At 37.3% G+C, this 276206-nt stretch overlaps 27 protein-coding genes, 1 long non-coding RNA gene and 1 pseudogene across 45 annotated transcripts; 18 read left to right on the top strand and 11 right to left on the bottom strand.

Moving 5' to 3' along the window:
- The first annotated feature begins 292 nt into the window (after positions 1 to 292).
- Positions 293 to 8493, top strand: dlat (dihydrolipoamide S-acetyltransferase (E2 component of pyruvate dehydrogenase complex)). Its single transcript, XM_081390431.1, has 14 exons — positions 293 to 764; positions 1633 to 1734; positions 1915 to 2039; positions 2394 to 2541; positions 2681 to 2807; positions 3745 to 3920; positions 4588 to 4738; positions 4847 to 4914; positions 5284 to 5400; positions 5515 to 5622; positions 5716 to 5834; positions 5979 to 6141; positions 7215 to 7351; positions 7446 to 8493. The coding sequence occupies exons 1-14, from the start codon at positions 480 to 482 to the stop codon at positions 7573 to 7575; spliced, it is 1956 nt and encodes a 651-aa protein (XP_081246557.1). The 5' UTR covers positions 293 to 479; the 3' UTR covers positions 7576 to 8493.
- Positions 8494 to 9331: 838 nt separating this feature from the next.
- rb1 (retinoblastoma 1) lies at positions 9332 to 43962 on the top strand. Its single transcript, XM_081391390.1, has 27 exons — positions 9332 to 9631; positions 10395 to 10515; positions 10605 to 10714; positions 11561 to 11695; positions 13183 to 13221; positions 13340 to 13389; positions 13587 to 13697; positions 14056 to 14198; positions 14637 to 14714; positions 15043 to 15152; positions 15241 to 15318; positions 17027 to 17114; positions 17226 to 17342; positions 17956 to 18012; positions 18115 to 18146; positions 18258 to 18334; positions 18479 to 18705; positions 33146 to 33261; positions 39803 to 39915; positions 40020 to 40165; positions 40291 to 40395; positions 40535 to 40648; positions 40787 to 40929; positions 41218 to 41248; positions 41330 to 41472; positions 41565 to 41611; positions 43064 to 43962. Exons 1-27 carry the CDS (start codon positions 9522 to 9524, stop codon positions 43132 to 43134), a joined length of 2712 nt encoding a protein of 903 aa, XP_081247516.1. The 5' UTR covers positions 9332 to 9521; the 3' UTR covers positions 43135 to 43962.
- On the bottom strand, positions 18823 to 19779 carry LOC308705442 (lysophosphatidic acid receptor 6; the record flags this gene model as incomplete). Its single annotated transcript, XM_081390465.1, has 1 exon — positions 18823 to 19779. The coding sequence occupies one exon, from the start codon at positions 19777 to 19779 to the stop codon at positions 18823 to 18825; it is 957 nt and encodes a 318-aa protein (XP_081246591.1).
- Positions 29740 to 32094, bottom strand: lpar6b (lysophosphatidic acid receptor 6b). Of its 2 annotated transcripts, XM_081391393.1 has the most exons (2): positions 31632 to 32094; positions 29743 to 31348 (listed from the first exon to the last, which is right to left on the bottom strand). In XM_081391393.1, the coding sequence occupies exon 2, from the start codon at positions 31339 to 31341 to the stop codon at positions 30427 to 30429; it is 915 nt and encodes a 304-aa protein (XP_081247519.1). In that variant the 5' UTR covers positions 31342 to 31348; positions 31632 to 32094; the 3' UTR covers positions 29743 to 30426. The 2 variants fall into 2 exon arrangements, with proteins under 2 accessions (XP_081247518.1, XP_081247519.1); XM_081391392.1 differs by having other exon boundaries at positions 29740 to 32088.
- Positions 43963 to 45842: 1880 nt separating the features above from the next.
- Positions 45843 to 47148, top strand: cysltr2a (cysteinyl leukotriene receptor 2a). Its single transcript, XM_081390563.1, has one exon. It carries the CDS (start codon positions 45957 to 45959, stop codon positions 46791 to 46793), a length of 837 nt encoding a protein of 278 aa, XP_081246689.1. The 5' UTR covers positions 45843 to 45956; the 3' UTR covers positions 46794 to 47148.
- A 2168-nt stretch (positions 47149 to 49316) lies between these two features.
- LOC308705722 (guanylyl cyclase-activating protein 1-like) lies at positions 49317 to 72275 on the top strand. Of its 3 annotated transcripts, XM_081390876.1 has the most exons (7): positions 49317 to 50174; positions 58697 to 58783; positions 60140 to 60217; positions 61195 to 61257; positions 61374 to 61574; positions 62768 to 63391; positions 63500 to 65584. In XM_081390876.1, the coding sequence occupies exons 1-6, from the start codon at positions 50169 to 50171 to the stop codon at positions 63383 to 63385; spliced, it is 1053 nt and encodes a 350-aa protein (XP_081247002.1). In that variant the 5' UTR covers positions 49317 to 50168; the 3' UTR covers positions 63386 to 63391; positions 63500 to 65584. The 3 variants fall into 3 exon arrangements, with proteins under 3 accessions (XP_081247002.1, XP_081247003.1, XP_081247004.1); XM_081390877.1 differs by lacking the exon at positions 58697 to 58783 and having other exon boundaries at positions 50043 to 50174; XM_081390878.1 differs by lacking the exons at positions 49317 to 50174; positions 58697 to 58783; positions 60140 to 60217; positions 61195 to 61257; positions 61374 to 61574 and adding exons at positions 67782 to 68108; positions 69512 to 69661; positions 70089 to 70176; positions 70272 to 72275 and having other exon boundaries at positions 63206 to 63391; positions 63500 to 63771.
- A 207-nt stretch (positions 72276 to 72482) lies between these two features.
- On the bottom strand, positions 72483 to 77623 carry alg8 (ALG8 alpha-1,3-glucosyltransferase). Of its 2 annotated transcripts, none has more exons than XM_081391579.1 (13): positions 77503 to 77623; positions 76299 to 76377; positions 76015 to 76208; positions 75285 to 75391; positions 75107 to 75174; positions 74826 to 74952; positions 74237 to 74340; positions 73991 to 74111; positions 73720 to 73859; positions 73466 to 73605; positions 73285 to 73382; positions 73120 to 73192; positions 72483 to 73032 (listed from the first exon to the last, which is right to left on the bottom strand). In XM_081391579.1, the coding sequence occupies exons 3-13, from the start codon at positions 76116 to 76118 to the stop codon at positions 72798 to 72800; spliced, it is 1317 nt and encodes a 438-aa protein (XP_081247705.1). In that variant the 5' UTR covers positions 76119 to 76208; positions 76299 to 76377; positions 77503 to 77623; the 3' UTR covers positions 72483 to 72797. The 2 variants fall into 2 exon arrangements, with proteins under 2 accessions (XP_081247705.1, XP_081247704.1); XM_081391578.1 differs by lacking the exon at positions 77503 to 77623 and adding an exon at positions 76590 to 76731.
- Positions 76817 to 81048, top strand: ccdc90b (coiled-coil domain containing 90B). Of its 3 annotated transcripts, none has more exons than XM_081391581.1 (9): positions 76817 to 77923; positions 78004 to 78123; positions 78920 to 79023; positions 79108 to 79209; positions 79378 to 79419; positions 79517 to 79588; positions 79667 to 79720; positions 79888 to 80002; positions 80244 to 81048. In XM_081391581.1, the coding sequence occupies exons 1-9, from the start codon at positions 77827 to 77829 to the stop codon at positions 80297 to 80299; spliced, it is 762 nt and encodes a 253-aa protein (XP_081247707.1). In that variant the 5' UTR covers positions 76817 to 77826; the 3' UTR covers positions 80300 to 81048. The 3 variants fall into 3 exon arrangements, with proteins under 3 accessions (XP_081247707.1, XP_081247708.1, XP_081247709.1); XM_081391582.1 differs by having other exon boundaries at positions 77533 to 77652; XM_081391583.1 differs by lacking the exons at positions 76817 to 77923; positions 78004 to 78123 and having other exon boundaries at positions 78919 to 79023; positions 79115 to 79209.
- A 541-nt stretch (positions 81049 to 81589) lies between these two features.
- Positions 81590 to 95119, bottom strand: pcf11 (PCF11 cleavage and polyadenylation factor subunit). Its single transcript, XM_081391577.1, has 16 exons — positions 94700 to 95119; positions 92675 to 92800; positions 92224 to 92406; positions 91960 to 92121; positions 90769 to 91736; positions 90478 to 90661; positions 90140 to 90377; positions 86465 to 87828; positions 86235 to 86286; positions 85971 to 86087; positions 85735 to 85858; positions 85424 to 85607; positions 85111 to 85266; positions 83527 to 83619; positions 82790 to 82825; positions 81590 to 82577 (listed from the first exon to the last, which is right to left on the bottom strand). Exons 1-16 carry the CDS (start codon positions 94865 to 94867, stop codon positions 82365 to 82367), a joined length of 4368 nt encoding a protein of 1455 aa, XP_081247703.1. The 5' UTR covers positions 94868 to 95119; the 3' UTR covers positions 81590 to 82364.
- Positions 95120 to 95916: 797 nt separating this feature from the next.
- On the bottom strand, positions 95917 to 100246 carry ddias (DNA damage-induced apoptosis suppressor). 2 transcript variants are annotated; one of them, XM_081391576.1, is made up of 5 exons: positions 99898 to 100246; positions 98873 to 99034; positions 98681 to 98786; positions 97088 to 98587; positions 95917 to 95991 (listed from the first exon to the last, which is right to left on the bottom strand). In XM_081391576.1, exons 1-5 carry the CDS (start codon positions 100008 to 100010, stop codon positions 95941 to 95943), a joined length of 1932 nt encoding a protein of 643 aa, XP_081247702.1. In that variant the 5' UTR covers positions 100011 to 100246; the 3' UTR covers positions 95917 to 95940. The 2 variants fall into 2 exon arrangements, with proteins under 2 accessions (XP_081247702.1, XP_081247701.1); XM_081391575.1 differs by lacking the exon at positions 95917 to 95991 and having other exon boundaries at positions 96591 to 98587.
- A 586-nt stretch (positions 100247 to 100832) lies between these two features.
- polq (polymerase (DNA directed), theta) lies at positions 100833 to 116430 on the top strand. The gene is made up of 32 exons (XM_081391875.1): positions 100833 to 101343; positions 101681 to 101783; positions 101871 to 102528; positions 102828 to 103010; positions 103363 to 103493; positions 103698 to 103854; positions 103933 to 104041; positions 104137 to 104350; positions 104447 to 104588; positions 104677 to 104823; positions 105381 to 105593; positions 107585 to 107727; positions 107812 to 108010; positions 108112 to 108254; positions 108352 to 108545; positions 108636 to 108760; positions 109032 to 109275; positions 109607 to 112260; positions 112353 to 112493; positions 112641 to 112828; positions 112947 to 113187; positions 113481 to 113674; positions 113797 to 113925; positions 114013 to 114187; positions 114268 to 114385; positions 114496 to 114614; positions 114743 to 114927; positions 115393 to 115504; positions 115583 to 115707; positions 115782 to 115923; positions 115994 to 116097; positions 116194 to 116430. Exons 1-32 carry the CDS (start codon positions 101282 to 101284, stop codon positions 116305 to 116307), a joined length of 7908 nt encoding a protein of 2635 aa, XP_081248001.1. The 5' UTR covers positions 100833 to 101281; the 3' UTR covers positions 116308 to 116430.
- An 87-nt stretch (positions 116431 to 116517) lies between these two features.
- birc2 (baculoviral IAP repeat containing 2) lies at positions 116518 to 124681 on the bottom strand. Of its 5 annotated transcripts, XM_081391873.1 has the most exons (10): positions 123460 to 123516; positions 120117 to 120205; positions 118659 to 119627; positions 118462 to 118561; positions 118306 to 118384; positions 118171 to 118219; positions 117569 to 117811; positions 117234 to 117488; positions 116946 to 116987; positions 116518 to 116803 (listed from the first exon to the last, which is right to left on the bottom strand). In XM_081391873.1, exons 3-10 carry the CDS (start codon positions 119581 to 119583, stop codon positions 116610 to 116612), a joined length of 1887 nt encoding a protein of 628 aa, XP_081247999.1. In that variant the 5' UTR covers positions 119584 to 119627; positions 120117 to 120205; positions 123460 to 123516; the 3' UTR covers positions 116518 to 116609. The 5 variants fall into 5 exon arrangements, with proteins under 5 accessions (XP_081247999.1, XP_081247998.1, XP_081247996.1 ...); XM_081391872.1 differs by lacking the exons at positions 120117 to 120205; positions 123460 to 123516 and adding an exon at positions 124501 to 124681; XM_081391870.1 differs by lacking the exons at positions 116946 to 116987; positions 123460 to 123516 and adding an exon at positions 124487 to 124616.
- Positions 124682 to 124744: 63 nt separating this feature from the next.
- Positions 124745 to 138566, top strand: angptl5 (angiopoietin-like 5). The gene is made up of 10 exons (XM_081390052.1): positions 124745 to 124933; positions 126157 to 126261; positions 134733 to 134886; positions 135281 to 135452; positions 135614 to 135717; positions 135806 to 135899; positions 135985 to 136089; positions 136212 to 136331; positions 136408 to 136593; positions 138005 to 138566. The coding sequence occupies exons 1-10, from the start codon at positions 124749 to 124751 to the stop codon at positions 138322 to 138324; spliced, it is 1545 nt and encodes a 514-aa protein (XP_081246178.1). The 5' UTR covers positions 124745 to 124748; the 3' UTR covers positions 138325 to 138566.
- On the bottom strand, positions 125475 to 129209 carry cfap300 (cilia and flagella associated protein 300). The gene is made up of 7 exons (XM_081390053.1): positions 128983 to 129209; positions 127316 to 127397; positions 127156 to 127228; positions 126887 to 127044; positions 126618 to 126790; positions 126280 to 126346; positions 125475 to 126181 (listed from the first exon to the last, which is right to left on the bottom strand). Exons 1-7 carry the CDS (start codon positions 129090 to 129092, stop codon positions 126032 to 126034), a joined length of 813 nt encoding a protein of 270 aa, XP_081246179.1. The 5' UTR covers positions 129093 to 129209; the 3' UTR covers positions 125475 to 126031.
- Positions 138567 to 147370: 8804 nt separating the features above from the next.
- Positions 147371 to 157759, top strand: trpc6a (transient receptor potential cation channel, subfamily C, member 6a). 2 transcript variants are annotated; one of them, XR_014031879.1, is made up of 13 exons: positions 147371 to 148262; positions 148673 to 149420; positions 151435 to 151614; positions 151701 to 151865; positions 152186 to 152402; positions 152539 to 152766; positions 152874 to 153138; positions 153370 to 153565; positions 153899 to 154099; positions 154224 to 154280; positions 154394 to 154469; positions 154725 to 155061; positions 156349 to 157126. XR_014031879.1 is itself a non-coding variant. In XM_081389997.1 (12 exons), the coding sequence occupies exons 1-12, from the start codon at positions 148120 to 148122 to the stop codon at positions 154871 to 154873; spliced, it is 2625 nt and encodes an 874-aa protein (XP_081246123.1). In that variant the 5' UTR covers positions 147371 to 148119; the 3' UTR covers positions 154874 to 157759. The 2 variants fall into 2 exon arrangements, 1 of the variants encoding a protein (XP_081246123.1); XM_081389997.1 differs by having other exon boundaries at positions 154725 to 157759.
- Positions 157522 to 183452, bottom strand: arhgap42a (Rho GTPase activating protein 42a). The gene is made up of 24 exons (XM_081389996.1): positions 182982 to 183452; positions 181903 to 181998; positions 179601 to 179662; positions 171637 to 171708; positions 168507 to 168608; positions 168279 to 168389; positions 167890 to 167994; positions 166729 to 166858; positions 166523 to 166623; positions 166121 to 166230; positions 164983 to 165061; positions 164274 to 164313; positions 164045 to 164107; positions 163037 to 163111; positions 162734 to 162818; positions 162591 to 162649; positions 162382 to 162487; positions 162087 to 162246; positions 161233 to 161407; positions 160766 to 161161; positions 160073 to 160229; positions 159908 to 159967; positions 158947 to 159026; positions 157522 to 158761 (listed from the first exon to the last, which is right to left on the bottom strand). Exons 1-24 carry the CDS (start codon positions 183133 to 183135, stop codon positions 158673 to 158675), a joined length of 2667 nt encoding a protein of 888 aa, XP_081246122.1. The 5' UTR covers positions 183136 to 183452; the 3' UTR covers positions 157522 to 158672.
- A 2238-nt stretch (positions 183453 to 185690) lies between these two features.
- LOC308706080 (F-box only protein 40-like) lies at positions 185691 to 197643 on the top strand. Its single transcript, XM_081391464.1, has 7 exons — positions 185691 to 185756; positions 185840 to 185953; positions 186184 to 186223; positions 189614 to 191491; positions 191856 to 192038; positions 194698 to 196515; positions 197280 to 197643. The coding sequence occupies exons 3-7, from the start codon at positions 186221 to 186223 to the stop codon at positions 197484 to 197486; spliced, it is 4089 nt and encodes a 1362-aa protein (XP_081247590.1). The 5' UTR covers positions 185691 to 185756; positions 185840 to 185953; positions 186184 to 186220; the 3' UTR covers positions 197487 to 197643.
- Positions 197644 to 198692: 1049 nt separating this feature from the next.
- c1qa (complement component 1, q subcomponent, A chain) lies at positions 198693 to 200049 on the top strand. Of its 2 annotated transcripts, XM_081391331.1 has the most exons (3): positions 198693 to 198738; positions 198872 to 199038; positions 199163 to 200049. In XM_081391331.1, the coding sequence occupies exons 2-3, from the start codon at positions 198882 to 198884 to the stop codon at positions 199741 to 199743; spliced, it is 738 nt and encodes a 245-aa protein (XP_081247457.1). In that variant the 5' UTR covers positions 198693 to 198738; positions 198872 to 198881; the 3' UTR covers positions 199744 to 200049. The 2 variants fall into 2 exon arrangements, with proteins under 2 accessions (XP_081247457.1, XP_081247456.1); XM_081391330.1 differs by lacking the exon at positions 198693 to 198738 and having other exon boundaries at positions 198749 to 199038.
- Positions 200050 to 200186: 137 nt separating this feature from the next.
- Positions 200187 to 201891, top strand: c1qc (complement component 1, q subcomponent, C chain). The gene is made up of 2 exons (XM_081391332.1): positions 200187 to 200428; positions 201189 to 201891. Exons 1-2 carry the CDS (start codon positions 200260 to 200262, stop codon positions 201752 to 201754), a joined length of 735 nt encoding a protein of 244 aa, XP_081247458.1. The 5' UTR covers positions 200187 to 200259; the 3' UTR covers positions 201755 to 201891.
- Positions 201892 to 203436: 1545 nt separating this feature from the next.
- On the top strand, positions 203437 to 204848 carry c1qb (complement component 1, q subcomponent, B chain). The gene is made up of 3 exons (XM_081391186.1): positions 203437 to 203623; positions 203853 to 204030; positions 204198 to 204848. Exons 1-3 carry the CDS (start codon positions 203621 to 203623, stop codon positions 204737 to 204739), a joined length of 723 nt encoding a protein of 240 aa, XP_081247312.1. The 5' UTR covers positions 203437 to 203620; the 3' UTR covers positions 204740 to 204848.
- A 1794-nt stretch (positions 204849 to 206642) lies between these two features.
- bud13 (BUD13 homolog) lies at positions 206643 to 213070 on the bottom strand. Of its 2 annotated transcripts, none has more exons than XM_081390226.1 (11): positions 212895 to 213063; positions 212616 to 212709; positions 212042 to 212123; positions 211391 to 211439; positions 211037 to 211308; positions 210665 to 210948; positions 209511 to 209619; positions 209285 to 209423; positions 209000 to 209190; positions 208767 to 208848; positions 206643 to 208670 (listed from the first exon to the last, which is right to left on the bottom strand). In XM_081390226.1, exons 1-11 carry the CDS (start codon positions 213035 to 213037, stop codon positions 208577 to 208579), a joined length of 1539 nt encoding a protein of 512 aa, XP_081246352.1. In that variant the 5' UTR covers positions 213038 to 213063; the 3' UTR covers positions 206643 to 208576. The 2 variants fall into 2 exon arrangements, with proteins under 2 accessions (XP_081246352.1, XP_081246353.1); XM_081390227.1 differs by having other exon boundaries at positions 206692 to 208670; positions 211391 to 211433; positions 212895 to 213070.
- On the top strand, positions 206867 to 207970 carry LOC308705288 (uncharacterized protein; the record flags this gene model as incomplete). The annotated part of the gene is made up of 3 exons (XM_081390229.1): positions 206867 to 206971; positions 207161 to 207283; positions 207726 to 207970. The coding sequence occupies exons 1-3, from the start codon at positions 206914 to 206916 to the stop codon at positions 207968 to 207970; spliced, it is 426 nt and encodes a 141-aa protein (XP_081246355.1). The 5' UTR covers positions 206867 to 206913.
- An 11122-nt stretch (positions 213071 to 224192) lies between the features above and the next one.
- LOC308706079 lies at positions 224193 to 240329 on the top strand (annotated as a pseudogene). Its single transcript has 3 exons — positions 224193 to 224825; positions 233632 to 233866; positions 239482 to 240329. The product of its transcript is annotated as an uncharacterized misc_RNA (transcript).
- On the top strand, positions 226159 to 228699 carry LOC308705666. The gene is made up of 3 exons (XR_014031949.1): positions 226159 to 226569; positions 226702 to 226820; positions 226928 to 228699. It is a non-coding gene; the product is annotated as an uncharacterized lncRNA (long non-coding RNA).
- Positions 240330 to 241082: 753 nt separating the features above from the next.
- On the top strand, positions 241083 to 243474 carry LOC308705665 (uncharacterized protein). 2 transcript variants are annotated; one of them, XM_081390792.1, is made up of 4 exons: positions 241148 to 241509; positions 241621 to 242013; positions 242160 to 242219; positions 243235 to 243474. In XM_081390792.1, exons 2-3 carry the CDS (start codon positions 241627 to 241629, stop codon positions 242214 to 242216), a joined length of 444 nt encoding a protein of 147 aa, XP_081246918.1. In that variant the 5' UTR covers positions 241148 to 241509; positions 241621 to 241626; the 3' UTR covers positions 242217 to 242219; positions 243235 to 243474. The 2 variants fall into 2 exon arrangements, with proteins under 2 accessions (XP_081246917.1, XP_081246918.1); XM_081390791.1 differs by lacking the exon at positions 243235 to 243474 and having other exon boundaries at positions 241083 to 241509; positions 242160 to 242263.
- A 1270-nt stretch (positions 243475 to 244744) lies between these two features.
- LOC308705331 (uncharacterized protein) lies at positions 244745 to 246216 on the top strand. Its single transcript, XM_081390283.1, has 2 exons — positions 244745 to 245169; positions 245567 to 246216. Exons 1-2 carry the CDS (start codon positions 245088 to 245090, stop codon positions 246052 to 246054), a joined length of 570 nt encoding a protein of 189 aa, XP_081246409.1. The 5' UTR covers positions 244745 to 245087; the 3' UTR covers positions 246055 to 246216.
- Positions 246217 to 247285: 1069 nt separating this feature from the next.
- LOC308705639 (uncharacterized protein) lies at positions 247286 to 249314 on the bottom strand. 2 transcript variants are annotated; one of them, XM_081390733.1, is made up of 2 exons: positions 249265 to 249314; positions 247286 to 248645 (listed from the first exon to the last, which is right to left on the bottom strand). In XM_081390733.1, coding segments are annotated over exons 1-2 (702 nt in total). In that variant the 5' UTR covers positions 249267 to 249314; the 3' UTR covers positions 247286 to 247945. The 2 variants fall into 2 exon arrangements, with proteins under 2 accessions (XP_081246859.1, XP_081246860.1); XM_081390734.1 differs by having other exon boundaries at positions 247293 to 248645; positions 249245 to 249300.
- A 2481-nt stretch (positions 249315 to 251795) lies between these two features.
- LOC308705679 (uncharacterized protein) lies at positions 251796 to 254948 on the bottom strand. The gene is made up of 4 exons (XM_081390804.1): positions 254850 to 254948; positions 254649 to 254703; positions 252603 to 252935; positions 251796 to 252512 (listed from the first exon to the last, which is right to left on the bottom strand). The coding sequence occupies exons 1-4, from the start codon at positions 254853 to 254855 to the stop codon at positions 252421 to 252423; spliced, it is 486 nt and encodes a 161-aa protein (XP_081246930.1). The 5' UTR covers positions 254856 to 254948; the 3' UTR covers positions 251796 to 252420.
- Positions 254949 to 257983: 3035 nt separating this feature from the next.
- nectin1a (nectin cell adhesion molecule 1a) lies at positions 257984 to 275856 on the top strand (the record flags this gene model as incomplete). Its single annotated transcript, XM_081391566.1, has 6 exons — positions 257984 to 258032; positions 271617 to 271988; positions 272698 to 272997; positions 273521 to 273638; positions 273941 to 274092; positions 275357 to 275856. The coding sequence occupies 6 exons, from the start codon at positions 257984 to 257986 to the stop codon at positions 275854 to 275856; spliced, it is 1491 nt and encodes a 496-aa protein (XP_081247692.1).
- Positions 275857 to 276206: the final 350 nt, after the last annotated feature.

Genomic DNA, 276206 nt, shown 5'->3' with positions numbered 1-276206 from the left:
GGTCCCGACAATTTCTGGATGGGTAGAAAGTGCTTGACAACACTTTTACGTCAGCGCATGACAGTTTACGACACCGGCTTTGACAGCTTGAAGGTTGCCATGTATTTACAATCTCAATCCACCTTTTAAAAGAGTAACGTTAATTAATTGTACAACGCTTTCACAGAAACGTTGCTGTTTTCGATAGTTAGCCTATTTAAAAACACAAAATTACGATTTTTTTAAAAAGAGGATATAATTCAATATTGTATATAATTAAATTACAAATCTGGCAACCCTTGTGCGTCACCCGGAGGACGAAGCGAAGGAGGAGTGTCGTAAAGTGGGATGTTTTGAGTGGGGAGGTCATTGGAAAGTGAGGTTGTTCTGTACGTTTAGGAGAGAACAGACTGCTGTTGCTACCACAGGTGTCAGATATTCTGATACCAGAGTAGCCTTACTTAAATCCAGCAAAGTGTTACGGGGTCATCACGTTCAAAATGTTGCGTTTAGCGCTGCGAGTGCGCCCATCTGCCAGGCTTAACGTTACCCGGCCCAGTGTCCTCTCGGGCCCTGCTGCTGCTGCTGCCAGTCCTCGACCCGGTCCGGTGTCATGCCATCATCTCAAACGATACCACTCCAACGGCCCGGTCCGGATCCGGAGCTTGTGTCATGGTCGGCGAGTGTACAACAGCATCCTTAGTAACAGATCATGGGTCTTGCGAAGCCAAACGGCTAGTTTCAGTCAAAGCATGCGAGTGTACAGTCTACCGCCCCATCAGAGGGTAAGCTAAGCTAACTAATGTTATTATGTGCTTCCAAAAACGTTTGACTTGGAACACAAAAAGAGATGTTAGGGACTCACAGCCTCAGGCAACGTTCCCTATCATTGCGTATTTATCTACAGAATGAAAGTGAACTGTGACCGACGTTGTCACTATGCCATCTGTCATCTCTTTTTGTGATCCACAGAAGAATGAATCTCATACGGTTTCGGAACAACAACATTAGGGAGAGTAAAAGTTGACAAAAATATATGCGTATTTGCATGAACTGTCTCTTTAAGAACTGGTATATTGCAACACTGCGTTTCTTCTGCTGGTGTCACCTTCAAGATGCTCAGTCTAGAAGTATATGTGTGTTATGAATTCTGTGGGCTGCCAGAGGTCCATCCATGGTTTCATATCTATACGAAACATACTGTCACACGAGAGAGCATAACATTTTCTCATACTGCTTTACATAATCTAAATATTTAGCCTCAGACCATAAAACTGTGTCCACAGTCACGAACTTGTTGTGCTTTTCCAGGCCTAGAAAACACATAAGAAATCAATTATAAGAAGTTAAGAGAAAGTCTAGCATGTTTCTTTAGTCATTGAATATACATTTTCCCAGTTATACTACTTTTAAACCAATTTATTAGTCCAATTTTTATAACATAAGTTAAATAAGTGAAAAATACTTCAGATAGTATTTTATAGTGCAATAGTCAGAAGGTGTGGGAATCCTGAGTAACTATAAAAATCCAAAAGCAACTAAACCATTTAACTACCATTTCAGTGCAGATCATATATTATGCTGAGAAGATTTGATAGTTGTTTATGCCAAATGCTTACAGCTTCCTGTTTAACCTAATTCATTCTATTACAGGTGGAACTGCCTGCTTTGTCCCCCACTATGCAGATGGGCACTATTGCACGCTGGGAAAAGAAGGAAGGTGACAAAATTAATGAGGGAGATCTGATTGCTGAGGTGAGGCATATTCAGGGTTTTACCACCAAGAAGCCACTTGATTGTTTAATTTTGTTGTAGATAAAAATATTAAACTAAATAATTTCTTAGGACAGCTTAGTCTGTCAACCAATCCGAATCAAGCTTTCAACAACCCCATGGTATAATTCTCATCTAATTCTTCTGTTTTGATTTGGTCAGGTTGAAACAGACAAGGCTACAGTAGGATTTGAACTACTGGAGGAGTGCTACCTAGCCAAGATCTTGGTTTCTGAGGGTACAAGAGATGTGCCCATTGGAGCTGTCATTTGTATTACCGTTGACAGGTAAGCACAATTTGTATCCTCAGTGCCAAGATACAGAGCATCATAAGATCTGATGTTTGTTGTTTTACATAATACATATTACATAATAAACTTTATGTCCTTAAAAACTTAAAAGAGTTATGTTGTAGGACAGATAAATGGTGAATCATCATAAGAAGGGCAAGGGAATGTGATGTACCTAAATTATACTGTGTCTTGATCTTTGCTTTTAATAAAAGCAAGCATACGTTTGTATGCTTGATACCTTTTTTTACAATTCATTTGTGTGATTGATATAGAAGGTACGGTATGTATAATATTGATGTGAACTTGTATTTCCCAATTAATTTACATCATCTGTCTTTTGACCTTTAGTCCTGACCTCATCCCTGCATTTAAGGACTTTACAGTGGATAAACTGTCCGGCTCCGCCCCTGCAGCTGCGCCTCCCCCTCCAGCAGCGCCCACTGCTGCTCCTGCAGCGCCACAAGTTCCTGGAAGCTCCTACCCACCTCATATGAAGGTAGGATGAGATGTTGACCAAATATTAAAGTGACTACAAACAAATTCAGAAGTGAAAGCATTTGTTGTATTGGCCAGTCTAAGCATAAGCAAGCATTTTATTGCATGGCGTCATTAACTTACTGTCTCGCTTTCTTTAGGTTCTTCTCCCAGCTCTCTCTCCCACCATGACTATGGGCACAGTGCAGCGCTGGGAGAAGAAGGTGGGTGAGAAGCTGAGCGAGGGAGACCTGCTGGCTGAAATTGAGACCGATAAGGCAACAATCGGTAAATTGTCAGCTATTTTGAATTTAATTATGATAATTCAACAGTAATGGTTATATCCATGTCCACATAAACACCTTAAACATATTGATAACATAGTTTCTTATGAGGTGAAAAAGTGGTCAATGCCCGAAACCCGTTGGTTCCACTTAATGGTGCTTAGATAAAGCCTGTTTACACCTTAACACTTGCGTTTTTACTGATTTGTTAAAACTGTTCCATTTACACTTGTGTCTCCTTAAAACTAATATTAATCCGATCTTCAGTTCTCGCACTATATGCAAATGTTGCACTATAATATATGTGTGTTGCAGTAGCGCTGTCATAACTGGCCATTTAGCCCATAACATGCTCTTAACACTTAACACATCAACAACCAGATGCATTTACACTTGACCAGTTTCATCTGGAATGTGTTTCAGACCACCTCCTGAAGTGGTTTGAGTGATCAAATTTAAATCAATCTTGAAAGCTTGTTGGAGGGCATTTACAACGGGTGTTTTCACGATCGGATAGCTATTCAATCAGAGAAAATGCATTAAGTGACCTGGTGTAAACAGGCCTATAGATAGATGTAGATACATGTGTGTTTGTGTAAATATACATATATAAGCAGCAGAGCTCTTTTCAATATTGATTATAATAAGAAATATTTCTTGAGCACCAAATGAGCATATTAGAATGATTTCTGAAGGATCATGTGACACTGAAGACTGGAGTAATGATGCTGCAAATTCAGCTTTGCCATCACAGGAATAAATTACATTTTAAAAGTGTTGAAATAGAATGCAGATATATTAAATTGTGAACGTTTGATTGGACATATGCACACACAAATGTATATGCATGAACAAGATTTTAAGAAGTTTGCTGTTTGTGTATGATTAGATATTAATATATGCATTAACACTGTTTAGTAATTCCTTCCTGTGGTTTTCAGGTTTTGAGGTACAAGAGGAGGGCTACATGGCCAAAATAATGATTGCTGAGGGCACCAGAGACGTTCCTCTCGGCACTCCTCTCTGCATCATTGTGGAAAAGGAATCCGACATTAGTGCATTTGCAGACTATGTAGAGACCGGTGTGGCTGCAAGCCCGCCTCCTGCTCCCGCACCGGTAAAGAGCGCTGTCATTTCTGTCTGCTGTTTAAAGTGATTATGATTAATTATGCACACTTAACCTGAATGTTTTGGTGATCAGCAGTCATTTATTAACCACATGTCATGATGTGATGTAGCATACTTTTTGTGTGGCCACCTAAAGGCCGTCGTGATGAAAATCAAGGTCTTGTTTTTACTGCCAACGTAATATCAAGTTTCATGCCATGGCTGAAAGTGAAAGGTCACTTTGCAATATTTGTAGTGTTTTGCAATACTGCAATACTGCAATCACGCCATGCCAGTCTTGTGGGTGTGGCCATCAAGAATAGACTACAACACATTACAGTCGGTTGTGGTGCACATGATATGTTCTGGCAAGATAGTTAGATTGTTAAAAAAATAAAAAATTGTGTATGTACACACATTGGCACATGCACTAACCGTTAAGCCAGGGCTGTGTTTCTCAACAGCATCGTGGGCTAAGTTGATGGAAGAGATCATTGGTGGCACTGTACTACTTAGGCTTAAGATGCTTTTTTAAAATGCTTTGCATTTTTAGAAGCATAACATGTTCTAATCCAAATTTGTAGAAGTTAATGCTTTAAACCTTTAACCTAACTATAAAGAAATAATTTGAATATGTATTTTGCGTATATGACTTTTAATTGTGGCAAATTTTTCAGGTGGCCACCCCACCTCCAGCAGCAGCTCCCTCCCCAGCACCTGCCGCTGCTCCAGCCGCCCCTGCTGCTCCTAGGAAGGGTAGGGTGTTTGCCAGCCCTCTAGCCAAGAAACTGGCTGCCGAGAAGGGAATCGACATCGCCCAAGTCACAGGTGGGAGAGCTTTGATGCTTGGCTTTGATGCTGTCTGTTAGCTCATTTCATTTGCATGGGAGATGTCACTCACATTGAATTGGGAATATGCTACTGCTTTGTCGCTAGGAACTGGACCAGATGGCAGAGTCACCAAGAAAGATATCGACAGCTTCGTTCCACCTAAGCTCACTCCTGTAAGTCGTTCAATTTCAAAGCAACCAAACTTTGTTTTGACTTTTCTAACAGTGGGCAGATGAGATATAAAAAGGCTTTTAAGAAAGCCCAGACAGAATATGTGCCATAATGCTGCACAAATTTCCACAGAATTCCCATCATTCCGAAGTTCTTAAAACCTTTCACCAGAGTTAAAATTAACTAAATATTTATTTCCAGTTATAGCAACAATTCTAATTTTGGTCAAGAGCAAAAAAGTTTTTAATAGATTTAGTTAATGTTAACTCTGGTGAAAGGTTTTAAGAACTTCAGAATGATGGGAATTCTGTGGAAATTTGTGCAGCATTATTAATTAGACCTAAATAACATGTATTGTTTCACACCACCAGGCCCCAGCCGCTGCACCTTCCCCTGCTGCACCCACCCCCAGCCCTCCAGCCGCCCCTGCTTTTGCTGCTGTACCTACAGGAACCTTCACCGACATCCCCATCAGCAACATCCGCAAAGTGAGTCCACTGACCTTAGAAGACACTTTGTATTCTCTAGGAATACATGAAAACTTTTCTGTTACCCATGATACTCTGTTTCCCTGCCTGTCTCTTTACTGCTGTGCTATCTAGGTGATCGCCCAGAGGTTGATGCAGTCAAAACAGACTATTCCGCACTATTATTTGTCTATTGATGTCAACATGGACCAAGTTCTTGAACTCAGGAAAGAGCTCAATGCTGTGAGTGAACTCATTTCCCGTGGCTGTAACATGATGATAAGACTCCACATTACAGTAGTCCTGATTTAAATGGTACCTTTCCCTCATGATCAGGAGGTGAAAGCTGATAACATCAAACTCTCGGTCAATGACTTCATCATCAAGGCCTCGGCTCTAGCCTGTTTAAAGGTCCCAGAGGCCAACTCCTCCTGGATGGACACAGTTATCAGGCAGTGAGTGGACTCCCACAGTGCACTTGATCTTAACCATTTGAGGGCAGCAGTATTTTCTCACATATCAGTAAATGTAAAGTAACCGACGTGACGTTTAAATGGAAGTGAATCTGAATTAATCAAGCACTTTTTCTCTCCGGACAGAAATCACGTGGTGGATGTTAGTGTTGCAGTCAGTACACCTGTGGGTCTAATCACTCCCATTGTATTTAATGCTCATATTAAGGGCCTTGCGACTATCAGCAAAGACGTAGGCTCATTAGCTGCTAAAGCACGAGATGGTAAACTACAGCCGCATGAATTCCAGGTGAGTACTTTAGGTGCTTCATGTGGATATCAGAAATATATATACTGTATATATGGTAACACTTTATTGTTAACATTAGGTAATGTATTCACTAACATGAACTAAACATGAGCAATACATTTGTTACGGTATTTGTTCACGTTAGTTAATAAAAATCCAGCTGTTCATGTTTGTTCACAGTAAACTAACTAATGTTTACAAATACCTTTGATTTTAATATTGTATTTGTAAATGTTGAAATTTACATTAACAAAGCAATAAATAAATGCTGTAGAAGTGCAGTTCATTATTAGTTCATGTATTTTATGCTCACCAAGGCTGCATTTATACGATAAACAGTAGCAGTAAAACAGTAATATTATGAAATAATATTAAAATGTAAAAAACAAATTAAAATGTAATTTATTCCAGTGATTACTCCAGTCTTCAGTCTCACATGATCCTTCAGAAACTGTTCTAATTTGCTGATTTGGTGCTCAAGAAAAATGTGCCATGCTGCTAAATGAACTGCTTAATATTTTGTGGAAACCATTAAACATTGTTTTCAGGATTCTTTAAATGGAAAGAACAGGATTTATTGGACATAAAAATTAAAAATTGTAAATGTTTTCATTGTCACTTTTGATCAATTGAATGCATTTTTGCTGATTAAAAGTGTTAGTATCTAACTGACCCTGAATATATATATATATATATATATATATATATATATATATATATATATATATATATATATATATATATATATATAATATTTAAGCCAGCCAAAGGTACACCTGTGCAATAATCATGCTGTCTAATCAGCATCTTGCTATGCCACAGCTGTGAGGTGGATGGATTATCTCGGCAAAGGAGAAGTGCTCAATAACACATATTTAGACAGATTTGTGAACAATATTTGAGAGAAATAGGCCTTTTGTGTACATAGAAAAAGTCTTAGGTCTTTGAGTTCAGCTCATGAAAAATGGGGGGCAAAAACAAAAGTATTGCGCTTATAATTGCATCTAAATAAAATATAAAAATGTGTTGTGTATATATAAAAATGCATTACATAAACACTCTTGGTTTTCTAGGGTGGCACCTTCACTATTTCAAATCTGGGCATGTATGGCATCAAGAATTTTTCAGCAATCATTAACCCTCCTCAAGCCTGCATTCTGGCCGTGGGTGGCTCAGAAAAGAGACTGCTGCCTGCAGACAACGAAAAGGGGTGAGCAAGGACATCAATTTGCCATCACTCCACATCCTCACAAATATAGATGAAGCTCTTAAAATAGTTCCTGCATTTTCTGTGTCTCTCATAGGTTTGACGTGGCTAGCATGATGTCGGTGACTCTGAGCTGTGACCACCGGGTGGTAGATGGTGCTGTCGGCGCACAGTGGCTGGCTGAGTTCCGCAAGTTCCTGGAGAAACCGTTCACCATGCTCCTGTGAGCAAGCAGTTTAAAAACAGTGGACTTTAGGATTTGGAGAGGTCTCTTTCATTGGTTATATGCTCTCCCTGGGAAATACAACAGGTTGTTCTCTCTCCTCTTTTTTATTTTCTTTCTCACTCACATACTCCCATTGCTTCCTAAAGCCTGAAGTAACCTCTCAACCCAAGTCATTGTTAAGGTAATTTTCTGGAGTTTCAGAAGATATTGCTGGACAAGGGTTTCCATTTTCCTTCAGGATGTTGTTACAAACACAATAAGTCTGTTTGCCACTAGATCAAAGAATAATGTCTGTGTCCATGGCCAAGTCTCATGGTCTGTACCTGACACATTCATTGGCACAATATGAGTTTTCTTTCTACACAAGAAAGAATGTGATGAAATCTGGATATGTGTGTGCCAAATATTATCTGGCTACATTTGAAATTTATGATAAATTATTCAGTGCAAATGTTTATTTTCTGTATTATTGCATAGTAGAAATACATTTGTTCTGTCACTCCCTGAGCTAAATGTCTAATGTATACATGATGGGTTCTTTGCTGAGACTGATGGTCTTGGTATGGGGGCAGGGTTTTGATATAGGAAATTTTATTTATTACATCTCTCACTCCAGACAACGCACATTAGTGCCTTTGCTCCCGTATATAGCACCTGGGTTTTTCTTTTTAAACAGCAATATTTTCAAGTCATTCTTTAATGAATAACGCACAATTCATGGGGTGAACTGCTGTTATAAATAAACCCATGGAGAAACAGAAGAAAGGTTCCTAAATGTAATAAAACACTTGACTGGATATACATAATAACAGTTCATTCAAGCTGTTTTTGGCATTCATTCGGTGTCATTTGGTCAACGGTGAGTCAAACGGGTTTTTTTTCATAAGGGACAAAAAATATGACCAATATTTAATTTGACAAAAAAAAAAAAAATGAGAGAGAATAAACAAAATAGAAACTCAAATATGATATACTGTCCACTTTTCTTTACATTTCAATACATTTCTATAAGGAATAATCACTTAATTTAATAGAAAGAATACAATATTCCATAAAGTTTCACTGACTTGTCTTATGTTCTGATGGTGACCACTATTGTTTTCTTAACTTAAAAGAAGTTATGGATAAATGGATGATATCAGATGTAATATTGATAATAATATATATAAAATATTGTGATATACAGTAATTGTTTAAAAAATGTGCATCGGCTGTTGTAATATAAAACAAAAAGGTGTTTCGTGGTCTCATGACATGTTTATATACAATTGGAAAACTAGGCAATGTTCAGTCAAATGTTACTTGCTGTTAATCTATTTCATTTTTTATTGTGCCTTTGAACGAAACACCATTCATTTTAGGCATGTAACTCAAAGCAAGTACAATCAGTACAAACATTTGAAAGTGTTTCAGATGCATTTTAGAATTTTTAGTCTATATATTACTGCAAGACCAGGTTTCACAGGCAGGGCTTAGATTAAGCCAAGGAGTGTGGCTTAGTTAAATTAGGACATTTAAGTAGATTTTATTAACGTGCCTTAAAATACTATTTATTAGCATTGATGGCAGTGACATATTTTAAGATGAGTCAGTCCAAGTAGCTTTCAGTTTAAACAGCTCAAACATGCATTTTAGTCTGAGACTAGGCTTAAGCCTTGTCTGTAAAACTAGATAAATGCATCTTTAAAAAAGAAAGAAAGAAAGATATGATTATGTCATTACTGTTTACCAGAGCCATAGCAAGAACCGGACGTGACGCAACAGTGGCGGACGTTGCGTCGATCAATTTTCCCGCGTTTTGGGTAGTTGAGGAAATAGTGGAGAGTTGCGGACGCAAACAAGTATTCTCAGGCTCCGACATCCAACCACAAACCACAACAACATCAATACAAACACAACCCCAAATCCGTCGCTCGTGAACGCGCTCTCCATCACGAGACCATCGACATGCCGCCGAAGAAGCGCAGCAGCGGGACCCCGCAGAAGAAAGAGTTCAAAGGGAGCACGAAGAGCGACTCTCCGGACAGTAGCGAGAACGCAGTGCTGAGCCCTGAACGGTGAGGACACACCGCGCGACTGGCTCTAAAATAAACATAACGAATTATTAGTACAGACCTGTCTTTAGCTGTAGGTTATGGTGACATAGGAAGCCAGCAACCAACAGTATTTGATAAAGATGCCTGAATGAATAAAAGTAACTTAGTCAACCATCTTCAGTAAACTAGACATACTCTTATGAGAATGTAACCTCTTTGTACTATAGTAACTAAATAACATTGTTAGAAATTACAGGTTTTTTTTTATGTTAATGCGGATATTTATGGCTAACATTGTTTAATAGTTTAGTTACTTTGTTATGCCATGGTAATTACGACGCAACCAATATTTTACTGCGCCTACTATTGTATTATTACAAATGCCACAGTTAAGCCTATGGTGATTTGTAATCAGTGTATCTGCCTTTATTTGGCCATTGGGATACACAATCTGATTTAATTTTTTAATAGTAATTGTGTAAATGAAATGTTCCATTCATTCAAGCAGTTGTGTACATGTCATATATACCCACACATACTATTGTCTATTATATTATAGTATAATAGACTATTATCACTATATCTGGTGAACATCACTGGCTAGTAACGCTTTTTTGCTGAATACCCTAACAGCTGACAACTTGGTGTTAGTTAGCCTATGTCTTTACACAATGTTGTTTTATCAGCAGCGCCAGTATAGCGAGCGACCACCCCACAATAGTGTCAGAATCTCCTTGTGTATCAATGTGTTTACTCATGTCTGTCAACTGTGTTGTTTTACCAGACACAAGGACAAGGAGTCTGAATTCGTGTCTCTCAGTGAGGAGCTCCATGCCACAAATGTCGTCTGTGATCATGCGTGGAGAATTTGGGAGAGGGAGATCAGGCCGATGGAAAAGGCAAATGTACGTTTTCCTCTGATATCTGCACTACCACTCTAGTGTATTAGTTTTAAGTGTACAATACACAAACATGTCTGTGTCTTCCATGCTAGATGGCGTATTCGAACAGACAGCAGTGGGGAGCTTGTCTGTTCATTGCTGGCATAGAGCATGAAGGCCTCACCCTCACCTTCACACAATTCCTAAAAGTGGTCGGACTGAGGTATGTATGGCAAATGAACGTCATGGAGAAGTCCTGATTCTCCCCCTAAAGGATCAGCAAGTTGCTCTGTCGAAGTGTGGTTTTGCCTTTAAAGTGTTAATAATGTATGTTCTACACTTGCAGCAATATGCAGGGGTGGATTTTTTTTTCATATTTATACAGATTTCTGTTTTCCGACCTTAAAAGTATGACCCACATGAATTGCGTAAATCTGAGGAATTTTTTTTGGTTGTATAATGATTGAAATCACCAAATGGCCATAAACAATTACTAATAAATGAACTCCAAACTGTTATGTTTTCTAATACATTTATTTAATGCACGGATTGCTTTTAACAACACCGTGCAAGCTCGTAGCGCCATTTGCGGGACACCCGTAGCATGTTAGCCAGGGTTGAAAGAGTCAAAGGCAAGTAAAAATCGGCGGCAATGAATCGATGTACTCGCCTTTTGCCCGGTAACTCTTCTTTTATGAATTTTGACGATGCATGGTTGTGAGAATGTGAAATGGCTTAGTGCGATCATCAAATCGCAACCGTTGTGAGAATTATAAAAATGAAGGCAAGTAGGTAACCATAAATGTTAGTATTGTAATAGTACTGTTGTTCTGTAAAATGAAATTAAAATAAAATAATAATGGTAATAATAACATGATAATATACCAATTTTTATAACGTAATGTATTATCTATTATTTTTCATTTTACAGTACAATATTATTATTTTTTATAATAATAATAATAATAAGCGCTTTATGGTTGATATGGGGACAGGCTGGCTGTTGTGGGTCAGGTATTCCTTCTTTATTGTCTTTAGCTGATCACATGAATATGCCGTTCCTTTGCAGTGTGAAGCAGTTCACCAGCCTTGTGAGGAAGATGGATGTAAATGTGGACACAATAAGCCCTAAAGTGAACAATGCTGTGACACGACTGGAGAAGAAATATGATGTGACCTTTGTCCTCTACCAAAGATTTGTGAAGTAAGTGTTGTACAGTTTTGTTTTGAATTTGCAGTAGTGATGTATGATGAACATATGATTAATTTCACAGCTTTGTGATCAAACTGACTACAGTTCCTCAGTTCAGTTCCAAGATCTACTGAGGTTAACTTGGGGTGAAAGGTATTTTATGCTCACCAAGGCTGTAAAATACAGTAAAATATCACATTATGAAAGATTAGTACAATTTATAGTAGCTGTTTTCAATTTTAATAAATCTTAAAATGTTTTCCTCTGGTGGCAAAGCTGAATTTTCAGCATCATTATCATTTCTTATTAGTTTATCAATGTTGAAAACCATTGTGCTGCTTAATGTAATATAATACATATTTCAGGGTTCTTTGATGCATAGAAAGTTTAAAAGTACAAGTGAATTATTTCATCCTGAATGTATACAGAATGAAAGAAGATAGAAGTTTTACGCTGAACCGCTACTACCGGGTGATGTTTGGGCATGCCTCTGGGTGTGCTCGCCCTTCCCTCAGCATGTCACTTTATTTAGATGGTGCTTGCATTGCATCTCATTTAAAGAATGCGTGACTCATCTCTCGTCACTCCTGAGATGAAACCTGTTGTGCATTACTCCGTTAAAAACGTTTTTCTCTTTTGTCTTCAGTAATATCTCAAGTTGCATGATCTGTATTAAGTCTTGATTCATTATTTTGTCTGTTTGAATGGCAAAAACCTTTGAACCATTCGTACATGTCATTTCTAAACCTGAAGGTGGCAGCAGCCGTCTGGGTGAGGGAAAGATCTCTTCTGTGAATTATCTGCCTTTCTTTCAGGGCCAGCTGGCCTCAGTTCAGTTTGGGGTTTTTTTTGCAGTTACTGAATAACTCACTGGTGGTTAACAACAGAAAATCTAAATATATGGTCTTATATAAGTCCGTGGTTAAGCTGCAGGGGTGGTGCTTTGTTTTTGTGTGTCGAGTGCCTCATGCCCACAGACACTGTGGTTATTTGTGCAGCCTCCTCACTGCATCAAAGTCTTCACAACAGTTGATGAACTGGTTAATGTCATATTTGGGTTTGGTTTTTGGTTGTGTATATAATTAATGTGCAGTAAGTGCTAATGATACACCAAAATGAAAATTCATGGTCAAAACCAGGAAAATCTAGGTACACAGAGCTGAAAAAATATAATTTTTCTAAATTAGCAATATTAATGTTGTATTATTAGTATTATTAATGTTGTTATTTTTTTAAGTGCTTTCATTTGTTCTGCCTTCAGTTCACTTTATTGTATGTTAAAAAATTAAACATGTTTGGTCTTTTTTTTCTCTCTCTCTCTCTTTATGTTTAAAGAGGATTTTAAAATAATTATTAATAATATTTGATATTATTATTTTTAATAATAATTTTTCAACATTTTAGTGCATCTTTAGTGCATTATGTCTAATTCCTGTTTGAGATGTTTTTCGTACAGGTATAAGTATGCTGAGACTAACAAGGTACAAATTTTCTTCCAGGACTTTTGAAAAAATCTTTGCAGAGCCTGACAAAGAAAAGTTAGTAGAAATCCTGTTTCAGTCTGAGCTGTTTGCCCAGCTGTATTTCCAAAATAATATTTATCATTGTTTCATTAAACATCAGTGATCTCACTGTCCCATGCCTGTTTCCTTCAAGGAGAAAAGAGCTTTCGGAAAGCAGTTGGACCATGTTCCTCTTGGCCAAGGGTGAGTCATAAAGGAAAAATTGCACAGAAAAATGTTTGTCACATCTGGTGTTTTTGTCCATTTTAAAAAATGAGCCTTGTTTATAGTGAGTGAAGTTTTCCCCTATCTTCTCTATGGATTATATGCGCCATGATTCATGGACAGCGTATCCACATGCCCACATTGTCACTTGTTTTTGTGTCATGTTCCCTGTAAAGGAACATTTCTGCAGATGGAGGATGACCTTGTGATAGCCTTCCAGTTGCTGCTGTGTGTTCTGGAGTTCTTCACCAAGCGTTTCACTCCTTCTCTCCTTCAATCACCCTACAGTGAGTTCTCCTCGCATTCCCCTGCTCAGAGGCAGTAAGGACAAATGCTTTAAATGTCATTTTAGGTTAATGAGAGAAAATGTTATGAATGACTCACTAAAGAACTTAATGAGAAACCAGCAAACAACCCTTTTCCCCCACAGACTTTGGCATATACAAATAACCATTGTTCTCCATGTTTTCCTGTTGTTTGTTGCAGCATTTAGTACAGTAACAGAATCTTTTTAGTTTTGTTTTTGCTATATGAATGTGGTCAATTTAAATCTGTGATGCCTGAAATCTTCTTGGAATTACATGGATTTTGAGGCCAACCACCCGTTTTTGGCAAAATTATCTTATTCTCATATTTTAATTCCAGAGTCAGCGGTTAGTTCATCCACCTTGAGTCCTCCGACCAGGGCATCCCGGCGTAATCAGGGCAAAACCAAACCCCGTCCTCTAGAGATGGACATGCAGTTGCTGGAGACACTGTGCATGGAGGGCGATTGCAGTGTGGATGAGGTTGGCTCTCATTTAGACACAGTCCCATCAGCCATTGCAAGCTTTCAAATACAGCTTGTTGGGGAAAGTTAGTTTTAAATGTAATGCACTACAAAAATTGCGTTACTCCCTAAAAAGTAACTAATTTCGTTAATATATTGGAAAATAATGCATTACATAACTTTTGCATAACTTTTCTCATTTGGGCTGGGCATATTTATTTGAAAAAGCAACTCAGATATTTTGTCATAAATGTTAGTAATAGTTTTTTTTTTTTTTTTATCTGATTATTATTGTGTCCCCAACACTGCAACTAAGTTTATATCTCAGAAACACAACATGAGTCTGTATTTAAAAACCTTTTTCATTTCAAACTTGACCATATGTGAAAAGTAGCTCATCTTATGCATGGTGAAGCTTTTTCTTTCTTCTAACCAGATGTCACATTATTGTCTGCAGGTGAAAAACGTGTACCAGACCACTTTCTGTGCGTTCCTGGACTCTGTGGGTCTGTCTGGACTCCAAGGGCTTCCTCCTGTGAGTAATATCCCATGAAAAATGGTTAAAAAAGCTGCTTCTGCTTTTGAGAGCTATACAGAGTGTTTAAATGACTAATCAAATCCCCATCATCGGGTGCTTCCCACCTTGGACTATGAATTTGAACTTGCCTGTATTGTATTTCAAAGCTTGTTATATGTTGGGACTATTTACACTGTTTTATGGACTCTTTGTTTGCATAGTGATAATTAGGAATGTAATTGCAGGTTCAGTTCTGATTATTAGCACTAAAGTAACAGCTATAAGAAGGACATACAATTTTGAATTAAAGTAATCCTTGTGGCCATCTGTTTGCTTTTTATTATAGATGGAAACACTTTCCAAGCAATATGAAGAGCTGTACCACAAAAACAAGGATTTTGATGCCAGGCTGTTCTTAGTTGATGATGAAACTCTTTCCCCCAACAAAATAGAAGTGTGAGTTTCTTTAAATTAAAATAATGTTGTTAGACATTTTTGCAGACAGCTACATATGTTTTTTTACATATGTCAATATTCCTCATAGGTCAAAGGTGGAAGTGACTCCAAGAAAGAATTTTCCAGGCGAGGATGTTGTAATTCCAGTTCCACAGACCCCAATCAGGTGCGACTGTGCTCCTTCAGTACCTAAAACATGAAAGAGCCAAATTTAAGAAATTGTTACTAAAGATTTATATTTCAAATAAATGCTGTTCTTCAGAACTTTCTATTTAGCAAAAAATCTTATAATTATTTTTTTGAGCACCAAATCAGCATATTAGAATGATTTCTGAAAGATCCAAACCTTTCTTGAAGAAAAGCTTGGGAATTTTCTCACTAGAAGTTAGGGCCACAGTCATTTGTATGGTATTATGTGCACCCAGCAGTTTTATAATGCTCTAAGCTTATGCCTAACATCACATGATGGGATTCCCTCTGAGATCTGGTTTTGGTGTTTTCACGTGGGCCCTAAAGCTCTGTGCCCGTTTGCATGAAGCACCTTAAGTTGTTCCCTCAAGTATGAGACTTAAGGCGTGATTTCCCCTCAGCTAAGGGGATGACTTAAAGGGATGAAAATTCTGTCAGTAATTATGTTACCCTCATGTTGTTCCAACCCCGTAAGACTTTCGTTCATCTTCGGAACACAAGTTAAGATATTTTTTATTAAATCTGAGAGCTGGCTCACTCCTTCATAGGCTTCTATGTAATTGATACTTGCCGGCCCAGAAAGTTAGAAAAGACAATGTTTAAAATGGTCCAAGTGACTACAGTGGCTCAACCATAAGTTTACCATAACTAACCCTTTAAGGGTGTTGCATATAATCCCTTAAACGGTTCTCTTAGGTAAGAGAAACCGTTAAGTGTTTCACGACAGCGACCCAGGTTTTTCCTATATAAAATTCTATTGCTGCCATGGACACGTTATTTGTACAGTTATTTAATACAGATAGCGGTAAGTTTCACAGAAAACAGCATAGCATGGATAAGGAAAAACAAACAAAACAAAAAAACAAATATGAAAGAGAAGGACGAGATGAGACAGAAACTCAAATTGATAGTTTACTCAAAATTGAAAATTCTGTCATCATACTCACCCTCATGTCGGTCTCAACCCATAAGACTTTCATTCATTTTTAGAAACAAATGAAGATATTTTTAATATTCGCTATTCATTTCTGTCCATTTATTGAAAGACATAAAAGTAATCCTTATGATTCAGGCTGTTTCGGAAGCTTAAACGTATGCGCAAGCACAAGAACCAATGTGGTTTGTTCTTGCATGTGACGCACATACGTTTCAGCTTCTGTTAACCGTATAAAATGTGCTTTGTATGTTTATATGTGAAAAGACAGCAAAATTACATTTGTTTATTTGTTAATCATATAAAGCGGCCGATCACGTCTCGTTAGAAGACTTGGATTGAACCTGCTCGCTCAGTGTAACACTTAAGGTGTATTTTTCCAAACCTTATGTTATACTTAGGAAAATGAAAGTAAAGGGGCTTTATGCAACACTTATCGTTTAAGAGATTCAACTTTAGGGTTATTTTTTGCAACATCCTTAAGTTTAAGGGAAACCTAAGGGCTTTCTTAAGGCAAAATTACACTTAAGGTGCTTTATGCAATCGGGCACTGAACTTCTCCTGGGTTTTTCTATATTACTGGAAACTCTACACACTAATGGATATTTGCCTGGGGAGATTTTAAGAATGCATTCCAGTAATTGCTTTGTTGTAGTAAAAATACCTCAGATGAAAATTATTTTACCATAATGGAAGCTTGTCCGGTCTTGCTAGCACTTTTCACTCATGTTCCCCAATTTTGTTTCTCCAGGGCAGCAATGAACTCCATACAGCAGCTCAGGGTTGATCTCACCTCAGCGAGTGACCAGCCCTCAAGCAATCTCCTAGTCTATTACAAGGTATTTCCTTTAAAAAAAAAAAAATTCTATTTCCTAGACAGAATGTCTGGACTTACATTACACAGAAACAAAGTAATATGTCATATGCTTAATTTGGAATGTGTTTGTCAGAACTGCACTGTTGACCCATCAGAAGAGATCAGAAAGAGGGTTGAGGAGCTGGGCCAGGTCTTCATCCAGAGGTTTGCACAGGCTGTGGGCCAGCACTGTGAGGGACTGGGGAGAAAGGTGCTGCCAGCAAATTTATTTATCTTTTTTACATTTATTGCAATCATTCTGATAAGGCTGCAGATTTGTCTGATTTGAATCAGATAATATCAGGCCTTTTTTAATTTCCTATTCATCGTATACCTGATTCATTTGAAGCATGTACAATTCCAGATTGCAGCTTTAGGGCGAATGCTGCCGATAATGGTTAGCGGTGAAAGTATAATTTCAATGTTTGTGAATCCATAAATGACTCCCTATATAACAGTAATTGATTAGACAAGTGCTATAGTACTATATTTATTTCAACTTTCAGAAATTCACTACTGTTTGGGGTCAGTAAGATTTTTTTTAATACTTCTGTTCAGCAATCATGGTTTCCACAAAAATACTTAAGCAGCACAACCATTTTCAACATTGTTGATAATAAAAAATGTTTCTTTAAATTGTAATAATCATTTATAATAATATTACAGTTTTTTTCCTCTATTTTTCAACAAATAAATGCAGCCTTGGAAATACAAGATTTTTCAAAAACTAAAAAAATCGTACAGACCCCAAACTTTTGCTCTAGTGTCGGTTATGTACAGGTTATGTACCACAAAGGGACAAAGTTTTTTGTGTGTGTTTTCAGCGTTTTAATCTTGGTGCCCAGCTCTACTACAAAGTCATGGAGTCAATGCTCAAATCGGTAAGTGTTATAGAAACCTAAAATTCATTTTACATGCTTTCATTTACATGATTTTCATTAAAATATATATATATATTATGGCCACGTGCGTTTTATTTTTAGGAAGAGAAGAGATTATCAGTACAGAATTTCAGGTAAAAACATTGAGCATCTTCTCAGATCATTAACTGTCTTTTATCAGATCATTATGGTCATAAATCTATGAAATGTACACTGACAATTAATCATGTTACTTCCTTTTTTAGTAAACTTCTCAACAATGCAGCATTTCATACCTCATTGCTTGCATGTGCCCTGGAAGTTGTTATGGCAACTTATGTTGGTTAGTATTTTTTGGCATACTTCTTTTTTCTTAAACTCATAGTGTTACCCATAGTCAGTCACCCTTTTAGTTTCTGTTGGTAAATTGCATTTGAGACAGAATTAGCTTGAATACGTTAACCACACATGTTGTTTCTTTTTCCAGGCAACTCCTTAAAGAATGGAGGTTTTGGCTGCAGCTCAGGGACCAGCGATTCCATTGAAACTGATCTGTGCTTCCCCTGGATCTTGGACGTCTTCCAGCTGCCTGCTTTTGATTTCTACAAGGTGATAGAGAGCTTCATCAAAGCCGAGCCCACCTTGAAACACGACATGATGAAACACCTGGAGCAGTGCGAACATGTTATCATGGAGAGCCTTGCGTGGAGAGCGGTGAGTAACTGTCTGCTGCCATTCATGTTGATTGTTTCAACCATTCTGTCACTGAATCATCTGTTTAGCAAGCATTCAGCTTATTTTAGCAACTAGTTACTTTGCTGAGCAAACACCTCATTGACTAGCACTTCCTCTACTGCCGGTTGGCTCTTTGTGCACCAGGCTGCTGGAAAAGTAGTAAATGAGGGGGTTTAAGCAGCAATTGGTGCTGGCCAGCGAGAGCACTACGGGATGGAGAGCTTTAGTGACTTGAGCAAGTCCACAGCTGTGCACAAGGCCCACCTGTGTGAGAGTGTAACCCAGTAGATTGAGGTGGTAAGGGGTGAAGCAAAGGAAAAAGACCACCAGGACCCAGTAGATGACGATGAGTGTGCGTCGGTGCCGGATCTTCCTGCGGTGAGGCAGCCTGCGGAGGACACGGAGTATGCTGCAGTAGCTGAACAGCAGGAGCAGTGCGGGCAGCAAGTAGGCCATTTGCACCAGGCTGAGAGCAGCTAAAATAATAGTACGGTGGCGTTTGGAAGAAGGATCCATAAGGCACGACTTGTGCCGTCGGGATGCCGCCGAATGCAGGAATGGTAGGGCGAGGCTGAGGGCTAGGACCAGGCACCAGATCCCGGCGCTGATCATGCGGGCAGTACGAACCTTCCTCAGGTGCTGAAGTAGAGGGTTAACCACAGCAAAGTAGCGGTCTACTCCAATACAAACCAGGAAGAAGATTCCTCCATATAGACTGATGTACTTCAACGTGAAGGTCATCTGACAGAAAGCACCTCCTGGAGACCAGTCGCTGGTGAGGTTGGAGGTAGTGGCTTTGTTGTGGTAATAATAGATGCGCAGTGGTAGGGAGATCACAAAGAAGATGTCCGCAGCAGCCAGGTTGGCCATGTAGACGGCGGTGCTGGTGAACGTTCGAGGCATGCGGCAGAAATGTCGTAGCGCTGTGGCATTGCTGACTACACCGAATATGAAGATTACGCTGTAGGAGATCTTGTAGTAGGTGAAACGGTAGCTGGTGTCCACTGTGCAGTTGGCTTGAATAGATGTGTATGTTGTGTTATGGAGATCCATGATCACTTTCGGCTTGGGTCGCCCTCGATTGTATCAATCAAAACCTGCCTCTTGTGGTCCAGAACCAAATGAGGAATCTTCTTTTGGCGAGAGGGACAATAGCTTTACAGTTATAACACTACTTGTTTTTTAAAAAAAGGAGGTTTAAAGCATCATGGCTTGGTAATCTCACATCTTTTTTTTTGGCTACATCATTTGAAGTCCAAATGACTCGTCTTCATACAGTCACCTGAAACTGTAAAAGGAAATTTGAAAAGTTACAACTTCCTCTTCATATAAAGTGAACCACCTGCTCTCACCTGGACATAATCATCTAGGACAGCTATGTCTATATGACCTGGTTTTATGATATGGAAAGGTAAAGTGATTGAATTATGACAGAGGAGGGTTTAATTTAAAAAGCAGCCAATGCTACTAGTAAAGGACTGTAGAAGTTTCATTAATGTTAAACTGCCTGTAATTTATACACACTGTAAATGTGCACATTTAAACTTGTCTTATGCATGGTAAATTAATTGAAAAAACAAAATTTTGTCTGCTATACTGTTTAGGTATAGAAATGTTTAGGTATAGATATAAAGGCAGCATAAAATAATCCATATTACTAATTTAAGTTATCAACGAATTTTTAATGTTTAAAACCTGAGTTAATTATATCATTCAAGACTCTTTTTAAAATGTAGTTATGTGGCTCAATATACAGCTTGTTAAATGCTATCCCTAGTGAAAAAAGTATACTCTATTGTATTTGAAATATATTCCCTTTTTCAATGGTACATTGCAAATATACTAACAAAAATTGTAATTGTCTTTTAAATATATTAAGTATATTAGCATCATACTTTTACCTATTTTCACAATACACCTTTGACACACTTTAAAATAATTGTACTTTAGTGTATTTTCTAAAAATATATTTTAGAAAAATATACTTGAAGTGAAAATTCTGTTTATTTTTTAAAAGTGTATTTATTTGCACATTAAAATATATTTTAACTGTGTGCTGGAAATGATCATTGTAACAATGTATTGAAAGTATACTTTCAAAATACATTATAGTATACTATAGTATTTTGTACAAAGCATAGCTAAGTTTTATTTGTCTTATAATGTACATTTGTTATTGAAGACAACAGAAATGCACATATAGTGGTAGTTTTAGGTAGAAAACGTTTTTTTTTTATTATTAAATTGAGTGCGTAAAGGAGAGACTAACAGAAATTGATATCATAATCTATTCTTCATGGAATAATTGTTGATGGCATGATCTAAATTTTAGATAGCACAGATAAAATGCATGGAATAAACTTACCATTTTGCTTTATCTCATCCATTTTTTTATCTGAATCTTCTCTGATCTCTCTTGGCTAGTTGAACATGCTCTGTTCGCTTTCAGGCTTGAGTGAAGATGTCTTTAACAGGTATTAAGACAATATATTGTCACACTAAATCAATAAACATGTGTGTGTGTGTGTGTGTGTGCATGTGCCATATATCTGTTCAGATCTGAATGGGGGTGTGTGGATTTATTATTAATATAGTAGTTCAGCTCTGGATACAGATGTAGCCTACTCTACTTGAAATAGTGGGCAAACACGCATTTACAGCCTGAACCTTTTGTAAATCATTCTGACAATTTTTTTTAAGAAGTTATTTCAGTTTTTTCCCCCCACATTTAAAATTTCATACAGAAGATAAGTAGACTTTAGGGACTGCTAAAATTCATTCAGTAAGCACATTTCACTTCTGTTACTTAATTTTTATTTTTGGAACAAACTGAATTCATGTAGCTTCATTTTCCATTGATTTTTAGATTCAGTTTGTAAATATGCTAATTTTACATTGCTCTTGTAAATCCATTTTTCTGTGACATTGTACATTGCTGTTGCAATTTCTGTTAATTTGTCATCAAGATGATGTTATCAAACTGGCTTACATAAATATGAGGTTTTGCACTTTTTGTGTCTTGTAGGGCTGGGCGATAAAACGCTAACGATAATTATTGCGCTAAAAAAAGTTCTCGATAAAGCGATATCAAGAGTTCGATAATGTTTATGCACCAAAAGCCGAACGAAACTCATTTGAACCGCACGCCACACGGACCATTAATCCGCTCGGCTCAAAGTCCAAACGGCAGCGCATCGCGAGCTCACTAGAGCAGATGCGTTTACTCTGATTGGTCTCGGTCACGAGATCCAGTGAGAAGCGCTTGAATCCAGCGAAGAACACAATGTCTCCGTGATTTAAACCAGTTTAAAGGTGATGAAACAGCGCTGACAAACAGGAGAAACATGGTGCTCAACGATACAGTCAGAAGGCTTTTGCATCTACAAATTTCCATCATTTACCATGGATTTACTGTAACGTTAGCCTAGTAATATTAACTGCACCATGAAATGTGGGATATACATATTGAATTGTATTATATTATTAATGAAGACAATGTATTAAAGGACTAATGGAATATAATTACAGTATTTAAAAATGTATTTAGGCTACTGTTTTTCATACAAAAACCATAAAGTTACATTTTACCATGATAGTGAGGTGCTATAGGCTATGTCTGGTTTTATCTGTGGTTATCATGATCTGAATGCATGATACTGGATGAGCAATGGTTAGTTTTAATAAAACTGAATATTACATTTTACCTAATAAAAATGAGGTCATTACATTTTTTTTTACAGATGTTACTGTTTTTGTTAATGAACATAAATTTAACATAGTAAATCTGCATCCTAACTACTGTCAACTCACTGCAAAATATGCGTTTCAAGACAAAACATGTAATATTAATATTGCAGCCTGCACTGCAAACTGTGCTGAAGATACATTCCATCAAAGTCAGGCAGCATAAACCTGTTTCAAGACTTGAAACAATAATTCCCCATTAGCACACGCAGAAACTAAGAAATTAATTTTCCAATAAAGATATTTATTTTGTGAAGGAAAAATGACAAATATTTGAATGTTCTACCTCAGATTTGGGAAATGTTCACCTTTTTGGCAAGTGTTTGTCATGATATGTTCTGACAATAAAGAGTAGTTTAAAACCATAATTAACGCTCTGGTTTCTACAGCTTTCACTTAGGAGCAAAAATCTGCCTTTAAACTTGAAAGAAATAAAGATTTGACATTTATTGTGATAATTATCGATATCGACTGATATAAAATAATTATCGTGATGAATTTTTTTGGCCGTATCGCCCAGCCCTAATATCAATGAAGAGCTCGAGTCTGACATAAACTGAAACTTGAATAAGCAACACGCCAAGCCAATAAAAGCATTTGAAAGGAGTTTCTTTTTAAGAAACACGTTTAGTAAAGTGTGTCTAGGCACTTGACAGATAGTGTACGTGATGTTCTGTAGTGTGACATTGTGGTTTTCAACCAAGTGAAATCTAAACATCTCTCCATCCATGTGGCTCTAAAAGCCTAACCTCACTTCCTGAACGCTGCACTCAGTAACGGTGCGGTCACACTAGACTTTAGGCTGCTTAATTACTTCAGGCCCTGTGAAAATGGCCAACAGGTTATGATGCGACATACTAGAGCCTTTGTTTTTAATAAATTATACATTAAGTAAATTCAAAAACCACACAGATGCAAACCATTCAGCTTTGAAGTTTGTATCCTTTGTATTGAGGCAAAAGGTCAATTTGTGATATCCTCTAGTCTAGCGGTCAAACATCTTTTTTATATCGTGATTCAAATGAAGTTAGAGGTCATTAAACTTGGAACACACTGAAAGACAAGACTACTGCTCAAGTGATTGGAAGTTAATGTAACACTGTCTTGTGTCAACACACCCAACAGAAGAGAGGGGTGTGGTGTGCAGTTGCTCATTATCATTCAAAGAGACATGCACTGAAACGAGTCACTGTGAGCAGAGCTGTTTTTGAGGTAAAAAGGGTGATGTTTTACAAAACCATTGAGGATTTTTAACCAAAGTATATTACAGTCTTTACATGAAGACCCTAAAGAATCATACCAACTTGTGAAAAATGGGCATCTGATGATCCCTTTAAATATTTATGAATGAACTGCCCATTTTAAAATCTTCCCGGTCTACTGACATATGTTAAGTCATCTGCTTTAAACATTGCAATGCTCGTGATAACTTTCGTTAACTCTACAATAAGTAAATCTACTTCACCAGCTAATTACTCTTCGACAGCGATGCCATAGAAATATACAGAGCTACCGCTAAAACGGAAGTTCAAAGGTAATATTCTAAAGATGGCTGCGCACTTGTTTCTCTGGCGCATAAGGTCTATTGCGTCTGATAAATATTTTATCTTGTAGAATGCGCGCTCACCACCGCCGCTTCCTATGCACAGAGTATGTGTGATCGCAAACCCAAAAGTGAAACGCGAGCTCCCTGATGCACGCTAATTAGGCTACACACAATAGCCTAGCCTAGTCTCCCAATATCAAACCTATCTCTGGACTGTGTAGTTGTGGCTCTGGTCTCTGTTTGCACTTTGAATATTGAGAGAGTACTGTAACGTTTGAAGAACGACAGACAAGGGAGGCTCCATTTCTAAACCTTTAATCGTAACGTAAGAACAACTGTATACAAACAAACCAGCCTAACTCACTCGCTCATTTCTCTTTACCTGGCCTTTTTCCGTACTCGCTTAACACTATAACTGCCAGTTTAAAATAAAACTGCAATTTCACAACAATTATAAAGAGTCTGTGCGCTATAGTACTTTGATTATGGTTGCACTTGAACTTATTTAGGGCTCGCAAAATTTCAAAATCGCTGGTAGCCCTTCGGGCAGGCACTCTTCAGATTTTGGTAGCCCGAAATTAATTTTACTAGCACATATAAAAAGACTAGCCTGGGTTTCCCCATACTGCCTTGCTCGCAGCGCGATTTTATTCACGCTGCTAGGCAGTCTGGACACCATGGACCAGATTTTCCCCTGAAAAAGGGAACCAATCACAGAACGGGGAGGGAGCAGCAAGACGATGACGACACCTAAGCAGTTTGTTTATATCTATGGATCCAACATGGCATCAAACTCGACGTTACCTTCTACCCTCATGTTTATATTGCACAAACGGTAATATTCGCTAAACGCCATCGTGTACAAATAAATCTTTGACCCATCGTCTTTTTTGCTCGTCGAATTTCTGTCGCTCTACATATGTCATCTGGTATAATTGAAGCGATTGGCTATGAGCTACATACAGGCGCATTTGATAGACATTCATAGCGACCAATAAACGGCTCTGGGCATTCGTAAACCACGCCTCAAATACGAGAAAATGAACACGTGGTTCCCAGACCAAGTCTCAAATGAGACTTGGTCTGACGTTAGCCAGGCTATAAAAAGACTACAATTTTTAATGTAGAATATTTGTTAGGAGTCAAACCAATGAATCAAAAACTTTTTCAAAATACAAATATCAACAAATATGCATCTGGTTCTAACTGAACTGAAATTTGTGTGATCAGTATGAACATGAATCAGTCTGTGTCTGTGGCTCAGCCTTCAATGAGAGTATGATAAAAAAAAAAAAAAAGTGACTCTTTAGTTTAGGGTCTAATACTCACTATTAACTTGTTTCATTAACGTGCAGATGGCAGGGTTTTTTTATCACTGAGGTCCTGAATGTGAGATATGCTAGTTAGGGGGGTTCGGGGGCACCCCCGTGAAAATTTTGATTTCTCTGATCTACATATGCATTTTAAGATGTTTTGAAGGCCAAAAAAATTGATAACAATAGCTTTAAAGGTGCCATGTGCAATAATGTCCGCCAAAAAATCAATTCATACTCCACATTCCATACCAGATGGGGGCAGTATACCTCCAGAAAGTGAGTTGATCTACTCTAGAGTAACAACCGAGAAACGGCATAGTCTCTGTGCTCCGCCCCTACCTTCACAACGACCCTAGAGCCATAGCCGAAGCCGAGCCAACTCCTAATAGAGGACATTTTGACTCCAGAACGATAAATACAATAAATACCGTTGTGGCGGTGGTAAATGTTACACGACAGATCCCTAGCGCACGTGAACCGATCATCTCTATTAGCTAATAGTAAAAAAAACCCGAACACTGTTGAAAGATACAGTAGGCTACAACTTACCAAAATGTATTCCTCATACATAATATCGACCAATCAGTGTTTTTTATCAGCGTGAAGAGGTCAATAACATAGCTGGAGAACAATTATGTCAGATTTACCTCAGGAAAGCCATTTAATAAACATAATATAGGTCACGTAGTCGGCAAAAAAAAAAGATCTATAGAGAGTATTTGACATCAGGTTCAAGTACGCCCACAAGCCGTGCGAGTTATTCGTGTACTGCAGTTTGGCTGGTGGTTATGTTGCCCGCATACCGCCTCCCATGGCCGAAACTGGTATTATGACACCTGTCGGGCTGTGGTTAGTAATTTAGCATGCTAATTCAGGTTGATATCTCTGCAGCACTATAACTTGACATTTTTTTTAATGACATCATCGCCCCTATTTCTTCTCATTCTTTTGATGCGTGTAGCTCATTTTTTGGATATTTTTACCTCAATTTTTATACATGGCACCTTTAAAACCATGTAAGTGGACAGCTGATTATTTTTCTCTCCTCATCAGCATCACACTCCTATACTCTTTGTTTTTCTCTTGCTCTGTCTCTTCCCCTCCTAAAGCTGAGCTTTGACTGATATAGGCTTTTCATTTTTGTCTGTCAGTGAAGAAAACATAGGGTCAACTGATAGGTTGATTTATGAATCATTTTCTCAGATGCATTAATTTACTGAAAGCTACTAGGAAAGCTAGGTAGCCTATCTAAGTTTATAATATTCATTCACAATATGTACACATTCATTATTGATCTTCCTAATACAGGGCCGTAGACAGGGCTTTATAATTAAAGAGGTCCTATATTTAAGGTTATTAGGGGGTTAAAAAAAAATTTCTCTGATATGTCCATTTCAAGACGTTTGAAGGCCAAAAAAGGATAAGAAATGGCTTTAAAAACCATGTCAGCAGGCAGTAGATGATACCTGCTCTCACTTCTTATCCATCACTCTTTCTTTTTCTCTCAGTCTCCTCATCTTGCCCTGTCTCTTCCCCACCTAAAGCTGAACTTTTTTAATTTACTGAAGGCTACAAATTGTATATAAATTCTCAACATGTACACATTCACTATTAATGTTGTGCCTATGATGAAAACGGCTTTGTTAATGCTAATGTCCCCTCACAATGACAGTAAACTAATTATTAGTCAAATTACATAGGCCTATTTTCAGTTCAAAATGGCGAAATTCGACAAAAGTATATTCATTTGCCTGATTATTTTTGTCATTCGTTTCACATTTATGACCTAAAAAAGCTGTCAAATATGAAATGTTTAATTTAACGTTAGCTACTTACATATCTCGCACTTGACCGTAAACTGAAGCGTCGAGTCGCTCTGCTCAAATTCGCGCTCAGCAGCTTCTTGTGAACATAAAGCCCGCCTACTTTGATTTGATTGGTCATCTCAAATATTCTGACATTGACGAGCACCACAGACCAATGAGTGACAGACCAATGAGACTCAGATGAACACATGAACACACACACACCCTGTCCTGTTTCTGACGTGCGCACTGCTCTGCGCCGCTGCGGATTGAAGATGAAGAATGCGCTGAATCTGATTATAACAAGACTGACGCGAACACTATTTCAGATAGCCCGTCGGGCAGGCCGGTTATGCATTTTGGTAGCCCGACTGGAAAACACAATAGCCCCGGGACATCGGGCAGGCGATTTTGCGAGCCCTGTTATTGTTTGCACTTAAGACTAAGAAAAAAATGTTTTTTTATTTTTATTATTTATACTTTTAATTTCTATGTTCAATTTGTGGAAAGGAGTTAAAATATAGCTGCGAGCAGCGATTGCGGGCCCAAGCCGGTGGCACCGCCACCCTGGTGCATTTAGTTGCACTAAAGGCACCGGGGTGGCGGTGTCACCGGCTTGGGCCCTCCATCGCTGCTCGCAGCTATATTTATATATATATATGTATGTCACGGCAACAGTATCTAAGATATCAATAATCCTTTCACAGATCTACATCTGCCAGGTGTCTACATTATACACATAAAGTTTGAAGCAAATCGGGTAAAAATAAGAAAGTGATTTCAAAGCATTTTGAAAGTGACACACATCCTGTTGCCAGTTGGTGGCGCTATAACTTTGACTCATAAAGGTCACATCCATGTGATCGGCCTCTTACAACGAATACACTGCTGAAGTTTCATCAAGATCAGATAATGTATGCAGAAGTTATAACACACTTCCTGTGTCCCATAATTCGCCATAAATTCGATTCCTCGCCACGGCCAAACCGTTCGAGATATCAAAAATCTGTTCGCAAGAATTCATCCTCAATGTCTTGACTTCATTCACAACGAGTTTGGCGGCGATCGGATGAATTCCCTAGGAGGAGTATTTCACATTCCATTGTATGCGTTTTCCAAACAACGTATAATAACCGACTTCCTGTTGGGCTTTTGTAAAACTCAGAGCACGAAAGTTGTGCGGCCCGATGAGATCTATATGTGTACTGAGTTTCATATTATTACATGCAAGCGTGTTTGATATATGGACCAAGATTTCGGACCCCATTCCAGGGGGCGCTGTCGAGCCCCCCTGCCACGCCCAGGTACCAGCTTCAGTCCGGCCCTGATGGCCGCGGGTTCTGACCTGTGTGCAAAGTTTCAAGAGTTTTTGAGCATGTTAAGGGCCCCAAAAGTGGCAAAAAGGCAAAAAAAAAAATAATGAAGAAAAAAAAGAAGAAAAAAAAAAAATCCTTACGAAAACAATAGGGCCTTCGCCCTTTCAGGGCTTGGGCCCTAATTAGGAAGTCACACACAGCCTCAATCAGAAGATCTGAAAGCTCATAATTCATGTACTGTAAGGTCTGAAGAGACTCATATGAAATCGTAAAGGAGAAAAGACAGTCTGTTGAGTATGTGGCAAAACCTTTTACACAGTGCTTGTATATTGTTGTCTTTCAATGCATTTGATAATTCATATTCATGAAGTAGAACTGAAATGACATTTATTACAAGATTCTTAGTTAAAACATTTCAAATTGCACCTGCAGACAATTTTTCCAGTCATGAATTTGATTTCTATAAAATATTGTGCAAACATCTCGTGTCTCATGAGATAACACCGTCACACCCGTAATTTACAGTAATCGCTTTATTCAGAAATGCAGCTTGTTTTTCATTCACAAGCTTTGAGCTGAAACAGTCTGACAGAAATCCTGTCTGGCACCCCAGCATATAAAAAACCCCAAACAAAGAGTGTGGGGAAACGTTACAAGTCTTGGTCAGTGTTACACCGGCTTAAGCTTCTTGGTGTGTGTGTGCCTGCCTGCCTATCACATACTGTTTAAAATGCCCTTTAGAGGTACAGTTCGAGTGTTTGAGAGCGTGGCCCCTAAGCATGCGAGGAATGAGTGTAATTCAGCATGGCTCGTTCAGACCTGTTCAGCGCTCCTGAAATGCAGTTTCATTTTTAGAGTTATTCAGTTATTTCATGGTATATTTTAAAAACTGTATTTAAAAAAAGGTTATTCAAAATTAAAATAAGAGATTATAAAAATCAGAAAGTGTCATATACAAAAAAGACTGAAAAAAAAACCCACTGCTTGAGCTACTGTTGGGTAAATCTCTAACCGCATAAAAGATGGCACACCCTGCAGACCTCTTCGTCATCAGCTTAATTTTTTACAATAACGAACCCTGATATAATCTGTTGACCAAAGCACCATTAATGTCATCATTCTCTGTGGGTCGCTCCCTTTTCCTCTGAATGTTTGTCCTCAGACTGAGCGGATGTAATGGAATTATATAATTAAGTTTAATTGTGACTTGGCTGGGAAAATTTTATGGGAACTTTTTTTTTTTTTTTTTATTCTCAGTGTCATTGTTACAAGAGAGTTTTGGTAAACATAAACTAGAGGTTTAATGAATCATTTAATAGTCATTAATACATTTAAATGTAAAACAAAACAGACACTTTACAAGGTTCAATTAGTTAACATTAGTTAATGCAAGAGCTAACATGAAATAACAATGAACAATACAGCAGCCACAAGTTTTACAGCATTTATTAATCTGGTTTAATGTATGTATACATTTTGTATAAATTAACAGTGTATTTTGAACAAACATGAGTTAACAATGAACAACAGTATTTGTCTTTACAGTTAACCTGTAATATTTAATGTTGTAAAAAAACGTATCAATTATTAACTGATGAATCCATTAACTAATGAATCCATTAAATAATGTGAAGCAAGACAATTTGAGGCTTATTTGATCTATTTTCTGTCTTGAAATGTAGCACTTAGTCCAGAAATACAGTTTTTTTTTTTTTGTGTGTGTTTTTTTTCTTGTTCAGGTCACAGTCAAATACACTTGTTTTACAATTTCAAGATCACTAATCCATTTAAGGGGTTGTAAACACATCCGTTCTAGCACCAAAAATATACTTTATATTTTTGCAGTCAGCAGTCTTCAGTTAGTCATCAGTCAAATATATCCTGTGCCAACCAATTACTAACATTGGCTGAATATGTCAGATGAGAATTTGGTATAAAATTGGTATAAAGAAAATTGGCTGCCTGAACTTTGGTTAAATTGTAGACTCTTCAATTATGAATTTAGCTTTTAGAGATATGATTTTATTCATCGAATTGCTTCTGTTATCACCGGTGTCAACTGTGTTGTTTAATGTGTTTTTGCGGACAGCATAAGACTTCCGTTTAATAGAGTTCTGAATCGTCTCAGAGGTGAAGTAATAGATCACTGGGTCAAAACAACAGTTGGTCACAGCAATGCAGAACGCGATTGGATAAATCGTCCGGACCACTGACTCCACAGTGCAGTTCGTAATAACCTGACTTCTGACCAGGGTGTAGAAGACCAGATTGACATTGTACGGGATAAAGCAAAAACAGAAAATGAACAAGTGCACTGCAATCATACGCAAGATCTTGGCCTTGTTCAGCTGCCCTCCACGGTTAATGCACTCTGGGTGTCGTAAAGTCTGCAGGACCCTCATAGAGCAGGTAAAGTTGATCATCAACGGAATCAAGAAGCCCACTGTCTCCATACACACCACAACTATTGATACCTTGGACTTCCACTGCGAATTTGAGAAGTTCTCAAAACAGTAGGTTTTGTTGTTTGTGTGTGATGTTTTGTTGTTCGTGGATGTGGTGTCCATCACAAACCCTGCGGTTAGGCCTCCCGACAGAAGAAGCACCCATATCACACAGCAGGCTATTCTAGCATTGCGCTTGGTCCTCAATGTTTTAGATGCGAAGGGATGAACGATTGCCAGGAAGCGATCCACGCTGATGCACGTGAGGAAGAGGATGCTGCCATACATATTGGTGTAGAACAAGGCCACTGAGATTTGGCAGAGAGCTTTACCGAAAGGCCACTCACGATTGATGAAGTAGAACGTCCTGAAAGGCAAGCTGAAGACAAAGAGGGTATCCGAGGCCACGAGGTTCATCATGTACGTCGTGGTCTCGTTGCGCATTTTCAGTCTGCATACAAAAATGTACATGGCCATCATGTTGAAGAGAAGCCCCAGAATAAAGACGGTACTGAAAGCAGAGCTGTATAACACATATTTAAAAGCATCATCGATGGCACAACTCTCGTTGTCAGTCATCATTAATGTTTAGAGTTTGGCTTAAAAGGAGTCAGTGTCCTGTGTTGCTTTCAAAGGTCAGAGAACCACAACATGAAATTCCACAGAGATCCATGTAAAAGTATACAAATCCAGTCTGTATACATTTCACAGGGCTGCCTTAAGAAGCTTCTTACCATTCAGATGTTGCGTAATCCTACTGTCGATGTGCAACGGAACTTCACAAATAAGCATTTGCATGAGCAAGCCGCATTAGATTTTTTTTCTCAACAAGGTATGGTGGAAGATTCGTTTGTGTGTGCTTCAATGAATAGCTGCCTTGTTATCTCAGGAAGTTGTAGTTGTTTGCTCTTCATATCTGAAGTTCCAAGGTGCTTGCAAGATTTGTGATACTAATAAGACTTCAATCTTTACCCTTTGATGAATAGTTCATCCATAGCCTGTTGATTTTCTTCACAAAAAAAGCGACAAGATATATCCATAAATCAGCCCAGTTTTGATTTCAGTTTCTTGTTCCTCCTCTTGGCTTCCCTTCACTGTGAGTTGATGATCTTCTTTGTCTCTTTAAGATCTTAGACATAGTTTGTCACTTTGTTGTAGCCATGTGCTCTGCTCTGTTCAGTCTCTAGTTTACACAATGAGATGCATCAGAGTGGATGACTGGAAAGCAGACGAGAAGGTGGGGCTGAGGTTAAAGCGCCTCCTCTGTAAATTTCTATTTATAGCTCCTTAGTTCTTCCCTCTTGCACGTAGCTCACTTTCAGAATGAGTTTCTAAACACAGTTCACACGTTATTGGTTTGAATACCCCGTGAATGATGTTTTGGCATATTACAGTCTAGCAACATTTCTTTAATATTAAAGATAAGATCTCAATTATTTCCTGTTAAATCAATTTTGTTAACTATTAAATGCTCTAATTTCTTTGTTATTCTATACTGGATGAATAAAATAAAAAAACTTAATAGTGAAAACAGTCTCTCAAAGATTCTTTCATTGAGTAAAATGGATGTTGTAAGGGAGAAGATCAACAAAGACATTTGCATTCCTGTTCCAACCCCCTACAAGGGCCATTTGAAATTCCTAAAGGCAGAGAGGTGCTGATAGTGAACAAAGCCTGTAGACCAAGATCTTTGTTCATCGGGGGTCTGCTAATTGTCACACCTTTAGTACGTGGGGGAAGTTGTCATCTTCTGATTGGTCAGTTTGAATGTCTCACATTTGGGTCAAGGAAAGGATAAAAGAAGATTGTAACTGTTGCTCTAGGCTGTTCTTTTCTCTGGCCTTGATTGACAGAGGTGTGTGTGCGCATGTGTGTGCGTTATGTAAAATCGCTCATTGATTCCTAGGTGCATACAAAGAGGGATTGTCAGTCCAAAGTTTACACGTTAACTCAATGTGACGCATACAACACAATATGCAGACTCTGAGCTTGTAAATCAAGGGAGTGTTGAGAGTTAATTTACTGTTTGTCGAACCTGGGAATTATTTAAATAAAACTATTGAATTAGAAAGCTTGCAAATATATCAATTTACAGGTGATTTAGATTTTTTTTTTTCTTATTTTAAGTTAACTCTTTGATGCATTATTAAATCACCTAGAAAAAAAGAGAGTTTCCCTTTTCACTGAGCCGGCAATACTCTCGGTTTCAAATCAGTGATGTAACTCAATGTCTTGTGCTTCTCTGCAGGACTCTCCTCTCTTTGACCTCCTCAAACAGTCTCGTGAGGAAGGACCTGGTGAACAAGCAGAGCCCCCTGCAACATTGAACCAACCCCTGCATCACAACCACACCGCTGCTGACCTGTGAGTCATCTCTCAAAACTAGGGCTATGTAATTCTGAGCCAGTCACAACGTCCTGTTCAAAAGGATACAGTGGCATAAGTATAAAAGAAAGGGCTAGTTACTAGGGCTAGTTTAAATTGAGGAATCAACTCATTTGAAGTCGCTCTCTACCACTACTCTATGAATGTTGCACATTCACATGTGTGAGACAAAAATTAAGTATAAACCTGTTTATCAACATAATCTGACTTTTGCAATACATACATTTATGAAGCAGCACAGAATACTGAAGTGAACTAATCACACAGTGCTTTAAAATGTCTATTGGGATTGATGTAGAATGAACGGGGCTTAAAGGTCCCATTCCATGGATTATTTTTATTATTTTATAATGTTTCCAGGGGTGCCCTTATAATGTTAGTATGTTTTTTAGATCAAAAATTGTTATAATTTAAAAATAAAAGGCATATTTCCTTGCCTGATTTCATTCCCTGGTTTGAACGCTCTGTTTGAAGAGACGTGTCTGCTGTGAGACTTCAATGTAAATGCCCTCTGCTGTGATTGGCTGACATGCTTGCATATGAAATATCTGGCATTACATGTGGAACTATCTGGAAAACTTTTACTATTACAGCTATTATACGTTTTTACTATTACAGCTATCTGGATTAACGAATCGTGAGAAGTTTTTTAGGTATTTAGATCTATTCTCGTCACATAAAAGGTTGCAGTGATGAGCATTGAGCAGATGACAGACTGTTGATCGCGTGAAAAAAGATCTTATCATTGCAACGCAGTTTCTGCACTCACTAATGATTTCACCAATGCAAACATGAGGTATATAAATACAGTAAGAGCTTCGTTGTGCAGTGTAACAGCGTCATTGATTTCATAACGAGGTTTGGCAAGTGTCCATATAAACTCGATCGCGCTGTGTGATTGATTGACAGCTTGGGCGATTGGAAAGGGATTGTTCTTTGATCGCTTTCTGTATATTAATCACAGTTTAAGTAAGATTATTTTCATCCTACTAAGAGAAACGATGTGAAGTTAATCGCTACTTCCATAGTGAATCACTACTTACTGCTTGCTGGAATATAGTTGAAATTGTCCCCTTCGTCAGTATGAAACGCTGAGAGAAGCCTGCTTGATATTATCCCAGGTTAGAAAAACAGTCCGTGGTGAAATGGACAGAGCAAACTAACAACTTCGAATTAAACTTTTGCGGTATCCGATTATAGATAAACATCAACCATGTCTGTTGACATTTCGCCATCAATACGCCTGTGTTCCTGTGGGCGGAGGTTAGTCAAAACACGGTTCTGGTGATGTCACTAATGAAGGAAGTAGAGGGGTGTAGTCCAATCCAGCCGTTTTTTGTAGTCAACTTCTGTTAAATAAAATATCTCGCTTGGCATTGAACTTTGAGCTTTATAATTTTACAGATATTATTTATACTCTAACAACAACATTACACACTAACTAAAGTTTGAAACATGGGATCACGCAGAACGGGACCTTTAAATGCAGTATAAACGCAGTACAGGAAAGCTGATTCAGTCTGGAAATTTAAGCAGTTTATTCAGCAAATATAAGATTTACACTCAAAAAATATTTCTGTCTGTTTTTAATATTTACAAATTTCAATTGACAAATTTTCATCAAATTCAATAGAGAAATCTTTAATGGTAGACTGTCACATTTCAGTAGTCTAGTCCATTAGTCAATTAATAAACTAAAAGGTTACCAGGTTCAGAATTTAATTAGGAGCGTGGGGCAAAAATGCCACGAAAATGAATAAAAAATGCCTCAATTCAAGAGTTCCCTCCCCTCTAATGAGTTATTTTTTAATAAGATATCACACAAGCAATAGAGCTGTCTTTTCTCAAATACCTATCAGCACGATTGCAACTGTGATATTGATTTTATACAAAATCAATACACAATGTTTTTGCTCTATTTTGCCAACGAAAATAGTTCCAAACAAACAGCGAACAGATGTTCGTCTCTGAGCAACACACAATGGTGTTTTGTTTCCTAAATGAATCTGTGTTTTGAACAAATCAGTAGAATTAAATGATTCAATGACGTGCTGCCATCTACTGGCAAATATTGCCACTTAATGGAAAAGGATATTTCTGACACTTGTTTAGGGCTTAAAATAAAATGAATGTCAATACATACAATAGCATGTAATCATGATTAATCTCATGCTTTTGCAATATGTAATGTTTTTTATTTTTGTTTTGAGGGTATTATTGTTATAATGATTATTTTGCTTGCCCTTTTTCTTGGTTTTGGCCGCTGCCCTTCAAAATGTCTGTGCATGTCCCTGCTGTGAAATCTGAATTAATATCTTTAGTAGGTTTTTAAGCATTAGGGCCTTACCATCAACCTTTGACACACAAAATACCTGATTAGCAAATGGTTTAGCTCAAATCTTCATTTCCAAAGGGGATTGAAATTTCCTTGAATTGCTAAATAATTTCTGAATGTGATTTGACTTTGACTTTTATTGGGGCATTTTAAAAGGATTATTTATAATTGGTCTACTTGTAGCTAAAATATAGTGAGCAAGGTACACGCAACACCAAGATCATGGTCTGATTCACAGGAAGTGCATGAACTACTAAATGTATATGTTTTATTTAAGATTGTTCATACAATAAAGTTAGTAAGTTAGAATAAGCCACTATAGTCTTCAGAAATATGAAAAATAACAAAATAAGTGAATTGGAGTGGTACTCTTAATTCTTTTTAAAACTATATCCACTGTACGTCCGACTGATTGCACTGTATTCTTTCTTTTAATTCTAAACTTAACTGAAATGGCACTGAGAATTGGAAAGAGACAAACATAATTTACTTAATTGGGGGGGAATTTGAGAGATGAAACCATGCTGATGGCCTGGGTCTGTGTTGGAGTACTGAGCTTGATGTGTAATTAAACTCAAGGTTCTGTGGACTGGATCGATTCCATTCCTAGAGCTTCCGAACAAATAGGAAAATCTCAGATTAAAACTGGGAGTTGTGAAAAATATGATACACCGGTGTTTTGCCTGATGAGAAGTTTATCTATTTATCATCTTTTTACTCGTTTTATTTATTTTATAACTGTACCGTATATCTCTTTTAATTCCTTTTATAACCGTTTTAATTTTCCTTGCTTTTATTTTTGGATTATTTTAATTCCTTTCTGTGTAAAGCACTTTGAATTGCCATAGTGTATGAAATGTGCTATATAAATAAACTTGCCTTGCCTATTGCATTATATGTCAGATTAGTCATAGATTAAGAGGTTTATGCTAGTTTCAAGGATCCTTTTCGTGAGAACGAAGTGGCGTGCTTCCTTTTTGATTAACAAGCAGAACAAGGAACCAAAAAACTCCTGGGGACTTTTGAGGTCGCTAACACAAGCTTGTAGGTTATTAGGCCCAGGGGCTGTGAACTCTGCGCTGTGGTTAGTCTATGTAAGTCTTGTCTGTAAAACAAGGTCAACATATTGTATGTGTTGCCTCATGCGCTATATTTGCACGTGATGGTGGAAAACAGTTGACATTTCAGATCTTACAAATTCATTTTGCATTTATTTACATTCATTTATTAAAAAAAAACAAAAAAACATATACAGTACTGTGCAAATGTCTTAGGCACGTTAATATTTTCACCCCAAAAAAATGATTTTAAGCCAGTTATTTTTATCTTTTGCTGTAATGTGTCAGTAGGACATATAGGAAACATTCCTTTTGCCATTAATTGTAATAATCCATTGAGATTATCTATGCACAAGGAGTCTGACAACAAGCGGTGCTCTACACGGAGATTTGATCTCACCATCATCGAGTCTGTCTGTGATTATATTAAGAAACAGAAAAAACGGAGACAGACTAAATTCAGCAGAACTGTGGCAACGTTTCCAAGACGCTTGAAGAAAACTACTTGCAAAGCTACAGTACTGTGAGAATTTTTAGGCACTTGTGTAAAAATGCTGTAAAATCAGGCTCCTTTAACAAACAATAGATGTTATTTATCAATTAGCTAAATCAAATCAATATTTGGTGTGACCATCCTTTGCGTTTAAAATGGCTTTCGTCCAGGTACACTTGTACATTTGGACTTCAAGCGTCTTGGAGACGTTGCCACAGTTCTTCTGGATTTAGTCTGTTTTTCTGTTTCTTCATGTAATCCCTGATGGACTCAATGTTGTGAGATTAGATCTCTGTGTGAATCATTCTGGCTGTTGTCTGACTCCTTGTGCATAGAAAATCTTACAATTAATGGCAAAAGGAATGTTTGTAAATGTTAACTGATATTTCCTAACACACTACAGCAAAATATATAAATAACTGGCCTGCTTTACGCGGCTCTGGGGGGGTTAATAAAGGCCTTATGAAGTGAAGCGATGCGTTCGTGTAAGAAAAATATTCTTATTTAAAACTTTATCGACTAAAATAACAGGGTGAGTAAATCATGGGCTAAATTAAATTTTTGGGTGAACTATCCCTTTAAAGGGGACATATTATGAAAATCTGACTTTTTCCATTTTTAAGTGCTATAATCGGGTCCCCAGTGCATCTACCAACCCAGAAAACATGAAAATTGACAACCCAGTAACGTATTTACGTGTTTTGTTATTGTGTCCGAAGCTCTTGTTAAGTATCGTCCGTCTTCTGAACGGGGGCGGGGAGCAGTAGCTCATTTGCATTTAAAGGGACACTCAAAAGTGGCGCATTTTTGCTCCCACCCAAAAAGGGGCAACTTTGACAAGCTATAATAAATGATCTGGGGGGTACTTTGAGCTGAAATTTCACAGACACATTCTGGGGACACCAAAGATTATATTATATTACCTGGGGCATCTCCAGTTGACACTTAATAATATTTATACTCTAGCACTGCGTCTGCAGTCGACAACTGGCTTCAAGTCGGAACACGTCTCGTCCCTTTTTACACTAGTACTCGGGAATAAGATCTCTAGTGTCCTATAACCTGCTGCGCAGCAGTGATATGCTTTAATCACGGCCGGAGGATCTCAGACCAGTTTCAGAGAGAATCCCACCAGCAAAAAGAATACAACAGTTTTTAATAATTTGCTTTCGTGATTTCTGAAGTAACAGTGGCATAAAGATTCTTGATATTACAGACTACTCTGTTCAAAAGTTTGGGGTCAGTAAAGTTTTTTTTTATTTTTTTATTTTTACTTTTATTCAGCAAGGACGCATTCAATTGATCAAAAGTGACAGTAAAGACATAAATACAAAAGATGTTTATAAAATTCTAATTCAAATAATTGCTGTTCTTTTGACCTTTTAATATTAATCCAAGAATGTGTCACTGTTATTTCAAAAAGATCAAAGGGTTCGTTCACCCAAAAAGGAAAATTATACCATAATTTACTCACCTTCAAGCCAAGTGTATATGAGTTTCTTCTTTCAGCCAAACACAGAGTTATATTAAAAAAGAACTGGGCTCTTCCAAGCTTTCAAATGAGAGTAATTGGTACCCTTTTTTTTTTTTTTTTTTACCAAAAAAGCGCATCCATCATCATAATAGTTATCCATACGGCTCCAAGGGGTTTATAAAGGCCTTCTTAAGCGAAGCAGTGCATTTTTCTAAGAAAAAATCCATATTTATAACTTTATGAACTGTAATCACTGGCTTCCGGTAACGACCGTCAGCGAGTCTAGTTCCGTCTGAAGCCGACATGGGACTTAGGCGTAGCGTAAGCTTAGGTGAGAGTAGACGCCTCATGTGGTTCAAACAAATAGGGCTGAGCAACAAACTCAAGCTCCTCCGATGTTTCTCTTTAAAAATTCTCGTTTTAGACTCCTAATTCGTGACCAGTTTTTTGTTTTGCTCTATCATCTACGCTTCCTCGTTTATCAATACAACATATGTTGGGTCAGAGGGCATATTTTACAAAAAAAATCGCTTCTTTGCTTCTTGAAGCCGTATGGGTTACTGTTAATGATGGATGGATGTGCTTTTTTATTTTTTTTATTTTTTTAAATGGTACCATTCACTCCCATTATAAAGCTTGGAACAGTGTTTGTTCTCCGATTGTGTTTGGCTGAAAGAAGGAAGTCATATACACCTAGGATGGCGTAAATTATGGGATAATTTTCAGTTTTGGCTGAACTAACCCTTTAAGCAGCACAACTGTTTTCAAAATTGATCATAAAAACAAATGTTTCTTGAGCAGCAAATCAGATTATTAGAATGATTTCAGAAGGATCAAATTCAGCTTTCAGAGCTTTCCCATCACAGGAATAAATTACATTTTAAAAATATGGTCAAATAAATAATCATTTAGTTACTGAAAATTGGTATTAGTTATAATATTTCACTATATTGTTGATCAAATAAATGCAGCCTTGGTGAACATAAGAGAATTCTTTTAAAAACATTTTAAAAATCATACCAACACCAAATTTTTAACCACTGACATATATTAGCTGTCTCATTTTTATATTCTTTTCTTTGGCAAAATGAGTATGTAACTTTAACCTTATAAGTAAGGTTAAAGTATGTATGTAAGTTTAACCTTCTCACCTTCCCCAGGTATCTCTCTCCAGTGCGGCCAAGCCGTCTACCCCCTTCAACAGAGGCTGAGCCCCCAACACCAGGCACCAAAGCACCCCGTTCAAACTCTCTGAGCCTTTTCTACAAAAAATGTAGGTTAAAGCATAAAGGATTCTTTGAGAGAGTCATTAATACATAACATGCTACTTTTCTAACTTGAGATAAAACTGTTTTTTGTTGTTTTGTTTTTTTGCAGTGTACAGGATGGCCTACCTGCGACTGAAAACACTGTTCTCGCACCTGCTGACCTCACACCCAGAACTGGAACCTATAATATGGACCCTGCTTCAGCACACCCTCCAGAACGAGTACGAATTAATGCAAGAGAGACACTTAGACCAGGTACTACCATTACTTTTTTTATATAAACATTATAATATGCTGCATTTGCTTTTTTTTTTTTAAGCTTTGTGGGTATGTTCAATAAAATGTCTTAGAAACTTGACCCGCTCCTCTGTTCATTGCAGTTGATCATGTCGGCTATGTATGCCATATGCAAGGTGAAGAATGTGGACTTGCGCTTCAAAACGATCGTGACCGCTTATAAAGAGCTGCCCAATACTAATCAGGAGGTGAGAGTCAAATGTCTTGTTCCCTTTCAAATGACTTGTTTCAGATGATCATTCAAGTATATTAAGAATGCATTTAAAGTGATATTAACAAACAAAAAACAACCCATTGCTCTCTCTTTGATTTTTCCGGATGTGTCAGACATTTAAGCGCGTGCTGATCAGAGAGGGTCAGTATGACTCTATCATTGTCTTCTACAATCTGGTCTTCATGCAGAAGCTCAAAACTAACATTCTTCAATATTCCTCTCCTCGGGTGAGACATTTTACACTTTTATTGAATAATTTATTGTGTTATACTGCCCCCTAGTGGCCTGAAATCATGTTCACTTGAACGAAAGTGTTCCTACAACAACTTGTGGTTGCCTTGAGGATGTTTCTGTTTGTGTCCCAGCCGCCGCCTCTGTCTCCCATTCCTCACATCCCCTGCAGCCCCTATAAAAACTCTCCTCTGCGCGTGCCCGGCAGCAATAACGTCTACGTCTCCCCCTTGAAAAGCAGCCGGATGTCCCCTGTACCCATGACCCCACGGAGCAGGTCAGTGTTCACATCTGTCATTACATTCGGGAGATTGTCTACTAATTTTGGGCATATACAGAATTAAATCTTAATACCTTTACATTTTAAACCTTGAATTGTGACTTGATAACTTTCTCTTTTACTGTGAGGCGGGATGATTAGTGAGGTTGACTAGTTTATCCTTATCCTTATCCTTATATACATATATGTATATATAATATAATATATAATACATATAATATACATATATTATGTGCAGATTATAGTTGTACTAATTGTATCTTTTCTTTGTGGTGTCCTGGACAGAATTCTTATATCTATCGGCGAATCCTTTGGGGTTAGTGATGCAAAGCACTTATTAAACTTTCAAACTATTTAAAATGCGTTTGAATTGATTTAAAAATCTCTTTCTCAACAGTCTGCAGACAAGTTTCAGAAGATCAATCAGATGGTGAGCAGCACTGATTGGTCCCTCAAGAGGAGTCTGGACGGAGGTGCCGCCCCCAAACCACTGAAGAGACTGCGCTTTGACATGGATGGACAAGATGAAGCTGATGGAAGGTGGGATTTATGTTCTATTTTTCTTCATTTATCTCTGGAAGTTTGAATCCAGTGACTCATTGAGCCTGTTTTTTTTTCATTTTCATTTTTAGCAAATCAAGTGGCGAGTCAACGCTGATCCAGAAGCTGGCCGAAATGAGTAAGTTTCCTTCAACCTTTGTACATTTTTGTTTGTCTGAATTGTAAGCTGGATTTCACAGAACCACAAAGATGCTCTGCTGTCACACCTCTTCCTGTCTAGACATGGCAGATTTTTAGTTTTGAGTCAAATGGTGGTGTTTACTATATACTTTAAAACAGGGTAGGCGCTGTGACAATTCTGAGTAAACATAATCATTATGTATCACAATAGGAAATTCAATAGTTTGGGGTCAGCGAGATTTGTTTATTGTCTTTATTCGATTAATTGATTGGGTATATTTGATCAAAAATACCGTACAAACAGTAATATTGTGAAATATTATTATTACAATGCATAACTGGTTTCAATTTAATTTATTTTCAAATTTAATTCATTCCTGTGATGGCAAAGCTGAATTATTAGCAGCCATTACTCCAGTCTTGAGTGTCACATGATCCTCCAAGAAGCATTTCCTATTATTATCTAAGTTTTATAACATTTGTGCAGCTTAATTTTTTTGGAGAAGCTGTGATTTAAAAAAAAAAATCATGATTATTTAATAGAATAGAAAGTTCAAAAGAACAGCAGTAAAAATCATTTGTTAGTCTTTGCTGTGCCTTTGGATCAATTTGATGCATTCTTGCTTTATAAAAAAGAAATCTTTAAAAAAAGATTTATTTAAAAGAAATCTTACTGACATAAACTTTTGAACGGTAGTGTACATTAAATAACCACATTGTAATAAAATTAAATACTTCAGAAATGAGTAAAAACTTATTTATTTTCTTATTTGTAACTTGATAGATGCAAACCAAAAGAAACGTTTGTTCATAAATGAATTATAATTCTGTGCAATAAAAGCTTTACAACATGTAGAGTGACAGTAAAGACATTTATAATGATATAAAAATCAAATGTTGTTCTTTGCTCTTATTTATTCTGCGAAAAAAATGAATCCGTTTCCAAAAAATATTAAGCAGCACAGCTGTTTTCAACGTTGATAATAATAAGAAATGTTTAATGAGCAGCAAATCAGCATATTAGATTGATTTCTGAAGTATTGTTTCTGATACTTCAGCTTTGCTTTAACAGGAACTACTTTTTTAAATAAATTGAAATAGAAAACAGGTATTTTAAATTGTAATAATATTTCACATTATTACTGATTTTACTGTATTTTTGTTCAAATAAATTCAGTCTTGGTGAGAATGAGACATTCAAAAAAATCTTACCGACCCCAAACCTTTTGAATGATAGTGTTTCTCTTAGTAATAATTAAGAATTACAAGCATCCCATATTTTCTAGCTAAATATTCAATGAATAAAACTTATTTTCTATCCAGCTTAATTCATGCTATGACATGCATTGCTATGATTCACAATCATAGCAAAATGGCAGTCATTGTTGCGTATAATTTAACATCACGTGATATGCTATTGTTGCTTAAACATTTGTTCTCGTCTCTTCAGGCTCGACACGTACTCGTATGCAGGAACAAAAACTGAAGGAGGAGTCCGTTAAAGAGCATCCAGAGCCCTAAATAAAACCGCTCTGTACCGCCTGAGGAAAACCACTCCGCCATGATCGGGAAAGGCTGGCATCCCTGGGTGTTTTACATTGCTACATTTTAGACTACTTAACCTGTTTTAGTAATTAAGCGTTGCACTGCATTTCTTGAAATAGCACAGGTGCTTTTCCTGTGTTAGTTCATTTTAGATTGTTTTAAGCATGCGAGCGTCCATGAAGGAGGTTTTATTCTTTGTTTTGTAGTTGACATTGTGGTAGAGGAAATAACTTGAAGCAATACCTCTTAAGTGATCTACAAACAAAAAACTGGCGGATTTAGTGTCATAATGATAATTTATTGTTTTTTTTGTTTTTTTTCCTGAGTGTTTTTTTCCATTAATTCTAGAGCTTCCTGCTTTTTTCCTCATTGCTGTACAGGAAATTGTGAATGACATAGGGTTTAAGATGCAATTTTACACCAGTGTTTCCTTTAATCATGTTTTAGGTAAAGACATCACATCTTTTGCAGATGTGAACCGCGCTTGTGGCCTTTCTCAAAGCATATTTTTGAGGACTCCCCATTTTGCGTGCTAAAAGTAAATGGATTTAATTTGGAGACTGTATTATAAATGTGTTGCTGTTTAGGCATTACTGGGTTTTTAGGATGTGATTGCTGTGTGAGTGGATGTGCATATGTGCGGTCTGACCTTTTTATGTTCTTCCTGGGCCGCGGTGTTGTTTTTGCTATTGACTTTTATTGAGCTTTTGTTACTAATATTTGAAAAAATTATGTTATACCTCAAATGTTCTTTTTGAAAAATTATGTAATGCCTCAAAAGTTAAACAACTGACTTGTTTAAGAAAAATCAAGTGTCCTGTTGTTGATTCAAGGAGGACATTGGCACCTTTGCCTGCTTCTTGTTGCCACAAACTGAGACTAGCCATAGCACATGTTGCTAAAATGATTAATCACACTGTTTTATTTTTTTTAATGCCTCTGTTTAGGCAAGTGTCGGCAGATTTATTCCCTGCCGGAATGCTGTTTGTCAGGAAGTGGCAAGCTTGTAGATGTCTTGCTAGCGTTAGTTGGGTTTGAAGTTCAGAGAATCATCTCTTAGCAGAGACTTCATTTTTACTACGAAATCATTTTTGCATCCCTGCTTCCCAATCATTTATTTCATACGTGCATCACTGGTTTTAATTCTTCAGTATGATCGTGACTCAAATACTGGAACTTAAAGGCAGAAGCTGAAGTTGAATGCAGTTTGTTCATTTCATTTTCCCCAGCACGTAACTTATGGGTTTTAATGTACTGCTATCGTCATAGACGCTCAGAAAGACTGCTTTGTCAACATGTCAGCTTTTGTTAAAAGGTTATCAGCACATCATCATCAGAAGTGCTTGAGATCAAAGAGAAAATTTAGGGCAGCACAACTGGGTGGCTTAAATGACATATTACCAGAGAAACCGAATAAAGGGGAAGGAAACATGCACATCTGCATAAGTTGTTGTGGTTTAAAGCTGCCGTACACAAAACAGAATAACCAGTGTTTTAGTGTTTTACATCTAAATGGCCTGAGTCATTTTACATATAAAGATAAGCTTTGGACTTTGGACCATTCATACATGTTATATATCAGGACAGTATTCAAAACACTTTGAATCTAAAGCCATTAACAGAACTGCCATACTGAACACTGCACGCAACAAGTGATGTTATAGGATGGTTGTTGTTCTTAGAGAAGGAAATGAATCAGACCTTTTGAACTGATTGAAGTGATGATGGGGAGGTCTTTCTTGGGACATCCTCCTCCTACTGTGTTTTGTACCTCACCTCCTCCAGTAGCTGACAATGCTGGGCTGGTTGGGCTAGTGACAAAACTGTGAGCGCTTTTGGAAGACCTCTTCACTCTGCAGAAAAGGTAAAGTCTTGCTTTTAATGTTTGCTGTTAAATGTTTGAGAAGTAATTTGATGTTAGGATTAATTTTTAAAAGACATGTTACTAACTGGGTATGTAACGGAGATTGTTCGTTCTAGACTAGAAAAGCCTGTTTTGTTGTACAGCTTTTGAAAATAGAGGACAATGAGAATGTGAATTGCAAATTCTGCATACAGTAAAACTTCCAGTAAGAATACAAAGTACTTGTACTATTTAAAAAAGGGGGTTCCAAAAGGGGGTTTTCTTAGTGATGCAATAAAAGTACTGTTCTTGGAAGAACCACTGTTTTCTTAGTGAAGAATATTTTAATCTGAAGAACCTTCTGCTATAAAGAATGGAATGCAATGGAAAGTTTCCATGGCTGTCATGGAACCACAGATGCCAATAAATAACTTTTGAGTGCACAGTATAATAATAGTAGAATAGTAGAAAATATTTACTCTGTAAATAGTAGAATAGAATAGTAATGCATACATTCTCAAAGCGATAGTTCGCTCAAAAATGGCTTACTTCGTCAAGAAACAAAGATATTTTTAAAATATGTCCCCAGTTTTTTTTTTTTTTTGTGCATAAAATGAGTCAATGAGGTCCAATGTTGTTTCTGACTTTCATTGTATGGACCAAAATATCTTCCTTTTGGAACGACAAAAATTGTTATTGGGGGGGTGGTGATCTATCCCTTTAAAAAACAAACTGTCATCTTTCTACAGGGAAGGACCTGAAAATGTCTGTTCCAGGACTCAAGGAAAACGTCTCCTGTTCAGGCCTCAACGACACCGTTCACTTCAAACGCCTAGTGTACCCTACAGCATACATTCTGATTTTTGTCCTCGGACTCGTTGGCCACTCTTTATCTATCTGCGTCTTCTTCAGCCAGTGGAGGACCCAGAAGAGTTGCACTCCAGTCACCCTATTAATGGTGAACCTGTTGGCCTCAGACCTGATGCTGGTGTGCTCTTTGCCCCTGAGGATCACTTACTACATGCTGAACTCTCAATGGCTGTTTGGTAACGTCGCCTGTCGACTCATCTTATACGTGTTTTATCTCAATATGTACAGCTCGGTGTATTTCCTAGTTGCCCTGAACGTCTTGCGTTACCTGGCGCTGGCGCGGCCGTACCTGTACATACGCATACAGACCCACTACGTCACCGGTATCGTGTGTGGCCTCATTTGGGTCTTGATGGGTTTAGCCTGCTGTCCGCTGTTGTTCACTAAGAAAAAACCTCAAGATGAGGGCAGTTCTCGATGCTTGGAGTTGGCGACGGACAGCGTTGACCAATTGCTCCTCATCAACAACGTCACGTTTCCAGTGGGCTTTGTGGTGCCCTTGGTGGTCATCATTTTCTGCTCTGTCTTTGTCGCAAAGAATCTTCTGAGGCCTAGTCCTGCGCTAGGTAGGACCAGACCTTGCAGGAAGAAGGCGTGCGCTCTGGTCATCATCAGCCTTGGGATCTTTCTGGTGTGCTTTTTACCTTATCACGTAGTGCGGACGATCTTCTTATCAGCTGAGAAGCATGTCAAGATGAACGGATACGGAGACTCGTGTGACTTTATTTTGGTACTCCGCAAGGCTGCCGTTGTAGCGCATTGTTTGTGTACAGCTAACAGTTGCCTGGACCCTATCCTCTTCTTCTTCGTTGGGGAAAATTCCAGATCTTTCTTCGCTAAATTGACAGGAGGAAGAAAAAGCAGCGCTTGTGCTGCAGGGAGAAACCCACAGCAGGAAGAGTTACAGGTTTTACAGAAGTAAATGAAACAAGGCTTAACAGATAACAAAGAACAGACCAGAAGTACCTCATTCTTCTGGGTACTTCATAACACAAAAAGGTCATATTTTGACTGACTGGCCTTTAAGAATGATTTTCAAGTATCAAGTATTTGATACTTACGACTGATCATGCCCTGACTGATCAAGTTCACAGTTGGTGTTTAAAATCTGCTGCAGTCGTTGGAAACTCTGTAAAAGTCTTAGAATGTTTCAGCTGTGTGTGTCCGGCATTAGGGGCGTTTAAACTGACAGTGTTTTAAGGAATATTCTGGGCTCATTACAAGTTAAGCTCAATCAACATAATTGTGATTACCACATTAATTATGACTTTCCTTAATTTTTCAAAAAAAAAAAAAAAAGCTAAATTCTGGGTTATTGCTTGGCAATGGAAGTGAATGAGGCTAATTTAACATTGTTAATGTTAATAGGCTACTCACTTTCAATAGCTACGATTGAAAGAACTTTTCTGTGTAAAGATCATTTGTACAACTTCATCACCTTGACACTATGCCATAAACCCTAAAATGACGAGAACAACTTTACAGTACGAATAGGTTTTAACAAAAGAATAAACATGCTTTTTTATAATTAAAAGCTTTAAATCCTCCAAAAAAATGGCCCTATGTACTTCTATTGTAATGGTACATTCAAGTCGTTGGAAAAATCGTATTTACATGTCGAACGCACCTGATCATCACCACAAAGAGTGGAGAACTCAAGTTCCATGTACAAAATAGTATAGTATTGTACAATTACGATTTGCTGCACCTTCCTAAATTTAATAAAAGCATGAAAAAGCAAAACACACCTGATGCTCATTGATTATTCATAATTTTGTAGAAGTAGAGTTAAAAAAAATCTTGCTAATTTTTTTGCAGAAAATGTGCATCACCATCTCGTTTTGTCCATTGTGATTTGACCTCACCTAAAGCTGTAATTACGACTTACCTACTTGTAAATAAGAATTTCCCAGAAGGACTTGAATGTACCCTAAATGTAACCATTTTTTTTTTTTTTTTTTGGTGTGTGTGTGATAACATGCCACTGAAGCTGTCGATTAAGCTTAACTTGTATTGAACCAGGTATATTCCTTCATTTTATTTTAAAATGTATTTATTTAAAGTTGTTGTTTTCCCACTCATCTCTATATTTAATTAAATAAGGCAGCAGATCACTGTCTGGAAGCTTGTTTAGACTACAGAATTAAAAAAAATAAGCTAATTGTGACACTTTTCTAGCAATTGTGAGTTTACATCTTGCGGTTATGACTTTTTTTCTCAGATATAACTTACTCGAATATATAATGATGCAAATGTAAAAATAAAATAAAAATACTTTAAAGCGGTTCAAATGTTGACTTGTATCTTACTAGGATATATAACAGCATAAGTACAAGCATTACTGTCACTCATCAACAGCAGCTGTCACAGTTGCTAGCTGACCGTCCCATTTAACAATGCTCGTTCCAACCTTCATGCCCTTCGAAGGATGCAGCCTCTGAATTGGGACGCTGTATATACCCCGCAATTCTGCCTTAATAACTCGCAATTGTGAGAAAAAAAGATAAAAAGTGCCAATTATCTTTTAAATTGTTTTATTCCACGTTGGAAACAAGCTTCCATAGTAATCCATACTGTATTCCATTGGTAGTTGCTGCATTGCGTCACTTTTCTCAACATTGTAGCTTTGCTAGTGATTGCTTTTGCTGAAAATCACCTGCTTTCTGAAAATGAATGTCTTTTTTAGTGTGAATCACTGTAAGCATGAACACTGCCTTATTATTTTGGTGTTAATATTTAGGCATACTATAGCGTATATAATGTTTTCAGTGTTTATTTTCAATGTCTAAAATTATGTTGGCCCTTTACTGTGGTTTCACATCTCTCTGTGCATCTTTGGCACATGTCTACAGTCTCGTGTTGAAGTCTGTGTGATCAGGAAGCCCAAGTACTGCAAGCAAAGCGTGTGGCTTTCTGCACACACCTGCTTCTCGCAGCTCTCCTTGTCGACACATTAAAACTGCGCACATTCCTCTTTTTAGGTTTACATACTGACACTTTTTTTTATATAGTTATGTGGTAGATGTCTGTGCTGTTTATTTGTCATTGGATTCACATGAGGAAGCTCTGTTTTGTGTGGTAGATAGGCTATCAGTTGATCTTTTTCACATCTGCACATCTTATAATGTTCGAAATATCATGGTCACAGGGAGTTCATTAGAAATGTGTTTTATGTAGATTGCATAAAAAAAATCAAGATGCAATCATTAGAGAGTCAATATATAAAAACTGGCATGGAAACCGTTTCCACAGTGATCGTTTTGTTTATATAACAGAATAGTCTAAGGTCAGTAAAAAAAAAAAAAAAACTCTTCCTCTTTCATTTCATCCATAAATGGAAGTATATCACTAACCCAATTTTCTCTTACAGAAGCCCCTCCCATAATTTTACATGCTGACCAACCTGACTGAAGTAGATAAGAACGTCCTCTGCATCAACAAGGTTGTTCAAAGACTTGTGAGCTACAGACCTAGACAGTATTTTTGGGTACTGCATGTGCAGAATTTTTTTAAACGCTGTTTTATTTTTATTTTTTATTTATTTTTTGCCATTATACATGCAAGCTGTCTAGATAGGCAGCTCACCATTTTTAGTATCTTGTATCTTTAGTATCTTTAGGCTCATATTTGTATCTTGTGAAAAATGTGTTGTTCAATGAAACATTGATATAAGAAACTCTTAATATTAATACCGTGTGGATGTTAACGGACCAATTTTAAACTGCAACTGAAACTGCAGGTGTCTTCAGGCATTCGATTGTGATATGGCTCGTCGTGTGATGTAAACATGGCTGCGCCCATGAGGGGGCGACCTGCTCAATGTAGAATAAATGTTTTTTCTAGAAGACTGGTGATGTCTGGAGTCTTCAATACATGAACATCATTTTAATCATATTTTTCAAGTGCTGTTCTTTATGTGAAAACCGTTTTTTGCAAAACATTAACAAGTGAACATTGGTATTTACTTGCTTGGTAGGCTAATAACGGTATTTGAAGCAATTACAGCAGCGCAGATATTTCATGAGTAGTTTCTACCATCTATCTGGAAATATGTGTAATAAACTACAGGTCAGTTCTCTGCAACAGCTCTTCTTGCTGTGCATGGCTCAATCTTTTGACCGTGGAAATGTTGTAAGAGTCAGACCTAAATATAACTAAAGACCACCCTCTTGACTTCTGAGAGAGAGAGCGCGTGCACACTTTGCGCTCGTGTGAGGAGAGAGAGCGCGGGTTACTTCAGCAAGTGTCACACCAAAACAGCGACAATAAGTTGAGAACTCGCCAACAGCGCTGGAAGATGGAGGTATGCAATTGTTTACTATGCTTTTGCTTCACACTGTTTGTTGTTGCGATTTTTTTTTCTTTTTTTTTCTAACTTTGAAAGTTTATTTCCTTTGTAGTAGCCTACTAGACAACATGCGATGAGCAGCAGAGTAAACAACAACTTGTTCCGTTGCATTTCAGTCCATGAGATGCCACGAGATGATATAAGACGTCAAAGCATCAACTTTTATAGATGCCATATAGATATAACTGCATTATATGCAGTATTCCGTCTTGATTATAGTAGGGTTCAAATGTGATCACTAGTGAAAAGCTTGTTTTTTTGCATTTTTATAATTTAATACATTTTCAGTACAAATGAGCTTAATTTAAGTAAATATTAGCATTAACTTTAAAAATGCCTAAATATTGGTTCATTAATTTGCTTTAATGACAGCAGCACTGCTTGTGTGAAACCTGATTGTTATATTATTGAATAGTTTCTTAAATCTTCTTGAATGTCTTATTCGTTTTACATCATAACGTTTCTTTGAATTTTTTTAAAATCATAAAACTTTTCTTTTCAGTTTTAAATTGGATTTTAAATCTGATTTTGTGGTCTCAGACGTTTTTGACTCCACTGTACACATTTATATAGGCCATTACATTATATTCCTTTGTTTAACAAAATAAATACACTCGATATGTTTGGATTAAAAAGTTATTGCTAGTGCAGTTTTTATTCTTTTAAATTCATAATGTTTCTACTTCAAACAAATGAATTATGCTTTAAAATGTCTGTAACCTCAAACTGCAGTCTTGATTGAGAGATAATAAATGGTTTACATTCCACATATTCATCTCAGCAGGTATTTGTCTGGTTCATATGTGAGTTTGGAGTCAGTGGGTGAAAGATGAATAAAGCATAGCTGTGGCTGTGTCATTCAGATTTGTCACCCCACCTGCAAACCTCCATCAATCATAATTACATAAGCTTGTTTGCAGAGGCTGCTCTCATCAGTAGCAGTTTTATGGCTGTGTTGGTCTCGATGACTCTTTGAATTGCCAATGTTTTGACCGATGAATTATATTGCCTTGAAACTGCCTCCCTTGTCTCAAGTTAGACAGAAAGTATGACTAGAATGGCAGCAAGCTAACTGTCACAGGAAGTGGTGTAACCTCATCCGTATGACAGATTAAAATGGCGGGTTTGGATGGTGGACCCACGTGCTTGTGTTTGTATGCACACATATTCTTGTGCTTGCAGATTGATCACTGATTTGAACATACAGTTTGATTTCAATTTAAAGTGGCTGAAGGCTCTAACCATAGATTTTTGGGATTTCTTTTCTACTATATTTGTCTTATACAGTGTTGCCAACTTGTGTTATGACTTTGTCACTATATTAGTGTCGTTTCAGAACCCATTAGCAACTTTAAAATAAATCTAGTGACTTTCTGAACTGCTGGTTAACATAGCCAATCATTATATCATATCCTTTCCATTGTCTGACGCAAAATATGTAAATGAGAACAGCTTCACTGGACATTCGGCTATATAGGCCTATTTTATTAAAATACAGTATGTGAGCACGGATTAGGATAGAAAACTGATGTAAATTGCTGACAGTTTACATCATCTAGCAACATTTAGCTACTTTTTGAGCAGGCTTTAGCTACTTTCCATTGAAAATAGTCGGCAACACTGCTCCTATATAGCCTCTATATATTACGTGCCAATAAAGTTGGCATCCATATTTTAGTGGCTTTATAAATGTCAAAATAACAAATAGCTATGCTACCTTAATAAAAATCTCTGAATTGCACTTAAATGATTGAGTTGGACATACCAAAATAAATGCCTAACAATCCATCAGTTAACATTTACATCTATTATTTAAGTCTTTTTCCTAAAAATAAATTAGTATTTGACTAACAAATGATATTTCTATAAGATATACTTAATAATAGGTGATCATTTATACTTATTCTTAATCCATCTGAAAAAAATGTGCCTTCTATGCAGTTATTTTGCTACTTTTATGTTCATGCAAATGAGTCTGCGACTGGAAACATCTTAGACTTACTTAATTGGATGAAATGTTACTCATCAATATAGTGCTGGTGCTTTGTTATATGTGTCTAATAATTGCTGATCATGGAGGCAGAGTGTAGTGTGGTGTTACACAATATTGTTGCATAATTTTTCAAACTAAATTTAATGTGCTGGTTCCTCTTGGGAACCTAGTGTGTAACATACAAAATTGCATGTTCTATTGTTTAAGAAAAGATTTGGTCAGGAGAACTGTGTGTTTACTCAGATATGCAGTGGCAAATTGCACAAATATTGAGATTGGTGTGAAAGAAAGACAAAATAAACAAGCTTCTCGTCTCAATTTATTATGATATTTAACTTTTGCATATTTTTAAGCCGGAGAAACCATTCTCTGTGAATACAATCTGAGCTGAGCCACATTTAAAGATGTTTTAATTCCTGCCATCAAAGAATGTATTTCGGCTGCTATAGGAGTTGTGAAGCCTGGATTGACTGTATTTCTCTGTCATATTGACTCTCAGAGCACTGTACTGCATGGACTTCTGGTTATTTAAGTTGATTATCTCCTGAATGTCAGCTATGTGAGCATGCGGGTCAGTGTCAGTCCCACCTCGGCAGCTGTTATGGGCGACGGCTCTCTCTTGACTGAGCTGTACGCAACCTCAATTTGCTCATAGATGAAACAGAGATTTGGAGAAGGGAAATGTTATTGCAACATGACATTAACCAGCAAGCTTCCTCCCTAAAAGACTTGTATATTTTGTTTGTTCTTTGTACTAAAGAGTGTTAAGGAGAGCAATCATTCATTACCTCATAGAGAACTTGCTGAACTTTGTGCTGGGAGACTGTGAGAGCATATGGGTGTGAACTTGTCCCAGCCACCCTTCAAAATTCATGGACATGACTTCATTTGGAGTATTAGCAAATGATGTAAATGCGCAGTGCAGCTGACTTAAGGACATAATGTCCATTTCTTTTTAATGCCATGTTTCATGAAAGTGTTGTTTGGTAAATGGTATCACTGTCAGGTAATGGCCGTTCCATCCATGCAAATCTTGCAGATGTCGAATAATGGCAAGTGGAGGCAGGTTGTCCTTGTTACAGGATGTAGATGTCCGTGCCGCTGTAGATGGAGTCTTTACATACTCCTGGAACACTGTGTGATTGATTCAAGACCTGGACCCTGATGGGATATGGGTGTGAGGTGGAGTCCGTCATCATAACTCACTGACTCACACCAGAGTGTTTCTCGAAAGCTCGACTTTTCCAACACACCTTCCACTCCAAATATATTAGAGCCAGAACATGAGGTCATAGTACTGGGGCATTTCTGGCTGGAGAACACTCTAGATAGAAGAAACTGATTGTCCTTGATCTCTGTTATTTTGTGAAGAATTGGTGGCTTAGGCCTTAAACATACTCTACACACACACACACGTGTGGTATTTTTGTACAGATAATACATTACTGTGGGTGCTAACAAACCTCAATTGTCAAGTTATCTAAAGTGTTATAATTCGGGTAGCTAGTTGTACACATATAGACATTTTAGCTAACTTTAACTAAAGAGGTCAAGGTTTGGCTAGTTAGCATGACCCAGCTATCCCCAGCTGGTAGATCTTTTTCTATTGACTGCCATTTAAAAGTGGCAATGTATTCTTTCTTTTTTTTTTTTTGCAAGGAGCATAAATTGTAAATATTTCGACATATCATCGATTTTTGTGAGTGATCAAATTAGTAATTTTATTTAAAGTCCCCGTGTAGTCAATAATTTTGTCTCTTAAATTCATCTTTAATCACCAAAATGACATATTTAAAGTTTTTTTCCTTTAAAATAGCTTGAATGTAACTACCTTGCCTCTATTTAGTATATATTCTATGAATATGCAAATTAGCCCCGCCTCCACTCACTCACACCAGCTCAAAGATTCCACCCGTTGACGTGATTGGTTACAAGGTAGTTTGTGACGTCAGAAACACCAGCGATTTCAAACCACGTTTTTGAGACTTTCTTTTTTTCACGGCAGTTTTAGAGAAAATACTCCGCAATGGTGTTGACGTATGAGTTTGCACATGGTTTGTCTTAAAGCATATTGAAAACACCACATAGACACAAAAACAACATTAAAAGCTTGATTTTCACCCCAGGGGGACACAGGGATAATTCTCTGTTCTGTGAAACAGAAGATATTTTGAGAAATGTCTCAATGATTTTTGTTTTGTCCATGCAATGAATGTCAATAATGTAACCAAAACTATTTTTTTTACCAACATTCTTCTAAGAAAAGTGTGAACTAGCTATTTGACTATTGCTTTAAAAGGAATTATAAATTGCATTCTGACATGCTTTGAAAAGCAAGGACAGTTTGTGCAGGTAAACGCGTCTGTGATCATATCATTCCGTTGCACATGATTTGGGCCTTAAGATAGAAAGGCTCTGTCTTTTCCTTCCTGTGCATCCTCTCCCATTAGGGGACATGTTTCAGTGTAAATTGAATCATGGCTGCTTCCTCATGTTCTTCAACTCTCTGACATACAACAGATTCTTTGTGAGACACTAATAAGATTCTGTTTTCCACTGCCTGGGTTACAAACAGTGTTGTGTGTGCTGGTAGACTTCTAAAATGAGAAGGGTGTTTGGGTTTGCTTTCAGAGTTTTTAAGTCTAACGAAGTTATTGTTCCAGTCACATTTGATGTTTTCATAGTTTCCGGGTCAAAGGCAGATGGAAAACCTAGCTGCAAAACTATACTTATAAAAATCAAATGCATGTGTTCTGTCATATTAGTAGCATTTGGTCACATCATACGCTCACATCTCTTCAAAAGTTTGGGGTCGGTAAGACCCCAACTATTATTTAGTTGCTTATTAGCATGCATATTACTAGGATATTAGCTGTTTATTAGTACTTATAAAGCACGTATTAATGCCTTATTCTGCATGACCATATTCTACATTCTTTAATCCTTCCCAATACCTAAATTTAACAACTACCTTACTAACTATTAATAATCAGTAATTAGGAGTTTATTGAGGCAAAAGTCGTAATTAATGGTGAGAATTGGACCTTAACTAAAGTGTGACCAATTATTTAAATCTACTGACCCCAAGCTTTTGAATGTTAGTGAAATAAGTATTTCAATAATACCGTAAAAAGTATATTTGTAGTAGTTTTTATATGATATTGATGTTACAAATGGAAACTGGGGCTTTTGCTTTTGTAAACTGTTACTAGAAATTGAATTCTTCACATTCTGTTCAATCTCAGGTTTTGAATATTTGTCTAAGTTTCGTTTAATTTTGTTTACTCCCTTTCTGCCTCTGAAAAAACACCCCTGGTCACAGTGTGGCTGAAACAGTTGAAGAGGAAACGCAGATCAAATGCCCCAGAGTCCCACTTACTTGGATGTTTTTTTACACGTAACCGCTCCCACACTCATGATGGCCTTGTGTTTAATGAGCTGATTCCTGCTCCAGCACTGCAGCGTGGTAAAACACGAGTATGTCATCATGAGCATGTCTCTGTTTTGGAGATGAAGAAAGGATAATGCTGAATTGAATGCGTTTGTTGCTTTGTTTACTCGCTGTGTGTCATCTGACTGCTGCCAACTGTTTTAAAGGTAAAGTGAGCTTTGGAACGAATCTGAGTTTTTGTTGCTTATGTAGTGTTTATTAAGGTAGCAAAAGATGGAGAAACTATGAGTGACGATTGCAACAGATATTACACAATCAGGGGTCATCTTTGCAGGTGTGTGTGCAAAGGCACAGCTGTGGCACACACACATTTGCTGTAAATCTCACCACCCACTGGTTCTCAAGAGAAAAAGCTGCCCGCACCCTGCCTTAAATGAGTAGTAATGAGCTCAACGCCCTATACTTTACATGTGAGAGACACGGCGCTTGCATTAAAGCTTTCAAAAGTAAACACCACACCGTTTGTGACTTATTTTCATGTTTTAAGGTCTTCCTCTGTAAAATATTCCCACAGAGTTGAGCAGAAATACATAACAATGGCATGTATGTATTTGCATAAAATGTACTGTACTTGCTGAATCTTCAAATATGCGATTGTAGAGGGGAACTGGTTGAAGGAAATCAGTGTTTTCTCAGTTGCTGTTGTTTAAAATGGCAAGCATGCTCTTACGTTGCATTTCAGGCATGGGAGCGGTTCAGTCTCTGGGGCAGGTCCTCATCGTCTTGCCATGTTGTTTTTGGCAGTTAGCATAACATTTTTAATTTGTCAGTGACACTAAGAACTTCTATGAACGTTTCTTGGGGGTCACACTGGAGGACGCTTTCTCAGGCTGGATTCATTCTACAGCGAACTGGCTTGCAAAATAAATGCGTAACTGAATGATATGGGCCAAACTGTTTGTATCCGTTTCTCTCATGACTAATTTCTAGTTTTCTTGTAACAATGCTAAACAAAACACAGAATATCAAAGTTTGAGAGATGCTATGATGCATCAGTGAATCCTAAACGGGAATAGATTTAAAATTGCAACAAGAATTTTCACAGAACAAGCTTTTTTTCTCTCCATCTTGGGCATTAAATAGGGCAGATGATGTCATGATGAGATGGAATGCTTTTATCTTAAAGAGGACTGGATCTAGTGGAGCTGGAACACATGTGCAGCAGACACAGGCACGACTGAGAGAAACAGAGGTTGGGGGAAATAGAGGCCTTTTAAACAGAGCTCTAAATGCGTCAAGTTACCAGGTGTCTTTTTCGGCCATTTTAAGCATGTACCTATTTTTATTTTAAAAGGGCTTCCAGGCTCACTTAGGGTGTGTTCACACCTGACAAATTTAGTTTGATTAAAATCAACTCGATTGCTGCTGCGATTGCCTTGTTAGTGCAGTTCATTTCAAAAAGTGTGCGAACCGAACCCTGGTGCACACCCCTTTTCAGGGGATCTCGATCCACTCCCGAACAAACTCTGGTGCAGTTCAACTGAAATATAAACCCAGCACGGACCAAACGCATCTTAACGAACTAAAAACAGGATATGATGACACAAGTGTGACCTTGAAAAGGACAGAATGCTCTAGCATACCTGCTTCCTCTCGTCATAGTCGCGATGTTGCCCATCACGGTTCAGTACAGGCGTCGGACCCACGTCTCCTTGCAGTAGATCATGGTTTGTGTGCAACGGAGGAATTCCTGGCACTGTTTCGATTCCTTCACACATTTTATAAGCTCTCTGGGTTTTCTTAGCTAGTAAAAATACCACCATATGTACTCACATACAACAAGTGCATTTATCCCAGACAGCATTGTTTTGGTTGTTTGGTAAGTTCAGTTGCAAAATATACATCATATTTGTGTTAGTTGGACATGTTTAGTGTAGTAGTAAAGATTCTGGTTCAAAGCCCAACCTAATATTTTTACATATTAAAAGGAATATAAAATTAGATTAAAACAGCATCATTGTTAGTGCGGTATTGCTTTTATACAACAGTTAAATATACATTTTTTTATACATACTTTTTGTGATGCTGGTTGAAACTCTCTTCACATCCTCATAGCAATCAATAATAGAAGGTCTAAATATAAATATAAAAAAAACATGTACATATATTTTCTGTGGAAGTTTCAGGACCAGAAAATGTTAGTCCAATCATTGCGTTCGATCCGCATTGCACTGTACCAGCGAATTGTCTCACAATTTCAGCAAAAAGTTGCATTCAAAATCAACTTTGCTCAAGAATAGTTTACATGGAAATGACGCATCTGATTTTAAGCTCTTGGACTGCTCAAGCACCCTTCCTGTTTTTGACTTGTCTTATATACATCAGCTCAGCTTAAGTTGCCACATCATTGTATAACCAACATCCTGTAATCTATAGACTGCATGCAGCTCCGTAATGGTGGGTTCCCACAAAGCTCAGTGACTGAACGCCTTGATGGCAAACAGTCCATAGACATTGCCTCACCCCAAAAATACCATGTGCTATCACTCTCGACAAGGCAAACTGGTTTCCCTCCACTGATAGTGAGAGTGCTAATGGTCGTAGATGGAAGCATGTGGATGGAAGAGCCTGAGAAGTGGATGATAACAGTGGGCTGAAGTCATACCCGACTGAGCCTGTGTCCCCCTGAGGATAGTTTCTCAACCATTTCTTTTGAAATGCACTTTTTTCATCACTTTGCTCTAATGAGTGCTCACGACTCTCGTGGTTTCCTGTGGTGAAAAACAAGACTTTTCTCAGCCTTCTCTGTGAAAGTCAGCATTACAAAACTTGTCAGAAATCTTTACTAAAGATTGAAAAGTAAAACCTGGACTAAACTCCTCTAATTGGAGGTGTTGCTTTGGACTTTGCTGTATTGTGTGTTCTCCTACATTTTAAGAAGATTTGTTATATATTAAGGTGGGCGGAGATTCCACAATTAAAAATAAATTCATTTTAAAGTGCTTTGCCTTGGATGATATGGTTCAATATTACAGATTATTAATCAAAATGAAGGGGACATTCTCATTCATACACTAACATTTTGTATTTCAGGAGAGTTCTGTTGTAAAAAAGCGCTCTGTGGCTGAACTAGCTGGAAAATTCAGTTGTCCAAATCCCCATACGACAGATGCTGAAGTGGTGAGGTTTCGTATTGTATGATCACATCCTCTCTGCTTTCGCACTTCATATTCCTAATATGTCCCGTCGCCTTTTTCTGGACGTCGATGATTCGAAGTCTGGACAAAGTCATCTGTTTTTTCTGCAATTGCTTAGTTGTTGTTTTTTTTCGTTTTGTCTTCAGTTTTCCTGCTTTTTCCTCATTTCCTTTGAAATTTCCTTAAAAAACAGTTAACCCTTAGTGTTGACAAAGCGATAAAAGAGGACGTGAATCTTCCCAAACGACAAAAAGAAACAAAACCCACAAATGATAATATAAATGACATTACCATTAAAATATGTGAGGTATTATCCAAAGCAAAAGAATAGGTATATACTTATATTAAGATATATATACTGCTAGATAGGTGAACAGTTATGTAGAATGATTTTGTAGCACAGACCTGTTACCGGATACCTTGTGTGTTCATTTAAATGGAAAGTGTATAATACAAGGGGAAATCTCAGAGATAGCTGGTTCTTTCCCCTATATTTCAGACAAGGAAACAAATTTCCCAGTCTCATTCTTTGGAACAATTCCACAGTGTATTTTTGGTTTCGTGCGTGTCAGATTTTTTTCTTTTGAATGTGTGACTCTTGTATATGTCCTTAGGTTTTAATGTTAAGATTGGTTGCGTAAATCCTCATGTACTGCATGGCAATCGCTTAGGAAACAGACACCGAAGCAAGGCGTACCTAAGCACAGATATTAATAAGAGCGATCGTTATGCAATGCAGAAATACTATGTTGCATGTCTATGCAGGTGACAGATGGGTTATCTTGTTTTTACCACTATCTTCCTTCTTCCCTCCTTTTTAAGCGCTGTTGCTCACTTTGGTAACATTTCTCAAACATTTCCTCATTCCAAACAATTAAATTTTTTAGATATGGTTTAAATAAATGTATTTATTTATTTATTTTTAATAATTGTATTCATTCATTACTATGTTGTTTTTTATTAATTGAATTTTAGACTTTTTTTATTCTTATTATAAAACTATTTAAAAAAAAAATCACATTTATTTAATTTAACTCTCATTAGAGTATTAGTGTTTAGATGATCCCCCAACAGACATTACTGACTATAAGAAACTTTGCAACTACAGGTCAACTTATTTTACTGCTAACCTTAAATGTCTACTAATACTCTACTAATACTCTAATGAGGGTTAGTTGACAGGTGCAACATTACTTATAGTCAACAGAATGTCTAAAGGGTCAAATAAAGTGTAACCTTACGTTATTGATAGCTAGAATTCTGTGGAAGTATTTTGGCGGTAAGGTAAAGTGGATGTACATGTTTAAGCATGTGTATCTGAGCTGTTCTTTTGTTCCAGAACAAGCCTGTGCGGAGGAGACCCCCACGCTCGCTCCCGCTGCCCGCTAGTAATGATGCAGCTCAAGGCCAAGATGAGGTGAGAGGATCAGGGAGTTAATTAACCCTTAATGGTATGGCGTTGCCATTTGGCAACAGTTAATTTCTACTAATTTGCTTGTTATTCAGAAAGAAATACAATTCATTGCAATGTGGGAGTTAAAAGGGCAGGCCTTAAGGCAGCCAATGATGTGCTGTTTTTAAGTCACATGACATTTGAATGTCCCTCCAAATCTCTCTTTCCCACTGAAGACACCTGTTGAAGTGCTCCAGAAATTGCTCTATTAACCTCATTTCTAAACCTCTTTTCTCAAAGGGGATTTTTTGCAGCATCTTTGATAAGTAAATTAGAAATTTTATTCAACGCTGTACCACTATGGAAAAATAGAGTTAGCTGTACCACAGTGGAATTGCAGTAATGTATTTTCCCATTGGGATTTTTTTATTGATAGTAGCGTCAACATTGCAGTTCTTTATTTATTTGAGGTGTTTATTGTAGTATAGTTGTATTTATGTATAAATAACAAAATGATTTCTTATTTTCAGAAAATGAATACAGCAATATTTTACAGAAAGAGCAATAGGAAGAGTGCAGAGTTAGCTCTTCCATGTGATTAGAGTGAGGATGAGTTTAAATGATAGGGATCTACTTATTTTTGGTTTGCATGAGTTCCAAGTATATAAATCTATACATTTCTAAAAGAAATGTGAAATGAAATAGAAAAGAAAATCATAATTTTATACAAAAACGACTTTTTGGACCGTATTCTAGATTTATAAGTAAATCTTTTTTTCAACAATCTTTTTTTGATTTTTATGATTGAAGCGTTTTCATGTAATAAAACTTATTTGAAAAAAATATTTCCTGGTTAGAACATAATGTGTACCATAGAGGGTTAAATTAATTTACTTTAATTAAAATGTAATTTCTTTTTATATTACCTCAAATAAAAATATTCAGTGCTGTGTTACAGTAGTAATGATGCAGATTTTCTTTTTCTTTTTTTATCCATTCAGAAAGGAGCTGAAACAGTATCACCCAGGAAGAACAGAAACTCTGCCCTTATTGAGAAACTGCAGGTTTGTTATTCTCACGTTCCCTAATCTTATACAGCAGTGTTTCCCTCTAGTGGACAGAGGTTGTATTGCTTTAGAAGAGCCATATTGGACGTGATTTTCCATCTCATTTCACACAGGCCAACCTTGCGCTTTCTCCCACGGGGCCACTGCCCTTCGCAAAGAGCCCGGGGGTGTTGAAGTTACCGGTGCCGTCTTTCTCCCCCGGCTCTCCCAGCAGCCCCTCTAGTCCTCCTGTAATTGTCACACCCAAACAGGAGGAAACCCCTGCCAGCTTTGAGAATCCCACAGAGGGAACTGTTCTCAAAAGCATCATTAAGGTTTGAGGCTTTTATATCATTTCATTATGTCAATGAATTAAAACCAAAGATGGATGAGAAAAAGGAAGCCAAAATATCCCAGAAGGGGTCGTTGCTGAATATTTGGAGCCAGAGTTATCCTGAGGTGGAGCAAACTCAATCGCAAGCACAGCTGTCAATCATGATGTTACACCACATTTTTATAGCATCAGATAGCTAACTAAAACCAAACTTACTGGAAAATGAACACTTAAAGGGATAGTTCGGCCAAAAATGATATTAAACCCATGATTTACTCGCCTTCAAGCCGTTCGAGATGCATATGTCAATCATTTTTCAGACGAACACATTTTCAGTTATTTTAGAAAATGTCTTAGATCTTTCAGTGGTTATAATGTCAAGTTATGGGGTCCACCTCCTCCAAGTCCCAAAAATGTGCACGCATCCTTCACAAAAGTAATCCATCCGGCTCCAGGGGGATAAACGAAGGCCTTCTGAGGGTAATCCATGCGGTTTTGTCGTAAAAATACGACAACGGCCAACAGTCAACGCGCATTCACGAGAGATGGATGCAAGAGTTTTTCGTTCTACGTCACGACGCTTCCTACGCTACGTCCTACGTCATACGCCAGCATCCATCTCCCGTGAACACGCGTCGACTGTTGCCGGAAGCGTTATTTTCATTTATAAAGTTTTAAATATGTATATTTTTACGACAAAACCGCACGGATTACCCTCAGAAGGCCTTCGTTTATCCCCCTGGAGCCGGATGGATTACTTTTGTGAAGGATGCATGCACATTTTTGGGACTTAAAGGAGGTGGACCCCATAACTTGACATTATAACCACTGAAAGATCTAAGACATTTTCTAAAATAACTGAAAATGTGTTCGTCTGAAAAATGATTGACATGTGCATCTCGAACGGCTTGAGGGTGAGTAAATCATGGGTTTAATATCACTTTTGGCCGAACTATCCCTTTAAACATATGTTTACATGATAAGAAATATCTAAAATGTTTTTTTTTAGTTTGGCTCGTGTCCCATTCGATTACATGGAGTGGGCGGGGTTTATGACCGATACTGCAGCCAGCCACCGGGGGGCGATCAAAATGCTTTGGCTTCACTTTTCAGGACGTGTGTGGCACACTTGATTAAAACCGATAAAAATTGGTGCAGTATTTTAATTCGAATGTGTTTTTTGAATCTGCGCAGGGTAGAGCTCGACATTCCATCAAGCGGCGGCCACCATCTCGCCGAAACAGGAAGTCTAGTGCCGATGAAGAGGAGGATAAAACAGCCTCAGCAACCCATGAACCCACGACTCCAAATGGACACGAAGGAGATGTGTTTGCAGAACAGAAGGCGTCACCAGACTCAGAATCTCTCTCCTCTAAACAACAGATTGAGCAGGAAACTAAATCGACAGATTCAGAGAAGGCGGAACCAGAGGGAAAAGTGGAGACTGTGACTTCAGAAAAGAAAGAGGGAGAAGAGAAGATGGAACAAGAGCTAAAGGAAGAGAAGATGGAACACGAGTTAAAGGAAGAGAAGATGGAACAAGAGCTAAAGGAAGAGAAGATGGAAAAAGAGCTAAAGGAAGAGAAGATGGAAAAAGAGCTAAAGGAAGAGAAGATGGAACAAGAGCTAAAGGAAGAGAAGATGGAACAAGAGTTAAAGGAAGTGAAAAGTGAGGCTGAACCACAGCTGGCTAACAGTACAGAAGAAACACGTGAAGAGCCAGTCATGGTACCTCATGGAAAAGTACAGACAGAACCTGACACAACAGATGAGAAAGAAGAGGAACAGAAAGAAGATGAAGTGAATCATTAGAATCAAGTGAGTGAGCATTTACACCCTAGGACAATGCCACACTAGCATATTTATGTTCACTACTAGTTATAAGCACAGACTTATTGTTTCATTTGATTTCATTATATTTTGCAGGGATTTAAAGTCTCTAAATTGAGAAGGAGGTCAAATCAACTGGCTCATGCCGAAGAACTCCCTTAAACTCACTGCTTAACCAAAGCAAAGACGTCAGGAGACGAAATAATGTGAATACCTTGGTATTAGACTTCTAGTCTATGTCAAACATTTGAGTCGTTTGAATGTGGAAGTGAATCCTTCAGATGCAGAGAGCAACAGTATATTCCCTGTACAGTTGTGTTGATATTTTGATAATACCTCTGTTCTGAGCCGCTTGTATGAATTTACACGTAAGTTTGGTTTTGAGATATACTTTTTGTATATAATTATTTCTCCACTAAAAGATTTTTTTTATTCTGTTCGTGTTGTGCGTAGCTGTATTCCAATCAAAAATATGAATATTGATCTTGCGATTTTGAGATTTGCAGAAATTAAAAATGGAAATTTGAAAAAATAATTAATTTCATTGGAAAATTCTGTTTTCTCATTGTACTGTTGCATGTAAAACAAATATTGAAATTAAATATGTACTTACAGGGCACCAATCCTCCAAATGTGGGTGTATTTCAGCAGTGGCGTGTACCACAGTCACTCCTACAAGCCACTTTAACGGGTTGAATTTTATAAAAAACAATCTGCTGTAGTCTTTTAAAAGGCATCTGAAATAATAAACAAAGTACAATGTAATGTTGTAAAAATATAGATTTTTCGATACATATCGATACTGAAACGCTTCTAGTTCTCAATTTTCTGCAGCTCTTCAACAGCGTGTTGACTCACAAACCCGCCTCTCTTCACTCGCTCCTTACATTTGCTCCAGATGAATATTGTTGGTTTTACAGGGCTTGAATTTTGGCGTGGGATTGCGCACGCAATCTTACACAATTTTACTCATTCCCACAGATTTTGTGCCCACACCCAAAGTGTGTGCACATAAAGCCGCCTCTCAGTACTCAGTACCACATTATGAGATAGTATTGGTAGGTTTTCCCCGTATTGGAAAATTGTGGCCAATGAAAATGCTAAGTGACTTTGGAAAACCACTAGCCACAGTGGCTGGTGAGCAAAAAAGTTAATGCCAAGCCCTGTGTACGTATAATAGTAAGAATCATTAAGATGAAACATTCTGGTTCTAGAAGCCTCACCTCAGGTTGTAACTCAGGGCTAGTCCATCTTTTGTCCAAACTTTTGACAGTATATTCCAATATTAAGCTTGCCTCATTAGTGGCCAAAATATGTGCTAAAAATATTCACTGATAACTAGTGGTCTAGTGTAAATGACAACTATACTGTGTACTGTATAATACATCAGAGGTTCAGAGGGCAAGGGTTCACTATATAGGGAGTCTCAGCACAATGGGTTAACAAGATAAAATGAGCTAAAGCTAAAATTTAAGACTATTATTTTAACTAATTCCCTCAGTTTTATTTAAAAACCAAGGTTCTCACTGAATAATTAGCTTTATGAGAGAATTTTATTTAATATGAGTGTGATTTCTAGACCTGGAAAAGCTGGAAATTATTATAATCTTAATAATAAGTAAAGGAAATTTCTAGTTTTTCAGTTACACTTAGTCCATTAAGACACTCAACTATAACTTTGCTGCTACATGTCAACTCTTGAGTATTAGTAGATTGTTAGGTTAGGCTTAGTAGAGTAAGTCGACGTGTACTTGCAACACTTATAGTCAGTAGAATGTCTGTTGGAGGACCATCAAAATAGCATTTTGTACCTGAAAAGTTAAGCATCAATAGTTGACATGTAGTTACTTATAGTTAGTAGAATGTCTAAAGTGGACCATCGAAATAAAGTGTTACCAGTTTTTCTTGTTATGTCAAGATGTAAAATATTTCAATGGGTAGAAATTTCTGAGAATTGCTTGCTATTTGTGAGTAAGAAAATTGTTTAAAAAATAAAAGCCTTATCCCGTAATCATGAACAACTGGAAAAGTCATGTAAAATATTTATCATAAAGAGTGTAAACCTTAAAGAACATTCGGTGAAAACTTCTAGAATTATGGAATGTATTATTTTAATTTTACTTATAATTATTTTACTTTGTTGGTTTTCACTTCTAGTTTAAATAAAAAGATTGAAAACAAGCCGTTTGAAGCAGAAATATCTTGTGTGGCCTTCGATTGAAAAAAGCATTGAGAACCAATTTCTCTTATAAAATCTCTTAATCAGGTCATTGACAAGCTCAACCTCCCAGACCTGTTCTCATCTCTGGAAACAGTGCTGACCTCATGGAAGCTGAGGGACAGATTACCATTTAAATAGATCTCTCTAACGCTCTCATTCAGCGTGCATTTTGTGTTTTAACATTTACCCTGAACACAACAGACTAGTATACTTAGCTACACAATGGCACGTACCCATTATACTGCTTTTAGGTCCTGAAAGGATTCGTTATGTCCAGTAATGGCACTGAGATGAATTAATGATTGGAATCAGATATTAAAGGTCAGGTAAGGACGGATTACGGTGGATCAACTCATGTTTCCTAATCAGGCTTTCACTGAAATACTGCCAGATTCATTGGTTATCTCATAGTCCTGATTGCTAATATAGGCACAGCAAAGTCTGATAAAAAAACACAATAAGGTTAACAATCATTGCGATGAGAAAATGATATGTGACTGTTAGGCGGAAATATAGCCTGCTCACTTTTTATTCTAGTAGGCTACTGTTCATTGTACGTTACATGTATTATAATTTACATATAATTATTAATAATAATGCTGTTTATAACCAGATATATAACACGCCTCTTGCATACTGCACACGAGGTCATCTTCACCGTGTTGCACCTTGATCGTTAATTTGTTTTGTTCTGTCACGTGACGTTAAACAGAATCAATGCTACTAATCCCATCATAGGAAACGTAGGCCTATCTTAAATTACAGGAAGGCGTTTAGAAATGGCAGGAAATTAATGAGTTGAGTGGTTCAGGCTATAATGCCCATAATGAACGTTTGAGCTAATGACTAAAGTCACTTAATCTCATTTACTGTAGTGGAAACAAACCACCTTAAAACCCTAACGAAGAGCACGGATCTGCCTCGTCACTTACAAGTGAGAAAAGTCAGGGATCTGACTGGCAAGCGGGCAAAATGTGGTCGGATATCATCAGCGGCAATAGCATTTGCATTAAAGTGTTATGCGACTCCATTACCCATAAATTGCACACACACACACACACACACACACACACACACACACACACACACACACACAAATGCGTTTTCACCTTTTATTTATAATTAATTCAGAGTGCATTGTCTTGACAGGAAATTAAATCGTTGTACGTTCTCTATCATCACTAAACAGTTTAGCCTATTTTTTTATTTTAGCTTTCAGTTTCAAACTAAACTACAAAATTTGCAACTGATTTTTGTAAAATTATTTAACTGACGTAAATCAAACATCTAATGTAGGCCTACATAAATATTTTCTTTCACATTAATTTATGCATAAAAACATAACAATAAATCCTAAAATAATATTCCTGTATAAAGTGCAATCACTGTTTAAATAATTACATTTAGAAATGCATATTTATATTGGGTTTTATGAGGTTTTTCAATTATATGTTTTGGCTGATATTTAACCGCGCATTATTTTACTTTTCAATCATCACACAAAGTTAATAATCATCCAAAACACTAATATTTTAATAACGTTGTTAAATGTTCTCTTCTGCAAATCTCAAAATGAATATCCATTTTTCATACTATATATTATAATGTTGCAATGCCTAAATTAGTTTGTAGTATCTAAAACGCCTGATTTGAGTTTTGGTAACACTTTATTTTAAGGTGACGTAGTTACACGTTACTACATGTAATAACAGTAAATTATGCAGAATTACAAGTTAACTAACCCTAAAACAAACCCTAACTGTAACTCTATAGTAAGTAAATGTAGGTAATTAATATTACTTATTTGAGTAAGTACAGTGTATCTAGCCTATGTCACCTTAAAATAAAGTCTAACCGTTTTTTTTTTTAGTGTTGTACTTTTAATTGATTTGTTATTTAGTGAAAATAAGAATGATTTAAAGTCTGCCTTAAGAGACTATAACTGTTAGACCTCAAAGAGTTCAGGACCAGTAAAATAACATACTGAGAGGTGGCCTCTAATGCACTCTGCACTAAAATGACTGTGCAAATGGTTCATTTTGAGGCTGAAGGCTGTTACATAAGCCTTCTCTCTGTGCCAGTTACTCTTTAAGGGACCGGTCTTGCCATCATCCCATTAGCAGGAGTTATTTTCAGGTGCCACCTTCTTTTTATTAGTACTTGGATCTAATAGGTTCAGACACTGGAGAGTGCGGAGGCCAGTCGGCAGAGCTCACAGAGTCACAGGCTGCTGCCTGGACCAGAAGGTGTGCGAGGCGAGGGTGGTCCCTACTTCTGCAGGGCACAGCCATGGGTAACAAACACACAAGTCTGGATGACATCCTCGCCGAGGACATGCACCACTGGTACAACAAGTTCATGAGGGAGTCTCCATCAGGCCTGATCACACTTTTTGAGCTCAAGTCCATTCTGGGACTGCAGGGGATGAATGAGGACGCCAGCAGCTACGTGGATCAGGTGTTCTTCACTTTCGACATGGATGGGGTAAGATTGCATCCTCTGGTTTATTTGCATGTGCAATCATCTTTGTAATTTCTGATGATCTTCAGTCTTGCAAAGCATGAGATCATCATTCATATGCTTGTTACATAATTATCATTTAGAGTTTGAACTTAAATGGATATTTCAAAAGGATTTGTGCACCAGGGATCAGATGGGTAAATTGAGGTCAACTCTAGTGGTAAACCATTTATCCTTCGCACAGGTATTAGTACCTCAGAAGAGGCAAATGTGTATCTGATTTGGATGCTAAATTATACATGTAAATGTGTTATCGCTTTACTGTGGTCAAATGCCTTCTGAACAATATAGAAAAAAAATCAGGCCAAAATAGAAGTAAACATATTTAAAAAAAAAAAAATTTCAACCGTTTCATTTAGTTCAAATCTGTAATATATATATATATATATATAAATTTCAACTTTTTTTTTTGTTCAAATCTGAGTTATTATAGTTAAATGAAACTAAAACTAAAACCACAATTTTCTTATATATATATATATATATATATATATATATATATATATATATATATATATATATATATATATATATATATATATATATTACATTTTCATATACATATAAATTTCAACTTTTTTTATTTCAGCTATTGCCAATATTCCTATTTTATCTTGATGTACTAAAATAACTAAAATTAAACCTGAAATAAAAAAATTATAAAAACTATACAGACATTTTTTTTTTTAAAGAACAGAAATACAACAAAATTACTAAAACTTTGTTTTAAAATGAAAAGGGAAAATATAAAATATAAAAACTATCAAAATATTAATAAAAACATGAATGGTATCTTAATACTAAAATAACACGGGTTCAAATGCCAAAATGTACTTAAAATTGTACAAAATGTAAAAATACTTCTAATCCACTCCTAACATACATTTTGAGTCAATGCAAAACGTATTTAAAAAATATATATATTTTGGACAGTATAAATATATCTAGATTGAAAAAAATATATATAAAAAGGACCAAAAATATATGAGGAAATATAAGTAACTAATACACGTATTGTAAATATATTTGAATGTTTATACTAGCCATATGTTTTGGTCGCTTTTATATTTTGCCATATGGGAAATGTCTCAATCGATATAAAAAGACATAACAGGCAATATGATATGTGATGTATAATGTGTGATGCGCACTCGATTGGTTTACATTGTTCAGCTTAGAAGAGAAAAGCTTATAATGTTACAAAACCTACAATGGTTCAGGTTAAAAAGCTTAAACAGGTTAAAGCAAGCTAAAAAGCTAAAGAAAGCACAGGATGACCTCACCTGAGTCTCCTTAGGGGGAATATTCATATTAAAACATTTTAAATGGTCTCTTTGGGATTAAAAAAAACCTCTCTCTTTCTTTAGGATGGATACATCAATTTTGTGGAATATATCGCTGCTGTTAGCTTGATGCTCAAGGGGGGAATTAACCAGAAACTCAAGTGGTACTTCAAACTTTTTGACCAGGATGGCAATGGGAAAATTGACAAGGATGAATTGGAAACAATATTTACGGTAAGCGAATGATTCGTCAAATACCATAAACCATCCTCAACAGCTTACTTTTTTGTGTGTAATATGACCTTTGCTTATGATTATCGCTGGATTCTCTACATGTACACTTGCTTCCACATCAAGTCTTTGTGAACGAACCAAAATAGTCTTGAAACTGATTCAAAAGATAGGTCAGGTTAACATGAACCCTGGATCAGTCTGCTTAACTTGTAGATGAGCTGATTAAATCCAGTTACAGAACGGTCTTCCTTGTGCTGTTTCTGTTCCTCGGTTTCTGAGACACTGCGTGCCATATCATGTTCAGCTGACCTCAGGTGGCTGGTCGGCTACTTCACACAATACTGCAGCAGTTCAGATGAAAAAGAAATGTTCTAGTATACAGATTTTCAGTGATGTTTCTATAAAAACAATATTTTTTTTACAACAGGCTATACAAGACATCACAAGAAATCGTGATATTGTGCCAGAGGAAATAGTGACCCTTATATATGAAAAGATTGATGTTCATGGAGAAGGTGAGCACCATTTAATAATTCATGAAAGTCCTCATCAGAATGCATTCATATATTCTAGTGAGTTCATGGCAACTCTTTCTACTCAAAACGTTCAGGTGAACTGACGCTGGAGGAGTTCATTGAAGGAGCGAAAGCACATCCTGACATTATGGATATGCTGAATAAACTGATGGACCTCACTCCAGTCCTGGTTATTATTGTCAACGGGGCGACAGGAACAAATCAAGGCAAGTTGGGCTGAGTTTACTCCATCTAAAGGACAATGAAGAAAATTCCCCTCTTGAAAATGAAAATGGAGTTTGGAGGTCTAGCTCTTGAGGATCAGATGTAGCTTCCCACGGCACTGGAGCGATTTTCTTGACTGAAAGTTCACATGAGAACTCTGACTTTTGCCCTATCACGGTGACCTCCGACCCCAGTGGAGATACAAAGCCTTGCATCGGAGCTGTCCTCAGATGAACATTGATCCTCTAATGCTATAAGGGGTTCAGGAGACTAAGGAACTGCTGGCAAGACTTAGGCCTGAGCAATGTGGTGCTTTTTAAGGAAAGGCTCAGAGAACACTGAGCATTCATCTAGTGACTTTCATTGGGTGAGCACATCATATAATCCATGTACTTATGCTTAAACTGTTATGGCATCAGTAAACTCTGAGACAGTCCATTGACGTGGCCTGAATTGCCCTAAAAACTGTAAATGAAACAATATATAGAGCAGTGGTTCTCAACTTGTTTTTGCCTACATTTTATACAGGACAACAAATGGCAACCCAACATTGAACAAAAATTGTAAATCAGTATATCAAACATTCCTATAAAATGTAGTATTCAACATATTATTACAATGAACTGCATTACCGAGACAAAGTAAATGCACAGTAGCATGTAACAAATGTTGAATACATCTTAGGCTCATCAACTTCCCGTATGTGACCCATCAGAACAGACCTAAGACCCATTTTTTGGGTTGCGACCCACCATTTGAGAACCACTGATAACATAGCGCAAATACAGCACTTTATACAAGGAACGCATCAAATTTACCTTATTAAAGAAATTCATTAAATGCATTTCCACCTGTCATTTTAGCTGAGTTTTAAAAATTAGCAATTGCATGTTTTAAGCTTACTGTTCAAAAGTTTGGGGTTGAAATATATATTACGCCATGACACATTATAATGTTAGAAAAGATTTCTGTTTTTAAAAACAGCTGTTCTGTTGTGGTTACTCTGTATTGATTTAAGAATGTAAAAAAAGAAAAGATCACTGTTTCCAGAATGTTTCTTGCGCACTAATGATTAGAATGATTTCTAAAGGATTGGCTTAAAAACAGTCATTTTAAATTGTAATAATATTACACAATTTTACTGTTCATACCATATTTTTGATCAAATAAATGCAGCCCTGGTGAGCATGATAAATTATTTTCAAAATTTAAAAATCATACTGACCCCAACCTTAAACTTTTGAATGGCAATGCACACATTTAAATGTCAAATTCTGTAATATCACTGTATAGAGGTCTGCATGTGTTTTAACATTCTTGAGACCTTTGGATAAGCCTTGCATTGGAAAACGCAGGCAAATCCCAAAAGGACTCGAAAAGTGCTTTTACTTTTTGAAAAATTTTAACAGCATCATTAGTAAGCAGCCAGTTATAGTATGCATCTAGAAAAATACATTTAAATTGTGTAACCACAGTGTACCGCAGATAGAGTCTGGTGAGGAGCTTGAATTCACACCGAATACAGATCAGAACTGAGGTAATAAGGTGGTAATTCTTCAGTGATGTGACTTCAACAATGGTTTTTATGCCCAGTCGGCACTTTCATAAGAAGGCGAGTGTGAACTGATTTTGATTGCTTTGTTTTCTAAATTATGTTTTCTAATGGAAGCCACAAATTTAAAGCTTTGTAACTCGTGAGATGATTATGCTTTCATACCCTGGCCTGCACTGTGCACTTGCCTCCTATGTCAGGTTAAAAAAAACATCAAGTACTTTAACGAGGTATTGTCTTCCTGTACTTAGTAAGAATCAGGTTGTGTGTCATCTGGTATGGAATATTTATTTTGCCTTATTAATAAAATGGTTTAAACAAACCACTGTTTCATTTGATCAGAGACGATAAGAACTGGGTGGAAAATGTTTAAAAGTCATCAGTGTTATTTAAGGTTTATTTATACTATTTGAATATTTATTAATTATAAATAACAGATATTTTGGTATGTGCTTTTGTAAAAATATTTCTATTTAACATTATTTATATAAACTTATTTAATTTCAGTTAGTTTGCAAGGCATGTTCTTATAATGTTTGTTTATGTTTATTAAGTTTATCTATTTTAAGTTATTTCAGCTTTATTTCAATTCACTTTTTTTGTAGTTTTTGTTTTAGTTAACAATAAAAACACTGCAGGTTAAGGCAAGTTTACTGAGCAAAATACCGTAAAAAATAAACATTTGTATCCATAATCTATATTCTATAAAGTAATAAACAAGTACTGAGATACTCATATCCCACAAACCATCCCCAAACAAATCCTGAGATATCTACAAATCTATCATTTTGGTCCAACAAAACATTTTTGTCCAATTCTACAGAAATAAACAGTTTCACATGATTCACTGCGTTTTTATCCTTTTAGTGGTGTCTGAACATGTCAGCAATGAAATATATAGTCTGATGAAGGCATATGTCACTCCCAGTGCGCAGTAAACTGAGGTGAACATCAGAGGGAGGAAGGGGAACGTCTTCTGCCAGACTGTCAGCGGGTAAACAAACTCACAGATGAGCTCCAGAGGAATCAGGCCCAGGAGATACGTGGCTTCCAGCGGGTTCAACAAAGACCCGCCCTTCCTGAAAAAAAAATCGAATAAAGAATGAATTACATTACCAAGCGTTTGATTAAACATCAAGTCCAGTAATCCCATTTTAAGTACTGACCTGAACAGCGTTTTTAGGGAAGTGAAACTGAAGATTGTAAACAGCAACATTAGAAATATCTTAATGGGCAACTCTGGAATTGAGAAAGGAAATGTTTAAGAATTACAATCAGTGATGATGCAAAATGCTTTTTGTATGAGTGGTATATTCCTGAATGCGATTTACCTTGGGTTGTGAAGAGGAGTGGAAATAAGGAATAATGACCGGTTATGCTGAGGATAAGAAAAATCCTGGCATCTTCTCTACTCTCCACAGCGAGCAAACTGAAAAACAAGAAACTGTTTTTTTAAAGAGTAGGCGGCTGGCAGGACATGCTTATGTAAGGATAACATCATCAGAGGATCACCTTAAAGGAAGTATGACCATCAGAATGGCTTTCTCATGTACATGCCAACCAAACATAAAGGATCCAAGGGCACAAATGACGAGGCAGCGCAAGAATCCTCTCGCTCCATCAGGTCTATGCCATATCCTGAGAAGAGCAGGCTGCAAGGAACAAAGTGACAAAAATGGTATACACTATAGAGTTTCTGTCAATGGATGAAATTAAGACCATCCGTTTAATATTCAGATTAACAATGGAAATCAAAAAGAACTCACCAACACTGACAGTAACGTACAAGCAAGGGTGGCTAAAGGAGAAACTGAAGGAAGCACAGAGTGCTGAAACTCTTGAACCAGACCACCAGTCATTGAGGCCTTGGGAAGTTTGTTCACGTCAAGCAGTTTCAACTTCACACCTGAATAAGTGAATCAGTAACAATCAGTGTAAAAAAGGGTTAAAGGGTTAAAAAAATATTAAATTAATCTATCTATTGTTTCTATTTTATCTACAGTAACACAACACAATCAATGGAGTTACTGAACACACCCAGAATGGTAAAAGCTTTATCTGCTATATTGTAAAGCGCCCAGAAGTTTGGTGCCCAGTACGCATGACACAGACCACGTTTGAAGGGGAAGAGTCGTGACAGGACTTGTGGAAGCTGACCCTATTAAAGACAAATACAATATATCAGTGAACCTCTGTTAAAAAATAAAAACAATTCTGTTTTTTAATACTTAAATTTTATAAAAGAACTTTCTATTCATTATGTTAGATATACTGATTACAAACCAGTGCTATAAAGGGTCCAAATGACACTGCAAATGTAGTCAAGACAATAGTTCCTAGTGCTACCAGTCGCAAGAGACTGAACGCTCTCCACTGCAAAGACCCATCTGAAAAATATACAGTACCGGTCAAAAGTTTGGAAACGTTACTATTTTAAATGTTTTCGAAAGAAGTCTCTTATGCTCATCAAGCCTGCATTTCTTTGATCAAAAATACAGAAAAAAAACAGTAATATTGTTAAATATTATTACAATTTAAAATAATAGTTTTATATTTAAATATACTTTAAACTATAATTTATTTCTGTGGAGCAAAGCTGAATTTTCATCAGCCATTACAGTCTTTTTGATCCTTCAGAAATCATTCTAATATGCTGATTTGATACTCAGTTATTATCAATGTTGGAAACAGCACAACAGCTTCCAACATTGATAATAAATCAGCATATTAGACTGATTTCTGAAGACTGGACTGATCACATTTTAAAGTATTTTAAATTGTAATCATATTTCACAAAATCATTTTTTTCTGTATTTTTGATCAAATAATATGTAATTTTGTAATACTTCTTTCGATAAAGACCATTAATTACCTGCATTGTTCTGGGTGAAACAAAAACATCTCAGCAGGAAGATACCGTATGCAGGGGCGATGTATAGATAGATATGCTTCAAGTTTAGAAGTATTGAAAACAGCAAAGCCCCCTCTAAGTGTCTATTCTGTAAACACAGAAAATCATAAAGACATTCTGAGTCAAAACAAAGTCCAAGTGAAAATCAAATAAAACACATATATGATACTAATTTAAATAAAATTCCATATTAGTTATGTCTTAAAACCCTCTAATTAACACACATAAATTATAACCAATACCTGGAAATGTCTTGCTATTGATAGTAGAAGAACTCCAAACAGAAAGCCATTATACTGAAAATGAATATCTGCAGGAATTTAGTCAAGTGAAATTAATTTCAGGTTAGGGAATTGACATGCCTGAGCTCGCAGGGCATGCATGACTTGACTTATTAATATGCCAGATCTCCAAGGATACGGTCAACAATGAGAAGGCCAAAGTTCCACAGTACTAACACTGTCAGAATGAAAGATGGCTTTCCCAGAAGGTCCTTTCCTTTGTCTTCTCGCAAACATTTGCAGCATCTAGAAAAGTACAATGTGCTTCATCCCAGATTCAACATTAGCAAGCCCCTAATATGTGACCCTGGATCACAAAACCAGTCATAAGTCGCACGGGTATATTTGTGGCAATAGCCAACAATACACTGTATGAGTCAAAATGATAGATTTTTCTTTTATGCCAAAAATCATTAGGATATTAAGTAAAGATCATGTTCCATGAAGATATTTTGTAAATTTCCTACCAAAAATATATAAAACATTTATTTTTGTGAGTGAATGCAGCATAATCGCCAACATAACTGGATAACTTTAAAGGCCATTTTCTCAATGTTTCGATTTTTTTGCACCCTTAGATTCCAGATTTTCAAATAGTTGTATCTCGGCCAAATACTGTCCTATCCCAACAAATCCATACATCAATGGAAAGCTTATTTATTCAGCTTTCAGATTATATATACATCTCAATTTAAAAAAATTGACCCATGTGACTGGTTTTGTGGTCCAGGGTCACATATGGTCTTTCTGTAAAAGTATCTTTAAAGGATAAAAAGACAACGGTACAAAAACTACTTGTTTTGATCAAATTGTGCAAACATAAGTAATGGTATTTATTTTTAAATAAGTGTCATGTAGAGGCTACATACTCTTTAACTGCATAAATCAAGACCACATCGGCTGCAATGACTGACAGCCTTTGGAACAGGACTGTGGCTGGACTTGCATAATTCAGATTCTGAACAACCAGCATCTCCTTATCAAAAAATCGGGCAATATGAGAAAGTCCATATTCAAACCAAGCAAACAGGGGAGGATAATCCAAAGTCCATTCAGATGTTGCCTGAAAATATAAAAAAATATACCACAAAATAAAAACCGTGTGTATGTGTTATGTAATTGTATGAAACCTGTGTGTAATCCATATGACTACCTCATAATACCACTGTGATACTGGCAGACTGTGAGTCAGGGCAAGCCAGTTCCTATGTACTTCAAAGTCCGTCGAGTGGCTGAAATATAACGATTTTTAATTAAATGTTACATCACATTATTCGACAATATGTAGCCTAACACAAAGGATTTTTTTCCACTTCGTTAAAGGAGGACAGAATGAATGAGTCTCGAGTATTTGCTCGCTCGTCTGACATATCAAGGCGTTTTAGCTTTTAATGTGGTGATCACATGAGAGGAAAAGTATATAATGTGCAAAAAATTCACTTACTAGGAATTTATCAAAAGACATTTGAGAAATGAAACACAGAAAGCCAAAGCAAAAAACCAGCTATGATCGCTAGGCATGGGCGCAGCCATGACAGTTTCCTTGACAGAGGAAAACTTTATTTCTAAATGGCGAATTACAACCTTTGGGTGGCACAATGTTGCTGACATGATCAAGTTCTCCAGCAGGGGGCACGTGACGGCTCAGAAAGCCCAATGTTCCTTTGAGACAAACCAGAGAATGTGGACAAACGTACATATCAGGACGTTTTAGGTATCTCGACGGAGATTTTTACACTCAAAATTATAATTTTTTTAATCTGAAAATCCTAATGCTGGTCGTTAATATACAAAAGAAAATCAGCCTCAGAAATCTCCCCAATCCAGCACATACAACGACTGTGATTGGTCAATCTTAAAGGGATAGTTCACCCAAAAATGAAAAATTTGTCATCATTTACTCACCCTCATGTTGTTCCAAACCTGTATGAGTTTCTTTCTTCTGTTGAACACAGATGTCCATCGATATTTTTTTTCCTACGATGGAAGTCAATGGCTACTGTCAACTGTTTGATAACCAACATTCGTTAAAATATCTCTTTTTGTGTTCAACAGAAGAAAGAAACTCATACAGGTTTGGAACAACATTAGTAAATGATCACAAAATTTTCATTTTTGGGTGAACTAAGTTATCTCTTTAACAGCGCTGAGGAAAGTCTTTAACGTAGCGGTCTGCGGTGGATAATAATTTATGTTAATAATCACAACGATACACTTTAATAGCAGTTTATTTAAAAAAGATACAGTGAAGAGTTAAAAGATGGAGATTATTATTTAGACCCGCCGTCGCGCTTTTTGAGACAACATCCGGGCCGCTAAACTTGTTTCATAAACTGCCTTTCTAGTTGCTTACTTACTCTTTCGATCTCTACCAGTGCGACTTCAGTGTGGGGGAAACTCCACCTTCTCCACAATCTATCGAAACGTCAGACTGGACCAAACCAGGAAACCACATAGCCTAGTAAAAAACGAAGAGATTTGGAGTTTTTTCGACTTGCCCCTTTAAGGTGTGTGTCTACAAAGTGACGTTCTGCCCTGAATGCAAGAGCATCGAAGGACAGACAGATTCGTCTTTGTCATTGTTGATCCATTTGCAAAAAGTATAGAAGCTAAAGGCGCATTACAATTCCATTCACACCTAAATAATCCTACATTTATTTAGTTTCGCCTTATATATAACAATGTCATGTTGGGGAATGTTTATGCGGAGACAATACCAGTTCTCCTCGCTGTTAAAAATGCATCAACTTAACATTCAACCAATGTGCCATCGGAGAGGTAAGTGTTGTTCGACCGACTGACACCGTGCAGTAAAGTAACCCAATTCAGAGGACTTACAGACGTATGTTTCCTTTCAGGATTGCATAAAACTACTGCTTTCAAAACATATGATGTGCGAAAAGTGGAGTTAACGCCACTGGAGCAGAGGAAACTCACGTTTGATTCCCATGCGCTCGTGAAAGAGCTGGAATCCAGCGGTATGTAACTTAACGTTACTATATTGTACTTGCCAACGTTTTAAGTGTGTTGCCTATAAGTTTCTCAATTGTACGGCAAGCCATTTTAATATTTATTTCGTAAAATCTAACTACTATCTATTTTACAATGTTGTATTAATTTTCATCTAATTTATTTTTAAATTCTTGATTTTTTATTTATTTAACATTAGATGTTTGCATGTAAGATTAAAATTAGATATTTGAGATTAAAACTATTTACTAAGTGTTTTATATGCTTATTTTATGAATGCACAATATATCGGCCACTATATCGGTATCGGCCAATATGTTCATTTTTAATGTTGTCGTTATCAGCCCAATAAGAAAATTTGGCTGATGTCTTAAAGCCGATATATAATGGATTATTTCCTTCAGCTGAGACACTTCAGATGCACACTGTTCGTCATGATGGTTTTGAATTGCTTGAAATATGATTGGAATCACTTCAATAAAAATAAAGTTAAGTGCAAGATGTGCTGCGCAAGTCTTTCATCTAAGCTACATACAATTTAATAATGAGAACATTATAATTGTGTACTTGGGACATGGCTTTTAATGGTGAGACTTGTTTTTGTAATCATGCTCTCAAAAATTATTTAAAAATTTGGATTTAGATTTATCGGCCAATATATCGGTTATCGGCTTTCAAATGTAAAGAATTATCGGTGATCAGTATTGGCCAAAATGTTCATATCGGTGCATCCCTAACTTATTTAGTTTTGATAACTGATCAAATATGCTTTATTTTACATTCTGCCCTGCATATGTAATCCAGGCTTTGAGAAGAGGCAAGCAGAAGTGATCGTCACAGCACTGGTGACACTTACTACAGCCAATATGGACATTGTATACAGAGACATGGTCACTGGAGCCCATCAGGTAAATGAATAACAAAACTGCTGTCAGCAAAAAATGACTTTTAATGAACCCCAGTGAATGATATGGTTTCTTCATTTGCGTTAGGAAATAGCTCTACAACAAATCATGGCTCATCTAGACGCTATCAGGAAAGACATGGTTATCCTGGAGAAAAGTGAATTTGCCAACTTGCGTTCAGAAAATGCAGTAAGAATAAAGTTTAAACCTGAATTTCATCCTTTGTTTTTGGCTCTATAATCAGAATAAATACAAAATTAAGGACAAAATCTGTTTGTCCACAAAGCACTAATACTAATTTAAAACTTACTGAAGTTCAGTTTGGTTCTTTACATTTTCTAAAATTTCACACTTTAGAAAATGAAAACAGAGCTGGAGCAAATACAGAATAGACTACTGGTAGGTAAAATGTGTGAATTTCAATAACCATTCTGCACAATACATGTTTCTGTTTAATGTAAGCTTTATTTATTTCTTTTTTATGTTTACATTGAAGGAAGAAAGTCAAAAAATGAGAGCAGATGCAAAGTTAGACATTAATCTGGAGCGAAGCAGAGTTACAGACATGGTATGTGTATGTTTTACATTTTAACACTTTGTATTATTTTTTTTTTAAATCTTTTTCACAGTATTTTATTTTTTCCAGTTTACAGAACAAGAGAAGAAACTTATGGAGGTTAGAACAGAGTTCCAAAAAAAGGTAAGATTTAAAAAATGGTTGTGATCATACAGCATGTTTTCACAGCAACAACAGTCATTTAAACTAAGATTTACAAGGAAGAATTTTCTATTCAGTGTAATGCCATTATTCATGTCCAAATTGATACATATATTATTACAAAGTTATTTTAAACCTCAATTGTACAGAATGCAGATATAGAGAGTGAAGCAGTGGAAACTTCAAAGAAAATAGATATACAAGTGGCCTCGTTGAAAACCCTCCTGGAATCACTCAAGCTAGAGACTGTTAGATATCTTGCAGGTACGTACAGAAGATTCTTTTCAAACAGATGACAGCTATCTGTACATTTATTTGACTGATGTGTGACTTGTTTGCAAGTCCTTCAAATAAGACACTGAACTTGATAGCAGATAAATAAATTAATCAAGTGCTTTGTTAGTGGCTTAGGTTGTTGATGTAATTTAAATTTCTTTTTAAAAGAACATAATCTAAACTGTAAATTTAATTATCTGTTCTTCATCATTATTATTATTTTTCACAGCGTGCATCTTCACCTGCTTGGCAATTGCCTTGGGATTCTATCGCTTCTGGAAATGAATCTCACAAAACTGGGAGAGATTTAATGGCCGGAGATTTATCTAAAAAGTTCTGCCGTTTGTTTTAATCACGCTAATGTGTATTTATTTTATTATATTTTTACGTTTCAGTATTACTTGTTTTTCATGCGAGAATCATTAATCTGTTTTTTTTTTTGTTTTTTTGACCAGAATTTAGATGTTATATGGCATGGTTGGCCAAATCAAAAGTCATCTTAGGCCAACTTTGGCCCACATGTTATGGTTTAGGCATTCATGCCAAGTTGGAATTTCGAGATTCCGACTTGTAAAAAACGTTCACATCTTCTTAGAACTCGTTTTTTGTAAACTCAACATTTTCAGAGAGCTCTGATGTACCACCTGAACAGCTCAGAATAGAATGTTTAATTACAGTAATTACGACATGGTGTGAACACAGCACAATCATAGAAATTCCGACAACTGTATTTTTTTTTTTTTTTATATTGCCAATAAATGCTCAAGATTTTGACAATGCATTTATTTTACAATACATCAACATTTTCAGTTTTTGAAAGATATGCATAGTGTAATATAGTCAGTTTATTGAATTTCTTGAAATTGTTCAAAAATTTGGTGAGCATGTTTGTATGCATGAACAGGCAAATATAATCTATGTAAAAAGATTTGGGACAATGACTTTTTTTACATTGTATAAAATGTATTTAATGTTACCATGAAATTATTATTTTGTATGAAATGTTAAGGGTTATTAAAACTGAATTTATTGGAGTCATTTCACTTAATATCTTGAAGCATAAGATATTGTATTTTCTACATATTAGGATACAATTTTTCTCAATGGGTTAAATTGTACCTTTACAAAGCATAGTGCACACTGGTAGTTAATTCAAACATTTATGTTAGTAATAACAATTATCAAGTTGTTAGCAATGATACGGCTAAAATGACCACATTAGCTTGACTTTGTTTTTTGTTAGCACGTTCATTTATCATCATCAACAACGTCCATTTTAAGGGTCCATAACCACCAGACCAATTTCACACCAGCTCCATCATATCACTGTAAAGTATCTTCGAAGAGAAGTCATATGGAAATATGAACAGCTTTTACCATGTTAGTTGAGCAAGGTTTTATTTTCTTCTTAAGTAAAATAAATGCAATTTATTTGAAGGGTTTCTTTTAACATGAGTGCTAAACTATATAGTTTAAATATGGTTATTAATTTTATTGTATGCATAATATAGTGAGATTTCAAACAGACACACATGATATTGTAATATTCAGGACAGAATAACTGAACAGAGAATATTCCATTAGCACTGAAACTTTATTTAGGATTATGCATAAAACTGACAACTTTAAATCAATCAAAAAACACACAATAATCACTTTTCACACGACACTATTTCTTCTTTAGATTTTTATTGAATAATCCGCATAAAGCAAAATTGCCCTTTGAACCTCTGCAAAAGGAGAGAAAAAAACCACCCTGATTTTTTTTTTTCCATTTTGAACTAAACACATTACTCTTAACCAAATACAGTAGTAAACTCTGAAATAACTATTTACATATTGAGGTCAAGGAAATTCTCATTTATAATTTACAATCGGCCCCACATCTGGATTTAGGGGATTATCAATTACTGAAAAGGGATTTCCCTTGTTTTTTTTTTTGGAGACAAAAAAACAAAAACAAAAAAAAGTCTTTCATAAATTAGTATTCAACCACTGTTCACCATTCTCAAAGTTAGAACAAATGTCTCATTCTGAGAACCCAAAAAATTCAAACCTTTTTTTTTATCAATACTACACAAAGAATACCAAAAATATCTTTATTTATAAATTAAATTATACATATACATTTACCCCCAAATGTACATATTTTGCAGTACATTTCATTGGGCATTCACATGGCAAAATATACCTGAATTGTGCAGGCAAATACAAATACAAAAATGTATTTAAAGTGACTAGCTGAGGTCCCGGCCCCAGAGCGCTGCAATATAAAAATATCCTTCTTTACAAAAAACACAAAAGACCAGCTAAAGTAACCACAAAAAAAAGTGGCTAAAGAGCAGCAGAGTTAGAAAATAATTGCACTGGTTTGTGATTCGCCTTCTAACTTAACCTGAACCTCCTCTTTTACCATTGGTGCATCCGTATCGTCCTCGGGGGGCTCTTCTTTAATACTGGAGCATGACACCTCATCACCCTGCTCTTGTTTCAGGAAAGTTGTTAAAGGGTTTTCTGTAAGCATTTTATTGGGTGAGGGTGTGCAGTCCACAAAGGAGGATGTCTACGAAAAAAGGGAAGTGTTTTAATTGCCTAAATAGAAATTTTGATGGAATTATTTTCCACATAAATTAAATAAAGCTTTACACATAAGCAGAATCCCAAATAAGAGCATGTTTCAGCCACAGGACTTCAATGTGTAGGTGTGATGCATGTTAAGTTGATGGCATTCTCCATATGAAATACGAACAAGATAAACTACAAATCAACACTTACATTTTTGTAGTCTTCGTAACATGAGGGATGATATGTCTAAAAGAGGGGGAAAAAACAATTAAATGTTTTATCAAACATCAAAGCCACTGCTATTAAAGGTGCAGTATGCAATTTTTCAAAATTGTTGTTAAACACTTGATATTTGAAATCAACCTAAACAAACACCCCTCCCTTCATTGCTCCGCCCCCTTCGATGCAGGAACATGCAATGCAAGAGTGTCTCTTATCAGAGCAGAAGCAAAGCAAAATAATGCTTCACGGAAAATAAAGCAAAGATGAAGCACGAACAAGAAACAACAACAAACAGTTCACAAAATATATACAAGCGAGGTTTGTTGTTAGTCGCCAGCAGCACACACTCTACACCAATGTTACTCACATTAGGAGTAGAAACAACGCAACCTCTGCATTCTCGCTTGGGTCTCTCCAGCGCTGGACAGCTTATCTAATATTAGTGCGGGTCCTAAAGCTCTAGCCTGATCATAACCCTTCTTTTTCCAGTGTTATTCCTCTGAGCTTTTTACTTTTGTATTGTCTCTCTCAGCCTTCAACAGTCTTTATTCAAACCTCCCTCTTGCTTACTCTCTCCTCCCCCATCATGAGTGGACACGCCCCCTACTGCTAATTGGCTACAAATTTGTTGTGGTGTTCGGTCTTACAACAGTGTTTTTCAAAAATCACTTACTGCACCTTTAAAACATCTGAACAGCTCTTCTTTTCATTAGAAGATTTCTTACCTTTCCATCAACTCTGATGGCATTCTTGAGGTGCCACTCTTCCTCTTCCTCCTCCCAGTACATCTCAAATTGCTCCTGGCAAATCTCACATAGCTGAGGAGGAAGAGAGAGAACTTTTTAGTTCAGCAGGTACTTTTTAAATAAATAATTTTCTCTTAAAGGGTCATGAAACCCCGTAAAACATTTTATTGAGAGGTTAACGGACATATACACATGTAGTACATCAAAGAAAACAACAACAGCACTCATTATGCTTAGAAAGGGAAAAGTAAAATTTTTTTTGTAGCAATTTCGTTACTCTGGTTTAAAAAGCATATTTGAACCAACGTCATGAAAAGTGATGTATACGTGTGAATTCGGAGTGGTGATTGGAGCTTTTCTCCACATTATTCATAAGGATGAATTTAATCCAATCACTGCGCTGTATTATGCATGAGATCGCATTACAGCAGATAATTCAAATGTCACAAAAGACTGTTTCTGTTCGTTGACCTCTGCCTGTTCAGCTTTGCATTCAGACACATGTTGTAAGTGTATGTTGGTGCCCCCAACTGTTTTTTTCTTTCTTTCTCCACTCATCTTTTAATTATCAGTTGTCTGTATAATGAATGTGTTCTATGTCTGTTTTATTGGTTGTTGTCTCCCCTCTTCCCACCTACTCTTCCACAGCTTTGCTCACCCAAGTCTTTTTCAAATCTAAGGTGTGAACGTCCAGTAATAAAACATGGGGGTTTCATGTAGTGCTGGGCGGTTTGACCAAAAATCAACATCACGGTTTTTTTCTAAATTATGCCGGTTTCACGGTTTTTACCGGTTTTTTTTTTTGTGTGTTTTTTTTTTCTCAAGCATGATGGGTGTTTACCACATTTTCTACTGAGTGAGAGAGGAAATAGTGCAGTAGATTTACTTATAATGCCCTATTTTATTGTCATGAGTGAATATTATAGAAAAAATCCACACTAATATTAATAATACAGGTTTGCAAGGCTGTTTACAAAGAGGTGCCAGCAGGACGCGCTTTAGGAGCGGCAGAAACAGTGGTTTCCCCGGTAACGGCTGTACACAAAGCAGCAACGCTCATAAACACTGCTTTATCAGGAAAGATAAAGAAAGATTCAATCGTAATAACAAAGAAACTTTTCTTAAGACCGTCAGTTCACTTCAGATACGTTAATACAGTATAAAAACACGCGCGCCGCAAGAAAAAAAGACTCTCACCCCCACACGTCTCGTGCCCATTCTAGTCAATGCTTGTGTTTCAGATCGAAGCTTCCCAGAAGCGGCTCTCCGCGCCGCTTCGCTAAATATAGACGCCTGGTCTATTTTGACGCACCACGTGGAGGACGGAATAAAACCTTGTCGCAGCCGTAATGCGCCGCAGACGTGTGTTGTAAATGAGGGGTGAGACTGTGTCGCGCAGCGCCGCGTTCCGATTAAAGCGACATACACCGGTTTTGCGGTATATTAAAAATTCATATCGTAACAAAAATAAACACCGGTATTCGGTATGAACCGGTAAACCGCCCAGCACTAGTTTCATGACGCTATAAACTATGAATAAGCACACACAAGCCTTTGCCTTACCTCATGAACGACATCCTTAGCAGCTTTTACACTCTGGAACTCTCTCTCTTTGGCTGCTTCCTGCGTTTTCTGTACAACCTCTTCATGAACTTTTTCAAAGAACTGACTCTTTGCCCTCTCCTCAAGATCAGCGATTTCCTCAAATTCAATCCAATCCTAATAGACACAGCATTTCTTCATGTCAGATATTATAGATATATTATTATAAACATCCTTTGTTCCCTGACCACCTTTTCAAGAGGTCATCAGTTATTTCCGTAATACAATTTTCAGAATAAATAAAAAATAAAAGGAATGATAAAAGACTACATACCGTCAGACTGTAGTACCAACGGCGATGTGTAACTTTCTTACTGATGTCCTTCTCGGAACGATTCTGCCTGTAGTGCCAGTCCAAATGATCCGCATACACATCTGTCTGAGATGCAGTAAAACGCATGCCGCAGGAATAGCACTGGATTCCAGTATATAGTTTGGTGATAATGCTGTCATGTCTCCTAAATTAAACAAATTTAGCAAAACAGCAGGTCTCATTAAACCATTTTTCATTGTCACACAATAATACAGATATTTCTATCAGCTTCACTTGTGTCTAAACTCCAAAGAGTATGTAGATGTGCATACTGTTTCATGTCATCCAAAACAAAGCCAGTCAAATCTGGGACATTTTCATCTTCCTCTTGTTCCTCCTCCTCCTCCTCTTCTTCCTCTTCAGGCACAGATAAAGTCTGACTTGCTAATGTGGGGTCTAAAATAGATTATATATAAAAAAAAACCTTTAAATAGGTTCATTTGAACTATAAGAGTGTAGAGCAATTACTTGTCCAAAAGTAAGAAGTGAAATAATACAGTATGCTTACCAGTGGTTGAGTCTGTTTGTGCAGGTTTTATTAATTCAAAGGATATAAGTTTTGAAAACAGATCGTTCACATCTATTTGTCTGAATGACTCGGGCTCAGGCTGTGGAAACTGGGAACCTAAATCAACAATTCACAAACTATAATAGAGGTCTAAAGTAGACATTACAATCAATAAAAATAAAAATGTAGGCTGACAAGTTAACAGTAGTGTATAATTATGTTTCAGGATATGCAAACAAATAAAAATAATGAAGACATTCTTACCAGGCTGGAAAGACATTTGGTTTGGTGGCATGAAGGGTTGAGCTCCCATCATCTGAAAATACACAAGACAAATAAAATAAACAAAACATTAAATATTCAAGTATAAAGGGATAGTTCACCCAAAAATGTAAATTCTGTCAATTTACTGATTGATGAAATGATGACAGAATTTTCATTTTTGGGTGAACTATCCCTTTAACAAGAAAACTTCTTGAGTAAGGGATACTTACAGGCTGAGGAACACTAACAACACCTGGACCAGGGAATGGAGCAGGTCTAAATGAACCTTGGAAATCTGGTGTAGGGCCTGGCACACTAAAGTTGGATGCTTGTGAAACATTTTGCTGCATGGGAAACTGTTGAGCTGGGCCACCAAACGAGTTCATGGGTGGCATGTTGAAATTGGGTGGTGGTACAGCAGGGTTTATCACAGGAGCTTGACCCTGAGTTTGATCGTACATTGTTGGCTCCTGTGGTCTCAGCTGGTTTGGAATATTTGGACCGCAGAATCTTGGAGGACCTTGAGGGTCATATCTTGGCATAACAGGCGGTGTATCAAATCTTAAGGGTTCAGGCTGCACCGGGTTCTCAAAGCGCATCCCACCTGACGGACTATCAAATCTGACTGCACCCTGCTGTTCATCAAAATTCATTAGTCTGGCCGGGAACCGTGGTTCCTCGTATCCTGGTGGACCATGTGGCATGTGAGGATTGTCAAACCTTGATGGATTAACAAATCTGTTTTGGTGCATCTGGTGATCGTAATGAATTGGGGCTTGAGGGTCAAATCTTACCATGTTATGAGGCTCTATGTATCTCATTGGCCTGTGTGAAACTGCTGGGCTGTTAAATCTCACAGGTCTTTCATGGGCTTTGGGAAATCTTTCAAACCGGTGAGGGGCATCAAAGCGATGTCCAGGATACCTTACAGGCCCACCAGACCCATCAAATCCAACTGTATTGCCTTCGTACCGAGGAGGAGCATAAGGTATTGGAGGACCATCTAATCTTGGCTCTCTCATCTGGCTAGGTGGCCCATCAAAGGGAGCTTGAGAACTCTTATATCCATCAAATCGTTGAGAAACATTCGGTCCATCATGCCGTGGCGCATTTAACTGTGCCATGGGTCCTTCTGAGGAGTGAGTCGGTGTATTCCCAGGAGATTCATTATGATTTAGTCCACTTCTTCCCTGTTCCAAGAAATGATCGTGCCTTGGAAGACCCTCTACACTTATTGGACCATCATCTGGGCCTGTACCAGAGTGAACGCTGTTGGGACTTTCAAAACGTGGGCTGATGTCTCCGTCAGGCTGTTGATCCATTTCAACTGGAGATGATGCCCGTTCAAAATTCAATACTGTGGATTTTCCACAGGTCCCATCCAAGCTGACTGGGCTTGGCGAATTTCTGAAAGTGGATCCTGTACATGATGGAGGCCTGTCAGTTCTTCTAGGATCTTCATGGTCAGAGACTGGCTTTATGACATCACCAGACATTTTATGCACATCTGAGCTCTCACTGTATCGTTCAGTCACTTCATGATGAGGCTGATAGAGCAATATATCATGCAAAGGAGAATGCCCCTCTTTTCGCACTGTGGAGATGGACAAATGAAAATAAAAAAATAATTCAAATCAAGACTCCAACACAAAAACCAACAACATGAAAAACTTAGAGCATGTTTGCATTTGTCATGGTAAATTGTTCAAAATAAAATTACAATTACAAGTCTGTCTGTCTGTATGTCTGTCTGTTATTCGCATATCTCTCGAACCGTTAGTCCGATGGATTTCAAACTTGACAGGTGTATTGCTACGGGCACAAGTAAGTGCAGTGCCAAGTTTGACGTTGTTTGGATGAGAAATGCAAAATATATCGTTAAAAATACCAGTAAAAGAAGCACTTAGAAGGTTGTGGTTTAAAAATAAACATTCTGACATTAGAGGGTTGTATCGGTCAAAGGCCCCGTCCACACTACTATTTACTCTGTTCTCCGTTTTAGTTTAGAAACTGAGAATTAAAACGAATACAATCGCCGTCCACACCAGTGTTTTAGCTGCGTATTAGAATTGATCTCCGTCCACATTAAAACGACTGAAAACGCGGATCACGTGACCATTCACCAACACTGATGCCCATGCGCGTGCCGGTGTAAACACAACTTCATTGATAAAATTATCCCACCATGCGCTGGTTCTTCCCGGGTTAACCCAAAACCGACACTCCATGTACGGTCAATACCGCCGCTGCACACGGGAATTGTCACAGATCGCTCGCCTCTGGCGCATGTAGGCAGTTATAGCATTGTAAAATGCAGAATTTACTTGCACAACAGCTGCTAGCAAAGATATACGCCATGACTGATGACACCCAATCATAGAGCCGAGCATGAGCCTCTACTACATCATCGTTTCTAAACTCCTCCGTTTTGACCCGTCCAGACTAAAACGCACTCCGGAGATTCAAAACGAAAAACGGGTCGGCAGTGTTTCTAAACTTCACCGTTTTGGGTCTCCATTTTTACCGTTTTAAGGCCTGTTCACATCAAGGGACGATAACTATAAAGACAACGATAAAGATATCATTCTAAAAATCGTTCTCCATATTAAAGAATAACAGAGTTCACACCACAACTATAACGATAAAGATATGAGGAACGATATCGTTGGGATCACTTTCAGAACGATTTTTTTTCCAGCTGTCAAACGATAAAACACTGACAGCCAATCAGAATCCATTCTAGCAGGTCATCCATTTACGCTACTTTGAAACCGCAGCGCGGGCGCGCGCGTGCTTAAAATAAAAAGACCGTTATCGGTCGTTGGTGTGTACGCATATATAGTTATCTTTATCGTTATCACGCTTGGTGTGAACGGGCCTTTAGCGTGGACGGGAGGTGCAAACGTAGCAAAAGGTCTCCGTTTTTAAACGAAAACGCAGTAGTGTGGACGGGGCCAAAGAAGCCCCAAGAAGGTTGTGGTTTAAAAATAAACACTCTGATATAAACACTTGGCCATCATTTGTAGTAACCTATTCACAAACTGTTTGCTCAAGCGTAGCATTTTTTCGGAGTTCACTGTGTAGCCTGCCCCCTGAATTGTTGCGTTTACATCTGTATATTATATATATTTATAAATTGCGGGAACATATTTCTGTCTGTGTATTTGTGTCTGTGTGTGTGTGTGTGTGTGTCTGTCTGTGTCTGTTATTCGCATATCTCTCGATCCGTTAGTCTGATGGATTTCAAACTTGACAGGTGTCTCACTACGGGCATGAGTAAGTGCAATGCCAAGTTTGACGTTGTTTGGATTAGAAATGCAAAAGATATGGTTAAATATATATCGAAAAAAGAAGCACGCAAGTAGCGTTTTCTCGGAGTTCACTGTGTATCCTGCTCCCTGAATCGTGTAGTTCAATTTTCCACATTTATTGTTTGTCATTATGTCAGTATCAGTATTTGCTTTCTACCATGCACAAATAAAAATGTCACAGAACTTTTGCTGTGTAATTGTAACAATGAGCACTCAAACACACCAAACCAACAATTACTAAAAACACACACAAAAACTGATTTTGCACGGGCACTTTGCACTGCTCCCTGAATCGACGCGCTTATTCATTTGTGGATGTTAACTGAATCTGTAAGTCAGCTATGCTGTTTACTTCTGAATATTATATTTCATTCTGGTGCGCTTAACGTTATCGCTACTGTGTAATAGTAGCCTATGCTATTCACCAACTAAACATATCCTATTCAATGCGTTCACAATCTCTTTCACGGGCACCAAACCAACAATTACTAAAAACACACACAAAAACTGATTTTGCACGGGCATTTTGCACTAGTATGTAATATTAAAAAACAAAAAGTGTTACAATTCACATACAAATAGGACAATTCTTACCTGGGCGAAGGAGCTGTGTTCTTTTTAACTTTGACTTATGCTCAAGATAAGAGAGCGCCGCATCAGAAATTGTTCCCAATCCTTTCTTTTTTGATGGATACACTCCCTCATCACACGATTCATCCCAAGAGTCAGACCGCTGTCTTTCCTCTTGATACTGAAAGAGTTGGTTTATTTGATGGGCTACATTGAGGAATTCATCATTGGAAATTTCACCCTCAGCATGCCTTTTGCTAGCCTGAAACAAAACATGGTCAGTTTAGCAATATTCTAGAGTAATAATGTATTAGACCAAGAAAACTGTATTACAAAACGGTTAAAAAATTAAACTGTCCCACCTTTCGCAAAAGATTGCGTTTACTTGCAGAATTGAGTGCTTCTGGTATTTGTATGTTGCTATCAACACTCAAGCGATGTTGCTTAGGTGTACGAGGTGTGGATGGTCTTTGATTAGTGTTCCAAGTCTTGTGTCTCTGGGGGCCCAGTCGTCCATCTGAAAGCTCTGGATTTGACTGTTTGGGACTGTTAACACAATTTTTTAATTTGAATGAGGTTCAACTTTGAGCTGAAGTTCAATTTTAGAAAGACGAAAAGTGTAATGAATGGTTTAAAAAAAAATAGTCACTTACTGTTTATTTTCTTCCCATCCACTCCTCCACCTCTTGCCATCTTTTGTGTCTTTATGCTCTGCAGGAGAAATTCTCTGCTGTGGTCCATCTTTCTGATCAGCAGGTCTATCCTCAAGCGGCCTTTTTGATCGTCTTGATTCTGGGGGGCTTTTCTTAGTACTTCGTTCATCTCTTATACTCGACTGTGGAAAAGCATCATCATTATGTGGATGTTTACTTAGTCTAGCCTTTCCAGACTTGGGGGGTGGAGTAATACTCCTGGTTTTTCTCTTTGGAGATGATCGCCTTTCTTTTCTTTTGGGAGAATGTAACGGTGGTGAACGTGATCTTGACCGAGACCTTTTTCTAACATTTGCTTTGTTCACTTTAATTTCTTTTTTTACAAAGGTCTCAAGCCTTCCTTGCTTGTTTAGAGAGCCATTTATAAGCTTGCCCCTGGACTTTAGATTATCCAAGTTTTTGACACCTTCATCCCGCTCTTTCTTCTCTGAACTTCTTTTCTTGTCTTTATCCTCATCTTTTGAATCTGTCCTTTCATGCATCTGCTTATGTAGCCTTGGGTCCTTCTTATTCACTTCAGCTGCCTTTGAATGTTCAGACTCCATTCCTCTGGGTCTGACAAGGACACCTTTTCCAGATGGTGACATGGACTTGGATTTAGGTCTTTCCTCTATGGTAGAGGTATCCTTTTTTGGAATCCTCAACTTACTTGGTCTTTCAGCTGAGACTTGTCCTCTTTTTCCTGATGTATTCAGAAAGCTTGGTGTAACCTGACTATCCTTCTTATGCATCACTTGTTCCTTTGCATTTACAGCTGTGGCACCAGGTCTATTTAATCTAGGATCTCTGGTTGACAATTTTTCTGACGGTGCTGGAAGCCAAGGTTTGGTCTGTGGTGCAGGAACCGTTTGACTGAAACGGACTGGAGCACTGGCATTGTGGTTTGAAGCAATAGCAGGACTGGCAGCCTTGAGGACAAAAATAGTAATTCTCTTTTAAAAGTGTTTTAGGCACACATCAAGACGTATGAAGAATGTTGATCCAACTGCATTAGACCAACTACAGCTTCTATGCAGTCACATTACATAACACTAGTTCTTGACAAATCAAATCATTTTAAAACAGCAAATACTGACTTGCAGCAGACTTTACAGTTCAGCTTGTTATAAAGCATGTGTCTATTAAACTCACCAACTGAGCTTTTGTTTGTTCAAGTTCAAGCTCTATCTTCTTTTGCTGAAGTTCTAACAACTGCTTTTGCTTTGCAAGCAGCTGTTGTCTTATCATTTGCTCTTGTGTCAAGCTCGGAGCTGGAGGTTGTGGGGCAGGAGGCTTTGGAGATGTTTCATCAGTCTATGCAAAGAGAAAAGCATACATTTCAGATAAACCATAGCAGCACATATCTTCCCACTCCTTGGAAATTAAAGGATCAGTCAGAACTCCTCTAATGCTTACCGGTTTTAAAAATTTTGGGTTGACATGAATGCTGGCATTCACATTTGGTGGCAATGGTTTTATAGGCCAGGCAGGATCTATAGAGTTCACACGCACATCTAGTGCATATAGCTTCTTCAAGGGGAAAATTTCATCCCATGTGGAACGCAATTTGAAGAGACTTTTTCTAGTGGCCTCATCCACCTAAAGTGAATCAAAAAGAAAGGGGGGGAAAGAATATCTGACTCCTCCATTTATTCTCACATAACACTGACAAAACTATATAGATTACCATTCAAAAATTAAAAAAAGTAAAAAAAAAAAAAAAAAAGGAATGATTACTATTAAGGAATTAAACAATATATCAAGGTGAAGGAATTAATAAGCACTACACAGTATTCTAAATGAGGACAAAGCACATGACGTTCAATCAGAAGTAACACCATGGACACAAATTCAAAGAATTATGTACCTTCTCAAATACACAAATAAAGGAATTGACTAGGTTCTTAGCAAACACTTCAAGGTAATCCCCTCCAACATTCTTCACTATGGAATCCACTAAGTACAAAACTGGGAGCTTCTCACCAGGTGCCGCCTAAAGTGATAGAAAACTGACAAGTTTAGAGAACAACAAGGGAGAAATGCAAAACCACATTGAATTAGTTTGAGGTTACTAAATGGTATAAGTTTGAATTAAAAATACTGGAACAAAAGACAAAAACCAAGCACTTAGGGTGAAGTCCACGGTTTTGCATTGAAAAATGAAAATCCTCAAAACCAGATCCATCAAAAATCAGGGGAAAGTTCTCAGATGCAGGTACGAAAAACATCCATGTCCCAGGTAAAAGAAAAAAGCTTCTTCAAAGTCCAAGCTTCATGCTCAGTCCATCAAGCAGGAATTTTTTTTTTGTTAGGTTGTCAGTACAATTTAGTTTGTTACTGGTATCACTTTATAAACTCCAGTTTCACAGAGAATTTTAGCAAGAAGCCCAAGCCCTTTAGACAAAAAATAAAGGGATGAAGCTAATTTCACTTGTTTGTTTTTCTTGATCAAAAATTCAACTCCACTTAAACTCAAGTTTAGATTTGATCTTCGTATTGGGGGACGGGGGGGCCTTGGTCTTTACATTTTACACAATTCCAGAAAAAGGTCGACAAGTTGTGACCAACATGCCACAGTGCAGAGAGCAGTTTTTGCAAAATTCCTTAATTTCTTTCTTTTAGTAATTTTTACACATTCAACATTGGAATGTCATTGGACAGGACACAACACCAATGCATATGATTTTGTATTAAAGATCATTTAGATTAGACTGAAATCAATATAGCAAACATTACCACAAAAAATACACTGGGAAATAAAGACAAAAGGACATTTCACATAGTTTATTGTCACAGTTGTATACCATTTATTAACATTTCAGAAAATAATGGAAATTTACTCAGCAATCTAACACCCCAAACCCTTTATTGGTTCAAGTACAAAGCAATTTGAATGGCGCACATTTGTATTAAAGACTTTAAATCCAGACGTGCTCATTTTCATGGAGCAGTCCAACACGACTATTCGAAATAGTGCAAGATTTCAAATAGATTGGAAACAAACAAGGATAATATGAAAGTTTTCCACGAATTTTTTTAGTAATACCCAGCCATCTATGTAGATAGGGAGCAAACCACGTGTACCAGCTGATGAAAAGACATGACTACAACCATGGGTATGCAAATGCTTATACCTGATTAATTTATAAGTGAAAGGACAGAGCGTATTGAATATCAGCATTTCTAATCAACACAACTTTACAAAATTACTATTTGTGCAAAGTACACATTGAATAAAAAAAACTTAACTATAAAACGACGATCGCTGGGTTGATTACATAACACTGAAATGTCGAATCATTCTTATCTAGGGTTCTTGTGGATAAATTAAGAGTCATACAACAGTGAAATTAATTACATTTCACCAGATAATTATATATGGACATAGAAAAATGTTTAACCTACTGAAACGTTGGCTTAAAGCAATACATCAAATTGGTATTAACATAACTTAGAAGCGTGACTGTAGCGAGCTGCTATCATTATCCTATAATCGTATTGTGAAGGGAAACATGGATTATTAACTTCAAGCCAAATGTGCGTCAACAGTAAGTCCGACTTTATGACCAACTGGAACCCAACAAGCAGATAAACATGCTGCTCCAACTGGACTAATTTGGGAATGTGGAACGGTGTCTTTTCTAAGCCAGAAAACAGAGCATTCTGACTGATAATAAATACAATTATTTATATCATGATAAATTAGTAAGTAGTTAACGATAATATAGCGTCAAAATGTTTTACGTCGATTTAGACAATGTAATTAGCTAACTCGCCGTGCTACCGCCATGTTACTGGCCTCATGTCATGTCGTCATTTAACTAACTGGCCACACTCGAGCTACAAGACGATGACTGAAACAAAACAAAAATAAATCTATTTTCATAAAAACCTTGGCAATTTGTGCTTCAATAATTGCGACGATATCCTTGGCGAACTGGATGTTTTCTTCGGCTAGAATGGTGAGCATGTTGATGTGCGGTTTGCTGTTGAAAGTCAGATCTTCCAGCGAGGACTGATACTCGCGGCAGGCGTCCTCCCTCGCGCCTTCGTCCGACATCTTTGAGCCGTTGATTCGAAGGCTGTAGCCACACAATTTAAACTATTATACAAACATTAGTTGCAACACAGTCCTCTTAAACATCTGTATTTCGTCTTGGTTTCCTTTGTACGTCGAATGCCGTCCTGTGACTCCTCACGTCTTGCTTTTTTGTAACGATATTTCTTGTTTCTGTTGAGCGTTGCAAAATGTCCGTCGTACTTCAGCGGACACTACGCGTCATCTGAAACGTTTTATAGTTGAACGCGCGTCACTGCTTCCCGATTGGCTGTGCTGAAACGCACGAATTCGATTGGGTAATGAAAACTTTGCTCTTAATGTCATTGGTCAAAACAGAACCAGTATATTCAAGAAGAGCCTATCAGAATTAAATAATTACATAAATCAATAAAATCTCAAAAGAGTACAATGTCGTCATCACCTTGAATTTAAGATACACACTGTAGAATAATTTGCATAGAAGAGAGGTTCAGTGGGTTCAAAATAATATAGAGCATTATTTTCTACACAAGGTATAGGCAGACTTATGGAAATTATAAACCTATATTTTTTTGGATTATAATTGTCTATTTTGAATACATAAGCATATCTGAAGTATTGATATACACAAATGGTCCAGTCATTTTAAGACAAATTGGGGGTCAACCTAGGACAAATTGCAACAGAAGCAAACTTAACTGAGTCTACATCCTCAATATGTCCTGAGTAAGGGGGAAAAAAGTCCCTAATAATCCCATTAGGGGATAGTTTTGATAAAGACCCACAATTTTTTAACCTTTACATATCACCATGAAAATTACTGAGTTGATTACTTACATCTAGACAAACAAAAAATGTATTACAAGTTTTTTAAAATTGTTTGTTAACATGGGCACACGGTGCATAATCTAATTATGTATGTGCTAATTTGCATAAATACCACAACAGATCTAAACATTGGGTATAGCCAGGTGAAAATATCTTGTTGAATCTTGTTTACATATAACAGTAAAATACTTAATGTTAAGGTCTGAATGGAACCCATTAATTAACAGAGACAGGAAGAAGTACTTTAAACCAGCATTTATTAATTATTATTGCAGAGATGGGGTTTGGGGCTGGGTCCGTGTTTCTGGGGGATGAGTCTGAGGGAAGAACAGGAGACAAGGGTAAGGAGAATGCAGAAGACAAAAGGTAGGTAAAATAAAAAAAGTGAACCCCCAGAAACAGTCTCATGGACCCAGCCCCAAACCCCATCTCTGCAATAATAATTAATAAAGGCTGGTTTAAAGTACTTCTTCCTGCCTCTATGTATTAATGCTCATGGGTAGCCTAAATGGGTTCCATTCAGACCTTAACATTAAGTATTTTACTGTTATGTGCAAACAAGACATTTTCACCTGGCTATACCCAATGTTTAGATCTGTTGTGGTATTTATGCAAATTAGCACATACATAATTAGTTTATGCACCGTTTGTCCATGTTAACAAACAGTTTAAAAAAAACTTGTAATACATTTTTTGTTTGTCTTGATGTAAGTAATCAACTCAATCAATTTCATGGTGATATGTAAACGGTCAAAATTTTGGGGGCTTTTTCTAAACTTTCCCCTAATGGGATTCTTCGGGGCTTTTTTCCATATTGAGTATACAAAACCAGTTGTGTTTGCTTCTGTTGCAATTTGTCCTACCTTTTTTCATAAAATGACTGGACTAAAAGCAAAATGGACACAATTTTAATGACCAAGCATGTTTTTTCACCCTTTTTATTGTACATTTGTAAGTGAGAACATTGACTATCAAACACGTAAAGTCAGTGTTTAATTATGAATACATAATAAGGTCATAAGAATAGATTATTCTGAGTAAGTATAGTAAAGTTTTTTTTTCTAGAAAAAAAAAAAATTTCAATTTTAAATTCTTTATAAATTATTTGAACAGTTATTTACACCATTTCATACTTAGAAAATAGTTTATTTGCAATTACATTTACAAAACAGAACAAATATATTTTAATTCATCTCTCTCTATTTTAATTCAAAATGAATTTTCAAAAAGATCTCTGGACCATTCATTTACAGATAAATTACAACTTGCATCCTGCTTGTCAGTCTCGCCTGAGAAACCCTCAGACCCAACTGTCAGCAGCTGATCAAAATGTTGTCTTTTATCACTTAACCCCAGATCTGTGATCTTACTTGGAATCTCACATTTAATTGCTCTGGAGCACAGTGAGCTTACACGTCTTCGGGTTCGCCCGGTCTTCTGTTCACATGAGTGCTGATGATAAGAAACTGGGGTGGACTGCAAACATGGTGAAAACAGCAGGGAACCTGAAACTCCAGGCTCTGATGTGTTGACATTCCTCGGTTCATTTACTTTAGAAATCTCTGTCACATCCGAAATGTTCATGTCCACACTGCTTTGACCAGAAGCAAACAAGTCTACAGAGCAATTGTACTTCTCTCCATGGTCATCAAACACAATCAGTTCCTGCTTGACTTTGCAGTTTCCAGAATGGACCTCACTTTGTGCACAGTGCCTGAAATATTTGCTCTCTTCATGGTTTACTGAACAAAAAGTCACAGATGGTCTGCTTTTGGTTAATTTTCTTCTTTTTAAAGTGCGTTTTTTGTTAGAAAAAGACAACCGGTTGTTTGTAGGGTGATTAAATGCACACATAATGTCTGGACTAAAATGCATTGTATTTTTTAGCTCTGAAGAATTGGCTGGCTTAGCAATGTTCATCTTCATTTCAAGATTTTCTGGACACTCATTTTCATCGTTCTCTTTCCAGTTTATATTGTTCACATTGCTCATTGGTGAGGACAATTCATCACCACAAAGAGGCATTTGTGCAGTCTTTGAGATACAGCTTATGACCACTGAATTTTCTCTCAGAGAGCATCTATTTTGCACTTGAATCATTTCATCTATTTTACCTGAACTGCATTCATTTGTGTCATTTATCTCTGATATCTGAGGCTCAACCCTGACAAAATCTAGTAAGCTTTCCGATAAAGGCGCATCTTCTAAATCAAAACATACATTTTGAACAAAATGACTATCAAGTGACTTCTCATGAAAAGATGAATCATAATCGTCCCTGGATTTAGCTCTTACAAGGCAGTGTCCGGATGTAGTTATTTCAGAATTATTTTCACAGGAAAAGGTGCTCAATGGATTCATAGTGTCACACGCAGTAAAACCGTTCAAGTGTGCTGATGATTCAAACATGTCAAAGCTTGAGGAAAAAGATTTTTGTTTTTCATTCTTCAGTTCATCCTTTATACAATTAACATGCTTCAACTGACTGCTGTTGTTTTGACATGTGCTTTTGCATGTTCTTATCTCTTCTTTCTTTGGTGAAAAAATATTACGATCACAGTCTCTGGACAGCTGATTACTTGATTCCTCCGGAGGGAAGCGTAAGCCGGGTGATTGCCATGGGCTTGAGATTGTGAATCCTTCACTGCTGGGTTGAGAATCCAGCCTTGCACATGATGGAGGAGTATAATCAAATCTGTTGAGTTCATCTCTTTGTGAACTTTGTGAGTCTTTCTGTTGTGATGGACGGATATCGTTTGCAGATTCAGAACAGCACAAATGTGAATTTGCTTGCAAGAGGTTTTTAAAATAAGCAATTACAGTACATCCCATCAAAGACTCACATGGAGAAATGATTTGGCAGGCCACTAACTGTCCAGACAGCGAAGAAGTTTTGGCATTATTATGAGGAACCTGTTAGGAAGGAACAAGAAATAAGCAAAGTAAATAAACAAAGCAGATAATCTAGATGCCCCACCCTAAATTAAATGAAGAAATTCTTCATACCTTTAATCCAAATATGACACATCTTCCTATAAAGCAGTCTTCCACAGCTTTGACAAGCAGTTGTTGAACAGTATGTGTGCCATCAGTTTTCTCTGAATCAACAAAACTGGGAAAATCACATTTATATCAGCAATGAATCAACAGAAATGCTTGTTAAAAACGTTTACAATTTGTAAATGCTTCAAAATATACCGTTGAAGGCAACCAGCAGTAATGCCAAAGAAGGGATTTAAACAGCCACCGAATACAGTCACACCAAATATATCTTGGTTTCTGGACACTTTAAATGACAGCCTGTATCTGTAGTCCACATTTTGTAAGTCAGATGTGAATCCACACCTTCCACATGTTGCCCTAAAGATATTGATACAGGAGTTAAACACTCATTCATAATGTTCAGACGTTTTTTATTTATTTAGTCAAGCAAAGTCAAGTCACCTTCATTAATATAGCGCTTTTAACAATATGAATTGTTTCAAAGCAGCTTTACAGTGATAATAGGAAATTACAGTAACAGAGATTGCTTTGGCTTTACAGCAGCTCTAGGATAAAGTTATTGTCCAGCTAAAGTTAGTTTTGATTAATTGATTCACTTCCGTTGCGAAGATCATTAGTTATTAATTTAGGGGCCGCTAACATGACACCTTTCTAACAGAAAACTAGGGATGCACCAATACCATTTTTTCCAGAACGAGTCCGATAACGATACCTGTATTTTCACTGCATTTGTCATTTTTAAATGTATTGGTCGAGAAACCAAATGGCTTAATTTCTTCATCAAATTAATATTTCCTTCAGTTATTTTGATGCTTAATTAAGCCTGCTAAAAGGCATTGTATGAGCTTGTTACTTTCACTCTCACTTCAATTTATAATATACACTCACTCAGACAAAAGTAATTATGTTAGGCTATACCTTATTTTAAGGTGTCATTGTTACAGTGTAATTATACATTTAAGTACTGAGTAATAATAATTAACTACATGTACTTACTATTGGTAGGATTAGGATTTGGTTGAGGGTTAGTTGCATGTAATTATGCATAATTGACTGTTATTACTATGGTAAGTACATGAAACATATGTAACAAGGACACTGTAAAATAAAGTGTTATCATGTGTTACAGCAATAGTAATTACACTTTTTTTTGACACTTTCATCAAATACATTGCAAAAAAAGCTCAGAAAAATTGGTCATCCGAACTCTTGTCTCCTACCTTTTGCTTTCCTGTATTAATCTGGACAGACAGCCTTTGCAGCACGGATATAAAAAACAAGAGTCTTGCAGAGAAATTATTGTGCAACTCACAAGAGCCCGTGTATTGCTCATGAGTGCTTAAACTACTAGCAAGGTTTACAAACATTGATCATGATGTCGTTATTCTCTACAACGAAAAAGATGACTCCTATCGTATATATTTTTACATTTACACCTAAAATATTAAAGAAATAAAATAATAAAGGATTTCATTTAAACGTAAAGGATCAGAAAAAAAGTAAGCTACAACAAAACAACAAGGACGATGAGTTTCTTCCTCGTTTGTTTTATCTCTCATTCCCCAGGAAGCACAGCGCCATCTACCGTACATTATTATGAATGATATATGGCGATCTATGTAGTTTTAAAGCAAATATTATTTTTAAACATTTTAATAGTATTATATTTCAGGTTTAAATGAGTGAAACTTTGTGAACACGTTGATGCGATATGTGTTAATGCGCTTTGTTCATACCATCATTCATACTGCAGGTGTCAGTGTTGCTTGTGAGATAGCTGGGTGCGTGATGGCAGTGGTGGGATTTTGATTCATAATGAATCGATTCTTTTGATTTACCAAAAATATCGATATCTCGCATGCTGTCCGATCGCGATATTGTAAGTCTCTGAATGCAGAAAAACGGTGTCTCTTTGTTTGTTTGTTTGTTTAAAAGAGAGACGTTCAGTGAACGAAAAACACGAGCCGTGCCGAGAACGGATCGTTCATTCAAAATATTCATTCAAAAAACGATTTGTTCACGAACGAATCACCACTAAACAAGAATGTAATAAAAAATAAAAAATAAAAAATTACATCCGCACTTTTTAAGTTACATTATATTATTTTGAGAGTTTTGTTAAAGCTAAAACGATGTAATATTGTGTAATATCTTTATACAGTCACTGGAGGAATCAACAACACTGTAGACGTGTTTCCCCCGGACAACTGTGAGAAAACACCGCGGGCTCTTTGATTTGGTTGTTTGTTGTTTTCCTTTACCCTGTTATGATTTCTTAGAACTGTTATTAAATATGCATTTACACAAACGTATTTTAAATGGCTGAAATGAAATGACAAATGAAATATTACTCTTTTTAATGGTTTGCGATGGTGTTATGTAAATAATTCGTAATAATAAGGAAATCTGAAATATGTCAGCTCAACTGGCTGGAATCACGAGAGAAATGCCAGATTCAATAACCTGAGTTTGTCTATGTGGAGCGACGAGAGGTAGCAAGACAACAGCTACCGTAACAAAATATTGATTTGACTTTTTAATTTTTATTCGACCAAAGCATTGTATGTGAAGGCATTAGTTTACAGCCATTTCATTTTTTATGTGATGACTACTTCAACGACAAGAAAGATTTATTTGGGACAGCATCGTATTGTAAAGACAAAAGGGTAAGATGTCATTGTGCTTCTATTGATTTTGTACGTTTCTGTGGTTATGTTTACAAACTTGGCTGACATGGAGCTTTGAATGGTTCACTGTTTAATTTCAACCCTTAGAAGAACTTTGTTTAATGTAACGTACACAAATAAATAAGTGAGACATTGTTTGAGTGCCCATTGAAAACATTGGTGTTTAAATAACAGAACTATTTATTATTGAGTTTCTAGATAAATGTAACATTTTTCCTCAGAATGAGAAACAACAGCTTGTTTGCACTTTTGTAAATTGTTTTGTCAGTTGTGAAATGAAAATACTGTTGTCACTAACTTTTAGTTTTTCATGTAGCTTAGTTCTTGCAGATGAAAAACCATCACATGGACAATCAAGTCACCTGCAGGCATGTTCCTCTGCAACAGATATATCTGAGAAGAGATGTAATGAGCCAAATGTATGTTTTTAATTATTTTATTTAATAATATTACACTGATAATCTTTGTTACATTAAGTGTAAAAATTAACATTATTTTTTTAAAAGCAAATGCAGAATAAGCAATGGATGCCAGGAGACTCCACTCTGGCTATGGATGAGGATCTTTTACAAGCCATTGATGAACTGGGTCCAGAAGTCTTGAAATTCAAGAAAGATGAAAATATTCAACATTCAACTGAATCGGCATCACTTAAGAAAAACTGTGACTTGCCACAAAATATATGTGAGCAGAAAGTACAAAATGCAGAAAATATCAGCCCTTCAAGTCCAGGGTCAGCGTGGTCACCATCAGAGCGCAAAAGAACCAGAACACAAGCCAAAAAAGAGAATGACTGGAGGGATTTGGCTCAAAAGCTTTTGTTCAGTGAAACCAAAAAGACTGAAGCAGGAGGACGGGCCCGTGGCCGTGAGTTGAAATGTGATAGGGAATATTCTTCACCTCAAAAGATCCTGAACTCCATGAAAAAAAAATCTAAAGTAGCAAATGACAAGCAAAAGTTAAAGTTCAGAAGACATGCCAGCCCAAATGACTCCGTTAGTACCTCCAACGATTACATTTTGTTCAGTCCGTCACATATGGCTGCTGCTAAAGAGCGATCCATGTTGCAGAAGAGACCAATGAAAAACCTTTCGGTCTCTGTGCTGACCCCTCCTCCTGGACTGGATCTTAGTGTCCTCGGTGATGCTACACTTCCAGCTGCAGGTACATAGAATTATCCACTATTGCACTGATCACTGTTTTATCACCATTTGGTTAAGTGATTTAAATATTCAGATTTTAACTTTTTGGAAGCATATTTTGTAATACTATAAATGTCTTTCCTGTCACTTTTTATCAATTTAATTTGTCCTGGCTGAGTAAAAGTATTACTTTATTTTAAAAAAAAAGAAAGTTACTTACTCCAAACTTTAGAACCGTTTAAGTTTGAGTGGCATTTTACTCTTCAAAACTATAATTATTGCATAATAATAATATTTAATAATAATAATAATCCCAAACAGCAGAAAGCATCCATATGGGACGTCCCGCCAATCAGTCAGACAAGCTTATGCTCTCCAGTTGGGGTCTCCCTAAGCCTGTTCTGGAAAAGTACCAGAGTCTTGGCGTTCAGAGGATGTTTGAGTGGCAGGCTGAGTGTCTGACCTTGGGCAAAGTCTTGGAGGGCCAGAACCTGGTGTATTCTGGTAAATAACTGTTTTTTCTTCTTCTTGTTGGCCATAAAATGCTTTATTTGTCCTTAATCCTATTCTCCTAGGAACCAGCTGGACCTGCATCAAATACAAAATATATGAAGAGTTCAGATGCAAAAGCCTCTGAGTGCCATCTGAAATTTTCTTCTAGAATGATAATTTTTATCAAGCTCGTATATTTAAGTTCAGTAATTTCACTTAAATGACAATTTCAGATGGCACTTAGAGGCTTTTGCATCTGAACTCTTCATATACTACTTGTAGTTATATGCTATTTTTCTAGAATATCTGTAATTATGTGATATTTTTTTCCCAGTTTTAAACATTTTAAATGTTCTTTTTTTAGCTCCAACCAGTGCAGGGAAAACTTTGGTTTCTGAGTTGCTAATCTTGAAGAGAGTTTTGGAAACAAGACAGAAGGCCATGTTCATTCTTCCTTTCGTGTCTGTGGCTCGAGAGAAGATGTTTTATCTACAGGTTGGTTTCCTTTTCTTGAGTGCATATATAATTGTCAACTATGTCAGTTGGCCCACTAATCATTTATTGTATTTTTCTTCAACTATGACTGTAGTACTGTATGCAGCATGTACATCTATTTCTGAAGTTAATACATCTGACAGTCTACATCTTGGATTTTTGTTGATGAGATTTGCTAATATTATACTTGCCATTTTCACCCAGAATGTATTTCAGGAGGCAGGGGTCAGAGTGGAGGGGTATATGGGTAACACTTCAGCAGCTGGTGGGTTTTCAGCTCTGGATGTCGCTATTTGCACAATAGAGAAAGCTAATGGACTCATCAACAGGCTCATTGAAGAAGACAAATTGGATCTACTTGGTAAAATAATGACCTTTCCTTACCTATTAACCTTCTGTCAGGTACTCTTATAAAAGTAAATGTTCGCCCAAATTGCAGGAATTGTTGTGGTCGATGAGCTGCACATGCTTGGGGACTCTGGTCGTGGATATCTGTTGGAACTTTTGCTGACGAAAATCCAATACATTGCCCAAAAAAACTCAGCAAGGTATGTCATAATGTAATGTAAAATTCCTTCAGCAATGGTCCTGATAATCATCATCTAGATTTTATGGTGAAGGTCAACATCTTCTGTATTTTAAGGGACTCTGGTCAAAGTACCTCTCCTGGTGTCCAAATTATTGGTATGAGTGCTACGCTGCCAAACTTGGACCTTCTTGCCCGCTGGTTGAATGCTGAGCTGTATAGTACTAACTATCGTCCTGTGCCATTGATGGAGTGGGTCAAGATTGGCACAAATGTCTATGACGGATCTCTGAACCTGGTCAGACAGTTCAGCCCAGCTCTTCCAGTTAAGGTCTGAGTTTGACATATTTGTTGGCATATTCATAAACTCTACTAGCTAATGTTTGGATATGAATAGTATTATATAAGATGTTTTTTCCATCCATAGGGAGATGATGACCACATTGTCAGCCTCTGCTTTGAGACAGTGCGGGACGGACACTCTGCACTTCTGTTCTGCCCTTCAAAGAACTGGTGTGAGAAACTAGCAGATACCATTGGAAGAGAGTTTTACAATCTTCATCACAAAGGTTTACAGATATTTTTGGATATTTGGAATTTGTAGATATTTTACTATTGAGATAATGTATTTTGCTTTAACAATGTTTGCGTTTACAGAAATGCAGTCAGGCTCTGGAGTGCAAAGTATATCCCTGAAGCAGGACGGTCTCCAGGATGTAGTAGCGCAGCTCAAGCGCACTCCTGCAGGATTAGACCAGGTCCTTCAGCGGACTGTTCCCTGGGGGGTGGCCTTCCACCATGCAGGTACATGTGCTTTAAAGGGATAGTTCACCCAAAAATTAAAATTCTGTCATCATTTACTCTCCCTCAAGTTGTTCCAAACCTGTATGACTTTCTTTCTTCTGCTGAACACAAAAGAAGATATTTTGAAGAAAGTCGGTAACCAAACGACTGATGGACCCTATTGACTTCCATAGTAGGAAAAAAAAATACTATGGATGTCAATGGGGACCAGCAACTGTTTAATTACCAACCTTCTTTAAAATATCTTCTTTTGTGTTTAGCAGAAGAAAGGAAATCATACAGGTTTGGAACAACTTGAGGGAGAGTAAATGATGACAGAATTTTCATTTTTGGGTGAACTATCCCTTTAATGCTAAACTTACATTGATTTAATTGAAGTAAATACACATTTTTTAAAAGTTTTTCTAAACCTTTATTAACCATTATTTCAGTTTTAAAAAAGTTTTACAAAACGATGAAACAAAATTAAATAAAAATAAAATAAAGTGTAAAAAGTGTTTGTTTGTTTTTTTTAAAGATGAGGACATTCCGTAAAACCCTTGAAAACTTTGTTTCAGGTTTGACGTTCGATGAGCGGGATATTCTGGAAGGAGCTTTTCGTCAAGGCTACATTAGGGTGTTAGCGGCCACCTCCACATTGTCGTCTGGTGTGAATCTGCCCGCTCGACGTGTGATTATCAGAACTCCTGTTTTCAATGGTCATTTGCTGGACATCCTGACCTATAAGCAGATGGTGGGAAGGGCAGGCCGTAAAGGAGTGGACACCATGGGTGAGTGCTACAGATTTATTAAATTGCATTTATATATTATATTATATTATATTTTTGTATAATATTACATTATAACGTATTATAATATATACACTCAACCAGTGTTGTGTGTAATGCATTTCTAAGTTATTAATTACTGTAATTTAATTACTTCTAGGGCCCTATCTTGCACCCAGCGCAATTGACTTTGTACACCGACGCATGTATCATTCCTATTTTGCACCCGCGCAAAGCGCGCTTTTCCCTCCACAGAAGCACGTCGGTTAATTAAGAAATACACTTGCGCTCCCCGGGGCGGTTCAGCGCAAAGAGGAGGCGTGTTCCAGCGCAAACGTTCCTTCATGCTATTTTGCAGGTTTAGAAAACAATTGCGCCACTAACCAGGAAAAAATTGTTTAAAGTCAGTGGCGCGTTGCGCATGTTATTCATAAGCTATTTTAAGGGCGCATGCTTGGCCATAATCAATGTAGCGTGTGCACAACGCGCACTTTGATTCTCTCATCTACACAGAAGCAGCAGTTTTCATTTTTGCAAATCATACATTATTAAGATAGATAGATAGATAGATAGATAGATAATTTATTATAAAAGCATACATCTAGCTTACACATTTACCCAAATTATCATACGCCTTTTTAACCGAAGTTAATTTGGGTGTGTTTCTCCATCCCCAACGTCCCTGACGGCTGTGAACCGCTCCTGGTGCGCGCCTGGCAAATCCGCCGAATCCGCTTTAGAACAAACGCGTCTGCTCTTAAAGGGAATGTGAGATGACGCTCTGATTGGTTTATTTCACGTTACGCCCAAACCACACCTATGAATAATGAAGCTACTTCAGACCAACCCATTTTAGATTTGCGCCTGGCGCAAGAGTCATTTATCCCGCCGGGAAAATAGCAACAGCGCCAAGACCCGCCCACAGTTACTTGCGCTTTGCGCTTTGACACTTGCCAGGGGCGTAATTTGTGGGGGGGTTAGGGGGGAGATAACCCCCCCAATATTTAAATCTATGCATTACAACCCCCTCAATATGTATACCATGATCACATGAAAAAAATGCAGAACCCAAACTTCAACCCCCCCAATGTTCAAACCAAATCTACGCCCTTGACACTTGCGTTTCAGATCGTTAAAATAGGGCCCCAAATGTAATTGCATTAAATACTGTATTAGACTATAGAAAACATATATAAAACAATAGTGAGTTTAACATCAAAATGTAACATCTAATGATAAAATGTATGTTTTTAATGTAACCATCTCCCTTTAAATACTCAGGTCAATTCACAAATAATTTATGCAGTTTTGCATTATTTATTTGAAAGAATTAAAAGAGCAGTTTTCATGTCTATCCTTGTATTGTTCAACTGGTCGAGGTTGATATGGGATTAAAAAAATTATTAATAAGAAATAAAAATACTTTTTAGAGTGAGTAGTTAGTACAGTAATCCAATTGCACTGTTGAAGATGTAATTAGTAGCTAGTAATTAATTACTTTTTTTAACTTACCCAACACTGCACTCAACATACAGTTCAAGGACACATTAAATTGATCAAAAGTAACAGTAAAGACTTACTTTGTTACAGAATATTTCTGTTTCAAATAAATCCTGTTCTTTGGAATTTCTATCATCAAAATGTTCAGAAAAAAAATGTATCACTGAAAATATAAAGAAGCAAGTCTGCCTTTTTAAAAACTTTTGAACAGTAGTGTATATGAAACGTGTGTGTATATATATATTATTTGGTGTGTGTGTGTGTATATATATATATATATATATATATATATATATATATATATATATATATATATATAGTTTTTTTCAGGATCCTTTAATGAATAAAAAACAGAAAGAACAACATCAATATGAAATATAAATCTTTTGTAACATAAGTGTCTTACATATCTATATATATAGATAGATAGATAGATAGAGAAAGAAAATAAATGAGAGTTATTAGTGATGTAATGATCTATGTGTGTTACTCAGGTGAGAGTGTGTTGGTCTGTAAAGAGGCTGAACGTGCAAAGGGGACGAGCCTTATCCAGGGCTCTCTCAGGCCTATCAGCAGCTGCCTGGTGAAGCAAGAGGGAGAGGGCGTCACTACCAGCATGCTCAGGGCCATCCTGGAGGTATGATGGTCTTGCTCCTCATAGTTTGTTGTATGAAACTGTCTTGGGTGAGTATGTACAGGATTTTATTTCATTACTTTGAAGATCATCGTTGGAGGAGTTGCCAGCTCACCACAGGATGTGAGGATGTATGCTTCCTGCACTCTGCTGGCAACCAGCATGGCAACGGAACAGCCACATCAGGAAGGAGCTGAATCAGAAACTCGAAGCAAAGGAGCTATTGAGGCCTGCATAGAGTGGCTGATGGACAACGAGTTCATACATATACAGAAGGAGGGAGATGGTAACAAAACTAAGGATATGAAAAAAAAAACAGACAATATTTTTGTGTGGTGTGTGATGGATGTTGACATTTTGATCATTTGATAATTGTCTGTCTCACAGTGGAGAGGTACTGCCCCACGCATCTGGGTTCTGCGACTCTGTCCTCATCTTTATCACCCCCAGAAGCCCTGGGGATTTTTGCAGATCTTCAGAGAGCAATGAAAGGATTTGTGTTGGAAAATGATCTCCATATACTCTACCAGGTAGACAAAACACTTCAGTTTATCATAGTTAAAGAACAGTTAGGTTCTTAATATAAAAATATGGGTTATTAACAAAATCATGCCATGCATTTCTAAGATAACACCTGTGTATGTGGACTGGACGACAATAGACTGGTACCAGTTCTTCTGTTTGTGGGAGCAACTACCTTCTGCGATGAAGCGGGTGGCTGAGATGGTGGGCATTCAAGAAGGTTTCCTGGCCCGTTCTGTTAGTGGCAAATTAATTGCTAAAACAGAGAAGCAACGAAGACAAATGGCCATTCACAAACGGTGTTGTATTTTTTGAATTTTGAGTCCTTCATCTAATTACTGTTTACAGTTAAGTAGCAGTATGTTAATGTGTACATTTTTGTCATGCAGTTTTTTCACAACATTAGTTCTCCTTGACCTGGTAAGCGAAGAACCACTTGGAGCTGTTGCAAAGAAGTATGGCTGTAGCCGAGGACAGCTTCAGTCACTTCAGCAGTCTGCCTCAACATATGCAGGTACATTGATGCAGGCATAGCTATGGAAGCTCGATTCTGAGTCACAGTTAAAATATACATCATTGAGATAAAAAATTAAATAGGAAGTGAGATCAAGTTTTAAAAAAGAAATACATTATAACAATATTTTTACATATTTATGTATTATTATAGAAAATAATTCATTATAATAAGCGAAAAATAAAGTTGCAGTTACTTTTTTTACACTGAGGCTTACATGCTTACAGTATGAGATTAATGGCAAAGTAAAAAATTTGACAATTTTTTCCAGGTATGGTTACGGTCTTCTGTAACCGTCTCGGTTGGCACAACCTAGAGCTGCTTCTGTCCCAGTTCCAGAGTCGTCTGAGTTTTGGAGTCCAGAGGGAGTTGTGTGATCTGGTTCGTATTTCTTTACTAAACGCCTCGAGGGCACGTACACTCTACAGCTCTGGACTTGTCACTGTGGCAGAGTTGGCCAGAGCTGATGTTGCAGAGGTGGAGAAGGCCCTCAGGAAAGCTATCCCTTTCAAAAGGTAATGAAACGTTGCCGTCATCGAACAGTCAATTTAAGTTAATCTTTAAAATCACAAAAAATTTAATAACACTGTTAAATATAATCTGTAGGAAATATCTTTCGGGAATATCCATGTTTCATACGGTACATTACAATGTTGGTATGCCTAAATTCACTTGTAGCTTTTAAAATGACAGATTTTTAGTGTTTTATTTTTTATTTAGTTGGGTGTTAAACTATCTTGTTTTGGTTGGCATCAATAACATGAAAATAATGATCAGTTTATCGTTTTGGCCAAAATGTTAATACTGGTTCATTAAGTCATACAGTGTTAATTTGAATCTCTGTAGCTCCAGGCAGGCGGTGGATGAGAGCGAGGTGGAGGCTCAAGAACGCAAGAACATGCGCTGCATCTGGGTCAGTGGGAAAAAGGCCTTGACTGAAAGGGAAGCTGCTCAGCAGATCGTGGCTGAGGCCCGTCTGCTCCTCCAGCAGGATTTGGCTCTTCTTGGGGTGGAATGGAACCCAGCTTCCCTCTCAACAAAGATCCAGCCAGATTCCCGTTCCCCTGAGGAATCATCCAACACAAAACCTCTACAGTCCACGTCAAGGGACCCAGAACATGAAGAGGATGAAAATGTAAATCCGAATGGGGCCGAACAGATGTTGGTGGATAAAAGTGCTGACATTAGTTCCCATCCTCCTTTGAGGCCATTAGAGTTCACTACAAGTTCAGAAAAAACAATAGATATTGTTGTATCATCTGCCGAGTGTCAGCCTGCTAAGAACTGTGAACAGCAATCAAGTGTACTGCATAAAGTTCTCAAATCAATAAATGCCAAAGATAAGGGCTGTCAGAATAACCAGACAGCTGAGTCATCGGATTGTTCTTCAAAATCACTTCAAAGGAGCTCCGGACATAATTCCTGTCTAAAAAGTACCTGCATCGCTGGCAGTGACGAACATTGTGTTAGTCCAGTTTCAAAACGCAGAAGGATGAATGTTACAGATGTTGAAGCAGTACCCACAGTCAATGGAGCAAAAATGGCAACTCAGATCGCAAAAAACCCTAAACTAATGTCAAAAGCTGAAGAGCTTTGCTCTTATGAACCTGAAACTGACTGTAGAATAGATAGAGACAAGATGAAACTCCAGTCTTCAATTGCTGAACTGAACCATGACTTTGAGTCAAAAACAATTTCTCACTCATGTGTTCCATTACAGGAAGGGGAAGTCACAAATGTCACTGCAGTCCCCTCAGGTAGGGGAAAGAAGTGCACATCTAAAACAAAACATTCAAATCAGAGTACAAAAGAGGTTTACCATGAAACTCAAAATGAAAAGCGAGAAACTGTTAGAGAAACTGTCACAGTTCTCTCTGTGAGAGAAACTCACAGTTTCAGGAAATTCAACAGCAGAATTGAGAATGAAGGTGGCTTACACGTGAACACCAAAGTTAAAAATGATTTAGCACGTCATTCTGAAAGGCTCAGCTCCCCTGACTTGTACACAAATGGATTGGAAGAGTTTGGTGATAGTTTTCAACTCGATACACAGACTGAGAAAATGCTTCAAGGGGATGAATTTTCACATGGCAATTGTAATTTAAACATTCTCAAAGTCAATAAACAGGACAATTATGTTGATTCAGCAAGTAAGATGAAAGTTGTCAGTCAGTCATGTTTCCTGGAAAATGAGAATCATGCATCTAAAAAACAAAACAAAGACCCAGTTGAATGTTTATCATCTCATGAGAATGGCCCGCCCACCGAAGGCAGACCAAAATATAACATCTCACTTACTGACAGCCAGTTGGAGAATATTTTAAATTACAGTAACCAAGTTGCTGAAGAAGAATCAAATGTAAATAAACCTGCTGAGCAAGGGGAAAATCATGAGTCCTCTGATCATATTACTGACAATAGCTTCAACCGGAGCAGCAGCTTTCTGTTTGACAGTCTCTATGACAACTCCATCTTGGACGCCATGGAGGAGGCAGCAATGGATCGAGAGAACAAGGAAGAGCAGGTGATTGAAGCACATGCTAACTCAAATGGCTCTTCTCCAGAACTCATTCCGGAGAGGAGAGATCTTGTGTCAACTGAGGATCAGGAAGCAATCCAATGGGGCGAATCATCTTTCAACCTTTCAGAATGGGGAGATTCACTTCTTATTGGAGAGCAGTATCTTGATAAAATGAACAACGTTGTCAAGGCTTGTGATGGCCCAAGATTGGGCGCAGAGAAGCCCGGCTATACAGATGACATTGTGTCTGAACTACATGTATCACAAAACAATGAGCCTCATCCAAAAGTTTCATCTGAAAGACGTCAATTAAACCGCTCATCATTTCACATCAGCCCAGGAATGCAGGACATTTTTGATAAATGGTCTGATCAGTTTTCAACCTTATCTGAGCCTCTAGGGCAGTCAAATTCAACTGTAGTGGAACCAAATGCAGCTGCTGTTCTTGTCGAAAAAGCTGTCTCCCTAATAACAAACTATGAGAGTGAGCAGAGAGGTCTAAGAAGCGTAAGAACTGAAGATGTTGTGGTAGTCCAGGCCAAACCAGTGACACCGAATGACGTTGTTCCTCCCACACCAGTTTCTGAACCAGTAACACCACGGGTCAGAATGACCACCTCATCTGTACAATCACCTCTTAATGTCACCAAGAACAGGTCCGGACTGGATCCAAATTCTAAGTCCAGTAACCAGAAAGATTATCAATCTTGTTTGAGGAGAAACTCAGCATCAGAGTTAGACAAGTCTCAGGCTGATGAGGGCTTTACAAGACTTTCTCAGTGTCCACCATTACCTGCTTCTAACTCCTGCAGTCCAGAAACATTTTCCATAATCGATGTGGCAAGCGATAAAAGGCTTTTCCAAACATTTGTAAAGGAGTGGAAAACAAAGGACAGATTTTCTCTTGCTGTTGCCTGTGAGAGGATAGACAGAACCTCAATGCAACCTGATACCGTTATAGGTGGAAAATTCAAAAAACGTAAGATGTTTTGATGAAATTTGTTTTCCTATATTTTTTAGTATTTTAATATACATATAAGTTTATAAACTTGTGTAATCCTATGTTTGAAGCTACTACCCCAATGAGGAACAAAAGAAAAGATGGCTTCCTTCTGAAAGGATATGAGGATCTTGTTGTCATTGGCATGTCTGTATGCTGGGGTGCAAAAGATGCTTATTTTGTATCTCTACAACAGGAGCTGTCAGGCACAGGTATGAAACATGTGATTGTAATTGTAAACTTTGTGGACTAAGGACTAAATTTAATAAACCTTTACAAATTTACCAACTTCAGGAAACCTGCTCGATTGAATGCTGCTATCCCCAAACCTAATGCTACTCTTGTCTTTCCCCAAACAGATATAAGTGCCAGTTTAGCTCCACCGCCTCTTGATGAGACTCTTACAGTTGAGGAGCGACTCAAGCAAATTCAGTGCTGCTTGGAAAAAGAATCGAGTGTGATAGTCACTTATGACTTTATTCAACTCTACAAGACACTTATCCTGGCGTGTGAGCTTGCTATGCGTGGCACATTTGAAGACCCAAAGGTTGAATGGAATAGAGTACAATTTTCTATGCCCTCCATCTTTTTAATTATTGAAATCACAAAGATGGATCTGATAGGGTAGGATGTCTAACTACATTCACTTATTTGTCCTTCAATAGATTGCATGTTGGCTTCTGGATTCAAGCTCCAAAGAGTGCACCCTCCACAACATGGTGTCCAGCTTCACTACTGAGGATCTCCCGATGTTGGAAGCAATTAGTCCTGGTCAGGGTGTGCAGAGTTTAGGGATCTATGGAGATGCCAGTCACCCGGGACGTTATAGAGCTGCTGTTGAGTCCGTTTTGGTCTTCAGGGTCATGACGCAACTCAACTGTCTTCTTGAAAAGGATGGTTTCTTGGGTAGCCAACGTCATTTTAGCAATTTGATTTGTCTATATCAGGGGTATCCAATCCTGCTGCTGGAAGGCCAATGTCCTGCAGAGTTTAGCTCCAAATAGCCCCTAAACACTTGCTTAGAAATTTTAGTAATCCTGAAAACCTTGATTAGCTGGTTCAGATGTGTTTAATTAGGATTGGGACTAAATTCTGCAGGGATAGTGGCCCTTCAGTGGCAGGTTTGGACACCACAGGTCTTTGTTCAAGTTAGTGATATAGATACTAATTATTTCATGTCATGTTCTTTTCATTGCCAGATTCATTCAAGAAAGTGGAGATGCCCACCCAATACTGCCTGGCATTGTTGGAGCTGAATGGAATTGGGTTTAGTGTTGCTGAATGTGAGGCTCAGAAACATGTGATGCAAGCCAAGCTAAGTGCTCTTGAATCCCAAGCCTATCAGCTTGCAGGACATAGCTTCTCTCTGACCAGTCCAGAAGATGTTGCAGAGGTTATTATCCTTCTCGCCACTCAAAATAATAAAACCCCTATACATTTTCCCACAAAAAAAATCATTATCCTGTGTAAAAAAAAACTAAAAACTTCTATAATCCTCCATTTCAACTGTTACAGGTGTTGTTTCTTGAGTTGAAGCTTCCTCCCAATGGAGATTTAAATGCTCCAAAGAATAAGAAGTCACTGGGCTACACTAGAAGACCGGGAGCCCGTATCAAACTTTCTAAACAGTTCAGCACAACCAAGGTACATTTCATAGTCTCAGATTTTTCTAACATTTAAATCTGTGGCATGTATGCACTTCCTAAATTCACTCTTTTCTTGTTTCACCAGGATGTTTTAGAAAAGCTCAAGCCATTGCATCAGTTACCAGGTGTTATTCTTGAGTGGAGGAGGATCACGAATGCTTTGACAAAAGTGGTTTTCCCCTTGCAAAGAGAGAAGAAGTGGCACCCACATCTGAAGATGGACAGAATTCACCCAATCTCACAGTCACACACTGCCACAGGTGTGAAGCATGAAGAAATAACCTTTGAACTTTATGCGTGCGTCTTCTCGGGACAGTATTTTAATGCTTTTCTCACATAGGGCGTGTGAGCTTCACTGAACCAAACATTCAGAATGTCCCAAAAGATTTTGAAATTCAGATGCCAACACTTATAGAAGAAAGTCAACCATCACAGAATAATGGTGCAAGCAAGACGTGGTACGGTCTTACATTGTTACATTATTTTAAGTAACAAAAATACATACATGTCCAGCATTACACATTTAAAACATATTTATTTGTATGATATGTTTATTTATTGATTTCAGGGGGAAACGATCAAAGATAAACCAGCGATTGGCACCCCTTTTAAAAGTGTCAGACAAATCACCAGATAAAGGAATGCCATTTTCTGTCAGCATGAGGCATGCTTTTGTTCCATTTTCAGGTTTGAAACTTTATTGACGAGGGGTCTGGGTCAAGAAAGCATAATTTAAAGGGACACCTGTTTGCTTATATAAAATGATTCATGCCACATTAACACTCCCTCTGTTTTAATCTTATACACATCTTCAGGAGGTCTGATCCTGGCTGCTGACTACTCACAGTTGGAGCTTCGCATCTTGGCTCACCTGTCCCGAGACAGACGGCTCCTCCATGTGCTCAACAGTGGTGCAGATGTGTTTAAAAGCATAGCAGCTGAGTGGAAAATGGTGGAGCCTGCTTCGGTTGATGATAATATGAGGCAACAGGCCAAACAGGTTTGCTACATTTTAATTTACTTACTGTACATACATGTACATGTACATACAGATCATTAAGTCTTTCAAAAAGTATCTCTTTTTAATGTAAAAGACTATAGAGTAGTCACTATTTGAATCACTTGCAACTGCTAATTGAAATTTTGGTAACACTTTAGTTTAGGGTCCAATTCTCACTATTAACTAGTTGTTTATTAGCATGCATATTACTAGGATATTGGCTGTTTTTTAGTACTTATAAAGCACATATTAATGCCTTATTCTGCATAACCTTATTCTACATCCCTTAATCCCACCCAATACCTAAACTTAACTGCCTTACTTGCTATTAATAAGCAGTAATTAGGAGTTTAATGATGAAAAAGTGGTAGTTAATAGTGAGAATTGGACCTGAACCTAAACTAACTAAAGTGTGACCCGAAATTTTATTGGTTGTCACTGAAATTGTAACATTTTTGTTAACAGATTTGTTATGGAATAATCTATGGCATGGGAGCAAAGTCACTTGGAGAGCAAATGGGCATTGAGGAAAATGATGCTGCCTGTTACATCGAGACGTTTAAATCCAGATACACCGGTAATTGACAATGTACGATTTCTTTCTGGTCAAAAAAAGCTGTAATGATAATAACAGCATCATTTCTTACATCTTAAGGCATACAGAACTTTCTGCGTGAAACTGTGCAGAAGTGTGGGAAAAATGGTTACGTGAAGACATTACTCGGAAGGAAGCGTTTCTTGCCTGGAATAAAGGACTCAAATGTCTACATAAAGTCTCACGTAAGTCTTCATGAGCCTGCCATTCGAATATATCTGGTGTGGAATAAGAGTTTAATTTTGATCCTATATTTTAGGCAGAACGACAGGCAGTGAACACAACCGTGCAGGGCTCTGCCGCTGACATTGTGAAATTAGCAACCATCAACATCCAGCGCAGACTGGAAGCAGCGTTTCCGGGAGTGCCCACATCACATCAGCACCCTCTAGTTAAATCGGGTATGACCCACTTCATATTATAGCATTTTCACTTTTAAATGTGGGATGCGAATTGAATATGTTTTTTCAGGTGGTCGACACAGAAATCAGTTCAGACCGTCTCGAGGAGGCTATTTTATACTTCAGCTGCATGATGAACTCATCTATGAGGTTGCAGAGGAAGATGTCATTCAGGTAATTAAGACTATTCTTTCTGAACAATGCATTTACTATGGAATATAAAAAAAGCTCAATGGTGACAAGTCAAATTGTATTTTATTTTTTTTACAGGTTGCTCAGATTATGAAGCGAGAAATGGAGTGTGTTGTAAAATTATATGTAAAGCTTAGAGTTAAAGTCAAAGTGGGTCCAAGCTGGGGTAACCTTCAAGACCTGGACATATAAAACAAGTCATCTACTGTTTATGATTGTTTTATTTTAATTAATTGTTAAAACACTAAATGTGCAGATGTGTTTTTTATATATGCTGTAAATATTTTTAATCTAAAATAAAATTCAACAGAGGCTAATAAGAACTTGTGTAAAACTTGAAATGCAAACGTTTTTGTACATTTGTCCAAAACGTTAAAAAGATCAAACGTAACACATTTGTTTGGGTATTTTTATTCAGTAAGTTAAATGTAAATTTGCAAATCCAACGTTTACAAGTAACTTCTGTTACTGGTATGATGGATATCTTTATCACTTTATGATAGGAAAGTACGGACAGTGCCTTTGACCAATCCTCTACATATGGGGCACTTGCGCAGAGAAGGCGCACATTCTTTGCACACAACTAGGTGACCACAGGGGATGAAGACAATGTTCACTTCCTTATCCATGCAAACTTTGCATGTGCGCTCCTCTTGAAGTCTTCTTAACTGTTCCTCCATAGGCAAGTCTGTGAACATGATGGACATTGTTAATTGCTTTAAACAAACTCTCTGTTTCAGAGTGGGATCTAACTGATTTTCTTAGTGTGATGGCTAGAGATAAAAAAGGGGTAAAATCAAAAGAAAACCTTTTCTCATGTTTGAATATACCTGAAAGATCTTGACTCGGTGATGCAGCTTCATTTGTCTGGGCTGAAATTGCAGTAAGAACAAAAAAATAAAAATTGGTTGTCAATATAATGTAGTGATATGTTTGATGTGGATTTGTCCCTGCTCATTTTAAGATCTTTATAAATGGCATCACCTTTTTTTTTTCTTTTCTTTTTTAAGTGATTCAAGTGTTCCTATCTACTGGCCGTGCAGTTTCACACAGACTAACGACATGTAACACTGAAAATTCACACACTTTTTCTCATTTCTGATTCAAATATCGCATACCCATCAGTTCTCTCAGCAGGTAGACATCATTCTTCTTGATCCAGTTGCGGAAAACCTCTGCTGCTGCATTTCCTTTCGACAGGACTAACTCAATGAGCTGCCCTGTCTGCTGCTTGACTGTAGTGCAGTTCCGAATAATGTCATACTCTTTCTGTGAGATGACGTTCTCCTCTAGAAGATGGTCCATTAAGCTCTGCACACTTTTTAGGCGCTGTGACAAGGCAAGATGATGTTTCTTAAGAAAAGTAAAACCATCTGTAAAGAAACAATAAGAGTTAATTCAATTGAATAAAAACGTTTGAGTCATGAGACCCAATCTTATTCTGTAAAAATACCTGATGCCATTTCCTCAGCAAGAAGCTCTCGCTCCTCCTCTCTCTTCTCATCTTCTGCACTTAGTAAATCAGACACCAACTCTTGAACGGTTTTGTAATTTTCTCCACTTGCGAGAATTTTGCTCTGAACAGTTTGCTTCACCAGGCCACGCTCAAATCCCATCTCTAAAGCAGACTTCACCACAGGATTGTTCATCATCACCGCATCTTCTGAACGGTCTTCTCCAGGACCCAGGTGTACAACTACACATGCGTAAAAAAAAAAAAAATCATATTCAATTGAGATGAACATTCTTTTAATATTAATATTGACATAATATTATGTCAGTATTAATGTAATAAAAGTTACACAGGCAGTTAAAATAACTCAAATGTTGATCTCGTCAATGAAATTTGACTAAATTTAGAATCTACTTTAGTCAAAGTAAACTTGACTAAAATTAATGAATATAAAACAGCATGAAATGCTAAATTTCAAGGATATGTTCAAAGACAAAACACTTTTAAAAAAATTGTCACTGGTGGTAAGCCTAATTATACAGTGTAATTTATATGGAGAATGAGCATCACGTGTAAATCCAAATCACTAGAAAACAACTTACCAGGTGGATCAACAAATTCTCTTGAGTTGCTGTCTCCATTAGTCAATAGCTGTAAGACATGTGAACTAGGTAAGATATCCATCAGTTTGCATCATTTCGTTTAAAGAACAAATGATCCCAGAATTTCTCATATACCTGTTCAAATAGTCTTGGAAATCTTGCTTGAATCTGATGAACAAACTCTTGGCCCTTTTCTTGCAACAGGTATTCACATCTAGAAGAACATAAATGCATAATTAATATAATGCCATCAATGGACAGAAAACGACTCCAAAAGCCTCTTTTATTTACCTTGGAAACCACTTAGCATGTTCTACCCATGGATCATCACCAGACTCCCAACATCTGAGTCCACCATCACAACAAAAGCACTTCACGTCATCATTACGACCTACCGAAACGGAAATAAATGTGAGCATGTTAGCATGAGCATCTAAGCACTAAAATTAGACCTTGAATGACTTTAATAATATGACCAAGGCTCTTACCAACATAGTAAAAACCAGCTTTAGCCAATTGGTCTGGTCGAACAGGTATTCTTGAGGGCCAGTTGACAAATGTGAGCAACCTTTCTTCACACTGTTGCATTGCCGAGTTAGATACATTGGAAAGGCCGCCACCAGATAAAGGTACATTATCTGCACGGTCACCTCGAACGAAGCGGCAGTTGGGGTAATGCCTCTGGTGCTCTGATACTGCACGATCTCCCGGTTCCCAGTTGCTAAGCTGGCCCCCACAACTGAAGCAAGCCACTCTGTCGCCCTGGCCAAGGTAGTAGAAACCAGCTTTGGCAAGCTCGGCTGGAGTTACTGTAGCAAGAGTCCAATTCTGAAAGGTGTCAAGGCGTTCCTGTTCCCGACGCATGCCAGGATTGTGACAAGCCGGAGGTCGCTGGTGAGACATATCCTCCACTCCACGGGAGGAAATGGGACTGGAGGGGGCCAGGTTGCTGAATCCCATGTTTAAGTAACCCACCTGCTCCTCCGTTTGGCCTGAAACGGATGCCGTGGTGGTCGACGTTACGGCTGTCGCAGGGGCGGAAAGCTGTAGGATGGCTACGTTGCGAAGCGGGGAAAAGGCAGAGTGAGAGGACGACAGGAGGTTTGCGGTGGCGGGTAAACTCTGGATGAAGCTGCAGTTGGGAGAGAGCTGTTTGTGGCGCTCGGCAGGGCAGTCGCCGGACTGCCAGCTGTCGGCCGTCACATTGCAGCGGAAACACTGGACACGATCGCCCACTCCGGTGTAATAAAACCCTGCTCGCGCAAGACTCCTCTCTGTCACTGCCGCAGTGGTGGGGAACTTGGCATACGTTGATATACGAAAGAGTTCAGAAGAATTATCATATTGTAAATCCGCAGGGGAGCTGTTGCGACACAAACCACGAAGGAAAGCGCTGTTTTGTAGAATTTCCATTTGAAAAAAAAGAGAAAGAAAGGGATGTCCAGCAGAGAGAAAGGCTTGATTGTAATACCCTGTGTGCGTGCAGAGAATGAACTATGTGAGCAAGACAAACAAGATTACATAAACATTTAACCCCTTGAGAAAAAACTAAAAATCCAAATTCCTCATCAGTCATGTTCTTTACAACATGACTTAACCACAGGGGACAAAACTGGGTTTCTTCACAGAACTGGTGACATGTGCCTTGAACTAAAACTCCATGAACATAACGTCATGCATAACGCAAGCTTGGTTAGATGAACAAGATGAGTCGTATAAAATCCCTCCACGGCAGCTTTTAAGACTCATCCTGGGTCACTAAGAAATACACCAAAGCTACACTGAACAAAACACATTTTTAAATGAAAAATGGTGGTTACTTTGGAGCGTAACATATGGTGAATAAGAAATCTAACATAAAAATGTGACCACAGGGTGTGTCCATTCAAGCCTTTCTCTCTGCTGGATATCCCATGACTAGTGTCTAGTCGTCCATGACAGAACACATAATCTTATTAAAAAATGTAATGAACTCCTGAACAGATAGAAGGTCGACGTAGGGGGTATGTCCTTCCTCCCTCTATGATGCAGGAATCTGAAAATAACACAGAGAACAGGTCTAAATTAATGTCTTGAATTTCCCAAAAGACATGAAGGGTAGAGTTAAACTTTTCTATCAGGGGTTTTCAGCAGGACTCTACAAATCACAAATGAAAATCTAATAATAAATAAGTTAAGTCAGAATGAAACTGAACTTGTCTTTCAAGTTAGTCATCTAATTTTTTACTTGGTCCTAAGGTAGATTCAAAGAGTATAGAAGCCCAAGAGGCGAAACTCTGTTGTGTTATGGGTAACAGTCTGTAGATGGCGCTGCCGAGGCGCGTCCGCCATTATGGACTGAAAGCTGCTGAAATCGTTAGCGCCAGTCAATGGCAAAATCCATTTTAGTAGGTGTTTATAGTTCATGTGTGCACTTGCTAGATTGCACATCTTTTTTGTACCTTTCCGCCTGTAATAGGACATTCATAGATTATTTTTCTTGCCATTGAAACGTTCACTGTGTAAAATATTAACTGTCTTTAGAAATGTTCATTTATTAAAAAAAAATTCAAATCATATATATAGTGATGTTCACTAATTTCAAAATCAACATTTGAATAAATATCTTATTACTTATATCTAATTACTGTGTGTCTGCCTATAGACAAGCCTATATTATTTCATGAATTTCTGTTGGTCATATAACAAGGAAAATGCATAAAGAAACATATATATTGATAGATTAAAGTTTTGCAGTAATTTTAGAATTGTATCTTTGCTAACCGTAAGTGGTAGACTAATGAAGCCGATTCGGTGGGGATACCCTTACTAAAAAGTACTAAGGAATCTTATAGTAGGCCTATATATTTTTTTAATGTTTTCATATTTATAGTATTTTGGGACAAAATATTATAGTAATCTTATAGGAATACTATAGTAATTTGGGACATACTAAATAAGTACGATAAGACTACTATAGCAGCTTAAAAATATTATAGAGGTATTACAGAACATCACAGAAGTATGTTATGTTCTGTAATACCTCTATAATATCCTAGAGCCACTATAGTATTTCTATAGTAGTCTTATAGTACTTCTATAGTAATATTTTGTCCCAAAATACTATTTTCCTAACCAACACATATACGTATATTTTCTGTCATTTAACGTCATTTAACGTCGGTCATCCTCATTAATGCATTTTAAATTGTTTTCATATTTAGATATGACGGCCATAAAAAATTAAGCTATGTTAAGTTTGTGTTATGTTAAGTTTTTCAGTGCCATAAGCTGATTTCACGCAGCCGTTATTTTGAAATCGAAAGCGAGGCTCCGGTGGGAAGAAAACCGGAAGTGTCGCCTTTAACCATAGGAGAGTCTTGAATGCGATGGCGTATTGTTGTGTTTAATGATGTTGTGTCAATTCTAAAACTGTACATACATTTCTTTAATACTTTAGACTATATACAGTGAAATTCATTTATAAATAAAATATTTTTTATATAATTCAGAAGGTAAAAAAAGAAGCAGGAATGAACAATATACATATCCTATATTGGATATTAACATCCAAAAGTGTAAATCGCAGCAGCAGCTTCAGGTTGGTAGTCCAAAGGCATTGTTGTTTATCTTTACTTCCGGGTTTTTTCCCACCGGAGCCTCACTTTCGATTTCAAAATGGCGGCTGCGTGAAATCAGCGTATTGACTCCCATTATTTCTCGCCATTTTCCTTCAGTTTTCAGTCCATAATGGCGGCCGCGCCGTCACGTCATGGGGGCAACTGTTGCTATGGAGCGTTCTATTGAGTTTCGCCTTTTGGGCTTCTATACTCTTTGGTAGATTGGTCTAATTTGAATCCACAAGGTAAGAAAGATTAGCCCTAACTAATTGCTAATTGGCCAGACAAGTTCTTAAAGGGGGGGTGAAATGCTCATTTTCACTCAATCTCCTGTTAATCTGGAGTACCTATAGAGTAATATTGCATTTATTTGCAATATTACTAGGGCAGGGCGCTTTGATGGCGAACCGCTTTCGCTCTCTTGCTCGGGTTTACGAGTGCGCGCGCGCCCGCGATCTTACCGGAGAAGTGCCATTAGGACCCGTATAAGGAAATTCCGCTCTATCTTACGTAAGACAGAGCCATACTCGAAAAAAACTTTCCGAAACTTGTGACAAACCGGAAGGAGTGTTTTTGGAACAAAAATACTCCTTCAAACGTACAACTTAGTTTTTGAAACTTTGTCCATGTTTAGCATGGGAATCCAACTCTTTACCAGTGTAAAAAACTCAATATGCATGAAATAGCATTTAACCCCCCCCCCATGAAATCAAAATTGACCCTTTTTACTTTGTTAGCGCATATTACTAGTCTTGTGGTGAACAATTAATCCGTGCAAGTAAATATTAAAAAAAAAAATTACCATGGTAATCTTTAATCAAAATCTGAAAAGTTACTTCCGGGTCTGGAATGGCGTCTTTTTCTGATGATGTAGGTTTGACGGCTTGGTTTGAAAACGCTTAACCACTCCCCTCAAACCGTTAGTCTGCTATGAGCAGAGATGGAGAGGAGCGCTAGAGTAAAACCCTGCCCTCTGTTCAATATTCCGTTTCACTTGGAAATACGTGGAGAAAAGTCGTTTGCAACTTCCGGTTCACGGGGACACAGTCTTAACTTCATGGCTACTGCCCCCTGGCTGAATTTATCGTTGAAGAGAATAGCGGATAATTCCAGAGTAGACGGGCTCTGATAATTCCTGCTTCTGCAACTGTCACTTCCTCGTTCCTTCCACCTATTAACATATTATAAGTAAGTTACTAAACATAAGAGATTCCTTTACTTATTTTCATTCTCTGACTTCAAATAAGTTTATACAAACTTGGCTTTTATCATAGGTTAATGTTTTATTAACACAAAACCAGTTTTTTTTTTTGTTTTTTTTTTTTAAATCTGATTCATTTCCACTGGATGGCGATGACTCCCACATTCCACCCTTTGTTCTGATTTCCGTGATCTTTGACGTATTCGACTCGAATCAAAAAAGCAAATAACTTGATGTGACTCATCCCACAGACCACAAGTTTCCAACCCATAAGTTACGTGGTAAACCCGGTGAAATCCTGTGCATCGTTGTCACGGAAAAGGCAGTCGTCTCTCTTTTTTTACGCTGCCATTTGCCCAAGTAATTTGGGTGTAATACCAGACCATTTTTTTCCTATTTAAAGGACAAAAACAAGACCTACAACACTTCTAAGATAATCATATCTTGATTTTTGGCCAACGAAGAGTTAAAAAAAAAATACAGACTCACCGATGCTAAGAACAAAATCGAATTTTGTTCAACACCACAAAATGTCCTTTCTTCTCTTCTGTAAGTTACACAGCGGGCGAATTGCGGAAGTGACGTCACACAGTAACCGTCACGCATTTAAAGTATAACAGATCTAATTGTAATAAATATTTCTTAAAATATTTTTTGGGGGGAGAAGTAATCTTCATGTTTGTGTACATAATGGGATGTTCTGCGTCTTGGTTTTCTTGCCAGTGTGAATGTGTGTGTGTGTGTGTGTGAGAGAGAGAGAGAGAGAGAGAGAGAGAGAGAGAGAGAGAGAGAGAGAGAGAGAGAGAGAGAGAGAGAGAGAGAGAGAGAGAGAGAGAGAGAGAGAGAGAGAGAGAGAATACCTACTTTCTTCAGTGGAACACAAAGAAGTTTAGCAGAATGCTGATACTGCTATTTTCCATTTACTGGACGCATACACAGTGACCACGAATTCTCAAGGTCGAGAAAGTAATAAAGCACAATGGTCCCTATGATTTGTGTGCTCTATTCCAAGTGTGAAGAAATGACCAAAATTATAAGCTTATGTGGCAGAAGAGAACATTTTTAGTGAATAACTTGAAATGCTCATTCTTATAAGCATTTTTTTTTGTTCTTTTGGAGCTTAAAATTGGATCACTATTCTGTAGTAAATCTATTTTCATTATATAGAATACAGAACGACATGAGTTGACTAAATGATGACAGATAAAAATGAGAAATATTATTGTGTGAATTATTTCTGTATAATGAAAATTATCAGTGTTTTTAAATAATCACAACCCAGTTTCAGAACGAATCACCAAATAAAGAACATTCAATAAGGTTGACAATAAATTAATGAAACATAAAATAATTTCCCCTGTGATATTTCTTGATTGATTTGTTAATAGACTAATTACATACAATCCTATTTCCCACTCCCATAATAAGGGTGGTATATGGTATGGTCTAACTTGAAATCTTAGGCTGAGCGCAGAGCTTCACCAAACAGTAGTTAGAATATTTAACGTTAACTTACTTTCCAGAGAAAACGAAGGCACAGGAATCAACAGCAAAGTCTTGTTCTAAGTTAGTAGTCATACATAAAGAATTAGGCTTTGCAACAAGTAGTTTTTAAGCTCCACCCAATTTTGTATGGACGTCGTCTTTGGAATCTAGGGGACTTTCCATGAGTGTAGGCAAATAAACCACTAAACATAACAAGATCACTGTGAAAAATAGTCCGGAAGAGAACGAGCGCAGCACTGAAAGGGGGCGGGGCCAAAAAAGTGTAACGGCTAATGCTAACACTGGTACGCAGGCTTTCTTTTACTGTCTATGTACGCAGGGTACAGTCAAAGAACTTCTATACTCTTTGGTACAGTACAGTACAGTACGGATCGAGTTGTGACACAAAGGAAAGGAGAGCAGAGCCGTTTTTTATGAATGGATTTCAATGGAGTGGATGCTTCACTAAACCGCTTTTGTGAGGAAACACCTTATCAATACTTTTGTTGGGAACGATATGTAGATTTTACTATGATGAAAATTTTTATTTTATAAGGGAAGGCAGAGAAGGTAATATCGCGACAGGCAGGACTCATTTACGACATTACCATAATATTTCGTTAATATTGAGTTATATTGTATATTGTCTAAAAGAAAGTAAAAAATACCGATGTTTTCTTTCTTTGGCTTTCAGGTTTTACCAGTTATGATAAGACTTGAATTGTAATGACTATTATAACTGCACGTATGCATATGATATGACGCTGATATTGTGTACTTTATGAATAAGGACAAAATGATTAATTTAATTATAAATATTGTGTTATATTGTATGTTGTTTAATTAAATTAAAACATGAAGTGTTGTGTCAACTAATATGTGCCTGATGATGATATAACTTTTTAATGAATGATGGTAAAAAAAGAAATATCATTTTAATGAATTAAATTACAATTAAGTTTCTAGTGTAATCTAAAATATCGATTAGACCCTCTCATCTCCCTAATAAGAAATGGGATGGCGATTGATGAGTTTTATTATTAAAACTATTATAAAAACATATACATTAAGGACAGAAACAAGGACTTATAATGGCAAAGTGTAGAGATTACAGGTCATAAGGTTGCATTATGACTGAAACCTCTACAACCGCATGGTGGTAATCAATACACATGTCAGTAAGTTATAAGGAAATTCCAGTGTAAATAATCATGTAGAGTGGGGGCACCACCATTACTCAGAGTTAAATGTACAATTAACTTATAAAGAAAAGAGGATTTTTAATATATCACATAAAAGGCAGCCTTTATAAAATAATCACTTGAAGTAAATTCAACACTTCCCATGTTTCAAACCTAAAATCTTTTTACAGAAATGCTAAACTATATTCTTGTTCTTGGAACAATATGAGAGTTATGTTATGAGTTAATGAATGCATAAAGCTATGAGTGATAAAATGTTCATTTAGGTTGATCTATTCATTTAATAAATGTTCTTACACCACTAATAAAATAAGGGTAATAGATGGAAAATGTGTATTTCCTAAAAAATAATATCTCAGTGTTTTTATGTAGACCTAGATCGAGGGCACTTGGTTTCCTGAAAAGTCCCCTGTACCAAATGAATGGTATAGAACATACACATGTCTTTTAAATGGATCAATACATAGGTAAGCAAATGTCTGCTCATTTTCTCTTGCAGATGGGTAGCACAGTCCACTGTGATCCTAATAAACAAAAACAGCAATGTCAACATTAATAAAGAAAAAACACTAAGTGCACCGTTAAGGATAATGATGCACAAGAAGTAAGTTAAGGTACATACATGAGCAGAAACTTTCAAGATTGTTGTGACCACACTGATCTCTTTTGTATCTGAATCCTTCTGAACGCTGTGAAAAACACATGAATCAGGTGTTTACACACACACACACAGACACACACACACACACACACACACACACACATATATATATATATATATATATATATATATATATATATATATATATATATATACCCCTTTAAATATTTGTCCCCTTTATATATATATATATATACCCCTTTAAATATTTGAATACACATTACTGTGTATTCAAGTCTTCTTTTTTTGGTCCCACATTAATGTGAATGAAATATAAGAATGCAACATAAAATTCTCACCTGACCAAGTCTTTGTACATCATTTTTGCTGTCTCAGTATAAGGATCAATGACATCCTCATATTGGCAAAGTTCACCCCCTAAGACCATATGCTTGAACAGTCTGAACAAAAACTCCTTCCGATCACTTGGACTGATTATATGATAATTGTCAGAGTCTTCTTCAAGCAAAAGCTGTCAGAAAGCATGTCAAACAACAGATATCAAAGTTCAAACAAACATTTAGATATAAAATTCAGCTGTTTGAGAGCACCATAAAATAATCCATACCATCCGTAACTCATCAAAGTCAGGGTATATTTCATGGTAACATTTGACAATGTGGCCGGAAGGACGCAAAATTCCATTTGAGTAAATCGGATCGAATATGTCCACTGACACTTTTGTGCATGGAACAACTTCAACATTTACATGTGTGATGTCTCTACCTGTGAATGGGTAAAAAATAAGCCATTATCAGCCTCTATGAAAGGAGATCATATAAAACATTGTTAATGTAATACAATAGCAATATGCCTTATCATTTGACATTAACATACCCAGCAGTGACCATGATCCAGAGGAATCAAGTATCTTTAAATTGTTCTTCACGCAGGGATCTTGAAAGAAATTCTATAAAACAAACTTATATATATATTAGCAAACACTATTTAAAGTTGCTGTGACATTGAAAGATGAAATTATTGTGTGAATATTTACCCAGGCAAAGTCATTGCTCCTATAAGGCTGAAAAAATTGGTCAAAATTGAAGGCCTGTGTGGTAATTCGACCCAACATGGACCTAAAAGGCAAATGGAAACATAATTTTTAAAGACAGAAAATATTGCACAGCTCAAGTGGACCAAAATTATTCTTTTAGAATTGGTGATTCACCAATATTTGATAGAGAATATAGTAAAATGAATTATGTAATTTTTACTGTAATTTTTGTAATTGTACTGCATTATTGCATTTCCCAAAAGATATTCTAAAAGAAGAGTATTAAATTATTTTTAATTAATTCTTAAAATACACTAAACTTTTTAATCTTCAGTACCATATAACTTTAGTAAACCATGGAACTTCTCGACGGGAAACTACCTAGAAATATCTAGTGACATGTTCATAAAAACCCGCCGTCTGACGGTCAAATGCAAAAAAGGTCAAATGCAAAAAACTTTACAGCTACATACTTGGGTTTGTCACCAGATTTTATGGGGGTTGATTTTGGAATATTAATATATTAATACCTAAGTAAAATAAATAAATAGCCAAAGCTATAACATTCATGTAACATGTGGGTGGCACTGCCAATAAAGCACCTAAAAGCTGTCACAAAGAACCGGCAAAAGTAGGCTAATGATTATGAAATGAGACATTTTAATTGTTTATTAAACAAGTGTTTTCTGTGTCGGCTGCAAAGATGAAGTTGACGGTGCTGACTCGCGCGATCTTCGCAGTAGTGAAAATCGCGCCAGAGAGAAATGCACATTTCATATGGACTGCATAGTTTTGTTTCGTTTTTAATTGTTCTGTTTAAAAGTAGAGATTTCAAGCTTTCTGTAGACAATAGATATAGGCCTATTTCTCAGGTCTGTGAGGCAAGTATGCTGAGTTTCAGTTCATTTATGAGACAAGCTCCAGTTCACGCGCCGGTGCCTCCGTGTAATATATCTTAATTTGTATTTCAAAGATGAATGAAAGGTTTGGAATGACATGAGGGTGTGACCTGCCAAGGACCAGATGATTTTTTATTAGGCCCGCTATGTCCTGATATGTAAAACCACAGAATTCAAAAGTGTGTCTTTTCACATGATGACTATCGTTATTTAAATTTAAATATGCAGCTCTTATAGTACAGTATAGTATAACAGTAAGCTGCAGATGTAAAATAGATGTTTTGTGAGATATGTCCATTTGCTCCAGGGGTTTGCATTTTGTAAGCTATCTGATGTAGCCTAATTCGAAGAGCTGATTTAATTTGAGGTATTTAAGTATCTATTTATATCTTTGCATTTTATTGTTTTATAATGTTGCTTTGTTTTTTTATTTTCCATGGCATTTTTATTTAGCCTAATGCTCAGCTCTTATTTATTTGTGATTTGTTGGAGAGAAATGTTCTGCTCTTTGTTTTAAATGAAGCCTACAGCACCACAAGTCAGTTTCAGTTCAATACTAATCTGCACATTTCTATTTAGAAGCAGGTGTTTTATGGATGTAAAGTTAGACGTTTATGCATAATTTTTTCACAATTTCATCCGTTTCTTTTCAGCACATGTAAACCATTTTGAAAACTATTCATTGAACGATGTGCCTTTTGTTCCTCACCGGTAACTCATGATTGTCAGTGAATTCAGTGAAATTGTACCTACAGAGCATATTCTTACCATTTCATCAGGAGTCTTGATATCTTAGGATCTTGCTGAAACGTAAACTTTTTGTTGGAAAGCAGATTAAAGGTGAACGTTTGTTCGAATGAAAGTTTCTCTTCCGCCATGCTGTTTGTTGTCCACGGGTTACCGTGACGACTAAAACGTCGAGCTCAAAATATGAAGAAGACTAACGTTACTGAAGGAGGGGAAAAAAGGAAAATCGACACGTTTTGCCAGACGTCTCAACAGATGTCGTAAAATGTCTTATTAACTATTGAATTATTTTCCTACACAAATGAAAACCGTCAAACCGTAAACTTGTAAAAAAAAAAAAAAAAAAAAAAAAAACGAAATATACTTGAACGTCACCTGCTAATAAGAAAGCTAACGTTGAACGTTAAGCCAACAATTTGCTTTGCTTTTCATGTGAAAATGTTAATGTTAATTAAAACTCCTCTTTATTCACGAACCTGTCATGGTAGACAAGGGAAGCGAGGATTCAAATTGCAGGTAAGGAATTTATTTAAAAAAATAAACTAGAACAAAACATAAACAAGAACAGAACATAAACAAAAACTCCCTCGTGGGGGAAAACAAGACAGTCCAAAACTCGAGAACATAACATGGGGAAAACAGAGACAACGATCCACACAGACTGCAAACAAGAGGGAACTAATAAAGGGAAACTAATCAGGGGGAACAGGTGGGAGAACTCAAACAATAATCAGATAACAAGTAGGGCGGGGCTAACAATAACACAAGCACATGGCTCAACATAACAGACACCCAAGTGCAGAACAAGACAGGACAGACATGTGACATAACCCCCTCCTTAAGGAGTGGCTTCCAGACACTCCACTAGAACGGGGGGGACAGACCAGGGCGGGACGGGAGGGACAGGCCAGGGCGGGACTGGAGGAACAGACCAGGGCGGGACTGGAGGAACAGACCAGGGCGGGACTGGAGGAACAGACCAGGGCGGGACGGGAGGGACAGACCAGGGCGGGACGGAAGAGACAAACCAGGGCGGGACGGAAGAGACAAACCAGGGCGGGACGGGAGAAACAAACTGTCCATCGGGCGACCAGGGTGGAGCAGATTGTCCATCGGGCGGCCAGGGCGGAGACTTTCCCTCGGGCGGCCAGGGCGGAGACTTTCCCTCGGGCGGCCAGGGCGGAGACTTTCCCTCGGGCGGCCAGGGCGGAGACTTTCCCTCGGGCGGCCAGGGCGGAGACTTTCCCTCGGGCGGCCAGGGCGGAGACTTTCCCTCGGGCGGCCAGGGCGGAGACTTTCCCTCGGGCGGCCAGGGCGGAGACTTTCCCTCGGGCGGCCAGGGCGGAGACTCTCCCTCGGGCGGCCAGGTCGGAGACTCTCCTTCGGGCGGCCAGGGCGGAGGCTTTCCCTCGGGCGGCCAGGGCGGAGAAGACCCCTCGGGCGGCCACGGTGGTGAAGACCCCTCGGGCGGCCAGGGCGGAGAAGACCCCTCGGGCGGCCACGGCGGTGAAGACCCCTCGGCCGGCCAGGGCGGTGAAGACCCCTCGGGCGGCCAGGGCGGAGAAGACCCCTCGGGCGGCCAGGGCGGAGAAGACCCCTTGGGCGGCCACGGCGCAGGAACTGGAACAAACACCACCGGCTCAGGCACTGGGACTGGCACCACCGGCTCAGGCCCTGGAACTGGCACCACCGGCTCAGGCACTGGAATTGGCATCACTGGCTCAGGCACTGGAACTAGTCCCACCGGCTCCGACTCAGACACCACCGGCCCAGGAACGGACATAGACACAAGAACAGGCACCAGAACAGGCACAGGAACAGACACAAGAACAGACACAGACACTGGAACAGACACTGGAACAGACACTGGAACAGACACTGGAACAGACACTGGAACAGACACTGGAACAGACACTGGAACAGACACTGACTCCTGTTCAGGAACAGACACTGGAACAGACACTGGAACAGACACTGACTCCTGTTCAGGAACAGACACTGGAACAGACACTGGCTCCGGCTCAGGAACAGACACTGGCTCCGGCTCAGGAACAGACGCGGGCTCCGGCTCAGGGACAGACGCGGGCTCCGGCTCAGGGACAGACGCGGGCTCCGGCTCAGGGACAGACGCGGGCTCCGGCTCAGGGACAGACGCGGGCTCCGGCTCAGGGACAGACGCGGGCTCCGGCTCAGGGACAGACGCGGGCTCCGGCTCAGGGACAGACGCGGGCTCCGGCTCAGGGACAGACGCGGGCTCCGGCTCAGGGACAGACGCGGGCTCCGGCTCAGGGACAGACGCGGGCTCCGGCTCAGGGACAGACGCGGGCTCCGGCTCAGGGACAGACGCGGGCTCCGGCTCAGGGACAGACGCGGGCTCCGGCTCAGGGACAGACGCGGGCTCCGGCTCAGGGACAGACGCGGGCTCCGGCTCAGGGACAGACGCGGGCTCCGGCTCAGGGACAGACGCGGGCTCCGGCTCAGGGACAGACGCGGGCTCCGGCTCAGGGACAGACGCGGGCTCCGGCTCAGGGACAGACGCGGGCTCCGGCTCAGGGACAGACGCGGGCTCCGGCTCAGGGACAGACGCGGGCTCCGGCTCAGGGACAGACGCGGGCTCCGGCTCAGGGACAGACGCGGGCTCCGGCTCAGGGACAGACGCGGGCTCCGGCTCAGGGACAGACGCGGGCTCCGGCTCAGGGACAGACGCGGGCTCCGGCTCAGGGACAGACGCGGGCTCCGGCTCAGGGACAGACGCGGGCTCCGGCTCAGGGACAGACGCGGGCTCCGGCTCAGGGACAGACGCGGGCTCCGGCTCAGGGACAGACGCGGGCTCCGGCTCAGGGACAGACGCGGGCTCCGGCTCAGGGACAGACGCGGGCTCCGGCTCAGGGACAGACGCGGGCTCCGGCTCAGGGACAGACGCGGGCTCCGGCTCAGGGACAGACGCGGGCTCCGGCTCAGGGACAGACGCGGGCTCCGGCTCAGGGACAGACGCGGGCTCCGGCTCAGGGACAGACGCGGGCTCCGGCTCAGGGACAGACGCGGGCTCCGGCTCAGGGACAGACGCTGGCTCCGGCTCAGGAACAGGAACAGACATCACCGGCTCAAGTGTGTGTGTAGCCCACACACACCACATGGCTGTGGCCATAATGGCCAGTGTCGCGGTCACTGAGGGCTCAGGCTCAGGAACAGACACCACCGGCCCAGACACAGGCTCGACGGCGGCCATCTTGTCCGAAGACCCAGTCTTGGTAGTGACCTTCTTGTCCGAAGACACAGGCTCTACAGGCGTAACGTGAACAGGTTCAGTGGTGGCCATCTTGTCCGAAGACACAGGCTCAGCAGATGTGACGGGAACACCCTCGGCGGCGGCCATCCTGTCCGAAGACACCGGCTCGGCAGACTTGACATGAACAGTCTCTGACTGGGCAGACGTGACGTGAACAGTCTCTGGCTGGGCAGACGTGACGTGAACCGTCTCTGGCTGGGCAGACGTGACGTGAACAGTCTCTGGCTGGGCAGACGTGACGTGAACAGTCTCTGGCTGCTCCGCAACGGAATCCTCCGGGACATTGGGGAGGCCGGAGGTCTTCCTCCTCCTCCGCCGTCTTCGATGGTGAGGTGCAGGTTCAGGTCTGGACGGAATTAATGGTGGATGGAGCTCTGGGCTAGGCAGCGGCGATGCATTCTCTGGGCTGGGCAGCGGCGATGCATTCTCTGGGCTGGGCAGCGGCGATGCATTCTCTGGGCTGGGCAGCGGCGATGCATTCTCTGGGCTGGGCAGCGGCGATGCATTCTCTGGGCTGGGCAGCGGCGATGCATTCTCTGGGCTGGGCAGCGGCGATGCATTCTCTGGGCTGGGCAGCGGCGATGCATTCTCTGGGCTGGGCAGCGGCGATGCATTCTCTGGGCTGGGCAGCGGCGATGCATTCTCTGGGCTGGGCAGCGGCGATGCATTCTCTGGGCTGGGCAGCGGCGATGCATTCTCTGGGCTGGGCAGCGGCGATGCATTCTCTGGGCTGGGCAGCGGCGATGCATTCTCTGGGCTGGGCAGCGGCGATGCATTCTCTGGGCTGGGCAGCGGTGATGCATTCTCTGGGCTGGGCAGCGGGGATGCAGGCGGGTCCGATGTATCCCACCGAGCACGATGGTGGAGATACTTAGTGAACCCCGGAAAGTCTAAAATCTCCAGCCCCTTCATCTCCCATCGAGGCAAGGGATCGTCCAAACAAACATTAAATAAGTCCTTAAGGACTAAATCCCCAAGCCCGAGTCCCTCTGCTGTCGCGCTGAACTTCAGGGCGAAATCCTTCATCCTGGTCCCCTGCTGTCGGAGAGAAACCAAGTTGCTGACTCTCATGATGCGCCTAAGGTGAGGGCAGGAATCCTTCTGCTGAATTCTCATTCTGGTGGATCGTTCTGTCATGGTAGACAAGGGAAGCGAGGATTCAAATTGCAGGTAAGGAATTTATTTAAAAAAATAAACTAGAACAAAACATAAACAAGAACAGAACATAAACAAAAACTCCCTCGTGGGGGAAAACAAGACAGTCCAAAACTCGAGAACATAACATGGGGAAAACAGAGACAACGATCCACACAGACTGCAAACAAGAGGGAACTAATAAAGGGAAACTAATCAGGGGGAACAGGTGGGAGAACTCAAACAATAATCAGATAACAAGTAGGGCGGGGCTAACAATAACACAAGCACATGGCTCAACATAACAGACACCCAAGTGCAGAACAAGACAGGACAGACATGTGACAGAACCTTTATTTATTTAGCTATGTTTCTGATTATTTTTTTCTGCATGATCTCACTGTGTTCATGTTCTTGGTCTCAGCAATACAAAAAAAGTAGTTTAGTTTAGTAGACTTTGCCTTTTAATAGGCCTAATAAACACATCCTGAAAAAATATTGACTGAGAAATATTCAGTAAAAAGTGTGACTAGCCCCAGTATCTTCTTTTGTTATTTATTATAGTAGCCTAATATATTCAACATGAACATAAACACTCAGCCCGGTTTTATTGATAATCTTTCTTTCTATGCAATACACAAAGTAAGCTAAACCTATTCTAATTGACTTTCAGCCACATAAAGCTTTTAGTCATACAGTAGCCTTGTATATTGCATACTCAACGGAACTGTCTAGGCTAATCCCCAACAGATGTGTTCCTTGAAGGGCACTTGCTGAAGGACATTGAAACCCTTCTGACCATGACCAAGAATCTCTGCATAGATGCCAAGAGTACAGTGAAAATCCCATGTGCAGTTATGTATTTAGCCTATCAGTTTATTAAATTGATGGGGATCAAACCCTTTGTCTTGTGTTTGTTAGTGACATCCATTCCAGTTGATCTACAGGAGTCACAGTACAAATTAGCTTGGAAGATGCAACAAATGACCCAGTATAAGGAAAAACATATTTTGCCAATCCAAGTGTTTTGAAGGCAATATAGCGTGTTTTCATTCTGTCATGTCCAGGATCTCACAGTGTTTCTGGAAGGAATGCATTTGCGTATGCTGCTCTGGGTCCTGCTGATTCCCTCAGCAGAAACAACGTTTCACATTTCACCATCTGGTTTTCATAGTCAATGCAGGATGTTGTCAAAGTGCAATAAAGCAACAGTGCTTTACAAATGAAACAGAATTGGTCCGGAGTCCGGACACTTTTTGTTGAGGTGAGACCAGCGTTTCGTCTTTTTTGTGGGGTTTTCTTTCTTTTCTTTTTTTTCTTTTTTTCTTTTTTGTGTGTGTGTCTGAAGTAAAGAGGCAGTCCAGCCCATGCACAGGACAACACTGGAGACAACTGTCTCATTGGAAGGTGCGAATCTTCACATTTTCACATGTGGGACTGCCACAAAGATCAAAATGATCTGGATTACTTTATTTCTGAATCTTCTTGCATCATCAGCTGTGGTGAGTGTTGGAAACTTTTCCGTTCTGTCAGCTGTAATTAATGTAGAATGTTATCCTTAAATCTTAAAGTTTTATTTACCTTGTCATTAAATGGGATACCTGTAATATTTGCTAGAATGTGAAGTATTTCAGTCTTATTATAATAGAATGAATGAACATTGTTAAAACATCATATGGTACTTACATAACTGTAGATACTTCAATTTCATGTAATAATAAAAATAATAATTCTAAATATTTTAACAAATATTGTACAAATTATTAGTTCTGCAAATTTATATTTTGTATGATGCTCATCTTTCACGAATATGTCATATTATTAATTATATGTAATATAAATATTTCATGGACTGTGAATATAATAATGTGTGGTATATTTTGTTTGTCTTAACAGAATACCAGCGGTACTCATCGCAATGAACCTGTTATATTAACCGAGGGGTCTGAGAACGTCTCTCTTCAAGGTCAAAAAGAATATTATCACAGAGACGCGGGCAAAGACAAGTGCACTATGCCATGTGAAATGACTGCAAAACTAATGCGTGATGAAAAACATTCCTTGTGCAGTAGGTTTCATTTTTTTCTGCATACAGTGAGTGCAGTGATATATTTCCCACTCTTTACATTTAATCCTACTTTGTAAGCCCTTTGATATCTCACTTTCTATTCACTGTTTTGCTTCACAACTCATTAAGGCACAGAGTTTTATGCAGTTTGTGTATCTTAGGTAACCTCCAGCACACCATGGTGTCATATACAAGAAACACTAGGAAGCTGATCAGAGATCTCATCGATGAACAGCAGAAGGCTTTGGAATTTCTCTCAAGCCAGGTATTCTAAAAATTTCCAAACTTCCAAACCGCAAAATCCTCTTCTGCTTTCTTAAACATATTGCTCTGTTTTCTTTTTTTTTTTTAAGATAATAGAGCTTATGGCCAAAGTTAACACGCTCAGTTCAGATGTGCAGAGAAGCAACAGTGACATATTTTCCGTGAAGCCCATGGAATCCCACGGTAAGATGATTAACATGCTGTCAAACTTTCTGCAAAATATTGATCATTTACACATCCTCATGGTGAATTCATTTTCATTCCACAGGGAAAGACTGCAGTGATATCAAAGAGACGCTAGGTGTCGTGTCTCCAAAAATCCCTAGTGGAATTTATATAATTCAGCCAGAAAACACAGATGTTCCATTTGAGGAAAGTACCTCCTTTTAGTTTTGTTTAAAATTTTCCAACCACAGTTATTTTAATCAGAAAGCAAATCAAAAATGGTTTTATGTTTACACTTGATGAATTAAGTGTCTTAAACTGGCCAGCAGGTGTTCTGTGAGATGGATTACATGGAAGGGGGATGGACAGTAATACAGAGACGGACCGATGGTCTCACTGACTTTAAACGAATGTGGTCACAGTACTTGGATGGATTTGGACACTTACCAGGTACATAAGTCAGTTCATTTGTAAATCAATAAATGAATTAACAGGCATTGACTTTATATACTGTATGTCTTTGAAGGTGAACACTGGTTGGGTTTGAGGAAGATCTTCAATATTGTGAGTCAGTGGAACACACGTTTCCAGCTGCATGTGTCCCTGGTCTCGCAAGATGATTCCACAGCCTATGCTTCATACGACAATTTCTGGCTCGAGGATGAAACTAAATTCTTTGCAATACACCTTGGCAGATATGCTGGTTGTGCAGGTCAGCTCATTGCAAATATTATTAGGGCTGAGCCTGAGTAAAGCTTTTTTTCAACTGTTACACTTGTGGTGCTCCTGGTAAAAAAAAAAAAAAGAAAATGCTTATAAGTCTCTCGTTAAGCTATAATTGCCATACATTGGATTCAATCTCTTTATCAACTTGTTTTCTTTCAATAAGACAGGGTTTTGTATTCCTTTTTGGAACAGAATGATCGTAGATGTCAGGTAAATGTTTCTTTTTGGTACTCTTTTTTTAAATGATTTAAGCTTAGTCCTATGGCTGCATTTAAAAGGATAGTTCTACCAAAAATGAAAGTTCTGTCATCATTTGCTCAGCCTCAAGTTGTTCCAAATCTGTATGAATTTCTTTCCCCTGCTGAACACGAAAGAAGATATTTTGGAGAATGTCTGTAACCAAATAGTTGATGGGCCCCACTAGTACGAAAAAAAAAATATATAATATGTTCTTTTGTGTTCAGCAGAAGAGAGAAGTTTTATGCCCTTCCCTCGCTAACTTCCCTCCGTCTTGTTCACTCGGATGTACGTCATTGCTTACGTTGCACAAGTGGAACCCTTGCAACCGGTTTAAATGGAAAGCCCTAAGCCCTTGTGGGTAAATTAAGTGCAAGCACTAAGTTGCTGTTGTGACGTCACAATCTTGCTGCATTGGGGTCTATGGATCTGTCCATAGTGTACATATGAGTAGACCCACTCCCTTGGTCAAAATCTAGAGGTCGAGTGTCTGTCCAAATTAACTGCCCTCATCCAGTTGATGAAGTTAAATGTACTTCAAAATGGCAGTGGGGATTCCCCGAGGGGAAGTGCTTAGGGAAGATCATGAGTGTATGTCTAAAAGTGGAGTTAAACACACAGTGAAAAACGTACCCTGGTTGAAATTAAAAATTTGAGTTAATACAATGAAGGAGATTGGTTAATCAACAGAAACTCAAAATATTATGTTATCTGACATACACATGAATTAAGTTAACTAAAAGAAAAAGTTATTACAAGTCATGAAAATATATTTTTTACAGTGTGTGTTCCTGTTTTCTGTGTTTGTTTCCTGTAGTTGACCTAAAAATAAAGGTTATTTTTTATTGGCATTGATGGTGAAGAACATTTAACATCCATGGAACTTTTCAATTCCACAGAAGGTTCTTTACTGTTAAACTATTGTTTCAAGCTCAAATCAATGAGGCCTATAATCAATCAGTTCCAAAAAGAAATACAAAATTATTCAACAAAATTTGTTAAATAAAACAAAATAATTGAATCATTGATAATACATCATATTGAGAGATTTACAAGCAATTTAAAAGTCCCCATTTTTGACCGGGAACAGCAAATTAGGTAAAGTATTTTCAACACAGCTCAAGGATTGTTTTTCTTTTTCTCTTTCTCTCTCTCTGAAGGTGATGCTTTTCGAGGGTATGACCAAGAGCAGAATCAAGATACGGCCCCTTTCAGTACCTTTGACGTTGACAACGACGGTTGTTCTCCATTCTGCACGTTTGCTGATAAAGCTGTTGAGAGCTGCAGTGAGAACCAGAACAACACTGGATGGTGGTTTAACCAGTGTGGAAAGGCCAATTTGAATGGCTCACCACTGGACCAAGACTTGTCCACCCAGTCACATATCCACTGGGACACCTGGACCAAAAATGGCACACTTGTCAAAATCAAATCAGTGACTATGAAGATCAGGAGAGTTGAGATCCCGAATTCCAAATAAATCCATAAAGATTCTGAAGATCATGTATTAAAATGGAACTAAATATAATTGGGTCACTAAGAACTTGCACTTCTGCCCTGTGAACCTTTCTAAAAAAAATGTTTTGACAAAAATACTGTTAATAGCAATAAACCTTTTGTCATTGTGATTTAGTCCACCATGCCTTTTAATCCTGGGTCACAGCCCAAAATATTCATACTAATCTTTTCATTGTTATGAATAAAGGGAATTTTGTTATTACTAAAATGTTTTATTTACATGGAACACTGCTAGATTAAACCAAATAATTCAGTCTGAAAGAAACTGTCAAACTATCCAGCACTTGAAATTCCCATGCAGCGGCCCTTTTTTAAATTGACTGTTGTACTTAGTTTGCATGAGACAGTAGATTTTATTCAAAACACTCAAAGCCTGTCTAAAGTAAGCAGTATGATTTGTGTCCATGTTACAGGTTTAATGATTTTTATTAAATTGGAATTAAAACAACTGAACTGATTTTTATGATATAATAATTATTTATTTTATATTATGGTTTATTCAAAATCAAATAACAAAAAATTCAGAAGAAAAGAAAAACGTAAAACCCCCCTCCCCCAGTTTATTCCATTAAAAAAAAAAATCTTCAAGTGTAATTCAAGTTTCACTTTTACTTTACCGGTCTGTTTTCCTGTAAATGGTCACCAACCAAACAGAAACTAGCTGTGACTTTAATTTATAATTCCTTTTCTGGGAATTAAAAGATTGAAAGATATAAGTTTTGAAAACAAGGAAGAGTTCAATTATATTGTAGCGTTTCGTAGAAGCACGGGTCTCATAAAACAATCACTTTGGAATAAGGTGAAAAAAAAGAAAGAAAAAAAGGAAAGACATAGGAAGACCTAAAGACATAGCCTAACAAAAGTGCAATTCTATTGGTTTGCTTAATATTATTTAACATCCCTAAAGCACATGGGTGGACAATAACAAATAAATAACTGCAGTAGCCTACTATAGGTGCATTTTTTTCATGTAGGCTTTAATTTATTACAATTTATTTTAATTTTTACTATTTCTTTTCATTCCAAAACATAATATTTTACTTTTTAATTCAAAACAAATACAGCCACAGCCTATAGGTATTATAGGTGAATAAAGTGTGAATGTAAAGTAATGTGAAAATAATGGTCACATTGTACCAATCCCACATTGTTCTTATCCTGAAGATATCTATAGTTACGTAAAAATAAAATAAAAATATTAATATTATTAAAGGATTCCACAAAGACTTTCCTCCACTTGAATTTTTGGGTGTATTTCATCAATGATTGTGATTCGTCTTGGATCCCAAACACAGTCTTCCTCAAGACCGCTTGGCACCATCCCACAGTTTGGAGGGCACCAGGCAGTGTCGTATCCCTTATCATGCCAGGTTTTCTGCAATGGATGACCTTGATGATCAATCTTTTTCACTCTCCCAACATTGACCCTCACTCTCACAATCACTCTCTGGTTCAAAGGAAGACCTAAAGGGTATCTGGAGGCCTTCTCTAGATCTCGGCTGAGGTAGACGCCACGTCCGAGCATGCCAATATCAGACTGACGGAAACCATCCTTGGCAATTTTTTGCGCAGCCTCCCTTGATGTGCCATGATACATTATGTAGACTTTGCCTTCCTCTGGAGCCGTATAGCTCTCAAGACATGGTGGAGCAGCTGGACCCAAGTCATCTTCTGCCCACATGTTTGCACCTGAACCACAAATAATCGCATAAGATATTAGTTGAAGCAGAAGATTACCACGATGAGTAAGTAAATAAAAATGAGAGATAAAATGATAAACTGTGAACTATAAAATATGAGAAATGCTTTATATGTATATATATATATATATATACACACATATTTTATATATATTTTAATTTTAAATTGTAACACAAACAGAGTGGTAACTTACCTCTGATGTTGCTTCTAACACTGAATGCTCAACTTATGAAAGTTGGTTCATGAACACCGCATGCTTATTCAGGGTGTGTCCCCAACGGAAATATTACTCGAGCAAAAAAAAAAAAAGCTTTCAGTTTCTCTTTATCTTGGTAAACTATTTTATGAATGATTACATATATGGACTTTGTGTAACCCAGTAATGGTTATTAAGCTCATAAACACCTGTTTACTGAGTACTGGGGTATTTATAAGGTTTTATGATTCAGATAGTATCATAACAATGTCTGTATGCCCACTTTATATACTTAAGTATATAAAATATAACGGCTGAATAAGAGTGTTATACTGTAAGGTGTAATAAGTGTTGTGAAGACGTTTGTTTGTTTTGCTTGTGTTTTATACTCTGTACAAGAGTTTAAAGGAAGATTTATTTTTCCTCTGAGCCTGCTTCCCCGCACAGCACGAAGCTTTGTTCATTATAGTGACTGAGAGTGAGAAACCAGATGACTAACTGGCTTTAGACTGCAAATAGTCATCTGAGTGTAGTTCATTTCGAGGACGAGACTGAGTTAAAGCTCCGGACCAAGTCAAGTCACCTTCATTTATATAGCGCTTTTACTAATATAGATTGTTTCAAAGCAGCTTTACAGTGATAATAGGAAATTAAAGTAACAGAGATTGTTTGGCTTTACAGCAGCTCTATTTGTCCAGCTAAAGTTTTGATTGATTCAGTTCCGTTGCAAATATCATTAGTTAACAGCGTTTTATATGTACAGAAGTAAAGGGAAGGGAAGGAGGCCTTCACAGGGGAGAGACTAGTTGACACTTCAAGATTGCGTTGTCGTCGTGTCCAGGCGCATGTCCTTCATCAGATCTGGATACGGGCTGGATCTGGCAGGTAAACCTCAGGATAAACAGAGAGACTAATATTAGCGTAGACGCCATTCTTCTTATGATGTAATGAGTACATCAGGATTTATGGGAATTGTTCCCGGTTCCGGCTGACCTAATCTATGCAGCCTAACATTGAATTATAGAAGTCTATAATGTGTTATGTGTATGCTAGGTCAAAGAGATGTGTTTTTAGTCTAGCTTTGAACTGACAGAGTGTGTCTGCTTCCAGGACAATGTTAGGAAGACTGTTCCAATGTTTTGGTGCTATATAGGAAAAGGATCTACCGCCATCAGTCGATTTTGATAGGTATTATCAACTGGCCGGAATTTTTAGATCGCAATAGACATGAAGGACTATAATGCGTTAAGAGCTCGCTCAAGTACTGGGGAGTTAAACCATTTAGTGCTTTGTAAGTAATCAGCAATATTTTTAATGCAGCCAATGCAGAGATACTTCCTGGTTATGGTAAGAACTCGAGCTGCTGCGTTTTGGACCAACTGTAGTTTGTTTATTAAAGGGTCATGAAACCCCCCTCTTTCAGCTCAAGTCTAGCTCATAATCTTTTTGAAAAATGCAACTTAAATGGGCGTGGTGGCTGTGAGAAGAAGGGAGGGGGAGTTGGTGTGGTCAAAGCCAGTGGCCAATGCATATCGACCGTCACTGTCAGTGGTAAAACGTGAGGAAATGCTAGATTTTTTAAAGCTGGCAAAGTTAAAGTCTAATGAAATACACTGACACCTTATTTTTGTCCTTAAAAAGTAACTGAATGCCCTGCTACACATATAGCCTACTACAGTAATCATTCTATTTAAAACATATACATGTACATGCATATCGGCCATTATAAAATATATATTTGTTTATATACACTAACACTATAAATGCATATATTTGAAAATAAGAAATTTTCCGCTTAAAAAAAAAAAAAAAAAAACGTTCCGTAAATAGCCTAGACTACGCGCCCCCTAAACCCACTAAAGATGGACAATGAATGTGACATAAATTTGCACAAACTAAGCATGCGTTGATGTATTATCGAAATATCTACATTTTAATAACGAGTGATTATTTAACAAAAGGCAAGTAAAAACGGTCAGGGTTACATTTAGACACACACACACACACACACACACACACACACCTCTGAAGCGATAGAAAAGTCCTCGGGACCGCATCACTAGCAAGACGAAACCTGCATTGGTGTACAAGGCTGAAGTCCACCATTCTCCAGTTGAATGGTTGCTACACACACATAGTTTAGATGTGCCCGTGGTTGATGGCCAACCAACCGAAAGATGCACTGGAACTTTTGCACCATGAAAACAAACGCGCGTCCCATCATTGCCTCTCTCATCTACTACGCGATATCACAGTAGTGATGGGTCGTTCGCGAATGAGCCGGATCTAAGAGCCGGCTCTTGTAGGTGAACGACGGGAGCCGGCTCGCATATCTGAAGAGCCGACTCTTTTTAAAAAAATATAGCCTATTGAAATTAAATCATTATGTAGGCTAATAATGAAATAATAAATAATTAGAATTGCATTTAAAATAATTGACTAATTCAAAAACCAACAAAATATAATTATATAGGCCTAAAGGCACACACACATTTGTTTCGACTGTCTGATCAGCCTCGCATTCTATTCCTGTCAATCATACACGCGATGTCAACCAATTAAACTGCATGAGGGAGGGCCGAGCAAACTCACACACACACACACTCACACACACACACACACACACACTAGAGATGCGAATAAACCGCGGATCGGGCGGACGACGTGACGAAAAATAATATTTTAATTAAATTCGGGCGGGTGGCGGTTGAACCAAATGAAAAAAGTTTGCCACTATGCAAATCTGCAAGCTAGAGCCCAGCTGTCAGTACTATTGGAGGAGGCCTAAACGTCTCTTAGATGAGACCGCCTGGGTTATTTTGTTATTTTGTTTCGATATTATATTTTAAAACAGCCAATCATAGCCTACCACTATGGAATATGCATTTAAAAGAGAGACAGATTATGGTCTGAAATGACTCAGAAATGACATCGGGCAATTGCAGTGCAAGATGTTCAGAAGAACGCAAGAGCTAAACTTCTACAAGCTCAATACTATCCACATTAAAAAGTAAAAAAAGAAGGTAAGAAAAATAGTCAGTCATAACTTTGCCAATTAATTAGATGTGCAAGGCAAGCAGGCCAGTTTTTGGGTTGTTATGGACAATTAAAAATGTGAATATTCACGTTGCACAGTTGTGTGGTGGACTTTCAGCGAGTTAAAACATATTTTTTAAAGAGCCGTTTGTGAGTCAAAAAGAGCCGGCTCTTTTCAGTGAGCCGAGTCAAACGAGCCGGCTCACGAAAAAGAGCCGAAATGCCCATCACTATATCACAGTTTGACATGTCTGTCTTTGGAAAGATCCACGTGGTATCATGATTAATTCAGTGAAGTGTCTTCTCATTGGATATGAAGGCTCAGCCTCATTAATAATTATGAGAGAACGATGAGTCATCACCGGACGATCCGTACAGAAAAACGTCACATCCTGTGACGTGGACTCGATGAAGATTTCAAACCCGGAAGACGAAAATAGCCGATACAAACTCAAATTTAACCATTTATATCCTATTATTAAATTTTACAGATTATAACATTGTCTTCTATGGTGTTCAACACACCTACCTCTGTTAAAATCTCAGAAAAATTGGTTTAGGGTTTCATGACCCTTTAAGCGTGCAGGGCAACCACCCATAATAGCATTATATAAATCTAGCCTTGAGGTCATGAACGCATGAACTAACTGTTCCGCATTTGTCATTGAGAGAATATGACGTAATTTAGATATATTTTTAAGATGGAAAAATACGGTCTTACAGATGCTAGAAACGTGACTTTCAAATGAAAGATAGGTATCAAAGAGCACACCCAGGTTCCTAACCGACGACGAATACTCGACAGAGCAGCCATCAAGTGTTAGTATTCTAGGTTATTACGAAAGGAAGTTTTTTTTGTCCAATAATTAGAATCTCTGTTTTTTTTTTTCAGAATTAAGGAGTAGGAAATTACTAGTCATCCAGTTTTCTATATCAGCTATGCATTCCATTAATTTTGTGAATTGGTAAATTTCGTCAGGTTGTGAAGAAATATAGAGCTGAGTATCATCAGGGACCAGGCCGTACTCTAATCCACGTGGACTTCGTGGAGAGAAGCGCGCCGCCATTCTGCTGACTGCCGGTGAGACTACAGGACGATCCGTTCATCTGCCAGAAAAAACGAGATGGTCCTCAATGCAGTACAAAAGATCCGGGGGGAGGAGTCGGATCTAGATCCAACTCCTCCCACCTTACATACCTAAACCTACCCAACTCCACCCCCTGATCCCTAGACCCACCCCTAAACCTACCAATCTCCACCCCTTATATGAGATCCGACTCCTCCCCTCGGATCTTTTGTACTGCATTGAGGTGCTACTGGAAAAAACAGGCGTTCAGGTGATCAGTTGATTTATTTTGGCTCATTCGAGTGAAGAGGCCATCTGCTGTTTTCAAGGCCACAACGCTCCCCAGCAACGTTACAGGCCTGCAATGGGGTGGGTTGTTGTGACTGGTGTGTGTGTGGGCCCACGCTTTTATATTGACATTTATTCTAATTTTGTTTGTTCTACTTACATGTAGTAAGGGAAGTTTTGGTGTTTTATACTGTTGTTTGTGTTTTTGAAATGAACTAAGTGTACTATGGGGTACTGAATTTTCCTCATTTAATCTATATGGTGTCTGCTATTATTTCCATGGGTAATTGAATACCATAAGGTGAAATTAATTTAATTCAATTTGCTGAGACTGTGAATTAACAGGTTTTTTAAGAGGTATTTTAACGTAATATACACTTCTGACTTTTGATAATTCATTCCAGTCTTTATTAATACACAATTTATTCATTCATTTTATTATTATTCCCCTTTTGTTTTAATAAAATCCTGTTGATCCTGTTGCCGCCTCAGAGCAAGTACTTTTTTATAAAAAGTAATATAAAATAAAATATGAACGTATTTTATTTAGCAATTTAAAAACAAAAAACGTCACATTGTGATATGAAGTGACACTGTTGTGAGAGTTATAAAGTCACAATTATCACTTTGCAAGATTTAAAGTTGCAGTTACAGAAACAAAGTTGCTGGCAGTTGCGAGATACAAATTCACATTGTTGGATGTACAGTAGAAATGAGTTTCCATATAATACATAAGGTGAATTTAGGTTGATTGGGGCACTTACATTACAGCTGTGATGAAAAACACTCAACAGACAGTAGAGCCCAAAGAACAGGTAATGTGTTCCTAAAGGTATTGGCTGTCATGAGCTCTACTTTTAGATGACCTGCACTTTAAAAAAAAAAAAAAAGAAGAAAAATAAAAGGCAAATAGCTCTGTTGCAACTGACGTGGGTGGCCTGTTGTTTGTCCTGAATCATTGGCAGGACAGAGATAATTAACACGCTTAAAATAAGCTGCGTAGTGTGTGGGCCGATATTAGCATCACTGTCCTTACGTAAATATGTCAGTCGTTATGTGTGTATATGATAAACCATCTGTACTATGTCTATTTAGAGCAAAGAATCCTGCCAAATTTTGTCTTGCCAAAGACTAAACAAAAAATCCAGCTCTGCTGAAGCATTTCGTGAGCAGGACCTTGCCCTGGGCCTATGTGGGAGTCACTGTGAGAGAGTAGAGGGAACCAGATAACACCATGATATGAGCACAGGAATTTGGTATTTTTTGGTATTGCACAAAAAGGAGACGTCCTGTACTTTAAAGGAGTATTGTCCTCGTTCAGACATAAAACTCCAATGTTTAGAACGCAAAGCGTCCTCCTTACTCTACACAGACCCACCCAACTCATTTATGAGAAAATGAGCTGCAAAAATGGCTCATTCTGAAATCATTATGGTTATGATATCACACCTATTATTTTTATTGTTATTATTTTTTGGATGAGGCACCCGTCACAGTTTTGCCTCACTTCTATCCTTGATATGATCATGAAACATTTCAAAAACATATCTTGTAAGTGTAATGTATGTTAGTGATAAACTTTTTCATTTACATAATTTACATGAAGACAGAATTTTAATTTTAAAGCAAATGATTTACAGAATATGAGATTTGATTGGACATTTTAGGCATGAATGGGTGATTTATCTTTTATTTTGAACTTATTTAAATTATTAAATTATTTCTGTGATGGTAAATCTGAATTTTCAGCAGCCATTCCTCCAGTCTTCAGTGAAATTGCATTTAAAATCCACTTGATTAAGTTATGAATATGCATGACTAACATATGACCACATCATTTAATCACAAATTCTAAAAGTTACAGAAACAGAAACAGCCTGCACCACTTTTAGGATCAGAGGGTGAAATGGTTATGTGAAAAATTAATTTTGTTTTGGTGCAGGTTTTGATGTGAAAGTTGACTTTAGTGGGGGGGAAAATACCACAAAATCTATAATAGCCTCTTTCAGATGATTTACAGACTTTAAATTTTAGACTTTAAAAAGATGTTTTAATAATAACGACAAAGAAAATTGTTATCCAACCATTTATTAGAGAAAATATTTTTTCATTACCACTAAACAATAAGGTTTCATTTGTTAACAATGAAGATTAACTAAGATTAAGATTAAGATTAACTAACTTAATCTTAGTTCATTTTAACCACAACAATTACTAATAGATTTTTAAGATCAACGGTTATATATTTTGACATAATAGTTAATGCAATGTGAACTAACATGAAAATTTTTTTGACTAACATTAGCAAAGATTAATAAATGCTGTAAACATATTTTGTACATTTTTAGTTCATGTTAGTTGAATCAATAATGTTAACAAATGAAGCCTTTTTGTAAAGTGTTACTAATGTTTCATTCCTGGCAAAGAAACTATCAGCAAAATCGTATTGCAGCAAGCCTTGGGCCGAGGGCAGTTAGTTAGCATGTCCTTGAAAATAATAAAAATAGTCTAAAAACAGTCACTCTGATAGTCATCAGTATCAGGGCCTATCAACATGAGAATAGAAACAAGACAGTGGCTTCCCATGACCCACTGTGTGGGTTACCTTTTGACCCATCGGTTTGGCTCACGTACTCACGATTTTTGTGGCCAGTAAACTGACCACTGCAGCACGTACACATTTAGTCATGTGGGTATGCTGTACACACACACACACACACACAGATGTGAGACTGTGGGAGAAAGAATGCCAGAGAGATGCAAAATGAAGAGAATCAAAAGTGTGATGTCGCCGCTGAATGTTCATGTCGATTGGTCAGTCTGGAATTCCATTGAAGGCATTTCCCACAGTTTACAGAGAGCTGGACGTTCGTAAGGAACACACAGGATGTAGAGGTTTATTGGGAACGCTGAAATAGACCCAAAGGGATTCTACATGCACTCCCGTCACTGAGTTTTGATTTTGGAAGCTGAAAGCAGATTTTAATCATGGTTCCTAATACAAACAGAGAGGAATATACATGGTGACAGATTTATTTTGAAAGGTGAGGGATTTGCACATGGCATTTCTGCGATTTTCTTATGATTCTTCATACTGAAAATGTTACCAATCAAGAAAATGAATGGATTCTGTTATCTGTCTAACACTCAAATTAGGACTAAATGCTTTCAATTTCATTCAGTTTGACCAAATAAACCGAGCAAGGAAGAAAACAATTCATTTTAAGTTTTTGTAAACCAGCATGAAGATGGTTGCATTCCTCATTAGTAGCCAATGAAAAAGAACAGTTAAAATTCCTCTGTGCTCTGCACAATCTCAAGACTTAAACGGGAACATAACAAAGGCTGTAGAGGATGGTGACTTGCCAGTGTGTAGCGCACACTCAATCACTTACAGCTGGATGTTTGGATAACAGGATTGTGCTTTGGTGTGTTCACATTTAAGACGTGAACTGCCTCATTTGAAAGTATGAATCAAAGGAGACCTGTTCTGGAGGATAAAAATCAATCAAAGTTTCACACAATTGAAAAGAGGAACAGAAGTAAAGACAATCTACTGATGAACGAAGACTTTGGCGAGGACTCTTACGGCAGTTATGGACACTACCATGGGTGAGTTGGTCGAGATTCTGTGCATACTGTGTATGTTCAGTTGCCGTTGCCTTCTGAGATAAAATGTAGTTCAATGTCCTGACTGGAAACTGTCACTCAGTTCAATGTAATATTTGTGTATTGGTTTGCTCGCTTAAAATGTTAGTTTTCATTAAACACTCATTAGAATCTAGCAGTGTCAGTTCAAAAGTTTAGCATTCAAGTCATTGGCATGAATGAATGTAAGTAACATGTTTAGCACTGCTATGGCTATTAAACAATGTCTACAAATATTTGTATGAATAAATTAATGATAGCCTGTAAACAATAGCCAACATAATTTGTGTTATTCAGTGGCATACTGACCAGTAGATCTACATTCATAAATACACTCTAATATATACACGTTTTTGGTATGTTTTTCATCGTAGAGAGAACCTGGCCCGACAGGCGCTACCCAAGAGCCGAAGGCAGGCGGTGCGGGGGGCAGCTTACATGTTCAATGCCCATCCTAACAGTCTAACGCCTGTGGAGGAACGTCTCCTTGATGCCGCCGAGTATGGAAACATACCTGTTGTTCGCAGGATGCTTGAAGAGATCCCTGCGCTGGATGTTAACTGTGTGGACTACATGGGCCAGAATGCATTGCAGTTGGCAGTGGCAAACGAACACTTAGAGGTAATAGAGCTCCTGTTAAATAAAGACAACCTGTCGCGTATTGGGGACGCACTGTTGTTGGCCATCAGCAAAGGTTACACCAGGATTGTCGAGGCCATTTTGAGCCACAAAGCTTTCTCCGACTACAAGAGACTCACAGCGAGCCCCAGTCAGGCTCCGATGCACGATGACTTTTTTGCGTATGACGAAGATGGCACGCGCTTTTCTCATGACGTCACTCCAATCATTCTAGCATCTCACTGTCACGAATATGAGATCGTGCACATTCTTCTGGGAAAGGGTGCTCGCATCGAGCAGCCACATGATTACTTTTGTGCCTGCGACACCTGCAATTACCATCAAAAGTACGATTCTTTTAGCCACTCCCGCTCGCGTATCAATGCTTACAGGGGATTGGCCAGTCCAGCGTACCTCTCTCTGTCCAATGAGGATCCTGTGCTGGCGGCTCTGGAGCTCAGCAATGAGCTCGCCTCCTTGGCCAATATTGAAAAGGAATTTAAGGTATTGCAATAAAATCCTAGTCACAACCAAAACTGTTCTAAAGAGATAGTTCTCTCTAAAGAAAAAAAAAAAAAAAAAATAATCCTGTGATTATTTTCTCATTTTGAAGCAAACCTGAAGAATGTACTGGCAATTGTTTTCCATTTAAAGTGAAAGTGAGCACAAAATCTTCTGAAGTCATACAAATTTGTGTGATGTGATGAGCTCTTTGTAAAATTAAAGAGTGCTAATTGTATTAAATGTGCACTTGTAGAGTAGCCTACTTCAAACCTTAAAAGTATTTTTTTAAACTGTACTTGCAGATAATTTAATGTTAAAGGAGAACTCCGGTCAATTTTAACATTGAGCTCATTTTATTGTACATTTGGAGTGCTGTCAATACAGAGAACAACGACAAAAATCGGTGTTGCCTACACCGAGTTATTCTATTTTTAAAATTTGCACCCTGTTGACTTCAATGGGGCAAGTACTAAACCTGCTTTTAGGCTCTTAACATCCTTGATGTGTCATTACAAGTGCACAGAAAATGTGAGTGATTCCTTCTGAGTGAACACGAGTGAATCTGACTGCAGTAGATGTAAAAGATATGTATAAAAATGATGTTATTTAAGCCAGCGCAAATACCTGTTTACATCCTGTTTTTCGGTTGAAGTCCAAAGTAGTCGATTGCCGAGTTCACGCGCGTGATAAACCTATGCGCGTGAACTCGGCAATCGACTACTTTGGACTTCAAGCAGGTTTAGTACTTGCCCCATTGAAGTCAACAGGGTGCAAATTTTAAAAATAGAATAACTCGGTGTAGGCAACAACCGATTTTTGTCGTTGTTCTCTGTATTGACAGCACTCCAAATGTACAAAAAAATGAGCTCAATGTTAAAATTGACCGGAGTTCTCCTTTAATGAAAGAAAAGGCACTCAAGAGTAATTTAAGAGTGGCTACACTTTCATTAAGCACACTTGAAAAAAGTGCACTTTGTAATAATATCAAATTAAAAGTTTTAAAGTACTTTTTAAATAATTATGTTTTGTTAATATTTTGTCGTGCTTTAAAGAAGTACACTTATTTTGATGTGTTGACTAACATACTAAAGCCCATGTAAAAAACTTGATTATAACTTAATTGTAGTGTTATTTGGTGTTACTCGATATTTATGTCTATTTTTAAATATACTGAATTGCAATTTCATCACAAATGTTCAATACAATATATTTAAATACATGAGTTTCAATATAAATTACATTAAAGCATATTTTAGTTCACCAGAAATGCTTGGCACTACACTTAAACCATATTTCAAAGACAATAGAACGAAGTAATTATGAAATTACATATAAAGATGTAATCAAGTCTTAATTAAGTGGGTCAAAAAAGCAGCTATTTCAGATAATTGCATTTAATATAAATGTAAACTGTAATACATTTTCATTTAATTGCAATTAACTTTAAGTGTTTGAAAACGATTCACACTTAAGTACAGTATATTAATTTAAAGTATATAAGTATTTCTGTAATAAGTACTCTGTTTGAAAGTATCGTAAAGTTTACTTCTTTACACTTGTGAAAAAAAGGGCAGGCTGAAATTTAAGTCATTGAATTTAAGTCACTGAAAATCTAAATTGTGGCAGCAGGTTTGACAACAGTGTGCTGTGACCAATCAACATTGACAATTGTGTGTCACGTGACCAATCGCCATGATGCATATTCGAATATCTAAAAGTACACATGAGATATGACAACTACAGTGAAGGAAAAGATAACCACTTAAATTTGTTCATCGCATAAATCAAACATATAGTATCATAAGACTTGGAATATAGAACACAAGTTGAATGGACTCATGATTGTTTTATACTGGTTTGTTGTCATTTTGGAGCTCAACGGCCATTACATTCTTCAACGTTTCTCTTTTTTGTGTTCCACAGATGAATTCTCACAGAATTTTCATTTTGGGTGAACTATTCCTTCAAAAATGTAGAACGATTACGTTTTCTTTGTAATGACTATCTTTCTCAGAATGAATATAGGAAACTTTCTATGCAATGCAAAGACTTTGTTGTGGGGCTCCTGGACCTGTGTCGGAGCACAGAGGAAGTGGAGGCCATTCTGAACGGCGAAGAGGATGAGACTTTAGAACTGCCCAGCCGACCAAGTCTCTTTCGCTTAAAACTCGCAATAAAGTACGAACTGAAAAAGGTAAATACATAAAAACCAGAAATCTTATAATCTGCCTTCTAATTCTATTGTAAAACACTTATTTTTAATCAATTTGTCCCAAACAGTTTGTGGCCCATCCTAACTGTCAACAACAGCTCTTATCAATATGGTACGAAAACCTTCCCGGACTCAGGCAGCAGACCACAGCCATTAAGTTTCTAGTGGTTTTAGGTGTTGCAATGGGACTCCCCTTTCTAGCTATGGTGTATTGGGTGGCACCATGCAGCAAGGTAAGTGTATGTTCACACAAAAGTATGCTGGTTTAAAACCAGATGTATTGCATAGCAAACATATAGTACATGTCTGAAGAATAAAGCAAATGGTTTAACATATAAATCATCCACTGAAATCTTTACTCAGAAGGACTGTTCCCATGGTTGTAAATTAGCAGTGCTTAAAATATCCACCGTATCGTATGAGTCATAATAATGTTGAAGCATATCAGGCTGATAAGCAGCAATGTACAAATATACAATAGAAGAATGCATCCAGCACTTGAAGTCTTGTGTTTATCACACCACTATCAGTAAAAAAATGCTGTTACCAACAGATGGGAAAGATCATGCGTGGCCCTTTCCTTAAGTTTGTGGCACACGCGGCCTCCTTCACTATTTTCCTTGGCCTTTTGGTCATGAATGCCGCAGACCGCTTTGATGGGACCAAGCTGCTTCCAAATATGACCATTCACGACTATCCGACGCAGCTGTTTCGTATGAAAACAACTCCCTTTACGTGGATGGAAATGCTCATCATTTCATGGGTCATAGGTTTGTTTCTGACTGATTTTTAACTTGTCAAAGGTTACAACTCTACTACAATCTGTATTTAGAGAACGAAATGTACAGTTAATTTCCATGTCCTAGGACAAACATTCATTTCTATGTTTTAATTTCCTTCTCTAAGGGATGATTTGGGCTGAGTGTAAGGAGATCTGGTCTCAAGGTCCAAGAGAATATCTGCTTGAGCCTTGGAATATGCTAGACTTTGGAATGTTGGCCATTTTTGTGGCATCCTTCATCTCAAGGATAATGGCTTTCTGGCATGCATGTGAAGCACAACGCTATGTTGATGAGCACTACACAGATTTAACCAATGTAACTTTGCCTCTCGAGGTGGGATACTACCAGTTGGGTGAGTGACTGTCCTCTCAAGTAAGGCAATATTTTGTTTCCCACAAAATGACAATATTAATACAGCAAGCGATCTGCATAAATTATCTTTTTTTTTTTTTATCCCAGCTCGGATCTACTGGCTCCCGTCTGATCCTCAGTTAGTTTCAGAGGGCTTGTACGCCATCGCAGTGGTCCTGAGCTTTTCTCGAATTGCGTACATCCTGCCAGCGAACGAGAGCTTCGGACCACTGCAGATATCTTTGGGACGAACGGTGAAGGACATCTTCAAGTTCATGGTTATCTTCATCCTAGTCTTTCTGGCTTTCATGATTGGAATGTTCAACCTCTACTCATATTATCGGGGTGCTAAACAGAATGAAGCTTTCACAACGTGAGTAAAAATATATATTTTAAAGTATATTCAGAAAAAAATCAGTTATTTTAAATTATAATAATATTTTTGATCAAATAAATGCAGCTTTCTTTAAAACATCTTAAAAAATCATACTGACCCTAAACGTTTGAACGGTATAGTGCAACATATCAAACATGTCGTTAGTTCTCTTATGAAAATAGGAAATGTTCATTAGTTTAAACGTCCATGTCTTCTTTATCTTTGTAGTGTAGAAGAAAGCTTCAAGACACTGTTTTGGGCAATATTTGGCCTTTCTGAGGTCAAATCAGTAATCGTGAACAATGGACACAAGTTCATTGAGAACATAGGCTATGTTCTCTATGGAGTTTACAATGTCACAGTGGTCATCGTCCTACTCAACATGCTCATTGCCATGATCAACAGTTCCTTTCAGGAGATTGAGGTACTTTATGTCTTCTCAGTTTAACTTCTTCATATTGCTTTCTAAGAGCTGCTGACATTATAAATCTTTGTGCAGCAGACCAAATGGGATCTGTAAATCTCTGTTTAAGATTTTGTGCTGATGAAGCACTCCACTGAAGAGGTTTTTGCATATTATGAAAAAAAAAAAACAATGTTATCTCTATTCTCTTCAGGATGGGATAATTAGTTTGACTGCTTAGTTTTAATTGAATTAAACCATTCTATTCACGCATCTCTTTCCTCTGCATATCTGTGTTGATTTATTTGTCGCTTTAAGCATTCAAAACATTAGTGTTATCCTGGCATTTTACAGGATGATGCAGATGTGGAATGGAAGTTTGCCCGGGCCAAGCTCTGGTTCACCTACTTTGAGGAGGGCAGGACTCTCCCTGTGCCTTTTAACTTGGTTCCCAGTCCCAAGTCTGTTCTGGGTCTGGTGATGGGGGCTAAGAGTCTCCTGAGGGAGATTTTTGACAGACACAAAGCCATTATGAAGGGGTCTGAGCTCAGTGAGGTGAGGCAAATCCCCTCTGATTCTGCATTAGAGTAAGCAAAGTAGTTAAGTCAATTTGTATCATTCATTTACAATCACAATAAACTAATCCATTTGTGTTGCTCTTGTGATTTGCTGGATTAAGTTGGGACAGAGCAAAACTTGCAGGGACAAGAATCCTCCTGGTTCCAGTCGATATCAGGCATGTTCACTTATTTTTCATACTCTGAATATTTATAATAGATCTGAATATAGTTCAGATTTGCTCTTTGCATTTGAATTTGTGATTGAACTTACTGCATTTGATCTGCACAGAAAATTATGAAGCGTCTCGTTAAGCGATACATCATCAAAGCTCAAAATGACAAAGAATGTGATGAAGTTAATGAGGGTGAGTGTGTGTATTTAACCCTTAATTATAGTAATAATATTTTTTTTTTGCTACACTTGGTCACTATTAACTCAATGGTCACTTAATTAATGGTCAGAGCAAAAAAAGCCAGACCCACTGAAAAAAAATAACAGCAAAGGAGTTTGGAACAACATGAGTGTGAGGGAATAGGGATTTTTTATACATATATTTGGGTGAAATAAGTTTTATGATTCATATTTTTCATAATTCAGACTGAAGACTGCTTTGTTACAGGTGAACTGAAGGAGATTAAGCAGGACATTTCAAGCCTTCGCTATGAGCTGCTGGAGGAAAAGTCAAATAACATGGAGGAGCTGGCGAAGCTAGTGAGGACAATTGAAACAAATCTCTCTCAGGACTGCTTGATACTAAAGTCTAACTGAGGAAGTCAGACAACAGTGATTTTTTATTTTACAGAAGCATATTTTCGACTATTTATTAAGCAATACAATTTGCACAAGGATTACATGTGGTTTCACATGCTTCTCTTCCTTGGCCTGCTGGTTTAACAGAGAACAGCTATTGATCTTTCCGTGACTGTGAAGAAGTGATATTCTGTGTTTTTGTTTTGGTGATACATTACTGAAAAAAAGTTATTTGTATGATACATATGCAAAATTTACTGTTAAGATAGGCCTAATAATACACTCACCTAAAGGATTATTAGGAACACCATACTAATACTGTGTTTGACCCCCTTTCGCCTTCAGAACTGCCTTAATTCTACGTGGCATTGATTCAACAAGGTGCTGAAAGCATTCTTTAGAAATGTTGGCCCATATTGATAGGATAGCATCTTGCAGTTGATGGAGATTTGTGGGATGCACATCCAGGGCACGAAGCTCCCGTTCCACCACATCCCAAAGATGCTCTATTGGGTTGAGATCTGGTGACTGTGGGGGCCATTTTAGTACAGTGAACTCATTGTCTTGTTCAAGAAACCAATTTGAAATGATTCAAGCTTTGTGACATGGTGCATTATCCTGCTGGAAGTAGCCATCAGAGGATGGGTACATGGTGGTCATAAAGGGATGGACATGGTCAGAAACAATGCTCAGGTAGGCCGTGGCATTTAAACGATGCCCAATTGGCACTAAGGGGCCTAAAGTGTGCCAAGAAAACATCCCCCACACCATTACACCACCACCACCAGCCTGCACAGTGGTAACAAGGCATGATGGATCCATGTTCTCATTGTTTACGCCAAATTCTGACTCTACCATCTGAATGTCTCAACAGAAATCGATACTCATCAGACCAGGCAAACATTTTTCCAGTCTTCAACTGTCCAATTCTGGTGAGCTCGTGCAAATTGTAGCCTCTTTTTCCTATTTGTAGTGGAGATGAGTGGTACCCGGTGGGGTCTTCTGCTGTTGTAGCCCATCCGCCTCAAGGTTGTGCGTGTTGTGGCTTCACAAATGCTTTGCTGCATACCTCGGCTGTAACGAGTGGTTATTTCAGTCAAAGTTGCTCTTCTATCAGCTTGAATCAGTCGGCCCATTCTCCTCTGACCTCTAGCATCAACAAGGCTTTTTCGCCCACAGGACTGCCGCATACTGGATGTTTTTCCCTTTTCACACCATTCGTTGTAAACCCTAGAAATGGTTGTGCGTGAAAATCCCATTAACTGAGCAGATTGTGAAATACTCAGACCGGCCCGTCTGGCACCAACAACCATGCCACGCTCAAAATTGCTTAAATCACCTTTCTTTCCCATTCTGACATTCAGTTTGGAGTTCAGGAGATTGTCTTGACCAGGACCACACCCCTAAATGCATTGAAGCAACTGCCATGTGATTGGTTGATTAGATAATTGCATTAATGAGAAATTGAACAGGTGTTCCTAATAATCCTTTAGGTGAGTGTATATGTATATACACACACACACTTACGTGGACTTACCTAAGAAAGTACTGGGTAACTACATGGGTAGTTTTCTGGGCTAGTACCTAGTTATTGTAATTATTATAATAAGTACATAGTATGTACATGGGGAACAGGACTGTAAAATAAAGTGTTCCCTAATATTATGTTGCTGGAAATGACCTCTAATGACAAATGTGATCACATTATCAGATATATCAGATCTGGTTTCACAGACAGGGCTTAAATTGAGCTAGGATTAGGCCTTAGTTAAATTAGGACATTTAAGAAGTTTTTATAAAAGTGCCTTAGAAAAAAAAAAAACATTACTGGTGTGCATCTTGGCTCTTGAGACAAAACAATGGCACTGACATATTTTAAGAAATGTCAGTGCAAGTTGCTTTCAGTTAAAACAGCTCAAACATACATTTTAGTCCAAGAGTAGGCTTAAGACTTGTCTGTGAAACCGGGGGATAAAGTTTTGTTCAAACACAAAATGCTGAATTATTTATGTTTTGTATTGAGATAAACTATAATGGGACAGCCCACTTTTTCAATGTCATATTCCTTTTCTCCACAGGGACTCTTAATGTAACTCTTTAAATATTATACTTTATTTCTCCTTTTTGTGTAACAAAAACATTTAAGTCTCAAGTCTCAACTGAGCATGCGAGGAACTCATGAACATTTACGGTAATTGCATTTCCGTTCTGGAAATTACTTTGCTGGTCTCCCTTGGACTTTCAAATATATGGACATTGCTGTTAAAGGTCCTTAAGATGATGATGATGTCAGAGATAAGCATCTCATATCCATCCAAAGTACAGGAAAAATCCACGTTTACAAGCAAATTATATCACAGGGGAAGTTGACTGACAAACACACTTGAGGGAATTAGTCAGATATTATTTGTAATAATGTGTCATACTGATGTACTGTTCAGTGTTCAGTACAAAGGCAAAGTGAAGTAATGTTTTCACATCTCTAAATGTGGAATTTTTTGTCACTTTTCATGTCCTCTCAACAGTGTAGAGAATGCAAAGCAGTCTTAAACTGAGAATGCCTTTTAGATTTAAACTGAGGTGGCAAATACTGATAGATAGATAGATGGATAGATGGATGGACAGATAGACATGAACAGGTTGAAACACAACAAAAGGAACCCGACTCAAACAATGACATTTTATTAGTAAAAAATGCTTCATAAGAAAATCATCACACATTAAATTACTTTGTAAATGATGTTAATAATCAGTATTATAATCTGTATAACAATTCCTTTTTCCATTTCAACATATGGAAATGCAAAACCAGTGTACAATAAAATACAGCAGAGCCATTACTTGGAAAAACTGCATTTTTTGTGAGCACAAACTATAACAAATTATATAACAATCTACAACGTTTAACACTGTCAGAAGTATTTTGTCTTTTTTTTTTTATTGTACTTCATTAAACAAAATCCATTATATTATACTTAACAGTATAAGTTAAAATTTTGAAAGAACTTTTGTTTTGTTACACTGTTTTGCCAAACACCACAGATTTGACAGTATATTAGTACAATAAAATAAGTATATAAGAAACATTTTTTGGCTCTTAAAGTCAGTTCATTCAAGATGTATTTTGTGAAATTTGTGGGGGGAAAAAGTTAAGGACATGGAAAGGTTCAGAGGTACCGATTTTCTATTTAACCCTTTGAAATTGTATAGAATAAAAATTAGCATCGACTAATTGATTTCACCTAAAAGATTCAACAGTTACTGAAATGAAAGATGACCGGCATCTACCAAAAATGCTTGATCTTTTGGTATTACTAAAAAGAAAGTCAATAAAACATACTACTGACAATTTCACATATGTCAGATTGGGCAATACAATATCTTCTGCTACTTAATATGGTCGCTAATTAATGCATATGGCACAGGTATAATTCTCCCTCTATATATTTCCCTCAGAGCCGTACCGCAACACGGATCAGAGTGTTATGAGCTCATGTCTACAGTTTTAAAATATTACAGCCCATCAGCATTATGGGTCTCATATAAATACAGAAATTCGTGTTAATACAGTCAACTGCTTGTACCTATGGTAATAAAATCTACTGTACATTTAAGACAAAGGTGATATTTACATCCCGAATAAACTTTATCAAATGCGATGGTTAATGATGTGGTTATAATACTACACAAAAACTAGAATGCTATGCAAAAATGATTTACATACAGTAAGGTAGCAATGTACATTTAAATGGTCCCTTTTTTGCAGAAATGAACACCATGGATACCATGGACTTTGCTTTTGCCTTTTCTGGCCCCATCAGTGGAACGCCACATAATTCTCTGGGATGAGTCCAGTTTTGCCGTTATATGTAGCTTGGAGCCAGCCAGGTTCCACTGAAGCATACACTGCATGGACATTAAGACAAACACATAACAATAAAGAGTTAAATGCAGAATAACTGAGTGCACAACATTCTACATAGCCTTTTGTGTTTCTGTTTCCTTATAAAAGTAAAGTAGAGGCTCATAGCTCAAACTGTATCCTTAGCAACAGTACCCAAAGCGAAGTTTTGAACAGCGAGTGTGGTTACCATTGGAGAAGAGCGCCCCCTGAGGAAAGCTGAGCTCATGACTGTGCTCCGCTTGACAGGAAAACAAGGCTTTCGCCTCTCTGTAAAAACACCAGAGGGAGTTAGAGACATGACCAATAAGGAAACTCACTAACATCCCTGACAACATAAACAACACTTTACCTTTGGCTGTTCTTAGTACACACAATATCAAGAAATTCAGTCCAGTTTACAGAACATTTGAATGCATGTCATTTAAAAAGTACTAAACACGAATTTGATTGTTTTCAGTGACAAATAGCCTTTTAAAAACACATTTTACTACATTTTTTTATTCATTTGTTAAGTAAGAAGGGCTGGCACAACACAACAACTAACCTGAAATATACAGACATACCATTCACAGGAATAAATTACATTTTTAAATATTAAAATAGAAAACAGCTACTTTAAATTGTAATAATATTTCTGTATTCAGTATTTTTGATCAAATAAATGCAAAATTGTGGAAAATCTTAACGACCTCAAACTTTTGAAAAGTAGTGTATAAGGAAAAATTACAGGACAATGACATAACCTCATAAGATATAGCATAAATAATATCTGATCACGACTGTAATGTCTTTCTCTTAGCGCCGTGCACTTTAGCTGATGTGACATTTTAACAACGTTTGGAGATTCCGTTTAGACATGGAAATAAGTAATAATAATTACTGCTGTCAAATAAATTAATAGTGATTAATCGCATCTATCTAACATAAAAGTTTGTAAATATATAATATATATATATGTGTGTATTATATAAATACATATATACACATTAAGAGAACATAGTACACACACACACACACACACACACACACACACACATATATATATTCACAAACTTTTACGTTAGATGCGATTAAATCGCAATTAATCGATTTGACAGCACTAATGATAATAAATAAAACTTAACAATATAATTAATCTGGCTCATTACCTTCCCATTGTGGGCTGTGAAATCACAGGACTCTCAAAGATTGCTGCTCTGCAGGCCACACTGGGGGATAAAAGCATGGCACATCTGATATCATATTGATATCAACTGAGATCAGTGTAACAAACTGATTTTACATTATACATTACACAGAAGGTTTTTACTTACACAGATCCCGGTCTCTGGTAGCCATTGCTGGTTGAGGAGTCAGCTCTGTATCTCACACTCTCCTTAGGAGGAAGATCAGGTAGATGGAGGGACTTGAGACTGTCTCTCTGACCGCGTGACACCAGGCTCTGGACGGAGCCGTGACAACTTCTGAAACCTGAGCGTTACCAAGAAACGTATATGTGTGTGTGAATCATTATGTCCTGGAAAATGTATCCTTTATGTTGTTTCTTTTTCTTATGTTTCAAATGCTATCTGTAGACTAATGCCGCAAGGGGGAACTAAAGAACAATGTTTGTTCTGGACTACTTTCTGTAGTCAAGGCCAACAGGCCTTGGGAGAGACTAGGGAGCAGGATTTTATAATCAACTTAAACTAAAATATTTCTCATTAAGTTTAACTTGATGTACTAGAATTTAAAACTGAAATAAAATTGAATAAAAAACATATAGACCATAAAAAAACAACTATTTTAGAACTAAACCTCTTAGCTCTCTCAAAGCTGGCTTAATTTTTATCGCCAACTGACCTGGCATTATTTTACAGGTAAAATTCACTGCATTCTGCTGATGTTGATGTTTATTTGCACATGCTGTTAGTGTTCTGTTGAAGGGTGGATTGTGCGTGGTTAGTGGATAAGATGCGGGATTTTGTGAATTCGCCTCCACATTGTGCAAAAATGTGCTTTCTTACCCTCAGAAATGTGAAGTGAAGTGAGAGAAGAGCAGGTGGACAGACTGTGTCGTTCTTCCCCATGATCCTCCAGCGTCTCTCCTAGGGTCCTCTGGAGGATCTCTGAAGCCGGAGAGCTTCGATCTCCAGGGCTTGTACTCAGTGCTTCTTCCCATTCTCCATCAGTCTTGTTGGCGTCCTCTTTAGAGCTGGAATCTGGGCTGGTGGTGCAAGGAGGGCTTTTGGGCCCATTGGAGGAGGGAGATGAAGTGGTCCAGCACAGACTGCCTGATCCCTTGTGTTTGGAACGTGATGGGGAGCCCGTCTTAGAGCAGCTGTTCTGCTCTGAAGAGTGCGACGAGAGAGACTCCATACTGCCCATGGGAGTGCTACTCGGACTGCTGCTGAACGTGTCACCTGATGGAGAGAAGGGGGTAAATTGACTCCTCTAACAGATGGACTGAATGCCTGTTTTTGGGGACACTCACTGTCAGCATCAGCCAGGCACAGGGTGGGAGGGTACAGGCCTCTGGATTTACGGGAACCTGAAGACAGGCAGATGGCTTTGCTGCGACGGGCACTGGCACTGGCACTGGCACGAGACTGAGAGTGAGGCTGAGGCTGTGGCAGGGGGACGTTAGGGTCTGGAGCTTGATGAAATATCTAAGAAGAAAAAAAAGATACCAAGAGTGTTTTGAGCCAACCAAAGAACATCAGCATTAGATGAGCAAAACTATATAAAAACATATTTGGAGTTGAGAAGTAGCGATGTACCATATACAGTCTCTAATTCTCATCAAAGATGCCTTCATTTGATAAAAATGCAGTCAAAACAGTAATATTGTGAAATATTACAACTTAAAATAAAAGTTTACTATTTTAACACTTAAAAATGTAATTGTGAAAGCAAAGCTGAATTTTACCATTGCTGTAATCTAATGCTCACTTAAGTAAAAACACAACTAATTTAATAACATTGTTAAATTTAATCTTTATCAAACCTCATAATGAATATCCATTTTTCATTTCGTACATTATAATGCTGTGATGCCTAAATTCACTAATAGCATTTAAAATAACTGATTTTAGTATTATTAAGCATTTTATTTTGAGTTTATTCAGGCAAAATGTTATAGAATTGTAATATCGGATATTTACTGGTTTTTGGCAGTAACATGAATTATTTATCAGCCAGAATTTTAAATATTAATGCAAACTTGTTGAAAAGCATTTTAAGGGTAAACATAGTAGTCAGATAAGCAATTCTCATCTTTTATTTAATAATTTGTTCCTCTATCAGCATGCTGTCTATTCAAACAGAATTGTTTGTTTAAGTGATCACCTTATCATAGTTTTCTATCAGGATCTCTACAACAATATTTTGAAATTTGATGTTCATCATGGCAGCAACTGTCTCCTCCTGAGAGCGCATGAGTGTTGGGCCAAAAATCACACCCAGGTTAGACACGGTCATCAGATTCTTCTGACTATGTGTGGAAACCCTGTCAAAAACAGCAGAACAGTTTTTTTAAAAACACCATGGTTAGCACCTCCTTGTGGAATTTAAAGTGCACCCATGAACCAATGTACTAGACGTGCAGTTTCTTCTTCAATGTTCAAGAACTAGAGCTACATACACATGCAGATGTTTAATCAGAATATCCAGCATCTCTTTATTCTTGTCGGGGAGCTTGTGGACGAGGGCGTGAACAGCACAGACCCTGTAGTTCTGATCATCAGACTCTAAAAAGAATAAAAAACAATCCAGGCATCTAATCATTAAATAAACAAGTCACAGATGGACATGATGAGGAGTTCATCGAGGACAGAACATGCTAGAACTCACTGACTGCCATGATGAAGTCTTTGTGGAGTCTGTAGGTCATGAGAGGTTCGGCCAGACACCTGTAGGGAACAGATTGACTTACTTTTTTTCCTTGATAACATGCCATTTTCAAAAAGTAAAAATGATGGCAATTATTTATAAACCTGAGGTAATTCTTCAGGCCACTGGTGATGGTCTTGTTATCCCAGGTGTCTGGGTCAAGGTCCATATCTGCAGGAGCTTTGGCTGCTGGAATGGTCAAATGAACTCATATTAAATGGAATTTGGCTTCAAAAACATCTGCTTAAGGTTACTGTAAATAGTGTGTATTTCTAAAAAACTATCATTTTGTATAACAATATTACAAAAATGGCATTATGTTAAAGTCTTCATGTATATACATTTATCAGGTTTCTGTGAGCAAAAAAGAAAGCATTCTATAGTACTGGATTTCTGGATTACTGTACCAAACACTGAGGTCATCAATCGCTGGACTTTAGAGTTAACTCCACCAATTCTGTACAGCCCCATTGTGTTAATGCCTAGACATGAAAGGGAAAATACAGTTTTTGCATTATAAGAAATTCAATGCAATAAAAAAGTAAAAATATTCCGTAAGTTAATAAAAAAAAATATTTAATAGCTAAATAAACGTCTTATATATTATAAATATTTAAGTTAAATCAGCTATTTACAGTTACTGATTTAACCTGATTCAATTCAGTTGAAGTCATGAAACTCATATTTTTGATTGGACATGCAGTATCATTCAAAATTTAAGGTCAGTGAGATTTTTTGGAAAAAGTCTCTTATGCTCTTCAAGGCTGCATTTATTTGATCAAAAATACAGTAAAAACAGCAATATTGCAAAATATTATTAATTTCTATTTTAATATATTTTAATAATATGTAATATTTATAACTGGCAAAGCTGAATTTTCAGAAGCCATTACTTGTGTGATTAATAAAAAAAAAGCATTTATTTTAAATAGTTTAATTTAAATTTAACTTAATTTAAGTTAATTAATTGTAACTTTTTGTAACCATGTAAAAGTCTTTACTGTCACTTTTGATTAATTTAATGCATCCTTGATGATAGGGCTGTAAAATCGATTAATCGTGATTAATCGCATCTAACATATAAGTCTGTTAACATAATACACACACAGACACAGAAAAAAATAAAATAAAAAATAATATATATATATATATATATATATACACACACACACACACACACACACACACACACACACACACACACACATTTTGTAAACAGAATTTTATGTTAGATGCAATAAATCACAATTAATCGATTTTTACTTGTTTAAAAAAAGTATTCATTTATTTAAAAAAAATAATCTTACAAAACATTGGAACGGTAGTGTACATACATGCACATAAATGTACATAATACGTGTCATAATATGTGTAATGCAAAACTTAAACTAAGTGAAAAGGATGCAGAGACTCACCTCTTGTTTCCACAAGCTCTATACACTTCCTTACAAAATTAAAGCCTGCTTCATTTAGGAATGCTGTGGACAGAGAGTTTACGTTACATAAATATGAGGCTAACGCAGGTGAACTATTTATGTCTTATAAATTAACATGCAAGTGGATTGAACAGTATGTCTATATTACAAACCGCCAAATTAATCCGTTCTCTATATACACCAAAAATGACAATTAAATAGAACTTACTTTCCTCTTTCTTGCTCAGAAGTGCTGGAAGGGTGTAAATCTAGAAGAAATCACCATATGTTTATAAAACACTAAATATAAATGTGATTTAAAGCATATACATTAATGCATTATATTGCATAATCCATATCTCTTCTAGGAAATAAATTATAGGGCCGTATATACAAAATACAATTTATAGTTTCATACTATAAACATACACCCACTAATAATCCTTTGTGTATAAGAAATTCCCAAACTCAGCTATATAATACTAGTGCAATGAGGGTCAAATGAGTTGAAGCCAATCAACTACAGCTGACAGTAGAAGAGTCATTAGCAAAGTGTAAATTCTCAGCTGTCATCTTTTTCCTGTCCATGTGTACACTATTCATTGCCTGGAGTTCAAAGAGCCTCTATAACAACAATTCCGTGTCTATAACGGGAAAAGGGAGTACATTGGGCTAAAGAAAAAAGAAAACCTATTTAAAGTACAAAAATAATGACCGGGAAAATGGGTTTCCTTGTCTGTCATTGGTCAGCCAAACAGATAATTCTGATTTACGCCATTGATTGGACCGACCTTTATTTTACAGGCTTTTACTGTTATCTTATCACGATTTAGAAACCCTTTCTTTACAATGAAGCTCTTGCACTATGAACAGACATGTTTATCAAACCGAGAGCAGAGTCTCATTTGGAGCAGCGTCGGCTGGGCGGCTGCTCTTACCGGCTCTTTTCCGTCCATGGCCTCCATCCACAGCCTTCTGTTGGATTCAGAGAGAGCCTGAAGAGTGATGATGCCATGCCTGTGGGACAGATTGACAGACGTTAACTCTCAACTCCTGGAGTAAGATGAGAGGTTGAGTAAGAATTTTGCATAATTTATCTATTTATTTATTACCTTTTTTAAATCAATGAGCATAATGAGAGGTTTATAAAGCTTGCAAACAAAGTACCAAAAAGCAAACCAAAATTTTGTTGTTTCTTTACTTCCATTCACAGCTCCAACACGGTATAAAAAAATCATTTGATCTGAGTTGTGAGGTTGCAGACCGAATTAATGCAAGAGTTAAAGGGCCAGGTACCAAAAAATAAATCAAACACACGTCTTTTTTGTAAGTTGTGATATATACTAAACTAAACTTTTTGTTTAGTATGTTTAGGCAACTGTTACATAGCATTAAAATGTAACTTAGGTTGTGTTCACACTTGTAGCTCTGGGGTTTTTTTTGGGATACATTTAGTTCTGGTCATTTTTAACACTGAACCTAAATACACAAAACAAAACAAAAAAAAGCTTTTATGACGTATATTTTGCGACTGAACCTATCGAACATTCCAAACAATGCTGTTTGCGGCCTAAATGCACTCATTGCATGTGCGTATATATGATGGTATTTGCAGGCTGAGAACTCAAAAAGAGTTTATCAAGTGTGTAACACCTGAAAAGACATTTTCAGACCCCCTGAAAATGTGGGTCTAGGTCTGCTTTGTTTGGTAAGCAGTGTTCAAACTTATTCAAATGAGCTGCATTAACAGAACGTTCGTACCAGAGTTTGTTTTAAACAAAGCAAACCTTTCAAGTGTGAACACATCCTTAAATATAGCACATGGGGAAGTGATATTATAAGAACACGGCAACTGCTCAGGATAAAAGTGCAACGTACCGATGGGCTTTATAGAAACATTGCAGATAACTGAACAGAAGCCCTTCACAAGGTTTACCTCTTCAGTTATGAGGAGAGAAAAGAAGAGATGGAATGAAAGAGAGAGTCTTGAAAGTGACAGACCGAAGAGAGCATTAAACACAACACAATCTCCTGCAGCACTCAAATTTCCCTCAATGTTACAGCCTTTCCACACACCTTTCCACCACCTCAATGTCGAAGCAGAATCGCTTGTCAATAGAGTCAGTCCTCCGTCTGATGCAGGACTTCAGCTTAAACATCTCAGGGGGACTCAAGATCAGTCCATTCTATCAATAGAAGACAAAAGGAATCAAAATGTAGAAATGAAAGATTAAGCTAATAACATTTGTGCACGGTTTCACAGACATTTAAGATCAATTAGGGCATTTAAGTAGCTTTTATAAACATGCCGTAGAAAAATACATTACTGGTGTGCATCTTGAGGCAAAAGAATGGCATATTTTAAGATTTGTTAGTGGAAGTTGCTTTCAGAAAAAACAGCTCAAACATGCATTTTAGTCTGGGACTAGCTTAAGCCCTGTCTGTGAAACCGGGGGATCAATTCTTAACATTTAATACCTGTTTGCCTCCAGATTTGAATTCAGAGTTGCTCATCGTAAACATTTTGGTCCCTTTCTCATACGTGCAGTAATGTCGACTCCACGTGCACCCCAAGGGTCCTTCAACAGAAGACAGGTGATCATTAGTGCACATGAATTTACATATATTAACAATCTACTTGAAAATCAATATTCTAAATGTACACTGCTGAGGAGGATCCTCACGTTTCTCTTGCACATAGAGGAAGCCCTCCATGGTCCACTGTCCTGGAGCTTTAAAGTCCTGCTCTGCAGACCTTATCCTTCTCATCAAATTCTCCACTTCCTGTCTTGTGCTCTCAAAATTATTCCTTGTCTTCAGAGGGAACATCAAAACAACAGTGTTGGTTCTATAGGGACATCACTGTAATCCAAAGTACAGTTCCTTCCATATGCAGAAATAAATACTGGACATTCCAATATATAACACAGAATTGATTCACACAATCAACAATTTTTTACAAGTTTAACTACACAGTGGCTTTTATATAAACATTATGGGCCCTATTTTAACGATCTAAGTGCATGGTCTAAAGCGTACAGCGCAAATTCACTTAGGGCATGTCCGGATCCACTTTTGCTAGTTTAACGACGGGAAATATGGTCTAAAAGGGTTGTCCCTATTCTCATAATGAGTAATGGGTGTGTTTTGGGATTTACGTGCGTTAAACCAATCAGAGTCTCATCTCCCATTCCCTTTAAATGCCAGTTGTGCTCGCGTCATGGCAGATTCGCTATTTACATGACGGAGTTTGATAGTGGAAAGACCGAACACGTCTCCAGAGCGCAAACGGAACTGTTTGTTCACGAAGTAAAAGTGCGCAAGCAGACCATCTACGGGACAAGCCGGATTCCACCATATCTTTATGTACACAATAATAATCTTTTACATTGTAATCCTTTTATTTAAAATATTTGCCATGTTTGTGTGCTGCTGTGTGTCCCTGTGTGTTTAATAAGCAGAGTGTACGCTTGTTGTATAGGCGCACATTAGGCCTACTAACGCGCTCTTTAAATAACAAAACAAATATTGCACCGTTGACTTTAGACCAGGTTTCAGTTGGTCAATGGCGCAGTCTATTTCTGTTGCCTCAAAATAGCAACGTGCCAACAATGCACCAGAACACACCTCGTTTTCAGACCAGCACGCCCATGGGCTCACAAATGGGTGCAAATGCATTGCTATTTAAACAACGTGGCGCAGGAAGTGAAAATGATAACTGTGTCGGACTGAAACTAGCAAAAAACACTTGCGTCTCGCTTGCCGCTGTGTAAGATAGGGCCCAATATGTTTGTTGGCTCATTTTTAAACCGATATGTCAGGCCAGGTCAACTGAAGTCGCTTACATTCTGGAGGTTGAACTGTAGCTGTTGCTTGTAGGGTTCAAACTCATGTGCCAGTTCGTAACCCTCGTGGTAGAAGGTGAACAATCCCTGGAGGAAAGCCAGCAGCTGTGAAAAAGACAGAGGCAGTTGTACAGAAGCAATATCACACTCATAATCATGCAGCGTCTACCCATTTATAGGTTGATAGATGTGCAGGATGTGGCTGTTATCATCATTTTCATTCTGATAGGCATGTGCTTCAGAGAAACAACACTGTTACAAGATGTGCCAGTAGATTAAAAGCAGTCTAGCAGTTTTCCTCTCAGTAAGAGGAAGTCTTCGTATTTCTCATATCCCCAAATAAAAGCTGCATTCATAGTGCTGCAGAAATGGAAATAAGTGCGTCTTACCGGCTCAACAAACTCAAATTTTTTCCTCTCTTGCACTTCTTGGATTTTGAACACATATTCCAGGGAGGCGTCATAGAAGACCTGTCTTTCCTTACTTATCTGGGTGTCTGCCTATAAAAGAATCACTTATAATCAAACCATTTGATGAGGGTAAAGGAAATAGTTCAAAAAATTTTATATACTGTGCACTCTGTACATTTTATAGCAATAAATGAACATTCAAGTTACCTCCTGCAAAAGGGACTCTTTCTTTCTGGAAGACAGGCTTAAGTGCTTCTCCAAAACCATGTAATATTTCTCTGTCTCCTTGTCAAATTTCTTCTTCCCTTCCTACCAAAAAAAAAAAAAAAAAGGACATGAGTTGGAATTTCCTGTACTATAATTTTGGTGATAAATGGTTTTTGCAGAGATAAGACATTACATAAAACGTTAGATTTGTAAACAAAAACATGTAAGAGTCTCATGAAAACATGATTTTCATTTGTTTATTTTCATTCCATAGCTCAAAAACAAATCATGAAATTTAAAAACCAGTAGATGGCAGACTCATATTTGACTATGAAATAACTTGAATTCAAGACATTTAGGGCGGCACAGAATCTACCGTCAAAATATTCTGCTGAAAGCTCTACAGATTTCCACCAAATTCAAATGGCCATTATTTATTTATTTTATTATATATATATATAAAAAAATAATAATAATAATATATATATATCTATCTATATGTATATATATATATATATATATATATATATATATATGCCTATACTTAATTACACATTATAAGTTTATTTATATATATTTTTATATATTTAGTTGGATTTTATTTATATTAAATAAAATGAAAAACATTTTAATTTATAAATAAATTAAATACATATTTTTTTTTATTTCAATCAAATTCTACTTATTTCCACAGCTAGCATGATTGTTTTTGTTTTATTTATTATAATTGAAATAATCTTTCACAACACTGTGTAGCTTTCTGAAGAAGTGTTTGGATGCAGATTCTGCACAGCTGTGTTTAAAATTATTTGCCATGATGTTAAAATCCATCCAGCCGAATTTGACATTCACACCCAAAGTCAGAACAAAAATTGTGAAATATAAAAAGGAAAATGTGCAGATTCAGTGTGGGTCTATGACATTAGAAAAATCATATTTTTTCACGTAGAAATATGAAGTTGAACAATTGTGGATAATTTGACAATCTAGTATGATCCAGCAAATACACTTAACAAGAAAATAAATGACACATCTGTGACTCCCCATACACAAAAGAAATATATTTGGAATATATTTTTAGTATATATTTTGGAATATATGCAAATATTTGAAATTGGCCCAATAAATATATTTCACACTTAACATCATATATTTTTGTTATATTTCAGAATATATTTCAATGTATTTTTTTCTGTATGGGTCCCCAAAAGTGTCAAAATACATGTGGCATATATTCCAAATACATTGAAATATAACAAAAATATGTGTGAAAAATATTTATTGGGCCAATTTCAATTATTTGCATATATTCCAAAATATATACTGAAAATATATTTCAAATATATTTCTTTTGTGTATGGGTCAACAGCTCAGCTGAATGGGAGTCAAGTGCCACTTCAGGACATGTGCTACACACTTCCTTAGTCACTGAGGTACCATCAGTGAAGAGTGTGATAAAGCCGATGACATGTAACACACAGATAAAAAACAACAACAAACACTGTGCGTATTTCTAATTCTATGGGACATCCTATGGCTCTAAATGAGGCAGAGTGAAGATGTTTACAGTAGACAAGACCCCCACTTCCTGTGCCCGCACTGACTGACCCTATTTACGCTGTGCGCCGCAGACCTCCAGCAGTGAGAATCTTTTTCTTGAGACTGCAACTGAAACCAGTTTGAAGCTGTTTGTTTTTCCTGTTTGACATCAGCCCAACCTTTCCCATGACCCTCTAATGGCCAAGCCGTCTAAACTACAGACCGGACTTGCCGAACAACAAACAGGAGGAATGTCATGTTTGACATGCTTAGTCCAGTTTCTAGGCCCATCTGCTGGCTAGCAATGACATCACTCTCTCTAGGAATGTGTTCTTTCTGTTCAGGGGTTTTAAAAAGACACTTATCAAGGGAAATATTTTCTCTGCATTAAAGAAACACTTCTAAAAGTAGTGTAACAGGGTCTCAAGCTTTTTTTAATGTTTTTTTTTTATTTATTTTTTAGATGTGTTAGCCTTGTTATACAGTGTGCTATGGAGCCCCTAAAGAGACAAGGTGATGGGGAAAAAAGATATGAGATGGGAGGAAAAATTGTGTCAAACCTTTCGCATTCTCTCACAAAAGCTTTGAAATATATTATATGCATGTACACTAGCATTCAATTTTTTTTTTTTTTTTTTATAAATTAATACTTTAGTTCAGCCAGAACACATTAAAACGATCAAAAGTGACAGTAACAGCGTGTATAATGTTACAAAAGATTACTGTTCCTTGTTTTCAACATTGAAAATAATAATAAATGTTTGATTGATTTCTGGAGGATCATGTGACACTGAAGAGACTGGAGTAATGATGCTGAAAATTCAGCTTTGCTATCACATTATATTTTAAAATACATTCAAACAGAAAATGGTTATTTTAAATGACAATAATATTTCACAATATTACTGTTTTTACTGTATTTCAGGTCAAATAAATGCAGCCTTAAATAGACTATTTCATAAACATTAAAAAACAAAAACAAAATATTTTTTCGGTTTTCATTCAGCATTTTCATTCCAGTTCTGACCTAATATTTATTTACATATATTAAGTCGGAAATAAATTGTGTGAGACAGTGTTTCGGATATGTGTGGGAGGTTGAACAGCCGGACTGCCATTCCCTTTGGCCTCCATCATGTCTCAACGTCTAAGTTAAGCGAGTTCCTTCGCTGCTCTTGCTGAAGAGCATCGGGCCAAAACTCCCAAATAAGGCAAGGAGTGTTTTGGCTCTGGATCTTTGAGCTCAACAGGCAGCGCTCCAGCTCTTCTAACACAACTGGAGGGGTCACATTGACAGATCACCAGGGCTCCCATGCAGCACAAGAAAGAATAAAGCTTTAACTAGAGTCTGGTTATAAACATGCCCTCTAGCAAAGCGCTCACAGGCCATTTCATGGTCAATGTGGCATTACAGTATCTGGGTATAATTTAACTGCTCTTGTCTTCAACAGGTGTTTGTAATTTCCCCCCTTCCTGCAGGGTTTCACAGATCTATATTGAACGTATAGGATCCTGTCACAGGCGGCGAAGGTAAAAATTACTTTCCGCTGACATGTAGAGCATTAACTCACAATGGGGTCTAAGAACTTACTTTGGCTGCTCCAATCTGCTCTTTGCGAAACTTCTCCAGAGGTGTGATCAAGACGTCATCAGCGTTCTGTATCTAAATAGAAAAAGGAAAAAAAATCAATCTTCAAATAGTCAAGTATGACAAACCAATACTAATGAATCATCCATCTAAAACCTTTAAACATTATTTTCAATAAAACCAATAGTCCTTGAGGAAACTGTTTGCTTTTATACAGCCTTGAGATGGTCTAAAAAGCCTTTCATTACATCCGGCCTGCATTCCTCAGTATGAGGTTTAAAATGGGTCAAATAGATGAGAATTTTACAAACCTGCATTAAAAAATAGCTACAGAGATATTAAAATAAAAAGAGCAGATGGAAAAGGACACAAAAAACGTTTGATATTGTTTGAAATACTTTGATTAAAAGAAAGGAAACACTTGCAATAAAATAAAACAGGTTTTTCACCTTACGACAAAAATATCAGCATCCACTCATTTTACAATCTCTAGTGTTAAACACCTCATTCAACAATGCGGTGCTCATTGTGTGAACTCGTCGACATCAGTCCGTTTCTGCTAATAGTTACCAGCCGGCGAACAGTGCATGAACAGTATCCAAGGGAATTACTTTTATTTACTGTAAAATAACGGTGCTATAATTAGTACCATTTTCATGTAGGCACTCCAATTGGAAAAACATACAATTACATACACTAGTTCCTTTTATACACTTTCCCAGGCACAGCACATAAGACTTCATGTCTCGCTGGAGAATTGGTCAAAATAAGTTCCACATGCTTGCCTGCGCTCAGCCAGCGGCAGCGCTGACCATCCATCTCTACAGGCTCCTTCCACCCACATCAACATTAATGGAATTTGCACTTACAAATAATAGAAATGTACAGACTCCCAAGTGGGTCCAGATGTATGCTATAGGCTTTAAAAGTATATAAGTGACAACTTAATGTCTAAGATATGCGTGCATTTCCTGTTCTGCTCATGGTGCACAGCTGAGTTTTTCCCTTATAGTGTAAACCAACAGCATATTTACACTAGATTGCGGTTTAGTTTACCGTGTATGTTATATATAAAATACTGAACTTTCATTTTAAACTTTAATATTGTTATTGCAATGCACTAAGCATGTTAAACAAGCTTGTCCTACACAAACATGCATGACAGGCTTATAAACATAAGACATATGAGCTGCATGTGGGACATATAAGAGTATCTCACAATAAAGTATCTCAACATGAATACTCTTTGTTTCATATGGTTTATGGTTCATATTATATGTCACAATCTGAACTAATCTTGTCATAAAGAGGTCATATGATCTAATATTTTAAGAAACTTACTGACCTTGAGATCATTTCCTGTTTTGTGTCTCTGCATATTGGTCACACCATGACTTCAATTTGGCATACAAAATTTTCAAAATTAATGAGCAGGGAAGCATTTTTATTATATAAAATAAATAAAAAATAACAACAATAATTATAGATTATGCCAAACTACTTAAAGGGATAGTTCACCAAAAAAATGGTTTATATGGGCTATGTCATATAGTTATGTAGATTTATATAGGTTATTATGTTTATTATTTTTTTTATGTTCATGTATGTGGCTTTTTTCTCGTACCTCATTTAGGGTATGTTTACACGACAACGATATGCTTAAAACGTAGAAGTTGTTCCTTTGTTTTCTGCGTACAGACGACACCATTGTCAAAACGATCCCCATTCACACAAAAACGACTGAAAACGCAGTATTCTGCTGCCAGGCCATTAGATGGCGATGAAACACTATAGACTGAACACGTAACACGCATGTGCATGATGTCATCGTCTTCACAGATTCGCGTTTTTGCTGTTTACACGGAGACCGTTTTCAAAAACGTGCACTTTGAAACCCTTTTTCAAAACTTTGCGTTTTCAGGCACCCAAAACGCCGTTGTCGTGTAAACGAACGGCCAAAACGCATAAAAAGTTTTACGTTATGGTTTGAATACGGTGTTGTGTAAACAGCCCCTCAGTTTTCTGTTCTATTCTAGTGTTTTCTGTTAGTTTGTTAATTGGTTCAGTTCTCCATTCCCTGCCTGTTTGTTTCTATGGTTACAGATTCCTCAGTTCAGGTGTGTTTCGTTAATGATTTTGCTAGATCCTTTGTTCGCCCTTGTACTTAAGCCCTCACTTTCTGTTAGTCCCTGGTCTTGCACTGTTGTTGTTTGACGTCAATGGGTTTGTGGTTGTGTTTCCTCCATGTTATTCTCTGGTTCATTGTTTTGATTCTTGGATTAAAGATTTATTTGGAGTATCTCCTTCGCCGTGCGCTTCATTATAGCCACCACCGGTGACAGTATGTCTATGTTAATTTATTTTTACATGCGTAGCACCGTGTTCCTGTGAGGCACGGCATTTCATTCCTTTGTATGTCTCCGCATATAGCGGAATGACAAAAAAGCTCACTTGAACTTGAACTTGAACAATAAACACTCAACTCATTAAAGCAAGGGGCTTTTAGCACTTCAGATACAGCAGAATGCCGAGCGCTCCACTGGGTGAAGACAGTCACTCTGTTTTCTCAAGAGTTTTTCTCGTCTAAACTTCCCATGGCCCTTTTTAGCCAGAGAGGAAGCTCACTTCTTACATCAGTCTGATCCATCATGTGGGAAAATGCCTCCCACTTGAAGCGGAGCATGCTGGCAGTGCGCCTAAGATAAAAGTACCAGTGGATATGAGACTGTCTGTTAATCTGGCAGAAAACAATGGCAGAAGTTCAATAAAACACTGCAGTTGTGTTTACATAATGATTCACCGTTACGTGAGACACATCCTCTGGACTTGACCGTCTCGCCACTATGCTCCACTAACACGGAGTACTTCCCATCTGCACCCCTGTGGGAGGGCAAAGCATTTACTGGGAGTTATTCACCCCTTGGCTCTGTTATTGTATGTCTATGAATGAAAAGGCCCTCGGGGACTTTCTCAGCTTGACGGAGGTGTTTGTCATCCTGAGAGGCCTAGCGCAGGAGCCTGTGAGACTGAAGCGTAGCACGGCCACGGTCTGCAGGAAGTAAAGAAACTATAGGAGACTGCTGGGTAATTCTTCCCCTGAGGCTCTTCACACAGCTCCGCTGAGCCACTCTCCTTTCTCCAACGAACAATGGATAGGACTGAAACTGCAGCCTGGATGCGGACTGACTGGGGCTTTCCAGGCAAATGCATCATATTTAATATCTTCTATCTTCAAGCATGACGGTTGTTCTTTTCTAACATTATCAACCAAAATCTAAATAACGCTCGTGTTCTTTTCTCGACAGTGGAAAAACTGACAACCCCCCCTCAAAAACAACCACTTGAATTCATCTCGACCATAAAGTGTAATGAGTTCGCGTTCTTTTTCAAATCCAAAATTGATCAAATTAGATTGAATATAATAAAAGCATACTACTATGCAATCAGAACAAACAACTACAGGAACATTAAACAGGATGGCTAATTTCAGTTTGATCGATACTGAAACACTTAATAAAACAGTACAAAGCCTCACCTCTTCCACTTGTACACTAGATACCCTACCCACTACCTTTTTAAAATCTGTTTTTCATATTCTAGCACCAGAATTGCTTAACATTATAAATTCATCTTTACAAATAAGTACATTTCCCAAATCCCTAAAGACTGTGGTTATAAAACCACTTCTCAAAAAGAATAACTTGGATACATCCATATTAAGAAACTATAGGCCCATTTCAAACCTACCGTTTATTGGTAAAATTATTGAAAAAATTGTTTTTAATCAACTTACATCTTTTTTAAAACTTAAAAACTGCCTAGACGATTTTTTTAGTCAGGTTTCCGGACTCACCATAGTACAGAAACAGCTCTTGCTTAGTTTTATTGGATCTCAGTGCGGCTTTCGATCCTGTTGACCATTACATATTGCTACATCGACTGGAACATTGGGTTGGCTTCACCGGTGTTGTGATCAGCTGGCTAAAATCGTATCTTAGTGACAGGAGTTTTATTGTTTAAATTGTTCCTCAACACTAACATCTTTGACCTGTGAGTTCCCCAGGGCTCAATTTTGGGTCCACTGTTATTCAGTCTTTATATGCTACCACTTGGTAAAATCATAAAGAAAAATTCAATCTCTTACCATAGTTATGCTGATGATACACAAATTTATTTACCTCTAATGCCTAATGACTATACCCCCATTGAAACTCTCTGTCAGTGCATTGAAGAAATAGATACTTGGATGTCACAGAACTTTCTCCAACTTAATAAAAATAAAACTGAGGTTATCGTTTTTGGAAGAAATGAGGAAAGATGTAAAATCTCTACCCTGCTAGAAACAAAGGGTTTATTGGCAAAGGAAGTGGTAAGAAGCCTTGGTGCTTAATAGATAATAATCTAAATTTTAATAATCACATAAAAACAATCACAAAATCAGCGTATTTTCATCTTAAAAATATTAATAAGCTTAAAGATTCATGTCTAAGGAGGATCTTGAAAAGATCAATCATACATGCTTTTATTTCCAGTAGGATTGATTATTGTAATGTGCTTTTAATAGGACTCCCTAAAAAGACTTTAAAACCGCTTCAAATGGTACAGAACAGTGCAGCCAGAATCCTTACTAAAACCAAAAGAATAGATCATATTACTCCAGTCTTAAAGTCCTTACACTGGCTACCAATTAGATATAGGATTAATTTTAAGGCACTCTTATTAGTTTTTAAGTCAATAAAGGGGTTGGGACCTAAATATCTTTGTGATATGTTTCAACAGTATACTCAACCAAGACCCCTTAGATCACAACATAAACAGCTTCTACTAAAACCTATTGTCAAAACAAAACAAGGGGAATCTGCTTTTAACTATTTTGGCGTTCATCTCTGGAACCAGCTTCCAGAAAACATTAAAAATGCTCCAACTATCACAATTTTTAAAAACTAGATTAAAGACCAAACTTTTTTCAGATGCTTTTTACAGTTAATGTGTGAATAAATATATTTATTTATTTTGTTGGTGTCTTATATATTGTAAAATTGTATGTAGTTTCATATTGTTATTTTTATTTTTTACATTTTTGTGTGAAGCGCATTGCATTGCTGCTGTGTATGAAATGCGCTATACAAATAAATTTGCCTTGCCTTGCCTTCTTGTGCAAATCAAGGGTTTCCATGTCAAAATTAATAGCCTTTGCTTGCTGTATTGACACATTTTGAATTTAATCCACTTTCGGGGTCATTTCTGTAATGCATGAATATGCTTTTGTGTTGTAATTAAGCATGTACTTCCATAAAAGTTTACATTAGACTTTCAGAAAAATGCTCTGCTGAAGCTCAAAACTCTCTATTTTTTTTACTTTAACTTGATTATATACAATGTAATATTAATAGAATGTGTAACAGGATGGAAATAAAGAGCTAAAGTTAGCCATGTGTTGGATTTTGATAATATAATACAGATTTCTGTCATTTTATCAAACTGGATGGACTATTGTAGAATAAATCAAAGAATCAGAGAATGTTTGTGCTGTTGTTTGACAACTGAAAATGATGTCACTTCCTGGTAGATGATGTCATTCATGAACCGGTTTCTTAGTTAAAGGTAAATTATTAAAAAAACACTAACAAAATGGATGAACTTCAATTGGCCTATATAAAAGAAATGGATAAATCTGGAACATTTCTTATTTAAAAAAAAATGCCAGTTCTTCATTTTAGAAGTTATAAAATCTGCTCAAACCAAAGTAGTGAAATTATTTCAAATTCAAACAAATGTCATATGACTGTCATATGTTCACTTTATTGTAACATTGTGATAAAAGAAAACTATCCTCTTTAAGTTTAAGAAATGATGAGAACATAGAGAAGAGATGAATCACTAACTTGACATTTTGCGCAAGGGAGCATTACTCAAGTCTCTCACTGAGTAAAGAAAACATTTTGTGATCTACAGACTGGAAAAGTAATCATCAAAAAAGTATGAGCCAACAACACTGTGTCATGAGTGGATGACCTAAGGTTTGACCTCAGCGTTTTTATTAGACATCCAGACACAAGCCCAGAAGACACAATAGAGATGCTTGTCTTTGTCACAATAGATACTGCTGTCCTACAGTCACACCATTACAGCTAATAACTTGGGCTTTCGTTTAGAAAACGTGAGTTTTAGATTTGGCCAGAAGTCAATCTGGTCTACAAAGTGATACTCAATAAAATCATGATATGATCACAAAAAAATTGGTCCAAAGAAAAAAAAAATTCAAACAGACCACTTGAACAGTGTCTGTTTATAGATTTAAAATATGGGTGATTGCAGCTATCAATAGATACAAATATGTACACACTACCATTCAAAAGTTTGGAGTCAGTATTGTTTTAATACCTTTATTTAGCAAGGGTGTATTAAATGTATCAAAAGTTAGGGAAAAAACATTTATAATTTAACTAAATATCCAAAGAATGCTGTTCTTTTGAGCTTTCTATTCATCTAATAAATTAAAAGTCAACTAATAGTCATCTAATAAGATATATCATGGTTTCCACTTTCCACAAAAATATTAAGCAACTGTTTTTAACATTGATAAGAAATGTTTCTTGAGCATCAAACCAGCATATTTTAATGATTTCTGAAGGATCATGTGACATGAACAATGGATGCTGAAAATCAGTTTCGCCATCACAGGAATAAATTGCATTTTTAAACATATTCAAATAGAACGCTGTTATTTTAAAATGTAATAATTTTTCACAATAAATCTGTTTTTACTGTATTTTTGATCAAATAAATGCAGCCTTGTTGAGCATAAGAGACTTCATTTTAAACCATAAAAATAAAATACCTGACCAACCCCAAACCTTCAAATGATAGTGTGTCTTCAATCTACAATATCAATAAAAGAAACTCAGGTCAATGTGTGGATGAATCCCAAACAAAGCAGCATGTTAGTTAACATGTGGGTAGGGTCACCAGTGAAGCACAGAGGACCATTGTTTGCCTGGTGAGGTCTTTCACTGCTGCACTATGACTAATGATCCACCAGCTGCAGCAGCGAATGCCAGTAATATTCCCTGGCAGCACGTTGCCTTATGAATAATGCCATAAAACCACTTATTAGCTGCTGTAGCTGATGGCAAAGAAGATGCTATGAGAGATATTTAATTATCATCTGAACTTGCTGATCTGTGTCGTTTCCCTTCCCTCCACGAAGGGTCATGACCTAGAGAAAGCATCTTTTGGTAGACGGCCTGTTTCTCATAACACTCAGACTTGACTGCAGAAGCTCACAAAAAAACCTCACTCAAAATAGCGCTAAACCACTAGCCTAGAAGTGTGCTATGAAGCTTTAACCATGTGTGAGCAATTCCACATAAAAGGAACAATAAAGAGACAACTACTACAAAAGCAAACAATCACTATGGTTACTTCAAATTACGACGCAAATTTGAAGTGGACCACATCATGAAGTGTGCTTTCAGCCATCACTGAGATATCACACCCACATAACCAATGAAAAATGAAAATGAGAATGACATTTTTACTTTTATTCAGCAAGCATGCCTTAAATTGATAAAAAGTGACATTTAGAATGTTACAAAAGATTTCTATGTCAAATAAATGCTGTTCTTTTAAACTTTCTATTCATCAAAGAATCCTGAAAAAAAAATGCATCATGGTTTCCACAAAAATATTAAACAGCACAACTGTATTCAACATAATCAACATAATAAGAAATATTTCTTGAGCACCAAATCAGCCTAAGAATGATTTCAGAAGGATCATGTGACACTGAAGCATGGAGTAATGATGCTGAAAATTCAGCTTTACCATCACAGGAATAAATTACATTTTAAAATAGATTCAATAGGATATTAAGTAGTAATAATATTTCAAAAAACATTACTGTTTTTACTGTATTTTTATCAAATAAATGCAGCCTTAGAAAGCAAAAAAAAAAAGCAACTTACAAGTCGTCGTCTTTCCTCCTCCACTGTGTTCAGTAGCTGGGAGAATTCCTTGAATGACTGGGCTGTGATAAGAGAGAAGGAATTCCAATCATGAATCCATCGGCTCTGGATCTGTAATTACTCTATCAGCACATCTGATTTTGCCCTTTGAACTTTTGGCATAAAGGAAATACAGAAAACCTGCAAATAATATTAGCCAGGCAGAAAAAAAATACCATGGCCACCCACAACTGATCAATGCACAAAGGGGTATTCAAACAGCAGACCACATGTTCAAGATGTAGAAATGTGAGAGTAACATAAAGCATGTTTCCTGTGTGAGCCCTGCATGTGTGGAACATGGTCAGTCATAGAAAAAAAACAAAGACAAATCATTTAATAAGCCAAATTGCATGTTTTATAGTGATCCTTCATCCAGTGATCTAATTTGCCATGTTTTAACGTTTACAGGACACGATACTTGAAAAATAATTCAGATGTATGGTAAAATCAGCACCTGAGAAATGTGGGAGATAATCTAAAATAAACCACTGTGATATTATGTAACACTACTAAAAGCAAAGAGTATGTGCTTCTGTTTTTTTGTTTTGTTTTTAACAAAGGATGCTGTGGATACATCACTTCCTGTCCTGGAATATACAGCAATTTTCAGTTTGGCGATAAGAAAGGGTCCCACCTCACAGTTCCTCTCATCATTCTACTGTGATTTTAACCAATTTAGAACTCAGATAAGGACTACTTTCTATTAGGAGCACAGTAGATAAACACACCCTCGTCATTTAAAAAATCATGTTACAGCAAGACAAATCTGCTTTGATGCACAGCAGGAGAACCATAAATTCACTGAGATGCACTTAAATGGCCTTGCCAGGCACCCGTGAAACAATAGCTATACTGTTGAGATGTTCATATCACATTAGAACAACCGCAACGCTTTCTGGTATTGTGATTTTTCGCAAACACAAAAGTTTGGGGTCGTCAGATTTTTTAAATTACTTTGTTTGAAAGCCATCTCTTATGCTCACCAAGGCTGCGTTTATTTGATCAAAAATACAGGAAAACAGTAATATTTGAAAATGTTATTACAATTTATGACTTTTTTCAGCAGACTTCACGTGATCCTTCAGAAATCATTCTAATATGCCGATTTGGTGCTTAAGAAACGTTTCTTATTATTATCAATGTATATTTTTGTGGAAACCGTGATACATTTTATCTTCAGGATTCTTTGATTAATTGAAAAGAACAGTATTTATTTGAAATAGAAATCTTTTGTAACAAAGAAAGTCGTTTTTGAGCAATTTAATGTATCATAGCTAAAAAAAAGTATTAACTTCTTCCACACACAAAAAATCTGTCATCTTACAGACCCCAAACTTTTGAACGATAGTGTATGGTCATTATTTCTGGCTGCTTAGTTTCTGTTCAATCCAGTATCTCTAATAAATGGATGGGTTTTATACATTTTGAGGATAACATGAGTAATTATATGTAAATACCATTATTAAACAGGCTTAAACTTCAAATTATGAGTCTCAACAGTCTAAATATCTAACAATGTTATGACTAAAATTGGAGGCCAGAAAGGAACATTCTGATTCCTTGAACTTTCTTGCAGACAGTTGTTTGGGTTCATTCAGCAATTGTCTCAGTCTGATAAAGAACCATCACTGTGTTTGACACTATGGAGCTGTGGTACTATGGCAATGTGCAGTGTTCTCAGTTTTATTAGACAGTATCTGTTACTGTTGGCGGGTGACTGAGAATGACAGCTGCAAATAAAACGCTTATGGACATTTAAGAGATTGTTTTATTGCTTGCATCATTGTTTACAGCTTAAAGGGATAATTAACACAACAAATGAATATTGTCATTATTTAAGCACCGTCGTCATCATGTCGTTCCAAACCTGTACCAAAACTTTCTTTCTTCTGTGAAAGACAAAATAACTATTTATAGCTGAATGACCAAGCTGGTCTTTTCAATACAATGAAAGTGAATGTGAACAATGACTTAAATTTCAATCTTTTTCTCACACAAAGCTGACTAATTTTATGATTATTTGGGCCCGCCTCACTCTGGTCCCCTCCCCTTTCATTGTATGGATGAGAGCAGCTCAGACATTCTGCTAAACTTCTTCTTTTGAATTGCATGAAAGAAACTGGTTTACTGGTTTAGAAAGACAAGAAGGTAAGACAGAATTTTAATTTCTGGGTAAACTATTCATATTAAAAATATATAATTTAATTAATTATATGATTGTTCACATCATTTTCATCTCGATCATTTCCTAACTACTTACCGATATTAATCTCATCATCTGTCTCTGCATCTCCAATGCATTCAAACTGGAAATCTTGAAGGGACTGGGAAAATTTCTGCACAGCTGCAGAAAGATCTGTTGAATAGACAATTATTTTATGAAGCTTCCTTGTCATTTGATCATATTCACTTTGATTTGTTCAGTCTAACAGGAAGGAGATGACATCACAAATACTTATTCAATCAAAGCATTAGTGCAAAGCAAGATTAAAGTCTTTTTGGGAAAACATTCACTGCCTTTTGTTTGGTACAAAAGCCAGAATGAGCCTTCTGCCAGATTGCTTTGAGGCAGAGAATAAAGAAGAAAGTTGTGAAAGAGAATATTGTTGAAAATAACAAGATATAACCAAAGCTTTGGACCTAAAGTTCAAAGACTAGGCTAAAACTTGTACAAAGCAAATCCATCTAGAGGGAGGCAGGAGGAGCCATGCTAGTGAAGTGGCAGATAACAGCATATCTAGTAAAGACTCCTTTCTGATACCATATCAGATCACAGCTGAATAAACAAGCATTTGATGATGGCATACACCAACCCTGTACATGCTCACTTCATAAACCTGTTCAATATTAGAGTGGATAAATATGTGTTTACACAACAGGGAGAGTGACACTTGAAATTATTAGCTAACTGAGATGAAATCTTCAGACACAAAGCTATCTTTTCAAGTAGTTAGATGAAATGTCTAGGTATTCAAGAGGGCAAAAGGTCATGCTGCTAGTTTGGTCCTTCTTTTGGGAAGACTGCATGAACTGCACTTTCTCAAGACCTCAGTTCAGATTCTTACTCTTATTTAAATTAGGTAACAAAAAGTGAAGTAAATAAATAAAAGCAATAGCCTAACAACAGTCAGCAACACTTATTACAACAAAAAGGGCAAAAAATACCAAACTAAGCATATATGTATATGGATTTTTTATGAGGATCTGAGAATCCTCAAATATTTCACGGGCACTACAAATGTGAGTGCTTAAACCTCAATAAATCATAAGATATATTACATTGAAGAAAAGAAGAAAAAAAAAAGAAAAAAAAAACACACGACCTGTAACTTAACTTACTTTTAAGCGCGCTGATAAGCATATTTCCATCTTTGATTAGTTCCTTAATGAATTTATTAGTACGATCCAGCTCAATTTCGTGGCATTTGAGTCGCTCTCTGAAGTCAGGACTGTCCAGAAAAGAATCACTGAATTCCAGCGCCGGGAGCCCCATTGTAAAAGTGCGGATGAATGAAACCGTGAAACAAAACCTGACGAAACCAGCAACCGAAAAGCTTTAATCCTCAGGAAAAGTCGATTTCTTAAAAATGTAAACTTTCCACGGTTACGAGTCCCGAAACACCGTATCCCGAAATCCCACTTCCGGCATTTTGTTTCCCTGCTCAATCACTGAGAGGTTCAGTAGAGCGAGAAAGCGAGTGTAGCGGTGACTCCTACTGGTCTAATCCCGCTCACCTACAGTAAAACATGAGGACATGATTAGGCGACTGTGTTGTGTTTGGTATGTAGGCTACTACACCCTCCTGAGGTGACTGGAGAAGTTGTACGTCTCTAGGCTGTATGAAATTATATGAAGTTTTCGTTTAAATAAATAAATAAATAAATAAAGAAATAAAGAAAGAAAGAAAGAAAGAAAGAAAGAAAGAAAGAAAGAAAGAAAGAAAGAAAGAAAGAAAGAAAGAAAGAAAGAAAGAAAGAATCAGCAGATTCTAAATCAGCAGATTCTCTTGTTTAATTGAATAACGTTCACAGAAGTGTTTGATGTACAAAAATGCCATGATAGGGACCTGAAAGTTTGAACAAAATCTGTAGACACATCTGACACAACACAGACACATGTTGGATTTTGTTGGGCATTCCAGATATAATCATTTATATTGGCTGTAGCCTACAAACTGTATAGCCTGTCTATCCCATAAAGTTTAAACCTACCCAGAAAACGTTCTGCATTATTACATTTTCAAAAACATCACTTGATTTTATATATATATGATTTATAAGCGGTTTTGTTTTCCTCATGGGGACCAAAAAAATGTCCACACACGCACACGTACACATAGGCCTACGTACACGTGTTTTTACTGTGGGCTTGTGGTGTTTTTGATAAATTCACACACATTTTGTTTTAATTTAAACATCATGGCATGTTCATACACTCACCTAAAGGATTAGCCTATAGGAACACCATACTAATACTGTGTTTGACCCCCTTTCGCCTTCAGAACTGCCTTAATTCTACGTGGCATTGATTCAACAAGGTGCTGAAAGCATTCTTTAGAAATGTTGGCCCATATTGATAGGATAGCATCTTGCAGTTGATGGAGATTTGTGGGATGCACATCCAGGGCACGAAGCTCCCGTTCCACCGCATCCCAAAGATGCTCTATTGGGTTGAGATCTGGTGACTGTGAGGGCCATTTTAGTACAGTGAACTCATTGTCATGTTCAAGAAACCAATTTGAAATGTTTCGAGCTTTGTGACATGGTGCATTATCCTGCTGGAAGTAGCCATCAGAGGATGGGTACATGGTGGTCATAAAGGGATGGACATGGTCAGAAACAATGCTCAGGTAGGCCGTGGCATTTAAACGATGCCCAATTGGCACTAAGGGGCCTAAAGTGTGCCAAGAAAACATCCCCCACACCATTACACCACCACCACCAGCCTGCACAGAGGTAACAAGGCATGATGGATCCATGTTCTCATTCTGTTTACGCCAAATTCTGACTCTACCATCTGAATGTCTCAACAGAAATCGAGACTCATCAGACCAGGCAACATTTTTCCAGTCTTCAACTGTCCAATTCTGGTGAGCTCGTGCAAATTGTAGCCTCTTTTTCCTATTTGTAGTGGAGATGAGTGGTACCCGGTGGGGTCTTCTGCTGTTGTAGCCCATCCGCCTCAAGGTTGTGCGTGTTGTGGCTTCACAAATGCTTTGCTGCATACCTCGGCTGTAACGAGTGGTTATTTCAGTCAAAGTTGCTCTTCTATCAGCTTGAATCAGTCGGCCCATTCTCCTCTGACCTCTAGCATCAAAAGACATTTTCGCCCACAGGACTGCCGCATACTGGATGTTTTTCCCTTTTCACACCATTCTTTGTAAACCCTAGAAATGGTTGTGCGTGAAAATCCCAGTAACTGAGCAGATTGTGAAATACTCAGACCGGCCCGTCTGGCACCAACAACCATGCCACGCTCAAAATTGCTTAAATCACCTTTCTTTCCCATTCTGACATTCAGTTTGGAGTTCAGGAGATTGTCTTGACCAGGACCACACCCCTAAATGCATTGAAGCAACTGCCATGTGATTGGTTGATTAGATAATTGCATTAATGAGAAATTGAACAGGTGTTCCTAATAATCCTTTAGGTGAGTGTAGAGGAACATATTATAGGCTAGCCTACTACAAGTATATACTATGTGGTAACATGCCTTGCTACACTACAGCTAACTAGGCTACACTATATAGCCTATTTAAGTACCCTTCACTCCTTTAGTACCCTATAGTTTAGTGTTCTGTGTTTACGTTTGGTGAATGTGTAGAATGTGAATGTGGATGGGTGTTCCTGAGCCTTGATAAAGACAAAGCAACTACATCAGAAACATCATCATGAAAAAAACTTTATTAATGAAAAATAAGGAAAGCGTGAGGATGGAGAAGAACACAAAATGTATTTTGTGTGCTTGTGGAGCCCAGTCCTAAACAAAAGGAAAGACTGCCATCTGGTGACCCACTCGTGAAACACTAAAATATAAACAGGTTTAAACTCTCTATGCTGATCTTTTCTGTCTTCTGTTTGCCCAATGAAGGCAGTAAAGAGTAAAGATTATAAGTAAAATTATAGTAAGATTTTTATTTCATAATGTTTGTCATTTGTTTGTCAACTTTTCTACAGTTTATGTAACTTTTCTACAGGTCATGTTACTTGCTGCCAGCTGAGGAGACTATTTTTAACATGACCCACCATCTTGTTCCTTAAGTCTCTTGTAACAAGCAGGGGAACTTCTTTAGATATGGTTCACCCTTTAGGTAAGTTGCTTGGTAACTGTTTAGGTAACTGCTGTCAGTGCTGTCTGCAACCTTTCAGCATTAAGTATAGCTAGCTACAGCAAGGTCTTATAAAAGCAGGTACTTTTAAAGTGAAAATATATGTTTTAACATATACTGCACAAAGGTAACTGTTATAATTTATCAGTGTGTGTAGATGTGTTACAGTATACAGACATTTTAAAGAATAAAATACTATACTTTTTTTTCAGAAACTGCTGTTGCTCATTGACGCTGCTTTGGATAATAATGGTATGTTCGTTTATTTTTCTCATTACTTAAAAATTGGTTAATCAGTGATATTTTGTTTGTAAAAATATATGGCATAATATAGATTTGAATTACAGAATGGGTCAGCATTATATTACTGAGCGTTATGATGGAATGGAAACTACAATGCATTATTATAATTAACTTAGCAAAGGTGGTATTAGGTAACTTAGCTCAAGATTGGTATTGTGCGGCTTTAAGTCCACATGATTTAGATTTGAGGCTATTTATATATTATAGTACTCATAAAAGTTGACCCAAATCAGATAGATCTAAATTGATAGTCTTTCTCTTCTGGTAAATGTACCAGAGGTATTGATGACTCATCTTGTACTCATTGGTGTACCTACATTTTTGTCCAATCAAATACTCTTTAGAATGAGAATGTCCCTCCCTCTAAATACCACCCGACTCCATCTTGTCACGATTTGCATGTAGCTAAATCCAAAGATGAAATGCGTGACGCAGAATGACGAAGGAACTTTTATCAACACAGAAAGCACACTACACATCTAATAGGGGTGTAACGGTACATGTATTCGTCCCGAACCATCACGGTACGGATGTCACGGTACGGTGCATTCTGTCAGACAACGAATACAGTCAATCACAGGCGATTCACACTCCAATCCAGAAGGGGGTGCGTGCGGTAATGCAACGCTGTTTGCTAATCGCCATGATAGGAAAAAGAGCAGAAGAAGAAAAGTGCATACATGTGCAAACAAGCGGGAAGGAAGTCGACCGGAAGTTGAAGCCGGCCGCGTGCTGCCATCTTGTAGCAGAACTTCACCTGCTGTTAGCATCCCATTGACTCCCATTAATTTTGGCGTCACTTTGACAGCGAATAACTTTACATCTGAGGCATTTGAAGACTCCATTTGTCCATAATTTATTTCTAAAGAAACACGACAATGTATAAAATGCTCCATTACCTTGTAGCTTATGTTATGGCCCCGTAAAAGCAGTTTTTGTAAAAGTAGGCTAACGATTGCGTCATAACCACGCAATTCTCTGTCGCACAGTAGAGAGATTACCGTATGCACGGGAGGAGAAGCTCGCTCGCAATTGGGGGGACGTGGAGGCAAAATGACAAAATAATTAATCAGCATACTTAGCAAAAGTTTCTCCTGCTCCTAGCTCATGGACAGCTCCTACTCACACTCTCCGTCTCTGCAAGATTCGGAAGGGAATGATTCAGATTTCTCATGCCACAGCCACTAGAAGACAGACGGGTTGCTCACGTCACATCTACGTCGTCAAGCTCTGTTTGAGTCGGTTTGAGTCTGCGCGTCAGGAACGGAAGTCCTAAAAAATCGCTAAAAATGGGCTTCACTTGTCTCAATTGAGTTCCAATGTGATGGCTCTGTCTACTTCTTATACTGTCTATGTGTGCAAATGACTTGAGTGCTTGAAAGCAAGTCCTCTAGATAGTGCGTATGTGTCAAATGCATCTTTCTGCACTCAGGGACAAAATAGTTTTCTGTGAAAGGCTCGGAGTGGAGCTGAACACGGAAAATTAAGTATAGGAGGTTTGGCCTTAAGCTTTGAATGTTTAAATATAGTTTAAGTGGAGAAAGCTGTAACACTCCTAATGCACAGGTTACATTTTTATTTATTTTGTACTTTTATGACACAAGATGCTTGTCAGTTTTGTAGCTGATTGTGACCAAATACCTTTTGTTTTTATCAGCCCTCCAAAAATATGACCTATGCAAGAGATCATTCTGTTTACTGCTTAGTGCTTAATACACTAAAGAATGCAGATAGGTGCAGCTAGGTGGAACAAACTGTAATTTACAGTTTGTTCAAAATAAAATAAAATAAACCTAGCATTGTGGATTTATTCCTTTGTCCGGTAACACTCTAGTTTAGGGTCCAATTCTCACTATTAAAGGGATAGTTCACTTTGAAATAAAATTTTGGTATGTTTTAGCTTACCTCAAGGGCATCCAAGATGTAGGTGTCTTTTTTTCCGCAGTAGTTTCAATTTTGATATTTTTAGGCCAAACCGTTCTTGTCTGTCAGTCATATAATGCAGGTATACGGTCTCTGTCTCAAAGAGCAAGCACAGTCCAAATTAAAACAATTCCACATCGTCCAAATTAAACAATTCCCCATCGTAAGTACACATTGATGGCCTAAGACACGAAACGAGCGGTTTGTGTGGGAAAACGAACAGTATTTATATCGTTGTTACCTCTTGAACACAGCCGCGTCCAAATGATCTGAGGGCGCGGGCGGGTATAGATATATACACTAGATGTCGCCTTGGCTACTGCAGTTCATTGGAACGAAACCGTAGCCAAGCGTGACGCCTTCGCTTCTGCAGTTCATTGGAACGAAACCGTAGCCAAGGCGACATCTAGTGTATATATCTATACCCGCCCGCGCCCTCAGATCATTTGGACGCGGCTGTGTTCAAGAGGTAACAACGATATAAATACTGTTCGTTTTCTCACACAAACCACTCGTTTCGTGTCTTAGGCCATCAATGTGTACTTACGATGGGGAATTGTTTAATTTAGACAATGTGGCATTGTTTTAATTTGGACTCTGTGATTGCTCTTTGAGACAGTGACCATAGACCTGCTTTAAATGACTGACAGACAAGAACGGTTTAACGGCCTTAATTTTTAACGGCCTAAAAATATCAAAATTGAAACTACTGCGGAAAAAAAGACACCTACATCTTGGATGCCCTTGAGGTAAGCTAAAACATACCAACATTTTATTTCAAAGTGAACTATCCCTTTAACTAGTTGCTTATTACCTTGCATATTACTAGGGAATTTGCTGTTTATTAGTACTTATACTGTAAAGCACAAATGAATGCCTTATTCTGCATGACCATATTCTACATCCCTTAATCCTAAACTGAATATCTAAACTGAACAACTACCTTCCTAACGCAGTAATTAAATTATGGTTTTATTGAGGCGAAAGTCATAGTTAGTAGTTAGTTAATAGTGAGACTTGGACCCTAAACAAAAGTTTAGAGACCAAAATCGTATCCAATCGTGACCCCAAAACCGAGGTACCGTGACTTTTGTGTGCTGTTACACCCCTAACATCTAACTAAAAAAACTGAAGGCTTAAATGCACTGAGGGAATCAAAGAAACAGGGGCCAGGTGCGAACTTGGAGACAGTGACAATGAAAACCATAATCCAGAAAATTAACAGAACATGACTATGAAACTAAACAAGACATGATAAAGAAACTAAACTTGGCCGTGACACAACTATCAATAAATAATAATAAAAAAAGTTACCATCCTGTTTCAGTAGGGAATACATCAATATAGAGTAAATACTGTGCTTGTCAGCACACTGTGAGTCGTTTTGTTGTGCTTGTCTATTGTGTTTTTCCACAGAGCCACTACAGGAGATCTGGTCCAAGGTTGCACAGACATTGTGAGACCTGTTACAGCCGCCGCTGCAAAGCCTCCATAGAGGTCTCCGTGTCTTGCATGGTCATCAACTGCCGCTTGCTCTGTGGGGCCTCCTTCCACATATGTAAAGAGGAGGAACACTCTCTGCTGTGTCCCAATGAGAAGGTACCCTGCATTAACGCTCACTATGGCTGCCCTTTCACCATGCATCGCTCTCAGCTGGCCAAACACCTTGAGGTGTGTCCTGCGAGCATCGTCTGCTGCTCGATGGAGTGGAACCGCTGGCCTGTCGAGAACCCAGATGCCCCCTTGTGTACAAACCTTCTTAAAGAGCTCCACGAGCAGGAATCACTGGACCTTTCCATGGCACTGAGAGACCAGAAACATCTATGTGCCAGGTTGAAAATGAGGAGCTGCTTTCCTGAGTTGATGGAGGAACAAGAAGAGGAACCTGCTCCAATAGAAGAGCATGACAGTGAGGAAGCAGTAGGAAGAGAGTCTTTGTGTAACGGGATTCATGTCAACGGACATGGAGGTTCAGTTTTAGTAAATGAACCATCAAAATCTTGTGAGAAATCTCTAAATGAAGATGTGGTCCTAAATGGCACCATTGACAAAGAGAAGTACAATCTGTTCGAAAAGATGTTTAGCATGGAAATGGGAGGATGCAAGGAGGCAGAGGCGAAAACAGAAGATAAGAAAGGAAAAAATATGCCTTCAAAAGGTCCTTCTTTTACAAAGCCACCAGGAGCTTCTGTAGAGCCTGAGAAAGAGAAAAACGATGAATCCCATATAGATGTCTCCAAAACTGGATTTGCACCTTGGCAGGATGGCGTCCTGGATAGACTCGGGCAGGAGGTGAAACCCAGAGAATTCAACATGTACATAGTGCATCACGGGCGCATGCTGATCTCCTTCGGTCAGATGGATGCTTGCACGCCCAGAGAGAGAGATTTTGTTTATGGCAGCCTGGAGCCAATACCAGTCCAAACTCTACGTTCCTTCAAGGTTCCCAGTAGTTACCACCAAAAACGCATTCAGCAAAAAGAATTATATTCTAGAGCATTGACTGAGCACAAATGTGTCGACACGTCGGACCTTGATGTATCTAAAAACAATGGCCAGGAGATGGATGAGATGTTTGCAACCCTACTCTGTTCAGCAGAGGCTGAGATACGGGGCCACAAAATTAGCGAAACTGTGGCGACAGATGGACTTTATGTTGATATTGCGACACAGACATATAATTTTGCCACAGCTCCCTTCAAATACAATGCAACTCTGACTGAAATTACAGAAGACAAAGATTTGAAACTTCACGTTGAGCTTGATACAGAAACAGTTACCCTCAGACACAACAAACACACCTCGGCTTTCACGTTCCTGTGTGGCCATTTCTTCCGGCGGGATGAGTTTGCCTCACACTTTAAGAACGTACATTCGGATATACAATCCTGTCTGAGTGGCTGGTTTGAGCAGAGATGCCCTCTGGCCTACCTTGGTTGCACCTTCAGTCAGAGAAGATTACAGCCCAACACACACAGGGCCAAAGTCTCTTATAACCAAGACCTCAGTATTTTCACCCTCACACCTGAGATTCCTGCCTCTCTTATGAACGATTTGCAGAGTGTTGCTCTAAAGGCACGTGCCAAATATGAAGATTCTCTCAGTAGCCTTCCCTTTGAGGTGCTTCACCACATCGCTGGTTACCTGGATAGTTTCACCTTGTCCCAGCTAGCCTTGGTCTCACGATTGTTCAGGGATATATGTGCCACGCTTCTGCAGGAGAGAGGAATGGTGGCCTTTAAGTGGCATAAGAAGACATACTCTCATGGAGGAGCCCGCTGGAAACCTACCATAGTAAGGCTTTTTTTTATAAATATTTTTAAAATGTTTATTTTCAAAACATTTCTATAGCAATGAATTAAACTTTCGATAATAAGCCATTTGTTTAGTAGAAAAAAAACAACCAAAAAAAGTTTTTTGTTTTCTAAAAAAAAAAAAAATCTGAAGGGATTCTAACAATTCCAAATCTGCATAAAATTAAGGTAGGACTGATAAAATTGGTTTTAAAATCAGAAATGGAATAAAATTTAGGCCAATCAAAAATATTGCATGACTTTGACATTTTCTTTTGACAGGTTTTAATCAGTTTCAAGTTAAAGATCTCTTATTGATTTTAACTATAATATCTGCTTCGTATTTCTTTATCTCTCTTTCTTAGGTCTGGGAGTTCAGTACTCTTTTTAGCAAAGTGGATAACTGGTGCATCAGCAACACTCCATCAATGGCTGAGCACCTGAAACACTGTCCATTCTACCAAGCTGAAGTGAAAACTGAGCCCTTTGCCCTGGCCATGTTTGACAACAAAAGAAAGGAGAGACACGGTTTGGTTTCAATGTTTATGGCACGCAAATGATACTGTAACTGTTTTATTTAGATTTTTTTTAAAGGGGTCATATAATGGTAGGCTACATGCACTTTTACAAGTTGATTGTACTGAAATGTGTGTTGGCAGTGCCTGTACACAACCATCATAAAATGATAAAAATCCATTCAGTGTTTTTTTTTTATCTTCTTATATGTTTCCCCTTCTCTCAAATCAAGCCGTTCGATTTTGTGACATCACAAAATAGACGCCCCTCCCACGATTGTTGATTGACAGCAGCGTTTCAACACACGATCAACGTCAATGCTTTCATGTTACAATACTAATGAGAATTTTTAATTAAAGTATATTACAAACTTTTAATTTAGACCCTAAAGAATCATATTAGCTTGTACAAAAATGGCATTATATGACCCCTTTAAGATGCTTACAGCGCGGTTTGAATGTCCACTAGTGAACATTATTCTATTTATCATTTTTCATATTTATTTATTTTTCTTTTTTTTCTTACAAATTATATCATGAGTGTAAACATGTATTTAAAAATTAACATTAATTTTAGGATGTTTGAGTATGTTACATTTTTGCTTTAATGACAGCAGAACTCAAGCTGCATGAACTTGAATGAATTTGAGTAGTGGCCTAGAAATAACCCAGAATCATATTACTTTTTGGTTATTTATTAATCATTTTATTTCTAGGTTTAAATAAAAATTTGGATCCCAGAATTTCATGTCTCAAATGTACTTTTTATGTGTTTGATATATTACTGAATGTAGCCTTTTACTCTCTCTGTAAAACTTAAATTAGACAATAAAACATCAAATCACTGATAGTAACGCAGGATGTGATTATTGTCTTATGACTTAATTGTCATAGATTTCCATTTCTCTTGTCATGTTTACGTTTAATATTTATAGTTCTAAACATGATGGGGACACTAAACCCATAGAGTATCTCTTTTTGCGCACAACATATGCACAATACTTGGATGATTAGAAAAGCACCATTGTACAAATAGATCTTACAAACAAATGCTAATCAAATAAATAACCTAATACTGAAACTGTTTAAAAACATAATCTGTGCAGTAATTTATTCTTGCATTCAAACGGCCAGAAGCAGAAAAGCTTTAAAGGGGTCGTGAATTGAGAAATAAAATTTCCCTTGAGCTTTTGTCATATAAGAAGTCATCAACCTATAAAAAATATCCTATAAGTTTCAGAACTGAAAACTTCCTTGTTAGTCCAAAAACAGCTTTTATTGAAACCAAGGTCTGAAAATGACTCGTTTTTGAATGTGCCAATTTATGACGTCATAGATATTTGAAAGACCGCCTTTGCAGAAGAAGATCAACGCCTACTTGTCATTGAAACTTTGGCCCCGCCCACTGGCGTGTTAGTGAGATGACGAGGAGAGAAGAGCAATACAGGATCACTAGACTAAAAAAAAACATTACCTTCCAAAGGAACCTAATGCTAGGAATGTGGTTATTTATTTTCAACAATGTGAATGTCTCAGTTAGAATTATGTATTAGGGAAATTTTACTGTGGATTCTTTGGTAAATCAGTCGCAATTTCAGCACAGGCTTTGCAAACTGACTTTTATGATATGGACTCGACAGTAATGCCACAAGATGTAAGTAACCGTGTTAATTCAAATGCCTGATCTATGACCAGTGATTAAAGATTCATGTATAGTCAGATGTTCTTTGTCTCAAAATAGTTTATTGCTGTTTATAACAGTAAATCAATCCAGTGACTAAACAGTCAACTTCACATTGTTTCTCTTAGCAGGATGAAAATAATCTGTTATTTAAACTGTGATTAAATTATATATAGAAAACGATCAAAGAAAGATCGTCCCTTTACAATCACTGGAGGCCTGGAGCTGTCAATCACAGTGTGAGCTTATCCGTGACTTGAGTTCTGGAATCTCACTAAAACTCCCATTATAATCAACAAATCTCTTATTTACATTGTGTTTGCACTGTTAGTTATGATGAAAGCATTCGTGAGAGTGCAGATATCGAGTTGCAATGACAAATCACTGCATTATGCAGTGCATTAAACGTTCTGTGTGAACTGGCGCTGAGCTTGGATGCCTTGAAAACACCGGGTACCTTAGAGCGGCTAAGTTTGCAGAACATGTAACTTGATCTTGTATGCCACAGAACAAGTCACACTGCCAAGCATAAGTGTCTATTTTTAACAAATGGGCAGACACAGATATAAGCTCACTCAAACTATAAGTGAGAAAGCTGAACACCACTGTGGAGCTCACAGTAAAACACTATGGTAGGTCAACTTTTGTTTGCCTTTTTAGTGTCTACCAAATGCAAGATGTAGGCTAAGCATAGCAGTCTAAATATGTCTATTGTTTCTACTAGAAGCATTTAGGTCTTTAGCATTAGCTTGAGTTAATGAAGGGCTATTTTTGAAATACAGTTTTTACCACACACAGTGGTGGAATATGCAAAGAATAAATACATTTACAGTGTGTATCTACATTATGTTGCAACTGCAGTATACGTATTCCAAGACCTTAATAATGTTCTTCAGGATCTGAGATTTGCAAGTCATTTACATTCACTTACAGTTATGGTAAAACACTTTCCAAACAGTATACCCAGTCTAAAACAATGTAAAAACACCAGTATCTTGCATTTCTTCACAGGGCAGACAAAAGACCCAAACATCCAAGCTTCATCGCCACTGTGAGAGCTGCCACAGCCGCCACTGCAAGATGGCAATTGAGATTTCTGTGTCATGTGCAATCATCAGCTGTCGTTTTCTGTGCGGTGCCGTATTTCACCTGTGCAAGGAAGAAGAACACATGCTTTTGTGCCCCAATGAGAGGGTGCCTTGTCTCAACGTTGACTATGGCTGCCCATTCACCATGTGCCGCTCAAACCTAGCTAAGCACTTGACGGTGTGTCCTGCTAGTGTTGTCTCCTGCTCCATGGAGTGGAACCGATGGCCCATCGAAGAGTCTGAGACCCCTGAGTTCTATGAGAATATTTTGAAGGAGAACTACGCTCAGGAACCTCTGGATCTCTCGATGGCTCTGAGGGACCAGCACCACCTGTTTCATTCTCTCAAAATGAAGATTATCTTCCCTGAACTTACTGAAAAGTCGGCTGAGGAGCCTTCAGTTGCGGTGCCAGAGGGGGCCGTGGGAGGTGGACCATTCTCGAATAGAGTCGAGGAAGAGTTTGTGTCTTCAAGCACGGAAACTGAAGAAGGAGATCTGACTCAGGAGGAACGAGAAGAACTGGCGAGGAATCCTAATGTGTCGAATCTCGAAAGCTATAATATTTGGGAAAGAATGTTCAGTATGGAAATGAGCGGCTGCAAGCAAACGATAAAAGCTTTGGGGAAAAATCCTGCAAACTCTCACGGTAATGAAATAAAGCCACAAGCAAACCCAAGCAGGTTAGAAGTCTTACGGGAAGAGCGGGAAATGCAGATCGACGGTCAAGATGCAGCTACTGACATCCTTCCGTACAACGCATATGAAATGGATGAGCATAAATTCCTCATCGCCACATCCCTGTTTGCATGTGACACAAGGCCCAAAAAGAAACTCATTTACGAACATGTGGAGCCCATGAAGATTAAAACAGTCTGCACTTTCAAAGTCCCAACCAGCTTTAGAGCTAAACACAGTCGCATTCGAAACCCCACGCATAACAAGAAGGTGCACATGAGCGTAGACACATCTGACCTAGGAGTTGAAATCGATGACATGCCAAAATGGGATGAAATTCAAGCAACTCTATTGTGTTCTTTAGAGAGGGAACTACGGGGGCATCTCATAGCTGAATCAGTGTCCACAGACGCCCTTCTTCTGGACGTTGGAACTCAGACATATGATTTCTACTCGGCGCCTTTCAAAGCAGAGACCTCGCTGGCTGACCTCACTGCTGACCGGGCTTTGAAACTTCATGTCCACATTCAGACTGAAAGCGTCACCAGAAGACACAACAAATCCAGCTCTGTGTTTACGTACCTGTGCAACCACACGTTCAGACGGGATGAGTTTCCTTCACACTACAAGAATGTTCACTCTGACATCCAGAGTTGCGTCAGTGGATGGTTTGAACAGCGATGCCCTCTCGCCTACCTCGGCTGCACTTTTATTCAGAGAAGGTTTCAGCCAAGCTCTCACAGAGCGACGGTCTTCTATGACAAAGAGCTTAGCACCTTCTGTCTCCGACCAGAGGTTTCAGACACACTGTATGAAGGTGTAAAAACAGTGACAGTGGAAAGAAAGCGTGCACGCAATACAGATTCTCTGAGCAGGCTGCCTTTTGAGGTCCTGGTCCATGTTGCTGGATTTCTCGACAGCTTCACCCTGTCCCAGCTGGCTCTGGTCTCCCGTTTCATGAGGGAGGTATGCAGCACCTTGCTTCATGAGAGAGGGATGGTCTCGCTGAAGTGGGAGAAGAAAGTCTACTCTCATGGTGGATGGTGCTGGAGAGCCAAAAAGAGGGTGAGTTTCTACAGCAATTAAAATTCTGAATAAATTCCGGCGTATGTTGCAATGAAACGTTTGTGGGGGAAAAAAATGAATTTTACAGTATTATCTCATCTTTATATCGAGTCTTATCTTTTAAATAATGTTATTTGTATTATGAAATTCAAACAATAATTGTTTTGATGCTCAGCAGTGAACTGATCAATGCTTCCCCTACTAGTAGTAAAAAAAAGTCATGCCAGTGTTTCAGTGTTTGGTAAGACGTAAAAAAAACAGATTGTGAACATGTCAAGTGAGTTTTACCTCAGGAATGTCCGTCTGTGTCCATCCATAACTCGCTATTTAGCTAGAAAAGAGAATATTGCTGAAATTGTAAATAATATATTGTTAAATATTCCGGTATGTGCTATATTACAAATGCATTATACTTAACCTGTTATTGGTTTCTATTGATGTTTTTGTATGCATTTTTGAATAAACTATATAAAATATAAAATATTTCCCCGGATGTTAGAATTTTAGAACCTTTAGAGAAAATTTGATCAAAAATGCTTATTTTTTATGACATCCACCAAGTGATTTTATCTTGACAACAACCGATTGAAGTAGAAACATGTTGAAATCATTAGAAAGCAGATACTTATTTAGCGCATAACTCTTAAAATGTGTCAAAAAAAAACAACTCAGAATAATGCAGCTGTTCACTTAGTATGTGCATGAACATTTTAAACAAGTATCCGACTTAATATTAAACTAACTGACTTTCAAAACGTCATCAGGTTTGGCAGTTCAGCAACCTGTTCTCCACTGTGGACAGCTGGTGCTTCGACAAACTGCCTCCAATTTCTGAACATCTAAAGGTTTGTCCATACTACCAGAGGGAGATTAAGACAACACCTGTTCCTTTAACTGGTGTTCATGAGTGCCATGAGAAGGAAGCAAACAGGAATCAGAGTCTAGTCTCCATGTTGATCAAAAACAAGTAGAATCTATATTATAACAGACAATTAATTAAATGTTGTTTTGTGTGACTTACATATGAAGTCATGCATCTATGCTGAATTTCTGTGCAGTTTGTGCTATTCTGTTTGTAATTTATTTAGGCATATGTGCAATAATGAATAAAAAATAACCCCAATCTTTCAGCTTTGTTATGGTATGCTTTTGTACTGTTATTTTGGCTTACTTGTGTAAAGTATATACTGTATTCTTTCCTTTCACCCAAAACTGAAAATTCTGCCTTCATTTCTTCCAAACCTGTATGCCTTTCTTTCTTCTGCAGAACAAAAAAGAAGACATTTTGAAGAACAAACTGTTTTGGTTACCATGCCTCCAATGTTGGTCAAAAAACAAAACAAGTAATAAAAACTCAGTGAGTTTTAGCACAATTTTCTCACGTCATGGGATCACAACACTAAGAGATAGTAAATCTTTTACTGTATTTTTTTTGTGCGTTCCCGAGATTAGACCTTCCTTAACATAATGCCGAAAACCCGAAGTCTCTAGGTGGTCTGGTTGAGGAGTAGATAGAAGTGCAAGATTGGTGCGCACAGACAGAACAGAAATCATGAATTAACAATCGCAATTTTGTCCGGTGGAAAATTGCGCTAAAAACACTGAAACATTTCTCAAAATATCTTCTTTTTTGTTCCCCAAAAGAAAGAATGTCACACAACATTTTCTTTCAAATATCCTCATAGTGAATTTATGGTAAGGAAAACTTTGGGTTTAAATAAAAAATTAAATTGTTTATTGTTTGGTAATTTGATCATTGTTGACAGATCGAAGTCGGGTTACAATTTCAGGAAGCTAAAACCAATAGCCTACTTATGTTTTATATTTTAGATATTTATTTATTTTGGTTTTGCTTATTTTGTTAATGTTTTTTTTTTTTCAGTGAAGGGGTGATTGTCTTAAATAAAATTATTTAAAATATTAAATAAATAAGTCATGCAGCTGCATGAGGATTTTTTTTTATGTTTTTTTTATGATTTTACATAATTTATTATGACAATAAATGAATGACCTTTTTGTTTTGAGAATAGGAAACAGATTGATGGAGAATGGGGAAGCAGCAAATGCATGTGTTGGCAAATTCAGGTTTTTTTTTATATAGTTTTGGAAAAAAATTGGAGAAATGAAACCATTACTTTTTTTTTCTCAGCTTCAACCTTTTTTTTTTTTCATTTTACTGCCTACAATCGGGAAAAGAAGTGTAAAATTTACAGCGAGACACTGGTAAGAGAGACCTATCTAACTACTAAGGATTTTATAATCATAATTATATTATTTTACACTGGCGTTTAGTTGTTTAGTTGCATTACCTCAAAATGCCCGTGAAGTTGTTATCCTCATTTGCTGTTAATCCTAGATGTTTTAGGATGCAGCTTTTGGCTTTGTTTGCTTTTCTTTGGATGGGAGTGCTGCTTCCCTCTGCTTTCTGTCAGACTGACTGTGCGCTACATGGGAAAGATGGTGTGAGTGGAGTCCTCGGCCGGGACGGCTTGCCAGGAGCAAAGGGAGAGAAAGGAGCACCAGGTAAGAAAGTAATGTATATGCATGCATGTTCATGGGTAATTGAAAACAACCAGTTAAAAATAGCATTCTTTACACTTGTTTAGTACGAAAGAAATTAAATTATAATTTATGAATGTTCTCTCAGCATTGCAGGATGAGCTGAACAGTATCACCATAGAGGAGTTCAAAGGAGAGATGGGCATCAGAGGCCCCCCAGGAGAACCTGGTCCAAAGGGTCTCCTTGGTAAACGGGGCCCAAATGGTTTCCCTGGTCCAAAGGGTCCTAAAGGATCCAGCGGAGGCAGTGATGCCTCTGCTGTCAGAAGACGTCAGAAGCCAGCTTTCTCTGTTCTGCGGAATTCAAAAGATTACGCTTCATATGATCAACCTGTGAGCTTTGATAGTCAACTTAGCAATGTCAATGATCAGTTCAACATTGAAACTGGCTATTTCACTTGCAAGGTCCCAGGGGTGTATTACTTTGTGTTTCACGCATCGTCTGAAGGACACTTATGTCTCAGACTTCAGAGTGACAGTGTCAGCCTAAATTTCTGCGACCTTAACCTACGATCACAATCTCTTGTTGTGTCAGGTGGAGTCGTTCTTAAACTCTCTGCAAATAATAAAGTATGGATCGAGCCTTTCAAAGATGCTGGTGGTATCAGAATGTCCAAAAGCATGTCTGTAGTGTTCAATGGATTTTTAATCCATCACAGCACAGAGTAGGCTTATTAGCAACTCATCGCAAATGATATTGACTGATCATAGTGTATTACTGAAGTGATGTAAGCAACCTAAAACATAAATGAAACCATCTAATCTGCTTTGTTGTACGCTGTATTTCAATCTTGAATTCATGTGTTTTGTTTTAAAAATGCTTCGTTGTCTTTGATAAATGTCACACATGAACAAATTCTAAATAAAAACAAAAGAACATGACTATAGAAAATTATTACCTTTCACTATATGAAATCTATTAACAATGAAATGTGTATCTAATGAAAATAAAAGTTGTCTGATGTAAAGAAAAAATCAGTTTTGCAGCAATTTGTTGGGAATATAAAATATATGAATAAGGTTTTGTTTGAATAAGCTACAGTTTTGTGAAAGGTCCTTGGGTGGGTGCACGTGCAGGGCAAAAGAGGAACTGTGATTGTCATTTCATTGGCTTCTTCTTGTATGCCATAAGATTATAGAGCTCAGTCTTTCAAGACGTTCAAGGTTCAAGGCGCCACAGTAAACATGTTTGGTGATCACATCATTTTTGGAACACTTTTAGCGGGTTCTCTCTGCCTCCATCTGGTCTCTACGGACACTTGTCCTGCTGGAGCGATGCCTGGTCTGCCAGGTATTCCTGGATTTCCTGGACGTGATGGAAGAGATGGGGTGAAGGGAGAGAAAGGATATCCTGGTAAGATTGACTCTTCGACTTTTTTTATGTAAAATAAAACATTCAGAGTGCTTATGGTTACCGAGAACCAGTTCTTATTCAGAACCTGTTCTATATTTTAAAAATACCTAAACCGAATGACATTCGGTTCCATTTTAGTGGATCAAAATCATACAAAGCAACCAGTGTAGCACAACTGCCAAATTACTCTGGTGTTCTTTTAATGAATCAATCACCATACAAAGAAACACTTTATGCTTTTTTGTCAGTATAGCCTATAGGCCTATATATATATAAAAACATAATGAATGAAAGTGGGTACCACCATATGTTTAATATTGTTTAATATTAAGTATATAGCCTAATTAAGGCCACGTTATGGATTGCATATATGCTACCTCAAAAAAAGACTCTTTTTTTGTGTGATGTAGGCCTATAGGCTAATAACATTTTTTTTTTCAAAGCTCAGATCAAATAGGCTAATTCTTACCAAAACAGTTTCAAAATATTTGATCTGAGATTAAATTAAGAAAGTGTTGAATGTGTTTACATGTAAGTTTTGTCTATAGAGAGCAACCCACGTTAACAGTAAAACTTGCAATGACCAACATTGAGGGAATATTTTGGTGTTTGGGTGGACCCCAAAATAAAAACATGTTCATAAATAGGGCTAAATTATATATCCTACTAAGGGTTAAAAAATGCCAACAGGTGTCTTAAAGAGATAGGTTATATTTAACCTCTAAAATGATGTTAAAACAATCGGTGTGTGTCTTAACAGGGATTCCTATCAAACCTTACGAAGCCATGAAAAAAGGAGAAAAAGGGGAGCCTGGAATCAAAGGAAGGCCTGGAAAAAGAGGTCTCAATGGGGATGATGGCATAAGGGGACCACTCGGTCCCCCAGGAGAGCCAGGGGACCCAGGCAATTCAGAAGGTTCCTCATCTCCCCTGCAGTCGGCATTCAGTGTGTCCCGTGCCACAAGATCGCTTCCTGAGCCCAATGCTGTGATACGCTTCACTACTGTTATCACCAATGTCAATGACCATTTCGATGTTTCTCTGGGCAAATTTATATGTAAAATTCCTGGCACTTATTATTTTGTGTTTCATGCATCATCCAAAGAAAAAAGTCTGTGTGTAATCCTAATGCATGATGATAAAAAGATAGGTAGTTTCTGTGATCACATGCAAAAGAACAGCCAGCAGGTGAGCTCTGGTGGACTAGCTGTTTATCTGAAAGAGAATGAGAAAGTCTGGCTGGTGACAAATAGCTATAACGGCCTGTTTGCAGAAGGGAGGAAAGGCGACAGTGTTTTCTCGGGTTTCCTGATTCATGCTCACTGATTGATTGTTGCACTGTTTTGAACTATAAAGCTGAACATGATTGTTAAACACGCTGTATGTTTTACTCATAAGAAAAATGCACACTATTATGTTTTGAAATCTTCTGATCAAATAAAATAAAATTATGCTTCAGTAAATTGTTTGTCTCAAGTTTTCTCATGCCAAATGTTTGATTGGATTTGACATGCCTAATCCAAGAAGACTTGTCCTGAAAATATGAATTGTTAACGATTGTTCATAAGTACAATTTTAGCAAACAATTCTAAACATTATCTAAATGACAACAATGCACACTATCTGTGTTATGTAAGTTAGCTACAGATAATCTATCATATATACAGTGCTATGCATAAGTTTAGACACCCATGCTAAAGTTGACTAAAAAGAGGAATAAAAAATCATCTTTTGGAAATTGAACTTAATGCCTTAATTTAAAAAAATAGGAAAAATCCAACCTTTAAGGACACCAATTTTCTTTGTGAATGAATATTGTATCGTAAATAAATAAATGTTCTTCCTTAAAATACAGGGTGCATAAGTCTGGACACCCCTATGTTAAATTCCCATAGAAGCAGGCAGATTTTTATTTTTAAAGGCCAGTTACTTCATGGATCCAGGATACTATGCATCCTGATGAAGTTCCCTTGGCCTTTGGAATTAAAATAGCCCCACATCATCACTTAGCCTTCACCATAACTAGAGATTGGCATGGTTTTATTTCAGTTAGCCTAATAGCTGGTTTGATTTGCATTGAGAGATGATCTTATGGAAAGTACGCCATGCCGATCTCTAGGTAGGTAACTTATGCATAGCACTGTATATAGGTAAGGGATAATGTATAGTGAGCCGGTTGTTATAGTGAATAACAACCCCGACAGGCTGAACGGGATCCCGACGCGAAGCCGCTTATTTTTACCCGCTTATTACATGGCTACCTACAAAATAAATAAATAATTTGCCGCGAATTATTGATTTAAAAAGGGGTTATTGATTTAAAAACGATTGTATTGCTTCCGCTAAAGAAAATAATCCGTTCCGCGTCCATAGCAACGCGCTGTTTTTCATGGCAACGGTCTGTTATACTTCGCAGCGGTCTGTTATAAAGAAATAACAGACCGCATTCTATATTGGAATTCAGCCAAGCCATGTAATAAATATATTTAACAAATGTGATACGTAAAGGTCATAGAGGCTATAATGCTCATTACAGCTGCATTTATTTGAACAAAAATACAGTAAATAGTTGTACTGTGAAATATTTTTACAAATTACAATAACTGGGTTTTTTCATATAATTTTTAAAATGTTATTTATTCCTGTGATGACAAAGTTGAATTTTCTGCAGCCATCCAGTCTTCAGTGTCACATGATCATTTTAAAAACCATTCTAATAGTCTATATTTCTTATTAATGTTGAAAACAGTTGATGATGATATTGATATCAACATCAGCATCAGCATCAGCATCAGCATCAATATCAATATCAATATCAATATCAAAATCAATATCAATACCAATAACTTCGCACCCAGAATTTTTTTTATCTGTAATCAACTTTTTAATTTCTCTGCTTCCATTTTCCATTTCCTTTACATCAGAAAAGGGATATGAAACTTGCAAACATTAGCAAAATGAAATGTCAATAATGGGAAAAAAAAGTAATCCAAGGTTTATCTAAATCAAGATTCTGATGAACATGAGTTTTGTTACTTCCCTTTATTATGCAACACTGATCTTCTCCTCTGAAACTGGGAAATCACACCAGAGCTCTTCGTACATACAGTACAGATAGGAGAAAAACATTCAATGTAACACTCTTCTTTAAGGCCATCATCTGCATTTCCATCAATTGTTTTGAAAGATAAGATGGTAAGAAAAAAGTCTTCTAATTATGAACCGTATATTGTAATAAATATGTGATTTGCTTTAAAAAGTCTTACCGTAATGCAGCATTTGATTATTGAAAATGTACCGGCTTGTTTCAGCAGTCACTGTATTATACGTTTCAGTTTGCGAACGGAATTTTCCAACAAATTTCCTTGAGTTCTTTTTATACTATGCTGTTGATTTAGATTTTTTTTGTTTTGTTTTAAAACAGGCGTTTATCTTCATGTCTGCACACGCAGTGCTGCAGCTTACTATTATGTTGTTGCTGGTGGCTTCCTCTGAGTCAGATACATGTGATGGGTACAGGGGTTTCCCTGGAAGACCAGGTATTCCAGGAATTCCTGGTACCGATGGGAAGGATGGCGCAAAAGGAGAAAAAGGAGATCCAGGTGAAGTGATAGTGCTTCTTTTCTATGTGGAAATACTGCTTATTGAAAGTCAAAAATGTGCCCTCTATCTTCCTTGACTGTCCTAAATAAAGGCTTAAAATCCAATAAATTAAATAAAAAGTCTGCATTTAAACTCACATTACCTGGCTATGTGTGCATGTTTGCAGGTGAAGATGCATTGCCGATGATTGGGCCAAAAGGGGACCCTGGAATTTATGGACTCCCTGGCAGGCCTGGTCAGAAAGGGGACGAGGGACTACAAGGTCCACCAGGGGGAAATGGAACGAAGGGAGAGAAGGGAGTTTTTACTGGGGTAGATGCTCCAAACCAGTATTTTGTTTTCTCTTACAAAAAAAGTATTAAGTCACAGAGAGTTCTTCCAGACACCGTAATCAACTTTGAGATCCCTCTGATCTCCGGGGAAGAGAATGATTTGGATGAGGGCGTCTTCACTGTGAAAATAGCTGGCATGTATTACATCAGCTACCACATTTCGTCTAGCTCGACTGCCTGCCTAAAGATTCAGGTTGGGGCGGAAGAGAAAGTCAGGTTCTGTGATTCACCTGGTATTATAATGGTAACGGCAGGATCTGTGGTACTGCCATTGAAAATGAATGATAAAGTGTCTATCGCTGTCACTGCAACAAGCTCTATCTTCAGTAGAGACACTGACTGCACATTTACAGGCTTCTTGCTCTTCCCGGATTAATACAATGATTTTGAACAGCCACTCTTGTATTTCCTCTTCCTCAGAATCCTCAAATCATAATTTGCAACCATTGATTGGGAATATCCAATGATTAAAGCTATAAACCATATATTGTTGTTTCCTGACTTATTTCACTGCAAATTTATTTACGTTCATTATTAATTGGTAGAACAAATTACACTGTAAAAAAGTTGCTGCCTTACATTTTTAAGTAAAATCAACTTAAATATCAACTTAAATTACATTAAACTGACTTGAAAAATGAGTTAAATCTTGTAAAAAAGTTGAAAATTGACTAACTTATTTTGATGTGTCAAAGCAATGTAAAAACATATGCTGTTAAAACTTATTGATAATATAATTTAGATAATATAATTGATAAAAAAAAAAAAATAGAAATAAGGGAGGAGTTTGGGGTCAGTAAGATTTTTTTGAGAGAAATGAATACTTCTATCCAGTAAGGAAAGCATAACATATATTGCAAAAAGTGAAGACATTTATAATGTTACAAAAAAAATATGTTCTTTTGAGCTTTCTATTCACCAAGAATCCTGAAAATGGTCTTAATATGATAATAATAAGAAATGTTATTATTAGCCTAGAATGATTTCTGCAGGATCATGTGACACTGAAGACTGGCGTAATGATGCTGAAAATGCAGCTTTGCCAACACACATTATTACTTTTTAAAGTATATTAAAATAGAAAACATTTATTTTAATTAATTAATCAATTAATTCTTCCATAATATTACTGTTTTTACTGTATTTTTATCAAATAAATGCAGCCTTGGTGAGCACAATAAACTGCTTTAAAAACCATTAAAAAAATGTTTTACCATGCTTTTTTATCTTTTGTATCTTTGTATATATATATATATATATATATATATATATATATATATATATATATATATATATATATACAGTATATATATATATATATATATATATATGAAGAGTTCAGATGCAAAAGCCTCTAAGTGCCATCTGAAATTTTCTTCTAGAATGATAATTTTTATCAAGCTCATATATTTAAGTTCAGTAATTTCACTTAAATGGCAATGAAAACTACCTATTAATTGTTATTTAAGTGAAATTACTGAACTTAAATATATGAGCTTGATAAAAATGATCATTTTAGAAGAAAATTTCAGATGCCACTTATAGAGGCTTTTGCATCTGAACTCTTCATATATATATATATATATATGTGTGTGAATTTGTCTATACCCAGCTAACAAATTTGACTACACAGAATGTTCTAAGGAATCTTAGTTCATGGTTATTTATCAATGATACAGAAAAATAAAATTTCTGGAACATTCTTTAGAAATTGGAAATAATCAAGTCAAAGAAAAACATAAGGGGAATCATGTATTAAGAAATTGAGCAGTTTTAAGCATAAATATGAAGACACTGAAAACAACAGGCTTTATTCAGGTTTAATTAAACTAAGAGCCTCATGCTGAGCACAAGCACAGCGTCACGTCAGTCTACGGTATTTATTACAGAACACTCATTGTTCTTGAGCTGAGTCCATCACCCTTCAGGCTTTCTAAAGAATAGAGCAGCCATGGAAACAGCCACTAACTGAGTGTAACAGCGCTTTCCAAACATGCCACTGTGCTGCAAGAATGTGACAAAAATCAAAGCTAAACTGCTAAGGAATCAGATTTATGCAAAGAAAATGTGTCATGCATGAGGTGAGTTTCAAATCACTACTTTTAATTGTAAGAGAACAAGGTAAAATCATTTTAAACTCTTCAAAATGCATTGAAATCAGCCAATAACTAATTTGAAATATATATTTTTATATTACATTATATATATTGTATATATATATATATATATATATAAAGAGAGAGAGAGAGAGAGAGTATACAATGTTTTAAAAACTGGGTGTAGATCTGTAGACAAGTTTAATATTAGCAAGTCTCTGAGAATTTAAAGCAGGATTAAAATATATGAATGTTTAATCATTGAAATCTTCTTCATTCATTTAAAACAACAACAATGTATAACATTTTTTATATATACATTGACATTTCACTCAAAAGTAACTCAAAGATGACCACTCATGAAAAGACAATCAGCAAACAGCAGAGACAATCTCTCAGAATCCCATTTGGTCGTCGGCGTAGAACAGATGTATCGCTCCTCAAAACTGGTCAAATGGTGTCGAAACACCCACAAGCCTTTCCAATGCTGGGAGAACTTCCTTCATTAGCAGGTAAACACGTGGAACAAGAAATTGTTCATTTTAAATTGTTTTTAGAATTCCGTCAGATATGGCTAGTTAAGTAAATGGCAAATCAGTCAGGAAATGACACATGTCATTCACATACTAGACAACTAAAGCAAGTTTACACAAGTGAGTGCCACTTAGAAGAATACAAATGCTGTCAGATCTTCTTTTCAGGCTTGCTGCTCTACCCTGATAAGCGGGAAAAGATGGTTACCACAACAGAAAGTGAATTTGGACCCAAAACATGCCCAAAGGTAGAGGCAAAGAAGATCCAACAGGGAAACCTAACTCTAGACGGTATGGAAATCATATGCATTTGGTAAAATAATTTACTTATTACAAAATTTACTTATTACATATTTCTAATTTTACACTTCTGTTCTTTTGAGCTATTAAACAAAAATCCTGAAAAAAAGTATCACCGCTTTCACAATAAAAATGTGACAACTTCTTTAAACACTGATAATAATAAATGTTTCTTGAGCAGCAAATCAGCATGTTCGAATGATTTCTGAAGGATCGTGTGACACTGTAGACATGAATGTACATTTTAAAATATTTCAAGACCCTATGTTGCAGGCTCATTGAAATTCTGAAAGATATTTAATTACGATTGATTAGAAAATATATAATCCATAAACCATCTATTGTAAACTTAGGGTGAATTTATTTCAGGCAAACTGGAACACCTGTTTTGGAGCTCTATGATCCAAACATTATTATCTCTACATAATTGCAGGGGACAGGAGCTTCAGCACAACAAACAGGGAGGATTACCCTTCTTATAACCTAGATGGCGCTCCAAATGCGTGGCAGGGAAAAGTCCCAGCAAGAGACAACAGGACTGACCAAGCACAGAGATGTTCTCTTTACCAGCAGGACTTCCCGGTCCCAAAGAGAATCTATGTTAGGAGAAATCAGGTTGTACCTCATCCTGACAACCTGGCGATCAACACTTCACTGAGGCAAGTATACAACCACTGAACTTATATTCCTTTTTAATTCAAATCTGAACTGAAAATATCGTAAAAGTAATCAAATTAAATCTCTTTTCTATAGAGCCGATTACAGAACAGTGCAGCAAGAGGCTTTCCCAGGCTGGGATGTTTCTGTGCATGTCCGCCCAGCCCTTGCCCGAATCAAAAGAACAGATGAAGGCCAGAGAGAATCCTTATAGTGCTTTAAATCACTTGAAATCATGCATTTGTATTCAGCCTAGCTTTCATGACTTTAGACTTTTAACTTTTGTGTTTTTGAATCCACTATATGTATATGTATACACACACAGTATACATTCAAATGTTAATAATGTGGTCAGCATCATCTAGTCTCTCTAAATTTGTTCTGTTAATTAAAAATTTGGGGTTTGAAATGACATTGATAAAGTTCAACACAAAATAGTTTTATTAAAAAAAGTATCATTTAATTAGGAAAGTATGTTTCTTGTACATAGTAGGACTGAAAACCACATAAAATGTCTTGCTTTTTGATCAAAGGTTTTGGTTCATGAGGGAACTGTCCTAATTCTAGACAAGTCCGTTTTTACATCATGAATCTCTATGCACGCATTTGGATCTCCATCGTTGACATCTACATGTCTTCCACACTCCACTTGTACGCCATCTCCTGGACGGCTTTCTTATCTGAAATCCTACAGTACCGCTTCTGCTCAAAACCGTTGGACCTAAAGGATCATAACACAAGTAAATTAAACCATTTTCTTAGGTTAACATTAAGATACCTACAAACCAGCTGATATTCATCAATCTAAACCTCTTACCTGTCAACTCCATCCCAGCGATACCCTGGAATAAGGTTAAAGCGATTCGGAGGTGGGGGCGGACCTCTGTAACGAGGTTTTTCTGGTGAAAAACATTCACATGTAAATTATTACAATTACTACTGTTATCTGGGCTTGTTTTCAGATAAATCTCAGCAGGTTAGAAAAATTAATCACAATCATTAACTACAAGGATCACTAGCACCAATTTGGACATTATTACTCATTTTCACCTTTGATTCCTTTTAACTGAGCATTTTTGACCTTCTTCTTGCGAAGCATAGCCGCCATCGGGTCTCCGTCCCTTTCTTGCTCCCTCAGCATCCGATCGAGGTCTTCATCGTCAATGTGTCTTGCTAGTGGTTTCTGAGCCTCCCGCATGGCATCGGTTAAGTTCTGCTGCTGCATTTCACCCTGAGCAAGCCTGAAGAAGGACAGCACAGATGTCAAAGTCACAAGACCGAAAAGTCACAGAGTGAAAAAATAGCTGCAATTGAACACAACTAAATAGACTTCACCCTTTTCCCCATTGCGCGTATTTTTCATCCTTCTCTGCCTTTTCTCCAGCTTTCCTGCTTTGCTCTTTTCTCTCCGACTCCAGGTCACGCGTCCTACCCGACTTGTCTCGAAATATCGTCTCTGCATTTCTGGATGCCTCTGAGAGAGCAATGTGACATGATGAATGTTATAAAATAAAACAACCCTTTCTAATACACAACAATTATCAATGGATTTTCATTAAACCTTCAAGAGGCTTGTTGCGTTTTTCCTTTCTGCGAATTTCTTCCTGTTCTTTCCTCAAAATGTCGACAGACACGAGCCCCGCAGCTCCACCAGATAGCATTCGAGGGGCCTGTAAGGAAGAACAGTGACATTCTCAACATACGGATCCAAACTGCATCTTCAATCCAAAAGAAGAAAAATTGTGTATATTTCATGTGAGATCCACTGAAAAGTTCATTTATTTTATGAACGCTGTTGCTTATTTAATCCACAAAGGGGGTGTTCCTTATAGGCACAGCAAACAAACAAACAAAAAAAATATTTTAAAGTGAAAGTACTAACATTATAACAGGATCTCAGAGGAATCAATTAAATAATTTAATGTTTTAAATTATAAAAAGGGTCATATGTGACCCTGGATCACAAAACCAGTCACATGGGTCAATTTTTTTTAAATTGAGATGTATACATCACCTGAAAGCTGAAAAATTAAGTTTTCCATTGATTAGTGGTTTGTTAAGATAGGACAATTTGGCCGATATACAACTATTTGAAAATCTGGAATCTGAGGGTGCAAAAAAAATCAAAACATTAAGAAAAATCACCTTTAAAGTTGTCCATTTATGTTCGTGATTGTGCTGCATTCACTCACAAAAATAAATGTTTTATATCTTTACTGTAGGAAATTTACAAAATATCTTCATGGAACATGATCTTTACTTAATATCCTAATGATTTTTGGCATAAAAGAAAAATAGATAATTTTGACCCATACTATGTATTGTTGGCTATTGCCACAAATATACCTGTGCGACTTATGACTGGTTTTGTGATGCAGGGTCACACTCACATATTTATTTCATACATTACTTTAAAGGAGGTGTTCTCAACTGGCTTAACTAGGGCCGGACCCCTTGCTGAGAACTATTAATACACTGGTGCAAAACTTCTTTATGGAGTTTACACTTTACTCCTTCCTGGAGAGATTAGCTTCAACCATAATTAAATGCACCAGATCCAGCTAATCAAATCCTTCAGGCGTATTTGAAAACAACAGGTATGTGTGTTGGAGCAGGGTTGGAACTAAACTCTATAGGGCTGTGGGCCCTCCAGGAACTGAGTTTTGCACCCCTGCACTAATATAAAGGATCCTTAAACATGAACCCTGAACTTACTGCATCAGGAGAGCGTGTCCTCCGTGGTGGAGACAGGTCTGAGTCCGATCCACGTCCTCCCTGTGGCTTCTTCCTGGGAGGAGAGAGATCTGAATCTGAACCTCTTCCACCCTGGCCTCTCTTTCTGGGTGGAGATTGATCGGAATCTGAGCCCCGTCGCCCACGAGGACGTCTGCGAGGTGGGGACTGATCGGAGTCTGAGCCTTTGCCTGTCCGGGCTCGTCTTCTGGGTGGCGAAAGGTCACCTGTAGAAGCAGCGCTTGTCTTTTTTCTGTGTGGGGACCCTGAAGAGATTAATAAAAGCTAAATACATCATTTTGATGACATTCATTGTGTAAATGTTGTTTCTGATTGGTGGATGGATTTTCATACCTTTATCATGCTGCTTTTGGGTTCTGGAGGGTGAGCTTTTGAGGATCTTTCTTGGAGGTGAAGGTGACGAGGAGTCGTGCCATCTGTTTTTGTTCTCGGTTCTGTGTCTCTGAGCTGAAAGGTCTGGCGAATCATGACGACCTCTTCTCAGAGGTGAGAGATTCGGCGAGTCGTGCCGAGGCCTCTTGGGCGAGAGGTCAGGGGAATCATGCCGCCCCCTCGGTACAGCTGAACTCTCCGGTGAGTCATGACGCACTCTGTCAGTGTCCGAACTAAACAAAGCAACATTCATTATACTCTCTATGCAATAATGATTTTAATAAGAATAAGAACAAAAGAAGAAAGGACAGTTACCTTCTATCTAATGTGGATTCCTGAGTTTCTTGGAGATCTTGCTCTGTTGCTAAGACATGAATTAGAGTGAGTGTGTGTGTATGTATAAATAAATATATATATATATATATATATATATATATATATATATATATATATATATATATATATATGGTTTTGTAACATTTTTCTATATATATTCAGAGTACCGTTCCAAAGTTTAGGGTCAGTAAGATTTTTTTTGTATATAAATTAATACATTTATTCAGCAAAGACACATTGAATTTATCAAAAGTGACAGTAAAGTTGTTGTTTTTTTACAAAAGTTTTCCATTTCAAATAAATGTTGTTCTTTTTAACTTTCTATTCATAAAAGAATCCAGAAAAAAAATACAACGGTTTCCACAAAAGTTAAGCGGCACACCCGTTTCTTCTATCAAAGACTTCTTTCAAAAACATTTAAAAATTCTTACAGTCCCCAAACTTTTGAACGGTAGTGTATAAAATCACCCAACTAGTAAACATGCTTCTGTTATACATTATTTAATACTGTTATACATTGAGGTTTTCAACAGCCTAAGCCATTCTGTTTATTTACAGAATTAAAAAAAAATCCCAGATGTTTTCTCAGACATATGAATCCCACACAAGCACAAGTTGTCAATGTCTTACCGCCCAACACTTTCCACTTGTTGGTTCGAAATACCTCGAGCTGCTTAATCTCATCAGGGCGTTCATCTATCACGTCTGCAATCTAAAAGACATTTAACACTGTTGCAAATTCATGCATGCAATCCATGTTCAAAAAACAAGGTAGTACCATAGTACTTTTCTAATAGTGATCACTAAAGACGTGCGTGCATATGTGTATGTATGTGTATATAGATATGTATTTTTGTATATATATGTAGGCTATATATTTGTTTGTTTTGGTGGCTTCGTCAAATATGGTTCTCTCCTGTAATATCTTAATATCATACTATACTGTTTATGTGAATACGCTTTGGACAGAGGTGGGACAGGTTGGGGTGGTTGGTTGTGAGGAAGAGCTTTAGTATGTGCAAGTGTGTAAGTGTTTGGTGTTATCTTGAGAACCCCCTCGAAAACGAGATGTTCCATCTCAAGGGGTTATCCTCCAATAAAATGAATTTGAATTTGAATTTAAAGACCTGACTACAATAGTATGTTGGCTATGAAAGTGTTCAAAAAGCTTCAAATAGGTAACGTAAAGCGTGCTTCTACACACCACAGGCGCCTCATCATCCTCGTCTTCGTCTTTATTTTCTTCTTCGTTAAGAGCAAGTTGCCTCCAATCAATGTCATCATCAACAATTTTCATCCTGTAGTTTAAAATGACAATTTAGCTGCTTGAGCACTTGACAAACTATTTCCTAATTGCCGTGTATTTAGCCAACTCCGTAAGCATTTGAGCCTGAGCCACAATGTCATTATGTTAGCTAAGTGATTACTGCAGATACCGAGAGCTAAATCTGCATTCCTGTTAAGTGTGTCCGATCATATTTACCCTCTCCCCGTGGGTTTCGGCCGTTTCTTCTTAGACTTCTTTTCTTTAGACTTCTTGCCAGCTTCATCATTTGATAAATACCGTTTAAGGTAATCTGCCTTGGTGAACGCAGCACCTTCGCTAATGCCTGTGGACGTAGCCATCTTGTTTATGTATTACGTCACTGAACGGACGCTGCTAAGGGACAAAAATCACAACGCAAAATACAAGTTTTTGGAATAATAACAATAAATTCAGTGACATAGTCTGGCTTCTTCGACAAAAAACAAAACAAAAAACAAAACAAAAATTCCTTCTGGCCAGCAAAGTTGTTGTTGAAGTTTCTATAACTGTGTAATACTTATAAAACAATATAGCCAGCTATAATACGCTTCAGTTCATTTTATAATTCCATGTATTTACCCTCTTTTCAATATTTTTTTGCATGTAGCCTATTCTTTGTTGCAATTAAAACAAAAAAATGGTACATGGTGTTTTGCCAAGAGACATTGCCACCTGTGCATTTATTGTGTAGGCCTATTATGTGTGCATTAAAAATCAGCAGACAATTAGGCTATACCTATAAGTTAATAATAAATGTAATTATTTGGCTGTTAAAGTGCAGAAAAAAAAACAAGAGAGAGAGAGAGAGATAATACAACTTTAAAGCTTTTTAGATGTGTGTGACTTGTTCTTAAAATGATTGATTGGACTAGTTCCAGACATCAACAAAATAAATGAATAGGAAGAGAATTCATGCTTAAAATGTGTTGTGAAGAATATCTGGCTCTTATAACCTCTGTTGGACCTTTCCAATGGTTGCTTAGCAACAACAACAACAAAAGCAAGCTTTGCACAGAAGATGCATGTTCTCATGCAGACAAGACCTCATTCATACAGATGATATTTTCCAGGAAATGTCTTCACAAAATAAATCACTTCCTCTGATCTGCATGCAGTATTTCACTGCCAAGACAAACATTCCGATACACTTATTTATTTTTATATCTTTAATTTTTTTTTTTCTCGTACTTTCATATCTTGCTATTCAACTGGGGGTTATTTTATCATAGACCTCTCATGATTACCATGTTTTGAAATTCAAAGACACAAACTTACACTAAGGCTCTGTGATAAATAAATAAATAAATAAATAAATAAATAAATAAATAAATAAATAAATAAATAAATAAATAAAATAAAACAGCCTGTTGGGAATTTACAGTTAAAGGCCCAAGGACCAGATATGATGAATGAAGACCAGGAGTTTGAAGTGCAGTCAATTGAAGACAAGAGTCAGAATTATAATAAATTGAAGACCATTTTTACTGAAGATAGTTTGCAGTTCCATCAGGCAGAAGTCATCAGTCAGCTTCAAGACTCACAAGGACTTCGTAGGCCGCCCTGCTTTACATTCACAAAAATCACTTCATTACTTCAGGTTGAATGATTCTGATTGGCTAAGAAATAGATAAACATGGGAAATTTCCACACATGGTCTGATAGGCAGTAGCACATCTCCATAGTCTGTACGGTTGACACCAGGACCTTGAGTTAGGTACGAGTGCCCCTCCGAGGTCACGAGACAGTGTGTCTTTGCGCCAGCATGTCAAAGAAAACAAGTCTGTAACAAAGAATATAGCGCACATACACAACACAGATACACAGATTCTTCAAGGCTGAAATTAGTTGAGCCAGAGTCTGTCTACGGAGAGCCTGGCCACTCCCTATTAAGTCCTATTGTGGCGAATTATGGTTGTAGTTCCACCAGAGTTCAACTGGGGGCGCTCACCCATGAGTGCAAAATGAATGGAAGTCTATGGAGCTAGACGGCTAAATTTGTCTCTTTCACCCGATTGCCGTTGAGAAATCTCGGATTTGATTGTAGGTTTTGCAAGTTCAACATGGGTTATAGGTCGAAAGTTGAATGAAAGAGTACTTATGTCCTTTCGATTTCTTACAGGTTGAGTTGTTGTTGCCCATAACACGCTAGCATTCTGCTAATGAACGCTGATTGGTCAGTGAAGGACTGATTATGACCAGAGATACCGCTTGATGGCATCGTGGCATCTGAAGCGGGACCAGAAACAAATAAAACAAAACCTCGTCTAGCACGTGTATTTACCTGTGTCAGCTGTGTTGTCGATGCCTCGAGAGAAAAGAAAGTGCAGAGCGCGAAAGCACCAAAATGACTGAAGGATTGCCGTAAAGCAGTAGCCTATTCATTGACATTTTAAATGACTTTTTAATCTAACAGAATTGTGTAATTTCTTTGCATCTCCTTTCAAATACAACATTCAAATTACTAGACAAAAAGTTATATCCTGAGAAAAGTGGATTTTGAGGGGTATAGCGCCATAGACCTCCATTCATTCTGCATTCGTCCTGTGAGCGCCCTCATATGGAATCAGAGTGGAACTGCAACCAGTTCAGAAGCCGGAAGTGTACTGAGAGTGAAACTTCTCCCCTTATTAGACATTCTCTGGTTGAGCTCTGTTCTAAACAGGAGAGTTTCCCAAAACATTCAGATTGTGTTCTTTCTCTCAGTGAGAGGTTCAGACGATATTCCATTATTATCCTCTAGTATTTGAATATCGAAAAGTTTAATTAAGAAGTTTAATTCTTAATTCTTTAATTAAGAAGTGGTCATGCACAGTATACAACAGGCGAAGTAAACCCAGTGACCTCGGCTGTCTTGTTATGTTGGGTCCTTCTCTCAAAAACATAGAGAGAGCACATTCCATTAATCAGACATATAATTATATAACTACATAAATCTCATAAGCTTAAAGAAGTCAGTCAAATCATTTAATTTGTAAAAGGAAAAATATTGATTGATACCTTGATTATAATCACTCATTAGATATACATTGAAGTGGCAGTGGATTCCAGAATCCACTCCCTTTGAGCCCAACTCTGAATTGTGAATTAAAAGATTTTATTAAAGAGCAGCTGTTTTTGACTGTAAAGCTATATAGTTAACTGTACAAAATAATGTGAAAGAGATTTTAAAGACGGGATGACAATAAGGGGCACAAAGAAAATCTGAATTCAAAACAAGATTTTGACTTAAGGTAAACACATTCTGCTGCTGTCTGCATGGCAGCTGTTTCCGATTATAATTTTTTTTCGAAAGAAACGAAACTTAAAGTTTGGGGGTTTCCAACTTGTTGAAGGTGTGGCTTCAAGATATTCTCCACCTCTGGCAGATTTGCGCACAGTCTGAATTTGTCATCCAAGAGGTAAGCATCTTTAAACTTTACAGCAAAAGCTATAAATTAAAACCTTCACCAGCACCTCTTTATAGAACAGCAGATAAACAGTTTTGTTTGGTTTCTCTAGATTTAAACATGTGGGCAGAGAATGACTTGTATCCAGGTGTGCCGTGTCTCGAAAGCTACTCTGAGCCTGAGAATGGTAAAATCTACCTAATGTATCATGGGACATCTCGAAATGCAGCACAGCAGATCATGACCTGGGGCTTTAAGCCATCTCAAGTTGGAATGCTGGGACGTGGCGTCTACCTCAGCCGAGATCTTAACAAGGCCAGCAGATACCCGCTTCATTTGCCTGAACATGAGAGGGTTGTTATTAGAGTGAAGGTCAAAGTTGGAAGAGTGAAGAAGATTGATCATCAAGGTCATCCATTGCAGAAAACCTGGCATGAGAATGGGTACGACACTGCCTGGTGCCCTCCAAAATGTGGGATGGTTCGAAGTGGTCTTGAAGAAGACTGTGTTTGGGATCCACAGCGGATTCAGATCATTGATGTAATTTACCCAAATGTGCAATGTGCTTATTATTGTTAAAAAGACAGAAACAACAACAACAACATAAAACAGGTAGAAACTGCAAATGTACTGCTTCATTTTTCATGAGTTTTAAGAATAAAAGATTTCATGTCAAATGAATAATGCACTGCATTGATATTTGCAACTTGTTTTGCACATTGCACTTACATGACTGTGTTCAAATTCAAAGCTAAAATCAAGGTTGTTACTGAAATGGGACCTATTATGTCCCTTTTTTACAAGACGTAATATAAGTCATTTTTGAGTGGAAGGAAAAACATGCTGATTCTGTGCATGTATCTTTAAATGCAAATAAGCTGCTGCTACCATCGGGCGGAGCCTTTACACATCTTACCTTGGATACTCTGCCAAAGACTAGCAAAACACACTGATGTGAAATTGCAGTTCTTCATCATCATGAAAGTTCATTATCTGCATGCTTTTTAAAGCCATATCAACCTAAACTTCTGATATATGGTTTTCTGGGCGCACACAGAGAGCTGGATGTCAGATGGCGCGTCTCGCGAGTAAGTCCTCTTTCACATCTTATTGCGTTTAACCTGTCAAATACACACAAGGTTTTGTCAAAAACACACAAATTTCACCATTATAGGGTGGTTGTGAACACACACTGCCGACACACATTTATGTTCAAACACCAAGTGAATTTTGCGTCATTAGTTTACAGAGATGGGGGACTCGAGTCAATGACTTGACTCGAGTCAGACTTAAGTCGCAAATTTTAGGACTTGAGACTTGCTTGACAAATATTAATAAAAGACTTGACTTGACTTTGACTTGATATTCATGACTTGAGACTTGACTCGGACTTGAGCTAAATGACTCGAAATAACTTGTCTTTTTAAAAATAAATATCTGTATTTGAACGCACCGCAACAATCACGTGACGCAGCAGGAACGCGGGCTGTGTGAACAAAAGCCGCTTGTCGTAGTGATGACGCTGAAGCGCGGGATCGTTCGCCTGCTGTGAAACGGTATGTAATGCGCAAGTTTATGATCGAATCAGAGAGGGGAAAAATGCACAAGCATATGGTTTCTCGAGAGAGAAATCGCAGCTCATAAGCAAACTTAAGACGCTGCTGAGACATTAAAGTCACATCGATGTCATGTGTCTTCACGGGATTTTTACGGGTTGTGTGTGAACGCACTCTCTTATTCCGGAAAATCACTGGCAGTCTGAATGAACCTAAATCAAACTAACCCGAGTCAAATCTCGGGTCACTTTATCCGTGTATTTTCCGGAATCTCTGTGTGAAAAAGGGGCTTAAGGTCACACACCTTGACGAAGGCTCATTAGCCGCAAGGCATAGGTGTGCAAGTAGCTACTTGTCACCTGATTTTAAAATATTAAAGCCATGATGAAATAAAGGCTTTCTATATATTTTTAATAATATTCGAGTGCCTTGGATTAATGATTTTTTTATGATCTGAATAATCCCTTACATACAAAAGCACAGCGAAAAACAAAACATTTCTTGAAAATTAAAATCGGGTTAAAATATGTTAAAATATGCCATATTCCAGTTTTTCTTACCTGCATACATCCCTTTGTACTGTCTAGTTATATGCTACCAATATAGTCTGCTATCCCAGGGTTGACTTGAATGTTAAAAGAAATAAAAAAAAATGTAACTGTAATTTAATAATAATTAATAACACATTGGTACAGAGTCTACCGTTCTCTGGGATTTGTTTTCATGATAATCGAATGTAAAGAGTTTTATCTCGAAAAACTGATTAGCTTATAACGCTAGTGTATGGGGCACAGAGTAAGTAAAAAGAAATCGCTAGTTAATACCAATAACAAGCACCCTCATTATGCTACCATGTTAGTGTGAGGCTATTTTGAGCCTTGTTAGTGGTATTAACTAGCGATTTCTTTTTACTTAGCCTACTCTATGCCCCATATAATAGCGTTATAAGCTAATCAGTTTTTATAAAACTCTTTACATTCGATTATCATGAGAACAAATCCCAGAGAACGGTCGACTCGGTTCCCATGTGTTATTACACCCCAGGTTCATTTTGCGCCGGAGTTGCCCTTTAATAGCATAATAGCATGTGTACAGTGTCTAATAATTGGATAGTTTTTGGGGATGCACATAAAAGATTGTAAAAAGACACCTACACACAAAGAAAAAAAAACATACAGACTATCGAACCGAACCATGCATACACAAATAAACAAAACAAAAATTCAAACTTGCAAGCACAACCATGCACACATGTAAACAAACAATACACTCTTCACTCATACACACGCACACACATTCACTCACAAATATTAATGAATCAATTCACACTCTATCAAATCACCTCTCTCTCTCTCTCTCTCTCTCTCACACACACACACACACACACACACACACACACACACACACAGAGAGAGAAAGTCAAACACAACCATGGACATGCAAACAATACACCTTTCACTCATACACATGCACACACATCATTCACAAATATTAATAAATCACTCACTCACACAGATTAATAATGTACAATAGTCAATCCACCTGATTGACAGGTTTAAGTTTTGTGTCAATTCAATTATTACTGTTTTTTTCTTGTTATTCTTTTGTTAAAAAGGAAAGGATGTGAAAAGGATGTGTTCATGTTCCATAAAGGGGATGCCAGTTTGAAGAATGCCATTTGGTGGCATAGGAACCATTATACTTGAATTGTGAATTGTTTAATATCTTTCAATTGTCTACTCTACTGCAATGTTTAAGGGCGTATTTATTTTTCATGCTTTAATGTTGGCCTAATTTCAGTTACATTTACATTTTAGGCTATGTAGTTTGAAATTTTATTTCTTTTTTAGATTTTTAACCACTCAGCTGTATGTGGAAATGCATATTTAAAAAAAATGTTGCAAATAAAACCATAGTCCACAACTTCTGTAGTTTTAACTTATTTTAATATATAAATTCTGTGAAATCATCAAACGTTTGTATGACTTGCCGTGACTTGTGACCCAAGCTACGACTTGACTTGACTTGCTTGACATAAAGCAGTGACTTGACTTGACTTGACTTGCTTTTCACAAAATTGACTTGGACTTGCTTGAGACTTAAAGGTTAAGACTTGAGACTTACTTGTGACTTGCACATGTGTGACTTACTCCCACCTCTGTTAGTTTAGTTGGCATGGTTCAAAAGGTAAAAAAAAAAAAAATCTGAGATTTTGATTACAAAGATGCTTTTTATATAAAGCATGCAAGAACTGTGGTCCATAAGCAATAGACAATTTCAGCCCCTCATTTTGAGACACTGACTTCCACATGTATTATTGTGGAAGTCCATATGTCATATTCAGAGTCCATAGTTTCATGTTCATATCTTCTTATTTGGTGGTGAAAGATAATAGTAAACAGTGTTTTTCAATGGTAGTATTAGTGTTGGGATCACCCTGTTTGAACTTCAAAATACCTTTTGCATTTACTGGTCTCAAGCGAGTTTCTCACATGTCACATAATTACATATATTTTTCTTGTTTAACTTATAGGCTAAATAAATAATTTCATGTGTTTATCTTATCGGTTAAAATCATAACAGATTTGTTATATTTATTGTTCATTAACCTGATAAAATATATATATATATATATATATATATATATATATATATATATATATATATATAATATATGGGGTAAAATAGATAGTTCTTATTTTATTGCAACATAATGAAACATGTAATCTAAAATAAATCAACAATATCATATATAAATATGAAATATATAGGCCTACATTAAATGGCTTAGAAATCTCAAATCATTCAGCAGTCCATGTAGAAGCATCGGACCATTAAGCTTTGACTTCTACCATTGGGGGGCTAGTATAAGCAGTCCAAGCAGTCCAGAAATTCCATAACACCAAGTATTTTATAAAGTTAAAGTAAAATTGGGATTAGTGCAGTTTTTGTTTGTTTTCAGAAGTTTGACAAGGTTACATCACCTGATTGCTTCAAAATTATCAATATATTAAGAGTCTCTTGGATTTTGGATGTAAAAAAAAAAAAAACCCTGAAAGATATCAAATACAAGCACATTCAGTGAATCTTAATTTACCCATATGACACTTACGTGCTAACATTTCATAGAATAAAACAATTTGCATATTCAAATTAAGTGTCACTATGTCGTAAGACAAAAAAAACTATATCGTGTTCTCTTGTCTCCGCCTCTTCAGCTTATTCTCTGCTCAGACTGAATTTGTCATCACAAAGGTAATACAGTGCTGTGAGAAATTGTTTGCCCCCTTCCTGATTTTTTTTTTTTTTTTTTTTTTTGCATATGCGTCACACTTAAATAATTCAGATCATCAAACAAATTTTAATATTACACAAAGATAACCCAAGTAAATACAAAATGCAGTTTTTAAATGATGATTTCATTTATTAAGGGAAAAAAAGCTGTCTGGCCCTATGTGAAAAAGTCACATTTTCGTTGCTCTGAAGTTTTGTCATATAGGATACCGGCCTATACTTTTTTTTTACACTACTTGTTCATTCATTGCTAAAAACAAACATGCATATAAGTTGAGTAATGCTTTATTTGTATTTGATTTAAATAATATTGATTTTAATTATAGTGAATTATTGTTGTTATATTTCTGAATCAATGTAAAATCAAAATGCAAAATGGTTTTGGTAAAAAGTATGTTAATCTGCCTGTAGTCTAAATAAAGATACAGTAAAGAAAAAAAAATAAAGAAAAATAATGGTGTTGTTTTCTTGTTAATTTTGTTCCATATGTTTCTTACCTGGAAACTATTTAAATGGTGACTTTAATTATAAAATGTATTAATAGCTAAAAACAATCAAAAAAGGGGGGAAAGGGGAGGTTGTGTGTTCAGTTCAGAAGTCCACCAACACGAACACGACACTGAACAGGCTATCAAACAGAAAAGTTGAACTGGCGCGCTATTTCAATCTTCTTGGTTTTAGCCTGATTGGCTGCAGTGGAGTGGTGACGACGTCGCTTGATGGCCAATGGTGATTCACTTGGAAAGTGAAAGTAAAAAACGGGGAGAAAACACACACACACACATTCAACAGCCAGAATCAGAATTTCGGAGTGGAATAGTAAATATTTTCATAAAGTGTGATAGCTTAAGTTTTAAAGCCACAAATGTTCGCGTTACGCAGTGAACAACATTTAAAGCGCCAGCAGCATCACTCCTTTCGCGCATGTAATAGTGTAGATGAGCTAAAACGGAATATTTGATTGTCTGCTCTGCCCAGCTGAAACGAAGGTTTTAATTGGTTCTGACTGTCTGTGTACGCGACAGCCGCTTGTGATCGCACTCGTGCATCTAAAGTGAGCAGTGTTACCAACTTAGCAATTTTGTTGCTAGATTTAGCAACTTTTCAGACTACCCTAGCAACTTTTTTTTCAAAAAGCACCTAGCAACAAATTTAGCAATTTTTAAAGTTTATTTGGCAACTTTTAGCAACTTTTGGAAAGTGACTCTAATCCAAACAACACTCGCAAGGGTGTGGTGAGCTGGTAAGGGCACCACAACTTCCAATAGGAAATTTGAACTGCAGTAGTCACCGTTCTACCTGAAGAGGTTGAACAGCCTTTTTACAGCATATATTGTAGAATTAAAACACTTTATACCCAAATGTCAAATAAATTACTTGAATAAATGAACAGCATTAATAAAGCCCCAGTCTTACAGATCATTAACTAAAAAAAGTTGTTTTAGGTCTTAAAAGGTGGGGTATGTGATTTGCAAAACGGCCGGCAGATTTTGAAAATACACAACTCAAATGGTCCTTCTTTCCTTTGACTCCACCCATTCGAAGAACATGGACATGGATGGGGGAGAGGGGTATGGTACGACCGTTTGATTGACGCACTTACTGTCCAATGATTCTAGGTGATCTTGGAAATGATTGGCTGGAGTTTTTCGAGTCCTGCCCGTTCCACAGATGATTAAATTGCATAATTTTCATTTCAGCGTTTCTATCTCAGTGGCTGTAAGGGGTTTAGGAATAGGATTTCAAGTGATTTTGAAAAAATGGCCAAAAAAGAGAATTACATACCCCACCTTTAACTAAAAAAAAGTTGGTTTAGGGTTTAGTTAGTTTAGTAACTAAACCCTAAACCAAATTTTTTTAGAAAAAAAAAAAGTTTATATATATATATATATATATATATATATAAAATTTCTTTAACAAACAATAATATCTACGTATTTCATAATGGCGTAGTTTTGCTTTGCGATTACGTAATGACGTCATAACGCTATGACGTCACAACGTCATTTAGCAACTTTTAGCAACAAATCGATCTGCCTTTAGCAACTTCCCCTGAAAATTAGTTGGCAACACTGAAAGTGAGTCCCTTATCCATTTTCAGAAAGTGCTAGCAATTAGCCAACCGTTTGAAATGTGCCTGTTCAAATAACAGCTTGACGTATTCTTGAGTAGCCTATGCCCTACCTCAACTATACACTGAGGTTGCGTTTCTGTATTTATTCAGCAGCAACCATAATCGTAAACAATATAGCCAAGTCGAGATCCATGTTTGGATTATTACAGTTCATGAAAGGTTTGATGATCACAGATTTAGTTGAAGCAAAAAACAGCAGATCGCTGAACTCCGTAGAGTGTAGAGAGAGCACATGTGCATGGTTGCCAGATTGAAAATATTAAGTTAAACACCAGGCAGAAAATATATCCTTTTAAAAGAGGAGCTCTGATTGGTGGATTTAAACTCTTCCCTGATAGCACACATCACGGAGACGTATATTTTGATGTGCTTACATCTGGAAGATGTATATTTTAGTTTGCTCATTTGCAATAGGTCTTTAGGACGCTTCCTGTCAGATGTAAAATAGATGTTTAGAAAATGTCTTTAAGATGTTTATGATATAGAATGTATGTAAAACTGACATCTTAAAGATGCCTCGTTGCATACATCCCATAGCGTAGCTCATACTGTCTCATTCTCTCTTGTTAGGGAACAAAGTTACGAAAGTGACTGGAGACGTTACCGTTTAATAACCTTATTGTCGTCTCATCATCTTAGTCTTAGTCATTGGAAAAAAAACTTGTTGACAAACATTTTTTTGTCAGATTTCGTTAACAAAATGAATGCTACCCATTGCACTTAAAAGTGTGTAAATAAATGTACGTGCTTACATTTCATAGAATAAAACAATTTGCAGTGTAAACAATTAAGGGAGAAAAAAAAATACTGTAGGCTACATTGTACTCACTGCTTTAGATGCTTTTTTTAGATGCCTCCTCAGCCTATTGGTTTAAGGTGTGTCCAAGAGGATTGATCTCGTCTCAGACTAAATTTGTCTTTGTAGAGGTAAGTAACATACCCTGAATGAGATTATTTAGACAAATATTGTAATATTCTACAAAATGTACCAAAACAAACATGTATTCCTCCTTATCGACTTGTTTCTCCTGTTCTTTATCCAAACTTGAACATGAAAACTGTAGATTTTTTTAACTGCAGTTATTTTTTGTCTTTAGGTTTAAACATGTGGACAGAGAGTGACATGTATCCAGGTGTTTCGTATCTCCAAAGCAATACAGAGCCTGTGGATGGTAAAATATACCGAATGTATCACGGGACTACTGAAAGAGCAGCAGAACAGATCAAAGTCTTTGGCTTTCAGCCATCTTAAGATGGAATGCTGGGACGTGGTGTCTACCTCAGCCGAGATCTTAACAAGGCTAGCATTTACCCGCTTGAAACGCCACACGAGAGAGTTGTTATTAGAGTGAAGGTCGATGTTGGGAGAGTGAAGAAGATTGAGCATCAAGGTCATCCATGGCAGAAAACCTGGCATGATCATGGGTACGACACTGCCTGGTGTCCTCCAAACTGTGGGATGGTGTCAAGCGATCTTGAGGAAGACTGTGTTTGGGATCCAAAGCGAATCACTATTATTGATTTAATTCCACCAAGCCTTCAAAACACTATTCTTGCTGATCCAGTTGAAGGCAAAAACTACATAATGTTTTATGGCACATCTAAGGAGGATGCAGAAAAAATCAAAGCATATGGTTTTTGTCAGTCTAATGGCATACTTGGATATGGAGTCTACCTCAGCCGAGATGTAGAAAAGGCCTTTAATGTCCCTGCGCATATGCCTATGCATCAGAGAAGCGTTCTGTTGGATTACATTTTTATTAAAAGTTTAATTTAGTTTTTCCACTGCAATAGTATATAAACTGATAAAGTTTAGTAGACTGATTTCAGATGATTATTGAGTCTCCAGCAAAGAGTCTCCTTTCCTGCCAGACTTGTTTTCTCTATTGTGTTTTAAATAAGTCAGATCACTTGATTCTCACCTTTCGGAGCCCAGACGTTGAGTCGTTAGGTTGATTGACTTTCACCTATTGTCTTTAATGGCTCTGGGATGGCTTTTGGAATTGGAGTTCCTGGCCAGTATCAGCATGTGAATAGTTATGCTGATTCAATTGGACTCAGAGTAGGGTGTGTTCCCACTTCATTTGCATGCTTTATTCAGAGTTCCCGCCTCTATGTAATCCCTCCCCCTTGGAATGTATATAGCTACAATGTATAATGTTTTAGTTAGACTGATCATGTTGGAAGTTTCTACAGCCGTGTACAGAGGAGTTCTTAATAAAGAATAACTTCCGTTGAACGCGATCCCGACTGTCTCCTGGTCTCTGCTTTGAAGAAAGAAAAACTTTACAACAGTTCTGAGAGTGAAGGTTAATATTGGTAAAGTGATAAAGATTGATCATCAAGGTCATCCATTGCAGAAAACCTGGCATGATAATGGGTATGACACTGCTTGGTGCCCTCCACACTGTGGGATGGTGCGAAGTGGTCTTGAGCAAGACTGTTTTTGGGATCCAAGACGAATCACAGTCATTGATGTCATTCGTCCAATCTAAGGATTATGTGATGGTTTGTTAGCTGAGCAATGAAATTAGCAATATTTTATCCTAAAATATAGTGTTTTATTGAGAATTTGATCATTATACAGTGCTCTCTGACTATGTCTTACAACATTTTCTGATGCTGAAGCTGTAGAAATAAAATTTATTAAAATTATGCCTTCTTTAAACACATTTTAGTTGCCTTGAAGTTTTGTGTCGCATATATCAGCCTGCATATTTTTTTTTAGCACTACTTTCATTGCTATAAACAAACATGCATAGAGTATAAATGATGATTTATTATTAGTCTTAATTGATTTAAATAGGTAATATTGATTTTAATAGTAATGAATTATTATAAGTATACTTCTGAAGCAATGTAAAATCAAAATGCAAAATGGTTTGTTAAAAAGTATGTTAATATGCCTTTATATAATGTTTTTTTAAAAAAAGGACAAGAAAATAGTGTTGTTTTCTTGTTAATGGTGTTCCATGTGTCTTTTGGCTGGAAAATATTTAAATGGCGAATTTATGAATAATTATAAAATCTATGAATTTATATTGGACTAAAAAAAATGTGGAAAGGGGAGTTGGTGACTTGAGCGATTAAAAACCACTAGATCACCAGTAGACCACTTGCCGGACGCGTCTCGACTATGCGCGAGACAGAGCGGAACGCGAAAAAGACCTTGCCTGTCCAGTTCAGAAGTCCACCAACAGAACACTGAACACTATTATCAGCAAAAAGCAAACAAACCAAGAGCTGGCGTGCTATTTTAATCTTCATGGTTTTGGCCTGATGGCTGCAGTGGATGGGTGACGTCGCTTGATGTGGATGTACATGAATGGCCAATGGCGATTCACTGAAGTGAAAGTAGAAGAAGGACGCGGAGACAAACGGGAGATTTAATTGTTTTAGAAATATCCCGCTGCTGAAACTAAGGTTTTAATTAGTGTTGAATGTACGCGACAGCGCTTGGTGATCGCACCCTTGCGTTTAAAGTGAGTTCTTTCATTTTTACTTTCAGAAAGGGCTAGCATACCGTTTGAAAAGTGCCGGTATTCTTGTGTATGCCTTCAACTTCACTGTTTAATGCTATATTGTAATGTTTTAACGGGTCTACGGGCTAAAAGTTTGCTCAAGTAGGATACCATAAAAAGAGAAGAGGGCTGGACTAGGCATTTCCCGGGACCAAATAGCTTGTCGTTGAGTTTGAATTCGACGATTGGTGGTAGGCCTATTGGTTGGCTTTGTAAGTGTAAGATTCTTTTCAACATAATTTATTTTTATTTAAGTTGTGATCCAGTATAAATCTTGTTATTTGTTTGAAGATATTTACACTATTTGTGATTTGTCCAGGTGAAAATGGGTGGTGGAAATGATTCAACTTCCCTCCAAAGCAACACATATCCAAGATCAGGTAAAGTCTACACAATGTATCATGGCACATCCATGAAGGCTGCAAAGAAAATTAGAAAAGAGGGATTTCGTCAGTCTAATGATGGCATGCTGGGACGTGGTGTCTACCTCAGCCGAGATCTACAGAAGGCCTGCAGATATCCTCTGAAGCTGCGTGCATACCAGAGAGTGGTTCTGAAAGTGAAAGTCAATGTTGGGAGAGTGAAGAAGATTGACTGCCAAGGCCATCCAATCCAGGATACCTGGCATGATCATGGTTATGACACTGCCTGGTGCCCTCCAAAATGTGGCATGGTGCCAAGCGGCCTTGAAGAAGACTGTGTTTGGGATCCACAGAGGATTCAGGTCATTGAAATGATCTACCCATTTTTAGAAGTTGTTTTACCCGGTCTATTCTTTTTGTTACTGATCCTAATCGAAATACTCACATAAACCTTAAAGGAAGAAAAAACAGGACTGTCTTGCCAAATTATTGTCCGTTATCACTGTTGTTTTTGTGTATCTTCTGTCACACTGTATAATCAGGAGCTTTGCAGTTATTTGCTTGTTCACATTAATGATTATCTGCAGACACTCTGCATTTACAGGGATGCATGAGAATTAAAATGGTCTTTTCTGTTTTGATACGAGTAAATGCCTCAAAGTATAATAAGAAGATCTGTTGTTCTATTCTCATAGAACCAACATATTTTATGTATTTTGTTTCAGATGGTGTTGACTCGTACTAAGTGGAAAAACACACACTCTGAACACATTTAACAGGTTAATCCCAAATAATTCCTTGACCAATAAACTGTTTCATTTTCTGTTTTGCAGTCTGCTTTATTACAGTATAAGCTTTATAAGCAGTCAGTGTGTGACGTTTAGCATGATTGTTTAGCATTAAAATTACCCTTGAGAGGTAATGTAAAAATGCTGTTATGTTATAGTCATAATAACTGTTACTTTATAGAAACCATCAGGTGCTTTTAACTTAAAATGTGTGAATGGAAAGTAATGTGAAATCATCACATAGGCTACTAATCCCCAATTGTCCTTACCCTGAAGATATCTATAAATACATAAAAATGAATATTAATATTAAACTGAACCTGCTCTATGCACTTCTCTGATGCTTTTCAAGAATTACAAATTTTCTTTTTATACTCAAAATGTCTCGTGTGATTGTAAATGTTATTTGCGTACATTCATTGAGCACCCCTTTTTTCTCTGTAATGGTTTGCTCTGTTTTACTATTGGACTGCCTTGAAGCGTCTTTAAGAATAGGTGTTTCCTTTAAGAATGAAAGAAAAACAGAGCAACCGTTTTTGACCAGAGTTTGTTTCTGTTGCACAATCAAGAGAAATAACTTTCAGTAAACAATTGAAACCTCAGACCCGAGTCAATTCTTTGCACAAAAGAATAACGAAAGATTATTGCTATTACAAGTTTCATAAAGGTCAACAAACCTGTAACATGGACACACCGTGTTTTATTTCAGACTTATCAAAATATTGGAACCAGGACAACTCTCTGCTTTAATGGACAACACACTTTTACCAAATGATTCAACAGACTTTGCAAACACTATCCTTCGGAAAAACAACGTGCTTAATCTTCAAAATACCCTATTCAATCTTTTGTATTTTACTGGTGGAGCAAATTTCTAACATGGAAACTTATTGGTCACAGTTACTTTTCTTGTTTAACTTCAAATAAAAGTAAATAATTTCATGTGTTGATCTTTAATTTGACATGTTTACACACTTTCTGTCACAGCTGTGTACGTATTTCCTGATTAAGTGAGGGATTTCCAGGGAAACAGTCCTGTAAATCAGAAACAAAACTTAAATGGTATAACGGAAATTGAAAAAATGGGAAAACTTGTGGAGAAATGGACCAAGAATCCATGCTGTTGTTTGTGTGTTGTAATATTCTCAAGAAAAGACCTTTATAGAATAAAATAGTTTTTTTTTTTTAAAGCACAGGGTCTGTTCTTTCTTTTGGTGTGTTCAGATATTCATACAACAAAATATTCTGGGGTGCCATGAAATTGTGAAAATTACCAAAAAACACAATTTTTTTTATACTGGCGAGAAAGAGTTAAGATAAAAATGTTGGTAATTGGATGATGATGATAATATGAATATGATTGGAATTTGGAATCATATTTTAAATTTGTCATATTTTTGAACAGGGTAAATTAAACATGAAAAGAAAGGGAGAGATAGGCTATCAGAGTTCTTTTTAAATAAGCACAAAACATAGTCCAGTCATTTTTATGAAAAAAAGGTTGAACAAATTACAGCAGAAGCAAACTCAAATAATTTTGTATCCTCAATATGTCCTGAGTAAGGAAAAAAAGTCCAGAAGAATCCCATCAGGGGAAAGTTTCGAAAACTGTTTCTGGGGATTTACTTTTTATTTTGCCTACCTTTTGTCTTCTGCATTCTCCCTACCATTGTCTCCTGTTCTTTCCTCAGACTCATCCCCAGAAACAGTCCCACATACCCAGCCCCAAACCCAATCTCTTAAAAATTAATAAAGGCTGGTTTCTTCCTGCCTCATGTATTAATGCTCATGGGTAGCCGTAATGGTTTCCATTCAGACCTTAATATTTAGTATTTTGCTGTTATGTGTCAACAAGATTCAACAAGACATTTTCACCTGGCTATACCCAATGTTTAGATCTGTTGTGGTATTTATGCAAATTAGCATAATTAGATTATAATTATAACTAAGCATAATTAGATTATTTAAAAAAACTTGTAATACATTTTTGTTTGTCTTGATATAAGTAATCAACTCAGTAATTTTCATGGTGATATCTAAAGGTTACATTTTTTAGCCTATTCATGTGAGAAAATGAATAGGCTTAGGATATATTTGGGTCTTTTTCGAAACTTTCCCCTAATAGGATTCTTCGGGACTTGTTTTTCCTTACTTAGGACATATTGAGGATACAAAATCAGTTGAGTTTGCTTCTGTTGCAATTTGTTCAAGGTTGACCCCCATTTTGGCTTAAAATGACTGAACTAACAGGCAGATCAGGTGCAAACAGACCCCAGCCCTTGCATCACCACTGGCTAGTCAGAGTCAGTGTGGTCAGACTTCAGGACCAGGAACAGCTCAGAGCATCTACCAGACACAGGCAGTCAATCACATACCCAATTCAAGAATTTAAGTTGAGATGATTTTGCCAGATTAAAAGGATAGTTCACCCAAAAATGAACACAAAAAAATTTAATAATAAAATAATAAATAATTATAATTAGAAAGAATAATTATAAATTATAAATAATTATGTTGTATTAAATCTTCCTAGGATAAGATTTTATATTGATGGGCAATAAAATTGTTAAAATTTTTCAAGTAGCCTACATGTCTGCTTGATGCCTGCTATTTTTTTTTTTTTTTCCCACCTTGGTGCGGACCTTTTGAGCAGGTGTGAATACAGCAATCGAACTCGGGTGCGGACCAAACAATCGAACCGAGACCCAGCTGACGAGGTGGTCTCGGTACGGTTCCAAACGAACTCTGGTACGGTTCGTTTACGGTGTGAACATGAACCGACCCAACTGCAGAAAACTGCGCCTTTTTATTTGACTGCTCTTATGAGGATACTTAACAAAACGGACATTTTGGCATAATTGTGTCTAAAGCGAGCGAGCGAGCAAGAGCGCGCGCACGGCAGAGAAAGAGGGAGCGAGAGACCTTGTGTGTGTGTGGCAGCTAGTGTGCCTCACGAAGCGCATGTAAGGACCCAAGCAATCAATTGTCGGTGCGGGTGGGCTTTTATCTATACCATATAGTTTCTTCATATTGCATTTGTAGAGAATAACACCAAATCAGTAAAATAACAAATATTACATTACGAAATATCTCCATGCTGAGCCTGTTTGTGCACTTCCTGCTTTTCCCTGTTTGAGAATTCCTGTCCAATGAATGGACGACCTTAGCACACGTGTGGTTTTGTTTACACATTTTGGTTCACTTGCAAAAAGAGCAGTGTGAAAGCGAACCGTACCAAACAAAAAAAATCAACATCCTATTTGGTCCGGACCAAAGCAAGTGAACTATCGGACTTTCCTGGTGTGAATACACCCAAAATAAACGCAGCAGTTCATAACAGACACATGCTACGGTATCTTATCTCCTTGGTGCTTCAGCTTTGTTTTCTGCAAATATTTTGGATGTTCAACACTTATAGACACAAACAGAGTGACCCAATTCTTTCCATAAGCTTTTCCACTGTCTGTCTGTGTGTGTGTGTGTGTGTGTGTGTGTGTGTGTACTGTGTACCCCCGAAAGTGGCAGTGGCGCCACCCCCTGGCCACCCCATGTATAAAACTCTAGTTCCGCCACTGGTAATAATGGTCACTTGGTGTATTTACAGATACACTTATGGGTTATGTGTGTGTGGTGGGAGAACTATAATGTGTAAGAATTGAGAAATTACAAAATGCCGACCAGACCCATGAGAGGACAAAGGACCTCTCTGGAAATTAACATTTGAACTAGCCCTCAAGCACAGTCAAGACGAAAGTTTCACATCCGAGTGATCCTAATCTACATTTCATTCCCTCTTCCCTCACCCCCTCTCTCTCATGCTCAAATCACCTGAATTCACCCAAAATTTATGGTTTAATGTGAATTAACGTTGAGTATTTAGTATCATTTGAAATGTCTCATTGCGACTGGTACAAATGTCTAATTTCCAAATAAGTAAAACAAAAGGTAATAAGGTTTTTAAGAGTTTAGGGATAACTGACACAAAAAGGAAGGTGGTTTCTAGACAAATGGTCTCCTACCCACCCAAAAGGTGTAACCTCTGAATGCAAATTTCTTTTGTTAGTAGGCTACATGTTTCCATGTGAAAGAGGTCTGTGGAATGTAGCAAAGGGTTCGGGCCGTTTCTGTACCTCAGATTGGCCCGTGAGGTTGAGAGTGAGACTATAACAAGACTAACAGTCATTTTTAAAAGAAGAATATATTTTAAATAATAATAATAAATGATAAAAATACATTTAAAATATATTTGGAAATATTCTTATAATATTATCGACTATAAAGGATTTTAATAGGCTAACTCTTTTTATGTGGGGAAAAATTAAGAAAGCTGACTTTCTGAAAATAACAAGACAGTAAACAAAGATTTAGGAAAATCTGAAAATAAAATTATGAAATGCAGCAACTGTGCAGCAACAAATGCAACTGTCTTTCATTAAATTATAATTTTTTGATATTTTATAATGTTTGGTGTGTAACAATCACAATACAAAAGCACATTTTGAATGCCATAGAGCTGATATATTCTATTTATATTTTAGTTTACCTGATGTCTGCTAGTTTGATTCCATACTCATTAGTTCCTCACCTGTTCTGTTGATTACTCTGTCTGTGTATTTAAACACTTAGTTTCCTCTGTTCAATGTTCAGTGTCATTAACGTCTTAGTATAATGTGTTTGTGCAGTATTGCTTCTCTTGTGATCTCCTGCGTGTATCCTTTCAGGATTTATCATTAAAGACTGTGTTTGTTGATTTCCTGCATCGTGTGCTCATTACAACCACCATATAAGCCTACGTGACATATTATAACACCATCCGTCTTTTTATCTATATCTCATGTATTCTATTGACATGCAAATGTTCTGGGAACAAAAATGCAAAGCCGTAAGATGAGAGAGTGTAAACTTGATAAGAAAGTTATTAATAGCAAACAGTGATAGTGGTATTGATCCAAACTATGTTGGTTAAACTAGTTCCTTTGGTCAGCCTCCACTGTTGGTTTGAACATGAAATATCCTGTAAAATATATGGTATTTACTGGTGTGGAGAGTGTTTCCAACTTTCACCTTTTTCTAATTCATTTGTTGACTTGTTTGACCTCAAATAAAAGTACATATTTAAAGTCATGGGTTGCTCTTTTCAGTTTAAAGAAAGTAAAAAAAAAAAGGTAAAAAAAAAGAAGAAAAGAAAAAAAAGAAGAAGGCAACAGTTTTACCAAACAATTATCCTATAATTGTACAATCTTAACATTTTTCTCTTTAAAATCAACACTTCAGAAATCTGTAAAAATGTTTACCAAGATGATTTAAACTGAAGCTACTAAACCTGAACTGAACCTTTCGTCATGGACACACCCTGAAAGATGCATATATAGGCCTGCTCTCAGAAGGAAGTTATCAGCATTAGAAGCGACATCAGAGGTAAGGCACCACTTTGTTTTTGTGAAAATCTATTTGGTGCTTTTTTGGTCATTATGTTTATATGGCCAAAAAGAAATCTCATAACAACTGGAATGATTTTATATTGTAAATATAAATGACTTCTTAATGCCATTTTAAGCTTGTCTTTATGCCCTTTATGCCCAGCAAAATTCTGAGTTTTAATTGTTCAAGATTTGATTTGTCCAGGTGCAAACATGTGGGCTGAAGATGACTTGGGTGCAGGTGCTCCACCATGTCTTGAGAGTTACCTAGAACCAACTGAGGGTAAAGTCTACAGAATGTACCATGGCACATCAAGGCAGGCTGCTGAAAATATCAAAGTCTCTGGCTTCAAACAATCTTCTAAAGGGATGCTTGGGCCTGGCGTCTACCTCAGCAGAGATATACAGAAGGCCTCCAGATACCCTCTGGACATACCTGAGAACCAGAGGGTAGTTCTGAGAGTGAAGGTCAATGTTGGGAGAGTGAAAAAGATTGATCGTCAAGGTCATCCATTGCAGAAAACCTGGCATGATAAGGGGTACGACACTGCCTGGTGCCCTCCAAACTGTGGGATGGTGCCAAGTGGTCTTGAGGAAGACTGTGTTTGGGATCCAAGACGAATCACAGTCATTGGTGAAATATGGCCAAAAATGCAAGGATCACCAAATCAAGTGGAGGAAAGCTTTTGTGGAATCCTTTAATAATATTAATATTTGTGTATAAATGTCATACCAGCTGTTAGATTTAAACTACTCATGTTCTGTGAAATGATGATCATATTGTACTACAAATTCTGCCCCTGTTGCTAGGTATGAATAAATGAAACTTGCACAAATCTTTGAGTTATGTTTTATTTTAAACATTGTTATAAATGTAAAATATAATTAAATATGACTAGATATGACTAGATATTTTACTAGATGTAAAACAAAGAGCAAATTTAAGAAGAACCCAGCATTAACTTTCAATATCTTATTTATCCAGCCAGCAAGCAGAAGTCAGACATTTCCTTCTATTAAAAAAATACAAAGTATAAAACTTGCTTTTTAGGCAATATATGATAACATTGACACATATTTCACACTGATCCTCTTCTCTTCCTAAAATTGAAATCCTGAGAGCTTTGATCTTTTCATTCCCAGAAGAAATGCAAGCCAACTTTGGATATGTAAATGATAAAAAAGGCTCTGATCATTTCCCATCCCATCCTGACCTGTCAACCTTGAATAACTTGATCTGTACTGTACATTATTCAGAGGTGGGAGGGAAGCAGAAGTGAAAACGTTCTTAACGGATTATGTCTATGCCAGGATCCGTAATTCTAACTAACACCTTGTACACATACAGTAAATTGTGAGGCTGTGCAGGTGCATGTTTTATACAAAATCTATACAAATTATTAGATAAAAGAGTGAATAGAGAATTTGTGAATTATGAAATTCAGTCTATAAGTAAAATCTTTGAAAGGATGAATTAATAAAACCAAAGGCCCATTTCATTTTAGACCCCAACTTCTAGAGGAACGTCTAGTACAGAGTTCATTCCTTCCTTTAAAGCAAAGTGTATCGGGTTACTTCCCTTTCCTTCGACAAACATGATTCTTCATGAAGGGGCAAATGGATGCTTTGCAGGACCAGCATTTCTCCATTGTGTGTTTATCCTGTGTTTGCATTCCACAGCCTTTACACAGTGAAGAAGATTAATTATCAAGGTCATCCATGGCAGAAAACCTGGCATGAGAATGGGCCTGGTGCCCTCCAAACTGTGGGATGGTGCGAAGTCGTCTTGAGGAAGACTGTGTTTGGGATCCACAGCAGATTCAGATAATTTATGTAATTTACCCAAATGTGCAATGTGCTTTGTAGTGGCTATTTGTCCATACACTTAAACAAAACTAATAATACCAAACTTCTCAAATGGCCACTGAGGCTACGTCATGGGTTAGGCTTTACGCACCAAAATAAACTAATGTCCATAGCAAAAGATGAGTTCAAGGAGGTTTATTTACACATATAAGCAAGCTCACAGACATTTCCTGCTGCCTCTCTCACGCTGTGGTAAAAAACCATATGCCATCTCAGCCCTCCTTCCTCCCACCTTGACCTATTTTTGCAAATTAACATAGCACCACGTGACCAATAAACGACAATGTAAATAAACAAAAAAATAAGCATAAATGCAAAATAAAGCAAGTTAACTTTTAGCAAGAAAAGAAAATAAATAAATTAGACTATAACTTAAGCCTAAAATAAACAAAGTGCAAAATAGCTCCAATATGCTTATTATTGTTAAGAAGAAAGAATAACAACAACAGGTAGAAACTGCAAATGTACCGCTTCCTTTTTCATGAGTTTTAAGAATAAAAGATTTCATGTCAAATGAATAATGCACTGCATTGATAATTGCAACTTGTTTTGCACATTGCACTTGTTTTCAAATCCAAAGCTAAAATCAAGGTTGTTACTGAAATGGGACCTTTATGCCCATTTTTACAAGACCTAATATAAGTCTGAGGTGTCGCAGAATGTGTCTGCAAAGTTTCAGCTCAGCTCATATTATACCATGTTGTAAATTCATCATTTTTGAGTGGAAGGAAAAACATGCTCTTATCATTCATATATCTTTAATTATCATAATTCATGCATGTATCTTTAGTTCTTTATCATCATGAAAGTGTATTATCTGCATGTTTTTTCTTTATATATATAAATTTAAGACTTTCATTTTTTTTATTAAAAAAATGTATTGCAGAAATACATACAGAAATTCTACAAAATACACAAATCGACCAAAAAACTAACGAAAACAAAACACAGATAAACAACAATATAAGAACAGACAAGGTGAGAAAAAAAATACTTATAATTTAAAGCTGCATGTGTTTTAAAGCCATATCAGTCTAAACTTCTGATATATGGCTTTCTGGGCGCGCAAATCCGAAGCCCACGCACAGATGTCAGTCTCTTGAGTATTAAACTAAGTTGTCTTTCACATCATATTGTGCTTAAACTGTCAAATACATACAAGGTTATGTCAAAAACACACAAAGTTCACCATTTTAGGGTGGTTGTGTTCACACACTGCCGACACACGTTCAAATGTAAAAGTGAATTTTGCATAGGTCCTCTTGAAGAAATTACTTGGAAATATAATAGTTTAGTTGGCGTGGTTCAAAAGTAAAAAAAAAAAAAAAAAAAAAATCAGATATTTTGATTCCAAAGATGCTTTTTATTCTAAGCATGAAAGAAATGTGGTCCATAACCAATAGCAAATTTCATTTAACAGTACACTGTGTTTTTCAATGATGGTATTTGTGTTGTGATCATGTGTGCTTAAGCTTCAAAATACCTTATAAAAAAATATTGCATTTACTGGTCTGAAGCGAGTTTCTGACATGTCATATTGATCACATATATTTTTCTTGTTTAACTTATAAGCTAAATAAATAATTCCATGTGTTAAAATCCTATCAGATGAGTTATATGTATTGTTCATTAAACTGATTAAATGTGTGGGGTTTCCGGTCCTGTAAATTAGAAATTAAGCTTAAATGATAGGAAAATGGGGTAAAATAGAGAGTTCATATTTTAATTGCAATAGTAATAAAACATGTATTCTAAAATAAATCAATAGCAATATATATATAAATATGAAATATCTAGGCCTACATGAAATTCAGTCCATGTAGAAGCATCGGACCATAAAGCTTTGACTTCTACCATTGGGGGGCATAAGCAGTCCAAGTAACACCATAGGTATTTTATAAAGTTAAAGTAAAATTGAGATAAGTGCAGTTCCTGTTTTCATAGAAGTTTTACAAAGGCAATCATGCTTCAAACTTATCATATATTGTATGAGGGGGAGGGGGGGGAGGGAACGCGGTTTTACCAAATAGTCTTACAATCAATTTCATAATTTTATAATTTTTTTAATTCTGAACATAAAATTATATAATCAATCAAATTTACAGCACTACGCTTTACAAATTTCATTACATAAAGTGTTCACTGTAAATGCAAACATTGTATTTAATTAAAAATAGTAAATTGACCTTAATCATTTTTTTTCAACCTGCTATTAACACTCACTTTTAGTAAGTTACTTGTACTTTGAGGTTGAAAAATCGTACCAGCTCAGTCTACTTGAGCTGGATTCATTTAGAAAAAGTAAGTTTATGACCTGTGGGCATGCGCAGATCAGTCCTCTCTACGCTAGACGGCAATATATGGCCACGCCAAGACTCGCCCTTCAATAGCCACTATTGGCTGAAGGTGAAAACCGTAATTTTAAGCCACCATTGTGGCGATTAGTGTTTGTTTTAGTTGGGCTCTTGACCCTTATCATTATTTTAACCTTTTGTTTGGCTGCTGTACCTGAGTTATAACAGCCAGATGAACAAACAGAAAAGGTGATCTGATGGTGATGGTTGTGTTTTAACATAATCGTTATTTCACAATCATTTGACCTGATTCACTGAACTCATATAGTTCAGAGTTAATTTCTGAGTTAGATTTACTTTATTAATTATAACAGCACTGTCCTGGTACAGGATAATATTTTTAGCCATTTCAATGAAATCCAAATAATCAAATAAATAATAAAAAAACGTCAATTTTTTTTTTTTTAATGTAGGCACACACAGTGACACAGACATCAAGAATTAGCGTATGAATCTCAACAATGGTGACAAACAGATCACCCCCTGATCATAAGCTCATTATTTATTCATGCAGCAATGCATGATGGGAGCCATGAATGAGTTTTGATTGGTTGCACCCAGAATGCACTGCAACATGCTTTATAATTGTCACCATTGTTGAGATTCACAGGCTGATTCTTGATGTCAATGTGTCTAAAAACTAAATTAAACAAAAAAAAAATATATTTTTTTTATAATGGAAACTTTTAAGAAATTCTAAATATTATGCTGTACAATAACAGTGCTATAATTAATAAAGTAAACCTAACTCAGAAATTGGTTTCTTTAATTTAAGTGAACTTGAAAAATGAGTGAGCAGAACTAAAAGTGTTAAGTTGTAGGAATTTAGTAATTCTAAGTGGGGTTAAATTTATATCAAGCAATCCACACAAAATGAAAAAACTAAGTTAACACTAATCATGACTATTAAGTTACATGAACATAAAAAAAACGTGCTAGTGGTACTACTTGATTTAGTACTGCACACTTAAAATAAACAAGCTTTTCTAACTCACTAATCTTAAGCTTACTTTGCTTAATTTTTTTGAGGCAACGAGTTTGCATACTTTTTTTAAGTAAGGTCAACTAATTACATTTTACAGTGTTGTTGCAATACATAATAGTTTACAAAGATGAAAAGAAACTGAAACTCAAAGGAGCATTTCCCGTAATGGACACACCCTGAAAGGTATTCCATTTATCCCTGCTTTCAGAACGAACGATCAGCAATAGAAGCGACAGAGGTAAGACACCACTTTGTCTTGGTTTATGGGTCGTTATAAAGCCTAACAAATCCCAGAATGATGGCTTTATACTGTAGCCAATATGTTATCTAAAAACGTCTTCTAGTGTTATTATCTAGTGAAATAAAAAATGTTAATATAGTTAATATCACTGTAAAATTCTGCAGTTCTTTGCCCAGTTTTTCTCATGCCTGTTATTCAGTCAATTTATCCCAGTTTATTCTTGGCCATTTTCTGAATTAAGATTTGAGCCTGCTCATTTGTATCATTGCTTGTTTAGCATTGTTTAGCCTCAGTCTTATTGGACTTATTTTCATCTTTTATTAAATCATTGCCTGACTGTTCTGTCCACACTTGAGTCATAATCTGTACCTGTAGGCTACTTTGAACCCCAACAGACTGATAATGTTCTTTGCAGGAATGCCATACTGGTTGAGATATTTTATTTTCAGAAAATGAATTGTGCCTCAAATATTCAGTGAATCTTCATTTACCCATGCACTGTACATGCTGACATTTCAACAATTTGCATAGTCGAATTAAGTTTAAGTATGTCTTCAGAGAAAAAAAATGTTCTCAGTTGCGCTGCTTCAGATGCATTTTTCTCCGCCTCTTCAGCTTATTTGTTTAGGTGTGTCCAAGACGATTGATCTCTGCTCAGACTGAATTTGTCATCACAAAGGTAATATATATCATGAATGTGACCGTTTAGATAAATGTTCTAATATTATACAAAATACAAAAAAACAAACATATTCCTCCTTAATGACTTCCTTCACTCTTTCTGCTGTTCTCTATCCAAACTTGAACATGAAAACTGACTGGTTATTTTTTGTTTTTATGCTATTTTTTGCCTTTAGGCTTAAACATGTGGACAGAGAGTGACTTGTATCCAGGTGTGCCGTGTCTCCAAAGCAATGCAGAGCCTGTGGATGATAAAATATACCGAATGTATCACGGGACTACTGAAAGAGCAGCAGAACAGATCAAAGTCTTTGGCTTTCAGCCATCTCAAGATGGAATGCTGGGACGTGGTGTGTACCTCAGCCGAGATCTTAACAAGGCCAGCAGATACCCACTTGACAAGCCACACGAGAGAGTTGTTATTAGAGTGAAGGTCAATGTTGGGAGAGTGAAGAAAATTGACCATCAACGTCATCCAATGCGGAAAACCTGGCATGATCATGGGTACGACACTGCCTGGTGCCCTCCAAACTGTGGGATGGTGTCAAGCGGTCTTGAGGAAGACTGTGTTTGGGATCCACAGCGAATCACTATTATTGATGTAATTCCACCAAGCCTTCAAAACACTATTCTTGCTGATCCAGTTGAAGGCAAAAACTACACAATGTTTTATGGCACATCTAAGGAGGATGCAGAAAAAATCAAAGCACATGGCTTTTGTCAGTCTAATGGCATATTTGGACGTGGAGTCTACCTCAGCCGAGATGTAGAAAAGGCCTTTAATGTCCCTGCGCATATGCCTATGCATCAGAGAAGCGTTCTGAGAGTGAAGATTAATGTTGGTAAAGTGATAAAGATTGATTATCAAGGTCATCCATTGCAGAAAACCTGGCATGATTATGGGTACGACACTGCTTGGTGCCCTCCACACTGTGGGATGGTGCGAAGTGGTCTTGAGCAAGACTGTGTTTGGGATCCAAGAAGAATCACAATCATTGATGTCATTCGTCCAGGGAGTATGTGATGTTTGCTAGCTGAGCAATGAAATTAGCAATATTTTATCCTAAATGATAGTGTTTTATTGAGAATTTGATCATTATACGGTGCTCTGATGTCTTACAACAGTTTCTGATGCTGAAGCTGGAGAAATAAAATTAATTCAAAATATTTAAACACATTTTTATTTGTTGCCTTGAAGTTTGTGTATGTATATTGGCCTACATGCTTTTTTTAATCAACACTTCCATTGATAAAAACAAACATGCACATTATAAGTGATGATTTATTATTATTCTTAATTGATTTAAATAATATTGATTTTAATAATAATGAACTATTATATTTCTGAAGCAATGTGAAATCAAAATGCAAAATGGTTTTGTTAAAAAGTATGTTAATATGCCTATATAATCTAAACAAAGACATAATAAAAAAATAAATAATAAAAAACAATAGCCTAGTGTTGTTTTATTGTTAATGGTTCCGTGTCTTTTGCCTGGAAACTATTTAATTGATGAATTTATGAATAATTATTAAATCTATGCATTTATATTAAAAAAACGCGAAAGGGTGAGTTGGTGACATGAGCGATTAAAAAACACTAAATAGTGCGGAAAGTGCGCACTCGCCGAAAGCGTCTATCAGCGCTCACGGCTAAAAGAGAGGCTCGCGCTCTCGACAGTGTGCGAGACGGAGCGGAACGTGGAAAATGCAAACAAACCAAGAGCTGTTGAACTGGCGCGCTATTTTAATCTTCATGGTTTTGGCCTGATTGGCTACAGTGGATAGGTGACGTCGCTTGATGTGGATGTACAATGGCCAATGGCGATTCACTAGGAAAGTGAAAGAGAGAAGGACGGGGAGACAAACGGGAGATTCGATTGTAGAAATATCCCGCCCGGCTGAAACTAAGGTTTTAATTAATGTAGACTGTACGCGACAGCGCTCGGGGATCGCACCCTTGCGTTTAAAGTGAGTTCTTTTATTTTTACTTTCAGAAAGGGCTAGCATACCGTTTGAAAAGTGCCGGTATTCTTGTGTATGCCTTCAACTCAATGTTAAATGCTACATTGTAATGTTTTAACGGGTCTACGGGCTAAAAGTTTGTTCAAGTAGCATACCATAAAAAGAGAAGAGGGCTGGACTAGGCATTTCCCGGGAGCAAATAGCTTGTCGTTGAGTTTGAATTCGACGATTGGTAAGAGGTATTGGTTGGTCTTTGTAAATGTACAAACATCATTTATTTTTATTTAAGTTGTGATCCAGTATTAATATTATTTGTTTGAAGATATTTACACTATTTGTGATTTGTCCAGGTGAAAATGGGGGGTGGAAATGGTTCAACTTCCCTCCAAAGCAACACAACATCAGGTAAAGTCTACACAATGTATCATGGCACATCCATGAAGGCTGCAAAGAAAATTAGAAAAGAGGGATTTCGTCAGTCTAATGATGGCATGCTGGGACGTGGTGTCTACCTCAGCCGAGATCTACAGAAGGCCTGCAGATATCCTCTGAAGCGGTGTGCATACGTGGTTCTGAAAGTGAAAGTCAATGTTGGGAAAGTGAAGAAGATTGACCATCAAGGTCATCCAATCCAGGATACCTGGCATGATCATGGTTATGACACTGCCTGGTGCCCTCCAAAATGTGGCATGGTGCCAAGCGGCCTTGAAGAAGACTGTGTTTGGGATCCACAGCGGATTCAGGTCATTGAAATGATCTACCCATTTTTAGAAGCTCTTTTACCCGGTCTATTCTTTTTGTTACTGATCCTAATCGAAATACTCACATAAACCTTAAAGGATAAGGTTGACAGATCGTGACAGATCATATTTTATGTATTTTGTTTCAGATGGTGTTGACTCGTACTACGTGGAAAAACACACACTCTGAGTCTGAACACATTTAACAGGTTAATCCCAAATAATTCCTTGACCAATAAACTGTTTCATTTTCTGTTTTGCAGTCTGCTTTATTACAGTATAAGCTTTATAAGCAGTCAGTGTGTGACGTTTAGCATGATTGTTTAGCATTAAAATTACCCTTGAGAGGTAATGTAAAAATGCTGTTATGTTATAGTCATAATAACTGTTACTTTATAGAAACCATCAGGTGCTTTTAATTTAAAATGTGTGAATGGAAAGTAATGTGAAATCATCACATAGGCTACTAATCCCCAATTGTCCTTACTCTGAAGATATCTATAAATACATAAAAATGAATATTAATATTATTAAAGGAGAACTCCGGTCAATTTTAACATTGAGCTAATTTTTTTGTACATTTGGAGTGCTGTCAATACAGAGAACAACGACAAAAATCGGTGTTGCCTACACCGAGTTATTCTATTTTTAAAATTTGCACCCTGTTGACTTCAATGGGGCAAGTACTAAACCTGCTTTTAGCCTCTTAACATCCTTGATGTGTCATTACAAGTGCACAGAAACTGTGAGTGATTCCTTCAGAGTGAACACGAGTGAATCTGACTGCAGTAGATGTGAAAGAAATGTATAAAAATGATGTTATTTAAGCCAGCGCAAATACCTGTGTTTACATCCTGTTTTCGGGTGAAGTCCAAAGTAGTCGATTGCCGAGTTCACGCGCGTGATCATAGGTACTAAACCTATGCGCGTGAACTCGGCAATCGACTACTGTAATGGTTTGCTCTGTTTTACTGTTGACTGCCTTGAAGCGTCTTTAAGAATAGGTGTTTCCTTTAAGAATGAAAGAAAAACAGAGCAACCGTTTTTGACCAGAGTTTGTTTCTGTTGCACAATCAAGAGAAATAACTTTCAGTAATAATTGAAACCTCAGACCCGAGTCAATTCTTCGCCCAAAAGAATAACGAAAGATTATTGCTATTCCAAGTTTCATAAAGGTCAACAAACCTGTAACATGGACACAAATCATACCGTGTTTTATTTCAGACTTATCAAAATATTGGGCTTGGAGAACCAGGACAACTCTCTGCTTTAATGGACAACACACTTTTACCAAATGATTCAACAGACTTTACAACACTATCCTTCGGAAAAACAACGTGCTTAATCTTCAAAATACCCTATTCAATCTTTTGTATTTTACTGGTGGAGCAAATTTCTAACATGGAAACTTATTTGGTCACAGTTACTTTTCTTGTTTAACTTCAAATAAAAGTAAATAATTTCATGTGTTGATCTTTAATCTGACATGTTTAAACACCTTCTGTCACAGCTGTGTACGTATTTCCTGATTAAGTGAGCGATTTCCAGGGAAACAGTCCTGTAAATCAGAAACGAAACTTAAATGGTGTAACAGAAATGGGAGAAGGGGGTAAATTATATCGTTCTTTTTTTCAACTATACTATTAATTCATCATGTAATCTAAAACAAAACAATAAATATGATATTAATTATATATAAATATTAAATATATTCTTACATTATATGAATTAATTAGAAATATTCACTTAGCAGTTCAAGTGTTTTATGAAGTTAATGTAAAACTTAGATCAGTTAAGTTCCCATGTGTGTTCCCAGTTGATGCGCTCATGCTTTCTCTGTGTGAAATATATTTTAGAATGTTTGGTGTGTAACAATCACAATACAAAAGCACATTTGAATGCCATAGAGCTGATATATTGTATTTATATTTTAGTTTACCTGATGTCTGCTAGTTTGATTCCATACTCATTAGTTCCTCGCTTGTTCTGTTGTTTACTCTGTCTGTGTATTTAAACGCTTAGTTTTCTCTGTTCAATGTTCAGTGTCATTAACGTCTTAGTATGTGTTTGTGCAATATTGTTTCCCTTGTGATCTCCTGCGTGTATCCTTTCAGGGTTTGTCATTAAAGACTGTGTTTGTTGATTTCCTGCGTCGTGCGATCATTACAACTACCTATAGGCCTACGTGACACATACTACTATAACACTACCCATCTTTTCGTTTATATCTCATGTTCTATTGACATGCAAATGGTCTGGGAATAAAAATGCAAAGCAGTAAGATGAGAGAGTGTAAACTTGATAAGAAAGTTCTCAAAAATAAATAGCAAACAGTGTTAGTGGTATTGATCCAAATTATGTTGGTTAAAACCTTTGGTCAACCTCCACTGTTGGTTTGAACATGAAATATCCTGTAAAATGCAATTATTGGAATGGAGAGAGTTTCTAACTTGGTAACAGTGATATTCACCTTTTTCTAATTATTTTTTCTTGTTTGACCTCAAATAAAAGTACATAATTATTTAAAGTTGGGTTGCTCTTTTCAGTTTGAGCATCAGATTGGTTGTATTCATTGTTTGTTAACCTGCACTGTTCAGACATCTGTCACAGGTGCATTAAATATTTCTGTTTAGGTGGGGCATTTACAGGAAAGCAGTCCTCTAGCAAAAACGAAACTTAACTTTGTTTAATGTATAGTTTTCATTTTCATATCAATTAAGCATGATTAATAAGCAGATCATTTCACGTATCAATCCAGTGGTCATTTTTACAAGAAGAACCATGGACATCAAAGTTATATGTTTTCATTTTCATATTAATACTTTATATTTCCAGCATGTTTTATAACAATTTGACAAAGGTCACATAATATCCTGTTTACTTCAGACTTATCAATATATTGGGCTTATTTTGAGAGAATTTAACCAAATAATGATCTTTGTAAAATCTCAATATTTTTCTCTTTAAAGTCAACACTTCAGAAATTCAATACACAAAGTGTTATTTCAATCTGTAAAAATGTTTCCCAAGATGATTTAAACTGAAACTACTACTAAACCTGAACTGAACCTTTCGTCATGGACACACCCTGGAAGATGTGTATTTATAGGCCTACCTGCTCTCAGAAGGAAGTGATCAGCATTAGAAGCCACATCAGAGGTAAGGCACTTTGTCTTTGTTGCGACGGAACCAAATCAATCAAAACTAACTTTAGATGGAAATAACTTAACTCTGCTGTAAAGCTGAAACAATTTCTGTTACCTTAAATTATACGCTTATCTCTGTAAAGCTGCTTTGAGACAATCTACATTGTTAAAAGCGCTATATAAATGAAGATGACTTGACTTGACTTGACTTTGTAAAAAAACTATTTGGTGCTTTTAGCTTTTTGGTGAAAAAAAAAACAAAAAAAAAAACTCATAACAACTGGAATGATTTTATATTGTAAATATAAATTACTTCTTAATACCATTTTAAATGTGCTTGTCTTTATGTCTGTTATCTGTTTATAAAATTCTGAGTTTCTATGAAATTGTTCAAGATTTGATTTGTCTAGGTGCAAACATGTGGGCTGAAGATGACTTGGGTGCAGGTGCTCCACCATGTCTTGAGAGTTACATAGAACCAACTCAGGGTAACGTCTACAGAATGTACCATGGCACATCAAGGGAGGCTGCTGAAAAAATCAAAGTCTCTGGCTTCAAACAATCTTCTAAAGGGATGCTTGGACCTGGTGTCTACCTCAGCCGAGATCTACAGAAGGCCTCCAGATACCCTCTGGACATACCTGATGAGAACCAGAAAGTAGTTCTGAGAGTGATGGTCAATGTTGGTAAAGTGATAAAGATTAATCATCAAGGTCATCCATTGCAGAAAACCTGGCATGATAAGGGGTACGACACTGCCTGGTGCCCTCCAAACTGTGGGATGGTGCCAAGTGGTCTTGAGGAAGACTGTGTTTGGGATCCAAGACGAATCACAGTCATTGATGAAATACGCCCAAGAATGCAAGAAGCGTATGGTGTCTGCCATGAGCGTTATTAAGTGTGCTTTCCAATGAAGTTTGGAATTCTGAAATATTTGTTGAAAATGTCATACCAGCTGTTAGAGTTTAAACTGCTCATGTTCTGTGAAATGATGATCATATTGTGCTACAAATTCTCACCCTGTTGCTAGGTATGAATAAATTAAACTTATTTCATGCACAAATCTTTGAGTTATGTTTTATTTAAAACATTGTTATAGTTAATAAATAAATATAGATAAATATGACTAGATAGATATGTATCATAAACCGATACATGTAAAACAAAGAGCAAATTTCAGGAGAATCCAGCATTAACTTTCAATATCTTATTTATCCAGCCAGCAAGCAGAAGTCAGACATTTCCTTCTATTAAAAAAATACAAAGTATAAAACTTGCTTTTTAGGCAATATATGATAACATTGACACATATTTCACACTGATCCTCTTCTCTTCCTAAAATTTAAATCCTGAGAGCTTTGATCTTTTCATTCCCAGAGGAAGTGCAAGCCAACTTTGGCTATATGTAAATGGAAAAAAGACTCTGATCATTTCCCATCCCATCCTGACCTGGCAACCTTGAATAACTTGATCTGTACTGTACATTATTCATCTGCAACAGAGGTGGGAGGGAAGCAGAAGCAAAAACGTTGTTAACGAATATGTCAATGCCAGGATCCGTAATTCTTACTAACACCTTGTATACAGTAAATTGTGAGGCTGTGCAGGTGCATGTTTTATACAAAATCTATACAAATTATTAGATCACATATAAAAGAGTGAATAGAGAATTTGTGAATTATGAAATTCAGTCTAAGTAAAGGCCCAAAGTAAACCAAAGGCCCATTTCATTTTAGACCCCAACTTTAAGAGGTGTCTAGTACAGTAGAGTTCATTCCTTCCTTTAAAACATCATATTTTGCATGTAAATAGCTCATTGCTGGGTGGGAAACTTCACAGAATGCCAAGCAGGAAAAGAGATAAGATAGGAAAACATTTGATTTCTGTTTTTTATACTTCGTACTGGTATTACTTTTTCAGTTCAGATGTGCTTGCTTTTCTCCCAGGTTTTTAGTGGTAAATAGGTCTGCTACACTTTTATTTATTTATTACCGACTTTCAGAAAGCCTTGAGCATGTTTACAGCAAGCATTGGCTTATAGCAAGAGTCAATGTGTCAGATTGTTAAATTCTAAAAAATAAATGCCACTCATTAACTATATGTTAAATTTGGAGGATTTTAGACAAAGTAAAAAAGCTACATTTTCCTTTTATTCAATATTTTGCTAAACTTCACATGAATATTAAAAATTCAAGATACAAGATTTCAACAGTAAATCAAAATTGTTACAAAGATACAGCATAATTGCAACTGCAGAACAGAAGAGAAAAACAATATATTTTATTAAATAGAAAGTGCCTTTATTTATTGTTATGTACTCTCAAGTGCTCAAAAGATTACACCATATTACAAAACAAATTGCATTACAGTGATCAATTCAAACTTTGATAAGTATGATGTTTGGCACAAACTGTTGCAGGTGTTGAGGAGTTATAATCAACTAAACTTAATATTAATCTGATCAAATTAACCAGTGATATAATTGATGAGCAGAATTTCATTACATTTGTTAAAAGTTAAATTTACAGTTTTGGTTCACTATCCAATATCCAATATTATTAATAATACATGGTTCAATATCCAATATCTATCAGAAAACAACAAATTAAAAATAAAAATAAATGGATTAAAACAGTCATTTTGAATGGTCTTGTGTAAATATAAAGTTAACAAACTTACTATTTGATGTACATTTCCACAGTGTTGGTTAAAAAAAAACAAAAAAAAAACTCAAGTATAATAATGAGTTTTATTTATTAAGTGCCTTTAACAAAGCAAAGTGTATCGGGTTACTTCCCGTTCCTTCTGCAAACATGATTCTTCATGAAGGGGCATATGGATGCTTTGCAGGACCAGCATTTCTCCATTGTGTGTTTATCCTGTGTTTGCATTCCACAGCCTTTACACAGCTTCAGATCTTTCCCCTTCGGGTCCTGCGATTGACTTTTCTGCTTTATGAGACTCTCCAGAGAACTCTTAGCACTGGAGTCTGTGCAATGGGCTATCCCAATCACAGTGAGTCTCTTTGGGTCAAAAACACAGTCCTCCTCAAGTCCTAAAACAGAGGCAGGTAACCAGGCCGTATCATATCCATTCTGATGCCACGAGGTCATCTGGTTCAGGCTTTGCCCGTCAATCCTTTTCACTTTACCGACTCTTACTCGTAGCTTAAACACAACTCTGTCATTGGGGGCACATGCTGGGTAACACATTGCTTTGTTAATGTCCCTACTACAGTAGACTCCAGGACCCAGAGTTCCCCCAGCAGAGGGCCGAAACCCTGATGATATAATAGCTGGGGCATTGGTTTTGAGTGTCCCATGGTACATAGTGTAGCCATGGCTCTTTTTGGGTTCTTGACCTGGTTTAAGGTGCTTTGATTTATCACAATATGTCGCCCATCCACTGAATTCCACTGGCATTTTGGCACTTACACAACAGTATGTGATGGCAATGAACTTTGGATGTTCCTTTTTGAGACTGCAGTTCCTACACAACACAAATTTAAAAACAATCAAAATTGTAAAATGTTAAACTAACCCTTCAAAATATGTTCAGTTAGCCAAGATAGATCTAGTATTACTATTTATATTCTGTATATTTTCATCATGTAAGTAAACATTTTTCTTATTAACCCTTAAACAGGCAATTTCATTTTCATTTCATTTGTAGGGACAATGTTGGCTTTAGCCAAGCACAGAAAATTTGAACCAAGTCATGTGACTAACATACTCCAAACAGACTCAAGACTCAACTTTGATAATGATAACAGAGAATTGGATGAAACATTCTCTCATGCCTCCCACAAGAGATTACAGAGTAGACTATGTATCCTGTGGTGCACGTTGCCTGTTTTGTTTAAGGCTTAAAAAGTAATATATTGCTGACATTTCACTTGATTAACAGTGTATCCTCATCTGTTTATTTAGCAAGGTACAACACCCGCGATTTATATAGCACAGCGCTTTGGAGGACGATCTGGTAACAAGAATATTCGACACCGTTTAAAAAAAACATAGACCTAAGAGTAAGACCAACCCTTATACCACGTTGGCTATTTGACATAAAACATAAAGCAATTTACCAACCTTGTTTATGCTTAGCGTACATTAAGAAAGATAATTCCACATCCACTTCCTTATTTGTCTTTGCCAATTGCGTCATGAGCTGTGAGCTGGCGCGCGAACACATGCTTTCACTTTCGTTTCATGAACAGACTGAACTCTACATACCAGTCATCAGAGGTGGACAGTAACAAAGTACATTTACTTGAGTACTGTACTTAAATACACTTTTTGAGTATCTGTACTTTACTTGAGTATTATTTTTTTCTGGAAACGTTTTACTTTAACTTCACTACATTTGAAAGACAAATATCGTACTTTTTACTCCACTACAATTCTGTCAAGGTCCTTGAGTAGAAAGTAACATCAGTCAGTCAGTGGATGATTTTGGTTGCAGGGGTTGCATTTTGGTTGGAAATGAAAGTCGGGTTGACGTCAGAACCCTGCATCTGATTGACATCAGAACCCAACGTTAGATTGACGTTGGATATTGATTGAAAATAAAAGTCGGGTTTAGGCCTACATCAGAACCTGACTGATGTTGGTTTCTGACTTCAACCCGATTTTCATTTTCAACCACAATACAACGTCTGTCCAATGTTGGAGATCAACGTCAATCTGACATTGGATTCTGACATAAACCTGATTTTCATTTTCAACGTTGGGTTTGGTTTTCTAAATGCAAATTTTGTTTAGATTCAGAGGCATATGGTACTTTAATTATTACATACAACAATGCAACAATAATAAAACAATGCATTGACATTTACTTTTTACTTTTGATACTTAAGTACTTTTAAAAACGAGTAGGCTACTTCTGTACTTTTACTTAAGTAAAAATAGGTCTTTACAACTTTTACTTGTAACGGAGTAATATTTGACCAGTAGTATCTATACTTTCACTCAAGTAAGGAAGTTGTGTACTTCGTCCACCTCTGCCAGTCATATTTGATTATTATCATTATTACGATTTGTATGGAATGCATGCATAAAATGACCATACTCCCGTCCCTCAAAAATACTGAAATAACAGATATGTCTAGTAAACATGGGTCAGACGCTGTGCGTAGCCAATCAGGTTTCTGGAGACGCCTTTTGCCTGTCAATCATTTTGAGCATTCACAGTAATCAGTCCATATGGGAACCTGAAGCTAAGCTATAGATGTTTACTATTTTAATACAAGTAGTATTTTTTTAAGTTTATGTAAGTAGCCTATACTTAAGTGTACTCTCAGTAAACTAGTTTAGTAGTTTAAAGTATGCTCGTAAGTTTTCTTTAAGTGAACATTATAGTTGACTATTTATATATTATTTCTGCACTTGCAGTATACTACTATGTTCAAATGTAGAATTTACACTTGAAAAATACCTTTAACTGTACTTTAACTAATTTTTAAAAAAAATATTAGCTTCATGCATACTTTTTTATCAACACTTGAATGTCGGTAAGTTTCATAAAGAAAGGCAACATTTTAAACAAAAAAAGTTGAGAAAATCAGATTTTTGTCAAACACTACGCCTTGATCAGATTCAGAACGTTGTTCATAGTTGTTCACAAAGCTTCATAGTCGTTTTCTCCTCATGTGTTCGACATTTCATTTGGAAACACATTAAGCAGCTTTTATTTACATGATGCTGTTTAATATTTGATGATCACGTTATTTTACATTTGCGTGAGCAATCTTCTATAACTTTTTTCAGCTTCTTCTTCTCCTGGGTTTTGATCCAGAGATTCTGGATAGCTAATGGATAGCTGGAAAATTCAGTCAATGGTGGGGAAAGGGTAAAGCAGAATTAAAGTAAATTCCTATGTACACTACCAGTGGACTAGCCTACACAAAAATCAAGATAGGCAGAATTAGAAACATATCTGTTTTAAATCAATATTTTCAAACAATGTAAGTTTCATAAGACTATGTTTAAAAAAAGTATATTCAATATAGGCTACTCGATCAAAAGAGTTAACACAACTACAAGCCAAGTATACTTTGAATACTTAATTATACTTTTAAGTATATCTCGAACTAAAGATTGAGTACAAGTACAAGCCAAATTGGACTTTTCTCTCTGTATAAGTCAAGTACACTTAAGTGTAATTTTAAGTATATTTCTGAGAAGTACATAAAGTATATTTCTGAGAAGTATATAAAATGTAGACTGAAAGTATACTTTCTTATTTTTAGTTTAAAAGAAGAATAGAACACTTGAATAAACCTCTTTTTCGTAAGGGTAGCCCATTTCTTTTGTAAACTAGTTGCCAGACATTTGATTTAGGATAGCTTACCTGAGCATTTATCAGCACTATCTGGACAAGAACCGCCCAATTAGAGCGGAAAAGGCCGTCTGATTGACATGCAAAGTGACCAATGACAATGCGTTTAGGTTAACAAGGAGTTTGACATCTGAGACTGTACTTTAGTACATCTCTATGATAAGGGAGTACATTCTCCAAATGTGTTGAAGTCTTGTTTGGTTATCTCCAGTTGTAGGCTATTTATTAACATCTTGGCATTAGTAGGCTAGTCATAAAGGACAACTGGAATTTTATTCTTCATTTTATTGGTTTATTTTATTTCACGAATGGAGCGAGGGTGGTAACAGCAGTGACAGATTTTATTAAAGATGAATTTTCTAAGACGACATTGATTGCATCTTAAAACAAACGAAACAAATACAAATTATACCCTATAGAAAGTATTCTTTTACACAAACATTAAGCGATGTTACAAGGGAACTGAGAGGAAAATGTGCTGGGAAAACCATAATTAAGCCAAAAATTATGGGATTTGTTTATTTATTTACACATTAATGAACACAAACTGTGTGTGGTGCATTTTATTGAAAGCATTGACGGCACTAGCATTGTAACTTTTCGACTTTTCTAAGTAGCAGTATAATTGCTTGACATAACATTATCAACAATGCTACCTAATAGTCAAGAACCCTAAAAATCCTTTAACTTATCACACACATAAAATGTCTTCAGTTGTGTTTTGGCTAGACATGTAAAAAGGCATAAAGTAAATAAATACCATCATAGAGGCAGCAACAGTTACTTTACAGTAAAGGCAGAGCATGTAGATTGAAGAGCATTTTTTAAAAATACTCAAATTTGAGGAGAAATCTATAGAAATACTTTTAGAGTCTGGAAACACAATACTTTTTGTACACCATGTAGCTGACTGTTTTTAAAAGGCTTCTTATAGATGTATGATGAACAGAGGAACCAGGAGACTGAGCCAAGGATAACCCAGCAGAAACACACTGATGGCAGAGCAGGGCTGGATGCTCTCTAGAAGGCAAAGACAAATTCAGGTTTAAGCAGAGCAAATATTCATTCTAGTTTTATGTAGGACAAAGTATCTTAGCTCAGCTGTTGTACCTAATTCAACAAACAGAGTCTTCTGGATCTTGGTCACTTTACAAATGAAAGTTGTATTCTCAGTGATGGTGAAGCTCATGATGGTCAGCCTGAATCCGTATGGTTCAAGCTCTGTCACAAATGTGTTGTGCCTGAACTTGGGTTCAGGCATGATTCCAGAGATGTTTGTGCTTATGATGGTCTCCTTTTGGCCTTTGGACATGGAGAACTCGTAATCTGTGTGGTAGTTGGGTTTGGGCTCCAGAAGGCAGTCCACTCTGAGGTCATTATCTTCCTCTTGGCATACTGCAATTACACTCTCCTCATCCTGACACGACACTGGGCTCATCAGAACTGGAGATGAGAAATAATGAGGCCCGTTATTTAGATATTTACCATATGCAATGCATGATGCTTTGTAAAGCAAATTGTAAATGAGTTCAGCAGTACATTGATTTAAACGAACAGTTCTCCTATAATATCCTGGACACTCTTTTCCATTTAACGAAATTGAGTCTGTAAACCTAAAACCGAAAAGTCTGAAAGTTCTCTTTCTTCAAAAAAGAGGATTTAAAAAAAGAGTATGTACAGTGCTATGCATAAGTTTAGACACCCATGCTAAAGTTGACTAAAAAGAGGAATAAAAAATCATCTTTTGGAAATTGAACTTAATGTCTTAATTTAAAAAATTAGGAAAAATCCAACCTTTAAGGACACCAATTTTCTTTGTGAACGAATAATGTATCGTAAATAAATAAATGTTCTTCCTTAAAATATAGGGTGCATAAGTTTGGACACCCCTATGTTAAATTCCCATAGAGGCAGGCAGATTTTTATTTTTAAGTATTTTTTATTTTTTTTTAGGATACTATGCATCCTGATAAAGTTCCCTTGGCCTTTGGAATTAAAATAGCCCCACATCATCACTTAGCCTTCACCATACCTAGAGATTGGCATGGCGTACTTTCCATAATAATAATAATAATAATAATTCATTACATTTATATAGCGCTTTTCTCGACACTCAAAGCGCTTTACATAGAAGGGGGGAATCTCCTCAACCACCACCAATGTGCAGCATCCACCTGGATGATGCGACGGCAGCCATATTGCACCAGAACGCCCACCACACACCAGCTTATTGGTGGAGAGGAGACAGTGATGAAGCCAATCAGTATATATGGGGAGGATTAGGAGGCCATGATGGACAGAGGCCACTGGGCAAATTTGGCCAGGATGCCGGGGTTACACCCCTACTCTTTCGAAAGACATTCTGGGATTTTTAATGACCACAGAGAGTCAGGACCCCGGTTTAACGTCTCATCCGAAGGACGGTGCTCTTTTGGCAGTATAGTTTCCCCGTCACTATACTGGGGCATTAGGACCCACACAGACCACAGGGTGAGCAACCCCTGCTGGCCTCACTAACACCTCTTCCAGCAGCAACCTGGTTTTCTCAGGAGGTCTCCCATCCAGGTACTAACCAGGCTCAGCCCTGCTTAGCTTCAGTGGGCAACCAGTCTTGGGCTACAGGGTGATAAGGAACGCATAAGATCATCTCTCAATGCAAATCAAACCAGCTATTAGGCTAACTGAAATAAAACCATGCCAATCTCTAGGTATGGTAAAGGCTATGTGATGATGTGGGGCTATTTTAATTCCAAAGGCCAAGGGAACTTTATCAGGATGCATAGTATCCTAAAAAATAAATTAAAAAAATACTTAAAAATAAAAATCTTCCTGCCTCTATGGGAATTTAACATAGGGGTGTCCAGACTTATGCACCCTGTATTTTAAGGAAGAACATTTATTTATTCACGATACATTATTCGTTCACAAAGAAAATTGGTGTCCTTAAAGGTTGGATTTTTCCTAATTTTTTAAATTAAGGCATTAAGTTCAATTTCCAAAAGATGATTTTTTATTCCTCTTTTTATTCAACTTTAGTGTGGGTGTCTAAACTTATGCATAACACTGTATATATATATAATAGGAGAATATATTTTCATGGTGAAATGGTTTCATATGAAAAGCAATATTAGGAAAACATCTTCATAATCCTCTTACCTCCCAGAAGAAGAATCCACCCAAACATGCTGTTAAATGTGTTCATTACAAAGCTCTATAGGTAGAAAAGAGGAGAGAAGATAGTCATAAAATACTGTTACATATCAAAACATTTAAACATGATGACCATCTGTAGCGGCCATTTAATCTAGCCTGAAATCTTGAGGGGAAAAAAGGAGGAACGCACACTGTTAAACAAACCTGCATTTTAAAATGTTAAGTCTTGTTGTCGGCCATGTGGACCACCCATGAAACTGCGCTCTTCAGAGAACAACAATAGTGCTGTAGCTCCACCTAACTGCCTTACAGAGCACTTCACCCAACAACATGAAGCACTGCACTGCAGTGGACTGCAGCAGCCCCTCCCATCTGTGCTGCGCTAATGCAATGTTTCAGACCAAAACATACAAAAACTTATGAGATAGGCCTATTTCTATGTCCACATAAATCTATTCACCTACCAAAGCAGAATACCCTGATGAGAATCATTAAGTCCTTTGACAGCCTTAATGAGCCCAATGTCCTTATTTAATGTAAAGTAAACAGAGCAGTACAACACAGTTTGGCATACACTTGTCAAACATCACAGAATATACCTTATTTTTCATATCATAACAGCTGATCTCTGTGTAATTCTCAATCACAGGCCAGATTTTATTTGGAAACAATCCTGGGACATAATTATTTTGTTGTCAGAGCAAGCATGACATAATAGTTTCCAGACATTTACCTTGCAGAGACTTTATGTGCGTGCTGTTTTAATCCCAGTCTGTGATGCTTTGGCAGGTGACCCTTTCCGGTGGTTCATAAAGCTGTGGAGAGTGGAAGGAGTAGGAGAGAGGATCTGAGAGAGGAGAGAAGGAAAACGGTTTGTCTCCCCCTTTTGAGAGAACTAGAAAATGCTTTTTAACCGACATTTTACCAAATGTTATGCAGAGTTTCCCACAATTTGAAATGATTTAGTTGAATGAGATACGTCAGGACATTTAAAGTATAACATATACATTACAAAATGTTTCAGTTTTTGTTAGTACACTACCGTTCAAAAGATTGAGGTAAGATTTTTTAATGTTCTTGATAGAAGTCTCTATAAAATGCTGCAATTATTTGATAAAAAAATACAGTAAAAACAGTAATATTGTGAAATATTATTACAATTGAAATAACTTTTCTGTTTTGATATAATTCATAGAAACGAAATCTTGTGGAACTCCTTCCCAGGGGACCGACTCCATATTAACGTCTATGTGCTTGGAATGCGATGTCATTAGAGTCCCTGTTGGTGTAATGGTCATAAATATCAATAATATTCATCAAAATAAAAATTCTTTACTTGAGCCTTACTTTTATTTAGACATTATTTACTTTACTAATCTACATTATCAAAGTAAATACATCAGATTTGTTGATCCCTGACAGCTGTCAATCATTTGGTCCTCTTGCAGTTTATTTTCAGTAAACACTGTGGGTGTGCCTTATTTGTTTCTTGCTTTTTGCATTTAAATTAGAGGACAAATTAGCATGAAAAAGGCTTTTATCATCATTTCCAAAGATGGATGCATGTATATTCAGTACCGCAAAGATTTCAGTCAATCAGAAGACTGATGCACCTCAGACACACGCTGTTTCAAGACAGGTGAATATCACACACGACAGTGTTTATTGTTGCTTTACTTTCCATATGGATGAATGATTTTTTTTTTTTTTTCAAAGAGATTGACAGTGACATCTCCAGTGTTTCCTTACGTGACAAGGTATGCTTTTTGAAAAGCACTGATAGCTCATTGCTGAAGTTGAGAATTAATTCCACTGCTTTATTTTGAATTGTTAATTTTCCTCAGCTGATAACAATGCTGGTGGATGTTTTACATTTGAAAGGATTTCAAAATAAGCCATGACAACCTGCCCTTCACATCAAATGAAGAGATTAATTCAGCGGTACCTTACAAACGTTGCTCATTAATTTATTTTTGCTTGGAGTCCCTACAAATTAAGATGAAAATGCCTATTTAATAACCAAAATTAGACAGAAATGTTAATACATTTAAATAAAATCTAAAAGTGTACTAAATAGGAATAAAACCTAATTTGACATTAGATCTCTACTATTTTAAGAAATGTTTTCACCATTTTTATAACAAGCAAATGTCACAAGCAAAAAACATCCATTTAAAAACTTCCAGATCAACCCCTCCGCTTCAAAATACAGCATGATTTTGCTATCCAGGGTTACACAGAGATTAGCATTAATATTTCAGCAAAAGTTAATGTAATCTGTGCTGCCGTAGGCCTACTAAATTGAGAAATTCTTTTTGATTTTATTTAAGTTTTGGTGTCATACGATTGCAATGTTTTTGGTAATATAAAAATATATCACAATATACATTACAGCACATAAAGATAGTTCTCTGTTTTATTATTGTTTGAGCATTGAACACTGCAATGCAGTTCTGACATTGCATGTTCATTAATGAGCACCAGAGGGAGGTGTAGGACCATTTACTTTGGACACGCGCTGTACAATAGATTCCCTTTAAACGTGTATCCTAAATACTGCACAAATCAGACTTTGCACGATATCACGTATTTGTAGCTGATCAGTAATATACCATATTGCTGAAACCGATGAACTATTCACAATTACCAACTTCGGTTTACTTATGCCTGCTGCACACTTGAGCTCCGCCTGGGATTGTGATCCATTAATCGTATTGTCCTTAATCACCGGACGAATCAGACGAGAGATGCGAGTTAAGCGCAACTTTGAATTCTGTGCTTGTCTCCGTCAATTGACGTTTCCTAAACATACCAAGTTTTGCTGTTAGGTAAAGTTAATAATACTAGTTTCCGCGGAAGAGAGGATGCTTTTAGAGACTTTTGGCAAAGGCGCATGGATGAGGATAACCACTCCAGGACGATATAGCAACAACTGAGCGAACAAAACCCGTTCACTCTGTAGTGTAGTCTAGGCAGCAACTGGACAGAGACCTCAGGTTTATGTTGAGACGGTCGTCCATTCTTCTTTAATCTCAGTGCTTCGCGCTTTAAGCTGATTTATGTTCGATCCGCTGCCCTCGCGCGCAGTTCAAAGTGCGTCGTGATGCGTAATTGCTTTACAGGATCGGAGTATTGAATGGTTCGGTCCAGCGCGTGGTGCCCATCCGAACTGGCTGACAAGTTCAAATTAACAACTGGACATCTGAACATCTTCAGTTTTCCTCTCACAACTCAGTAAATGGGAAACCTGGATAATTGTTCTCTTAAGGATTGTGCTCTCTCTTAATCTCTTATCGCATCACTTGTTTTGAATTGATTTCATCTTTAACAAGACCGTGATGTTTTTGAATTTGGTTCTTCCACTGATGTCCATCCTTTTGATAAGAGGTAAGATAAACTGTCCCGAGACTCTTTCTTCTTAATGTTCTTCTATGTCTCTCTGTTACAATTTAGGCTACATTATCGATCACTTGTAGCCTATAGACATTCCACGATGTTGTTTTTCAAGACCAAGAGCCTACTATTACGGACTATAAACCAATACAAACAATTACAATTCTATGTCTTAAACGATTAACTTAGGCATAAATTACAGTGGGCTCTATTGTTGAGAGGCCACCATACTTTCCATGTATTCTAAAAACGATATTAAATAATCAATTAGGCAGAAAAGTGTGACTTGGTTAAAAACTAAATATTGTTCAAACTGATAATCAGTCAGTCTTTAATATTGATTAGTATTGTTTTTTCTGACCAATACCAACTATTTTTGTGTGTAGATGTATAATGAATCCATTTTTCATTGTTTTATTTCTGCTATTTGACACAATAAGCCTGTGAACACCACTGTAGAACACGCAATGTGCTTTAATATTGTTGTTTTATATTCATGAATTGATGAAAAGTGAGCATATCAGTCAAAAATATATGCCTGTCTCTATGTAATCCTATAACAGCATGAAGAGTCAAAGAGTAGCTCTTAAAAGTTCAGAAGTATTACACACTGTACAACTCTCTTTATCGTAACAGCTTTTAGTTTTTAGACCTGAAGTGTTATTATAATTAATGTTGTGAGGCAAGAGTCTGGTTGAGCTTGAGCTGCCATAATTTTACATCCGTTCTGGTTCTAAACATGTTCTGTTGTGTTGAACTGAATTTACCAATGTATGCAGCAGCATCAAAGTCATGGGTTATGATGTAAAAGCCAAGGTCCGCAGAGTCTGCTTTCTTCTTCTTCTTCTTTTTTTCTTTCTTTTTTTTTACAAACACATGGGCTGTCTGAGATTTCCTAGATGCTACACTTAAGAAACATCTGGTCAATTGTGATTGCCTTCTTTTTCAAGAAAAAAACAATCCGATTGGGGAATAAATCAACAGTTCAAGCAGTCACATGTGCAGTGTACTGGATATTTCTATGTATATATATATATATATATATATATATATATATATATATATATATATATATATATATATATATATAGTGGGATTTGCAGCATTATTTTCGATGAGCCATTTGGACTCAGCTGTTAATGAAATGAAATATTAACTATCTCTCTTATTTCTCCATGAAACAACACGCTATTTAACATTAGGAAAACAGACACTACCCAACAACACACTGCTCACATGCTCTTGTTGATATTTTAAAAGTGTGTGCAATACAGTAGGCTACTGGCCTCTTTTTAGTTTTATCATTACAGTTTATCATGCTTTAAATAATAATTTTAGTGGACTTTAGAAAGGACAGAGATTGAGCTACAAAATGTTTAAATGCAGTCACAAGAAGAATTAAATCCTTATTCAAACACACTTATGTAATCCCCTGCATTTAATGCCACAGCATTAGGTTAACAAATATTAGGCTAATTGATATTTTGCTGTATGGTGAGTCTCGCGAAAACATGTCCAGGTCACAAGTCTGCAAAATAAAATACAAATAATTTTAATAGAAAATACAAAAATACAAAAACACCTAATAATAAAAAATAAATGTATTGTATATATATATATATAGAGAGAGAGAGAGAGAGAGAGAGAGAGAGAGATTCTGTACAAAACATCTTGGGGTGAAATGTGAGATTCACCATTATATTAGTTGTGCCTCTGCTCTGTTAGAACAAGCCTTTGAAAATTGGTTTAAGGGTTAGCTCACCCAAAAATGAAAAGTCTGTCATCATTGACTCACCCTCTCATTCCAAACCCATAAGACTTTCACTCATCTTCTGAACACGAATGAAGATATTTTTAATGAAATCTGATAGATTTCTGTCCCTCCATTGACCGTCTACCCAACTACAACTTTGACGACACCAGATCAATGCTTATATGTGAATAAATGTCTAAATTAAATCTGTTCAGCATTTAAATCGAGTCTCTTCAGACACTTTGGACTGAACCGCTCGAATCATATTGCATATTAATTAGTTTTACGATCTCTTTATGAACTTTTTGAAGTGTCAAAGTGATAGTTGCGTAGACTGGAGGGACAGAAATCGCTCAGATTTCATTAAAAATATCTTCATTTGTGTTTTGAAGATGAATCAAATCCTTACGGGTTTACAACATGAGGGTGAGTAAATGATAATGATTTTTGGGTGAACTACCCCTTTAATAGTTTATGCGGGACCAAATGTGCTATTTTTGCTGAGATGGTAATATAGTAAAAAATATTACATGACATTTGTCAGATTTGTTTATGAATCCAACAAGTTATGCATATTATGCATATAATATTTTATTACTACACTTTGCGTAATAATGTACAACTGAGTATTACACATAATTAGTTGTGTAGGCATATCATAGAGTTGGATTGCTGATGTCTATTTTACCTCAATAAGATCCCAAAATATAGCATCACTCAGGGTGAAACTTGAGTATGATTTCTATACTGTTATCAGTAACAAACACAGAAACTTTATTACATTTCCTGTCATCCTGTCTAGGCGATAGATAGAGGCACAGTTAAAGAAACATGAAGGATGTTTAGCAGCTGGTGAACTTAATTAGCATTAACAAAAATCTCAGTTGGTTTCTATAATGATTTACAACATTCGAAATTCGACATGTGTGAATGTGGAGAGTAAAGATGCTGTTGATTCAGCTTTGATTACTCGTCACTTCAGCCTTTGCGGGCTTTTTCATATAACACTTGAGAAATCATTCTTCTGCTTGTCAATTAACATGACGTGTGTATCATGATTCACTTTCGTATGAAAAACTAAATGTAATATAAATGTGAAATGTCATATAGAAAGTTCTTAGGACCTTTTAAATAACAGAGAAGTTGCATATTTTAAATCCATGTGAAATATGAATGCATTCCTCCTTTTGCAGATCTAATTAGAAGGTATTATTGAAGACCATTGCATGTGTGTGTGGCCTGTCTGGTGTTAAGCGTTGTCTGGTCCTGCTGTGGCTGATCCTGACCCACTTTCCCCCCTTACTATGAGCGCTCGCTCTTTAACTGCCACTGAGCACGCTCCCACCATCTGTTATCCCATGGACCGTTGCCATGGCAATACTCTGAGTCTTTTCTAAACGGCGATGCAGTAGTCAAGTGGGTAATGTAGTAAAGGGCTGAACTCTGGCAACAGGTCATTGTAATAAAACCACGGCTTTGACATAAGACATCTCAGTACAAGCGACGCAACCCTCTGCGCTTGAGTAAGTATGAGCTGTGATTAAGTTGAGGGACAAATCACTAAAACGATTCAACTGTATCAACCAACCAGCTTCAAATCAGTAACCATGGGGTAAAATTCATCAGAAATGCATATCAAATAAATCTGGATTAACAGTGTTCTGTAGTGGTGGGGATTTTGATTCATCTCAGTAAACTTTTGAATCCATTCACCAAAAAGATTTGTTCAGAGTTGTTCACTGATTCATTCAGGTTATTATTCTGTGATGTCTGTTTTTAATGTGTCATTGAATCATTAGAGGCCAAACACCTATTGTATCTGTTCCCGTTCCTATTATTATTATTATTATTATTCATTTTTCCGACAGGGAGTCTATGGCAGCCCATAGAACCGCTTGCGGGAAAGTTGGCACATTGATAGAGGAGAGTCTGAACTATCAGCATAGCACATTTGGAGTCTCCAACTTATTCCTTCTAGCGCCACCAACTGTCCAAAGTTGCACTCATGTTTATGCTAATAACTTTTGAACCACAAGGGCTAGAAACAAAATTTATTTTTTCCTCTGATTCCCTAGCTCAAGGCGATTCGTTATGACGTAATTTTCCGTCATGGAAATTTTTCCGCCATTTTGAATTTTCTTAAAAACCTACTTTTTTTAACTCCTCCTAGGCCGTTGCTCAGATTTTCACGAAAATTGAACCAGATCATCTCCAGACAAGGCCGACAAAAATTTGTGGAATTCAAGTTGATTCGTCAAACCATTTTCGATAAACCCAAGAACAAATTGTACGTAGCGCTTGCGAAAACAGACGTAAGGCTGTATCTCGGCAACGCTTTATCGGATTCAGACTAAACTTGGTACATGTCATCACAAGCATGACCTGAGGCTACATGTTGCGTTTTGGCGCAGCGCCACCTACTGGTCCGGAGATATGAAAAATGGATCTTTTTGCTTATAACTTCTGAACAGTTTGTCCAAAAATCATAAAATCGGTCTCGTTAGATTCAGGGCGACATGCCAAGTCGACTGATATCCAATTTTACCATATCGGCCATTTAGAATTTGGGGCTAAAATGCTGTATTTCAAGAACGCATGAACGGATTGTTACGAAACTTGGTATGGGTAATCAGCAGGAAGCCCTGAAGGAGCCTGCAAAGTTTCGAACCAGTGCCACCTAGTGGTCAAAAGTTATAACAAAATTTCCAAAAAGGCTAATAACTATTGAAATGCCACTGGTCTTAATAGATTCCTTGGGTCAAGCCAAGAACATAGATACCAAGTTTTCCTTATTTGGCCGAACTTCCTGTCCGCCATCTTGATTTTCATTCAAAACCTACTTTTTCTAACTCCTCCTAGACCGTTTGTTCAATTTTCACCAAAATCGAAATCGTATCATCTCCAGACCGTGCCGACTAAAAGTTATGGATTTCGTGTCGATAGACGAAACCGTTTTCAGATACCGCAGCAGCAAATTTGAGGCATGATGCAAAAAAGACTATTCAGGCTTTATCTCTGCAATGCCTTGACATATATACACCAAACGTTGTATGTGTCATTGTCACTTCACTCTGACCACATCACATTGGTTTTGTAACTGCGCCACCTATTGGTCGAAAGTGATAATCAATTAAATCATATTTTGAATTACTGTTTATGTGATTTTTCAGCCATTTTGCCATAATTCATCATTAAATGTCTTTAACCTGCTCATTGTTGCAGTTGGTCTGACACATTCAGCCATGTTGGCATGTCTTATCGTCTTCTGCTGCTTGGCCCCGATAATGGCTGCTTGCAGCTATATTTTAGCCTTATTATTGGTGACTTATTCACAAGCAAAAAGGGGAATCCAAAAAACGGGCAAAGATCAAAAACCAAGAACACGGGAAGAACAGAGAGAATGCTCAGAATTGCAGTATAGACACTAAACAAGACTTTGCAGGGAATGAATGAGTGTACATGGTTTAAATAGGCTGAGACTGACATGGTAATGAGACACAGGTGGATGCAGTCAGGGATGATGAGTCGGGGCAGTGAGTTATGGGAAATGTAGTGCCCTCTGGTGGTAATGACGGGCACTTTCACTGGTGATCGTGACAGATATTAGCCTGGATGCCAGCCGAACTTAGCCCCGCCCACAACATTTTTAGGTCGGGAAGTTCGGTCTGGAATTGATCCGTTGTAGAGCTATTATGCCCGAACCAAAGCTGTTCGGACCAATCAAATTCTCAGGGTGGGCTTTATACAATGATGGACAGATGATTAACAGTAACGTAATCATCCACGTCACCAACGAGCGCTTGGGTTGAATTCGTTTACAACAAAGATGACTGCCGCTGGAGAATTGAGATTTCACACTTACAAATAAGTTGTTTAGAATAAATGCATATTTGGCGTACTGTCCGAGGAGAGGACTCCGGGATCGGTATCCAGCCCGAACCCAAAGTACTCCCCCCATATTCTAGGCTGTGGAAGAACAGACCAAGAGTGAGAGGAGGGATGCTGAAAACTGTCAAGGAATGTTATGTGAGTTGACAGAGTGAATAAATATATGCTTCCTCTCATGCTGATAGGGTAGACATGGTAATTGTTTGATGTTGATTGGATTGATTATTTGAACGTGCTCCTCCCGAACTTTGTTTATGAAACATTATGTGTAGATTCCACCATCGCGTCTGTTATAGAAGATAACGACAGCGCATTAATTTTAAAATAGGAACAGAGAACCGCGATCAAGGCATTTGTTGATCGGAAAGATGATTGAAGAACATACGTCACTTACTTACATATTCTGACTAGAATCTGAGTATGACGACGTCAGGCTAGACAGATATTAATATATAAAAAATATATTAATGATACTAGCATTCCAGACAGATGTGGAAGGAACAAACAAGACTTCAGAACGAGCCTCAAAAGATGTTTTATTCAGCCACTGTTTAAGCAACACCAATCTCGTCTCATCGGGCTGTCATCCTCTGTAGCCTACATCTGAATTGATTGAGTGTACAAAAATATATGAATATAAATATATATTAATATATAAAAAATATATTAATGATACTAGCATTCCAGACAGATGTGGAAGGAACAAACAAGACTTCAGAATGAGCTTTAAAAATATGTTTTATTCAGCCACTGTTTAAGCAACACCAATCTTGTCTCATCGGGCTGTCATCCTCTGTACGTCTGAATTGATTGAGTGTACACAAATCCAACATTTCCTCTTGAGAAACCCAGCTGAAAGAGAGATATCAGTGTCATTGCATGTAATGGTGGGTCTCCTGGTAAAAGTTGATAACCCTGCCTGATGGTATTATTCACAGAGAGGGCTCTCACGGCTTACTGGCACATCATATTAAGTATGATGGCTTGCTTAAGGCAGCATACTGCTGTAGTGCTCAGCTCTGGTTAGCATCGGCCAGTACTAGTATTAAAGTTGAAGTATGTAATATCCGCATCAAGTCACCAAACAGAATTGCAAAAATAATGACCAACAATGGACAGTATTGTCATATAGTCCTGCCTCCAAACTCACCCCATTGGATGCGCACAGAGCCAAAGAGGGCAATCAGCCTATGAATAGCTTAAATATTGTTGTCTCTACATATCAAGCTGGATTAGAGAAATTATTTTAACATTGAATTCAAAATATGAATGCATTAAAATATGGACAAGGCTGTGTGGACATGCTACTGTTCCTTGTTTTGTTTACTAGCATCAAGTGAATATTAGAAGATAACTTTGCCTGCAGGCATATAAGTATGAAAGTATAATTTCAAACAAAAGGATGTAATAGCTTTTGTGTATGATAAGAAGTGATTATCAGAATTTCTTAATAAAACTTTCCATTGACGGCTGCATCTGTATCATGTTTAGTTTGTGAAGACAAAGCAATGGCTCATCTTCAAACATGATGAATTCATTTCTTTAGGAACAGACTTGAATGTTGTTTTTCTGCTATTACAATGGCTTGTGGGTGTATTAAAGCGATTCGCAGCTCTTTTGCAGATATCGCCAGCTTTGCCTGTCTGCTTTTAGATTAACAGCCTAGTGCTTAGAGATTGTGATGAGAATCATGATGGACAGCTCTCAGGGAAAACAGCAGTGCAATGATGCATTTGTTACTGTTAAAATAATTGCTATTTGGCACATTCACAAGAACTAAGGCAACACAAGCTAGTCTTCATGAGCAGTTCACAGATTTGCCTTGAACTTTTTGTTAGAGTGAAGACAAATGTAAAAATCCTCTCAACCTATGGCTTCTCTTCATTTATATCTGCTTGGTTTTAAGTCATTGCTTTCTATATGTACTTCATTAGTATCAGACCTGTGAGGTGATGAACATGATTCTACTGAAGGGGAAAATGAAAGAACAGAATTAATTTCACTCTCCTAAATGCCTATGATAACTGTCCCGCTAAACTAGTGAAATGTAGAAGTGTGGATTATAATCATAAATCTTCTTGAACATTCCACTGGGAATAGACAGGGCTCGGCTTTAAAGATAAAAGGGGTCCTGAGATATGCTCGCCCCTGAATCTAACCCAAGTAGTGAAGCAGAACGAGTAATTTTTTGGCAAAAGCAATTGACATGCATATTGACCACTTTTTTTTCTTCTTCTTTTTTGTTGTTGTTGGATTTAAGCAAATCCATCCTGAGTCATATAAGGGTGGAACTGTTATCACTTGTCGTCAGGTTGTAAAATTACTAGAAGAGGCTGTGTAATTCATCAAGGCTTTATCGCACAAAATGAAATGGCTGCCTAAATCAGCCCCTTTAATTTTATTTTGAAGTGTTGGTGTGGCAAACTATTCTCTCTCTGTGTAGACTGATGTTTATGGTGAAATGTTTGGTAATTAGACATTTGTGTGGACTTTTGCAGTTCAGAACTGAGTTTGTTGCATATAGATAAGATTTGTTCATTCTGTTCATAAAACGATTGGAAATATTCATCAGTCTTCTGCATAGCTAGGTGTAAGATACACTGTAGTTCTTATTCCTCAAAGCTTTTAATCAGCTCAGAGACCAGAGCTTGTCAGTCCGCCGGCAGAGTGGGAGGAAATGAGGTCATATGTACAGTATGTGACATTTATGACCCTATAGCAGCCATGTTTGATCGTATGCTTTATATATTACACTAATGTTGTGCAAACATCTACTTGGATTAGAAAACATAAAATTATGTAAGATTTAAAATTTCATCAGAGCATAGCAGATCTATTTAATCTTATCTTCACCCATTTTAAAGTCAACAATAGATGCACAATTCATGTCTGAACACCTGGAATATATTACTCTTTTATGGTGCTTTTGCATCCTTTCAAATCTTAAAAGGTCATTCCATTGGAATTGCATGGACAATGTTCATACAGGTTTGGAATGACTTGAGGGTGAGGTGAACTAATCCTTTAATTTTATAAGAGGCCAAGCTGTGGAACACTGTTTGCTTTTTTATTATGCAACAAATGTCTGAACAAATTTCTGAGCTGACAGTGCATGCTGTGTGGAAATGTCTGTGTCTTTTCCGATTGACTCTCCAATGCAGTGAAGAGACTGGACAGCTGAACAGCAGTTTGGACCGTGTTCTTGGTCCCCTTTGTTGACGGAGGGCTTTCATTTCTTATTAGCCTTTGTGCTGCGTGTCATGACAGCTGACTTATGAGGCACAGTCCACCCCAGTGTGTCGGGTCATCATGTGCAGATGACAAATCTTGTTTTAGTTTATGTCACAGGTTTAAGTCATTGTGGAATTTTTTTTGTGTGTTTTTATCAACTTGAAATTTGGTACACTCTTAAAAATAAAGGTTCTTTATTGGCTTTGATGGTTCTGTGAAGAACCTTGAATGAACATACATGCACTTTCCATTGCACAAAAGTCTTTTTATAAATGAAAAGGCTTTAGATTATTGAAATGTTCTTTACACTAAGAAACGAAGGTACTTGGAACTGTTGGAACTTTTCACTGAAAGGTTTTCTGAAGAACCCATCATTTTTGTTCTATGGAAATGCTGCGAAAATCCTTCATAAATGATAAAAACCCAAAGCATCATAAATAATGTATCATGAATCATATGAAAATCCTTTTATTAGGGAAGCACCGATATGAAAATTTTGGCCGATACCGAAAATTCTTTGTATTTGAAAGCCAATAACTGATATATTGGCCGTTAAATCTAAATCCAAATATATTTTTTTATATTTATTTTTTTTATATATATATAATTTTTGAGAGCCTGATTACAAAAACAAAAGTGTTTCAAAAGTAGGTTGTTGATTTAAAGGAGAACTCCGGTCAATTTTAACATTGAGCTAATTTTTTTGTACATTTGGAGTGCTGTCAACACAGAGAACAACGACAAAAATCGGTGTTGCCTACACCGAGTTATTCTATTTTGCACCCTGTTGACTTCAATGGGGCAAGTACTAATCCTGCTTTTAGCCTCTTAACATCCTTGATGTGTCATTACAAGTGCACAGAAAATGTGAGTGATTCCTTCAGAGTGAACACGAGTGAATCTGACTGCAGTAGATGTGAAAGAAATGTATAAAAATGATGTTATTTAAGCCAGCGCAAATACCTGTGTTTACATCCTGTTTTCGGGTGAAGTCCAAAGTAGTCGATTGCCGAGTTCACGCACATAGGTTTAGTACCTACGATCACTCGTGTGAACTCGGCAATCGACTACTTTGGACTTCACCCGAAAACAGGATGTAAACACAGGTATTTGCGCTGGCTTAAATAACATCATTTTTATACATTTCTTTCACATCTACTGCAGTCAGATTCACTCGTGTTCACTCTGAAGGAATCACTCACATTTTCTGTGCACTTGTAATGACACATCAAGGATGTTAAGAGGCTAAAAGCAGGTTTAGTACTTGCCCCATTGAAGTCAACAGGGTGCAAATTTTAAAAATAGAATAACTCGGTGTAGGCAACACCGATTTTTGTCGTTGTTCTCTGTACTGACAGCACTCCAAATGTACAAAAAAATTAGCTCAATGTTAAAATTGACCGGAGTTCTCCTTTAACTTACGTCACACCTTTCTTCTGTGGAACACAAAAAGAAAAATTTTGAGGGATGATACAATGAGTGAAGACTGGAGCTTTGAGGCCAAAGCAGCATAAATTATGAATCATGAATCATATGAATCATGTGCTATATTACAGAGTCTTCTGAGGCCATACGATAATTTTATGCGAACAGCAAAGCAATATGATCCAAAAATTTAAGCTGAATCTTTTCACTGAATCTGTTGATTCGGTTCACAAAAACAAAATGATCCGAATAATTTGTTTGTGAATCAGACTGATCTGGTTCTTGAGTTCAACTCACTGATTCAGTGCTGTTCTCAAATCAGTATCTTTCTCGAGGAGAAGAATGTGAAAAATGACTCAGAATGTAGTATATGAATTATCTCAACTGAACGTGCTTTTAAAATAATGATTACTTACACACTGCTTCGAGTGCTGAATCTTTTCATAGAAGGTGATAAAAATGTAATAGCCTTACTTGCACATGCACCACACCGGTTCTCTCAGAATATAATCTGCAAATGTGGCCATACTTCCCCAAACATTACTAATGGATATCACAAATAGTAAATGATTTCCAGGGTAAATGTTTATCTGGTAATGACCATGGGTGTTTGGATGGCTTTAGCTGGATATTCTGTGGCATCTCTCTTTATGTGGGTATCCATAATGCAGGTTAATGCAGCATCGTGCATTGGACTGATGTCTCTCTCATGTGGTTGGAAGCGATGCTGAACTTCAATATCATGAGTGCTGTAATCTGCTGCTGTTGCTAACCTCCTCTAACCTGTCGTCTAGAAGCCTCCTATTCAGCAGGGCTTTGCTGTGTTTGTGCAGGCTCTCATGAGCAGCCCTAAAGCCTGGGAACGCCAGTCTGCTCCCCCACTGTCTACTCTAATCCATTACTGACTTTCTGCCTGCCACTGACTCGCATTTATTTTTTCATCGTTGTTGTTGTTGTCATTGTTTTTAAAGCTTACCCATATCTATAGTGACCGAAGACTTAAGGGCAGCATTTAACTTTATTAAATTTGTGTCCTGGAATGATTTTTTGAAAGACATATCTGATTTTGCAAAATCATTTCATTAATGTCCCATTTGACTTAACTTTTTTCATAGATGCATTTTGCCTTGTACGTGATCATCACAGTTTAGCTGGATTCATGTGAACCGGTTATGTGCTTCCTAAGTTCCTACATACTTATTTTTCATTTATTTCATAATTTTTTTCTGTCTATTTTTAAATGATTTTTATACCCCCCCCCCCCCCAAAAAAAAAAAAACGTAGTTATTTTCATCCTTTATGTTTCATATTTTAGTGTGTATTTTTAATAGGCTCCATTCTCTTTCTATAAGAACAGTTTTATAAAACAATATAATCTATTTTGACCTCAATTATAATGAACTTAACCAGAAAACAATGCATTACCCTCCGGCTCAAAAATTTTTCAATACAAAAGAATAAAAAAGTAGCTTGTGTTTTGAATCCCATAAACTCTTTTTGTAATCACTTAAAACACACAAATACCACAATTAACAAATCTGAACCTCCCTTCCACAGAAAGGACTAGAATTTTCCAAAAAAGAGGGTTATGTTTATGGTTATGTAAGGGACTTTACCTCAATACTGTGCAGCCTTATATTGGAGAGGGATTGTCTCCTGTTTTTAAGTGGTTTAACACCAGGAATCCTCTGGCTATGTGGAGGCCTGGGATTGGAGTATCACGCACATGTTCCGCAGGTAAACACAATCTGTGTTTACAGACACCCTTTAGCCAGGGCGGGTGAAGTACCCGTGGTTCTTAAACCCTCCTATTTTTAGACAACTAGATTTAAGCCCAGTCGCAAGGAGCCGCTGCACCTTATTTACGCTCTACAGGCCTACTGTAAAGAGACTCCATCCTCCATCTTTTAATTCTCTCCACCTTTCATTACTCTTTGTCCTCCACATTCTATAGCATTGATGGATAGAGAAGTCTTTTTAAGCCAATAAGCTGAATTTACCCATTAGAGAAATTACTGAGCTAATTGCCCCAGCTTTGAAGGCGTCATATATTGACGCTCTTGACATTTCGTCTACATCGAACGCACATGGCACCCTTTAGCATCAATATGAGACGCAGATAGAAGAAATGGGCCAGAAGGCGCCTCCTAGCGGTCTAACCCTAACCCTACACTAGACCTAAACCTACCCATAACCGAACAAAGATCTGTGCGTCTCATTTTGACGCTGGGGTGCCATGTGCGTTCGATGTAGACGAAATGTCAAAAGCGTCAGTATTATGACGCCCAAGGATGAGAATGCGTTGGTATTTACAGGATATCTCAGGACTGAGTAAACAATGTCTGTTGTCTGCCCTACTGGTGGTTCATATATTTTTTTATTGTCGTTTTAACAACCAATGTTTTAATGACTTGAAAGCTTGAATTAGTGAATGAAAGTTAAATGTATTAAAGTGGGGTCTTATGCTCCCCAAGGCTGCATTTAACTGATAAAAAAATGCAACAAAACAGGAATACTGTGAAATATTATTACAATTTAAAATAACTTTTGTATTTTAAATCATTTTAAAATGTAATTTATTCCTGTGATGGCAAAGCTGAATTTTCAGCATCATTACTCCAGTCTTCAGTGTCACATGACCTTTCAGAAATCATTCTAGTATGCTGATTTGCTGCTCAAGAAACATTCAATTCCTCAATTTCAATTCCTTAATTTGAATTTAAATGAAATTCACAGTTCAGTTTTGAAATGTCTAAAAACACTTGGCATAGCCAATACCAAGTTATGTCATGAAACTCAGATGGCGCAGGATGATGGGTCCTTAACGCAACCTGCTGACAACAAGGAACACGCTGATTGGTTCCTGTTGTTTAGCAGTTACTGTGCTTTCAGAGTTCCTCTGAAACTGTCCACCTTCCCCAGCTCCACCTGTATAGATCTGCTACGGGTAATTTCATATATGTTGTTGTGCAGCAGCAGCATGTCTTACATACAGTACTCACAACAGTGTGTCTATATATTGGCAGTAGCAAGTCTCTGTACATGCTCTTCAGCAGCAACAGCAGCGTAGCAGATCTATTCAGTCAAGACCAAAGACATTAACATTGTCATATCCGTTACCATGCTAAACTTTTGTCAGGATAGAAATATGTTTATGAAAACCACATTAAAATAAATAAATAAAATAATTTTTCTCATTCTTGATTTGATCTTTACATGTTCATCCACATATTATGGTGACTAACGAAACCCTGACTCACTGTTAATCTTTCTATTCCCAGATGTTCGTAGTCAAATGGTCCAGATGGATAGCAGTATGTCGGGATTTGTGGGCTCACAAGTAGAGCTACGCTGTCAGTTTGTCAACAGCAACCCACCTGTAAAAATCTCCCAGGTCACCTGGCAGAAGCTTGTCAACGGCACTAAGCAGAACGTGGCCATCGCCAATCCAACCCTAGGCGTGTCGGTGCTGACCCCCTTTAAAGACCGTGTGCGCTTCAAGAACTCTGCCATCCGCCAGCGCACGCCTTCCCTGGAGGACACCACCATAGTCTTCAACAAACTAAAACTATCAGATGAATCCACCTACATCTGCGAGTACACAACCTTCCCAGCTGGCAACAGGGAGAACATGGTTAATCTCACTATTTATGGTATGTAATGGCGCTATCCTCCTAATACCAACTGTACAGCAATCTCTCCAGGCCACAAATACCACAAACGCTGATTTATTTTTTGTGCATTTACAAATATGACTCCAAATGAGATTTAAGAGCTAATTAATTTCAGCAAACAATTTCAGTAGGCGAGTAGAGCAAATTTGTTTGTGAACTATCCCTTTGACGCTGAGCAAGTTCCAAGGCCTTTCATTTTCACACAGTTTAAGGGATATCTTAGTTACATAAAACTAGTTAAACCTTTGGTGATTAAGCTTTAGTGATTAACTCACTATCATCAGATTATTCTCAGTACCTTAGCAGTGTAAAAGCACTTACTGTTGTAGCAGTTACGGCTAGACGCTGTGTGTGAAACAGGCTTTTGGAGCCAAGGTTGTGCTGCAGTGGATTTTGCTTGTAGTGCTTTTTTGTAGTGCTTTGGTTTTGAGATTAGTAAAACATTTGATTTCGCAGAAGAAGAATTTCTGTGCGTATTGCATCATTTTCCAAGTTGATGAGGCTTTTGTCTGTTCAAAGTTCGTTTTTTCCATGGAAACTGATTATATAGAGCATTGTAGTTATTAATGAAAAACACAAAGTAATAAGCTGAAAAGCTATCAAAACATAACGTGGGACAGAATATTGCAGTAATCCAGGAGTCGCCTGCAGTGTGCCTGTGTTGTAAGCCTCTGTATTTGTCCCTCAGTTCGCCCTATGATCCAGATGAGTCTGTCCACTCCCTCCATAGTGGCGGGATCCGGAGATCTGAAGATGACTGTTGCCACGTGCGTTTCTGCCAATGGGAAGCCACCCAGTGTGATCACATGGGAAACTGATTTGGATGGAGAATCCAACACTCAGGAGATACGCAACCCTGATGGGACTGTCACTGTGCGCAGTGATTACTTGGTGATTCCCAGTCGAGAAATACACCAACAGCCGCTCACCTGCGTCTCCACATATAATGACGAACAATTCACGGACAGTGTCACGCTCAACATTCAGTGTAAGAAACCATGCTTTACACTACTGTTCAAAAGTTTGGGGTCAGTAAAAGTAAAAAAAAAAAAGAATACTTATTCAGTGAGGATTCATTAAGTTGATTAAAAGTCACTGAAGACTTTTACATTGTTACAAAAAAAAATCAATTTCAAATAAATGCTGTTCTTTCGAACTTAATACTCCTTAAAAAAAAAACATGACAAAAATGTATCACAGTTTCCACAAAAATATTAAACAGCACATTGATGATTGAAATTTTACTTCAGCACCAATTAAGGATTTTTGAAGGGTCATATTTTCAACATTGATTATAATAAGAAATGTTTCTTGTGATACTGAAGACTGAATATATGTATAGATATTTGAATAATATGTATTCAAAAATACATCATGGGGTCTCAATTAAAACTAATTTTATTCAAAATTTTTGTTACTGTTTACATCAATTTTATTTAGTGTCCATTGAAGGAAAAAGAAAAAAATAATACTTAGATACATTTATGTTGTATTTTGCTCCTTGTCTACAGATGAACCAGAGGTGTTAATAGATGGCTTCGATGGAAACTGGTATTTGAACAGAGAAAACGTTCAGCTCACCTGCTTGGCTGATGCCAACCCACCCATCTCTTTGTTTCAGTGGAGATAGTATGTCATTTTAGTCTTAGTAAACAGCATGCCTTTGAATTCTGTGCTGATTTATTTATCATTCAAAGAACATTCACTTAAAATATATTGAAATAGATGATGATCTCAAAATACACCGTAGTCTAAAATGGCTAATTTTTAATTAAAGGAATTTTCTGGGTTCAGTATCAAAAGAAATCTGTCGATTACCACAGAAAATAATTTCAAGTCATGTTTGCATTGCACTTACAATTGATGTTGTTCTTTGCATCTTAGCATCAGTGAAATCTCATGCAAAACCTGATGGGCATTTCTCTCTCTAGCTTGAATGGAACTTTGCCGAGTACAGCAGAACTTCGTGACGATGTGCTGATCTTCAAAGGTCCTGTAACCAATGACATCTCGGGAACATACGTCTGTGACGCCACCAACAGCATTGGGACAGGCTCAGCATCCGTTGAGGTCATTGTCACAGGTACATTGTTTACACTTCCTGTTGGACTGAATGCTGTACTGCTTTTGTGCATGTGAACCTTGAATATACATGTGAATCTTTTAATCTTTTACCCTAAGCTTACTCTCGACTGCCTCTGAAACATACACACTTCAGCATTATCATGCCACTGTTGTGTCAGTAAACAATGTGGACTCTCACTGCCTGAAACTGTATTTAGTTCTTTGGCCCTAAGCTGTTTTGTTTTTTTCACTTGCTTGCTGGTGCAGCACTTTGCATGTGGCTGCAAGTTGTCTGTGTGTGGCTTCTGAATGAACCATAGTCTTTGAGGATCTCCTGAATCATTTTCCTTTCGGCATGCTGTTAACATAAGGTGTGGTCTATAGAAACGTTGAATAGAAACATTTACTTGTGTGTTCATGTATGTGTGGTTCTTCCGGCCTGCTGCATGGTTCGATCTCTTTGGTGTAGTGACGGCGCCTGGGATTGTACAAAGAAAAGAAAAGTCATCCCCATCCTGACTCCCTCCTCCTACTCATGTTGCTTTCTAAAAGACCTTGTGAAATCGAAATTGAGCTTTGTGGCTTTTAGTCAGCGTCCAATATGTAAATGTACTCCTAAAAGGTTTTTTTTAAGTACACTACTGTTCAAAAGTTTGGGTGAGTAAGAGTTTCTTTAAAAGAAATGAATACTTTTATTCAGCAAGGATACAATAAATTGATCAAAAGTGACAAAGATATTTATAATGTTACAAAAGATTAATATTTCAAATGAATGCTTTATATTCAAATGCATTATATACATTAAAAGTTTAAAACGGATATGGTCCCTACAAAAACATTAATCAGCACAACTGTTTTCAACATTAATAATAATAAGAAATGTTTCTTGAGTGCCAAATCATCATATTAGAATGATTTCTGAAGGATCATGTGACATTGACGATGCTGAAAATTCAGCTTTGCCATCACAGGAATGCATTCCATTTTAAAACATTCTAATAGACTAAAATCTATTTGATCTAATTTAAATATAATAAATGCAGCCTTAGTGAGCACAAGAGACTTTTTTCAAAAACAAAAGAATTGTATTCAAACTTTTGAACAGTAGTATGGGCTGATCAAAGTAAAGATACAAGCCCTTTGATATGATCCTAGATCCCACTTCCTGTTTCAACAGGAAAAACATCTACTCATGAAAAAAAACTGTTCACAAGGTCTTTTACAACCTCATATTGTTATGCTATTTAAAAGTGATCAATATGACTACCTCTTTCCTTACCCAGAATTCCCTAGCTACCCACATGAGGTGTCTCAGGAGCAACAGCAAGCAGGTGCCGTCATTGGTGGAGCTGTTGTTTGTGGCACAGTGCTGTTGGCTGCCATTACGCTCCTGGTAGTGTTTTTCTATCGCCGGAGATGCACATTTAAAGGAAATTACAGTACGAAGAAGCAAATCCTTGGAAATGGCTACAGCAAGGCTGGCAGCGTGCCGCCACTCCCCTCACTACCTCACAGTCTGACCTTCTCTGAAGAATCAGATGAAGAGAAGAAGCTGGAATTTTACAGAGGCTCCAGTATTTTAGGAGGACGCACTCAGGAGTTTCACAGCTGCCATGACAGCAGGATGAAGACCTACTGCGCGGGACTGATCGAGGACCATGAGAAATACGAATGTAACGAGCAGACTTATTTTTACGAGTATGGATCTGAGGTGGAGGTCTCAGTGGACATGGTTCCTCAGATGGACGGCTCTGTCATCTCTAAAGAAGAGTGGTATGTGTAGAATTCAAAACGTTGAACTTCTCAGCACGTCGATTTTTTGCTATCTTCTCGTTCTTCGCCATCTCCTTCCTTTTGAAGCAGGCTTTGGGATCCAAACTGACGTTGGATTTGATTCACTTAGACAGCATTGTTGGCATGAAAATCCAAAATGATGATGGATGTTTGGAGATTGACCAGTGATTGGACACGTCGATGACTTTGCATGACATAATCTCTGTTTCAAAACCTAGCACGCTATTTATGGCAGCCATCATAATTATGCATAGCTATTTGAACATTTTTGCATAATGTATAATTATGCTGCCTATTGAAATAGCCACTTTCAGCCAAATTCGAAATCAGCATCACAAT

The sequence above is a fragment of the Scardinius erythrophthalmus genome, assembly GCF_964197995.2.
Source record: "Scardinius erythrophthalmus genome assembly, chromosome: 17".
NCBI classification, from domain to species: domain Eukaryota; kingdom Metazoa; phylum Chordata; class Actinopteri; order Cypriniformes; family Leuciscidae; genus Scardinius; species Scardinius erythrophthalmus.
This window is presented reverse-complemented; position numbering and strand designations above follow the sequence as displayed.

Excerpts from the sequence above, each read along its gene's own strand:
- c1qc (XM_081391332.1), top strand. The coding sequence starts at position 200,260 with ATGTTTGGTGATCACATCATTTTTGGAACACTTTTAGCGGGTTCTCTC. Across the intron at positions 200,429-201,188 it reads GGGAGAGAAAGGATATCCTG|GGATTCCTATCAAACCTTAC; the intron begins GTAAGATTGACT and ends GTGTCTTAACAG.
- LOC308705665 (XM_081390792.1), top strand. The coding sequence starts at position 241,627 with ATGGGGGGTGGAAATGGTTCAACTTCCCTCCAAAGCAACACAACATCA. Across the intron at positions 242,014-242,159 it reads GGGATCCACAGCGGATTCAG|ATGGTGTTGACTCGTACTAC; the intron begins GTCATTGAAATG and ends ATTTTGTTTCAG.
- cfap300 (XM_081390053.1), bottom strand. The coding sequence starts at position 129,092 with ATGGCGGAAGAGAAACTTTCATTCGAACAAACGTTCACCTTTAATCTG. Across the intron at positions 127,398-128,982 it reads TCAAGACTCCTGATGAAATG|GTCCATGTTGGGTCGAATTA; the intron begins GTAAGAATATGC and ends TTTGCCTTTTAG. Across the intron at positions 127,229-127,315 it reads GGAGCAATGACTTTGCCTGG|AATTTCTTTCAAGATCCCTG; the intron begins GTAAATATTCAC and ends TTTGTTTTATAG.
- birc2 (XM_081391870.1), bottom strand. The coding sequence starts at position 124,548 with ATGACTACTAACTTAGAACAAGACTTTGCTGTTGATTCCTGTGCCTTC. Across the intron at positions 118,385-118,461 it reads CATGCTAAGTGGTTTCCAAG|ATGTGAATACCTGTTGCAAG; the intron begins GTAAATAAAAGA and ends ATGTTCTTCTAG. Across the intron at positions 117,489-117,568 it reads TGCTGAGGAAATGGCATCAG|ATGGTTTTACTTTTCTTAAG; the intron begins GTATTTTTACAG and ends GTTTCTTTACAG.
- LOC308706080 (XM_081391464.1), top strand. Across the intron at positions 192,039-194,697 it reads GTTTGGTTTCAATGTTTATG|GGCAGACAAAAGACCCAAAC; the intron begins GCACGCAAATGA and ends ATTTCTTCACAG. Across the intron at positions 196,516-197,279 it reads GCTGGAGAGCCAAAAAGAGG|GTTTGGCAGTTCAGCAACCT; the intron begins GTGAGTTTCTAC and ends AAACGTCATCAG.
- ddias (XM_081391575.1), bottom strand. The coding sequence starts at position 100,010 with ATGAGCAATACACGGGCTCTTGTGAGTTGCACAATAATTTCTCTGCAA. Across the intron at positions 99,035-99,897 it reads TTAATACAGGAAAGCAAAAG|GGCAACATGTGGAAGGTGTG; the intron begins GTAGGAGACAAG and ends CAATATCTTTAG. Across the intron at positions 98,787-98,872 it reads ACTGCTGGTTGCCTTCAACG|TTTTGTTGATTCAGAGAAAA; the intron begins GTATATTTTGAA and ends TGATTTTCCCAG.
- dlat (XM_081390431.1), top strand. The coding sequence starts at position 480 with ATGTTGCGTTTAGCGCTGCGAGTGCGCCCATCTGCCAGGCTTAACGTT. Across the intron at positions 765-1,632 it reads GTCTACCGCCCCATCAGAGG|GTGGAACTGCCTGCTTTGTC; the intron begins GTAAGCTAAGCT and ends ATTCTATTACAG. Across the intron at positions 5,623-5,715 it reads TCAGGAAAGAGCTCAATGCT|GAGGTGAAAGCTGATAACAT; the intron begins GTGAGTGAACTC and ends CCTCATGATCAG.
- LOC308705331 (XM_081390283.1), top strand. The coding sequence starts at position 245,088 with ATGGACACACCCTGGAAGATGTGTATTTATAGGCCTACCTGCTCTCAG. Across the intron at positions 245,170-245,566 it reads CATTAGAAGCCACATCAGAG|GTGCAAACATGTGGGCTGAA; the intron begins GTAAGGCACTTT and ends TGATTTGTCTAG.
- alg8 (XM_081391578.1), bottom strand. The coding sequence starts at position 76,678 with ATGGCTGCGCCCATGCCTAGCGATCATAGCTGGTTTTTTGCTTTGGCT. Across the intron at positions 73,383-73,465 it reads ATGGTCATACTTCCTTTAAG|TTTGCTCGCTGTGGAGAGTA; the intron begins GTGATCCTCTGA and ends CTTGTTTTTCAG. Across the intron at positions 73,193-73,284 it reads ACTCCTCTTCACAACCCAAG|AGTTGCCCATTAAGATATTT; the intron begins GTAAATCGCATT and ends TCTCAATTCCAG.
- trpc6a (XM_081389997.1), top strand. The coding sequence starts at position 148,120 with ATGAATCAAAGGAGACCTGTTCTGGAGGATAAAAATCAATCAAAGTTT. Across the intron at positions 152,767-152,873 it reads GGTGGGATACTACCAGTTGG|CTCGGATCTACTGGCTCCCG; the intron begins GTGAGTGACTGT and ends TTTTTATCCCAG. Across the intron at positions 154,100-154,223 it reads AGGGGTCTGAGCTCAGTGAG|TTGGGACAGAGCAAAACTTG; the intron begins GTGAGGCAAATC and ends TGCTGGATTAAG.
- cysltr2a (XM_081390563.1), top strand. The coding sequence starts at position 45,957 with ATGGTGAACCTGTTGGCCTCAGACCTGATGCTGGTGTGCTCTTTGCCC.
- lpar6b (XM_081391392.1), bottom strand. The coding sequence starts at position 31,479 with ATGATGACTGACAACGAGAGTTGTGCCATCGATGATGCTTTTAAATAT.
- rb1 (XM_081391390.1), top strand. The coding sequence starts at position 9,522 with ATGCCGCCGAAGAAGCGCAGCAGCGGGACCCCGCAGAAGAAAGAGTTC. Across the intron at positions 10,516-10,604 it reads GGCCGATGGAAAAGGCAAAT|ATGGCGTATTCGAACAGACA; the intron begins GTACGTTTTCCT and ends CTTCCATGCTAG. Across the intron at positions 40,649-40,786 it reads TTCAATATTCCTCTCCTCGG|CCGCCGCCTCTGTCTCCCAT; the intron begins GTGAGACATTTT and ends TTTGTGTCCCAG.
- c1qb (XM_081391186.1), top strand. Across the intron at positions 204,031-204,197 it reads AGGAGAAAAAGGAGATCCAG|GTGAAGATGCATTGCCGATG; the intron begins GTGAAGTGATAG and ends GCATGTTTGCAG.
- bud13 (XM_081390226.1), bottom strand. The coding sequence starts at position 213,037 with ATGGCTACGTCCACAGGCATTAGCGAAGGTGCTGCGTTCACCAAGGCA. Across the intron at positions 212,124-212,615 it reads AGGATGATGAGGCGCCTGTG|ATTGCAGACGTGATAGATGA; the intron begins GTGTGTAGAAGC and ends AATGTCTTTTAG. Across the intron at positions 211,440-212,041 it reads CAAGTGGAAAGTGTTGGGCG|CAACAGAGCAAGATCTCCAA; the intron begins GTAAGACATTGA and ends TTCATGTCTTAG.
- c1qa (XM_081391330.1), top strand. The coding sequence starts at position 198,831 with ATGCCCGTGAAGTTGTTATCCTCATTTGCTGTTAATCCTAGATGTTTT. Across the intron at positions 199,039-199,162 it reads GGGAGAGAAAGGAGCACCAG|CATTGCAGGATGAGCTGAAC; the intron begins GTAAGAAAGTAA and ends ATGTTCTCTCAG.
- polq (XM_081391875.1), top strand. The coding sequence starts at position 101,282 with ATGACTACTTCAACGACAAGAAAGATTTATTTGGGACAGCATCGTATT. Across the intron at positions 102,529-102,827 it reads TGCTACACTTCCAGCTGCAG|CAGAAAGCATCCATATGGGA; the intron begins GTACATAGAATT and ends AATCCCAAACAG. Across the intron at positions 113,188-113,480 it reads TGAAAAGGATGGTTTCTTGG|ATTCATTCAAGAAAGTGGAG; the intron begins GTAGCCAACGTC and ends TTTCATTGCCAG.
- LOC308705722 (XM_081390876.1), top strand. Across the intron at positions 61,258-61,373 it reads CCCTTATTGAGAAACTGCAG|GCCAACCTTGCGCTTTCTCC; the intron begins GTTTGTTATTCT and ends CATTTCACACAG. Across the intron at positions 61,575-62,767 it reads TTCTCAAAAGCATCATTAAG|GGTAGAGCTCGACATTCCAT; the intron begins GTTTGAGGCTTT and ends GAATCTGCGCAG.
- arhgap42a (XM_081389996.1), bottom strand. The coding sequence starts at position 183,135 with ATGGGGCTCCCGGCGCTGGAATTCAGTGATTCTTTTCTGGACAGTCCT. Across the intron at positions 165,062-166,120 it reads GACATTGAGGTGGTGGAAAG|GCATGGCATCATCACTCTTC; the intron begins GTGTGTGGAAAG and ends TCTGTCCCACAG. Across the intron at positions 161,408-162,086 it reads TGATAGAAAACTATGATAAG|ATATTTCATCAAGCTCCAGA; the intron begins GTGATCACTTAA and ends TTTTCTTCTTAG.
- LOC308705679 (XM_081390804.1), bottom strand. Across the intron at positions 252,936-254,648 it reads GTGGATTCTTCTTCTGGGAG|TTCTGATGAGCCCAGTGTCG; the intron begins GTAAGAGGATTA and ends TCTCATCTCCAG. Across the intron at positions 252,513-252,602 it reads GACTCTGTTTGTTGAATTAG|AGAGCATCCAGCCCTGCTCT; the intron begins GTACAACAGCTG and ends TTTGCCTTCTAG.
- ccdc90b (XM_081391581.1), top strand. The coding sequence starts at position 77,827 with ATGTCATGTTGGGGAATGTTTATGCGGAGACAATACCAGTTCTCCTCG. Across the intron at positions 79,210-79,377 it reads ACTTGCGTTCAGAAAATGCA|AAAATGAAAACAGAGCTGGA; the intron begins GTAAGAATAAAG and ends TTCACACTTTAG. Across the intron at positions 79,589-79,666 it reads GAAGCAGAGTTACAGACATG|TTTACAGAACAAGAGAAGAA; the intron begins GTATGTGTATGT and ends TATTTTTTCCAG.
- pcf11 (XM_081391577.1), bottom strand. The coding sequence starts at position 94,867 with ATGTCGGACGAAGGCGCGAGGGAGGACGCCTGCCGCGAGTATCAGTCC. Across the intron at positions 92,801-94,699 it reads TTGAAGCACAAATTGCCAAG|GCGGCACCTGGTGAGAAGCT; the intron begins GTTTTTATGAAA and ends CTATCACTTTAG. Across the intron at positions 85,267-85,423 it reads GTTGGTACTACAGTCTGACG|GATTGGATTGAATTTGAGGA; the intron begins GTATGTAGTCTT and ends TGTGTCTATTAG.
- angptl5 (XM_081390052.1), top strand. The coding sequence starts at position 124,749 with ATGCTAACACTGGTACGCAGGCTTTCTTTTACTGTCTATGTACGCAGG. Across the intron at positions 135,453-135,613 it reads TGAAAAACATTCCTTGTGCA|GTAACCTCCAGCACACCATG; the intron begins GTAGGTTTCATT and ends TGTGTATCTTAG. Across the intron at positions 136,090-136,211 it reads CACAGATGTTCCATTTGAGG|TGTTCTGTGAGATGGATTAC; the intron begins AAAGTACCTCCT and ends CTGGCCAGCAGG.